The following is a 252,122-nucleotide window of genomic DNA, read 5'->3' as shown; positions in this document are numbered from 1 at the left end:
ACATTAAACATACCGTACTTATTTTATATTATTTTCAAAAATAAATCCAAACATACACACTATCTGTAATATATACTTATTTATCTTTATTTTTCTCCCTATATTTTCATAAAATACATCAAAACAAGTTAAAAATGAAACTAAACATAATGGTTGTATTTTCTTTTTTATTTTTTTTATTAATTGCAACAATTAAATTACAATAAGAAAAATGATATCAAATTTCCTGCATTTAATGAATGTAATTCTTATAATGGATATTTACCCAAACAAATGACCATACACCGCGTGATATTGCAATTTGTATTGAAATTAATTGACACAAAAATGTAGCATCATAAAGTATTCTTGATGAATTAAATCAATTAAGAGAGGAATTATTTTTAAAAATTCAAATCTCCAAGCATCTGAGGTTCATTTATTTTATTTTTTTTTGTTTCTAAGTCATATTTAATTTGATATAACAAGCAATATTTTTAATGGCTTTAAATTAATTGTTTATAAATCTATTCATTATCTTATATATATATATATACATTTTTGTTTATATTAATTTTTTATATTTCGAATACACCGCAATAGTCCTCGTACCTCAAAACACATCACACGACCATTTGTAAGTTTAAATTGCAACGGAATTTAAAATAAAATGGAGTAAACTCAAAAGTTTAGTAATAAAGACAAAATTAGGAAAAAAATCATATGCTTTATGCAACACCCCCTGCTTTACTATACTTAATTATTACTATTTTACTATTTTCTTAATTACCGAGGTTTCCTGGTTAGAACAGACGACTGCCCATTTGCCCAAGGAAGCATGTTAAGGGCCCATGTCCATCGAGACGATTGCCGAACGTGGATTCCATCATTCTCTTTTTTCATTTTATTTGATAGCTGAATGAAAATCGAAAAGGAGTTCAATTCAATTTGTCTATTTCAACAGAAAAATTATCAGCACATAATCTTCTCTTCACCGTAACATCGACGCATTAAGAATTAAGCACAATTTAAATCAAATAATACAAATCGAGACTACCAGACTCTATTTTTCATACAGATATTTAAATAAAAGAAATAATGATTTAATTACTAGAGGCTTTGGGAATTTGTTGTTACTTGTATTTCAAGCTAAAGTTGATGGTATTTAAAATACGACACACGTGTCTTGACTTTTGAGTAATGTTTACCTTTGAACCATCTCAACTTCCACCCCGCTGCTAATGCAATTGCATTCACAATTCAAAAGGAATCCCACTTTCTTCACTATGACTGAAACATTCCTTTTCAATTAACATGATGTTTGTAATTGTGTGCATACTCTGCGAAATAAATTGTTAAAATATAAATATTTCCAAAAAAATAAATTTACCTTAATTTAGAATTTTCAAATAACTATTAATAATCACATGAAATATAATTCATCACAGCTCCACAGAGAACGCGGCAGAGGTCACATGCAACCTCAAATGCACACCAAATTCACATTCCAAACAGCAACTCACATGCCTCCAAACCTAACACCTCCGACTCTCCTCCTCCTCCTCCACCCACCTCACTGGAGGACGGCGGCCGGCGACTAATAAGTCAACGATTTGCCCTTACTTTCTAGATTTCGCCGCTTCGGTACTCGAGACTTTAAACGATTCACAGAGAAACTCCAACCACGACATAAGAGCTTCGAGAGCTTACCGAATCACAAAGAGGAGCCGATCTCCTCTCCGGCAACAGATGGCCATTTCAGTAGTTGGATCTGCGTATAAGCTTTCTCTCACTCTCTCCGCGTAGACGGGTTTCGGGGTAATGGTAGAGTATGAAAAGGTCTGGAACAAATGTGAATCCCTCCTATATATTACCTCACCTTGGTCGTCTTCTAATGCTGCTAATGGCCCCAACACTGTTACCTTGTCGGCAATCCACGCGCCTTTGTTTTGTGGATTTCCTCTTCTGCCCTTGCAGAAACTTCTATACTATTTTTCAACTTCTTATTCTTTTCAGATTTTTCTGAAATTGTCAATAGATAATTTTGTATATAGTAGTAACAGAATTTTTGACCGATACTAAAATTCTCACTATTAAAATCAACATTAACTCTATGTTATGACTTTTCCTATATTATTTATTATGTCTATAGAGAGAGAATTGTAAAGCAGTAATTATCTACATATGACATTATGACATGATATTTATAGTAATTTATTTTTATAAATTCTCGACATAGTTTAATAATTGTACAGTAAAATTTACACTTTGTAATAATTTGTATATATTTCAAAATTAATATAAAAAAAATTCATCCATTTTCTGATAGTCCTTTGACTATTTTCAAATATAATATAACCATATTTTTTATTATCCTTTTAAGTTTTCGTAAATTCAAATTTATTGCTCATTACACCTTCAAAGATAAACAACTCATGAAATTTTATCAACTTTATTATTTATTCTTTTTTTCTCTTGATAAATCAATTTATTGGAATAAGAATAATAAAATTTAGTTTAAAAAATAAATAATTTTGTACTTACATACATTTCAATATTAAATATCTTATCAATTAATTTTAACCTCTTCTTTTAATTTGTAATGTAGATAGTTATTTAAAAAAGTAAAAAAAAATAAAAACTGATTTTAGAAATAGGACTTTGATTCCAATTGCAGTTTCATTATTGTGAAACGGGACATGATACTAATATTCTATATGTTCTTATTCTAAAAACAAATCTACAGTAGTTGTAATATGCATTATATTCAATAGTATTTGTAAATATTTATTATTGATAAAAATAAATATATAGAATATAAAGTTTTGATGCAACAACGCAATAATAAGAAATATTATTTTCATTATTTGATTAAAAATAAAATCAGACATTGTGATGATTTATTTTTAAACTACATTTTAATAAAATAAAATCCACGAAAAATTTGAAAGAAAAAGTATGCTTAGAAGGGCAAGACAGTAATTAAGGAAGCAAAGTCGGCTTTTTAACGTTCTTCTCGTTTTGACGAGATCCTCCTGACAAGTCACGTGGCAACGCGAGTTTTCTTCACATTCACGTCTTTACCATCCACGTCAGCCCCCTTAGATGGGACCCGCACACCCGCCCCAAACCCTAAATTCGCAATACATGCGACCCAAATTCTCACCCCCCCCCCCCAAACGCTTAACGTCCTTCAAATTCTCCCTTTCATCGCACGCTAAATATTTAGCCACGTGTCTGAGGAGCGTGATCACCACCGTTGATGACAGATGTTCCGATCAACACCCCCAGCCAGCAAACAAATTCACGCCCGCCTTTCGATTAAGGTTCCCTCGTAGATCAACGGCCCAGAAACTGCCCGAATTTTTACCGGGCAGATCTCATCGCCTTTAAGAGGCACCCCCTGCCTTCTCATTCCTCGCTCAAACTCCAAACCCTAATCCCCTTTTCCACCCACGTTAGGTTTTCATCGTCTCCGCTTTTTTCTCTTTGGGCCAATTAATTCTAATAGCCCACAATTGTTTCTTCGTCTTCTGTTGTCGCAATTCAAGAGGGGTTTCTAGGCCGAAGAAAGATCCCCCGATAATTGATACATGTTTTTTGGGGAAAATTGCTGCCGTAGATTCGCCGGAGCCGAGCGCCGCCGACGCTCCTGTTTATGGCGTCTGCTGTGTTAGCGAGCCAGAATGACTCCGGCTGGGGCCACATGGGAAAAACTCCATATTCAAATCCTCACCTAAACGCAAACCCTAACCCTAACCCCAAGAAAAAGCAAAAGCAATTCCATCACGCTGCCGCTAACGGCGTTGTCGGCCGTTACCACAACAACGTTGATTCCCCAGCTGTCACGCAGACAGCCTCCGATGACGCCTATTCTTTCAACCAGACTTCCACCAGCCGTAACGGTGTTAATTACGGAGGCTACTTGACCTTCAATGTTGCCTCATACACGAAATCGGAGCTCCTTGAACTCCGCAAACGCTTGGCTGCGGAGCTTGATCAGATCCGGGATTTACGGGGTCGAATTGAATCGGGTCAATTCAACACTGTTGAAAACCCGAGATCTCAAGCGAAATCGAAGAAATTCACTGGAAACAAGAGGCCCGTTGCAGTGGTTGGATCTGTTTCCAAGAAAATTAGCAACGGGTATCAGAATGGAACTTTGGACGGCGTTAATTTTGAGGGTTTGTTGAAGGAATGCATCAAAATTGTGGCCAAATTAATAAAGCACAAGTACGGGTATGTTTTCAAAACGCCTGTGGATGCGGTGGCCTTGGGGCTTCACGATTATCACATGATTGTGAAGCGTCCCATGGATCTGGGTACTGTGAAGGCGAATCTCGCCAAGAATATGTATCCTTCTCCTATTGAATTTGCAGCTGACGTGAGGTTGACTTTTAACAATGCCTTGTTATACAATCCTAAGAGCGATCCTGTTAATGGGATGGCAGATCAGATGTTGGCTCGATTTGAGGAATTGTTTAGGCCGATACAGGAGAAGATTGATAAATTGGCCCACCGGCGGAGGGAGAAGGAGTTCCATGTGTTTAGGGATAATGATGAGATGCAGTTCCGGAGTGTTGAGGAATTACAAGGTAGTTCCTGGAATGATCATAGTAATCAGATCAATGCCTCTCCAATGAGAGGGAAGAAGGCAAAGCCAAAAGCCAGTCCTGTTCCTGTTGCACAGGTGTTCAAGAAGCCCGATAGAGTGCCAGCACCAATGCCAGCTCACTCAAGTGCGTCAACGCCATTGAATCCTCCTCCCCCTTCAACTAATCCGCCACCAGTGTTGCCAGAGCAATTCCCTGCTTCTCCTGTGAGAGCTCCTGCTTTGCCAGCTAAGGAACAAAAAGTTGGGAGGGTAGGACCGACAGTGAAACTGCCCAAGCCAAGAGCAAAGGACCCCAATAAAAGAGAAATGAGTATGGAAGAGAAACAAAAGCTAGGAATTGGGTTGCAGAGTTTACCTCAAGAAAAGATGCCTCAGTTGGTACAGATTATAAGGAAGAGGAATGAGCATTTGGCCCAAGATGGTGATGAAATTGAGCTAGACATTGAGGCTCTTGATACGGAGACGTTATGGGAGTTGGATCGTTTTGTGACGAATTGGAAAAAGATGGTGAGTAAGACTAAGCGGCAAGCGCTGATGATGAATATGAATCCAGCTGCTGGAGCTGCTGGTCCTACCAGTCCTGTGGCTGAAACTGACATGGTATTTTTTTATGCAGTGATTTGTTCATCAGTCTTGTTTTTATATTTTTCATATTGTATTTTCAGTAGAGTAAATGATCTGCCTTGGGGATGCCATAGGTCGGTATCTTATGTGGACCCTAATGTTGTGCAGGGTTCAATGAGTGACAAAAATGATGAGTCGGGAAAGAAACTGAAGGAGAATGATGATGAAGATGTAGATATTGATGATGATATGCCGGCAACTAGCTTTCCTCCTGTGGAGATTGAAAAGGATGAAGGGACTGGTGGAGGAGGTATTGTTGGTCAAGATCATGAACATGATGACCGCGGCAATGCCAGCAGTAGCTCAAGCAGTTCTGGCAGCTCAAGTAGTGATTCGTCCTCCTCCAGTGGTACTGATACTGATTCTTCTTGCGTTTCTACATTGTGTTGAGGAATTGTTACTTGGAATTGCAAGTATCAAGAAGGGCAATATTCATAGAATGCCTATTAGTTTGAGCTTCTTCCTTTTTACAGATTCTGACTCTGGGAGTTCTTCTGGGAGCGACTCAGATGCAGATGATGCACAGTCCTGAGACATTCTTGCAGCAATCTGCTAAGATTCGGGCATCATTGATGGACTTTGAACTGGGTCCCTTGTGTTGTTCTATTAGATAATCATTTCTGTTGATGAGGTATATCAAATGGTCTTGTTGTCCATTCTAATTTCACTTTCATTTCTTTGTCCTGCCACAATCCACTGAAGCTTTGGATCCTCTTTTGCAGAGGGTGGCGAAAGCAAGCTTGATGTGCTGGTTGATGGTGAATTATAGAGCTTGATCAATTATATGTAAGATATATAATCAGATGGTAGGGAGCCAAATATATTTGGATTTGGCTGTGCTTGTCAATCTTGAAATCAAGTGTAGCTAAGCGAATGTAGATAGGTAGCCTGTTCCCTGTACAGTTTTACAACAGAAGTAGTGGCTAAATTTCTAATGAAACTAAAATTGCTTTGAGCTGTGATACGACTTCTTTTCCCATCTCTTTTATAATCTCAAGATTGTAAAGCACTTGTGGTTTAGGTTGGGAACAAAGTGAAGGAGGACGGTTGGGCAATAAGGTTGCTAAGCAGCCTTGTGTTGATTTTGGATTGAAGAAAGCAAATAGCTGCTGGCTTTTGGATCAGTGTACGGCGATTGCTTGCTATTTAACAATAATAATAATAGGAAAGATGGCCCTCTGTTCTTTAGTGTAGTGTAGTTTCTGCAACGCAAAGGTGAAAAGAGCAATTGACATTTGTACTTCATTTGCCAGAAAGAGCAATTGTTTATTTATTATTGTGTAGGCCTAGTGCCCACATGTTGGGTTTATTGTTGTGCTTTGGCCCACATGTCGGTTGTCATTTTTGGGTTGGGAGAAACCATTGATGAATCATTGGTTTCTTTTAAGGGCAACTTGGTACATTGATTGTTTACAAGCAAAAGACAGGCTTATTGTATGCGACGTGATGAAAATTGATTTTACTTGTTTCCTAGTAATGAAAAGTTCATCGTATCACGCATTTCAACTTTTCTAGAGTGAGTTCCTAGAACCATGTTACTCTGATGCCCTTTTAAACTTGCGAGTGATATGACACCACCTCCACCTCCTCCACGTTTAAGGATCATTTAAATGTGGAACATGAATGTGATACTAATCTTGATCTTCCAACACTTAATTCGGATAATGCCTCAAGATGCTTGTCACTTCTGCTTCGCATATTCTGTTACTAGGTTGTGCTGAAAAACATCCCACAAGTCCTATTAAACTTGCATCCCGAGTCCTTTTTCTTTTTATTCCACATAAGGTGGTGGTAGAGAGCATCTGCCTGCGTCTGGTGTTTTTGGCTTTTGTCTTTCTCTGTCTTTGACTTTGAGGTTCCCTTTTGGCATGGAATGGTTTTGCACGTGCTCTGCACTTCAGAATCACTTATGCAGTATGCTACTCGCCCAAACAAGAAAAAATAAAGCTTGCACCGCAAGGGCAATTTCTATACAGTATTGTTAGTTAGCATTACTTCCTTCTAATCTAATGATCGGGAATATTGCCCACTTCTGTTCTCATGAAATCATGCCCACTTTAATTATCCCGAACCGAAGACATCTATGTTAGTTATGTAATCGATAAGAATCTTTCGTTGTTGCCAAAATTTTTGACAGCATTCGTCTAACCTTGCGTTCTCGTCTTGCAAGAAAAGGGGATGTTGACTCTGCTCTGCCCCAAAACAAAGATCTCAAATATAGCCTAAAAGGGGATGTTGACTCTCCTCTGCCTAATCTCAAATATACTGCGTGCGCGGGGACAGACCGAGAGAGAGACTTTGGGAATGACAAAAAGATTCCTTACAGGAAAAAGAAAATATATGATTCAACTTGTTAAATTCTAGCGGGCGATGGTGCCTTGCCAATGTGGACATTCGGAAGAGCTGATAAAATGCTCAATAACTTGACAAATAAAATCCCAAGTGAGACGATCTTCTTCAGTTTATAACAGTTTTGGGTTGCCTCATCAAAGTTAGACCTCCGCTGGATATACACACATAAGCTAAGAGATTATCACAACCAAAACAGGCTCTATTGCAACAGAAAGCAGACAAAGGAGAGATGAAATCAAGAGGGTGGACAGAGCGGGTTGAGCAAGAGATTAAGAGAGAGCACCGCTTCTTTAGACTTGGTTCGGATGGTGGGTCCTTGGTCCCTTTCGTTTGCTTGAAAATAGAACAGCACCTTGCACTTAATCCTAACAATACTCAAGCTTTTGCAATCTACTGAGAACTATTCCAAAGAAAAAGCACAAGTACAGTTTCTGGACACCAGATGAAATTTATTAAAGCAGTTAAAGCTTTATGGATCAATCAATTCCACCAGAAGATCTACCACTATGCGCCACCTTCAAAAAGTATCTAATATAGAAAAGCTTCTAATACAACCAAGCTATGGTAATTTAAATACAAGACCGCCAAGAAAACTTTGTAGCTCAACTGAATCAAATGAAATTTGGCTGACAGCTCTTGATCCCAATCATCTACTTCTTTACCTCCTCATACTCTGCCTCAGGTGCCTGGTCCGCACCCTGAGAACCCCCAGAGGAACCACCACCGGAACTGCCAGACATGTGCTGTCCAATCTTTGACACAGCTTTGTTTGCTGCGTCAAGCTTGGCCTTGATGTCATCGATGTTCTCCGTGGACATTGCACTTCTCAAATCTGCAACAGCAGATTCGATTTCTGATGCAACTTCGCTTGGAATTTTGTCCTTGTATTCATTCAAGCTCTTCTCAATACTGTAGATTGTGGTGTCCGCATTATTTCTGAGATCTATCAATGTCTTCCTCTCTTGATCCTTCTGGGCATGCAACTCAGCCTCCTTCACCATCTTTTCGATTTCATCTTCTGATAAACCGCCTGATGACCGTATGGTGATCTGCTGCTCTTTACCAGTGGTCTTGTCTTTTGCAGATACAGTAACAATTCCATTTGCATCAATATCAAATGTGACTTCTATTTGAGGCATGCCCCTAGGAGCTGGAGGGATACCCACAAGCTCAAACTCACCAAGGAGCTTGTTATCTGAAGCCATTTCTCGCTCTCCTTGCAGTACTTTGATGCCAACTTGGGTCTGGTTGTCAGCAGCTGTCGAGAATGTCTGAAAAAACAACAAAAAGAGATAAGAAACCAACCAACTAAGGCATGCACTAGATAATGCTGTAAGGCATCCTCACCCAATCAAGAAAACATTACATGAAATAACTCGTATACTTACCTGACTTTTCTTTGTTGGAATTGTGGTATTTCTATTTATCAATCTGGTAAAGATACCTCCCAGAGTCTCAATACCAAGCGAAAGTGGAGTGACATCAAGGAGAAGCAACTCTTTGACATCACCACGGAGAATGCCTCCCTGTATAGCAGCTCCCATTGCAACTGCCTCATCCGGATTCACCCCCTTGCTTGGGGACTTGCCAAAGATCTCAGAAACCACTTCCTGAACCTTTGGAACACGGGTCATCCCTCCAACAAGGAGCACCTCATCGACCTCTTTGGTAGATATGCCAGCATCCTTCAGACAACTCTTGCAAGGGGCCTTAGTCCTCTCAATTAAATGGTTCACCAGAGTCTCAAACTTGGATCTAGTCAACGTTATATTAAGATGTTTAGCACCAGATGCATCAGCGGTAATAAATGGCAAGTTAATCTCAGTCTGGGATGTTGATGAAAGCTCTATCTTTGCTTTCTCAGCTGCCTCTCGGAGTCTCTGCAGAGCTAGCCTGTCCTTGGACAGATCAATTCCCTCCGTTCGCTTGAATTCACTCACCAAAAATTCCAACAAAGCATTGTCAAAGTCCTCTCCTCCCAGAAATGTGTCACCATTTGTTGCTTTCACCTGCAGGGTAAACCTATGGTCAGCTCATAGAACTAGATCACCACCCCTAATCAATAGCTGGAACTGCTCAGTAAGCATGTCATACCTCAAAGACACCATTTGATATCTCCAAAATAGATATATCAAAAGTTCCACCTCCAAGGTCAAAGACAGCAACAAGGCCTTCTTTGTTGTTCAGACCATAGGAAAGGGCAGCTGCAGTAGGCTCATTAATAATTCTTTGTACATCAAGGCCTGATATTCTTCCAGCATCTTTGGTGGCTTGCCTCTGAGCATCATTAAAATAAGCAGGGACGGTAATCACAGCCTTGTTCACGGATTTCCCAAGATAGGCCTCCGCAGTTTCCTTCATCTTTGTCAAAATAAAAGCACCAATTTGACTTGGGGAGTACTGCTGTCCATTGGCTTCAACCCATGCATCCCCATTCGGAGCTCTAACAATCTTGTAGGGGACCATCTTCATTTCCTTCTGCGTCTGGGGGTCATCAAAGCGTCTACCAATTAAGCGTTTTGTTCCAAAGACTGTGTTGGTTGGATTTGTGACAGCTTGTCGCTTTGCTGGAGTACCGACCAAAAGCTCTCCTTTTTGACTGAATGCGACTACTGATGGAGTCGTCCGAGCACCCTCAGAGTTCTCAATAACTTTTGGATTCTGACCGAAAAATTATTTATAAATGAGTGAACCAATTAGTAACAACTAGTACAAAGTAATTATCAACTGATAATTAAGTGGCACCTTGCCCTCCATGACAGCAACACAGGAGTTTGTAGTACCCAAGTCAATACCAATTACTTCATTTCCAGCTGGTTTTGTGCTGTATCAAGACGAAAGTTCATTTAGAACTCAAAAGGCAAGATTTTGCCAGTAAGTTAGGGAATTACGAAAATACATATACCTGAAAGGCCTTGCAAGACCTGCCCACTTGTTGCCCAAAGCCCATGATGGCTTGGCGTTTCCGTTCAACTGAACATAAAGTACAGAACATAGCATTTAGCAACAGCATGAAATTTGCTAACATGTTTGTAATGTCATGAAACCAAAAAAAAAAAAAGTGCAGAAGAAAAGATCCTTGATCCATCACGTAGTGAGATCACATCATCCCACAGATTTGGAAATAGTTAGCAAAATGATTACTAACTCCCATCAACCAAAGCAAAATACAGTAAAGAACAAGAAAGATACAACATCAGGAAAGGGAAGAACTAGGAATCCTTCCCAACAAATTTGGGATATACACTATATCCTAGCATAAAATATAAAGACCTAAGAAGACGATAAGATAAACAAATAACAAATACGAAAAATTGTTCAAAGAGCCGGATACGTATTTATGGTAACAGAAAAAACTCTTTACCTTAATTCACCAACTTAAGAAAAAAAAAAGAAAAAAAAACAAGAGAATGGACATAAACATACTACTATCCTCTCTCTTTCTACTATTATTTAGGAAGCTCGATCTGAGCTAATAACCGCAAAAAATAAAAACTGAGCAAAGAAAAACAGTATCTAATCCAGTAATAAGTTTCCTGACGGTACTACCGGTGAATAACATTAAAACCCATCAGATAGTATCTAAACCAGCAACAAAAGCGTTAGATCCAACACAAGCTCACCAAAAACGAAAAAGAGAACAACACTCGATCCGCGAAAACGAAAGAAAGAAAAAACTCCCTAACAGAGACGTACAGTTTTGAAAGCAGAAATAGGGGCGGAAGAAAATTCACGGCGACGGAGAGATCTGAGAAGGACGGCGGTCGCCATTGAAACGAGAGTCTGCGATAGCTGCTTCCGAATTTACTTTCTTCTTTCTTCTGGGTCTGGGGCGATTGAGGTAGGGTTTAGGGTTTATGGAAAGGAGCTTCAGAGAGAGAGAGGAGGCGCACAGAAATAGGGGAAATTGGACTTTTTCCAGCGAAAAAATAAAAAAAAGGAAATGATGAAGAGAAGAATAGTGTTAGCTAGATCAAGTCCGAATGTTCTAGACCCTGTACCGCCTGTGGACTGGATTGTTCCACAAGATAACATTATTGTTACCATTAATTACATTTTCTCCAATCAGATTTAATATAATTATACATAATTTTTTTATATTTTTAAAAATTATATCTAATATTCTTAAAGTTCGCTTTCGTCTAATAAATTGATCTTTCTATTGATTAAAACTCATTAAATTTGTTGATATTAACAAAAAAGTTGAAAAATATGATATTTATCATTTATTGACTTAAAACTAACTTATTGCAGGTCAAACAATATTTTTCGCATTAAATTACCTTCATAACGGTGAAGATATACCTCATCACATGCATTAACGCGTGGAGACGTATGAGTGTAATCTGGTCATAAAAATATTTATTTCACCTGCTATAAGTCAGTAATAAGTTAATCGAGAATAAATATAGATTTTTTCTGATTTTTTTTTATTAATATCAGTAAATTCGGTGGATTTTGCTAAAGAATGGAGTTATTTGTTAAGCGAAAGAAAACCTCATAGGTGCTACATATAATTTTTCATACTATAGATGTTCTACGTGTAATTATAGCAAATTTTAGAGGATAAAAGTGTAATTATCCCTTATTATTATTACTACTATTACGCATCACATAATAATATATACTATACTTAATACAGTTGCATAATTTAAATTATATTTAATTAAATAAAATATATATGACCATGTATGCAAACGTCTCACATTGGTGTAAATGAAGGTTTTGAGCAGATATAAATTTCATAGCATTCTCTCAGTAGCAAGCTTTTTTGTTTAGAACTAAATTGGGAAGCTTGTACGAAATCAGAGCAGAACAATACCTCGTGTAATTGGAAAACCGATCGAATAGCAAGCTGCATTATTTATCATCGCGTGCGCAAATGAGACCATGTGTCTATTTCGAACGCTCATATGAGGATTGATGATGTAGGCAAATATAACTGTAAGGTAAATAATATCACACGTAATAAAACACTAATCGAGTAAAAAATAAAATCAAATTAATAAAAGTTATTGATAACTTTTTTTAAAATATATATATATATATAAAATTTTAAAGGAGGTGGAGCTGGACGTAAGGATGAGATTGAGAGGATATAGTCGTGGAGGGGTATACAACGTTGGTTCAACTTCAACCACGCTTTTGCTGCTTTATTTTCGTGACCCTCTCCACCGCTTTTTTCTCATCAATACAAAACTCTTTTTCCTGAGTGTGTGTGTGTGTGTATTTACTTATTTCTCCAAAAAGATACACAGACCACCCACTCCAATTAATAATTGGAAAATACAAGAATTCAATTAATTTTTTTATTATAATTATTTAACAACATGAAATATTAAAAAATTGGAATGAATAGTAATCAATAATGATCAAAATAAATTAATTTTAAATATACAATAGAGATAATTTAACTAAACAATATCGAGATTATTCTAAATACAATAAGAAATATGTATAAGTGTATTTCGATCTATTCGTATATTTTCTATCAAAAGTAGTTACGCTGAGAGCTTGAACCTCATTGGGTTAGATCGGATGAAATTGATTTAATTCGTATGCTTAGGCAAATAAGACTATTTATTATGTATAATTACATATTTAATTAGAATTATTAGAGCCCAATATTAATAATGACCCTCGATCTTATTTATAACAATTTATTGGATAATAAATCTTAATTTTTAGATGTGATACACAATTTCATCAATTATTATAAATCAATATTAAAAATATCTTTTCTCAATTGTGTTCCACCCCCTGCCCCCCCCCCCCCTCTTCTCTCTCCATTTTTGTCTCAATATATTTTTGCTCCCTACGAATAATAATCAGACTAAAAAAATACATGCATGATTATAATAATGTATTTCAAATTATAATAGTTAAACAATAGAATATTACTTCTTGCTTTTGGACTTTTAAAAATATTTAAGTTTTTTATTAATTACTAAACTACCCTTATACGGTGAAGATATACCTCTTTGCATGCATTAATATATGAAGACATGAGAATAATTTGGTTATAAAAAGATTTATTTGATTTGCAGTAAATCAATAATAAGTCAACCAGGAGTAAATATAAATTTTTTTTCAAATTTTTTTGTTAATATAAGCAAGTTTGGTGAATTTTGACTAACGAAATGACTTATTTGTTAGACAGAAGCAAACTTCATGAGTGCTAGATATAATTTTTTAAATTACAAGAATCTACGTGTAATTATACAAAATCTCAGGGGAGGAGAGTGTATGAGATTAATTATTATTCAATTTTCCACCACACTCAATCTCATCACGCCTAATTTTATCATACGAATTAGACGAGCCCTTATCATATGATCAGTCACACACTTTCAACTGTACATCTATTGCATGGTAGGTGTGATTAGTATTTAGATATCTGTATAAAAGAAATCTAAATAAGAAAAGCTCAACATGTTGACAATCATCTTATCGAAGTTCAAAATTCAGAGACAACATATCATGTTAGAGCTCCCATTTCATCAGAAAAGAAAAAATGTCTGTACAAGCAACTCAAGCTTTCAAGAAAAAACATGCAAGAATCACCTCGGATTTAGCAAGTAACAAATTGGAGTGCACATAAGTTAGCAGGAAAGATCTATGATAAACTTGGAAAGAACAAACAAATTATGTCCTAAAGCGAAGCCTCGAATGAATTTCTTGGACGACGATGAGATTTTCCGCAGTTGGTTGCACGTGTGAGATGATCCGTCTACCTTTCTACTAGGTACAGGCTAAAGCCGAAGATATCCTCCTCTCTCGGATCTTTCTCCACCACTCGGACTTCTCCTAATGAAGGATTTCCGAGTTATAGACAAACTTCTTAGCAAGAGTTGCCTTCTTCGCCAGGACATTACACGACTGTAAAGAGCTGGGAAAATGAAGCACAAGAGAACAATCACAAGCATGCCCGCACAGAGCATCATCACGTTGCGAAACCCATTTTTCAACTCAGGGTCTCGTTGTCCCGTCCATGGAACTCCTCCCACGTTCATCCCAAAAACTGTTGACAGAACCCCACAAGAAAGGATGTGATTTACATTAGGTTTCTTGACCAAATATGAGTACAATGACGTAAAAGTTTGATGCAAGAATCTAACCTCCAGTAACTATTGATAAGGGCAGAAATATGATGGAGAGGAAGGAGAGATAGTATAATTTTCTGTTTATTTGCTCGGCCTGCCAACTATCCAGCCCAGCCTGAACTGCTTTGACGCGATTAGCTATGAACCCTACATTCTCCTTTAGTCTCCTCATCCGCCCGATTAGCTCTTCTAAGGCGTTAATATCTTCATGGGCGAACCAGTCTTTTGATGAACACTTCTCCTTAACTCGAGGGAATACTTGTTCACCGTGTGCAATCACCTGAGTTTAGGCATATCGACATGTACATGTTAGATCACTATGAAGCAAGAACATGTGTTGTTAAACTTCAATTTGCATAGCGGCAAGGCTTCTCCAGTATTTCTTAATTACATGATCGCTGAAGCATATGTTTATAGACCTTCAAAGAGGTGGGAAAGAATGCATTTAAGGTAAACTACCTGCAATAGGCGCTGCAAGTCAAGATGCATTCTTGGGAACTTTCTGTCATCTAACATTTGCTTCTTCAAAGCAAAACCACCTGCAAATTGAAACGAATTGAAGGGGTACAGCTACGAAGGAAATAAATGTCAAACCATCAATTAACCAAGTTAGTTAAGAAATATGGAGAAGATCTCCGAACCATTTTAAGTGGTTTGAAGGTTGCATGCCTGATTTTTCACATCGAACACTTTATTTAAAATATTTCATTGTTCTTTATTTCTTGATCCATCATCTACTAGGATATAATCATTCTTCCTACATGAATCAAGTGTTTTCCGCATTCTAAATGACTTTTTCTTATCTCCGTTTGCTTTTGATTAGACTTTGCTTATACACCACCTTCATGCTTTTGTGTCTTATTTATTTTGTTTACGCGTATGTATTACATATAAGAGAATGAATCGTCTGTGGAGAAACTCTTTGAAATAACACCAATATGTAAAATGTAATGAGTCCTAATGAAGTACTCACAATCTATTCTTCCTCTTAACCAACATGCTGGTTTAAAGTAGTTCCCGTCCATCCCAAAAATATCTCGAGAGATACACATTCAAGTAAAGCTCAATCCGGTTGCTAGTAATATATGGATGGGGGAAGATAATAAGAGAAAAAGGCGCAACGACCAAGCAGTCTAGATTCTAGAATAACAAGACCAGGCCAGCAGAATAACCATTGAGATATAGCAATTCAGAGAAACCTACAACTTTACATAGCAAAGGAATGAGAACATAAGGCATGGATATGCTGAATTCAGTGAATACGGCAGAATACAGAGGCATGCAAAGATTAGCGTTTTCAATAACCAGCTTATGTTTTGCACAACATACCTCTGTCCAGCTCAAACTCTACAGCGTCCAGCTCGATCTCAAGTTTGGTCACAACATCTTGGAGGTGATCAACGTGTGTATCAAGTATGTGAACCACGAGATTGGAAACGGATCTAGGCACGGGATTATCAGCTTCCTCTGAATGATTCATAGTCAAGAGAAATTCTAAAACATGTTCCCTAATAACAATTCCTCCCCTGTCCTTGTCTTCAGTACTGCTATAATTGGAACTTTCCACAACTGGAATCTCTGACAGTAGGGATTCGTTTGCTGGCGAGAAGTCCAATCTTGGGATACGGCCTAAAGAAACTGTGATAACTGAATTCTCAGTAACTCTTGCTGCAATTCTAAAAGTGAATTTGCTATAAGCAGGGCCCGGTGAATTAACTCTGAATACAAGAGCACCATCTACATGCCCGCAAAATGGCCCATTGCTAATGAGCGAAAGTATGTCCTGAAGCTTCAGGGGCGGGCACAGAACGTCAATGATGTATTGTGCCGACTGTGACAGCTTTTGATTCCCTTTCGGGAGCTCGACATGATACCAACAGAATTCTTTGCCTCCACCTTGCGCAAGGTCCCATTCCTTGTCATAGTAATTCCCTTCCCCATCAAATATGTAGGCCTTTTGCCTTACAGCACCAGAATAACGCGAGTACTGATAATTATTCTCCCTACTATTTCTCCTTTGAGGCAATTCTCTATCCGCATCCTCTCCCTCACCTTCTACCTGGTTAGGCTCCATTAATTTCCTAAACTTTTATTCAACGATCAATCAACAATCCACAATAAAAGTTCCAATTGCTTTACACCACTTGTTCTACCTCAATGCCCAATTTCATTGTTGAACAAATTTGAGTACTTAACCACCCAAAAACACCTTAGCACCTGTTTCAACTCTATCACAAAGTTTGAAGCAAGTGATCTCCAACAGATTCAACTAACAACAAACTGTACACCTCCAAGCAATACCAAGATCAAGATAATCCACCACACTTGGCCAGAATATCTCCAAGAATTGAGGTTAAAAATATTACAGAATCACCAATTTATGCACTCCTGAAACACAAGAACCAGAAGAGGAAAAAAAAAAGTTGCAATCTCTCAGCGACCATCAAATTCAAGAAACATCTTGTCTAAACAACAACAGAAAACAAAGACAAAGCCCAGAGAAACAAATATCCACATCCCAATACATATATACATATGCATAATCAGGCATGCAATTATCAGAGGAAAGCAAAGGCTTTTACCTCATTCAACACAATCCACCGGAAAGTTCAGACGGCAAATCTTGAACGAGGAGAGCCAGATACAAAAAAAACAGGCAAACCCAACCGGAAAATAACCAATCTTGAAAGAGTGCTACTATCTTCCAACAACAAACACAAAAATCAAATTAGAAAAAAGGGATATATCAAACAAAAATATTTCTTTTATTTGCAGAAATGCGGAGAATCAGTGGTGGAGAAAAGGGGGATTCAAACCAGAGCAATCAGAGGCTAATTAGGGAAGGCAATGATGTATCCAACATGTTGATGGTGGTTTGGTTTGCTTGGAAGTCTCTTCATGCACCACTATTCCCATTACCTGTGATGAAATCAATTTTTTTTTTTTTTTGTATTATTACAACTATTTTTTTATAGCGCTAATTAGAGGGGGGGGGGGGGGGGAATCCTATTACTATTTAATATATAGCAATAATTATTATTTGAGTTTGAGGTTAGATAAGAATTTGACTTGATGCTATGATAAAATTTACATTAATTTGATATAACAAAGTTGAAAATGATGGTTGAGACGTGATCCTGATTGATCATATATTTTTTAAATAATTTTAATCATATCATATCATATTATAATGTAATTTGAATTATTAGCAGGAAGTTTCGTAATTTAGAATACGAGATAAATTTTGCATTTATTCTATGGGATAAAGGGCGTTAAAAAATAATATATAATTTTTTTTATTAGAAATAAATAATAATAAAAGTTTTTTTTTCTTTCGAAAAATACATATTGAAGTGATGAGAATATATATTCTGCTGCTTCAAATCAATCTTAATACCTTTATGGGTGTTTCGATAGATACTAAAAAAAAATAGAGGAAGTGTCAACGAATCAAAGTAATATTTATGAGATAAATAATAAAATATCATATATACTTTTTTTATTAATTATACAAATTTTTAATTTAAATTTAAATCATTCCATTTGTTTTTTCTAGTGAATCTTTATATAAATTATAATTTTTAATAATTGAAATATTAAATTATTCGATTAATGTATTAGTAAAACATAGTTTCTAGATTATAAATTTAAATTAAAAAATTATCACATTTGTGTAAATTATTAAAAAATTAAAAGATTATTTTTCCACTCAAAATTTCTATTCTGCTGGAGCCATCTGATATGATTGAATCAAGTCTGCGGCCAGCCCAGTCCTGTCACATTTCCTATTGGGCTGGACAGAATATTACCATCACACTGCCTCTAGAGCTGCATCGGCCCATAGAAGGAGTTTTTTTAATAAAGTATAGGTTAATTACACTTAAATCTCTTCTAAAAATGCTAAATTAATTTTTATTCCAATATTTTTTTAAAAATTATACTCATACTCCCTCCGAAAAATTTTGATTTAGAGTTTGATAAAAAATACTAACATAAGCAAAAAAATTATACACATTTTCAATTTTGCCCCTCATTTAATATTATCATGTATATTTTTGTACTTATAAAGGAATAAATAAAATATATATATATATACAGAGTGAGATTAACATCATTATATTTTTTTCTTTATAAATATAAAATTATTATATGAAAATATTAAATGAGGGGCAAATTAAAATTTATGCAATTATTTTTTTTTTTGGTAAACTGTTAATATTTTTCATCCAAATTCCAACAGAAGTAGGTTCCGTGTAAATAGTGAATTTTTATAGGGACTTTAAGTATAATTTTAAATATTTTTAGAAAAAATAAAATTTCTTTAAAGGTCTAAATATAATTAACTCTAAAATATATAATTTGACTCCTTTACTAATTGTATCTTGTATGTTACACACTCGACCTATATAAACAAAATGTTTTAAAAATAAAAATAATTAAATATTGTTTACTAAAATATTATGCATTCACATATTTGAAAAGAAATTTTGCTAATCAGGTCTTTGCCAAAAATAAATCTCGAGTCTAAATTGATATCCACATATCAAGAAAGTGGTCATTTTTCGAGTCCCTTCGGGGACGTCCGATAAAGTTAGAACGATACAGAGAAGATTAATATGGTCCCTGCGCAAGAATAACACGCATAAATCGAGAAATGGTCATTTTTCGACTATTTTAAGATAATTTGACCATTTTTATATCGAGGAAGTGATCGAATTGACAAAGAAACAATCAGGGAGATATGGGAGTACATTTCTCGGCTACAACCTTTTGATGAATATAAATAATACTAAAATAACATTTGATGAGAATCGAGAAAGTGTAAGATATAAATAATAATATTAAGAAAATACATATTTATCAAGTGTGTGAATAAATGGACTTAGACTTCTATCCACTTAGAAAAAATTATAATCTAGATTCTACTTTAATTTAAATTTTAAATTTTAATATTTGTACATCAAATTAACAATCATTGAGTAGAAAAGAAATGTGGTATGGGGTAATGGTCCAAAAAAGTCTACTCCCATTTTCTAACAACTTGGTGGGTAATGTCCAATTTTGCAACCTGCATGTGCACATGCTCACGTGATCCCTTCCCATCAATCATCTATATTTTATTTCAATTTTTGTTTTTAAATACTTGTAATTTTATTTTTAATTCATAAACTATTGGTCACATATACAATAGACATCCCAAAAAGAAAAAGGTGGTCATAACTCTGACATGGGAATCGTATCAAGATTCTAAATCCATGAACAAGAACTCATCTCCATGAATCGACTTTCTTTGGTCTTGTGAACAATGAAGAAAGCCGCAGTCCCACCCCCTCTACATATATTCAAACCAATACACCTCACTCATTATTACGGCTGGACCCACAAATATTTATTCATTCAAACAAATAAACGGTCGTTTTGTCTGTTTATTCAGCTCAATCAAAGAAAGTATGTAAAAGTTTAGACGACTTTAATTTCGATCATCATTATAGATTAAAACAAACATACTTAAGAGACTAAATATTTTAATTTTATAAATTGTCCATCAATACAATACTCTCAACTCTCAACTCTCAACAGTATGATTGAAAATGGTCCACCTTTGTCTTGTCCATACACTAGAGATTGACTTACTTGCATATATATAGTTGACTAAAACTTGGATTTTTGAGGAATGTTCACATTACTGCCCTCCATTTATCTTCTTTTTCTATGTATCCACATAGAGATTTCATTTTTGGTTGAAATATGAAAATGAGTAATATCTTATCTTCATGATATCACTTAATAAGTTAGAATTTATGATAATATAATCATCGTCTGTCTTTTTAAATAGTTCGAAATCATTTGATGGACTTTACAACACGACTGATTTGGATTCGTTTAAATTAATCTACACAAACTTAAATAATAATCGTAATTTGTGAACATTTTCTACTCATTTTCACTGACACCAATTCTAATCTTCTATTATAATATGGTACGTACGTTAATTAATACTTAATATATAATTTATGACATGTCTTGTTTAAAAAGTAAAAATATATAATTAAATAGATTATAGCTTGAAGATAAACCTACGTACGGACATTATATGTAAAAATACAATATTAAAATGTAATAGAAGATATTTGAGGCCGCCCAATATTAATATAAATACTATAAATTAAGCCAAAGTTTGGGCTAAGAATTGAAGCAAGGTTTCACACTCCCATAGGCTCCTCCCCATGGGAACTTTAGAGTTGACCAACATCACCACCGCCAGCTCCGATCACAGCTCAAAACTACAATGTCCTGAAGATTTCGTTGAAGATGAGTCCCCCATCGAGGAAGTCCGGCTAACCGTGACCAACACCGACGACCCTACCCTACCCGTATGGACCTTCCGGATGTGGTTCTTGGGCCTACTCTCGTGCGCCCTCCTCTCTTTTCTAAATCAGTTCTTCGCTTACAGGACGGAGCCCCTCCTCATAACCCAGATTACGGTCCAAGTCGCCACCCTCCCAATAGGCCATTTTCTGGCGGCAGTCTTGCCGGAGACTAAGTTCCGGTTTGGGGGCCGGGTGTTCTCCCTGAACCCAGGCCCGTTTAACATGAAGGAGCATGTGCTGATATCCATATTTGCGAATGCTGGAAGTGCATTCGGAAACGGGTCGGCTTATGCGGTTGGCATTGTTACAATCGTGAAAGCGTTTTACCGAAGGAACATATCGTTCTTGGCTGGTTGGTTGCTTATTATCACCACTCAGGTCTACCTACCTTATTTTCTCTCTCTAAATTATGCTATTTTTTATTCCATCTAAACTATACACGATACACATAATTTTTTTCATACATACGCATGGATTTTATGAAATATTTATATTAAATTAAAAATTAAAATAAGTTATTAGATGGTTTATCATCATCATCATCATTATTATTATTATGTTTATTATTTTAGGATAATTGCACTCCTCTCCCCTCCCATGAAATTTGACGTAGCTACACGTAAATTTTTTGTGCTTTGAAATTACATATAGGACTCATGATGTTTGTTTCGCGCGTAAAGATGTATGAGGATAATTTGATTAAAAAGATTTATTTGACTTGTAATAATTAAGTTACTTAGAGGTAAATATAATTTTTTTTGTTACTATCAGCAAATTCGATAAATTTTAACCAATGGAGAAACTTATTTACTAATTAAAATCAAATCTTAAAAGTGTTAGATATAATTTTTTAGATTATAGAAATTCTCTACATGTAAATATAAGAGTATGATTATCCTAAATATTTTGTTACAAGTAGAAAGTTGGCGTAATCAGTCTTGAATGAAGTCAGCATTTTAAGTAAATCAATTTGATTGATGAGTTATATAGGTTGGGATTGGATTATGATTTTGGATAAGAAGAGGACAAAAGAGTAAGATCCCAAGAAGGTTGCAGCATTGATGTGGGCAGTGGCAGTCGTAGTCTAGTTCAAAAATTGTTTTTGTGTCTCACTCTCACTCTCACCTTAAACGTGTGCTTGTAAGAAAATGAAGTAACACCACCTTATTTAAGTTATTCAATTTTGTCACCGGATTGAGTTTGATCAATCTTAATTTAATTACATGATAAAACGTAATATACTTATTGTGTAATTAATATATAATTTATAAAAAATAAATAAAAATATGATAAATATAATGTACTTACTGTATAAGAGTACGATTAAGCTTGATTTAAATAAGAATTTAGTAAATGAATAAATAAATACAAGGAAGAGTAGAGGTAGTAAACAAAAACTAAATGTGTCTGTCTGTGTGTGTATTTTGGAGAAATTGCAGGTGTTGGGGTATGGATGGGCCGGGCTGCTGAGGAAGTACGTAATAGAGCCGGCCCACATGTGGTGGCCCGGCACTCTCGTCCAGGTTTCCCTCTTCCGGTTAGTTTCTTTCCTGCTTATCCCCCTATGTTATTATATACAAATATATATATGTATAATAATCCCAACTCTCCTCACTCCTCTGCTCTCTTATTTTATTTTTTAGTTTATTCACTCATTTGCATGAATGGATTATTTTCAGAATTCTGTCTTTATTTGACTGTTGGGTTTTCGGAAGTATGCAGCACTAGTATTATTTATTATTAGTATTTCAATTTAATTTAGAACATTATCCTCATCATCTTTACATATATATAATAATACACTACTTAAGACTTCAAGAGAAGGCAAAATCTTTTAAACTGCTGAAATACGTCAACCAAAAGTCCCCAGTCCTCATCTGATGGGAATAAATTTAGGAACTCGAGCGCCAACAAATATATGGATATTTGTCTTATTTTATATTTATTTATTGTTATTTGTAGTTTAAATGTTATTAAAGAATGCTATAAAGTATAAATTGATGTCTTAACATTAAGCATGTAGTTATCACTTATCATTTCTTTTTTATAAAAAAACAAAAGGAAGAGAGAAAAAAGAAAACACAAAGACAAAAACTTCCGGACTACCGTTAACAGAGATAGCTAAATGGGGTTTGCTACGCCTATATATTAAGGGACAATATAATATCTCCTAGGACAAAAGTATTGGGCTATGTCCAAACGACAATTTACATTCCACATTAGACAGCCTGGAGACACCCATCCCATCTTTTATCTGGTTCACGTGCAACTCTTTGCGCTTCTAGTACAGCTCAATCACAACTTGCAACTAGTTCATCCATCCTCAACTACACACTTTTCATGTTATGCTCATGAATAACTACTAGTTAATGTTACTCAAGATTCCTTGCCTGCAAATAAACCTTAGATCCCGGCTAGATTCATGGAACTATTACGTGCCACTGGGATCATGGAATCATTGACTTTGTTCTGGATAATGCTCTAAATAGTGCATCTGTATCTGGGGAAAGAAACAGATATATTATTTAAGTTATCAACTTATGTCCAAACTACCAAGTGGAACAGAAAAATGAAGCACCTAGTTCTAGTATACTATACTGGGTGTTTTGATAAAACGAGGAACTAATAGCAATCAAAGAAGAGGCTGTCGTAAGGACACTAGTCTCGTTGGATTACAGAAGCAATTTACGTAGTTTAGATATCGTTTTTGCATATTTCTTATTTCTGTGATTCAAGCTAAAGCCCGAGCTTTAAGGTTTTTCCAGTATCTAATAAAAACGAGAAAAGAAAAGTTCTTCTGCACTAAATTTCGACTTATTGCGTATGGATGAAGAAATATCAACATATTTTGCTTGCCTGCATTAATTGCCACGAAGAATACCCAAAATTTGAGGTGGTCATCACCGCTCTGGGTTGATCCCAAGCCATATATTTAACCAGTCACCAGATTATCTGACCAGAACTGGAATATATGGAAGATGATCATGGAACAGGATGCTTGATTGAGTAACCTATCAGGTAGCTAAGAGGCATCTAGCAAATAAGTCCTGAAATAAGAAAGATACTACAATGTGAAATTACTAGCTGAAAAGTATTAGAAACATTTTCAACACAACTGAGAGTTATATGGCAACCTAGTACATTATTTTCTTAAGTGATCAAATATTTGCAGAATAAACAGCATGCAACTCATGGCATAAGGAAATTCTTTTTTTACTCTTTCGGCTGCAATTACGAGACACATACTAGGCTTTCTTCTCCAGTTCAAAGTTTGAGAGAATGTATTTTCTCTAGTTCAGCTGCATGTTAATGTGAAAGTGGAAATCCAAAAGTTGTTTGTCTTTAGAAAAACTACATTTCAAACCGTGAGTGCAACTAGACATAGTTGTTCTGTTTTCAGGTACTCAGTTTAAGAAACCTTCATTTATAATCTCCATCTGAACTTTGCAGGGCTTTGCATGAAAAAGATGACCAACGCATGTCGAGGGCTAAGTTTTTCCTGATTGCACTAATTTGCAGCTTTTCTTGGTATCTAGTACCAGGGTACCTATTCCCAACTCTCACAAGCATCTCATGGGTCTGTTGGACATTCTCCAAGTCAGTCACAGCACAGCAGATTGGATCAGGGCTAAGAGGCCTTGGCCTTGGAGCCTTGACATTAGATTGGACTGTCGTGGCATCATTCTTGCTCAGCCCCCTCATATGTCCCTTCTTTGCCATAATGAATGTCTTAGCGGGTTATGCACTGATAATCTACCTAGTACTCCCTATAGCTTACTGGGGGTTTGACTTATACGGTGCTCGAAAATTTCCCATTTTCTCCTCGCACTTGTTCACAGCTCAAGGTCAGAAGTACAACATATCTGCAATTGTAAATGACAAGTTCGAGTTGGATCTGAAGAAGTATGAAGAGCAAGGCCGAATACATCTCAGCATGTTCTTTGCCCTCACATATGGTTTTGGTTTTGCAACTATTGCAGCCACTCTAACACATGTGGGTTGCTTCTATGGCAGGTAATAACTTCAATAATGCTTTTCTCACAGTAGCTTGTTTGGGTGAAAGGCTTTTGGTCACAGATGAGTCTAACTGTTGACACAAGACTCATATCCCCTAATGTAGTATAGCCATTACAAAATCAGAGCATGAAGTGGCTGGAATTTAAAATATATGGGCTAATCAAGTAAGAATTAGACATAGTGATCAATAGAGAATTTCCGAATAGATGACAAAACTTAATACAGGTTCTGAATAGGACCTATGAACAATTCTCTTAAGCAGCGGTTCTTTATTGTTTTTGTTTATAGCTATGTGTGGGCTTGATATGTATTCTTTGTCTGAAAATTGTAGGCCAAATATAATGCAATAATCTAAAAACTCTATACTGGTCCATGGTAGCATCAGTTGATTGGATGGTTAGCAAAATCTAATGAGGTCATCCTGATGATGTCTTCTATCTTCCCCCACCATTAAATATTACTAACTCCAATAATCCCATGAATGAAAAATATCAGCTCTCTCTAAAACGCACATTTTGCTAGATCTTCCTGGAGAAAGAATAGGGTGCTGGGGCATACATGTGTGCTTTTTGTTTGAGATCTAATATTTTCTTCCTTCAATATATGAATAAACAACAATTTAGCATTCGACCTAGATACAAAAATCAGGACGCACTTCATTTGATTATTTTTTATCATCCCAAATTTGACCAAAAATAGCTTGTAAATTGTGAACTGCAGGGAAATCTATGCAAGATTCCGTGCTTCATACAAGGAAAAGGAGGACGTTCATACAAGACTCATGCGGAGATACAAGGACATACCTTCCTGGTGGTTTTATATATTACTAGGAGTGACACTTGCAGCTTCTCTAATACTCTGCATCTTCTTGAACAAACAAGTGCAGATGCCATGGTGGGGACTCGTCTTTGCTAGTGCCATTGCTTTTATCTTCACCCTTCCGATCAGCATCATTACAGCCACAACGAACCAGGTGACTGTCAGATATTAATCTTTTATATAGCATACCAAGAATTGCAAGATTTCTGGTATCAGTTACGATGACTTGGGCATCTGGACAGTAAATAAAATGTTTTCCCATCAGCATCAATCATACATAATACCCACACGACTCTCTCTCTCGCGCGCACACACACATATGTAGTAAAGAGAGATGAGCACAAGAAAACAAGGAACTGACACAGCAACTAACTTATAAATCCTGAACACGCAGACAATTGCAAGCACAGATACCATGAAGAAACAAATTTCCTGACACCCCTGGCAGATTATTAAACTATGCCATTGACATCTTCAGAATTTTTTCAACATGATGAAAAACTAAGCATGTTTTATTTGCAGACTCCGGGCTTGAATATAATCACAGAGTATGTTATGGGTATCATATACCCAGGAAAGCCAATTGCAAATGTCTGCTTCAAAACTTATGGCTATATGAGCATGTCCCAGGCTGTCTCTTTCCTCAGTGATTTCAAGCTGGGCCACTACATGAAGATCCCTCCCAGGTCTATGTTTATAGTTCAGGTATATTGCATTCACCAATTCAGATAAGCGACGGGTCTTTATTGGTATAGCAAATCATAGTGCTCAATTTGAACATGAACTTACCAGTTACCAATATTTTACAACTATGACACCAATATCTAACAGCTGACCCACTTATATTTCTACACAACCTGAGATCTTTTCATTGGTAGTTATATGCATTTTTGGATGTTATAGCTATACATGCATATGTTCATGTTTTCATGTAAAATATACGAGTCATTTTCTATTATTATGTTTTCACAAAGCTTTTAGATTTTAAACAATAAAATAGATACAGTTCAGTAGAGTTATACCCACGGAGAAAACACATTCACAAATTTGAAAGGAAGAGAAGATCTATCTGAATGTGAAGAAAAGAATGGAAGAATGTTTTCACGGATCGTAACTGGCAACAGGCAACATTGATTCTCCGTTTTGTTGCGTATGTGAAGGAAAGAGGTTAGGGGAAGGAAGATTATCTCCTGAGAGATGCATTTCTCCTTCCAAGGAAACAGAGGAGGGGTTAAATGGAAGGATTACAAAATCGACAGAAAATCATTTATACTATTGTGGACCTTTTTGTAGGGAACATGTTTTAACCTAGGTTGGTTTAGTCTTTCACTACAATACCTCAAGGGGTGATACACCTACTCTATTAAATTCATCCCCCTCTACATTTCCAACCTACAGAGATGATGAGCACACAATATTCCGTGCCCGCTTTTACCTACTTTTGCTCAACCGAACATGGGTCTAACACAGAGCATACAAGTAGAGAAAAAACTGAACTGAATGTTTTTGTCCAATAAGATTTAGGTATATCAGTTTTTGAAGTTTCTAGTACCGTATTCATACATAGAATTATTCTTGTCATAATTGATTGACCTTAATTGAAAGTTTAAGCATCCTTGCGAACATACTCCAATCATTTGTCATTCTACAATGGCTCTGCCAGTTCTTAGGAACAATTATAGCTGGAACTGTCAACATTGCTGTGGCTTGGTGGCTGCTTACATCTATTACAAACATATGCCAAGATGACCTCCTTCCACCAGACAGTCCATGGACATGCCCTGGAGACCGAGTCTTCTTTGATGCATCAGTCATATGGGGTTTAGTGGGACCAAAAAGAATATTCGGAAGTCTTGGAAATTATAGTTCCATGAATTGGTTTTTTCTTGGAGGTGCATTAGGACCTGTCCTTGTTTGGCTCTTCCACAAGGCATTTCCGAAACAATCTTGGATTCCTTTAATTAATCTGCCTGTCCTTCTAGGGGCCACAGGTATTATGCCACCAGCAACGCCACTAAATTACAATGCCTGGATCATAATCGGTACAATTTTCAACTTCTTTGTCTTCCGTTATCGCAAAAGTTGGTGGCAAAGGTACAACTACATTCTTTCAGCAGCTCTAGATGCAGGAGTAGCTTTCATGGCAGTGGCACTCTATTTCTCATTGGGCATGGAGAACAAAGAAATACATTGGTGGGGTACAAGTGGCGAACACTGCAAGCTGGCAACTTGCCCAACTGCTAAAGGCATACAAGTTGATGGCTGTCCAGTATACTAATGTAATTATGCTTAGCATTTTAACTATTTGGTCTAAAGAATGACTTTTCTTCCCCTGGATTTTGTAAGTATTCTCAAGATTTACACTACTTTCAAGGATGGCATTTATCAGTCCAAAGAAGATTTTAGACGAAAATTTTCATTAGCCTGGGGGAACAAACCATTTCCTGCATGGCATTTGAAAATACTGATAGCAAGAGCAAATCCTGTCCTCTTGCTGCCACCAGATCCTAACACCAAATGCAAAAACTTGATGATGCTTATTTAGTAAGAATGGCAACTTGATCTGCAACATTTGATGATCTTTCAAAGTCAACTCTAACGTCTTTCTCACAAGGTATGAGTTTATTTTCAACCATAAATTTCTTGGCCTTTCATACAAAGCTTTAGGGGCTTATTTAAATTATAGAGTGCCCTCGTCATACCAAAAATATGAGACCAAGGCAAGAGAATAAGGAAACAGCAGATAAAACTCAAGTGAAAAATTCCAATCTGCCACTATTTTCTTTTCCCTGTTTTTTTCGCAACTCTCTAGGACCTCGTCTCAAAGAACAACTCTCAACACAAAGAAGCATAATTTTCATCTGCTAATATTTCACATCTAACAATCAGTTTTTGACACTTAAAAAAACTTGTAGTCCTGATAACTACAGTTGAGGAAATACAATCAAAGACACGGAAGTAAAAGAATAAAATTAAATAAAATCTAGCAAAAATTCCGCTCCAAGTCTTGAACTATATAGTCTCCCACATATGTAAGTATCCTACCCTAAGATTAAACAAAAAAGTCAATAGGAAATATGCCCCAACCCCACCTTACCACCAATTTTCTCACTTGAGATTAGCAAAATCATAGAGTATCAGTTAAGGCCAATTAATCATCTGTACTACAAACTGCAATTGACATGAGATTCTGATGTTGGCGATGTCGATTTGCTCATCAATCTCATCACGGTCAGAACCTATGTCAGCTTGTTGCAGGTCAGCTAGATCTCAAGGGAAAAGGACAAAATATCTAATACATCAAACTAGGGAGGTGATAGTATTCTCAACATTCAGAAGATAATCTTGTCCACTTGAATTCTTAAGAACATGCGGAGTGCCAAACCAAAACGCTGTCAGAATCAGAATATAACCATCACATTCCAACATATGGCTGTCCATCAGCAGAGACGCTAGCCCTTACGTACTGTAAGCTTTAATTTCTAAGATACATCTAGCAGAGTATTCAAACATGGTGATCAATTTTTATATGTATCAACCTTGACGACTATTCCATTCAGATTGATTGATAGGGGCAAAAAATTAAGTGGCGAATTTTCCCATATGGTAAAATGATGCAAAACCCCTTACCTTGTTGGTGGTGATTGTGTTGAAAGCCATTGGTTATACTCATCCATTCGAATGATAAAGGAGCTGGAATTTGGGGAACCCCCTCCACCATATGCCTGGAGGCCCAAAGAAAAACAAACTTGAAGCTCATTCTGGAGAAATTCTTCTGGAGCTATTTTTAAGCTATTGTAAAGGGAGGATCAATGAGCAGTAGTTTGTTAGCCAAAGCCGCGCACCTTAGCAACTTCAGAAGTATCAGTACTGCTATCTACAGTCCTGAGGCACATTTTTAGATTGTTACGCTGCATGTATATAACAGCTCCAATAGGCCTGTTCCATCAGTAGGTAATTCAGAATGACAGCAAATTAGTACCTAGCAACAGCCCCAATTTGATTATCGAGAAACAGAAGTACTCAAAAACCTTGGGCTCTTGAGTACTTAGGGAATTTAGGGAAAGGCCAGAGTCACTACTCAGTTATACATGCTAAAAACATAACACATGTTTCCATTATTTAATCCCCAGGTCCTCCACAAGTTACTCGGTACAGTACCCACAGAGTTAATTGAGAGCGAGGCAACAAAAAGAGAAAGGATGGGTTTTACATCATGCACAATTCAGCTAGATAATCCTTATCTGTCTGAGTTGCATGGCAATACTGGAACCATTAGTGACGTACCAGACTCGGTTCTACTGCACCAGATGCAGTATTAGAATAATCCTTAAGTAGGTTAGATTAATGCATGATACAATTGAGGATATGTAGTGATTGGATAAAAAAATATTTTGTTTACTTTTTTGGGATAACAAGTGAGAGAACTACTGGTCAAGACTTGTCAGAGGTCATTAATTGTTAATTATCTGCTCAGATTGTTCGATTATTATACATAAATTTAGGGGCATAGTGAACATTTGGACCATTCTCTCTTCAATTTCAGGAAAAGTAATCACCGCAGCTGGACCGAATTATTTATCCCATCTACTTGGGTGGGATTAGCCCTTTATCCTAGATTGTACCGGGCCAACCTACTATGTCCCGGGCTGGGCAAAAGAAATATAAACAACAGATTGGGACTGATTGGGCGGGATATCCAACCCTATTAGCCTAAGTAAACATGGCCATATATGACAAAACAAAGATTAACCAAAAAAGACGAGAACAAGAGGACAACTGCATGGACAAAAGGATATCCAGCCCACAGTCCTCCTGATCATGCTTCCCAAGGTCTGTAACAGTCTATGGTATGTAGCAAATTAAAATCTCTATCTGGAACAAGATCCCTGTGTAATATATTACTGTATGTACTGCTGCTTGCTATGGAAACTCATGTTCAAGCGAGGTATTTTAGCATGCCTTAGGATGGTTCTGGGTAACCCATTTTTCTCAAATAAAATTAGAGTGTCCATCAGTTGATCATTTATAAGGCTAACTGCTAAAACAGAACAAAATATTAGAAACGCTTAGTACAAAGTATTCCAGAAAAATGCATTCAGGGTCACCAGCTGACAAAGATAACATACACACATAAGCTAAGAAAGTAAATCACCGTAGCCCAGCAGCTGCACTCCTTCGGCTGAGTTCCATACCCATTTCATCACTGAAATCTGAATTTGCATCAGCTCTAACCCCCTAAACAACAGTCAAGAAATATGACCAAGAATTAAAAGGTAATTCACTATGTTCAATGTTTCCAGCACCTCATATGCACTAAATGAAATGGTAAGCAATGCAACCAATTCACTAGTTTAACATTAAATTAAGAATGAAATCAATGGTCCAAAACATGAGCTGAAAATCAACTAACTAAATCTCATCAAACGCGTATCCAAAAAATTGTCTTACCAGACACTCCCCATAGAATCCTCGGCCCAACCGAACTCTAAAAACCTTATGGAGCAGCTTACTTGCATCAATCTGTCGATGAGAAAGATAGGTACTTCCCTTCATGATTAAGTCCATAGAGCAGATTTCCATCAACTGTTCAAAACAAAATTAAATGCACATGGTATCAACGATGGAAAACACAATCACAGAAACGCGCAGGTATTTGGAGGATGTAGCATTAAGTTTGACATCAGAACTCCCATTTTATATATTTATAAGGTACAGTATACACTCATAAGTTATGGGATAATCTTTTTCTTGTTCATTTTGCTAACAATTTCTCTAAAAATAACCTTCTTATGAATGATGGCCAATGAAGTACGTGGGATAAGTATGTAACTAAAATCAAATTTAACTTGAACCTGTTGATACATGCACGAATTAGTGATACAGTTCAATTTCGAGCGCCATTCTCTTAGTCCAATATTAAATGGTCTAATATCAGGTAGACTCCACTTTTGAAGATCTCCATCTTCAATGTACTTGAGAATCATCTCAACCCGCTCTCGGTCTGCCTGGTTTAACAGGCTCATCTTATCACCCTATTATTTGTTCAGCGTGTAAACAGAACATCAGTAAAATTTAGTGCAGTGATCTCCAAGAGATTCTGTGAAAAAAGTTAGCATCAGTCAGCAACCAAAGACAAAAAGTTATCTGGTACATCAATCTCACTTACATTATCACATCTGGTCTCTGAAAGTTTAGCAGAGAAATATTCATATGCAGCAGTGGAGCTACTCTTCTCAATATTCACATAAAAGGAAATGTTGATATCAGAATCTTCCCTTGGAGAAATTTGTGAAAGCACTGATTTTCGATGATCAAATCCAATAACCCTAATTGCAACAATTGCTGACTTAGGCACTGGCAACTCCATATGCTAAATTTCTTTGAAGGGGCAAGTTAAAATTCATTTGATAATATGTCCTAAATTCACTTACTTGGATGTTGTTCGCATGTAAAGCTCCAAAGCAAAACCTTTTGGACCCAGAAAATCTAGAAGGTAGCATGTCTTCATTCCTTCAATGCATAAGTCTTCAACACTAACGAAAAAGAAGATTATAACCAGAACGACTGCATGAACTAAATGATGAAGTCTGTCATCTATTGCTGGGAAGAAAGAGAGGACAAACATAATTATTTTCAAGTTTACAAATTATTAACAATTAAAAAGGACCAGATACTACGGCAAGGCAGTTTGACAATAATAGGTTTTAAGTATGCTTTCAAAGATAAATAGATATGTTATTTAGGCACAACCACGTTGCATCTGTGTCCTAGTTAAACTTCACACCACACATGTTCTCCATCTACATTTAAATAAACTTGATGGTACAACAAACACGACCAGAATGAAATGTGTGTGTTCCCCTACATAATGTGTACCAGATTTTTTTTGGGTCATTCCCTTAACAATTTCCATGTCATGAACATAGCCAATTATACTCTATTCGGGTTAAGGTTCCGGATATAGGGATCACGCACAAAAGCACGTCCTAGCTCAGTATTTCCATCCAGATAAAAAACAATAGTATAAATAAACACTGACTGAGGCAGCAACCTTTGTAATTACGAAAAGGAAGACAAATTTACATGAATCTCGAGAATCTTTCTATTCCTGGTCCGCAGTTCTGATTGAAATCAAAACATTTTCAAGTTTTATAAGCAGGAAGCGCCAAGTTCAGCATAATGTTCAGTAGGCACGCAGACATACTGTTTTCTCTTCTTTGAAAGGCTTGAAACTAAATCAGTGCCAAATCTGCATAAAAAAATACATAAAAGCGCGCGAGCGCGCATAAATATATACATACCTGAAGGGTGCAACGGCAGAGAAAGGCAAAATGAGGCAAGGGAGGTTGAGTCGAAAGTGGTAGAGGTGAGCGAACAGTGCTCCATAAGCTCCAGAGAATGAGGGGTAGTTGTACAAGACCAAGTTCGGGATTTTGTTTTCCGACGCCTTGCGTATGGCTTCCAAAGCGGCGTCTGATCGGAATCCACGGACCAGAATAGAATATCTATAGGTCAAAAGAGCGGCGGTGAACCGGCGGCTAAAGGAGGCGGAGAGCGGCATTTAGTCTCAGTTTGATGGTGGCTCAAGCGGCACTTCCTTCTGCGTGATTTTGAGCTGTAATCGCATTGAGCGTGAGGATTTCGGTTGACGAACATAAGACTGAGTTTGTCTGTGACGACTTCGACTGAAAGTGAAGACAATTGTACGGGAGATGAAATGCGGTGGTGTAACGTTTCTCTTCTAAACAAATTTTATTGTTGCGACTTACGAGTGTATATGCACAACTAATTAAAAGGGTAAATTTTAAAACAAAATTTATTATGATTATAAATATTTTTAATTATTTAAAAATTATAAATATTTTTTTCAAATTAATTATTATCTAATAATAATTTTTATGTCAGTCAGTATTTTTAATCAATAAGATAATATTTTTAATTATGACGAATTTCAGAAAAATTCATTGTAATTTATAAAATTTCAGAATAAATATCTTTTAATTTGATAAATTATATTAAAAATAAAATAAATACATTAGTGAGAGAAAAATTAATAAACAAAAAAAATGATAAGAAATATAATTTTAAAACTTGAGATTATAGAAATTCGTCATGCTTTTTTGGGAGATACATCTCATCTCACATTATTTTTTTATTAATTCCAACAAAAATATATCACGTCATATACAATAATTATATTTTATTTTTACAAAAAACTTTTTTATACAACACATCACTGCTTATAACGTGGTATTAATAGCAAGCCAAATTTATTAGTTTCATTATAATTTCATCCAATTTGTGTAATTAAATAAATAAAATACCAATAAGAGTTGTAAATTATAATTAAATATATATTTTCAAAAAATAAAATATATTCTTATAAATTAAATATTCTCTATGCGTTATTACTTTACCCGTTCTCATATATATATATATATATATATTACATTTCCAAATGTCTTTTTTTCTTAAAAAAAGTATAAGGGTAATATAGTAATTTTTTCTAACCATCTATTGAGTACGTGATTATTTATTTTTTAAGTGGATATTTATAGCTTTCTAAATATGAAGAGAAATAACTGTAATTTATTCATTTTAAAACGTTTCATGTCCGATTTAAACAACACGTGTTAGCTATTTTTAAGGTCATGTTCCATTTCGTTCAACACAATGCATTTTTTTGAACTTTTTGATGGAAAATAATATTCAAATGCAATCAGTATAATAAAAACACGTTGAGTCGAATATCAATTGTAAAAAAAATAACGATAAATCACAACCAACCTTCACAAATGTTGGTGTAGTCACAAATAGCTATGTACTGTTTGAGAAATTATAAAAAAATGATTTTGATTTATTATTTGATAAATTATAAACAACGCTTTGATTTATTTTTTGATAAATTATAAGCAATAATTTAATTTTAATGCATGTCCAACAATGAGTCAATTTCGTTAGGCTCTGTTAGGTTTATATTCAATTTTTGTAATAAACTAATCAGAATGTTATTTTGAATTATAAATTATAAATTTTTTATCTATATTTTATAATTTTTTGAAATATTTTTATAAACTAATACCGTCTGAAAATTATTTATTTTACCCACTCTTTTTTATATTTTTCAAATTTTTTAAAAAATCAACGAGAGTAAAAATCAACACGGTACAAAAATTTTTACTTTATACGAGTCAATAATAAGTCAATTGAGAATAAATATAAATTTTTATTCAATTATATATGTAAGTTATTTGAATTTTGACAAATGAATATATGTATTTGTTATATAGGTATAGAAGTTCGAAATACTAAATATAATTTATCAAAGCATATAAATTTACGTATAATTATATCAAATATAAAAAAAAAAATTCCCAATCATTGGATATTTTAATATTATTATTTCGGTTGCTATGAGTAAATCAAGCAGTTTTGACCTGGTGAATTAAAATTTGCTCTAAATCAATTTAAATCAATAATAATTAATCAAAGTAATAAAAAACCCTAAAGTCAGTCAGTCGCACGAATGTTGGAAACACCGGATGCACTGGATCCCTGCTCGATCTTTCTCCTAAAGTAATAAATAAATCTCGTACGCCATTCATGCTCCAGATATTTTCTTCTCTCTCTGCATCTTTCTCGCCAGCGTCCAGCAATTAGTCGGTGTGTCCGTTGTACGAAGAATATATGTAAACTATTGCTTTGCATTGTTCTTCATCCTCCTTTTTCTTCATTGGAGAGGTGCAATTGCGCATCGGAAATCGTTCGACTATGCATCGTTGAGTGAGAAACATATGTTTACTCGCGCGCCATATGGGGTTGAAGAATTTCGAAGAAGTAGGCTATTCGTGGTTCTTCCTTTTCTAGGTTTTTTTCTTGATTACAACTCCAAGGCCGATGTTTATTGTTTTCTTCAACCTTTTTTTCTATTAGGGACGTGATTATCGTCGTCTCTTTTTCTTTTTCTCGTTGTCTTGATGGCCTCAACTGCTTTTTTTCTTGAGATGTTTTCTTTTTCTTTTTTGTTTCCCCTTTGGTTTTGTATTCGTTCCGATCTTTTGGCAGAGTAGAGACAGTGGTAATCTGGTTTATATGTGAGGTAGTGATTTTATATCTTCCTACTGGTTGAAGAATATCGGAGAAACGGGTTATTATTGTTTTTTTCTTTTCTAGGTTTTTCTTGATTCCAACTTCAAGGTTGATTATTTTGTTTTCTTGTACTTTTTCAGTGGGGATATGATTATCGTTGTCCCGTTTCTTTTTCCGTTGGTTTGATGGCCTCAATTCTGGGGCTTACAACGTTGTTTTCCTGATATGTTTTCTTCTCCTTTTTCTCCCGTTTGATTTATTATTATCTCGATCTTTTTGCAGAAGTTGAGAGAGTAATAAGCTGGTTTATATTTTACGTGCGTGCATTAAAATCTCATGCTTTTAACTTGTCTCGGAAAAGGGAACATGTTTCTTGGGTCTGGTCTCATGACCTGGGGTATAATTCTCATAATTATTCAAATTTGCCTTCTGGTTTTAATCTGCTTCCTCTTCATCCCAGACTGTTTGAGGATGTGAAGGGATTAACGTTCTTCTAGATTCTTGAACCTCTTTTTTCTCCAGAAGTTGCAACTCATCATTGAAAATTGTACGCATCATAGGTTGTATTACACTCTCCACACTCGTGTCCCTTTATGTATGGGTTCAAGAATCTAGAAGAAGTTAGGCAATCCTTTTCTCCCCCCCTCTTCTTTTTAGGTTTTTATTCTATCCAATGCTAAGGCTGCTATGTTTTGTTTTCCTGATATTTCCACTTGAAGCTGATCAGTTTTATTGTTTGATGGTCTTAACTGCGAGGTTGATTTATGGAATTCAATAAATATTGATCTGTTGGGAGAACTTGAAGTAGTGATACTCAGGTTTCTATTTCACATACATGCATTACAATTTCATGTTTTGTTCTAGTTCTAGGAGAACGGGAAAAAAATAATCTTGTATTTTCTAATAGAATCTTTATACTGCTAATTTTCTACTATATTTTCTCAATGGTTGTATAATTTTTGGACATGCTTTCAGGGTTCTAATTGCTGCCTCATTGATACCTTATCAGTTGAGGATAAAAAGGGAATTAACATTCTTTAAACCATAAAATCATTTTCGCTCTAGAAACCGGGGAACAATCACAAAATCTCGAGTTTTATTTGGAACTGTTGATATTATTTGCATCATGCTTAAATTAAAAGTTTGCATTATAAATTTGTTATCACAATTGTGCATCTGTCAGTCAATTATGAATCTAATCTTCATGGTTGGGCATTATTTTGTCCATTCATATCGCTCTCTGATTATTTTCAGTGTCGGGATAATCATTGATGCAACTGAAAACATACTCGCGCACATACTTCTACCCTTATTTTCCCAACATCTTTCATGTTCAAGTGGCCTGCTATTATTTTACTATTATCGTGATCTTTTTGCAGAAGTAGAGTGTAGTAAGGTGGTTTGTATTTTACGTGCGTGCATTAAAGTCTCATGCTTTGAACTTGTCTTGGAAAAAGGTACAACATGGTGCTTGGATTTTGTCATGAAACCGGGGTGTAATTCCTAATTATTCAAATTTGCCTTAGGTTTAATCTGATTCCTCTTGATCCCAAATTCCCAGTCTGTTTGAGGATATGAAGGGATTAATGTTCTTCAAGATTCTTGCACATCTTATTTTCTTCAGAAGTTGCATTTCATCATTAAAAATTGTATGAATCATAGGTCATATAACACTTCACTTTTTTTTTTCTTATGTATGGGTTCAAGAATCGAGAAGAAGTTGGTAATCTGTATTTCCCCCACTTCTTTTTAAGGTTTCTCTTCTTTCCAAGGTAAAGGGGGCTGTGTTTAGTTTCCTGTTATCTCCATTGGGGAGCTGATCATTTTTATTGTTTGATGTTCATGTTCTTAACTGTTGGGCTGTTTCTGGAATTTAATAATATTGATCTGATGGGAGAACTTGAAGAGTGATACTCAGGTTTCTACTTCATGTACATGCATTACAATTTCATTTTTTGTGCTAGTTCTTGGAGAAAGGAGTTTTCTTTTTCTTGTATTTGTAATAGAATCTTTATATTGTTCATTTTCTACTATATTTTCTCAATGGTTATATAATTTTTGGACATTCTTTCAGGGTTCTAAGTGCTGCCTTTGTGATAATTTATCGGTTGAGAATGAAAAGGGAATTAACCTTCGTGAAACCATTTTATGATATCCTGGGAAGAATCATAAATCTCGATTTCTATTTGGACCTCTTGGTATTATATGCATCATGCTTAATTAAAAGTTTGTATTATAAATTTATTATCACAATTTCGCTAATGTCAGTCAATTATGAATCTAATCTTCGTCGTTGGGCATTATTTTGTCCGTTCATATTGTTCTCTCATTATTTTCATTTTGTCTGATAATCATTGATGCAGCTAAAACATACTGGCGCACAAACTTCTACCCTGATTTGCTTACATCTTTCATTTTCAAATGGCCTGCCATTTGTATTATTATTTAAGTACTAACCTTAAAGCAGACTACCATTCTGGCATGAATTTTGACATCCTATTGATGCAACAGTTGCTTCCCATGTGTTATGAATCTCATCTGAGGTGGAATTTGCAGATATCTGCTAGATGTTGAATTGTTAGGAAGATATTTTCATAAGTCAGGCTACATTGATCGAAGTTGTTTCTAGTCGTAGCAATGAGTAAGATGATTGGTTAAGTTGCTAATCTCGTTGTTCACATTCCTATAAGCCATGAAGTTGATTTTTTTGTTCTCTTATATTGTTTTCTCATACACCACCGCTCTCTTTACATGTGCATTCCATATGCACTCTCAGATTCTCCGTCTTGTTTTCTTTTCAATATTTATTAATATGCGGCTCTATCAAGTTTATATGATTTTCTAGACCCAGAAATTGGATCAATTATCACAAGCACGTGCATTTGAACTTGTTCTCGAGTTGCTATGTTGAATATTTTCCTTTGGTCTGTAACTCTATTACTAGCTTATACATATAGTTTCTGATGTCGTAATGTTTAAAATAAGTATCACAATACCATATAAAGTTGCATTATTGTTATGCCTATTCACAAGAATAGTAGTAGGCAGAGCTTGCAAGTTGGTGTGATAAACCCATGAGTATAAATTGAGAAGTCGGACCTTGGTATGCCTGCATATGAATGCATTGAACTCATCGAAGCATGATGGCTAGGTCTCAGGTTTTTCTCCAAGTTGGATTATGAGAGGACATGTTGCCTTAATAGATCACAATAACCAGACCTTGTTACATTGTTTTAGTCTTGGGTTCACAATGTGTCATTATAAAGTAGGAATACGGCTATCCAAACCATGTCTAGTGAAGTGGTCAAATCAAAGGATTTCATGGTGGTGATTCCTTAAGGGGGAATATTTGGGGCACCGGCACACCCTGATGTTACAACTAGTACAATTTTAGTGTGTGTAGTTATATCTGAGTTTATATGTGGAGCATCAACTGATGCTTTGAGAGCCCTGGGGAAGAACTCACAAGAGTATATGCCATATGCATAAACTGAATGGATCAACAGCCTGACTGTATTTTGTCTCAAAGGGATGTTATTTGCTGCTCACCATAATCTTCTGACTGATACCTGTAGTAGTTTTTGTGTTTGTTCAAGTATTAAATGAGACATGTGATTTGAGAAACTAATTCTTTTTGTTCGGGTATCCTATTTATTCGTTTAACTGCTTTTGACTAGAGATTGTTGAGAGACAACATAAGCAAGACATTATCTATATGGTAAAGAGTGGGAAAACGTGCTGAATGGAGTTCAGTTCTAACATCATGGTTTATTGCGTTTACAGCCCCAATGAAAAATGTGGCTGGCATGTGAAGTCATGAGTTTATAGCCCCTCCTTGAATTCATTTCTGTTTTTAGACACGAGGACAGGAGAATCATCATGGACTACCTATACAGTTTGGAAGAATCCTTCTATTCGGTACACCTCTTGTCTCAGAAGTGTCCCCTGCAACTTTATGTATTATGTCACACATGATTCACAATATCTGGCACATTGGAACGTTCTTTATCTGTTCTCTAATCTCCTGCAATTTATTAACCTTGGAACAAGTTTCAACAGATACTATCTTGTGCTCTTAAAAAATCACTAATAATTTTTTCTTCATTACAATATGGGAGCATTTATTTAAATGGTTTACTCTTTTTTGGAGGCTAATGCCCCCTTTTCCTTGATGAATTGACTATTCACGTATTTTTAGATAGGTGAAATTGTGGTGGTATTCTACATGGAGTTCATTGTTACAAATTAGTGTGTTATCATTTTAGGAGCCCATCACTGAGGGGCTCTTTACCTGGTCGGATTCCACATAATTTTTTATAGTCAAGGTATTTCCTGCTGGCTAACTAGCTTATTTCAATTATGCATAGTCTCTTAGCAGACATGCGATTAAGTTCATGATATAGGACGATTTTGTTACTAGTGAATAATTCTTAAGTTGACAATTATGTTAAAAAAAATTTGCGCAGTTAAACTATTTTGCTGCAGAATCAGTACTTCAGGTTTGGTGTTCATATTCACAAGGATGTCAGTTTTCCATTTTTTATGTTTTCATTAACTGAATAGGGAGAGATTGTGCAGTTTAATACGACTCGTCAACTTTCAGCATTCTTTTGAGCAGTCAGTAGTACTTCAATCGTCCAAGTTTATGCAGATAACCGAGTTTACAATCACAAATTGTCAGAAGAGCTAGCTAAATTGATCCTTGTGCATTCACTGTTTCTCCCTTCAGCATTTATTAACAACTTTACACAGTTCCCCATGGATTTTTGTTCAAATAAACTTCTCAATCTTTTCCATATGATTTCATCGAACAGAAATCTGATGGCGGTGATGCTGTATGCACATTCATCCTGTCACTCTACCATAACATTTCTGGTCAGTTGAAACCTGGTGGTTTGAGCTTTGGGCTCAGCTGATGCAGAACAGGTGAACATATTTTCTGGCTGCCAGCAGCTCTCAATGCAGTTGAAGCCTGTTTCAAGAGTCAATTATGATGTTTGAACTGATCAGAGAGAAAAGCTCACATATTTGAATTGATCTATCAAATATGGTCATCTTAAAATAGGATTACCCCAGCTTCATCAGATCTGGCGTGTCACTTTTCTCATTTTGTGGCTGGCTGAGCTCAAGGTTTATAGGTGCATGTAAATCATATTCCTTGTTGATGCCATGAGTAATGTGACCCACCCTGTTCTCTTCACTTATGCCCCCTGGGCCATAAACCTGGATCACAATTGTATTAACCAGTGGGAATTATTTGACCTATTTGGCCTAATTTTATACTGATACCGCAAACTTTTATTTCGGTTGTGATAAAATCTGCCAATACCTTTTTATGCAATTCTGCATTCTCTTGACGAACAAGGTTTATCTTCTTGTGTAGTTCTATGTTTTCTTGATGAATGAGGCTTCCCTGTAACAAGATTGTAGAGTTATACCTTTGGCTAACAAGAACATTACACAAATATTAAAATGTATAACTTCTCCTGGCGAAGACCTTGAGGTTTAATTCTTTGATTTCTTCAGTCAGAGCTTGTTCCTGTCCGGGAAAAAATATAGTCAGAACCTTTTTGTATTAGTTGCTGGAAAACTGTAGATATGAATAACTGGTTGTCATGTTAGACATCACATATATTAACCTTTTTCATACGCACGCCTTTCAGACTCATTTCCAGCTGATTTTCCAGATTTTGGAGGTCTTTGATGCTCAATCCAGAAAGTTCTTCTCCCAAAAGCTGCCTGCAGGTATCAGAAAAAGGCATGTGTATGTTTACAGTTTCTTCTCCTGTTTCTTCTTTAGCAGATTTACTAGTAGAACGCTGCCACTTTTTGTATGACTTATATAAAATCCTGTTGGCTAAATCTTATTACCCACACCTTCAGTTTATTTAGGATTTTCCAGGATCAATTTTCTTCACCCAGAAGTATGATGAAGCTATGCCTTGGAATTAGAAACCAAAAAATTCTGTAGTCTCGAGAACTATCAATTAACTGTTGTACATTAAGTTTTCGCCAGCATGACATGCTCTCGATTCTAAGCATTTTTATTGTTTTATAATGGTGTCTTGTGCTTGTTTCTTTCATCTATTGCCCCCCAGTCAAGGTCCTGAGCTACGTTATTGAAGAGGTGTTAGAGGTCAACATCATCTCAAAAGAACCCACATTTCCGCCTAGCTGTTGCTGGATTATTACCCTTGATTACCACATGTTTGTCTTTTCTGCAATTTGGCCTGAAGATGTTTAGTTTCTTGGTCTGAATCACATCTCTTTTGTTTACAGTGAGGTGGCGCTATTTAGAGAGGTGTGCCTAGTGAATTTAGAAAGACTAACACCATTTCCACCAAGTAAGCTGCATGGGCCTGATCAGAAGGGTGTTGAAATCCCAACAGTTGATTTTTTTTCCCCAGCAATTTGCAGGTTGTTACCAATGGGGTAGCTTACACTTTTATTTCTATCATCTACTTTTGATTACTCATCCTTGATGCCGTGAAATTTAATATAGAGGAACTAATAATGCAGTGGCTATATATAATTTGTAAATGAACTTACCTGTGGCTTTCTTGCAAGTACTGAAGCTGTTGCCTCAAGCTTGCTGCTTCCCTTTGCCAAAACTAGCACGGAATAAGAAATGCACAATTAGCATACTAAATTTCTCATGTCGTTTATATTTTGCCATATAGTGTAGATCTATAATCAAACAAGTATTAAGAATTCAAAGCCATTTTCATGAGTTATATATTGGTTGTAGAAAAATGATAGATGATGCTTGTGCAAATTTTCTTTGGATCAGGTGTTATTACTCTCGTCTATTGAAGGTGTAAAGCTAGAAAAGTGTGAAGTTAATTAGTGGTTTAACAGCAATCCTTATGCAACTCTTTGTTTCCTTTTTCCTGTAGGAACTGGAAGCTATTACCTTGCTAATCCGTTTCTGTATCCTGGACCTAACTAGGCATGTTTAGGTAAGTGAATCTATCCATATATCTTCTCCCACCTGCTATGATGAGCTAAGAATTACTGTCTACAAGCTAATTCTGTTTTAAAGTATAAACAACATCTGAGGGGTATTATGGTCAACTGTAGGGGCAAACATCTTCACAAGATCAGCTTATTCCTTTATGCTTTCATTTCTTTTCTTTTTCATTTATACAAAACTGAAATCTGAAGCAAGTAACAATTTCAATTTTATTAATGGAATCATAATAGCGAATTCAGGGTCATGAATTATGATCTGGATGTCTGACAGGAATAATTGATTGCAAGACCTACATAGAGAACCAATTTTGTGAATGTTAACTCAACTGATTTGAAGAAGGGACATCTGGAAGAGATAAGCTCCAACATATCCAATAAAACCCTGCAGAATTGAGTAAAAAGGATCTTGTGAGTTATTCTTGAGGGTATTTGTACACAGCTTATTGCAGTAGAGTTCTAATACATGGGGAGAAGATCTCCTTTTGAAATGTCGAAATTCATTGCAAGAACTGGACTTTTCTGAAGACAAAGATAGATGGACAGCAAGATCCTGGATGTTTTACGTTGCATTGTGTTGGATTTCCCTAAACTTTGTCTGTTCAAGTTTTAGTGGGATCCAGGTATCTGGAATGCACTTATTGCGAATATGGAAGGCCAACATTGGTACTGATTTCATAAGGGCTTCCCTGAATGCTTTTGATGAATCAATAATGTGCATCCTAGTCTGCTTGAGACTTTAGTTAAACTAATTGGGGACCAGGTTGCCTGGCTGTTTTGAGGCTCAATAATTTTGACGCACTCTGTAGTCTGTAGGGCAGCCTGTCGGAGTATAAAGGTCTTCATTGTTCTTGGGGTTTCTGGTGTTCCATGCTACCCTCATCCATTTTGGTCAAATTTGTTCTTCTTAACATCATGCCCTCTTATTGCTTGATTGCCAATGAAGATTTTCCTTTATAACTGGACCTTTATATGTTTTCCTTCTAAAACATGAATAATAAGGAATTTCTCAAGATGGATGGCTATACACAGACATCAACAGCGGTTGAAAGGAAACCATTAGTATTTTCAGCAGGCAAATTTAGCGTCCTCACTTATAAACTGTGGTAAAACTTCTGTTCTGAGTTGCAGCATGCTTCTGTGAGCTGTTAATAATTAAACGATATGGCAGTATGGCTGCTTTTATCTGGTGACTATTCCCTGTCCCCATTTTGATGCTTTCAGTGCGTGATGTTACTCTATCCTTTTAGTACCTTCTACTGTCAACACTTCAATTTCTTGTCTCAGTACCTTTTAATGTTAAATTTTAATTTCTAGTTTTTGGTCGCCAATTGTTCATGAGAACAAGTTTCTTGTTCCTCACCTCATAAAAATCCTTTTGTCTCAAAAGTAAAAAATTCACGAATTTGAGTTCGTTGAAGCTGCATGATACCAGAAAGCTGGAAACAATAATTTTTCGGGTCGATTGTAGCTATTTTTTAAGTTCTGTTCTATACTCTTGACGCTTACATGTTCTTTTAACTATTAATCTCCTCTTTGATGGCGCTCAAAAGTTCCCATGGGACTCTCAGACTGATGTACTTAATGTACTTAAACATACAGAATGGATCATACTTATAAGATGCTGCTTGAGCTTTTAGTATTGCAACTGATCATCTACTGCTGGTCACTTTAGCACCACAAGTTTCACTTTCTGATGTATGACTTTAGATAATTAATGGTAGTTTCACTGAGGTTTTAGACATTCAATATATTAACAAGCAATTCTTGCATATAGCAAGCATATGTTTTTTTGGACTCTTAGGTTACTTTCCCATCACTTTGTTGACCAGGATGGTGGACAGCATGATTTTAGTGTCTGACCCGCTGAAGGCAGAACCAATTCTCTGACAAAATGCTTGTCTAGGCACCAGATCTCAACTGTAATTGATACGTGAAGTGACGTAAGATTCCTCTACTATCTCTTTCTTCACTTTGAAGATGCCTGAGCTTTCATCACTGAATTGGTAGAGCATAGGGATAAAATGCTACTTATAAGTTATAAGTGTTGATCTGTGCAACTATTCGTATACCTTGAACAGGGACCAAATATCGTTCACTTCATGTTGTTTAGAATAATATCTTTCATAATTATTTAGAGAATAAGCATATTTGCTCAATGCTCAAGGCTCTGTCTGTTGATATAAGCTGGAAGAATCAAATTTTTATGGGCACACTTGCAAGTCCTCTGTATGATTATTGCTCCTCTATCTTACTTTCTGCCTCTTAATCAAGTATTTGATTGAATGGATGAAGTTGCCACAACATCGGACCATTGAGGTTGTCAATCTTTAGATTCATTCTTTGCTTCAATTCTGAATAAGTTGTATTTTTCAACAGTAAATTTGTAAACCTGTTGCTGAATCAATTGTAAGAAGATATTGTGGGACTTGCATTAGTTGTAGGGTTGTGAGTCTCTCCGACTCGTTCACATGCATTTGAGCCTATTGGTCAACCTTCAAGGTGGTGTCCATTTGGGTACAAGTCCAGGTCGATGAACATGGATTAGACGGAGATGTCATATATTTCGTTATGGAACTTGTAATGCGCAACCCTGCATTGATGGTAGGAAGATTATAGCCTTGGGTTGCTCCTAGTTATCAATTGGTTTGGGCATCTGATGTCACCTGGTTAGTTTCCTATGATGTTGGCTTCCTTACACTTGCATCACGTACTTTCGACTGCATGTCAGTTCCTACCCTCAAACACAGGTTTTGGCATTTTAGAACACCTGGTTAGTATTGAATGATGTTAGCTAAGCCAAGAGTTTGATCCTGCTAAGGACACTTGTATCACATACTCTTAACTGCATGCCCATTCCTATCCTGAAACGCTATTCTGGATTCCTTTGAACTTTCTGATTTCTGGTTTTGGAATAAGTTCCATGTTTATTTCGGATTGTATATTACACAAAAGCACCTTTGAGGTGCTGTCCATGTAGGTGATCCTGGAGTTGTGGGACAGGTCAATGAACCTGGATTAGATGGGATGGAACATAATGTACTTCTTTAGTGGAGTTCGTAAAGCTCGATCCTGCACTGATTGTGGGAGGATTAAAGCCTTGACTTACTCCTATTTATGAGTTGGTTTTCGCCTGGTTAGTTCTCAGCGATGGTGGCTAAGCCTTGAGTTTGATCCTGTTCCTTACACTTGCATGGCATGGCATACTCAACTGCATGTCCGTTCCAATCCTCAAACATGGAGGAGTTGAAGAGTACTGTGGATTCTTTTGAACTTTCTGATACTATTTCTTGGGTTTGGGAAGAATTTCAAGTTTATTTTGGATTGTAATACACAAGTGCATGCTTACTAGTTTCTTCATTTTCTATACCTCCACATTGGTTGAATCCAAGTTCTGCGGGAGGGAACAACATAAGTAGATTAAGCAACAATTGTGATATACTTATTTCCTTCCAATTCAGCGAGCCTCTAATAAAATTTTCTCCTTATTGGATCTATTGTTTAACATAGCATTACAGATCTAATAGATTTAGAGCCTGTGGTATATAGTCGCTGCATCACTAATTCATTGTGCATGTATATGACCTTCATAGTAAATTGATGAGATATACAAGTCCCAGAGATGATAAATCTCAAGATAATTCCATGTTATATTATGGTTTTTGCTTTCAGATCCTCAACTCCATCTGTTCGTTGTTCTGATCACAAAACCTTATTCTAGACATGTAAGAGGACCTAACTTTACACTGATTCTAAATCACTGAAAAGAACTTCACTTCTACGAACAATTTATGGTGCTCAATCATACATGGTGTGTAAGGGTTAGATGTCCTGGGGAATGACTGCATTGAGTAAGTTTTGCGATTAATCTTCCTGATACCCTGCTGAAAAGTGGAAGCTAGTTCATGTCGTTTGAGTTCTTTGCAATTGATGCTCAATTTTTACCCTAAGTTTCCATCAACTATGTCAATTATTCTTGTATAACAGATTATACAACCATGTTTTATCTAATATCTGGCATAGACTTCTGTGTAAGTTATGTCTGGAAAACACATTATAGGAGGTAAGTATGTTAAGCAAAAATTGAATTATTATGTCTTCGAAAAATGGTAACTTTGTTTTCTCCATTTGACCGTCTCTTTATCTCATGGTACTGGAGGAAGGGACCGGGAAGTCCACCACAAAAAAATTGACGCTTGTTCTGAAAACATTAAATTGATGAATAGATAGTCTCCATTCTTTTGTTTTTGGTTATCTTGATAACCTCATCTGAGATCTTTGTCTTTGTTGTGATTGGGTTGCTATGGTCATCTTTTCTTCCCTTTTGTGTCTCACTTTTCGTAATGGCGGCAAAGCCCTTATTATCTTAATTATCTTTCAGATGTGTGAGTATGATACTCTTTTCTTATGAAATAATCATTTTAAGAAGTTGAAAATTCTTCTTGTGAGTTGAAATCAATTCCCTAGTGCGTCAAGGGAACATGTCCTTTTCCATTATCTGCTTATTGAGTCTCTTTTTTAATCTTTGGAACATGTCCGATTTTGGCCGATTTATCATGACTCAACCATTTTGCTCTATCCACTTATCAGCCTGAAATATAGCCAATTTTCTCCACTGAGTTGCACTTTTCTATGCTCTCTTCGAGCTGTGATCCTCTTACCTAAGTTTTGCTTGGACTCGGAAGAAGACAACATGATGAGCTTCTGGAGTTATGCTCGTGTAAAATGGAACATGATGAGCTTCTTCCCGTACCTTTTGTAGAGGTCTTCGTGTTCTATTGTGGTTGGAGATGCTAGGTATTCCTCCTTCACTTGTGGGTATGTTTGCACTGTTCAACTTATGATGTTCAAGTCCTATTACTGGTAAGAGAAACGAACTATCTTTTAACGGAATTATGTGAAATTTGCAGTTCCAGCAGAAGCTTCGAATAATGCTCTTATGTTTTGGATTACGGCCATTCTTCTGCAAAAGGCAATAGGAGGCGTTAGCTTTGCCTGATGCAAATAGTGCAAAATATTGTCCGAAAATTTCACATCTTCATGCCCACCTTCACTTAAAGTAGTTCTTGTGCAATACTGTATCATAAATTCTTCATTGCACATTTTGCATAGGACTGCTGCTGTCCTGTGCTGCTATATGGAGATTGCCCCTTGCCAATTTTGTCAAATCTTATGGTCATCTTCTTCATGTGCTGAAAAAGTATGCGGCTGGAGTAAATTTCGAGCATGAACTAATAAAGTTAAAAACTATACTCAATTGTCTAATTGAAACTTGGCAGGGCATTACTGCGGTTTAATCGTGGTCAACGTACCTTTGTATTTTTGAAGTTACAACTGCCTGTTTCTCGAAACTCACATGAGTTTCTATGTGAAATTCCAACATATATTCCTTTGAGCATTAGTTTTAATCGTGGGGAATGGTATAGTTCCTTTACCTAAAGAACCATGGAGAAGCAAATTGTATTTTGGTAGAGTTTTGTCTACATTGTTACTTATCTTTATTGTAGCTTTGCTAAATGTTTGGAGATCGATTGCTCAGAATCCAAGTCTTGGGTGCTCAACTGTTTTAAGGTGATTGTTTCTATGGGATGAAAACCCCATGAACCAGGAAAGTCTTTTTGTACAGTAACTATTATCATGATATTCATGGTGGACTACTCTGTCAGAAATATACAAATTCAAGTCTATTTAACAGAGTAAGTTGCTGCCATTTCCCTGGAAAGCCAGGCAACTAGCTTTTTATAATGCACATTTGGTGTTGTTCATAAAGTGTTGGTCTTTCTGCAATATGTGAATTCAAGAGCACAATTTGCCTGGCAAAGCCAAATAGCTCTTGTTTCAACAAGCAAGAAATTCAAATTCTTTGATTGTATTGTAAGTATTGATCACTTTTGATCTTATGATGCCTAATTCAGAAATATATGATATTTGAGGAGATCAGCTAAAGGAGATCAGCTAAAGGAGATCAACTTATTTGACCCTTTAGGTTCAGGGCCCAAGTTTCCAAGAAACTGCTTGAGCAAGACTCCAGAATATTTATGGAGTCCTTATCAGAGGTATCTTTCGACAGTTTCTGAAGAAATGCTCTGCTTGTACTCGATCTAACTCTTTTTTTCTGGACATAATAATCAGAGGACACCATTTCTGATTGTTATGATTTCTTGTGAATATCTTAGGTGTACTGACTGGTCAAGTAGGAATAATGGAACAGTAAAAATAAGTCATATTTATCATTCAAATCTTAGCAAACTTGGGAGAGACGAGAAGAATATGCATAGATATTTTGAATAATGCCCTATAATTTCTGTAGTTGTGTTCTCTATCAAGGGATGCAGAAACTATAGAAAAGATTGACGGCTTGAGATATATTGACATAATATCCATTGAGGCTGCTGTGACGTGTTTCACATTTCAGAAATGAAGCATTTGCATTGTTAATCAGCTGAAATTTAATAAAAATAAATTAGGTACGAGTAGTAGATAGTAATTGATTTGAAGTACCTTGATCTCTGAAGTAGGGTGCAGCAGATGGTAATGCTCCTCTTTCAGTTTGTTGTATCGATCAATCACAGATTTCATGCTGAAGAAAAGGGGGAAGAGTAACAATTATCCATCACTGTGCCTAAACAGATGCAGAACTCTCATTGCAGATACAGCTTTTACATGGCTGCATTATTTTTGAACAGCTAAAGCTGTATTATATCAGATCATGCCAACATGTAATAACATGGTATATAAAGTGAAGTAGGAAGATTATGTATTTTGATGTAATCCTAGGATATCGTTGCATTGTATAAATGGTAGCTCTAGTAATTTCGTTAATATGTTTCGAGACTGACATACTTGTATGATGTCACTTTTATGTTATGCTGATGTGGGGTGATTTGAACATGCTTGTGTATCGAATGCTGCAGTTAGATGATGGTCTTGTGGATGATATGAACATGCTGACATACTTGTATGATGTCACTGTTATCCAAAGGTGATCTTGTGGATGGTACATTTGTTGTCAGTTAGAGGAATGACATATACCAAATTTTGCAGAAGTGAGGGGTATGCAACAACAACTCATGCATACAGTGATCATTTGGTAATGGGATGTAATGTTTGGTGTTAAATCTCTTGGGAATGTGGTGATGGCAGTGTTGTATGTATAGACTCTCACAATCAGCCATCGCAACCACCCGCGATGCCAACTCCCTGAAACACCCCCGCGATGGCCCAAACTTTTCCGGCACCCGGCATAGTATGGTCCATTCCCCCGAGTGCACCCCTCTTAAGAGTGTTCATTCGGTAAAAATGGAATCAAATTAAATTTGGATAAGTTAAAATGTCATATCGAATGTGACACTTCACCAATCGGTTCAATTTTAGTAAGCATCGAACTCACCTCAATTTTGGCATTTGGGGACATCAACTCACCTCTTCTACTTCAAAGTCGAACAGTATACAATTTGAAGTTTTTGATTCCATCTAAGTATGTATCAAATTCTTTATTTGGGTTCAATTGAACGTAGATCTATAATAATTAGTGTATCTCAGCCCTCGTTACACACAAGAAGGAATGTTTTATATGTACAAAGTATATTACAAGAATATATAATCAGGAGCTTCTCCTCTTAATCACCTGTTTTTTCTTGGCTTATCTGAAGCTTATGTAAAATTAGGTGTATATAATTAACGAGTTACCTACTTGTGATATTGTACATAAGCAAATAATTTTTCACATTAATAGAGCAATACATATCCTTGTTTAAGAGGATAAATTACTTTATTTTAAAAAATACATAAAAGTATTATTCTTCTTTTTAATTGATTCATTTATAGAGAGATTGATTACATTTTTCTCTATATTAATATCTAACGGCCCAACAACTCCCTCTCTCTCTCTCTCTCTCTCTCTCTTGTGACCACTGCAACCCCATGGAAGTAGCTATTCATATGCATGCATGAATATGAAACATTCATTATCTCGTGTTTTGAAAAAAGAAGCAAATTATTTCCCTCTCTAACTCACATGTAGAGGGATAATTTGCTTTAGTTTTTGAAATATAGGGGGATAATTTGCTAATTCTTTTTTTACAGGGGTTAAATTGCATTTAACCCTATATATATGTATATATATATGGTGCACATGGGAAAAAAAAAGAGATTTTCTCTTTATATACGTACATTTTACATTATATATATATATATATATACATACATCTACACATATATAATTGTTCTACATATGTTCTCTACAGCATCAACAAGATCATGATCTTGATCTGATGCTCGTAGTGAAGATATTTAGATTAAATGCATGCATGATTCATTCCGAAAATGACCTGGTGACTCAGAGGGTGTTTCATGGAGTTTATATGTAAGTTTTTGAAACATCTTATAAGATTCTGGAAGTTTATAAAATATTGAAAAGTGTTTGATAGAATTTTATAATTTAGCTACAGAATCATGAGCTTATAAGGTAAAAGAAAAAAGAAAATAGGAATGTATGAGCTCATAAATTATTTTTTGAAAAGGAAAATGTTAACGTTGATTTAACTTATTTTTAGAATCTTAACAATCTCGTTCGATGTTGATCATATTAGTTACAGAATTGATGTAATTGCGCTACACAATCTTATATAGTATATCCAAATATTTCAAGAGCTTATTTTTAAAAATAAGACCTGATATTTTACAAAATTCAAAAACATCTTGTGAACATATAAGATATTTTAATTAGGGTTAAATACATTTTTGATCCCCTAAGGTAAGTCATTTGGCGTTTTTGTTCCTTAACTTTTTAGAGTAGCATATTTTGGTTTTTTATCTTTTTAATTTTTGCGATTTCAACTATTCTTTTCGCTGAAATTCACTTCCACTGGTAAAAAGGGTGAACTCTCTGGCGAAAAAACACTGGAACTGTAAAAAGATAAGAACTAAAATGCTATCCTAAAGGATAAAAATATTGAAAAATTAAATTATCCAATAAGAACAATATCATCAATTTTAAGAGTTCGCATGAGATTCACATGCATTTTTTCTAGTGAGAAGGGTGAATTCCAGTAAAATAAAGGATTGAAATTGCAAAAATTAAAAAGATGCAGGACTAAATTACTATTTTAGAAGGTCAAAGGATGAAAACACCAAATAACCTAATTTACGGTACAAAAAATGTATTTAAACCTTTTAAAATAAGCTTAGCAAAAAAAAACCCTCTAATCTATGCAGAAACATGATATCCATAATTTCCAAAATCAAGTAACTTAAAATTGATTCTTAGATCAATAGCAAACTGAAATATGAATTTATGACAAGAGACACTAATTTTAATTAAATTAGGTCCAATTTACTTGAGGATTTTCTTGCAAATTGCAGATCTGAGCTGTGTTAATCAATAATATTTGACTCTATTTGCTATTATTTTCATTTATTATCATCATAAAATGCAAGCATTCAAGCAAATTACAAGTCTTCTTTGTTTAAAAAAAAAAATCATATATACGAACACCTACTTAATTTTCACTAGCAGAACTTAATTCCATCACCCATACGCATAAGATACGCGCGCGCGTGCATAAACGCAGATTCAAGATCAAGATATACACATCGACACACACATAATCATGACTAAACACGCATGCGAGATACACAGACACGCGCGAGCGTGTATTAACCCACATGTAGGATCGGGATAGGGTTGAATTTAGGTACACGAAAAACGTTTCCGTCTTAAATAATTTTTCGAAATACCCCCAAAATCAACACAAACACAAAAGAAAATGAAGAAAGAGCAAGACATAATTAATCCACAAGTATTTGAAAAATTAAAACTTACGTATAATAATATCCCTAAAAAAACTAGTTGAGAAATTAAAATAAAAGATTATTTAAAAATATATAATAATTACCTGGTGCTAGCAAAATCATAGAGCTTCCCAGTGCTGGAGAAGATGATCAATCCCACTTCAGCATCACAGAGGATTGACAATTCCTTAGCCTTCTTCAACAGTCCATTCCTCCTCTTTGAGAAAGTCACTTGCCTGCTCGTCGAATTGTCGATCCTACGGATCACAATCTTCCCCCTCCCCATTCTATTAGATCTCCACCCTCCAACAAAGTTCTAGGGTTTCTCCAAATCCCTCCTGCAGCTAGCTAGCTAGGTCAAAACAAACCAGGTAATTATCAATAACAATCCGATGAAAACCAACCAAAATAATCAGAGCTCGGACAATGATGGCGATGATTCGATTAAAATCGAAGACAACATTTAATTCTTAGCAATCTTCTAAAGAGAAAACAGGGACAAGAAACCTCAAATAGGGCTTGCTGCTGTGAGTTTGACTAAGTTAAGGTCTAATAATGCAAGAGAGGGACAGCGATACAGTTGCTCTAATTACCTCTATATGGAAAGTAGACGACTATCAACAAGGGCTAAAGCAAAAACACCTCTCTTTTCACAAAACATGGAGCTCCCACCTCCATATATAGCAAAAACCGAAAATGGTTTTGGTGGTTGCTTTTAGTCGAAATTCGCTACCTCACGCTCGAGAGTTTGATTTAAAGTCGTTACTCGCTTCAGGACAAGGACACATGTCCCGTTACATAAGATCTTACGAGTACAGACATACGTATCGGCCCAGAAAGGAGAGTAGTTTTGAATTTTTTGTAGTCGAGAAAGTTGAGGTGAGGGGTTCCTCGTACACCCCAAAAAATGTGTAGTGATTGGTGGGATGGGGTTTGTGAAAAGCTGTAGAAATGATTTAGAAATTTGATGTTGCTGTCTAACGTTTGGATGATTGACAGGTAGAGCAGTGGGCTCAGTATTTCCACCAATCTTGGGTGTACTGCGCCCTGTCATAATTTGATTTAATACAATATAAATTATTTAATTATGACAGTTTTGGTAAATATGAATAGTACAAATCTTTCTGAAATTAGGTAGCAACAAACCCTAACCAGCGAGGGGGTGCAGTCATCATCATGTGTGAACTCTGAGGAGAATATTCCTTGTTAATTAAGGACACAATTATGTACTTTAAATGTTTTTTTTTTTAATTTGTTTTTGTGGGTTGTGATAATGTCAATGTAGTATTTATGTATATGAGTGTAATGTATTATAATATGTATATGTGGCGTATTACTGCAGAGAATCTTTTATCGAGATTTTTTCTGGGTTATATATTTGTATTTTAATTGAAAAAGATTGTAAACCATTGTTTTAAAATTTCAAATCAACTTTTCATCAATATTCAACATTATATACGGATTTTTTCGCATTTACTATGAGAAAATTGTTTTCAATTTGATTGTCTAAGGGCTTTGTGCTCTTATATATCGAGCGAATTATAATATTTATTTTTGTTTTGAATTTTATTTATTTTTGTATCATATATATATATATGTATGTATATATAATTACCCAAATTTAAATACATGTGGATTGTCGATACAAATTTGTATTGCTAGCTCATTCAATTAAAATCACTATGTCATACGAACAACAAGTGTATTAATGTATAATGATAGTACATTTATACGTATGTTTGTACATATTACCCCCATAATATACATGGAATTAAAATCATGCTAGTCATTTTCACGTTTGTGTCATTGTAATTGAATAGTTAACTAATCTTATTCCATGACACGTTTACAACTTCAAAATATATAAAAAATAAGATTTATATATTTCATTATAATTATACATATATTCAACAAGAAATATATATATATATATATATATATATATATTGAACTTCATCACTTTCAACAAAAGAACAGACTTTTTACTAGACAAAAAGTTGTGGGATCAAGTTCTACATACGTGGTTGTGTGACTGTTTACGTAGGTCGTGTTTGGTTCATGAAATCATACACTATACCTCCTTGCCTGCTGCATTACTTCTCCCGACATCAATTCATTTCCCTCCCATGCTAAACCAAATGAACCAACAAATAACTAAGAAAAAATCCAAGGAAGAACGATCCAGCTCTCTGCGTACAGCCAACAGCCATTCCTTGATAGATTGACCTGTCGGCAGGTTAACGTTGTAGAGTGCCCAAACTTGTCAAGCTAAAGAACAAGATAGTAACATATGCAGGACATCCTTGTCTACATGCCAACAGTGACCACATTCCTTGAGTAAATGTACCAGAATGAGTGGGTTGCGGCAACGCAAGGTCATATGCACTTTTAACTGAAAATTTGCCATTGGTATTATACTCTCATACTAGAACATCCTCTACATGACTACCCCTTGAATTGGAATATTCAAGATGAGAGCAGCATCAGCTTCACAAAATGATCAATTCTCCAAGCCTCAAGGCTCTGCATCCAACTTTGCTTTGCATAATTTGTTCCAGTGGATTTTTCATGAAATTCCCTGAAAATATTCGCAGCCATGCATTCTATCTCCTTAAGTAGAACGTCCGATACTCGGCAACAGCTCATGACACACAACGGGATAGATTGAATCACCGCTTTTATGAGCACCAATCGCCCTGTTTGCTATAGTTTTCGGGTTAAAATTAAGTCAAGACAAATGTTTTGACAACGGCCGGTAGAAAAGCTAGTTTTTTGCATCAGTTTTGTTTAATCGTAATTAGTAATAGTCATTTATCATGGTTTTTAGCCATAGCTATTATTATTGTAGCTAGTAGTAAATTTTTTTTTTCTAGTGGCAGTAAAAATAACAAAGAAAAATGTAATTTTAATCCTGTAACTTGTGGGGGTGACATTTTTTGTCATGCACTAATTGATTTTTACAATTTAGCCATGTAACTTTAAGTTTTTGGCAATTTTCATCATTTTTACAAAAATTGCATGTGATTTCCACATGGCCCAATTAAATTATAATTTTAGTCAGCGACATTGACATTTTTAGTCTTGTAACTTAGGAAAGTTGACATTTTGATCCTGCATAAATTGATTTTTACATAACTAAAGTCGTAATTTAATTAGATCATATGTAAGTCACACGCAAAATTCAGTCAAATTGGCTAAAAAAATGATTGAATTGCCAAACTTATAAAGTTACGTAACTAAATTATCAATTGCCACAATCATGACTAAAATTATAATTTTCACACAAATAACATCAACTCTTATCACCCCAACCAAATGAGGCCGTAGCAGTTTTCAGATTATCTTTGTTTGTAACAAAATTATTATATATGTACTATAGATTATTTCATATCTATTACATATATATATATATATATATATTGATGTAATTGATGGTTTCTATTAAAACAGCATAGAGACAAAGATGTTAGAATTAGTGTAGGTGCAGGAAGGTTGGTTACATTTGTGTATGTGATATTCTTTCAGGTTGTTTGGAGTTGCAACTGTCAAGAATATATACTACATATAATTTCCAACCTAATTTCAATTTACAAATATTAACTATATATGTATATGTAGCTTAATAATTATGAATTAATAGCAATGGAACTTTCATTAATGCAAATAAATCGATTACAAGTACAATCATTCTTGTCGACATCAATATCTAACAAAAACTATTACAGTAATCATATCCTGCTCAATAACACCTACTATTACAGTAGACAACAACTTCTACTATATAATAGATAACATTCCACACACCTAACGGGGTTCAAACCCATAACCTCTAAAATCATGGAACCTCAAAGCTTTAGCGTCGTTTGTGGAAACAAAGATTAATAGCCGTTATGCAATCATAATTAATTAGTATCTGTCACGATTTTTTACTTTTGACCATGTTAATTAACCTGATGAATAGACATATTTCTCATATTTAATAATAATAATTTTTTTAAAAAAGAGGGGGGAGGGGGGTGGGGGTGGGGTAGGCATCCCTTCTTTTTAAAGAAAAGTTGATATTCGTTTGCAATCAGATATCCGAATTGTGGCCAGAAATTTTATTCGATTTTGGCGATCTCTTAGGTAAGATTTCTTGTGCTTATATTGGAAAATTGCTTTATTTTGTTTTGATTTGTTTCCATTTTTGGTGGAACATATCTACAATGCACCTGAAATTCTCAAGCGGATGCCGTCTGCTTACTTCTTCTAATTATAGCAATGGAAGCCCATTTCAAGAAATTTCGAACTAGTACCACCATTTCTTTCTTTTTTCTTTATCATACCCATCATGTCTTAGTTCGTACTGATCGAGACCGATCGATGTCCCATAAATAAATTTAAGGTTTTTAATTGAATTTGTCTCATTTTATATGAGTTATTATAATTTATTTATCATTTTTAATTATCTTGATGTATATATTAAAATAATACGTTGATTAGTTTATCGAGACGTTAACGTGATTCCTACCTTTCCCTCTCACAATCTAGTCATACATAATCAGGCCCATCTCAACTCGAACCCGAGTATTATGAATTCATTATGACAATTCTTGAATAAATGTTTTTACGGGAAATTGCACAATTATTATTATTATTTTTTTACATTTTGAGAAAACCCTATTTATATTATTAATTAGATGCAACATTGGAAAGCACAAATTTAATGATATAAAGCAAATTGTACATTAATTAATAAAATAATTGCAAATTGAATTATTATTAGTTAAAAGAGGGTACAGGTTGGGCATGTACATGTACTGTTTCTTACTTTCCCGTCCAATAATAATTTGACGGCTGATCGAACGTCTAATCCCCACCCTACCATATCTTCAAAAGATTCCACCAAATCTTCTCCCTCCATTTACACTCAATAATTAATGAAATTTTATCCTCGTACAGAACAAAAACTTAAATAAATATATTTACAAGTACTGAACAATTATTATTATTATTTAAGGGTAAAAAAAAAACTATAAAAAGAAATGGACAAGGAGTGGGTGATGAGTGTACTTTGTTGTTGTTCTTGTCTGTGGGAGATTTGAATTAATTAGTTAAAATGTTTGGGGAATTGTGGTGTTGTTAATTGATAATGGCTTCTTAAATAATAGTTTTGAGATGTTAATTAGTGATTTTGAGAGCTGTAATATTCTCATCTCTGCCACTTAATTTGGTCGTTAATTGTACATCAAATATTTCTGTGTAATTAGTACTGTGATTTAAGTAATTTGGAAGTTATAAGGTTCGTTTTTTAAGATTTAAGTTTGAAGAACACAAGAACTAAGGTTGTTTTGGATTTAAATATATGTGTCCGATTCTTGCTATTTGGTCATTTTGATTTGATTCTGGTCATGTGTGTCGTTATACATGTACTAGTTGTTTTAAAATAAGTTATGGTAATATAAGTTTCAGATCAAAGTGCATATCAAATTTGAATTTCATCAATTTTTAAGATAATAAATAATTTACATAAAATTTAGGTCTTATACGTCTTGATGGATTAACCCAAAATAATGTATACGATTTGATGCATGTGATTTTAAACGAGTCCAATGAATTTGAACTTGAGCGATGGATCTCGAATGACTAAGAAAGAATTCGAGAGAAAAACTTCTGCAAATAAATGATTAGCATTTCGATGCTCAAATTAGTACTGGAGTTGAAGAATAATAATTCCAAATGAGTAAAGCCTGATGATGGAAAAATAGAAGCAAAATTGCGTCTAACAGTGCAATATACGTGTAGCAGAATAATAGCTAGATCTCTGCAGGTTGAAGGTATACCCCCGCCTGGGGATAGAATCTGAATTCATAGAGGAGTGTCCTCCGGAATAGATCGTGCCTCCTATTCCTGAGGTGGACGGATAAAGTTAGTTGAGATAAGACATGATTAAGCCTTATTTTTAGTGATTTTGCCGTTAGGGTCATTATATAGGTGAGGAAGGGAATCCATATATGAGGAGGAATATTGGTCCGTAGGGAATCTGATTGACTCAAGAGTCCAAGTTCTTGAGGAAATCTCCCACACCACGCGTACTCCATGCTAGCGGAAGATATACGTGGAGGGTCCAAGTGTATGCCACGTGGGCTTTAGAGAGGGATGTATGCATGGAGGCTGGGCTGACTGTCAGTATTTGCTCCACAATATCAGGCTAATTAAGCGGGCTTCCTCCACCTGTGCGACCGTATTTATGGAAGGAAGTCTTTGGGGGCCCTTGCTCGTTCTTGGGCTGCACCCATCACAATTATTCTTTTATGTTCAATTGAGTAATGGGCTGAAATATATTCAAATACAACTGATAAGTAGATAGATAACAAAATTCATGGCATTCATGCCCAATAGAAGCGAGCTCAAGCTGCAATTCAAAGCATATTCATATGTATAAAAAGGAGCCTTCATCACACCACAAGTTATTTACAACATAAGTCACCACACACGAAAAAGTCCATAATAAATCAAATGGGCTCAAGTCAAAAAACTTGCCACCACAACAAAATTTTGCAACCGCGAATGTTCCACATCTTTTTTGCATCAAATCCTTAAAGTCTTGATATTAAATTTCATAGTGACTCATAATCTGCTTAAGCATTCAGAAAAAATTACACATCCATATATAAAACAAACTTCAAGCCCATTTGATCGACATTCAAAGAGATAAATCAGAAAATTACCTTCATTTTAGAAACATTAACACCTTTTAATTTAAATTAATAAAATTCTTTTTTGTCCATATTTTTCCTATTACGTAATTATTTCTTACATACACGGAATTTATGTGAACAATTATTATATAATTAATTAATTACTTACTTTTCTCAACCATTGAGAAGAAATAAAAATTCCAAATGTTCTTCTAAATATATAATCTGTAAACGTCGTCGTAAGGAGATCACAGCCTCATACTCCCCTGTATATGCAGAATAGAGGAAATAAATGATCATGTGAAATCTAAGGAGATAGTGCGCTCAATCGTGGGCTGTATCTGGATACGGAGAGTTCCATTGGGCTTTAGATGTATGTGGGCCGTCCACCTGAGGCCCAATGGGCTGAGGAAATAATCTCTATATGTTTGTCAAGATATTAAAAATGACTACGTAAATTAGTATTCACATTAATGAGACCTAAAATCTAATAATTATTTATTGCTATTAGACACGCCTTTTAATAGGTCTAAAATAAACTTAAATAAAATTGATTAAATGGATAATTAACTACGGTTGTACTTGGATTCAAGGATTTAAAATTATAAATTTTAAATATTAAATAATAAAAATTTTTATATTTATAAATTTAAATGATTTCATATCCTTCAATTTTAATTTTCCACTATGTTTTGTTGAATATTGATGAATTTTAATTTTTTTAATTTCGAATTAAGTCATTTGAAAATTTATTTTTTTTTAAATTCTTTTCTCAAATCCAAATGCACTCGAAAGAAATTCAGCTACCAAGTGTTTTTAAATAAATCCCAAACCAAAAATAATAATAATAAAACATATAAGTTTGATAATTGGGAAGAATGCAAAATAAGTAAGGGGTATTGAGTTAGGTTGTGAGAAAAATATGGGATGGGATCTGGCCTAAAAAGAATCCTCTTTCTTGTGATTTACGAAGGCACTGAATCTTCTGGCTTTCATCATACTTATACCCCCCTCGTACCAATCAATACCATTAGAAATCAGACCTCACCCAAATATCAAATCAAAAATCTCATTAAATATTGGGTGATCACCGAAACGGGACATATGGTCGTTGTTATTTGAAAAAGTATATAATGCCTACTGACTTATGTGTTTCATGCACTATGTTATATTTGAGAAATAAAAACATACAAGTTTATATTTATATTTTGATGTAGGGATCACAGTTAAACTCATTGATTTCACCGAACGGCCTCACAATCTCCTAGTGGCTGAATGCCGCAAGATCAATGTGCTATTATATACGGGTCAAGTTATTCTGAACTTGACCCAATACCGTAGATGAGTCGTGTATCATTAAATACATTTTAGATCGATGTTTCAACATGCATATAAATTCTCAAGTTCCAGATATCAGATAAAATTGTATCTTTCGAAAATATTAAATAAAACAAAATATCACATGCGCTGGGCAAAACGACAAGATAAGAAAAATAACCAAGTACTAGAGAGCCGTTTGCTTTTTATTCTTGAAAAAATAATAATAATAAAAGGTCATGTGACAAGGACAAACTTGTAAATACCAAAGAGGGCCAGCAGGGAAGTTGGTATGTAAAGATGTCATAAATTTTTACCGTTTTTTCATTATAACTATACTAGTCGTTGTGGCACACTATTGTTGCATGTAGTAATAAATAATTTTTTATATTTTAATAAAATATATTTTAAATAAGTATAAAATATATAAATTAATACTTTAAAAAAAGAAAATTAATTCATGAATTAATGTGTAATTTAAAAAATTAGTTGAATGATATATTTGATTATACAAAAAATCGATGAGGTGGTGTTATTAACTGTCATTTATAAGTATGGAGTCCTTCTCCCTTTTATATTAGTATAGATGAACCCATTATAAATTGAAATTAAATGTGTAATAACATTAAGTATGAATAATTCCACTGTAAGAAAGGTAATAAAAATCCTTATGATAAAATAATTTGGTATTAACATAATAAAAATACCCTTCTTACTTTTTGTATTTTTTATTTTACTTCCTAATGTATGTTTTATTAAAAAGAATCCCAAAATACTTTTAGTAATTACTCAGATTTTATTTAAAAATAATATTTAAAATTTATATCTTTTTATAAATTATGTAGTACAAAAAATATTTATAAGTTCAATATATGCAAATATATTTGAAACAAAGTAAATTATTTATGTTAAAAATACATTAAATATGTCTAAATTCATAAGCATATTAAAAAGTATGTCATTTAACTTATTAATTTTTTATTCAATTATTTATACGCATAAATAAAATATATCTTATCATTACTCAAAAAATTATAAAATACTATAAATTAATTATATTATAGATTTGCATATTCTATTGTACATATATGTATGTTCGACGTAGTTATTTAATATTTTTTTTCAAAAAAAAATCAATATATATAGCAAACACACGCAAAAATTATATAAAATTTTTAAACAGTTATGTAAAAGATATAAGGACTGTAGACTAGTTATAAAAAACCATAAGTATTAGATAGTATTTATTTAAATAAAATTTTACAATAATTCAAATTATGTTTTAGGAAATAATTGTAATTAACACATTTTAGGGGTGCAAATGGTAATGGTATTTTCATCATAAAAAAATTAACCCATCTCACGAGAGGATATTTTGTTATATTTTATAGTTTAGAAAAATAAATGCAGTTCGTACATAGTCCAAATATGCAAAATATATTTAACCTTACAACATTTGACTTTATATTATTTTTCCAAGTATGTCACCTGCATTAGTTCTAAATAAAATGCATATATTTGATGCATTAAAGTTGGATATAATGTAATCAACTAAAAAAAATCTCCAAATTCTATCGAAAAAATTCCCCAATTAATTGACCTTCCAAATTATCCTAAAATTAAATTCCCCCACCATTCATTATCATTTATCCTCTCAATTTACCCAAGTCTTGCAAACACGACCTTTTTCCCTTTCTTGGACCCTTTCATCGTTTTTCCTGATTTTTCTGTTGGAACCTGTTGCTGCCACTGATAAGAAGTTGATGGCCTCGTTTTCTGCGCCAGCGCTACTCGCTTCTCCATGAGCCCCATTCCTCTCGATATCTCTATGATGTCTTAGAAGCACACTGTGGTGCTAGTATTCTGTACGCGTGTTTTTGCATTGAACAGATTGTCACCCACATGCAGTTTTTTGTTCGTCTCTACGCCTTCGTGGTTATGTGCTCTGTCCTTGGATTCCATAAGGGTTTTCTGAAGTTCGTTGTGGGGTGTTTCGTTTTGATGGATTGTGTCGCATGTTTGAAGCATTTTACCCGGGATTATGAACTGGGATGTGGGTTTTTCCTGTTTGGGAGATTCAAGCAGGTTTATGAATATTTGGGTCTGTTTTTGTTGTTTGGATTTGGGTTCAAGTTTTTGTACTGCGACAGGTTTTGCAGGGGTTTGGTTCGGTTTTTGTGCGATTTGAGAGGGAAATCGGGGGAGTGGAAAATAGGGTTTCGTTTAAAATATGTTCTTGCTGGAAAATCTGGGCTGTTCAAGCTCTTGAAGGAGGATTCATTCGTGCCCTTGATTGATAAAATGGAGGAAAGGGAAGAAATATCAGAGCTTTACACTGACTCTGACGGAAAAATTGATACTGATTCTGATGAACAATGTGTATATGATAGTGATGTTAATGAGGATGATGAAGAAGAGCATACAGATGAAGATGGTGAATCAGACGTTTCAACACTGAGGAAATTGATAAAGATTGAGCGGCAGAGGGCTAATGCGGCTCAGGCTGAACTAGCGAAAGAAAGGGCGGCTTCTGCAACTGCGGCCGAGGAGGCAATGGCGATGATTCTACGGCTTCAGAACGAAAAAAGCTTGATCGAAATGGAATTGAGTCAGTACAGAAGATTGGCTGAGGAGAAACAAATCCATGATCAAGAAGTGATTCGATCGTTGCAATGGCTTGTTTGGAGGCACGAATCCGAGAGGAGCTCATTGGAAGAACAGCTGAAACTGTGCAAGCAAAGGTTGGAACGCTTATCTAAAGATGAATGTGAAGAAGTTAAGGATGAAGCTCAGAGTTCCTTCAATGGAAGCATTTGGGACACTCTTGAGAATGTGCTTTATAGCTCCCGTGATGCTAACTTGTCGAATGAGTAAGTTCTTGTACAGGCACTCTGTTTCATGGAAATTTTGCATCCTTGTATTGGAGGAATCTGAATTGAATATACTAAGATGTTTTGTGGTAATAGAGAAAGAACATCATCATCATATACCTACTGGTCCCCTCTCAATCTTGTCTTAATGATGATTATCAATGCTTAGTGCGCTGGTGGTCCTCCCTAATCCCAGTTTTTCTTTTCTTTCTATGGTGTAAAGTTCAATGGCTGGCTAACCTAAGAAATTATAATGCTTTTCAAATTCTTGGACTTCTTGTTGTAGAATGTCTTTCATCTCTCTGAAAACTGGATTCAAATTTTCGAGGTGAAAACGTTGGTTTGTCACCGGTGCAGTATTTTAAATTAATACGGTCCGAGTATTACTTGCTATACGGAAAACAGATCTGCGACTCGAGTTATCTCAGGTATTTTGTAATATTAATAAGTTAAAACATAGAAGAGCGAGCTTATGGTTTCTTCATTCGGTGAATTGATAAGTCATAATACTTCAGAACAGTCATACAATCATTCAGGCCAAGTTGTAAGCATTGTTCTAGGTTGTTGCTCATGTGGGATGCCTCTGATGATCTCCTGGTAAGGCCGTTGCAATAAAAAAAAAACGTTTGATTTTCGACGTCCCTGCTAATACGTGTTTGTTGACGGGGGAGGGGGTCTTTTCTGCTTGTGGTATTCCAATAATACTTGCACACATTTTCATTTGTTTTTGCCTTCATAAAGTAGTCCTGTTGTGTCATCTGCTGCCGGTGTAGGATAATGTTTCGGTTCATACAGCAAGTTTCATGTCGTCGTTTCTGCTCAGATAGGATTTGTGTATCTCCTGCGGAACTTTCGTGCTCACGCAGCCTTGATTCCAGCAAGCTACCTGCAATCTGTTAAGCTGGTAACCTGCTGTTTCTTGAAGTCAGGAGCAATGTGAAATATGTTTGAGCTTTGAGCTGCAATTGCGTTTGAGAAACTATACATAGTTAATAGTGTGTTTATGATGATTATTGCATAAGCAGTGGCTTCGATGCAAATTGTCTGAAACTAGAATACATTATAAATTAAATTGTAACATGCAGATATGTGGTCTTATTGAGGTTGCTATGTATGTTTTATCAGCTGAGATCAGATTTTTGAAGTCCTGATTCAGTGAATATTTAAATTGCAATTTGGCACCTGTCAGAAAAATTATTGAGAAACTATAAAAGAAAGAAAAAAAAAAAAAGAAAAGAAGAAGCGGCTGAATTCAACAACGGTCGAAATATGATAAGAAAATAGTTTAATATAAGGTTTATTTAAAGGGTAAATTACATTGGGCTTCGGGAAATTTTTCTTAATTACAAATATCCATCGTTGTTTGAAAAATTACAAATAACTGAATTTAACTACAAATATTATAATATATACCCCCTTCCGATGAGTTGTCGAGCCAAATATACTATTGTTTAACTTCACTTAAATTTTTATATTGTTCGAAAATTTGCGTTTGAATTTTATTAATTATTGATCTAATCGAGCTCATACGAGTTTTAATTGGATCAAATATGAGTTGAGTTTGAACAATCTGATATTTTTAAGTATATTTTAATTATTTTCGCACTAAGCGAAATGAGTTTGATTTATCGAATAGAATTTGTAATAAAATTTGGCTTGTTAATCTTAATAAATTAAATTAAACAAACTTTTATCCATCGACTGCAATTAAATGTCAATAGTTTGATTTATTTTTACCCCTAGACAAAATAATATTTTATTATAAATTTTATTGCATCTTTTATTCTATTCAATATGCACAATCATATATAAATATTGTCATTTGTTTTTTCTTTTTTAACGACATATGGTGTTCGTATATTAACCTGATGTACTAAGATTTGAAATAAAAAATTAATCAAAAAATCAAGCGAAAATGAAATTGCTAATAGAATGTGAAATATAAGAACTTAATTTTTATTCTATTTATTTGTTTAAAAAAATAATAAATTACAACAAACTCTCTTGATATTTATTATAATTATAAATAATTTTTTTATTAATTAAAAATACAAATACTCCGTTAAAATTAATGACCGTTTGGCAATACCCCTTTGTGACAATCTATTGCAAAAAGTGACCATTAATTTGAGAAAATATTTATAATTTTTGAAATATTAATCGAATATTTGTTTTTATAAATTTGTAATTATTATTAAAAAGGGGGATTTCGGGCTAGGGCCGGAATCCAGCCCGTTGACAAATTCTCAAGATTAGAAAAGCCCTCGGAAGTCCGAATTAGGGTTATCGCTATCGCCAGTTCTCCGTCGTTGCTTCCACACTCTCTTTACAGAAAAAAGAAAAAAAGAAAAAAGGAAAACAAAAAAAATAAAGAAAACGAAAACAGCAAACGGCCGTTTCACTTTCCAACTCGGGAAAACTATAACCTTCCCGTCGCCGTTTCATCTCCGTCAAATCTCAGTCACCGGTAAAACCCTCTTATTTTCTCTCTGTTAATTTGCCAAAGAGTTGGAATTCCACAATTCTAATGAATCCCATTTGATCAGAGATGTTTTTGGTATTTGTGTGATTATCAAGTAGTTGTAATTGTAATGTTTCACTTATTTTGTCTGTGTATGTATGCTTTGTCTTCTTGGATTTTTGAGTTGTGCAAATGTAATGTAGATTGCGGAGGATCGTTCCAATGAGTTGAGTTTACTTGCTGCTGAGTTAAATTGTTTGGTGAATTTTTAGTGTGTATTAATTGTTTCAGTGCTTTTTTGAGGTTGTGGTTACTAGTTATTTAATGTTCAGATCATCATTTTCAGGATGATCCTGTTCGCTATTGTTAATGTTTTTGTTTCAGGAAGTGTGGGATTTGAGTTGCATATTATGGCCCTGCAATTTTAGCATCAATGTGGCTTTATTTGGCTTGTGCATGAAAACATGTCTATATGAATTTATGAAATGTAGTTATTATGAATTGACATGGAGAAATAGTTGCACTTATTTTGAGATTGGTTTGAGTTTACAGATTATTATATACTGAGTTTTCTGGATACCTGATTTTTAGACTGTAAAATGTAAAATGAGTGATCAAGCATAAGTTTCTTGTCATACACCTATCAACCATCTAGCAGTTCTCTGATCTAGAGGGTTAAGAAGATTCTGGTAAAGAAGTTTTTTGCGAGAATCCTCCTTATGTAATACATCCAGCATATTTCACATGCTCGGGTTCACTTGGTAAAAGATTTTGCCCCAAAAAGATAAAATATAAACTTGATAATTTGGTTTTCCAACTTGTTTCAGAGATATACCAACTTAAATCAAATGGTTATTTAGCGTTTGCATATATGTATTGATGATTGTTACTATTGTTGTTGTTATTACTCACCCAGCCTTTTCATTTGCCCCACGCATTAATAGAATCTGAGTGTATTTGGTTGTCATGGTTTAGAGGGTATGTTTACTCCACTTTGTATGTAGGTTTGCCCTTCTTTTGATTTGCTCGGACCAGTTACATGGAGTTAGATGAAACTCGACAGATGCTTCCACCGCCACCTGGGAGTTTCATTGATCGTGAAGAACTTATTCAGCATGTTGGGGAGTTTGCCATCTCTCAGGGCTATGTTGTTACCATTAAACAGTCTAAGAAGGAAAAAGTTGTAGTCCTTGGTTGTGATAGAGGAGGTGTTTATCGGGATAGGCGTAAGACTGTTGATGAGGCGTCTGGTGAACATCTGCGCAAAAGGAAATCTGGTTCTCGACTTACAAACTGTCCATTTGAGCTTGTGGGTAAGAAGGAGGATGGCTTGTGGGTACTTACTGTTAAGAATGGTTCACACAATCATGAACCCATGAAGGACATGTCTGAACATCCTTCTGCACGTCGCTTCAATGAGAAAGAAGTTATGCTAATTAAAGAAATGACAGAAGCAGGTTTAAAGCCACGCCAGATACTTAAAAGACTTAGACAAACAAACCCCGAGCTCTTATCTACACCAAAACATGTTTATAATGTGAAAGCCAAGCTCCGTCAAGGAAATCTTACAGGTCTGAGTTTCCTTTATTCCTTTTTGAGTTTGGTAAATCTGTTAATTTCGCAATTATCGTAATCATTGTCATTCATTCTTAAATAATCCAAAACCCTGACCTTGCTTTGTATCTTAGAGTTTAAGATGTGTCCACTGCATTATGCCAATCTCTCATATTTGTAGTTGTTTACTACCTTCAAATTAGTCTAAAACCTTTTGTTGTTCTTTATTTTAGTAAGAAAAAGATTTAATAATAGCAAGAAGTGATCACATGGCCGAGAAAGTGGAGTCTCTAGAGCACATGGAAACAATCACAAAGAAATGATTTAGACAAATATCTCTGTTCTCACAGCGTATCAGATGGAGAGCAAAAAACCTCCCACCTTAGTCCACAAAGAAGATATAAAAAAATATGCTACAATGGTATAAAGCTGTTGTTTAGAAGATTAAGGTGGTTCTTATCCAAATTGGCTAGATTTTAGCTGTCATAGATTCGAATCACATCATTAAGATATCCAAAATCTTATTAATAATGAAATTAAATAAAAGCAGCGAAGGCTCTTCATCTCCATGAAAGCAGCAAACGGTTGCTGCCTTAATCAATTTATTGTATTAAAAGAAGTATGAAAACTTTTTGGTGAACTACCTCAGATAAACATCTGCGTTTTTTAGCGAATCAGTGGTGTTTATTGCCTCATACACCAAAACCTTAGTGTATTCTGTTTTCACCTGCATTTTACCTTCTTTATGTCTTGTGCTGCAGTGAGGAGATTGAAGACGTTGCGATCTCCTACAGCTGCTGATGGGAACTCTGACCCTTCAACATCTTTTGAGCCATCATGGAAGAAACGGTACCCCCCGGTAATTTCACATAGGCGAACATTTGTAATTATTCACTAGCGATATAGATCGATGAATGCTAGGCTTATTTTCTCTGTTAATCGATTTTAAGTTACTTAGGCTGTCCCAAAAAATCGGATTTGTGCCCTATAATTGGGTGTTTTGTGGATTTCAAATTGGGGATTATGTCTGATCTGTGATTTGGAAATTTTGTTTTATTTATGACTTGCAGAGGGTCCCAAATCTCATTGGTGGCAGATTTATTGATTCACAATCATCAACATTTATCGATGTGTTAAACCCTGTGAGTGCTGAGAATCTACATATGCCATCACTCTTCTTCTTCTAGGTCCCCGTTTCTAATAATTCATAATCAATTATAGGCAACACAGCAAGTGGTTGCACAAGTTCCTTTGTCTACGGGTGAGGAACTTAAGGCTGCAGTATTTGCAGCAAAAAGAGCGTTTATGCCATGGCGAAATACCCCAGTTACAACTCGTCAACGCATTATGTTCAAGCTTCAAGAGCTTATTCGCCGGGATACTGTAAGCTTTTGCAACTCTCGTGCTGACTGTTTTAGTTGTTAAAGATTCATTAACTGGATTCGTTTTAATTGTTTTCCAGGATAAGCTTGCCAGCAATATAACAGCAGAGCAGGGTAAGACATTGAAGGATGCATTTAATGATATCTCCCGTGGGATTGGTGAGTTTATCTTTTACTTCAATTTTTAGTTGATTGGACCATATGGTACTTGTAATGGAAACATTAAGTTTCCTGTTGGAACTTGGTAGTTAGATGGATTCAATTGGAACATAGTTTGAAAATAGAACATGACAAGTTGATTGACCTTATATTTTAAGTGAATATATATATGTATATATGTACCTACTTTTTTCTGCAGTGCTTTAGATATTTGCCAAATCCTAAGAGTTTTGTAAAAGCAGATAGCAGAAGTAGAACTGGTTGGATATCCACTTCCTTTCTTTTGTGGGTTTTGCTTAAAGATTTAATTTAGCTAAAGAATAACATGAATGGAATTGAATGCAGAAAAAGAATAACTTGGTTAGAAAATTTTTCATTCATTCTCAAAATTCAGCATTCCTAAGCGCTGCCAGTTGGTCATTTCCATAATCTGTATTTTATTCAGAGCTTGTTGAACATGCTTGTGGGATGGCAAATTTGCATATGGGGGACTTCTTTTCGAATATATCAAATGGAATTGATACTTATAGCATCCGTGAGCCCCTTGGTGTTTGCGCTGGGATATGCTCTTTCAATTTTCCAGCCATGATTCCATTATTGGTATGCTTTATGCTCTCTTTGCTTTTTCCTTCTGTAAGCCACATTTTGTTTCGTTTTCGCGTTCATTTATCACTACAATCTTACTATGCTTCTTATCAAATACCACTGAATTGCTGGCATTATTAACATTATGGAATATGGAATTATCACTACAATCTTGTTAATATGGAATTTGTAATAAAAATGTGGATAACCTTTTACTATTTCCCTCTGAAGGAAATGAGTAGTTGTCCTGTTTTAAGTACAAGTTCTTTTCGATAATTTTGGACCATGTTACACTAAAGAAATCATCAGAAACATCCGAAGTGAAAAAGAAAAAGGGCGATGCAATGCTTAATCAGCTAACTATGTGAAGGACCAGAAATGGTCTCTAGCAGATTTTATGCACTATTTACACATAGGTAACAAACGCAAGTGAGGCAAAATTAGATGAATTAAATTATAAGTAGGAAGAATTTCTGGCTTGAGACTTGGAGGGATTTCTGTACTTTTTAGTCATATATTCCATTTTGCTAGAACTGACCACACAAGTTTCCATGGAAACTTAAGAAGGTGATCCCCTTCAAATTTCAAATTTCTGTTTTTCCTGATAATTGTCTTCCTGATACTGTTTTCAAGTCTCATAGGTTTCCCAGTGTTCTTATTCTCACTGCTCAGCAATTCTCTGCAGATGTTTCCAATTGCTGTTACATGTGGCAATACCTTTATACTAAAACCATCTGAGAAAACACCAGGTATTATTTATAGGATGCAGCATAAAAACTTAAAGCATATATGGTTGGAATGATACTTGATGCTATAATAGTTTCTGTTTATTTTAGCACTCTTATTTAGTGTGGTTATTGGGATTTTCCCCACTTTCTGTATGGTGGTATTCCCTTGAACATTACCTTGTTGTGCTTGTAAATTGACTTCCGTATTTTTGCTTACAAGCTGTTCCTCATTTTTCTTAGAAAGTACTACCATTTTTTTGTCAATCACCATCCCTGCACCTTCCTTGCTTTCAGGGGCTTGTGTGCATCTTGCCGAGTTAGCAATGGAGGCTGGGTTGCCGAATGGTGTCCTAAATATTATTCATGGAACCAATGTAAGCTTTGAGTTTGTCCTTGCAACTTGTCTCTAAGATATCCTTGTTTTTCATCTGCCCCCCTGAGCGATCATGAGCTGTTTCTATAAGTTCTTAGTTGGAAATTGTATATTGCACTTGCGTGATGGTTTCTGAATTTTCGCATTGCAAAATCTGCTTTGGGATATATTGTACGGAAAAAATTAATTCATTTTTATTGGGTGTTCATACATGCGACTGATTTTTGAATTATTTTATCTTGAGATCCTGTAGGACATCATTGATGCCATCTGTGATGATGACGAAATCAAAGCTGTGTCCTATATAGGCTCAGATGCAGTGAGTTTCCTTTGGCATATTGTTCTATCTGTTGCTGATAGTGTGTATGTGCAACTCACTATGATGTTTTATTTGGCACAAACTTCGTGCTGCTAACAAGTACCAAATATTTGTTTCTCATCAGTAATCATGGTCATTTGACAGATCAAGGTAATAAAGATTCCTGATATCTCACATAATCTTTTTTGTTTCCAGCCTGGGATGTATGTTCATGCAAGGGCATCTGCTAACAGTAAGCGTGTTCAGGTGAAAGAAGTTCTCTAGTTGTTGGGCAGTTCTCTGGCTCTTGCTTGATACTGTCTACAGCATTCTTTAATTGATCTTTTCCCATTTTCTTCAGATCAATGTTGGTGCCAAGAGTCATGCTGTTGTCATGCCAGATGCAAATATTGATGCTACTTTAAATGCTTTGATATCTGCTGGCTTTGGCTCTGCAGTACAGAGGTTTACAGCTATCAGCAGTATTATTTTTGTCGGGGGGTCAAAGTCTTGGTATGTCCTGCATGCATAATTTTAGTTGCCGTGGTTTAATCTTGTGGAAAGGCTGCACTTTGATGATCTTAACAATGAAAGGGGCTATTGGGATTGGGGGGGGGGGGGGCTGTTCAGCAGATTTATAGGAAGCTTTTACCGTATGATTTATTATTCAGAAAGGCTATTTTATTTTATATCACAGCTCACTGTACTGGACTATATTATGTGTTCTTTTGTTCCCTGTTGGATTCTCTGGCCATTACTGTGATAAACAGTCCTCCCTGAACTTCCATGAGGAAAATTTGTGGTTTAATTTTGCCAGGGAAGATAAGCTAGTAGAGCGTGCCATGTCACTCAAAGTAGATGCTGGAACTGAACCTGGTGCAGACATTGGTCCTGTGATCAGTAAGCAGGTGCAGTGATGGATACACTTTTTTGCTTCTTAATATTCAGCTGACTTTTCAGATTGAAATTAGATACATGTGCACTTGTATAGTGGAAGCTTATATTATCTGCTCCTCCATTAGTTCTCTAATTATTGCAGTTAGTAAAGAGAGCGGAGGCTCTCTATCCATATGCTATTTGTTCAAACATTTAGATTTAGTTATTGTTTGTTTTTTGGAATCTTCAGGTTAAAGAACGGATTTCCAGGGTGATCCAAACATTTGTTGATAATGGTGCAAGATTAGTTCTTGATGGGAGAAAGATTATGGTATGTTTCATATCTTCTACTCTGCCCATTTTTATGATTCCAGAGTCCTGCATAAAAGGTACAGGCGGCTGTAAATTTTGTTAAATAGTGTAAAAATGCTTGGATGCTGTCATGGAGTTAAATTTTTGTTCCTATTTTCTTGAAATGTTTCTAGAATATCATGTTACCTAAGACCTGTTGCTTTCTCTTAAATGACGTCATACAATGCACATATGAGTAAACACAGTGCTTTGAGATTTTGTTAAAGAGAATGTTAAATTATACGTCCCGCTTATTTTGTATTTGCAGTTGAGTATCCGCGTTCTGATGCATGTTTATTTACCTCATTTTCCTGTCCCCTACACAAATTGCTCCCCTTCAAATTTGAAACCAGAGCAACCGAGCAAGTGACTAGTACTTATGAATGATAATTTAATTTATTAACTTGTAATTTTATGATAAAAAATAGGTTCCCAAATACGAGCTGGGAAACTTTGTTGGGCCCACAATCTTAACTAACATCACGGAAGACATGGATTGTTACAAGGTATATAGTTTTTTTTCTAACAGAAACTCCTGGTGTATTGGTCTATGGGGATGATGAAAACTAATATGCACCCATTGTTTATTGTTGATGTATGCAGGAAGAAATATTGGGTCCAGTTCTTCTTTGCATGCAGGTAGTTCTATATTATATATTTCTATTCCGTAACATAATCTTTATTGCTGCTATTATTTGCTAAGTTCATTAATATTCATCTTGTCTTGACCTTCTCATGCTCAGGCTGGAAGCTTAGATGAGGCAATAAGCATTGTTAACAGAAACAAGTATATTTATTCCGCTTGGTTATTTGTAAGTTTCAGTATCTTGTAGATCGTCTTTGACCTAATTGTTTACCTGGAGCAGACATGGAAATGGAGCTTCAATTTTTACATCCTCTTGTGCTGCTGCAAGGAAATTTCAGATTGAGGTCGAGTCTGGACAGGTAGTCATTTTTCACCATGTCTATAGGTTTCTGCAGACTATGCAACCTTTTACGCTGGGATTTTCTTTATCCATTGAGTATTTGTCTAGAATAGTATATGGCTTTTCAAATTCAATTTTAATTGTCTATGTTACAGATTACGTTCATCTATGTTCCCATGAAATTGATTTCTTGATGTGAAAACTTTTTTGCGATTGTTGTTTCCTTTTCTGTTTTGATGCTAATTTGTTTGAATCCAGGTCGGTGTAAATGTGGCTATTCCAGCCCCATTGCCTGTGTTCTCATTTACTGGCTCCAAAGCTTCGTTTACCGGAGATATCAACTTTTACGGTACACAGACTAAATACAAAGGCATCCATACGAGCTTCTGATAGCGGTTGCTGAAACTGGATTTTCTTTTCCCCTGACTAGTATTTATCTTCCTTATGACTTGCAGGTAAAGCTGGACTTCAATTTTACACCCAGATAAAAACCGTGACTCAGCAGTGGAAGGACTTCTCGAACAGTGGGATGTCTTTGTCTGTGTTAAACACAGATGATGCACCTAGTAACAGTGGAGAACCCCATACATTGCAATCCCTCGACTTCCCAGGTAACGATGTATCGTTGGGTTTGCATTTGAGGGATTTCTCAAACGGTGAAGGGGTAACTCTACCACTGCATCATGATCTTCCTAGTCATGAAGGGGTATCTCTGCCGTTGCATTCAAAGGATTTTCCAAGTAGCGATGCGGAATCTCTTGTAGAACAATCACGGGACATGCCAAATAGCCATGGAATATCTCCATCAATTCCCGCATTGGATGGATCCCAGTGGACTCTACACTTTTAGTTGTTTACCTCTCTCTCCCTCTCTCCTCAATGTGGTAATATTTGAATCTTGTTAGTATTGGGTACAAGAATTCAATGTGTTTGATCATTTCAGATTTAGGCTGAAGAAAGAGTTGGAAGGAGTGAGCAGCAGCTTAGACTTACAGAAATTGTTATGTTGTGTGTATTTAATCAGCCATACTCAGCTGCACGCATTGAGGCTTGAGCAACAGTTGTAATATGTCCCATACAGATACAGTTGCCCTCTCATACATAGTATACTATACCCCCTTTATCTGCACTTACTCTGATTCTCAAAAAAGTATTTCACTTTCAGTTTATGTTTATTGTCAAATATTTGAAAAAGTGCTCCTCAGAATTGATTGTACTCAGGAACTGATCAAGTTTGAAAGTTCTTGGCCGTACATAAAAGCCAAAGTATTTTAAACGAAGTAAAATATCATAAATAGAGATAAATAAGTACGTGGTTTGTTGGAATTTGAATCCACGATTGATTTTATATTTATTATACGTCATAACAAAAGATTTAAAATATTTATTATTGGATTTATCATATCCAAAAATAATTGATTTTGATAATTCAAATCTTTGAAGATCTCAAAACCCATTGATTTTAATTACTCTTAAATTAGGAAAGAAAATAATTATTACAGATACGAATAAATTTAAATAAAAAAATGAATACTTGAAATCGTACACCAAATATTGAAAAACTAGCAACCAGCAATGGATAAAGATTCCTTTGTTTGCTTTATTACAAGAAAATCCAACTCAGCTCCAAATAAAAAAGAGAGAAATATAAGAATTTATTAGTATTTGTTGGAGACAGAACACAGTCAGAGAGAGTGGCGCACTGCATTTCACTTCTTCGGGCAGAAAGAAACTCAATGATGTTGGGGTTTTCAGTTCAACGAGGTGATTCATTTTGTATTCATCTACAAGATTTTCTTCTTGATAAATTGACGGATTAGTGATTTTTGGTGGTTAAAATGAGTTTATGTGCGTGAATTCAACTTTTCTTTGGTTCTTGTATAGTATGGATTGTTGTTAAAATGAGTTGCATCTTGAAATCCCTAATCATGCTGTTATTTTTCTTTTATTTTCTTACGCTGTTTGCGTTTTTGTGTGCATGTGGTTGTGTGTGTGTTTTTGTGAAATATTTGTTAAAGGATGTTTTTGCAGTGAGGCACATGAGGAGACTGAGTCCTCGGATACTTATCGGGGTTGGGTGTTCTCATTTTTCAACTGCTGCTGAACGATCGTGGAGGCATGGCGACACGCTGGTGAGTTTTTATGCTTTTCATGATTTGTTTCGGATGAACCGATAATTGTTGCTGTTCTCAGTTAATCCCTTTGTATTGAAACTGAGATTAGTCTATGCAGTGAAACTTTTCCTGAGTTGAAGTTTAGGGTACACGCTTTGATTCTTATAGCGTCTGCCTGCTTCGGAAACTGATGGTTTCTGAGGTCTTAAGTATTTACATAGTTATTGAGAAAGCCAAAGAGCCATCAAAATAAACAAAAGAATGGAAAATAAACTGTTTAAACTCGTAGCCGTAGGTGATGTGCTCGTCCTGATCTAGATCACAGAGGTCCCAAAGTTCGCATGAAGGCATCCCATTATGTACAAGAGCTCGCAAGTTGCAAAAGGAGATGCTGTTTCTACATGTTGAGGGCATCAGTTACAAAAAATATTAAATGTTTGTGGCCTGCAGAAACAATAAACACTGAAACTATCCCCTCTCATTTCTAACAATTTAAGCTTTTAGAATACTCAGTTTTACTTATGTCTCAATTAATGTGTATTCAGCGGGTTCCGAATCTAATTGGCGGAAGCTTCGTGGATTCACATTCATCTGATTCCATTGATGTACTAAATCCAGTAAGTGAAGATGATAAATGATAGTATTTGCTTGTTTGAGTTGCTATATAGTTCTTTAGCATTTGTGTTTTCCTTTCTTTACTTCATATTATGACATAGGCAACACAAGAAGTGGTGTCCCGAGTACCACTGACAACAAAGGAGGAGTTCAAATCTGCAGTAGCTGCTGCAAAAGAGGCCTTTCCGTCCTGGCGAAATACACCAATTACTACAAGGCAGCGTGTCATGTTTAAGCTCCAAGATCTTATTCGTAAAAACACAGTCAGTGGGCTAAATTCTCTCAACATACATCATTCTTGTTTCGTCCGTTGGTAATATTAACTAGAAGGATCGAAATCTTTATGTAGGATAAACTTGCCCTGAATATTACCACAGAACAAGGGAAGACATTGAAGGATGCTCAAGGAGATGTGTTCCGAGGGCTAGGTTAGTATTCTGTGCATGTTCTTTATTTCTTACTTTGGCAGAGATTCTGGTTTTGGCTGAGTCCTTATCATGGGAATTTTCTTGAAGAGGTGGTGGAACATGCATGTGGCATGGCAACCCTACAAATGGGAGAGTATGTGGCCAATGTGTCAAATGGAATTGATACCTACAGCATTAGAGAACCCCTTGGTGTTTGTGCTGGAATTTGCCCCTTTAACTTCCCTGCAATGATTCCCTTATGGGTATGTTTCCCTTTTGTTTTGTTTTGTATTTTGACCTTCTTATTGTTGTTTTTTCCAATGGAAGTACTTTCTAAAACCAATCCTCAATAATACGCCTTTTCTTTCTAATCTTATGTCACAGATGTTTCCTGTGGCAGTCACATGTGGAAACACCTATGTTCTGAAGCCATCTGAAAAAGATCCAGGTGACCTATTGCTTAAAGTTTTCTGGTGTATTTTATTCCTTGTGCTTTTTGTTTGTAATCCTAGAATAGGACAAGATGGAAGTGGTAGTGGCCGAGGATAGCTCTTCTGAACCATGCATACATGGACATGTACACTCATATGTGTGATCTGATCTTGTCTGATTCTGTAACGTCAGACCAAACTGCTCAGGCATACACTTGTTACTTCTTATGCTACTGCTTCTAAAGTTAAATTTTACATTTGAAATTACAATCCAATCATTGCTCACCAGTCAGTTATTAAAATTACAACTTTTCTCTTCACATCTGTGCCAATAGTGGCTGGAGATGTACTGGCTCCTCAGATGTTTTTTCAGTTTGATGTTGATTCACTGTGTTGACCTCTTAAAACCTTTGTATTCCTAATCTTTAATAAAAATAAGATACTTCAACTTTGTTTGAATTTAACCTTGTTGCTGTTCTATTTGAGTAAATTGTCTGTTAGCCTTTGTTATTGGTGTGAGGTCATTTAATCTAGATATGACTTTTAGTGGTTGTTGCTTCTAATATGTTTTCTCTGCTTCATTTTTTTCTTTTTCCCTTTTCAGGGGCTTCAATGATTCTTGCAGAGTTGGCAATGGAGGCTGGTTTGCCCAATGGTGTCCTGAATATCGTCCATGGGACCCATGTATGCTCTTGTTGTCCAACTTCTTTTAGTGTTTTCCTCCTGGATTCCATCAGCAATCACTTGAAATCAGAAAAACAATGTATGGCTAATCAAAGAAATACGAATTTCAGCCTGGATCTGATAGTTTTCCTCATTGTTGCTCTTTCTTGCAGGACATTGTTAATGCTATATGTGATGATGACGATATTAGAGCTGTATCATTTGTTGGTTCAAATACAGTTAGTATCTCTCTATGTTTACTCGTTCTTCTGTTTGAAATTTGTGTGTCTTTGTAGACTTTCCCTGTTCCACAAAGTTTCTCTCAGGTGATTATTTCATGCTAGAAATTTTTTCCCTTTTCCATTGTTGTCAATATAAGTATATTTTCCATAATATACCGTCATTTGCCTAAGATATCAACCAATACAATTAGTTTGGACAGTACAAAGTTATATTGTATGAGCAATAATGTCTGATAAAGAGAAGGTTTATCCTAGAGATATGGTTTTCCTAATTTTCTTGTCTTTTAGATACTAGTTTGAATGGTGCAACAATCACACATGATATAAAGCACACAAATCCATCCATGCTCATTGAACATCTATGCAAGCACTGCATGCTATCCTATTTATGCCTTTCTTCCCTGGAATCTCTCTCTCCCTCTCTCCCTCTCTCTCTCCCTCTCTTTCTCTCTCTCTCATGCATGCATGCTTATACAAGGTTGTGCGTAGCTGCCAGCATTTAATTGGTCCCCTCATTTTAGAATGCAGCATGTTGATTTCTCGACATGACCTACTATTCGAGAAGCAAGACAAGCAAGTTACTATATATAATACTTCTTTGTCAGAATAGTAATGATAAACAAACCGCACTATAAAAGATTTGTCATGAGATTGATTGATGAAAATTTGTTTGAGCTTGGCTTGTTTGACATGACTAACCAAGCTTGAATTTCATTATTCAACAAGTTAATTGAGGAGCTTATTTTTGTTCGCATTTTAAGGCTGGCATGCATATCTACGCAAGAGCATCAGCTAGTGGAAAACGTGTTCAGGTAGATGAACTTGATCTATGCTTGTGTATTATGATTATGTTTTTCTTATGCTTAGATATATGGTGGCATCAACCAATTTTTAAATGTAGCCTAAATGTTGACTGCTTAACTGGCAAACACCTCAGTCCAATATGGGAGCAAAGAACCATGGAATCGTGATGCCCGACGCAAACGTGGATGCAACTTTAAATGCTTTAGTAGCAGCTGGTTTTGGTGCCGCTGGACAAAGATGTATGGCACTTAGCACAGTGGTGTTTGTTGGGGACTCAAAATTATGGTACTCCTGTCTATATGTGCTATGCTTGCTTTCAGTTTTATTCTTTTCTGCTTAAAAACAATTGCATCAAGGTTTACTAACCTGTTCCTTAGAAGGTAGTGTATTTGTTATAATAACATGCTTTTCAAATTTTGCTTCAAGTATTGTTGGTAAAGCGTCCTGTTTGTTTGTGTTTTCATTTTAAGTGGAAAATATGTATTTTCAATTTTTTTAGGTTTTCGTTTGAAATGGTAATAAGTTTGGTTAGTTAATGATATTGTGTTTTTTATATAGAACTGTCGTGTCAAATCAATATATTTCCAACGAATTACTATAAACAAACAGTAATTAGTAGTGACCAGGTCAGTTGTCCATGCATAATAACCTTTCAATCTCTGTAGGGAAGAAAAGCTAGTGGAACGTGCCAAGGCGCTTAAAGTAAGTGCTGGGACAGATCCTGAGGCAGACTTAGGTCCAGTAATTAGCAAGCAGGTTGGATCAGAGCATATCTTCAAACTCCATCTATGAAAATCTTCATCAGGAATTCTTCTATGCAGTCACTAGCTCATAATGCTTAATAACCTTTGGTCTATATTTCTTATTGTCAGGAAGTCTATCCTGTTACATTTCTTTGTCTGTTTTCTTAGGCAAAGGAAAGGGTCTGCAAGTTGGTACAAAGCGGGATCGAAAGTGGAGCAAGACTATTGCTTGATGGAAGAACTATTAAGGTGCTTGTTTATTTATCTTCTTGCAATTGCATGTCTAAAGCTTTGTCTAGCTGCTTATGACCTGCTTAATTGTCTGTGATACCTACTTACAATTTACTTTCTCTAAGTGCATGTAAATCATGTCTCAGTAAGTCCTTCAATGCAAACAGAGTAGTTTGGTTTAGAAAATTTAAGAATTAGGATAGATAGATATGAAGCCCCTTTATGTCTCAATACTTGGTTCTTCCCGAAGAAGTTAAAAATTATTCTACCATAATTCTTCTCAAAAACAGGAAAGCTATCTTAGGAAGCAGAATGATTGTTGTCCAATGATATTACATGTGGTCGAGGGGAAAAATAATTTGATGTATGGTTACTTTGGGGAAATTACATGTTTACATACTGTATGCTTCTCAGCCTAGAAATGAATTTACATGTTTAAATGGTTTGGTTGGGTAAGACCCAACATGCTTATCTTTGCCTTCTTTGATGATCATAGGTTCCAGGATATGAACAAGGTAACTTCATTGGTCCGACCATCCTAGCAGATGTCACAGCCGACATGGAATGTTATAAGGTATTAATCTGTGCCTTTGTTCTGTCTGTATGTTGAAACGTTTATCTTGAATCTTTTGCTTGGATTTGTATTTAATTCCTCATTCGGGACTTCCAGGAGGAGATCTTTGGGCCTGTCCTCATTTGCATGCAGGTATATCAGTAATTTGTCTATTTCTATACCATAGCGTGGGTTCTTGTTAATTAACACTGTCTGCTTCCTTCTCTCAGGCTGACAGTTTGGAAGAGGCCATAAACATTGTCAACAGAAATAAGTAATTTCTCATTATTGTTCTATTAAACCCATCAACTTTGCCTTTTCCTTATTTTATGTTCAACAGACAAGCATTTACCTTATCCCAATTCTGCAGATATGGGAATGGTGCGGCTATTTTTACGTCATCTGGAATAGCTGCAAGAAAATTTCAAACTGAAATAGAGGCAGGCCAGGTATCAAGTCGGTTACTGATATTTCCTTGAACCTCTTAAGTATCAATTTCTGATGTGAGCATTGGTGTCCCAGGTTGGTATCAACGTTCCCATACCTGTTCCGTTACCCTTCTTCTCATTTACTGGCTCCAAGGCTTCTTTTGCTGGGGATCTCAATTTCTATGGTAAACCATACTCCTCTCCAATTAGGATGGTTTTAAGTACTTAACTACGAGCATTTTCGGCATTCAAGAAAATCATCTCTTTTTTTCACCATATTTTACTCGAAAACAATGTTTGTTTACATCCCTGATCTTGCTTTACTTATGGAATCATTCCAGGAAAGGCTGGAGTTCAGTTTTACACACAGATCAAGACGGTGACTCAACAATGGAAAGATTTACCCAGTGGTGCTGGAGTTTCTCTAGCAATGCCAACTTCCCAGAAGTCATGATGAGAAAAATACTGCTGATTGAGCTTCTTTCAGAAGTTGCCCTCATGATATGTAGACTCAAACACAGTGATGTTCTCTTTGCTGGTGTTGTCTTAAAAATGAATAAGAAAGAAGTGCAAGATGGTTATGGAAATTTGCCCTAGGAACAGAAATAAATTCTACTGAGGGACCATCAAATAACCAAACATAAAAATATCTGCCCACATAATTACATAAGATCCAGGTGATCAGACGAACCATCAACCATGTATATATATATGCTCAGACTTCAATAAAGAATGTAAACCAATATGATCAAACTGTAGACAAGCAACTTTTTCAAGTAATATAATATTGTACTACTTTCTCATGTTTAGTACAAGTTAATCATTACATGTTAAAACACAATTTTTCAATGTTTGGAAATTATAACATGAATTTAATAGGTCTAACGAGTCGAGCTGAGTCTCAGGTCCTGGCCCGGAGGGAAGGCGTGAACTCAAAACTTTGATCGGTTGAATCTATTGAGTTTTGGACAACATTACAATTGCAGTCCCTACAGTCATGTATATGTCCCAAATTTCTAGATTTTATTACTTGGAATTTTTAAGTGACCACGATTCTCACAACTAATTAGACCTCATGCAAAACAACTGGAGGGAATCCATTTTTCAGTTTATGGCATATGCAGATAAACATATTAATCTATGTTAAGACCACCTTGTGAAACAATCCACTCCGCTGCTTCGAACTCTGCATATGGCTGGAAGGGCATTACATCTTGGTACAATCTTGCTACTTTCAAAATCCACATTCACTCTGATTACAGTTTACTGTACGCATCAATTAATTCATGTGATCTCTTGCCTGTTTAGGAATCGACACCTTTAAAGGTTTTGAACATTGGATGTGTGCCGTTTTCCTCTTAAGTGAGAGGCTAAATCAATCTCACTAAGCAACTTCACATGACAGACCGTACACCATGCGTGAAATTGCTGATTGGCAGCACCATTCTGCTTCGGTTTGCCCTGGTTCTGCTGATCACTAGGCACCTGATTCGGAACTCTTTCTTCTGTTTTCTTCCAAGATTTTTGCTGGGATCCTTCCCCTACTTCACTCTTGCCCTTCACTGACTTTGCACTGCGCCGACTTGATTTACCTGCTGCTGAAGGTGAAGAGGCTGTGCTTTCTGCATCGAGCTTGCTTTTTCTCAGGGACTCAATCATGGACTTGTGTTTTCTACCCCCCAGATGGTCGTTTAACATTTTCTCACTTGTGGCCGTCACCTGGCATAAAGCACAGATCCACTCTTGCTGCACTTCCTTCATCTCTTTAACCTCAGATGCTGCATCTGTTTCCTTTGGAGTCCATGCAATGGTACTTGGCTCTGCATTCTGAAGCTGCATTGCATAAACAAACATTATTGCTTAACATTCCATCGCTTCCCATTGAATACAAACATGATTGATTCCCAGGAAACCGAAGATGAAGGTAGGAATAAGGGAATTATTTGACAAATACTCACGTTTTATTGATCAGAGTTGCATTGAAATATAAAAATGTTCAAGAATATTGCCTTGCGAGCCTTCTCTTTAAGTGCTATTAACTATATGGCTAATAATAGCAGCCATTTTAACAAAAACAAACAAGAGAGGGACAATTGGCCAGGGGAGCTCCATTATTATCAGTTTGTAAGACAGCAAACATCTCAGAACTCTCACCGGTTTCGCCTCAGTTGAAGCGGTCTTCTCTGTGGCTTCTGACGTTTTGATATCTTTTGGAAAAGCATCAGGTTCTTTCAGCTGTAAGACAGAATATATATCAAGTGGAATATCTACCAAGAAAAACATGCATCCATCCATCTGAGAACTCTCACGGGTTTCACCTCAGTTGAAGCAGTCTTCTCTATGACTTGTAACATTTCGTTATCGTTTTGAACAGCATCAGGTTCTTTCCGCTATAAGACAGAAAATATATCAAGTGGAATTCTCAACTGAGCAAAACATGCAAAATATACCTGTTCTAATGTAGCTGCAGCATTTTTCTCCTCTGGTTCTGGAACTGAGGTATTTCTCTGAGAATTATCAGGTTCTTTGCTTTCCGACTGTATCTGTAGGTGAAAAATAATAACTCATAGGAAAACATACATAGAAAAAAAAAGAAAAAAGTTAAAAAGCTTGAGCTAGTCACTTTAACTCGGAACAAAAACTGAGAACAAGTGAAGCTTCAATGGCTTTTAAGATAATAGCAAGGCTGCAACCATATATATTCATGCATACTCCAATAGTCAGTCTTCTTCCCCTTAAAGAACACAATTAGCTGATATTTGCTTCCTCTTCCATTCAACATGATTCCGGATCATCGTTGTATCCAACTGAAGTCATGCAACACGTATATGAAAAGACATGCATAACACTAACTTCAATAAGAAGGTAGCTAACCTTGCTTGCTATAAGCTTTTCCAAAGTTTCAGCTCCATTCTCTTTGATGTATTTCTCCACTACATCCTCAAAAGCTTCTGTCTTACGCAGTTTCTCCTCCTTCGCCTTATAAAACCTGTCGATAACTGCTTGAAGATCCACAGACCACCTGTCGATAACTGAATGAACATCCACTAACAAGCATAGACTTATAAGTCTCCGGTAGGCATGGCATGCACCACGAAATCTAGGCACCACCAACCAGAAGGTAGCTATGAGTTTTAAGCTAGACCAGAATGGTATCCTGTCGAAACAAACAAAAGCATTTAAAAGATGGATCGACTCTAACACAGAGAAATTCACCATTGTTTCCCCAGTTAATAATCATCAATGCATAGAAAACTCAGAAACAAAAATATAAATGCCAAGAAGAAGCTATTAAAGGAGTCGAAAGCTTCTTTAACAAATCCAATGGCAATGCTTACCACTCAATGATTTTCACTAAAGCAAATTCTAACAGAGAAATTAATGCGAAAAGGGTCCAATATTTGGCCAACTTCTTCAAGTGATATTGTGAAGTAGTTTCAATTGCCCTGATGGTAGAAAACCTGCAAAATCACACCACATAAGCACTGACTAAATTCTTGTTTCCTGATTAATAAATATCTAAACATTCAATCATCCCACTTCATCACTCATACACTTAGAACACTTTCCTTTTGTGCCATGAAATAGTAAGCACACAAATACGCACACTCAGACAGAACTTACAGAGGATAGCCCAGAGCAATTACAGGCCTGCAATAAATGTTCGGACAAGAGAAACCCATTAACAAAATCAAAAAGATTAATCTGAGTTTATTATCAGCAGAAATACATGCATACGTACGTATCCCTATCCCAGTACAAAACCAGAAAAGAAACACTAAGAGAGAGAGATAGAGATGATCAGTGTGAAGAAATGGAACATACTCAGATACATAACCAGGATTTGCACCAAACAGAGTAAAGAAAAACAAGAAGGGTTATAGGCATAGCAGCAAAATTGATGCAGTTGAAGAAAGAGTACCAGGCAAGAAAATCAATACTTAAAAGAGCAAATTTGAGGAGTCCGATGATGCCCATTTGGTTTTTTGTTTGAGTGTGAGTGAGATCTTGGATGGATTCTAATAAGCTTTATTGTCAAGTTTTTTCTTCCTTAGTAGATGGGAAAGAGATTTCGACACAGAGAGAGAGGAGAGGAGCAGGAGCTTACTTTCTACGCATTGAACAACCAAAAAGGACTTTTGAAAGCGACTCTCAGTATTCTTCTCCTAATTAACAATTCTGTTTAATGTTAGAAAGTCATTAATTAATCTCAGTAGTACTAAATACTGATCATTAAGCCAATGAGGCTTAGCCCACTTGTCTAAATCCAACCTATTCGTATTCAACGTCATTCTACTTTAATAATAGGTAGTAATTAAATAAAATAATTTAATATTTACGATTGGTATATAATTATTATAGTAGTCGGTGCTTGTTAGATATAAATGTTTAATATAGGTCGAGCTTATTAACAATTAAAGTTGTAAATAAATTGAATCAAGTCTAACAGTAATTTCAAACTTATTTGAATTACTGTTAAATTAATGAATAGAGCTTAAGATGAGTTTTTTGAGACTGATCCCAAATCAAACATCCAACAATTTAATTATTTTTTCAATTCTATTTAGAGCTATGATCTAATCACACTAAAATATTTCCAAACTCAAAGTTGTAAGTGTAAAAGTTGGCGAGATTTTTAATATTAGTGTATGTTGCAATTGATTGATTTTATTATTATTATTTAAAAACAACTATAGTGATATTAATAATCATACATAGTAAATATACTAATAACTATAAATTACATCTAAAACTTTCAAAAATAGTAATAAATTCCAAAATTAATTTTAAATGGTATTCATCAGCTAACTTCAGTACAAATCAAATAAATGTTTACTATTGGGCTTCCATATGTATGGGCCCAAAATTGTTTTTGTGAGTAACAGCCCAATTAAAATTTTGTGTCTAAGATAAGCCTAAGGCCCACTTTCATAACCTTGGTGTTTACACAACTTTCATGCTGCTCGGGATTTACGGTAACTGTAAGTGGGTCGGGAAAAGCGCGAAAGGGATAACACAAGTTTTAGGCAAAAGAGAAAACCAAGAAGAAAGAAAAGAGATTTGAGTAAAGAACGCCGCATAATTCACCATACTAATAATTAATATTTTTTATTTAAAGAAATAAAACTCATCAATTTATATTAATATATTATAAAATCGCAGTGACCATGATGTAGATCGCTCAAAATTAGGATTTCCGGATCGGGGTCGCTAGGTCGGATAGCTGGGTCGTGATCGCTGAATCCTTCTTTTAAGTTACCTGGAGTGGATCCTGAGAACACAGCAAACGTCAGACTAGCCGAGAAGCCCTCGGCGATGGCCCTCCGATGCTTAAGTTAGAAAAGGCGGGGTCGAAAATAAGGTAAATGGATTGAATTAGAGCATAAATTGGCGGTAAAAGTAGGTGATAAAAGCGTATTTGAAAGACCATAAATGAGGGTATTTATACCGGTACGATATCCTCTGTATGCATTACACGTGGCTCCAGTGAAGGCGCGCCACGTCACCCTCTGTCGGACCTGCAGCCGACCATTTTATAGAAATGAGCCTCACTCCCTATATAACTGCTCAATTTATTTCATTGTTTATTATTATACTGATATATTTATTAAACATTTATTGAGTCGATGTATTATTTAATTTATTAAAATAATGTCGTAATTATACAATTAACTCTTCTAAAACAACGTGTTACTTGTCTATTGTAGTTGACCTTTGACTTTTCTAATATGTTGGTGGGATTACAGTAATTAAATTAAATAATTTTTAATAAACTTTAGTTTAGCTAGGAAACATTTTTTCAATTAAAAGTTAGATTGATTAGGGAAGCAGCAGCGGACGTGGTCCTGACACATTTGATCAGATAAAATGTCACGTGACAACGTCCACGTATGTCTCCATCACATTTCTTGTGCCATGTGGAATTCTTTTGGAATCTCATGTTATTCACACACACACACACACAATGTATTTAATTTAAGTCAACATATCAATTTATTTCATATACATACAGATACAGGTAATAAATAATATTATAAAATTGAAAATCACATTATTGAAGAGGGACAGTAAGCATACTAATTAAGAATCTCACCGACATCAATACACAATCAGAACAAATTCAAAAAATTAAGTCGTTTATATTTACTTTATATTGTAAGTTTGGTGGTTAATTAGATTGAACGTTGCAAAATAATATTTACTTTATAGGAATTCTGGCTGGCACACATGATATATCGAAAAAAAAAAAAAAAGTAAATGCATTTGTATTAATCTTTTAATAGAAAAGTGTGAAAGTATACATAAAATTTGAAATACGGGGGACTAAATGTGATAAATTCATAATTAATAAGACTAAAATTGAATAGGGTTTAAGTTGGAAGACGAAAAATTATATTTCACGTATGGTCCGAAGATTTTAATGAGATATATATTAATTTGTAATTAAGTCATTTGGTTGATTTAATTTTTAACATATTATAGGTTGGAGTTTAATACGTTAATTATGTTGTCATCAATTAATTCACAATTTACCTTCTTTTAAAGTACTAAATATAGTATTAATATATTATTAAACTCATACTTAAATTTAATTTTTTAATAACTTTCTTGAAATAACGAATATGTTTATTTTTAGTTTAAAAAAGTAATACTTATTTAATTATATGTATTAATATATCTCTTACAAATTTTTTGTAAAGTAAAAAATGTCATTCAACCAATAAGATAACTAATTAATTTATTCAACTTTTCAAATTATATTTAGCTAATAAATTAGTTTTTTTTTATGTAATATAGTGATTTGAATTTGCTCTTATTTATAATATATTTTAAAGCAAAAAAAGTTATTCATTAAAAAGAAAATGCCTTTCTCTTACAAACGGTGGTTATGACACCATAATACTAATTTTATTGTTATGCCTAATAATATTCCTAAGTTGATTTTCTTTTTCTTTGTTGCTTTCTTTCTTTATTTCATTTTAGAAATATGATGTGTTGGTTTATATTTATTTTCTCTTATTCACAAAATCTTTTAAAACGTAAAATATTATTTATTATGTACACATAGGGACAACGTGCCATGTTGACTAATAAATAAAAAATAGAAGACAAACGGCAAGTGTACCACCCCTTTTTGAACATCATCATGGGAATTCTTGGTTGTTATGAAATGTTTGGCTTGGGTTATTATTACTATGGGTACATCTCTAGAATCTTACCAACATGAGTGTGAGTCAGAATCAATTCAAATAGATAAGTCATTATTAAATATATAGTAAGTGCATTTGATTATCAATTGTTATGATCTGGTGGTTAAGATTGAACATTATATATGATATTCGTTTGAATTTTTATCAAAATATTTAGTGGGACTAAACGAACATCTTGACTTGTGTATTGATCCCACATAGTTAGGTATTGGTTCTTGACAACAGCCAAAAAGATATAGGGACTCTGGCCCTGATGAAGGATTGAAGGCTATAGAGACTTTGGCCGTAGTGGTGGACTGAAGTAGAGCTTTGGCCCTTGTCCTCATTGAAAAGTCCAAATTCCTAATTTAAATGTTGGTATAGGGCTCTTAGAATCCTAATAGTTTCTAATAACTCTTTAGAGCTCTATGAAGCAACTAAAAAAAAACTAATTATAGAGTAGAAAAGTCTCTTAAAGAAACTCATCAACCAGTAACTCAATGATTTAGGAACTTATAGCTCCGCAGTTACACTAGTTCTTGTCTAACTCTAGCTCCTTTTTAGTAGCATCTAGCTCAAAAGTCCTAGCTCAGAGTCCATATGGCATACGAGCAACAGACTAGCTTACTCAATTCTTTCTTGCAGTCAGAATAGTTAGTCGGATCGAATCTTGATTTACAGGCAAGCTTGCATCTGGATCTTCAACTGCTAGCTCCCGTGTCTGCTTAAGATGTCAACTTCGAACTTCTTTTTCGAAAAAGTTCTCGCTACCTTTTCAGAGGCTTTTGGTCCCCGAGATCAATCAAAAGCTTGATTAACCATAGTGCTTAAGGGCAACTACTTTGAAGCTTCCTTTTGTTTTGCGAATTCCATGTTTATTCGAAACGATTGTTGTTTAATATATGTCGAATTTGTTTTAGTCCAGGACCAACACACATGGTACAAAGCAAATAAAAAAAGAGAGTTCGTATTTGAACTAGGTTTATTTGACAACTAATTTTATGAGAAGACACAGCCCGTTCTACTTGAACTACCGCTCTTCATAAACGATTTTATAAAATGCGAAATTATGTGTCAGTACATGTGTCATGTAGATAAAATAATTTTTTTCAGTTAAACGTCGTTGTGCGGACACAATAAAAAAACATAACATATTTTTTTTGTAGGATATATATAAATCCAATAAACAAAAGTATAGATATTATACTCTAAAGATGATAAGAAATTGAATGTCAATTCACACTGGTATATTTGAATTTAGACATCCTATAATTTTGACATAGGTATATGTCATAGTATATATATGAAAGCGATATAAAGTAAATTTAAAATAAACATATGTCAAAAGAAGAAGTAGCACATTAAATCCTAGTCTAGGTTCATTGAACCTTCAAAAACACGACTTATGGGGTAAAAGAAATATATCCCACTAGAAGTAGATTGAATAAAATGGAATTTCACATCAGAATTAAGGAAAGCACCCAAAGCCATAACTTTTCAAGAAATTAATCAGAATATCCATAAATCGTGTTTTAGAAAAATAATATTCTGATTGACAGAAGGAGGCTGCAACCGGAAATTACCTTTGTTTTAGAAAACGTGCTTGGAAAAAGACTTTTTCGAAATTTTATGGTGGATTGTCTTATTCTAAAAACTATCTCAGTATTTTTTTTTTTTTGCTAAAAAACAATTCTAAATACATATCTTAAACTATTTTTTTTATATAATTAATTCTAAATACACATCTTAAATTATTTTTATAAAATTCTCAAAAAATTTTGGGAGTATAAAATATATTTTTAATTCAACGGCTGAATATTTGATCTTATAAATTCAACTATGAAATCATTACAATAATGGGTCATAAACATCAAATTAAATAACCACAACAAGGTTAAGTAAAATTGATGTGGCTTGTGACCCAATCGCTGTCTTGTTGCACGTGGTATTATTCATTTCCACTTTGTATAAGTCTTATGATTTTGTTTTAAAAAAATACTTTGTTAGAAAGAGGAGGCCGTGAAACTTATAAACCATTTAAACTTCTCGTTTGCAACCAATATAGAATACCTACCTACATCATCAATCCTCCAAACGAGGGATTTTGAATGAACACATGTGCTCGTTCGGACGAATAACACCAAATGATGTGATTTGCGATTCAATCAGTATCCCATTGCTAGATATTGTGCATTTTGGTTTCATATGAGTCTCATGAATTTTGTCCTGGAAAAGTGCATCGTTAGGGAGATAAAATTATGAGGTTTATAAACTATTCAAACTCCTCATCTACAATCAATATTAGATATTAGATGTTTGTCTACATCATTAGCCCCTCAGACGAGGGAGTTTGGGACGAACACATGGCCTCATTAGCACAGACAGTGGTGATGATGTGGTTTGCGATTAATCGATGCTCCGTTACACGAAATTGTTCGTTCCAACTTCGTATGAAATTCACTGCTTTATTTTGAAAAGGCATTTCGCTAGGAAGATGAGACCTTGAGATTTATAAGTTGCTCAAACTCTTTATTTGCGGTCGATATCCAACACTTGCCTACATAAAAAACATTAAAAAAAATTTAACAGTTAAATTTTTTTAGAACTTATCTCAATACTTTCAACTATAAAAACACCTATAAATCATGATTGAGCAAAAATGCTTTTACATTAGATTATCAAATATCATTAAAATTTAAAACTTTCTATAGTTGGATCAAAGTGTTTCTTTAATTATAGAGTAGAGTTTGAAGCAACAGGCAAAAGGAGGGGCAAGTTAGTCAATTACTATTCCAAGGACAAATACGTAATTCGCTCATCAGTTATTCCCATTTGTATGTTCCCTAAACTTCTATAAATACCATTAATAAGTATTCGCCTCAAACCCATTTTCATATTCCCCCAGCTCTACTCTTCCGCGGCTCTCACCCTTTCTCCCTCCACACATACATACATATATATATATATATATATATATATTAGAGAGAGAGAGAGAATGGGAGGCCAAAAGTTCGCCGTTCTTCTCTGTGCCGAGGATTCAGACTACGTGAAGAAAATCTACGGCGGTTACTACGGAGTTTTTGTGCGAATGCTGAAAGAAGAAGGAGAAAGATGGGACGTATTCAAGGTGGCGAGAGGCGAGTTTCCGGATGACGATGAGATCGCAGAGTACGACGGATTCGTGATCACCGGAAGCTGCAATGACGCGCACGGAAATGACCTTTGGATCTGTAGACTCCTGATTCTGCTGAAGAAATTGGATTCCATGAAGAAGAAAGTTCTCGGCATTTGCTTCGGCCATCAGGTATGCTTTTTTCATCGTTTTCTCACTCTCTTTTGTTCAGTACGGTTCGTGATTTTTGTTTGCTTGTTTTGCTCGTGCCAGTTTTCCATTTCGTTGTGCTGCTTGTCCAGACAGCTGTCCTTTATTTTTTGGTTTTATGCCTGCTAAGTTTGGTTTGGTAGTTGTGGTTTTTCACTCTCAAGCGTGACACCTTTTTTTTGCATGTATAAATATATATATATATATATATATATATATATATATATATTTTGTGTATTAAAGTGTTAGATATATATTCAAATTTCTTCAAGTTGATGGATTATATCGCTTAAAAATATTATAGAATTAGGGATGACCTTCTCCGTCGGTGAACGCATTAATCAATTTAATCACACTAGGCATATTATCTGAACGCTGTGCCTTGACGCCTATAAAGAAAGGTGTGAAATATTGTATAACATTATTTTTTAGTTTAAACATAGTTGAGAATTAAAAATATAAGATTTTATATTTTGAGAGTTTATATAATTTTAGGAAAAAGATTCATTTTGAAAAGTTCAGATGTATTTAAGTATGTCCTGAAGAGGATATATATAATTGATACATTTGGAAGTAATAATATTTAGGTTTTAAGACATGGCTCGATTAATATTTTCTAAAAAAAGAACAACGTATTTAATGCATTTAGACAAATAAGATTTAACTATTACATAATATAATGGGGTGCGATATAATATATGGGGCCACCGTACATAGCAGTCCAATGACAACTACCAATTAAGAAAGCCGTCTCTGTAGCTTACTTCGTTTTAAGGGAATTTATTGTTTTAGCCGAATAAATTGTTTGTGTAAGTCTAAGTATAAAAAACCTCCGCTGGCACAGTTTACGGCCATCTATGTCAATAAAATAATTATTTGACAATGTAAATGTGGATCTAGCATTTTAAAAATGATTCAAAATGGCCAATTCAATTCCATTCACGGCTAGGCTTGGTCAATTGAATGTTTAGGATGGTTCTTTAAAAAGTTGTACAAACTTTCTCCAAAGATGACGAAGACTTCATATCATTTTTGGTTATATCATCATTATTTGTATGGAAATAGCTGCCTAATACAAGAAAATGAAAACGTTTGACATATAAAGGAAACTTTGTTTTGGTGGTCTCTAGTACGATTTTATTTATATTTCTTCATTAAGCTATTTTAAGAAATTATTTGACGTGTATTATTCTCCAAATCAAGGGTAAAGTAGTAAATCTTTTTAAAAAATATAGAACCATAGAAAGTGGTGTTAATACAAAAATAAAATTGAAAAGATTGGAAAATATTCTGTCTAAATCTTTTTTATAGTCATAATGCAAACAATATAACTTTACCAAATATAAAAAGAAATGAGTATTAATAGATGATGTTTGGAGATGCTAAAAGATTGCAATATGCACTTGTTGCTAAAATATAGTATATCATTGGTTATAAAAGTTTAGGAATTAAACTCCTCTCAAAAACTAAGTTTAGGAATCAAACTAATTACCACAGTCATATACTCATACCATTTCACTTCATCAAGTTAATAAGGACTTAACTAAACATTATGCTTATAATGGATTCTTCTGTTACGAGGAAAACCCCTACAAAAGTGGCCAATGCTTATAAACGCACTACTTCTAAAACCAACACAACATCATCCAACAGTTCTTGGTGAGAAAAACTTGTACACTTTCTGACATTATAATCAGTACTATGATCAACTTACTTACTATTAATTAGTAATGTGTGAAACTATGCTGTGTTTCGTGGTCCTGAATTGAAGCCTTACAGCTGGTTTGATTGGGGCCGTCTGCCCTTGTTTTACAATAGTTTGGCGCTAAATAGAGCCTCCTATTGTGGGGCTAAAAAGCAATTAATGCTGGCTATAACAATTATCACGTGATTGAGACTTTTGCTTCGCCATTTTTGTTTCTCTGTATTCTATGTATCCAATTCCAAATTCTTTGGTTGATTTATTTTATTTATGCCGATTTAGAGTGACATCAAATCTCTAATGGATTGCATCGTTGATTTTTTCAATCAAAAAAGAAGTTGTTATCTGTTGTGTCATCTTATCTTTCCATCTAATTTTCGTAGAGATATTACAATTTATTGTTGATAGTTGGACATGTGTAAATACGAACACCACAACTTAAAATGCAACCAATTGATCTAGTAGATTTTTGTTTTCACTTTCTAAGGTTCTTGGTGTTCGTGGAATCCCACCAACAATATACATCTGTACCCCTTTATCTGCTCGTCCTTTTGGTATATGCACTCTAGGATATTTTTCTGTTAATTCCAATTTGTTTTCAGACAAGTCAAATCAGGAGAAACATTAATTTACTCTCATATTGCGAAATAAATCCATCTTTTTTTGGGGGAATACAAGATTCCAAGCCCTTTTGGTAAAACTTAGAGAGTGGAACTCAGGTAAAAACGAATACCACAAACGGTAAAAAAACAGTTTGCAAGAATAGAAATCGTGTGGAGCAGAACAACTTGTCCTGTATGCTAAGCCCATTACTTTCCACGTCTGATCCAGCACCGTTTCTGTGTCCCTCCATCTTTGGTAGATACATAAGACCACTAACTTATGTTTCCCATCGTGGTTTTGTTCTAATGGGACAAATGCTGTTGATAGTGCTGATATTTCAAGAAATATTGTTCTTATATGATACCGACAAAAGAGAGCAATCAAAAATGAATGAAATTATTAGTTGATAACAAGATTTATGTATATTATGAAGTAACAAAGACAATATTATGTTGCGCTGCTGTAGAAACTAGATCATCATATTTTGATACCTGTCTGTTTTAATAGTATATTCTTTATTATGGCCAAACTACAACCTTAGAATCCAAATAGAGTCAATTGTGCCGTCCATTCAGTGGCTTTTCATATATCCAAAGATGCTCTGAAATTTCTTCTGAATGACATTTCTGAAGGAGAAACGAACAGCGTCCAATTATCTGCCACTTTTGTTGACGTCGAAATGCTCCAGATTGTTTATGTCAATAACAGTAGTAAAAGACAGACAGCTTGCTCATGAACATGTGATTTGACTGCAACAGACACGCATTAATCCCAATAAACAAATACTATTTAGTATATGCAACATTGTCTGTTATAAGAGTCAATTCTTTTTCCATACTCAATGTTACATAGAAAAATAGGAAATGACGCCGTTACACCTGGGTGTCAATTATGGTTGTCATGGTGGGATGATGAGGATGTCCAATTCAATCACACACGCAAGTCAAATCCATCCTGACACGTTTCCGTTGGTTTGCATGATTCTCTTGTCAGCACCAGAGTTTGCTTTGTTCCTTTGGCCCATATTACACGGAAGGAAACACGTCCAAGAATAGAATCAGTTACTAAAGCATTATCATGTTTGATAGCTATTGATGTTTTCCTTCCACAAAGTAATTGATCATGCCCCCTCTCCTTTCCTAGTCATCATGGGACATGAAAACGTTGCTGAGAATAATAAGCAGTATCCTAGCATATTCATTAATTATATGACCTATGTTTTTGTATGTGAAAGGGTTTTTTGGTGTTAACTAGATACTGGGACGAGCTCTAGGAGGAAAGGTCGGCCGAGCCAGTGCAGGATGGGATATTGGGATCACAAAAGTTCACTTGACTCCCTCACAGATTTTCACCACCCTGAAAATGCCTACTTCCCTCTCTGTCATCGAGTGCCATCGAGATGAGGTTTCACTTTCATTTCATCAGTAGCTCATTCTAATCCGTATCATGTGAAAACATAAAGTATCCTGACCACACTTTTGTTCTTACTTCATAGTTATGGGAACTTCCACCTAAAGCAGAGGTTTTAGCATGGTCAGACAAGACCGGGATAGAGATGTTTAGGTGCTCTGAACATATTATGGGCATCCAAGGTCACCCTGAGTACACAAAGGACATCCTGTTACACCTGATTGACCGTCTTTTCAACCGTGATCTCATCGAGGTACAACAAAGATTCTAGTACTATTATTCGGATTCAAAATCATCTCCCCTCTTGATATAACAATATCCTCGCTAGTTCTTGATCCTATGACGCATATCTTTGCTCATACAGGAGTCTCTTGCTGAAGAAGCCAAGACTAAGTTGGGGGCAAGCGAGCCGGATAGAGAAGTATGGAAGAAACTATGCACCAGCTTTCTGAAGGGAAGATTGTGATTAGAACTTGGGGGACTAGAGAAATGTAAATATAAGTAATGTTGGGTAAGTTTGGCAAAGAAAATCGTGTGATTTGGGAACTAAACTCCAACAAGACCCCATTTGATGTCATCGGATGGGGTCTTTATTATAAGTATTGACATTTGAACATTGTGAGTTGAGTTATTTAATTTCATTTTCCAAGTCTCCATCTCATTTGTCTAGATTTATACTCTGTAGTTTATGGTAGTTGACCAAGTATGTGATGCTAGAAACCGCTGGAGAACTCAAGGGCCAGTTTTAAATATTGAGCAGGCACTTTCATGGCGTGCTAACATTCTATGAAGAATCAGAAGGCACACACACGTCTGGCAACTACGTACGCCCCGCGTGTTGTCAACGTTCAAATATTTGCTGCCATCATCCCGCTCGTATTATATATAATTATAGCGGGAGGGGCACACAAATGTCTGGCCCCAGCTAATGCGATATATGTACCTAAAAATAATATTTTTATAAGACTATTAAAAGTTCTTTTCTACATGATACTAAGGGGAAATGTCGGATGAATACTACCCTACAACAATATAGAAGACCATTTCTTATTGCGACGTAGGAGCCAAGGGGCCAAGGATTAAAAAAAGACAGAACATGGATTCAAGATTCAAGAAAGGGGCAGAAAGAACAACAATCGAGCTAAGCCGTAATTTCTCTATCAAAGCAAATGCCATACAAAATTGTTGCAAAAATTAATTTAGAAATTTGGGTTTACCGAGTTTTGACCAATAACTTATGCGAGTGTTAATTTGATAAAACAGGGGTTAGATAAATTTATATAAATGTAAATAATTTTGGTTTATCAAAATTAATGCTTAAAGTAAATTGCTTATATGCCAATATTATATGCCAAAGGGAAAGGTAGTGTAGATCACCATCACAATACTGGAGAAACAGCATTAAAGGAGAGGTGTAAAGTCGCTTCACATATTAAAAGTTGGTAGACTATATCCCTCATTACATAGCTAAAGGGCCTTGAGCTTGAGAACCTTCATTGTAGGTTCAAGACCGATGCATGTGCAGTTGTGCACCTTTGTAGGTTTAAGACCTAGGTTCTCACACTCTCGCACACAGCCGCCTGGGCAGCAGCTCAGCTGGATTGGCTCGTAATTTGGTGCAGCTATACATCTTCCTGAAAAAATTTAATTATGTTTGATTCTTTCATTGTTGGCTAGTTGAACTGATGCATACGTCTAAATGGATAAAACTGGTTATTCGATCACTGCAAACCTAGTGTATTGCTAGAGAGGAATGATGAGTAAAGAGTCATCACCAAAATAATACATGCTAATACTCTTCCAATCTGGACATATCCCTTCACTGCAATTCCCCGTATTCCTTATACTAATCCCCATTTTTCATTAAGCCAAAACGTTAGAAAGCATTCAAACATTCCAACAAGCTATTAACATTTCCGTTATAAAAAGTGGTTACACTATCCCTTTATTCGTAAAATCTTAGAATCTGTTGTGCTACTAGACTGAGATAATAACTCACTGTATTTGAAGCACAAACATAGACGATGGCCTTTGCAGGACGATATTATGCTAAAAGCAACTGCAGCCTTACCTCCACCAACACGAATTAAGAATTACTGTATAACCTGTCACTCCCCATTCTGTCTCTTCTCCCAAAGTTGTTTAATCTTTCGTGCCACCTTGGAGATACACTCTAATGCATAACTATGTTGGAGAGTTACTTTGATCGTACTCCCAGATTTATTTATTGGGATGGCTCTCGAGTAAATTGTATTGTCATTCCACGTGAGTATTTTTCATCTCAATAGGAAACACAAAAACGTAGAAGCCCTGAAGCACCACCACCTCAATCTGCACCTCGTGCATACAAGCAGAGAATGTGGATGATAAACCAGAAATCCATCCCGCCCCAACCCAACCTAGAGGCTTAATTTACTGTAGACAGAAGCTACCAGCACTCCTGTTAAATGGCCGGCCAGCCAGGCCGTAATTCGCTGCTATCGATCAAAGAGCAAGAAAAGCTGAGGGCCTTGAGTAAACAATGGCCCATTTTACATCGTTTTATGTCACTGAAGTATAACATCCATTGCAAGGGACATCTAGCATCCAGTTCTTTAGTGTAATTGCAGTCCATTTCGCTTTGTTTCTGGCTTAGCACAAGTAAAAAAGTTTTCAACAATTGACTCTTGTGATAAAGTAAACAAAATAAAAGGACATGATAAACCACCCCAACCTCAATCGTTACATAGATTTTCAATTTTTCATTAGAACCAAACACGAAATACCTAAATATAATGAGATTCAAAGGAAAAATATTGGCTCTATAACATATTTCTATAAAATGAGATTCAAAGAAAAAATATTGGCTCCAAAACATATTTCCATATGATATGGAACGTGTTTACTGCAAGACTTAACACCAAAAACGCATTCTTCTTTGCTCCATCCCTACTATATAGCTTAAGACTGCAAGTGCATACGTAATGATCCAAGATAGCATATACCATAGCCGTAGGAGATTTTCCAGTTCATATTCTCCAGAATACTTCCTCACTGCTACAATACCTTTGTTGACAGAAAGAGCACATTTGGTACTGCACTTGATCCTCTACCCAAATACAAACTATACACATTTGCGTTAACGCGTATTGCATAACTTCATGTTATCTTGGACAAAGAAATGTTTTCATCAAGCGAATTCCATTGTTTGCTTCTGCCATACTTTAGTACCCCACAGTGGACCAATGTAATGGGCCTTTAATAACAATTCCAAAGTTCTGTTATTAAGAATCAAGAATAACCAAAATTTAGCTAAGAGTTTTGTAGGAGGAGGGAGGGGCACAGGGAAAATTCCCATATTAACCTAATAATATCAAAAGGCAAAATGGAGATGCACTGAAATTTACGCCAGACAATATAATGTTCTCCTAAGATGTCTGCTTCTTAAAAGTATCATTTATTCCAATAAAGTCTGTAGAACACCACATTCAACGGTAACAATAATATCCACTGATGTGAACCCTTAATAACATCTCCTTGAGGATTCAAACACAAATGATGAATTGGATGTAACCAAGCCGGAAATCACACTCAGGAACTCATCATAGAACCTGAGTTTCTCCTGCATTCAGCCAACATATCCATATAGAACTGGCACTTGCTGATGTCATTTCCATAGCTGTTCAGGCACTGCAAAAAATTCAACATTCAATAATCAACATAAGAACTTCATTCGAAGTACAAAAGCAACTGACAATGCCATTGTTTAGAAAGCCAATAATAACATGAGGGTTCAGCAGAACAAGACATCACAAATAAGCAAACTATTTTTTTTTAGTGGTCACCTCCTTTTTACGAGGACTAGTAATTCATTTCCAGATTTAGACAGATACTATCCACCACATAAAATGCTAGCGTGATTCAAAACTAATATAATACACCTAAAGGGATGTGATGAGCAGTTCTCATCTGGAAAGAGATAGATTCACTTACATCCTGGAATGCCTTGGAATGAACATTACAAGCATCAGATCCGCCCATGCTGGGTGCATTAGGTGCTGGAGTTGCTGCAGCTTCAGAGACGACTGTTTCATGTTGAATTGTCCGAGGACCCATAACAGCATCAACAGCCCTATGTGCAACAGCACTTCCAGTACCAAATGCCATTCCTACAGAAATTGAAGACAACAAAAGAATAAGATAAACAAGAAACAAAAAGATGTGTCTGAACTGTCTTACTCTCCACATCAATCGAGCATCCAGATCATGTATCCACATACCTTGGGCTATTGTTGCACCAATGCCTCCAAGCATGGATCCACCAGAGCTGCTCTGAACCGGAGCTGGTGGAGGAGCATGATTCACTGCATAAACAATAGCAAACAACATGCATAGGGTTGAGATTGAACAACAACAGTATCCATGCTCAACTGAAGAGAGTGGGGAAGAAACGAATAGGTACCTGGTTGAGGAGGTGGGTTACGGGATGCAGCAGGACGTGGAGCTGGTCGGGCAGATCTTCCTGGCAATCAAGCAAGAATTTAGACATGATTCTTCAAAATAGCCAATCAGACTCACATTGCAAGCCTCACTATAAGATAGCAGATCATGCAGATCATGCCAAGTAAGCATTATACAACCACCATAGCCATATCAGCACAGAAATACCCCAGAACTCCATTATTAGTATGCAACGAATTAGTTCCTGTAAAAAGGAACTGGCTCTAAACCTAACAGCTGGACATGATAATACAGCACAGTCTTAAAAGAAAACTTAAGTGTCCACCCTACAAGAAGGGATTGCAAAATAATACTGCAACTTGACAGGTGAGATCCACAGTTATCACCAAATCCTGATTAGAACACACTAACAAGTAATAACCAGAAATAACGGTAAATGACACTACAACATCTAAGAAATACCTACAACCGAATAAGAAATGCATTAACTACAAATTGAGAAGGACGAAAAGAATTAAACATAACTCAAAATGGTTAATTAAGTCCTATAGTCTATACAATTGAAGCCATATCCCCTAATCGTCTGCCTAATTAATCTCCAACATACTTGAATAACCAATATCATTAATGTATAACAGTGAGACTTCTTTCACAATATGCAAAACACGTACACCGCGAAGCCAATAGCAAAGGGGCTCTTAAAAGAAATAGAAATCAAGCAAACATCTAACATTTCAAAACCCTGCACCAACCACTACCACAATCGAGCAATCACTCCGCAGACCCCAGACTTTACAATAACAGCTCAAACCCATCAAAGTACCAGGTTACGACATGTCCAATGCCCAAAAAAATCACACCCTAATCGTGTACCTAAAACCGATAAAATCCAACGGAATATAAAATACACCGAGACCTCAAAGACTGATACAGATCGGCAAAACAACAGACGCAAAATTGTTAGAACGGCGAAAGGAAGCGAAAAACTCACCCCCTGAGCTACGGCGAGGCATGGCTTCCGATTTGATATGTTGAAGAGAGACGATGATAAAAACCTAGGCAAGAGATATGACCTGACCCCAAAACCCTCGGATCTCTATATATAACCCCGTAACTGGAAATAATATTATAAAATCGGTGGTGATTCCCTGCTGCGAGTTTTGGTGAAACAATGACGTGTCAGGATGTAAATGGTTGTTATTGTCTTTGGACCAATCAACTGTGAGGCCCACAGACTTGTGATAGAGAAGCACAGGGGAGTCATGCTATTCACATTTTATCTCTAAAAATTGTCCACCATGTTCTAGATTTTTCTTGGAGGAGAAGCCACCACCACCCTACGCCCTATTGCCAGGTCAAATTTATGTGATTGGACAAAACTGCCCTTCCTCTGTGTGGTCCTGAAACATGTCTTCTTTGAGATAAAAAAGTATGGTACGTACCTCAAGTTGTAATTGTTAATAGGTGAAGGCTTAATGTGAGGTTTTTATGGTGATAAAATAAATAATTATTTTGTTATAGATATTTCACAATTAGCACTGCATTCCTCAAATGACCATTTTTATGTTGTATCATAGAATCACATCAAATGATTGGGAACTGTAGAGTGGATATCAAAACAATCCTATCAACTATTACATGCCGATTTGGAGTACGAAACTCCTTAAAATTATACAACCCAATATTGCAGTATAATAAAATAACAGAATGAATAAACTGAGGAATCAACAGAGACAAACTCTTGTTAAAATAGTCGGCTCAGAAAACACCAGGTCCAAGAATGAGAGGGACACGGCCACTGTAAGTTCCGTTCCCAAACGGCACCAAGCCCACGGCAACACCACACGGAGACACGACCTCAACGAACCGGATCACTCAGATCACTATCTCACCCGGTCGCAAAAGACACCTCAAGGCTCACGATTCTCACAAAGAAGAGTTAAGAGGATTCGGGTATTTCTCGATTTCAGTTCACCGAAAAGAGAGGAGAGAGCTCCTATTTATACGATTGAGAAAATAGGTGAGAAAGGAAAGCCATTGAAGCTTTCCTTAAACCATTATCTTGGTTTAGGAAAGCTTCCATGGAAGCCGGTGACAAGAAGGAAAGAGTATCGCGGTGAGTATCAGAGAGAAAGGGGAAGAAGAGAGGCAGACGGCGCAAGGTACATACTGAGGGTTAGGGCAACAAGTAGAGTATAAGTACCGGTAGTGGGTCGGGTCACGGGTCGTCTGTGGGCTGCCGGGTGGGCTTGGGGTTTGGGCTTTTAAGTGGCCTACCGATTTTAAGGTCATGGGCCATAGCAACAACATACTCCACCTTGGACCAGACCTTAAAGGTACTGGGTCCTGGAGATTTTGGTTTGGACCTGGTTACTCATCATAGCCTTAGGGGGATCTACCCCTGTGTACCTGCAAGAAAAATATTGACGTTAGTCAGGAACTAAATTTAGAATCTTTAAACAATTTATGAACTTCTCAGCCGGAAGGCTTTTTGTGCCCATGTCAGCAGGATTCTCCTCAGATCTTACCTTCTCCAATTTGATGATTTCCTTGCTGACGATATCACGTATAAAATGGAATCTAACGTCAATGTGCTTAGTCCTATCATGAAAAACTGGATTTTTGCAAAGTTGAATGGAAGATTGACTGTCGGAAAAAACAGTAAGCCGATTTTTTAGAAAACCAATTTCTTTTACAAGGCCCTCGAGCCAAATAGCTTCTTTGAAAGCTTCGGTAGTAGCAATGTATTCGGCTTCAGTTGTAGAAAGTGCAACAATGTGTTGTAGTTGGGATTTCCAACTAATGCATGATCCACACAAAGTGAAAATGTATGAGGTTGTGGATTTTCTACTATCCTTTTCATTTGCATAATTTGAATCCACATAACCAATGAGATTAACAGAAACAGAAAATTTAGAGAAATTTATACCTATGTTATCGGTACCTCGTAGGTATCTTAGGAGCCATTTTAAAGCCTCCCAATGAGGAGGTCCTGGATTGGACATGTACCTGCTCAAACAGCTTATAGCATATGCAATATCGGGTCTGGTACATACCATGAGAAACATTATAGACCCAATCACATTAGAGTAAGGAATTTTACTCATTTTGTCTTTTTCGGAAGAAGTTTTAGGACATTGATCTTTGGATAATTGAAAATGGGCAGCTAAGGGAACCGATGTAGGTTTTGAATTTTCCATAGAGAATCTTTTCAAAACAGAATGAATGTAGGATTTTTGATTCAAAAGGATGGAAAAACGTTTTCTGTTTCTGTGAATATCCATGCCAAGGATTTTCTTTGCATCACCAAGATTTTTCATTTCAAAGTTGTTGGAAAGGTCATTTTGCAAAGATTCGATGAGATTTAAACTAGGACTAGTAATGAGCATGTCATCAACATATAACACAAGAAAGACATGTACTTCATCCAAAAACTTAAAATAAAGGCAATGGTCATAATCACTCCTCTTAAAGTTTAAAGAGAGCATGAACATATCAAACTTCTTGTTCCATTGTCTAGGTGATTGTTTCAAACCGTATAGGGATTTCTTTAGCAAGCAAACATGGTCAGGTTTGTTTTTCTCAATAAAACCAACAGGTTGTCGCATGTATATGCATTCATCAAGGTCACCATGTAAGAAAGCAGTTTTAACATCCATTTGTTTCAACTCCCAATCAAAGTGAGCAACAAGAGCAAGCATAATGCGAACGGTAGTATATTTCACAACGGGCGAAAATATTTCATTGTAATCTATCCCTTATTTTTGAGTGAATCCTTTAGCTACTAATCTAGCTTTAAATTTCAAAGGGTTTTCTTGTTTGATTTTAAAGATCCATTTGCAATCAACTAGGGAGCAATTTTTAGGTCTTGGAACTAGATCCCAAGTGTGGTTGTCTTTTAGAGACTTCATCTCTTCATTCATGGCACTAAGCCATTCTTTTGACCTAAGGGCTTCGTCTACGTTTGCGGGTTCTATGTTTTCTATGTTCAAAGCCACTTGGAAATCATTTAATCTAGTTGGGATCTTTCGTTCTCGTCTACTCCTGTCTCGAGCTAGTTGATAGTTCTCTAAGGGATCAACTTCTAATTCTAAGTTTTGTTCATCATCATTGGTCTCAACTACATTTTCTCCCCCTTCTTGGTTATCCTCCACCTTATTAAAGGTCAAGTTTTTCGGTTCTACTTCAGTTTTCAAGAGGCAGGGCATCTCATATTCATTAAAAGTTACATCTCTACTAATGATGACCTTATAACCTGGTTGGCTTCTAACCCATAACCTATACCCTTTTACCCCATCAGGATAACCAATAAAAACACATTTCAGGGAGCGGGGTTCAAGTTTATCAGTAGTTTGATGAACAAAAGCAGAGCAGCCAAAAGTGCGCAATAAAGAGATATCAGGTTTTTTACCACTCCAAACAGTCTCAGGAGACTTTCCAAGCAAAGGCACAGATGGAGATAGATTTATCAAATATGCAGCAGTTAACACGGCTTCACCCCAAAAAGATTTTTGTAAACCTGAACTAATCAGCAGGCATCTTACTTTTTCAAGTAAAGTTCGATTCATACGCTCAGCAACACCATTTTGCTGGGGGGTGTAGGGGTTTGTTTTGTGCCTCTTAATACCAAACTTATCACAAAGATTATCAAAATGCTTATTGCAAAACTCAAGACCGTTATCAGTGCGTAAAGATTTAAGCCTTTTTCCAGTTTGATTTTCAACGAGGGTTTTCCATTTTTCAAACTTTTCAAAAACCTCAGATTTGTGTTTAAGCAAGAAAACAAACACCTTTCTAGAAAAGTTATCAACAATAGACAAAAAATATCGATTCCCACCATGGGTAGGTTCTTTGGAAGGACCCCATACATCAGCATGAACATAGTCAAGAATGCAAGATGACATAGAAGGGTTCGGGGAAGGTGTAGCAGGAAAATGTACACGATGTTGTTTTCCCATAACACAATCATCACAAAATGGCAGTTTATCAATGTTATCACTCAAAATGCCTTCTTTGTTTAAAAACTCAAGTCCTTTTTGGCTGATATGCCCAAAGCGTTTATGCCAAAGAACGGTTTTGTCATGCATGTTCACAGAAGCAGCCAAGGAATCATATGTCACAGAGCATAAATATAGATTTCGTCTTTTTTCAGCTTTAAAAACGACAAGGGAGCCTTTCATGATTTTCATAATGCCCTTTCCCCATCTACCCTCTAGCCCATCATCTTCTAAAGCAGCACAAGAAATAAGATTATGACTAAGTTCAGGAACATATCTAACATGCTTGAGAGTCATTCTATAACCATTATCAAAAGTCAAGGAAATGTCACCAATACCTTTAATATCACATCGTTTTTCGTTTGCCATAGACACAGAGCCAAAATCACCAATTTTGAGATTTGAGAAAATGCTTTCAAAAAGACTAATATGGAAAGTACAACCAGAGTCAACAAGCCTTTCATGCATACTCAAAGGAAGCACGGAGTTCACATCAGAAACCACAAAGACTTCTCCAGATTCATTAGTAACATTATTCACTTGTTCTTTTTCTTCTCCATGGTTATCCCTATTATCACGTCTAGGTTTTCTGCAGTCCTTGATATAGTGACCTCTTATACCACAATTATAGCATCTTCTCTCTCTAATTTTGTCATCCTTATGTGAATAATCTCTATTTCTGGATTTACTCCTGTTTTTATTCCGACTCTTACTCCTATTGTTGTACATGTTACTAGAGTTCCTAAATTTGGACCTACTTCTAACAGAGTTCACTTCATGATGATTATTGCTAGGTCTATTTGTTTTAAGATCAATTTCTTTGCTTTTTAAGCCATTAACAACAATATCAAGACCCACACTATCTCTACCGTATTTAATCGCAGCTTTCACATCAGAATATGTATCAGGTATAGCATTCAAGAGCACAATAGGAGAATACTCATCAATATTCTTATCACCAGTCAGTTTTATATCTTGCACTAATTTAGTGAAATCATCAAGGTTTTCATCAATGGTTCTGGATAAATCAAGTTTGTATTTGAAAAACTTTTCAAGCAAGAATAGCTTACTAGGCAATGAAACATCAGTGTAAAGATCCTCTAGTTTTTCCCATAAATCTCTTGCTGTGTCTTGTTTACCAACTTTTCTTAAAACATTATCAGACAGGTTTAGAATTATAGAAGAATATGCAAATTCGTCATTTTCTAAAACCTTTTCTTCAGAAATGGAATCAGAGTACCGACCATCAATGGCCTTGAAAACCTTTTGTTGAATTAAAATGCCCTTCATTTTCTGTTGCCAAATTGAAAAATCACCTTTTCCATCGAAAGGTTGCAAATTGTATCCGGCCATTTTAAAAAACTTTTCAAAAAATCGAATTTAAGAAAAGAAGGAAGGATTTTCAAAAAGAAAACAAGTTTCAGTGGGTTATGAAAATTCACAGCAGAGAATCCCAACGGTTATGAAATCACAGCAGGAAGTCCCAACAGTTATGAAATCACAGATGAGCACTCAGAGATTACGACGCAGACACACAGTTCAGATTATAACCTCAAAGTATCAAGAATCAACAGTGAGTCAAGCACAGAGCCTTAAAAGATATGGTAAGTCCAAAATTTCACCGAGTATAGTGTTCACCGAGAACAAGCATGCAGCAGTATCATAAACCGAGATATCCACAATCTTAAGAGATTAATCACAAAGTAGAAATAACAGATATTTCAGAAATCCCACAAGACAGTGTATAATATTCAGAATATAGCAGCAGTTAATATCACGAATAGAAAATAGAAGCTGAGGCCTCTCCAGCCTAACACCCAGTCCAGATACCCGACGACCTCAAGGGTCCGGCCAGGAGGGTAATCAGGGGGAACAAGCACCTCAGTTAATGGTTCGAGAAATAATATAACAGAAATAAAATGCGGAAGTAAGAGGAGGGGTTTCAGCAAGTTACCGCCACCAGAGAGCCGTCGGATCGGAAGGAGTGGCTCTGATACCACTGTAGAGTGGATATCAAAACAATCCTATCAACTATTACATGCCGATTTGGAGTACGAAACTCCTTAAAATTATACAACCCAATATTGCAGTATAATAAAATAACAGAATGAATAAACTGAGGAATCAACAGAGACAAACTCTTGTTAAAATAGTCGGCTCAGAAAACACCAGGTCCAAGAATGAGAGGGACACGGCCACTGTAAGTTCCGTTCCCAAACGGCACCAAGCCCACGGCAACACCACACGGAGACACGACCTCAACGAACCGGATCACTCAGATCACTATCTCACCCGGTCGCAAAAGACACCTCAAGGCTCACGATTCTCACAAAGAAGAGTTAAGAGGATTCGGGTATTTCTCGATTTCAGTTCACCGAAAAGAGAGGAGAGAGCTCCTATTTATACGGTTGAGAAAATAGGTGAGAAAGGAAAGCCATTGAAGCTTTCCTTAAACCATTATCTTGGTTTAGGAAAGCTTCCATGGAAGCCGGTGACAAGAAGGAAAGAGTATCGCGGTGAGTATCAGAGAGAAAGGGGAAGAAGAGAGGCAGACGGCGCAAGGTACATACTGAGGGTTAGGGCAACAAGTAGAGTATAAGTACCGGTAGTGGGTCGGGTCACGGGTCGTCTGTGGGCTGCCGGGTGGGCTTGGGGTTTGGGCTTTTAAGTGGCCTACCGATTTTAAGGTCATGGGCCATAGCAACAACAGGAACATTTCATAAAGCCCTAATGCATTTGTAGTTGCCTCCCACTTTCAATCATATAAATGACTTTAATATTGTCAAATTATTTATCGACTCCTAATATATGTACAATATATATATTGAATGAAGGAATGAAGCAAGTATATAAAATTATCCAAATCATTTTTGATAATTCTTATTTGTTGATTCAAGCTCGACCATTATGAATAAATTAGTTAAATTTCACGGAACACAATCCTGTGATATGATCATACATTTAAATAATACTTAATTAGGATGCAATTTTTGTTGAGTATTTTGTAAGCAGTGGAGAAATATTTAAAATTAAATAGTTTGCATTGAAATAAATTGAAGTAATGAAACACAATAGCGCTATAACATAAATAGAGCAATGGAAATTATAATGATTGGAGAAAAATATTAATATTAGATATATGTTGTTGATTTCATTATCATTTTCATATTTGGTATTTTGATCGGAAAGAAAAAGAATACAAGGCGATGATCCAACGGTCGATTCCTGGAACTGCACCGTTTTATACAATACTCCCCCAATTTCTTGGGCGGTACGGGAATCCACGCGCTCCTCTCTCTCTCTCTCTCTCTGTCTATTATTATTCAGACGCTCCCCACTTGCACCACCGCCCAATCAAAACCCCTGCCTAGGGTTTCAGATTTTACTATCAACTTCACAGTTTGGATCCTAGTCGAAACTAAATTTAGTTTTTACGAATAAATCACCAAAGTTGCTTTCCATCTTTGATCAATCAATTCAATGGCGGAAGACCAGGCGACGGCGTCGGCCAGTAGTGCGGCGGCCGCATCATTGGGGCACTCAGTGATACCCATAGTGAACAAACTGCAAGATATTTTCGCGCAACTAGGAAGTCAATCGACGATCGAGTTGCCGCAGGTGGCAGTGGTCGGCAGCCAGAGCAGCGGTAAATCAAGTGTGTTGGAGGCGCTCGTGGGGCGTGATTTCCTGCCACGTGGAAATGATATCTGCACGCGCCGTCCGCTCGTGCTGCAGCTCGTGCAGAGGAAGAGAAAGGCTGATGGAACGGATGAAGAATGGGGGGAGTTCTTGCATTTGCCGGGGAAGAGGTTCTTTGATTTCAATGAAATCAGAAGGGAGATTCAGGTTATTTTTATGTCTAAAATATTTTTTTTATTAGTGCAGTATATTTAAATTCGAAACATGTTGCTGTTCAATGTGATAAAAACGAACCAGTTTGGCCGTCAGTATTTAAAACACTAGTTAAAAGTGGGATTGGGCTTCTAATTCTCATTGTTATACCTGAAGTTCAAGCAATTGTCTGTCAATTAACTTTCCCTTGCTTCTAGCGACTGAGATTGATTGTCGAAAAAGTTGTCTGCACTTCAATGTGGGACTAGAAACCTAGATTAACTTCAATGTTTGATGCACTTAGCTCATACAGACATCTTATGTTTGGTTATGTTGCAGTGAATTCTTTGCATACGAGAATGTAGATGGAGTTTTTTTGTTTTTAAGGAGCTGTGTTCCCCATGATGCTTTTACTTTGAGACCATGCTAATTCTGATCATAAGTTGATGAAATATATCTCTGTGATTCTGAGGGAACACTTTCTCTAAAATGTAACTTCATCTCCTGTGTCTTGCAATCAAAGTTTAACTTCATGGTTGAAGCAGGAAATGATTTTGTGCATGCATCTGAAGGTTGACCTTTTGTATGAAAAACCAGTTTACAAAATTTCATGTTGGTTATGCTTTCATAGCAGTCAGATTGCTACAAATGAGGCATTTTAAACTCCGCCAAGATTGTTGAAGACAGAGGGCAATTATTCTGTAATGGCTTCATTTTCGGGAAAGAACCATTTACCATTTCATGTTAACACCTGAAAGCTCTAATTGTATGTTGCCTTATTGCTTTGGTTGCATGAGTGGTTCCTTTGCTTCCTGTTTCTTTATTTGTTCTAAAATATTCACCTGGCTGTCCTTTAATACTAGATTGTGGATTATGCTTAGGCTGAAACAGACAGAGAAGCAGGAGGAAACAAAGGCGTATCAGACAAACAGATACGCTTAAAGATTTTCTCACCGAATGTTCTTGACATAACGCTTGTGGATCTTCCAGGCCTAACAAAAGTTCCTGTTGGTGATCAGCCATCTGATATTGAGGCACGCATTAGGACAATGATAATGTCATATATTAAACTTCCAAGTTGCCTGATCCTGGCTGTGACACCAGCAAATTCTGATCTGGCAAACTCAGACGCTCTTCAGATGGCTGGAATTGCTGATCCCGATGGTTGGTTTTGCACTTAAAATTTTCATCCACCCCAAAGAAGTATTATTTAAACTCAAAGTCTGCACTACTAGAATGGTGGATTTTGGTTTCTAGAGCTCACGTGTAAAAGTTTATAATTGCAGGTTATAGAACAATTGGTGTAATTACAAAGGTGAAGATTTTATTGCTTATTTATTTTGTGGTGCTTACTCTATCTGTTTGGTTCTTTCCTGAGTGTGACTCTTTATGGTTGGATTGATGTTCCAGTTGGATATTATGGATAGGGGTACTGATGCCCGCAACTTTTTGCTTGGAAAAGTTATTCCTCTTCGGCTTGGTTATGTAGGTGTTGTGAATCGCAGTCAAGAGGTAATTTTCAGCTAAGAGAGATGACAATAATTCTCGATTGTTATACTGTATGCTATTTCATTTACTCTGGAGCAGGGCTGAAATTATTCAGTTAACAGTTAACATGCTTACATGACATTCTTATTTATTTTGACTGCTCGAAGCTCTCTTCTGCACGCTTGGGCCTTATTGTCTTGTCAATTCAGTGTTATGGTGATATAAATTGATGTGTTTTCTGGGTATATGTTTCTAAGGTATTCTAGTCATTTAGGTTTATGTGAAACTGGATATATCATATATATATTTTTTCTGCATTCTAATTTACATTATACTTGACATGGTCCTTATTAACTAACATTACTTTTTACTCTTTCCCCAAATTATAGATGAAGTCTCTTCATATGCTATTATGGTAGTTTTAAGTTTTAGTTCGTAAATGCTAACTTAAATCAGACAATTATTCATGAAGTCCAGTTGCTGCATTACTCTTTTGCCCTGCTTTATCTAGGAGTGGCTGAATATAGGAATGTTTGCCTCTTAACTACTGTAATAGTATTGATGCTGCATTTATGGCTTAAGTTTGCAGCAGAATGAGTGGTTACTTGTTATATTTGGTTGTCAATCACCAGTTAATTACTCTGTAGCCTTGGTTTAGTATTTTGAAAGAACTATTAGGCTCAACTATATTTCAAGCTAAGGTTGAATATGGCGAAATGTGCCTTTTATCTCTCTTCAAAGGGATTCAGCATGACTATCAGGGTTGCTAGTGCTGGGGATTAGGGGTCCTGCAGCAATCTAACCAGACCTTTTCTACTTCTTTCTCTTTTCACATGTCAGGGGTTTGGGTTTTGTTATTATTTTCTAACTGTCAGAAAGAAGATAATTGAAAATGTCGGTTTTCTATTAGACTAATTTAATTGGTGTTGACTAAATGCTATATGTTGGTTTGAATCATGTCGAAAGAGACAAAAGGAAACTCCTAGAAGCTGTGAATAGGAAATACATTTGGAGTAAGCGAATTAATTGTTGTACTTAGAATCATTGGATAACATTTAGCTCTGTGAATGATTTGTTGTTGATGTGTTAATTGTGATTAAACAGGATATTCTAATGAATCGGAGCATCAAGGATGCACTTATTGCTGAGGAGAAGTTCTTTCGCAGTCGGCCTGTATGGCTTTGATGTTTTTCACTACACATTGATTTATTAGGTTCTTTTATTTAATTATTCTGATAATATATATAACTTTTTTGCAGGTATACAGTGATCTTGCTGAGCGTTGTGGAGTCCCTCAATTGGCCAAGAAGTTGAATCAGGTACGTAGTGTGAAGCTGAGTCTCAATTGGACCTTATATAACATTTCTTTCTATTAGCCTCTAGAAGCATATGTTTGTCTCTCGTTCTCTGTTGTGATTAATCTATTGCGATGCGTTCTCTGTTGTGATTAATCTATTTCATCGCAAATCAGCATGACATGTTGCACTCTTGTTCATGTGACATCTACTTTGTCATGCATGATGCTGAGTGGCCTATGCACTCTTGAAGCATGTGTACCTCGACATTTTAAGGGCACATACATGCCAATACATTGACTCGGTGCTTTCCCTGTTAATGCACCTTGCATTTGGCAGGAAAAAATTCCACCAAAGGCCTTCTGTAACATGTAAAAGTTGACTCATAAATATAGTGGCTTTCCTTTGAAGAAACAATTGATTCTGATCTTTTCTTATCTTTTCTGGACTCGTTACCACAAATAACCTTGAAAGATGTGTTTTCAGGACGCCAGTTGTATGATCTAATTCTCTACTTGTTATCCAGATACTGGTACAGCATATTAAGACAGTTCTCCCAGGGTTGAAGTCACGAATTAGTGCTGCACTGGTCTCTGTTGCAAAGGAGCATGCTAGCTATGGAGAAATTACCGAGTCAAAGGTGCTATTCAGCCTTTAATTTTGTTGGGTATTATGCTTGAATTCTTTGTGGGAGCTCATTGTGCTTTGGTCTCTACATTAAGAAAAATATTTGCCATATTTTTGGCTTTACTTTTTCTCAGTGGTTGTTTGTCCTTGGGACATTGCAATTAGTTGCAAATGGTAACTACTTCTCTTGGTGATTGCATTAATTCTCTTGATATGTGTTTCGGTAATTAACAAACTGCCTTGCTATCCAATTCTTTACCTTATTTGTCATCAACAGGCTGGCCAGGGAGCACTACTACTTAACATTCTTTCGAAATACTCTGAAGGTATGTGACCGCTGTTTCTTTATATAACAATACGGGGATATAAGCATGCACCTTTACTTGTTTGACTGGTGTCCTGTTTGCGTAGGGCTCATTGGTGTTATTTTGGTGGCTAATGTCATAAATGAGCTGATCAGGAGCATTCTTTATCTCAATATTGTTGCTCCGAATGAATAACAAACTCCATTATAACTAAGTTTTATCTTATTCTGTAACTAAAAGTGTGCTGGTAATAGAAGTATACCATTTCCTCGTATGATTATTTACTGCAATCTAATATCGTGCAAACTTTTTGCCTATTGTATCATCTGCATGATTACTTGACATACACTGTTCCTTTTAGGAGGGGAGTATTGCGAAAATCCTATTGATTGCTAATCTAGTCTTGTTTTTGTTGGAAACAGCATTCTCATCAATGATAGAAGGAAAAAATGAAGAAATGTCAACATCTGAGCTGTCTGGTGGAGCACGAATACATTACATTTTCCAAAATATTTTTGTCAAGAGCCTGGAGGTTAGTTATTGATTTGAATGTTATGGTCAAGGCTCATGAAATCTTAGACATCAAGGCTCATGAAATCTTAGACATCAATCCCACTGTAATTAATTCCAAACATTTTCAGAGAAAATGTGTGGAAGGTGCGGTCCATTACTATGTCAACTGATTACTCGCCTAATGTGACTGCGACTAAGCTTTCAGGATAATTTATTTTTTGGCTTGTTTGTGTATAAGTCACTACCATGAGATTTTTCTTACTGTGGAAATTCTGGAGAATAAGTGAAGGGAATAAAGGAAATACTTTACTGTGTGAATGAAATAGAGGAACTGAAGGTGGATTAGGTGTCCTAACAGGAAGGATTTTGTACGTGTGGTAGTCTTGTATTCATTCATTTTTGTGGGAATAATATACAAACAGGTCCTCTTTGTAGCTCCATATATGGTGTTGCATAGTCAAGATCTTGCTTACCCCAATTTGATTTCTGAAGTCAAATAAATTTTGGTCTGCAAGTTGTAACAATTGCACAGAAGAAATTTGGTTAACCTTTGAGCTTCTGGATGTTCTTGATTTGAGTCAAAGTTCTGTTAGATATGATACTCCCTTTTCTGTTCTGCAGGATGTAGATCCTTGTGAGGATTTAACTGATGATGATATCCGTACTGCCATACAAAACGCAACAGGTCCCAAGTCTGCACTGTTTGTGCCAGAAGTAGGTCTTAGTTTCAATATTGTTATTTCTCTCAAGAAGTGTCTTTATCTTATAGGAAAAGCTGAAAACGCATCCGCTTTCAGTATTATGGCCTTCCACCTGATGCTAACATGCAAAATAAACACAAACTTATAGGTTCCATTTGAAGTTCTTGTTAGAAGACAAATAGCACGTTTGTTGGATCCAAGTCTCCAGTGTGCTAGATTTATTTACGATGAGCTAATCAAGGTACATAACGGATAGCAAATTTTAGTGTGGAATATAGGTGACTTATCCTGGTATTTGGACATTGACCTTGTTGTTGTCTTTTAGATGAGCCATCGCTGTATGGTAAATGAACTCCAACGGTTTCCGATCCTGCGAAAACGCATGGATGAGGTCATTGGAAATTTTTTGCGAGAAGGTCTTGAGCCATCAGAAACAATGATAGGACATATTATAGAAATGGAGGTAATGTTAATTGTGTTGTTTGTGTATTCGTTTCTTCTACATTAAATACAAAATACCAGCTGAATAATCTACCCACTGTTCTCAACTTTCCTATTCTTTTGCGGTTTCATAAAGCAATGACATTGTCTGTTGCACCATTCTACTGAACTTTTCTCTCTTCTCGAGCATGAGAAGGTGAAAATCTTGATGTGAACTTACTGTTTGAGTTGGCAAACCCAATGACAAGTTAATGTTTTTTTGGTCGGCTTCTCCAATTCTCTCTCTTTTTCCTACTGTTGTATGCGCGTGTGTACATGGGTTTGCTGTTAAATCTTTCGAAAAATGATCTTTCTTCCTGAAAGCAGCTGTCATGTCTCACTTTGAATATTTTTGCAGTAGAAATGATTTGTTATTCTAGGCTCCCATGCCACTGTATTCCTTCAATATCCTAATATTATGTCGCCTCGTGTTCTCTGTTTCTGTCCGAGAACATCCCTTTCTGCCGCTATTATTGGCTTATTGCATTTAAATGCTATATCTTTTGGTCCCCTGTTACACCAGTTAACTGAGAATAAAACAAGTTTTAGACGCTGAGAAAATAGAATTTCTGAGCCAGTGTAAGAAGGATTCAGTTGAAATACATTTGTTGATCGAGGTTGATAAAGTTGGCAGAATGTATATGACATTTACGACTCAAGAACCAGCTGCAATATTACATATAATTATTATTACCGTGCAAGTGCATATGTTTCTGTTATAACCATTCTGATTTTCAAACTGGCTGAACTTATATGTAGTTTCAGTTGGACTGAAATTCGTGTCTGGAAAGTGATGCAATCTTGTCTCCATTGGCCACTTATGCCTTATTATAGTTTGCTTTTGTATATTTTGTCATTTTCTGTCTTCATGGAAATTTTATGGTTTGCTGGATCTTCTGTGCTGTAGATGGATTACATAAACACTTCCCATCCAAATTTTCTGGGTGGGAGTAAAGCTGTAGAGATGGCATTACAACAGGTCAAGTCATCCAGGATTGCTGCACCCATTTCTAGGCAGAAGGTAAATGAACTTTGCTTTAAAGTAATTTATATATCTCTCTCTTCTCAACAATCTGTTCACTAGTCTATGTTGGAATTTATTGATTAGGATGTAGGAGATTCAGAGAAAGCACCTAACTCAGAGAGAAGTCTAAAGTCTCGGGCTATACTTGCGCGGCAAGTGAATGGAATTGTTCCAGAGCAAGTAAGCTATCATCTGTTATCCAGACTTCCCAAGGGAAGCCTTAAAAGTTTATTTTTTGTTTTTCAAAGTAAACTAATTATTTGTTGTGCTCATTACATGGAAAAAGGGTGTTCGACCGGCAGTGGACGCTGAAAAAACTACACCAGCTGGTAATTTTTGACATGTTTCGTCTTTGTGGGGAACCCCTTGGTGTGACTAACTGCTGAACATGACTTCTGAGGTGTAGAACTAAGAAATTTAAGCTGAAATTTATAGCACTAGTAAATACAATTAGATAAAATCAGATCAGTTGCCAGTTCACTGCATAAAAGTGTTTTCCGGGCCTTTACAAATGGTTGAGGTGCCATTGATACCTCTTCCCGTTCTTGTTTCAGAAAGGAACTGTTGGTGGCTTGGCAGACCTTGACCTGTTTATAAAGGAGTCAAAGGGAAGTACATGATGCGAGTGGACATGTACCTTACTGTAAAGGAAGAGAAGTACAAGTTTATAGGAAAAAATTGTATATGCTTTGCAATTGAAGAAAATAAATAAATATATAAAACGTAGATCCAAAATTTTGTTTCCTCATTGCAAGATCCAAGTCTCCCTAGCTTGAGGATACTTTTATCTGCTTAATAAGTGAACAAAGCTGCTACTTAGCTCTCATAGCAATACTGAACGCCCTATTCTATTGTGGAAGTACTAATACTTGCATTCTGGATGATTAACCAGTCAGCAATGCCGGTTCAAGTTGGGGAATATCTTCAATTTTTGGCGGACATGACAATCGCACATCTGTTAGAGAGAACTCAATCAGTAAACCATTTAATGAACCTGTTCAGAGCATGGAGCAGGGATCATCAATGATTCATTTGAGAGAGGTATATGTTTGAAGTATTCTTCCCAGCAATATCAAATTCTTCCGTAAAAGTTCTACCTCTGTTGCTTGCTGTGCTAATATTTCTCTGTTCTACTTGTCAAAGCCCCCCAGTGTATTAAGGCCTTCGGAAACCCATTCAGATCAAGAGGCTATTGAGATTACAGTTACAAAGCTGTTGCTAAGATCGTATTATGATATTGTGCGAAAGAACATTGAGGATTCTGTACCCAAAGCAATCATGCATTTTCTGGTAATTGCCAACCTTTTTTCTTGAATTTTCTTCTCTTTTATTTTGCTCATCTTTCTGAAAGTTTTGCTTTGAGTTTATTCCTAGGGGGTCAGTATTCTGAAAGTGTATATAACTGCATGAAATTGCATGCTGAAGTCGCACATTTAGGTATTTTAACAGGATGTTAGGTCATTACTGTAAATTAATGATCTTTTCTGATTTCAAATGTATGAATTTGAACACTTCTCATCTTTGCCTGAAATCATGCAACTTAAAAATTCTCGTTCTGAGGTTAATTATTGGTAAGGACTCCTCATTATATGGTTACATTTGGTTGCTGTTTATTAATTGTTTAATTCTGCTAGCAGTTGAGAAATGTTGGTGTCCTTTTCATCATCCGTACGAATATTCTGAAAGTTGTTTATCAACTGTACCATTGTTTTTAAATTTCTTGCAGGTAAACCACACAAAGCGAGAACTCCATAATGTTTTCATCAAAAAGCTGTACAGGTATGTTTGACAAGCTTTTTCTGCTTGGTGAATCCATATACAATATAGAATGAAGAAAATGGCTATTTTGCTTTCAATGAAAGCAAAACATTTTTAACCAAAACAAATGTAGATGCTAGATTGAGTACTCAATTGGCGCCATGTTTTGCACTTTGTTACCATTTCTTCTCTAGAACAAGACAAGGTAATGGGAAAGTTTACAAGTTTTTCCCCTTTTCTTTCTCATCATACTTCATAATATTAGAATGAAATCATGTGGTACATAAAGTTTCTAATGTGTTTTATCTATCCTGAGGCAAATATGTTTACCCCCTCTGTTGGGCACTTTCTGTAACTGGTGTTGTTGCTTATTGATGGAGTCTTTTTCCCTGTCTGAAAGATGGGTTTCAGCAACAGCCTAGCTGAAGTGCATTACATATGCGCCTGTGTTCAAAATGTGATTCTTGTATTTGTTATGTATTGAGCAGAGACAACTTGTTCGAAGAGATGTTGCAGGAACCAGATGAGGTATCCATGAAGAGAAAGCGTACCCGTGATACACTTCGGGTCCTGCAGCAGGCTTTCCGGGTAAGTGCTCAGTGGAAAATGAGACCTTGAATTTTTAGTGTGTTTGTATCTCTCTAGCATGGCCCATTTTTCCTGGTTGTTAGTGGAGATGTATTTTCTCAAGCAAATCTGAAGGTTGATCAAACAACGTAGCATCTAGAAACTTATTTTGGCAGAAAACCTGAAACTATTGGATTTGTTTGATTCAGAAGTATGTCTCTCTTTTTTCCCCAATTTTTCCTGGTCAAAGAATTTGTCTTCGAGATGCAACCTTTTTTTCCTTGCACATTCATGTCTGAGATTCTTCCTGGCAGCTGTAGCTGGAAAAGTTTTCTACTTGCTAACATGAAATGTTGTTTTTTTCATGTAGACGCTGGATGAACTGCCTCTTGAAGCTGAGACTGTTGAGAGAGGGTACAGCATGGGTACGGACCCAACAGGCTTGCCAAAGATTCATGGGCTTCCAACCTCATCTTTGTACAACACCAGTAGTGGTTCAACTGAATCATATAGCGCTTCCCCCAAAACCTCGAAGCCACGCAAGTCTTCACATTCCGGGGAGCTGCACTCACCATTGTACGCAGATACTAATGGTGGTGGACGTAATTCTATCTCTGGTCTTTATCCCTCCATTGATATATAATTTCAGGAATCCCTTGGACTAAGTTCTATCATGGACGCATTCGTTGGATGACTCCCTATCCAGTATTCTCATGGAGTCCTTTTGTGGATCAAGTGCGGTAGAGAGTTGGCATTCTTTCTATTAAATGGAGATGGTAGTAAAATTGAACAATTTCTCCTTAATCTTTTGGTGGCGATGAATATATATTGCTTGTAAGAGCTCCAATAAGACTAGGAGCTTCCCTCCGTTGTCAGTGTTTGGAATCCTTAATCCTGCTGTAGCAAATACATGCAGCTGCTTAGGCAACTATATCCTCTCTTTTGAGCAGGGGCCTTAGTATAGCATGTCAGAGAGTTTGAAGTGTAATTTTTATGATAAGTTTTGATTCAACACTTGTATAAAGTGTGCAATTTTCCTCTTTCTAAAACTCTATACGTTCTTCTATATAACAGATCCATTTAATGATGTGTTAATGGCGTTTTGGTTAATCTGCGAGTGAAATTTCTCATTTGAGTGCCGACTTGGTTTCATGGATTTTTATGCTCCCCTTCATCTCCCTATTACCGGGCAAAAGCCTTTTGCCCAACTGAAGATGTCATGATGTATTCTGCTTATGCCATACCGTTCATTCCTGAGCAGTAAAATGAATGTGTAAAGAGCCTAATCTGTGTAGTTCTGTTCAGAATTATTACCAGAAATGCACTTTAAAGAATATGGTTAGTTTTTCTATCAACTTGAAGCAGCTATTAATTTCCCTTCTTTCATCATTGGATACCCGTCCAAAGTGGGATAAGTAGTTGTAGTATACATTTAAGCATCATGTATATCTCTTATCGATCCTTCATTTATGTGACACAAAGCTCATGCTTGAATAGGAAATATTTCATTAATAGCCAACTCTCCTTTCCCCTATATAGCACTTGAATTGAGACAATGGAGTCTTTAACATATTTACATAGGCCATAGCTATGGCAAAAGTTCTAATGTTGTCTCTGTCTACTTCATTACTACTGCTGAATAATATCCTTGGCAACTCCAGTGGCTTAACTCTGGAATTAATCCACCACAACTTCGAAGAATCATATTCTTCCCAGAATTTCTCTTATGAAAAGAGGATACAAAGGTTAGTATCTCAATCAATTCTTCGCACTAAGTACTTTGACAGTTTCCCCCAACAGTCTCCAAGAACAGCACCGAAGAGCATAGATTCCTTGAGAATGCACGGCCCCTCGTTGATCTGCAAGAGTTTATTTACATTGTGAAAATTGGGATTGGAACATTCAAAACCAAACCCTCATTCAAAGAGTACTACCTTGATATGGATACCGGTAGCCGTTACACATGGATGCAATGTCAAGGTTGTAAGAAGTGTTTCAAACAGAAACCAAAGCCCTTTCCAAGGAACAACTCCACATCTTTTCGCCCTATTCTTGATGAGAACAAAAACCCTATACTTTACTATATAGTCTATGGAGATGGCTCCAACACTTCTGGGATCACCGCGAAAGAAACCCTTCATCTCAAATTCAACGTGGGTACTATAAAAATTGTCCAAGATTTCATCTTTGGATGTGGGTTGGTAAACAATATGGACTATGGTGAGTACAAGAACAACAGGGTTGCAGGAATTATGGGTTTAGGATGGGATAACTACTCATTTGTGAGTCAAATTGACAAAACTCATGGAAGATTTTCATACTGCCTTCCAGTTGTTAACTTCTTCACCAAAATAAGGCCGAAGACATACCTAATATTCGGTGATGACATTGTTCAGGGGCGGAAAGCAAGCAGCACGACGATCACAACGATAAAGGGCATCGGGACTTATTATGTGGGGCTCCAAGGCATCAGCATCAACAGGAAAAGACTAAATATCAGCACAGATGTCTTTGCATTAAAGATCAATGGGGCTAATGGCCCTAAGGGTGGTTGCATAATAGACTCTGGCATACCATATTCACGTATCATCAAACCTGCTTATAACAAACTGAAAGAAGGGCTAGAGAACTACTTCTCCACGAACAAGAACTTGCATAGGAAAACTGGTTATTTAGGTCTAGAACTTTGCTATGAACGACGAAAGCCAGAAGGGTTCAAGGATCTCCCTGACATTACCTTCCATTTTCAGGGATCAAATGGTGGCCTTGTTATAAGGTCTCAGGGGGGGTTCGAAGTTGCCAAGAAGTCTAAGTTACCTAAATCTATTGAGTACTTTTGTCTTGCCATGATAAGTTCTAAACGTAAATCGATAATTGGAGCTCATCAGCAGACAAATCAGACGTTCATCTATGATACTCAGAAGAAGAAACTACTGTTCCATCCAGAAGATTGTTCCAAGAATCCATGAAAGGTTGTTCTTCCTCACTACTTTAAAGATCAAACAGACATGTACTTTGACGTGGATACCAAATCATGAACAAAAACAAGAACTTTGATATGGGGTTCAAATGCATTCCTCAACTCTCATCACTAACTCGCATATACGTGCCTCTCCCTAGAGCAACAATCCAATAATTCGAACACAAGACTTTTTTACGGTAGGTTTCATGTTTAATCCTCAGGTGTGCGTTGGATGCATGAGTGTAAAAAAATAAAGCAATAAGTAAATAGAAGGAAATATGTTTCTATATCTAACATCTTTCAATATGTTGCAGCAGTAAATATTCATTGGATTGAAGCCCATCAACACGCGCTGGGCGATGTTAACTAACTTAACCGCCAAGAAGCTGTTACTCCAAAGTTTGTCTTTAAACCCTCTCCCTTTCATCCTTGAGAAAGCCCATCTCAGTTCTTCTATACACCCAGAAAGAGAAGACTTCTTTGCTTTTTCTCTCACCATCAACAATGGTGAACATTCTCCGTGTACTTCGCTCACTACGACTCAGACGGATCTTCATCGGTCTTCTCACCATTTCCCCGGCGGCCACCATAATCCTTTTCTCCATTACTCGTTTCATGTATCAACAGTTTGACAGAGTAATTTCTTTTATATCCCTTTTTTGTTTTTTTCTCTCGTAGTTCTTTTCACTCTTTTTTCAACTTCTTGAAATCTTCTTTTCCTCATTTTATGGGTTTATGTAAGATTATTGCAAGTGTGGAGGTTGACAAGATTGACGGCGACGTTTACCGTTCAGCGGAGGTCTTTCGGATGGATTACGCAGAAATGGAGAGGAAATTCAAGATTTATGTGTACCCAGATGAGTATAAAGATGAGAATTACACGAATTATCAAACGATTTCTGGAAAGTATGCGAGTGAAGGCTATTTCTTCAAGAATATCAGAGAAAGCTCGTTTCTGACAGATGATCCTGAACAGGCCCATCTCTTCTTCATCCCCATTTCTTGCCACAAAATGCACCAAAAGGTTTTTCAGTCTCTTTATATACAGTTTCTCATTTATATATAATTGCCCAGAAACAGAAAATAATTTATTAAGTCCAAACGTTGTACATCAAACAGCATCTATCTGTCCACGAAAAGTTGTGTACATTCTGCGAAAAGACACCATGCAGAATGTACGTATAAATACTGTATACGTTTCTTGAAAGTGAGACATCAAATTTACTCTGAAAGCACAAGAACAGAAGACATACATACAGTATATATATATATATATATATATATATATATATATTCTGGAGTGGAAAATGCGGCGGGCGGAGGCGGAATACGGCGGATGGGGAGTGGGTTCCGTGGTGGCAATGCTGTGCATAGTGATGCTTCTGATCTTTCTGCCGCTCGGAATGGGGCCCGGCCCGGTTCAACCCCCACCATTGTCCCTGCTCTTCATTTTCCCTGTTTTGATGGCTGCCATTCTCATTTACCTTTCTTATGCTTCCAAGAGTCATTAATTTTTACAAAGTTTTTATAGAACTTAGTGGTGGTGGTCTTAATCCAGTTTACTAGTACTATGATGTTTGTTCTTGCATAGGAGGATGGTTCCAGAATAGACATTTGCGGCAACCTAATGTAACTATTTGAGATTTCACAGTAACGTTGTAGCAGCAACGTTTGATAGTATCATTTGACGTTCTTCTTTTATTTGCTTAGTCTTTTCGTTTTCTAGATTCTTTTTGGTTGCCAATTACCAGTGAACACAAAGACGAAAGAAAATTTGAAATAGAGAATTGAAATGCTTTTAATTCTGAATATGAGAAGAATTTGCTGTTATAATGGATTGGAGTTTAGTACACTATTGTTTCGTTTTTAATGGTATTCAGGTATCATCTTATGAGGAGATGGCATCAATTGTTCAAAAATACGTAGAGGGCTTAATCGCCAAGTACCCCTACTGGACCAGAACTATGGGGGCGGATCACTTCTTTGTTACTTGCCATGATGTTGATGTACGAGTCACAGAATTGGTCCCTCATCTGGTCAAGAACTCAATTCGGGTCGTCTGCTCTCCCACTTATGATTCTGGCTTCATTCCTCATAAAGATGTTTCACTTCCCTTAGTGATGCAGCCACTCAAAGAACCTGTCCGACGAAACGACTTGTACAAGAGGTAACATTATTACCATACTAGTTCGTGTTGGTACTAATAGATCCCACAAAAGAAACATGCATTCTCCATTTTACACACACTAAAACATGATGGTGGGGGTACTTGGCAGGACGATACTCGGTTATTGGGAAGGAGCCTGCAATTCTGATCTGAGAAATACGCTGGTGAGCAATTGGCAGGGAGACAACGAGCTTGATATCCAGAATAGTACTTATTACCCGGCTGGAGGAATGAGGAAATTGTCTATGGCTAAATTCTGCATCTGCCCGGTTGGTTCAAGAGCCACCAGCAATCGCATTATCATGGCTATTCGCTACGGATGTGTGCCTGGTAATGTATTTACAAAAATACAACTGTAGACACCATGCAGTCTTGTGATGAAAGGATCTGAAATTAAAAGATTGCATGGTGGATGTTTATGATGGTACTATTGAGCAAGTTTTAATATATTATCTGCAGTAATATTGGCGGATTACTTTGAGTTGCCATTCAACGACGTTCTTGATTGGCTGAAATTCTCTGTTGTACTGAGTGAGGAGGATGTCTACGACTTGAAGTACATTTTGAGGGGAAAAGCAGGTGAAGAGTACAGCAGGTTGCATAGCAATCTTATCAAGGTAAAGTCTCCTTAGTGCTTCAGTTTTAGTTTGAAGGGTTAGTAATGTAAAAGTAGTTCACTTGTGTTAAATAATCCAGGTGCAGAAACGGTTCAGGTGGAATTCACCCCCTGTAAAATATGACGCATTTCACATGGTCCTCTATCATCTCTGGTTGAGGCGAAACGTCGTCAAATACTAAGATAAGCCACAGTTTTTGGTCTCCGTGGCGTCGGTGTAAACATTTCAGATATCATCTGATGTGTCTTTTGAAGCAAGTCGATAGAGAGTCAGGTTGTCAATAAATACAAACTTGGAAATTGTTTAGAGCGAATGATGTAACAAATTAGTACATTTTCTATTCATTTACTCATTTGGCGCAAAAACAGCCCAATGAGCTGTTGTAAATAACATTACCATGCGTAATCTGACAATTCATGGTCCATATTTTCTTCTTAATCAATGATCCGTGTATGCTTTGATATAATATGCAAATGTAATAGTAATGATTCAGGAATTTTTGTGCTGAAAAATGGGAGGCAGATAAAGAACACAAATGCAACTTCTGCAACACTCCACTAACTTTTCTCGAGGTTTTTATACAGTTAGTGATTAAGCAGGCATTTGATAATGAAGCATAAATCTCCATATCTGCTTCCAACATAAACGGGGATAGAGAGGGATATGGGAAGAAATATATGCGAACCAGTAATGCAGTGAATATGTACATTCTCTCATATACGAAAGAAAGACAAGGCTACCACTTATCAGAACCAAATTTCAATCACAATTGCAAGTATGCAACTGCATTGGCCGAAGGGAGCCATCTTTTACTTGCCATCAGTAGTCAAGGATTAATTCTCACCGGTAGAAGATGTGATGATGTTGGTAGAAGGTGCAAGAGTATCTTTGCTGTTTGTTTCACTATTGATCTGAGAAGGAAAAAGAAAGCCAATAACAATAAGCACCAAAAATTTGAAACCCAAACTACTTAATAACAAATTTTAATAATAAAATTGTGTGAAATATTACAACTTCACCAGCCTTCATAGCATGATGCTGGGCTTCAACAATGGGGAGTTTTGAAAGGTCTCGCAGGACTCCCTGTCATATTGGAAAGTTTTAACAAATAAGAGCAGCAATACTTATATGTTAAAGGAAATCTTCAAGTGGAAGCTTGCACTAAACAAAATGAAAACAAAATGAGAGGTGATCTAGAAATAGATTTGCAACCAAAGATTTGAAAAGATTCTTCAATCCACTCTCCCCCTGGAAAACCAGTTGCAGAATTGAGACCACCCGCCCCCACCCCACCCCACCCCAAAAATGGGGGCAGCAATGAAGGGCTGTCCAGGGAAATGAAAAGGACACTTATTGGTGTATAGATGCTTTAAGCAGGATTCCCGAGAAGCACAGTTATACAGCCAAAGAAATAGCCAAAATGCTTGAGGTTGAAAAGTTTCCAATTTTGAAGAAAGTTGATCCTACAGTTATCTTGAAATTGGCCCCAATCTATTGACGAGTATTCTACAGGAATGATATGTCTGAAGTAGAAGAGTAATATTTGCCTAGATGATTGCCTCAGCCAAGGTTCCGTGTACTGGCATTAATGCAAACCTGAGGAGGGCAAACCTATCTAGTCCGAAATAGTAAACAAGGAAACCTACAGGGTGCTTTCTTAATAGAAAATGTCCTCCCAGAATAGCAAACCTTGTCTGTGTATAAATATAGGCTACTCCAACTAAACAAGCAGGGAGCATCCTATATAATGATTCAGACGCACCTTGTTGGCCCACTTGAGACCGCATGCGTTGCACAGAGTTCTTGGCCCATCTGGTCCACGTCGCATCATTGGAGTGGACTTTGAACTAATCCCACAATGCCTACATCTGTTGGAAGTTTATGAAAAATAATTAGCAGGCAGCAAAAGCATGTGCTCAGGTTCACCAGCTAAGAAATAACAGATTCCAAAAAAATTCAAACTCTTAGTACTCACGAGGTTTCCTGCTCTTCTTGGGCCGAACTTCCATTCCAATCTGCAGAAGATGATCCAAGTTCCTCAGGGAGCGACTTTGACGATGTAAACTGGCCTTTCTTACGCTGCATTCTGGCAGATTGCATATGCATGACAATAAAGATGAATTCGGGATGAACAAGTTGATATGTAGGTACCCAACATTGATGCATCAAAGCAGAGATGAAATGCATAAATTTGCTAAAAAACATTCTTAAACAATATCCTCATGCTAGAGCCAGACGTAACAAATTGGACTGTCTACAAGCACAAACCACCATACTAGTAATCCAGGATTGATGTACAATCTTTTGAAATTTTGGATTCCTCCTCCCATTAAAGTTCTGAGACCCACACACATTTATTTTTCTTCCACAATAAGGAACAGTGTTCATTCTAAAACATTGATTTGAACTAATGGGATAAAGGGAGAAGCACGCATGCGCATATCTACTCACATTTCATCCCCACTTAGGGTATCATCAAAACTTCCTGACATTTATTTCTATAACCCTGCTTTAAACCTTTAGCTGGAAACAAGTGGATTCCAGTGACAAAGCAATCAAAAAACTTCCCAGAATGTTTAGATCATACTGGGGAACTGTAAATGCATATATAGTAAATGGAAAAGGATCAATAACTGATGAACCGAACGATCCAATGAAAAACTGAACAACTGGAAGTCATGCAACAAAATAGATTGTCATCATGTCAGATAGCAGACAAGCAACAGTGGAGCAGGTGGAGCAATAATAAATGATCCATCATTATCGGACTATTTCAATTCTTTACTACCTCAAAGCAACTTCCTTGCGAACAGTGTAGCGAATTTTTTTATCAAAACATCGCTCTTTCCTCTTTTCTCTAAACCGGATTAAGGAGGCTGCCCGTTGTGGTTGACTCGACTTCCCGGGATAATCACCCAAATTCTATTGAAGCAGATGCAAAATGAGATGGTTGAACTAGTTTCATGCTAAGCAAGAGATTTCATTTATTGAAGGTTGAACTAGTTTCTGCATACCCTATAGTTTTGAGGAGTCATCCCAGGACTAGGAACACCAGTGGGTACTTCATATCCACCCAACAGTAATAAAACTGCCTGAACCTGAAATATAAATGAGAAAAAGAAGGAACATTTTATTGCTTCATGAATCCTTGCAAAAAACGCAATAAACAAACATGAAATGATCTTAGCAAGGCTGCATACATTTCTTTCTTCAGCTTTTTAAATAGGAAAATAACTCAACAATCTTCAAAATTTCCAATCCTTCCACTAGAACAAGTGCAACTTAACTACTTTTTTAACAGATAATTTAAAAGAGTTGGTAAATGGATTACACTATCGGCACACAAGTTGACCAACAAACATATAATTGTGCCTAATAACAAAACCAGCTAATCTAAACTCGGACATAAAAGACTACACAAACACGAAATTGCATCAATTATTAAAGAAAATTACAAAGGCAATTATTCTCAAGAAACATCACCTGCTAAACTAAATACAAATGCAGAACACTTTTTTTTTAGAACACTTCGAATTACAGAATTCCACCGCGACACATAAATTCATTTATATAAAAAAAACAAAAAAAAAAAAAAAACACCTTTTCTGGGGAAACCGAGTCGAAAACAAAAACCTCGCCCTGAAACGACAGCGTGAGCTGGTCGGCTCCAGCTTCCCCGGCAGCGGGGCCCATATCCGAGGGGTATAGAGCATGAGAGGCAACCGGGTCGACAGGCTCCATAACACCAGTTGCAGGAAGCGCGTGCGGCGAGTGAGAGTTGTTCGGCAGGTCATATCTGATCTGGGATGGGGGGTTGTCTACGGATTCTTCCCCATTAGAGCACTCAACGACATCCTCGTCATCGTCGTCGTTGTCGTCGATATGTGGATTGAGGGGGCGGGGGGCCTGTACGGTGGTGGTGTCATTCATGGAGGCGTGTGGTGGTCCGTACATAGGATTGGAGTTGGAGTTGGAGTTGGAGGTGGAGGTGGAGGATTTGTCTGACTTAACAACTGCTCTTATTTTACACTTTACCCCTTTCTTTTCTTTTTCAGAAAATTACAATTTAAGTCCAAAATGTTGGATGATTTGCAATATTTTCATACTTTATAAAAATATTATAAAATCAATCTCATTGTTAATATATTAATTTTACATTCCAAAAATATCAAAAAAAATATTATAATTTTTTTACGATAAAACTAATTTTTGTAATATTCTTTTTTAAAATTTGCAATAAAATTAATTAATTTAAAAAGTATAAGAATAATATGCAAATTTGGAACTAAAATCGTAATTTTCTCTTTTCTTTTATTATCAAAACTTTTGTGTTATAAGGAAATAGCCCCTGCTTTATGCAGATTTTACGGGATATGCCATCACCCCTTTTTCATCAAACAAAGTTACTCCTTACCTTACACAGCAACATCATGTTTTATTGATATTTAATATTAAATAATTAATTAATTTATATACTCAATATATTATAAGTAGTTTGGTCAATATACTATTTATACACATTTACACTTATTATTGTATATGAAAAAAAATATATTTTCACCGTTATATTACATACGAACTCGAATCCATTCAAAATAAAATAAAAAATTCAGAGTGGAAAAATAAAACTTTGAGTTAAGGGTGTATATGAATGTTGTTATTTTATAAAAATTAACGATCGTAATTGTTTTAGAAAACTAATTAACAATGCTATTTTTTGCATATTTTTTAAAAATTGAGGAGGTAAATTGATTTATTTTTTTATTATTGATGTGCGGCCTTTTTGGGTAGGTAAATTAGAATTCAATTTACCCATTGTATTATTGATTTTGGAAAAAATGTGAATGATATTTGATTATAATTATAACATTTGTAAGCATAAGAATTTGGAGGGGAGCTATAAAAAAGCAAAACTGGTTTTCATTATCATATCCAAGAAAAGTTATCTGAGAAGAGAAACAGATCGCATCCATCAAACAGAAATCATGAATGTGGGGGAAGAGGTGGAGCGACTCAAAGAAGAGATCAAGCGTCTCGGCCAACCCCAAGATGATGGCTCCTACAAGGTCCTTTCTTCTCACATTCTCGATTGCCTTGCAATTTTGACTGGGAATTATCTACGTCTTGTTCTTTTTTATTCGGATCCATGTGAATTGTGAGTTAGTTCATGCTGTTTTTTTTCTGATTATTCTCTTGTTTCTGGATGTTTTCTTCAGCTGGGACCTTGAATTTTTTATTTTTTTTTTTTAATTTGTAATTTAAAAAAGTTCCCTTTGCTCAGTTTTTGGATCCAAGAATGTTTTGCTAGTCTGGCAATAATAATGTTAGCAATCCATACTCTGTTAGTGAGTACGTGGATTTAGATGTTTCGCATCGTATCGTGATGTGATCGGGAGTGATAACTCATGGGAAAAGCAGATTTTGATAAGTGATTTCATTTTAGTGAAGATGCTCAAAACTTGACTTCAGATTGTTGTCCTGGTTAATGAACATATATGAAAAAGTGCTTTTGTGCAACTTGACCTCTAGTTGCTAGCTGCATTGTCAACTGATTGTCTACATAATCGCCCATTATAATTGTAATTACTGAAACTGTGTTTTTCTCCTGTACTGCTTATTTGGTGGATTTTGTGTACTCCAATACATGTGTCTTGGTGTCGAAGGCAAGCTCACGAGCTATGATATTTTCTGATTGGAATTGGAAAATATTGTAACTGTTCAACAAAAACTAGAATCAAACACAGCCGATACATGCATGTGTTCGTCTTCATAATTTTCAGTTTCCACCCAATAAAGACACTGAGGTTATTGGAGATATGTAACCACTTAACCACAGCTACCACCAATTGGTGATCATTATCCAAAGAAGCTGGTATGTGTCAAGTAGATAATGATTCCTCTTGTATTTGTGATTCTGTAGATGTTATTATGAGATCCAGAAAGAATATAGATTAAAGAGAAATTTGGTTCTTTCTTGATGAAGCATGATCATTTATCCGTCAAACTTTTAGATTTGTGAAAGATCACCAGGCGATATTTCTATAGATTTTTACTTCAAATTCTGCAGTACAGTTTTGTGGATTGAATTTAGAGAGAGGCTATTGCCTAGTTGGTAAGTATTACCCCATGTAGGATATGTTCGAATTGGTTGGAGAAGCTTCATAACAATCATGCGGCTGCTGGATGATTGGTTTAGTCTCTAAATTATATTTTGCTCTTTTACTTTCTTGTTTTTGTGTTTGTTCAATGGACGATCACATTTGAGAAACCGGAAATAAGTGTTGGAAGTTTGGAAAGCTGCATCAGATGACAATAGGAACATAATTCATTTAATGTAGAAGACTCCCTTTCCTCTTATACACTCTAAATGATTTAAGAATTCGTACTGTTGTTGGTTTATGAGTCCTGTATGATTATTCCATCCGATTACACCGTAGCAGATAAGACGATGAACGTGTCCCACTGAGCTTATCTTCTGATGGGATCTTGACTTGGCATCTGTCTTGATTATGCAGGTCACATTTGGTGTCCTATTCAACGATGACAGGTGTGCAAACATCTTTGAAGCTCTAGTTGGAACTCTACGTGCTGCAAAGAAGCGTAAAATCGTAACATATGATGGTGAACTGCTGTTGCAAGGAGTCCATGATAATGTCGAAATTACTCTCAAACCAGAAGCAACAGCAAGTGATGCAGTTGTAAGCAGCTGAATATCTGCAATAGCCTCCTGGTAGTTCAGGGGCAAACTTGTTGCACTACAGTGTGGAAGTATTATGCGGATTGAAATCTATGTTGTATTTTATCTCGATGAACAATGGATTGTTCAAAACGTCCAATTTAGGGAAGGCTTGTTGCATTAATTTTTGATGTATTTCCAACTTCCTGGGGTGAGCTTTGCCTCTTGCTGGGCTTTAGTCCTGCTGGATCGTGTAAGTACACAGACGCCAGTTGTATATCTTTCTTACCTTTGCTGAAACCTTTTTACCTTGAATGAAATAAATGTTGATGTAGAACACTGATATCCATCTCCAATCACCTAACGTACAAACTCAGATGAAAGACACTGAAATGGCCTTATTCGTGTCATGCTAAATTGCATGGAAAGATGGGTAAAGTCTGCACTTGATGTTTAACAAGAGAACATATCAAAGTCATGAAATTTGATGTTGTTTGTCTCGATGTCCTGTTGTTAACAGCTCAACATCTCAAACTAAATATGACTGTACACCAGGCCAGAAAAAGATGGTCAGGACCCTAATCTATAATAATCAGTCATCATCACTTTGGATTACATATATATATATAGCCTGTCACACAATTAAGTTACTAATCAAAATTATCGCGCTTTCCTGGCTGTCCCTCTTTGAGAAAATTACCAAGAAAGGAAAAATATAAAGATCCTTAAGAGAGCCACATGATATCATCATGATAGCATGAATGCTTGGAGCAGGCTCTGGGCAGCTTGTGTTTCATCTGGTGTCCCAGATATAACGACAGTTATCTGTGTTGTTCCAGGACGAGGTTCTTGCACTATGACCTTGGCTCCAGATATCTGATACACAAATAAACACATGTTCAAAAAGACCCAGTTGGTAATAAAATCTGAAAATTAAATCAGGTGATTACTTGATAAAGATAAATGACAAAAACAAGGAACTAAGAAATAACAAATGAAAAGATGAGCAAGAAATCTGAATTTCTGACGAGTTTCTTACAGCTAGAAGTTTTAAGCACAAACAGATATATTGTTTACTTCAAGTTTACATGTTTGAAGCCACAGCCCCCTCTTGAGTGTACATATTGTCAAATCTTCATCTTTCTTCCACAAAATGGTAAGTTCAACTTCAACTTATTTTGAACTAATACCGAGTATTAAATACATAAATCACGGATTTAGAAAGGAAACTAGATAAGCCTATCCAGAACCACAAATCTTTAGCAGTGAGTTGAAAAAACAATACTTTAACTATTAATGGGCAAGCGCAACACCCAGAGATCTATGGTCATCAACAACCAAGTTACAACATAATATGCAGCAGAGTAACTGGAGCCAAATTACCTGGCGCAGACGAGACAAATTGCTACCATTCTCCCCGTAAATGGAGCCAATCACATTATCAGGGACAACAATCTCAACTGTCGTGTTTGTCACAACAGCTGATCTGCTTCCACTGCTACACACAGAGAGAATGTATGAGAATATTTTTCTTTATTTAATATACATTTGAATTTTTATATGCATAGAAACAAACCATGTCAATCCGAAGGCATCAAACCTATTCATTACGCTATGAAACCAGAAGAGCTAATTTAAGTAAAGGTCATTGTAACAGATGCGAAATTTACCACATGTTTTTCTTTCTTTTTGAGGAGCCATCACAATGATTTCAAACAGTACAGATTAGAAGCGCTTAATAAACATTATTTGATGGACCATGATCCAGATTACAACTTAACATCAGAAAGACAAACTAAATTCACAACCTAAGTCACATAAAGTAGGAACAAGGGCCAGGGCTGGAGTAGGAGAGTGAGCAGAAAAATCGCAATAGGTTAAGATTGAAAGCACCTTAGGGCATCCATTAATATTAATATTATAGTGCTGTCTTGCCAATTTTTTCCACACATAATTGGAGTTCAGCGGTTGGTTCCATAACTGTCCAATACCTTGTGATCAAGATTCGTGACCTTTTACGAGCTTTTGTGGTTTATTTATCTTATCCTTAAAAGAATTAAAGAAAATGATTAAAAAAAAAAAAGATCAAAACTCTAATATCAGCAAATGCCAAAACATGACTAAGGAAATTAGGAAACACTCTATTTTTCATTACCACTTTGATCAGCCTTAATTTTATTTATTTCCTATCAGAGTAGTACATGAAACAAAAGGGTACCCCTAAGACATATTAATGGTGCATCAGTGGCAGATAATAAGCAGGGTTTGCAGGGTTCTGGTTGGTGCAAAGTGCAAACCTGCCAAGTTCCACACCATTTATAACTGAAGGTGATCTTTCACCAATATCTGTAACATTTCGCTGGTTTACTCCATAAACTGTCTGCAATCAGAACCATCCATACATCACCGAGAATCAGCATAACCCTTCATATAAACCATAGAAAAGTACCAAGTGAAGATTAGATCTTACAGTTGGTGTCAATGAACTTGGTGATGATGGTTGATCTATATTATTGGAAATACCAAGATGATCCATACTCTCACTCAAGGACTTCAGATCGTTGAGATTATCTGAGCCCCCTACAGAGAACTGTGATCCAAATGGAGGTGGATCCCTTACTCTGCCAAAGGCACTATTCTCGGTCCTCGAAAAATTACGATTGCCACTTCCAGTTGACATTCTTATGGAGAACATGTTACTTCGCAATCTGTCAGTCACCTTATATAGAGCATCTTGTACATTTAGAAACTCTCCTGTAATCTGCGAAAAGAACAATAACCTATTAAAGCACATTATATGGCAATCTTTTGGTAAGAGGCAAGATATCTACTTTGAGGCAACTTGGACCAGTACTAGTCTCAAAAGTTATGTCGTACATTGCTTCATCCCAAACTTTAGTTGAACTACGAAGGCCATAAGAACATAAAAGCAACCATTCGAAATACTTGCTTTCAGTAAATTTGGCCAATTTGGGAAAGTATGCCAGAATATTTGGACAACATATGCTAATCAATGAATGATCATTATCTTATGTGAGCAAAATGATAAGTCTGTTTCACCAAGGTCCCTGACAATATGATTGTGGAAGATGTTTAAGGGACAATTTTTAACGTAGGAAAGCATAATAGAGTATGGATAGGTGCTGATACATCAAACCCATGAGGTTTTAGCTTAACAACTCATAAGCATGTTGTCCAGATTACACCAGAAGGTTTCAGTTTACTTCCTTTTCCATCTATTTTCTTGTTCCATGCTCCAGACAAAGAATCAACAAAATGAGTTCTTATAATGACAACAGAATGAATGTGATCAAGTGGAAAGCTTAAGGGTATGATACAAATCATCACTGAAAAACTTTACAGCTGTTTTTACTTGAATAAAACCACCGTGAAAATACAAAATACAACCATTTCTAACTTTGTGAATGCCCATCAGATCAACTGCATGCACCTATACATAAAAATCACCCATCAACAAATCCTGGTAAACTGTACATGTAGGAATGTAGGTAACTTAGAAAAAATAATTCCTTGGTTTGGAAAAGGTCTGTGCAATTGCTCCCGGAGATTTATTGATCATTTAAAACTATAGTACCTGTAGAATTTCATCATTTTCTGAGGCACACTTCGGAACTTGGTTGCCCCCAAATATCCTTAGTGCAGCACCAGTCACCTTTCTCATCTCTGAAATTATTGCACCTCCTTTTCCCAACAAACAGCCAACCTGGTTTGATGGTACCACAACTCGAGCTGATACAAGCGATCCTTTTGCATCTGAATCCATTCCGTTCACAAGACCAGCCTCCATAGACCTATTGAACACAAGAACAGCAGCATTTTGCGCAGGCGAGTATTGGGAATCTACACCCTACGAAAAAATGGCCATAAAAACAGCAAATATCAACTCATGCATATAAACCAACGATCGCAATTGAATGCAAACCAATTACCTCCATTGCAGTAATGGTTATCAACCGTTCATCGCACTCAGCTACAGTTGGCCCGATGCTTATAGAAGCACCAGTTTCAGTTTGAAGAGCCTTGACTATGGATCCTCCCTTGCCAATAATGCCACCAACTCGTTCATTGAGGCAGAGTATCTTAAAAACTATTTCTTGTTGTGGTGTTCTATAGTCCATATTGGAAGCTTTCTCAGATTCTAAAGATGAAGGACCAACTCCTGAGGCATGATTTGCAGAGTTTGAAGGCATCTGTGGGAGTATTGGAGCCCGCTGCAGGGGAAGATCCACAGATGGAATAGGTACAGACTCTGTCTCAAGTGGTCTTGTCCCAAAAGTTCTTGTTCTGTCAAGTGGTGGAAATTCTTGAAGGCGACCAGTGACGGCAACAAGTGCTTTCTTAACTGCCAGAACATTACCTTCAATCTGCAATGAAGTGAATCATTATTTAATTATGGCCGAAGTCAATGGCAGATTAAATTTACTGACTAGAACTTGCCACTCTCACTGCTGAGTACAAGAAACCCAATTGAAGAATCTCCTCAACTGCATATCTTGCTCTCCCATAATCTTGGTTCTAATCTATAAACAGAAAGATCGACCAGGCACAACCATCCTTCATTCCTGTACACTTTCTACTTCCATATATATATAGATGCACATCCCCCAAAATCCAACACCTAATACTTAAATAGGCAATAGTAAATAAATGTATAAATCCAATCTTTATTCATTAAGACGAACCATAATTCAAATTTACAGAAACATCAAATGCAGGACTCGTCTAACATAGTCATAACCAGTAAGAACAACTCGGATTAAAGAACACACAAAATCAAACCAACATTGTAAAATAAAGACCAAACTCAGAATAATTACAACAAAGTAAGAAACCTCCGCACCTCCACGATTTCATCCGTGGGCAACGAGCCTTCGACAGTCAAAACCTTAATTCTGCATCCCGTATCCTTCCTAATTTTCTCGACCACCTTCCCACCTTTCCCTATAACCGCCCCTCCCTGATTCTTCCACACCAACAGCCTGCAAGAAACCACTCCATCAATCGCGGCCACATCATCCCCCTCAGCTGTCACCTCCACCACCCTCTCAAACACCCTCACTATCCCGGCCTGAGCCGCCGACACATCAAACCACTCCTCATTCCCATAATCACCAATACCTTCACTGGCCTCTTCTTCCTCTTCTTTCGCTGCAGCCGCAGAAATTTTAATCTTGTGAATAATAGCTGGCGAGGCAACAACGCTGATAACCCTGTGGTCACTGGAGTCGGTCGGGTCTTCGACCCGGATTTTGCAGTTGGTGAGTTGCTGAAGTTGCTTGATGATGGAACCGGATCTTCCGATGAGCCCACCGATGCGGGACGCATGACAAAGCAGGCGGAAGGCTATATGGCCTGAAGGGACAGAAAGCGGCGGTTGTGGGGGCTTAGAGCGGCGGGAGGCGGCGGAAGTAGGAAGGTGGGTGGTATTATTGGTGTTGGGTTCGTGCATAGTGGTGGAAGTGGTGTAGATAGGACGCTTCACTGGTGGAAAAAGAAGGGAACTTTCCATAACTCTTTCCTACTTGAGTTCAGTACTATACTCCATATATATATACATACATACATATATAAAAGTGAGGAGTGCGTGTTGTGTGTGTTACTGGGTTCTTGTTTTCAACAGATTACAAGTGGGGAGGAAGAGGATGAAGAGAGAGTAGAAGGAGATTAGAAAGATGTGAATCATACAAGCAGCGGAATTTTGAGGGGTATGGGCGTGAGTTGCAGAAGGAGAGGGTCCAATTTTCTTCTTTTTTCTTTCAATTTCTTATTTATTTTCCAAATTAATCTTGAATTTATTTCAGTAATCCATCATCCGTAATTGATCATCTCTATTCTCTTCCGAGGAGACAAAACCATTCCCGTTTGGTTGCATCTTTCTTGATTCTGTTTCTTTTTCACGATTCAAGTCAAACAAAATGCGCATACCATACTGATCCTTAATAAAAGGGGGAAAAAAGGTACATTATAACTCTTGTCCGTAACTCTAATTACATAAAATTCTGTCTTTTGTAAACTTATAAATATGGGTGTCAATGCAATTTGTTTCAAAGAGTACTTGCATATATCTTTGCCTTGGAGAATATAAATTAAAATCACAATACCAAGATGTGCTTATAATTTTATTAAAAAAGTATTCGTAATTATATCAAATTTTAGGAAAAATTTCTGTAATTTACCATTTTGTAAAAAATAGGAAGCATTTGTTTATAACTAAACATAATCGGAAAAAATATAGATGTAATTTATTTGAAGAGGAAAAAGAAAAAGTGTAAACTTGTGGTATTGCATTTTGTGAAAATAGGAGATTGGAAATGATGGATGATGGTTTAGATTAAAGAGGTATTTCACAAGAAAATGGTTCTACATACAAATATAGTGAAGATGAGGAGGATTTGGTCAATTTGAAGACCTCATCTACTCATTTACAGCTAGTGGGAATGCAGTTCCAATTGGATATCCATTATGTGAATAGCAAGAACAAATATCTATCTTATTAGTATCTTCTGCCGTGTCCATATTTCATTCTTCATTCTAGACTTTTAGCATCATCTTGCTTCTTGCCCCTCACTCACTCTCAATTTTGTCACTATTAGGTTGCTTTTTGACCCTACGCTCACTGGGATAGTGATCACCACTTCATTATTGAGGAAACTGTGCCTTGAAGATTATAAATTGCTTCTGAAAATGTAATTTTATGTTACTATATAGGGCCAATGACACAACTTTGACTATTCTTACCAATTGAGCTCACGATATGCTTGGACCGCCTTAGCGTCTCCATAGTCTCTATCTATAGCGTTGGAGAGGGACACGTTCCATTCAGCATTATGCGATAATCTGTCTTTCTTGGATTCTTCCATTCAAGAATTATTGTGTTTTGAGGGGAAAGAAGAAGAGAAAATGGTACTACAAACAGTGGATGTTCTGAAAAATGAAATTCCATTCGAGGAGGAAACAGTAACGATTTTTTCTCCGGCCGGTTTAGTTCTCGTGGACATCATCAATGGCTTCTGCACCGTTGGATCGGGCAGCCTGGTAACAAAACACTTTTCAGTTGCTCAAGATTTAGTGTAAGATTTATGCTGTTGTCTTTGGCTTGTTTGTAGCATATGTTGACGTTGTATGGTCATTTTCAGGCCCCAAGGGAACCCAACAGGCAGATCACTCAGATGATTGAAGAATCAGCAAAACTTGCAAAACTGTTCTGTGACAACAAATGGCCTGTGCTTGCATTTCTCGACTCGCACCACCCTGGAAAACTCGAGCATCCCTATCCTGCACACTGTATCACTGGAACCGATGAATCAAACCTTGTTCCAGGTAGGTAACATGTTCACACCGATAATAGTGTCTGAACTGGTAAGAATGAGACGAATAGGTTTGTTTCTCTGCTTTGTCTGCAGCTCTGAGGTGGATAGAAGAGGAGCCAAATGTGACAATCAAGCGCAAGGATTGCTACGATGGGTTCATTGGTTCGATTCAGGAGGATGGTTCCAATGCCTTTGTTGACTGGGTGAAGAACAACAAGATACGAGTTGTGAGTACTCATTGATTTTTGATACTTCAATGTGATTGCCGTCATTAATGGCACTGACTGGGATGAATTATGTACAGTTGTTGGTCGTAGGTATCTGCACAGACATATGCGTGCTGGACTTTGTTTGCTCCACATTGTCCGCTAAGAACCGTGGTTTTCTCGACCCTCTTGAGGATGTGGTGGTGTACTCCAGAGGCTGTGCTACGTTTGATTTCCCAGTTTCGATGGCAATAAATAGCAAAGACCTTTTAGCTCATCCCCAGGTATTACTCTCATTTGCTCTGATGAACATATGAAAAACCTCAAAAATATAGATCATGAACTCAATCTCTTGCGTCATCTAATGTTCATCATGTCATGGCAGGAGCTGATGCACCATATGGGGCTCTACATGGCTAAGGGAAGAGGTGCCAAGATCGCGAGAGAAGTAATGTTTCATGCTCCAGGGAAGGCATGAGATACCAGTACCTGCAAAATACATAGCTTAACATTTCGTGGTCATTCTCAGGATCATGAAATCAATGTATGCTGCTGTTTAGTTATGTGTGATGAATAAACCCAAACTGTGGAACTGGATTCAAGAATTATTAGACAATATTCAGCTTAGAAGTTAAACTACGATGCAGAGAGAAGGATTGGAACATTTCCTATCTTGGAATGGAACTTTCCCATATATACACAAGGTTATAGAAACTGTTTATTGTTGAATGACGAGAGATTCAGCAGCGGAAATATGTACAAAATATAGCAGATGATATATACATTCTGGGGAAAAATATAGCGAGGGGCAGACCACGCGTTTGTTAGATGAGCCTGTCATCCAGTAACCATTACAACTCAAAATTTTGGTGGTTAGTTTCATGAATTCCTGATGGTTATTTGTGCTAATAGCAAATAAGTCAGTCATGCATGGCTTGGCATGACATAGCTGAAAATTTCCAGCTTCGGTTTCATGAAAAAGAAGTTCAGGACCCGATTATCGCCTCAGCTGCAAAGGGAGACACAGGAAAGCATCAGTACTTGAAAGTAGATGACCTATTATATTAAGCTACATAGATCATCACAGAAAAGAGTCCTCCTCTGGTTGCCCAAAAGAAATATCTAATAATAAGTTGACCAATTCCCTTGTCCAAGAAACTGAGTTGGCATGTCCTTTGACCGAATAAAAATCTGTTTTTTGCACCACAATACTGTGTATAAAGATGCAAAACTAAGTGGGTGTGTCCTTTGGCTGAATTAAAGTTCAATTTTTTGCGCCACAATACTGTGCATGAAGATGCAAGTCATGATATTTGTTCTTTAAGTTTGCCACTGAACAGAAAATTATTGTAATTGCTATTTAACTAAGTTGGGCCTTTCAATTGGAAATCAAATAATCTACCGGTCCATTAAATGATCACTCATTTAACAATCCATGCTGATACAGCACAAAATCCCAATGTTTCAGGCAACTTAAAATCATGAACCAACAACTATGGAGCAAACGGAACTTACCTAAGTAAAAATAAGACAAGGAATATCTGAAACTTGATGTACATGAAGAACTCAATCAAGCAGCCTCAGTCGATGGAAGAATACCAAGTGATACTCAGGGGCCCAATAAACAAAACCGACAACTGGCCCGCCTTTGATGTACTGCACAAATTGGTTCAAAAAGGCACCAATGAGTGACCCTAAAAGCTGATTGGCAAACCATCCAAAAAAAGAAAAAAGTGCACATCCTCAACCAGAAAAACTGTGCAAGTTATTTAGAAATTTGAACCTTTCCATCCAATATTACAAGTTCACCATCAACCCATCGCGGATCCTGAAATCCAGGCTCAGCCAATCTTCCCTGTCCTCTATATCGAGCAATCTGCATCGTGATGCAACTGAAGATAAGCAGACAGGAAAAGAAAGAATTATTCATATGCAATCCATTGTATCATTAGAAAGCATACCACCCCAAATTCTTCAGGGATAATCCCTTTATGTGGAAGCTGATATCTTTTCCCAACTTTTGCACGGAATGCAACCTGCAAATGAACAGATGATACACTTTGCTGAATAGACATGGACCCAAGGAGATTTAATAATAGTTGATTGAACTATTCGGTAACAAATTGCCATTACTCGTTATGCACATGTCTTAGAGACAGTTGAACAGAATCCCATCTCTATCTCGTTATGGCTCTATCATCCTCAATACTATAAAATAAATTTTGGACGACATAATTCATGCTAAAATAATGCCAGCTGATCATATGATACAATATTTGATCAAGTTCCGTGAACTAAGCATCAAGTTGTTAGCTGAAGAGTGCGCTTCCAGATCTTGTCACTGACCAGTTCGTGCTAAAATCTGAATATGCAAGTTGGCCATGTGATATATTCAAATCAAGCTATATGAATTACGTAGGTATGCTGGTGGATGAGTATGCCTCCACGTTGAGCTATTTATGGTAAGTGGTATTATTGGATTGTTATTTTGGTGGGAGATATTGAGCTTATTGGCAATCACCAGTCATAAAAAGAACCCCATCTCTCAATATCTTTTATTGATACAAACAGGTATTACATGCCATGCATGGTTTAACAGCATAAGCATATGTAAATGAGTGAATTACCTGGCCAGCTGGAACATAAGCATCTCCAGTTAACTTAACAGCTTCAACATACTCATAAAATTTAAGTTTTGATGCCTTCTTTGTGCTTCCGTCCTCTTTCCACTGACCAAATCTACGCTTCAAATGAATAACCTCTGAAGTGTAAAGCCCATGTGCGCCAATATATAGTCCTGGTAAATGAATAGATGAGCATCGAACAGCATATAAACATCAGTGACTGTGGCAAAACAGTGAGCAGTATACCCATCCAAGCACCATTATAAAAAAAGTTGAAAAATAAAATTAATCACCATCTAGTGGATCTGAAGATGTTGATACATCAATGCGGTTAAATGTCGTTGACCCAGAGAGTGGCTGACGATTTCGAGCTTGACTGATTGTAAGATTTATTAGTTCACCAACATCTCTAAGAACCTGCATATTTGAACTTGATATTATTTTCCAAATAGATTGACCTTGACAATAACACTTGCAAATAGTAAATGGACCTTCATGCATAAAGGATTCAAACCAACCTTCATGGGGATTTTCCCTTTACCAATGGACTTCATAAGATCAAGCATAACATGGTCAATGCTGCGCTGACTTTGAAGCTTAGACCTTTTCTTTTGTGCAGACTGTCCATCACCACCAGACAGATACTCGTTGACATCTTCCTCTACAGTAATCGTAAATGATAACCTGTCCTTTTTCTCTAGCCTTGCTGGGACGCGAAGCAGGTCTTTGACATGAGCACCACGGGAAATTTTCTGGATGAATCGATCACCAACAACGACCTCTACTGCAATTTGGTTTTGTTCATCTTCCTCAGTTATTCCATTGCTAGAATCCAGTTCGATGTCATTGTGCTCCTCATCATTTTCACTTTTAACTTCATCTTCAGCATCTACATTTTCTAAGTCATAATCCTTTTCTTCCTCGTCTTCATCTATTATCTGTTCAATTACCTTCGATATTAGATCCCTGTCCACCTTCTCGGGGCCTGTTACTTTCACAACCTTTACTTTCACACCAGGAATCATGTCGCGCAAGACATTATCAAAACTAGAATCATCATCCCTGTCTTCACCATCCTCTGTATCTTCAGGCCTTATATCAAACAGCTTACTTTTGTTGTCTCTTGCATCAAGAGAGTCTATGCTTCTGGAACTCCCTGATGACTTCAAGGATGGAACGTAAAGATCTTGGGGAACTCCTTTTCGCTTTAAGTAAACAGCCTAAAAATCAAGGGACCCAAAAATCCTCCATTTAGTGAAAACATATTATACAGATTCTCTGCAGCTAAAGGAGTCAAGCAGGTCCTGTAATGAATATATACATGAAAGTGTTCCCATTCCTAATAAATTTACATACGTAATGAAAAAATATCCAGACAGCAAACTTCAGCTTTGGGCTTTCATCCAAATAAGAAGAGCAAAAGTTTAAATGTGCTATATGGAGGATCAATCACCAAGAGCATAGGAAATTACCCAGCATTTCACAATGCTTATGGGTGAAAACAGCAAGCAGATGAAGAATTTTCCTAATACAACCATATTGATCAAAATTTCCCCTCAGAAATATGTTGTTAAAACAACAACTTTGCCATTCACCAAATGGAAGTAATAGCATCAACATGAGCAGCAAGAGACAAGAAAACCATGTTACACATTCAAGAAACCATCGACCAAACTTAAACCAATAACAGGTGCACATACTGAAACCATAGAAACAGATTTATGAGGGAAAATGGAATATACCTGCTGCTTATAATAACCCTTGTTATTGTCTGTAAGATATACTTCAAACAAGGGGGCACCATCTGAAGATGTGGCAAGCTGCCTGCCGAGAAACGCAGAGAGACAGAAAATTAATCAACGTCGTGAATCCTGCTCTAAATCAAAAGAAAGCAGTAGAAGTTTAAGATGGAAAGAATCACACTCCCGAGGAAAGCTCTGGCAAATCCTTCTATGACATAATATCACTTGATGCCAAATCAAAAAGCAGAATATTCAACAACTAATGCACATAAATTCGTAGATATAGATGCAGTCCTTTTTATTAAACCTCGACATAATACAGAAATGAAAAGCATGTAATAGATTACGCAATTATATACGCAACATCAAAGTGACCCAGCAAAAATCACAGTGTAAAACTATACCAATGTATTTCGTTGCACCTCATTTTATGACCAAACTTGCGATTTCCAATTCCTCCACATAGTGTTTGAAAATACAAAGAAGGTATGCTAAACACGACTAGCGATAAATTCCTATGCAGGTTGAACTAAAATTAAAACTCAAAGCAGCGGAAGTAATTTACCTGGGACTGTAACTTCTAGCAATATATCTGCCATACTCAGCACTTATATGAATAATACGACCATAAGGATCATCAGCGTCTTCTGAAATTCCAGCCCACCATCCAACCTGAATGCCAGGTTTGGAAAACAAACCTCAAAAACTAAACCAAAATACTGAAAAGTCACAAATATTTTAACAAGCAATGTTTTGAATCAGAATTATGCTGGCATCCTATTGTCTCCACCATTTTCTTTCTAATTCATGTGCTTTTGGTAAGAAAGGTGACAGGACAAATCTGAAATCAAGTCCTCTAACATATTCAACAGAATTGCATGAGCTTTGTAAATGAAATCTCTGACAAATTGTTCTAATGGAAAAGGCCATGTTGTAGCCAGTATATCAGTTGAAATATAGCAAGCTGTCAGAGATTAGTAATACCTGACAAAGAGAAAAATAGCAAAAGACAAATGGTGTTTTAGTCTAGATCAATAGTCAACCATTAGCATCTATAGACAATGGCCATGACATGTGCATTTACACCATACTGAAAACTTTTAGCTAACTCACCAATCCGGCACCAGCATAATCACGCAAGAGTGCTGCATCCCCATAACGCTCTTCATTCACAAATTTCTGCTCTTAGATAAAAAAATGTCAGATTAGTTAGATAATAGGTAGGCACCTATAAAGTCATAAAGGAATAGGGGTATAACAAAACTTACAACACGTGGAGTGCATGGAGATGCAGAAGTAACAAGCATATATGCGTCTGCGAATAACAACATATAATTCCTACCTTCAGATGGGACATTACTTTTCCAACAGTATCATTTGTAGCAGCAGCTGCAATTGCAACTTTAATCCTAGCAGCTTCCTCATAATCCTCTCTCTCAATTGCACTTGCTAGCTGAGACTGTTGAGGTTATAACCATGTTAGTGGCTACGGTAGTGCTTAGTTAGACAAAGGGTAGTTTTCAGAAAGTAGCATTGATGCGGCATTTGAATTTTTAAAGGAGCCCATGAGCTCCTCCATCTCCAAGTAGTAAACATATTTCTTGCCTTTGTTAGTATATTTAACCTGCCATTCATCTTTGCGATAGGGGAAAAAAAGAATAAGATATATTGGAACATGACAACCTACTTTCTGCACTTTGAGTATAATAAAGCAGAACAGGTCGAGCAATCACAATCATCACTCTAGAATTAATTCGCTACATACCAATATTCAATAACTTCCTACTTAAAACAACTAAATTTACCAATAGAACAGCTTCCAAACATCACATCTCTAAAAAATCTGATAAAATTGAATTAATAGAACACCTTCAAAATCGAGACAATGCGCTCCAGCTCGTCAACGTCGACGAAATGCTTCCTCCATCGCTCCCAATCCCACTCCTCCTCCTCTTCTCCCCCCTTCTCCGCCGCCACCACACTCCCCTCCACTCTCTGATCCCTAAACGAACTAAAGTAATCATCAAACCGCTTGATGGCCTTCCTAATCGTCTCCTGGATACCAAAATCCCACCTCCCCGAGTCCTCGCCCGAATCCGACCTATCGCCACCACTACTGCTACTATTCAAGCAACGGCAGCAGAGAGCAGCATCAGAAACCCTAGATACATGAATCCCCGACTGCGACGACCTTCTACTAAACTTAGAGGACATAAACCTGGAATTGGTGAGATTAAGCTTGTGGTGATTGGAATCGGTACGCGGCGACGAAAACGTGGGCGCAGATATCGACGCCATTAATGAATACTTCGCGGAGTAACGAGAAATATACGAATACATACACAAAGGTAATGTATCTATATCTGTAAAACAATAACTGTTTGATGTGTTTTTTTTCCTAAAATATAATAAAAAAAGAGAATGGAATAAAACTGTATGTATTAGTGTGAATAAAGAAGAGGAAAATGGAAGAGGCAGAAAGCAGCAGCAGGAGGAGGATAAGGATGATGAGAGTGTTTTGTGCTGACGTTGGATTTTTACTTTTTCTTTTTAGAGCCACCCGAATTTCGCATTTTTCTTTTATCTATTTTTCATATATATTAGGCACGGGCCATTCAGTATTTGTGTCCATATAATTTATAATGGAAAAATACAAACAACTTCTTTATAATATCAAAAATAAATAAATTATTTTTTTATTAAAAAATAAATAATAATTTATTTTTTTATTAAAAAATAAACAATAATTTATTTTTTTATATTTTTTAAAATAGAATAATTTTCATATATACTATTAATTTATTATAAATGAATATAATATGCAATAAATCATCTTTAATATGTAAAGAAAAACTGTTATTAACATGTAACTTATTGAATTGAGATTTATTTGGGTCGATTTTACTAATAGTAAATTGGTTTAGTAATTGGAAGATAAAAATATTTGGACTTGAATAAGGTGAGTGAAGAGATGGAACAATCTTATTTATAATAAATATATTGTTGAAATTTTATTTTCTTTATTGTATGTCAAATAATATATCTATTAGAATAAAAGAAAAGAAAATCATGTCGGATCCTAGCCCAACAATTTTGTAGCAGGTCAGGGTGGGCCTCGGTTCCGTGCCGGAGTTGGCGGTCGGTCTGACCGCCACTCCTACGCTTGAGTTGAGGGGCTTCGTTGGGGTATTTGTTTTAGAGTTTTTCTCTCGAGGAGTCCAAATTATTTAGATTAATATTTAATAATTAATCCAATGTGTCTTCAAATGTGTACGAAGTTGGTAGAATCTGAATCTAATAATATCTTCCAGGAAACTGCTGAAGTTTAACAACACAGCACACTTGGATATTTAGCCACAGAAGCTTTGCCAGTCCCACAAACAAATACATTGAACAATAACCAGCATTTTTATTTTCGACTGTTGAGAAAATATTTACAAACACAACCAACATCAAGATGCCTTGCCATGTCCACAACAATACACACCCTACTCCAGCAACCAAATTTCCAGCTTCTTCCTCAAGAGGTTTTCTTATTTAACAAGGGATCAGAAATGACTTGCGGCTCGAAATCCGGCTTCACGTAACGACCAAGCAAATCTGCATACATTTCATAACGGGCGGTCATACGAAATCCCCACTTGTCCTTAAGTTGCCGGCAGAGGTTGAGATCCATGTCCGATATCAGCAACCCGTCCCTGTGATGGGATAGAGATGGGGTACATGAGGAATCGGGGGCTGATATATAGCTGGAACCATAAAAATGTCCAAAATCTGCATGCTGTGGCTTCCCGTCTCCTGAGGTGAATGGATTAGGGAAGATTTCAGTCCCAACTCGGTTGATTGCACAAACAAAATAACTATTTGCTATTGCTGCATTGCGTGCCTGCAGATTTGTTCAGCATGGTCAAGCCAATGATGTAAAACGAAAATGATTGAATACCAAATCAGGTGATTATTTTCATACAAGAACCTAACATTTCCGTATTTATTCTAGGTTTAATCATACTGAGACCCCTAAGGTTTAACACTGAACCTCCTATTTAAAACTGGTCAAGGGAGAATTGTAATGCAAAAGAAAAATTATTGTTAGAGGCGTCAGCATAGTTTCCAAAATCACGAGGTTTTCTCGTAATATGTGCAAACTTTAGAGGATGAATATGTGGTTATCAGATTATTTTTCATTGGTTATTAACAAACATTACATTTTTGCATCAAAAAGAGCAAAAAGAGTATATTGGTGCATTTAGATGAAGATGTAGTAAAAAGAAAAAGGGAAAAAGAACAAGGGATACCTCAATGGGCCACATTGGTTCACTTAGTTCACCAACAGTTGCTGAAGGATTAAAGACAATCTCAGCACCATTTAATCCGAAACCTAACCAGTTCAGAGGATGATGTCTTCCATAACATATATTGATGGCAATCTTTCCATAAGCTGTCTCAAACACAGGATGCCCAGTATTTCCTTCCATATAGTATGTACTTTCATTGAAGTCCCCAACTCTAGGTATATGATTCTGCAAACACCATTACAACAATGTTCAGAACTGTTCACTCAGATCCATAGAAAATTCACGCTAAATTCACAATTGTATCAGTATTACCTTTCTATGCTTTCCGATTATGTTACCATTATTTCCAATTACTACAGCAGTATTCCATATTGTCTCCCCATGTTTAATATCCCTTTCAAGAATAGGACTAATAATAACCATGTTGTATTTCTGAGCAAACTCTTGAAGAAATTGCGTTGATTCTCCATCTACTGGCTCTGCGAATTCACACCACTTCTTCTCACGAGTGCAAAACGCAAATGGCATCATCCACGCCTCCTGAAATAATAATTTCATGGTAAATCTTTTCCAAACCAAGATTAATTCATAAAAGCCAGTAAGTTTCATAGCAGAATACCTGTAGGCATAATATGTTGACTCCCGAAGTGCCTGCAGCTTCAATAATAGGCGCCAATTTCTGAAAGATGCCCCTTTTTTGGTCCAACAGTGGTGCTGTTGTTGGAAGAGCAATAGAATTCTGAATCAGACCCACCCTCACGATGCGAGGTTCTCTCAGCGACTCCTTTTCAGCAAGAAAAGAAAATGCCTGCATTCGGGAAGAATTAATAAATCAAGTGGTTCTTTTCAATACTTTTAACTGTAATTAAAATCCAAAAATTTGTGAAGTTCCAACACATTCAACAATATAAAGAAAGTAACTCTTGCTTTGCTAGGATTCACTAGAATTACGTAAGAAAACCATGTAAGAAATAACGTAACCATTATTTCCAAAAACGGGATCAAATATACCTTGATTATCCTATGAACAGGCAAGCGAATATGTATATAAGAACAGTACAATAAGTCAAATCTTTGTTGCATACTTCAGATGCATGCACATCATGGCATGTGAACACAGAGGAGCACTGGACCAAACATTAAGTACTTTAGAGTTTTCTTGTTTTCATCAATCTTCGTGAAAAAAAGAACAATATCAATAAACCATATATCTCAGAGAAGTAGGATACAGTTTTTGGTATACAAGGTTTCTGTGGGATTTATCTACTCCCCCCAACTAGACTCAAACCACAGCACTAGCATTATCCCTTCAAATTATATAAGTGTTTAATCAAAGTAAACCATTCCATTGGAAAAGGAACATATGCCACTAATCTAGTTTAGGCACATCATCAACAAAAATCCCACAACCTGTGTTAGTCATAATTCTTCAAGACTCACATATTGAGAAATATCTCTCTGCCCTGATAAGAAAAAGAACTAGGAAACTACATTTTACCTGTAGATCAAAATCATGCTTTGAAGAGAGGGACTTGGCGGGCTCAGGGATAGCAATAGTATCAAGTGCTCTTCCACAGTTTAGCCCAAGAAGTAATCGGCTGACTTCCTGTTACAAAAAAACAAAAAACAAAAAAAACAATTAACATCATCTTGCAAAACAGTGCGAACATCTCAAGTGAGTCCATCTAGGTAGAAACGATCGTTATTCATATGATGACCTGTACAATCCCCAACTCAAAATCATATCAGAAATACAACAAACGAGTAGACGGATTCAACATAAAAAATTCAATCAGTAACCAAAATCATAAAATCGTCGTTTGACTTACCAACACAAGAACCCACTCCACCCACCAAAAATTAAATAACTAAACAAACAACGATAATTTGACCTGAAAAAGCTGGGGAGAGAGTGAAGATTGGAGGAGTCGGTGCAGAGAATCGAACCCACAAATGGAACCGTCTTTTGCCATCTCCTTTCCCCCGTTTTCTACACTGATTTCATCTCCCCTTTTCTCCATTTCTTTCTCCTATTGGATCGCGCGAAGACGAGTGCGTTGATTCGGATGACCTGATCTGAAAAGGAGTCTGTCAGTTTGAATAATACATCAATAATTTTTTCCCATGAATTATATATCTATATATATATATATTATATGCCACCCATTTGCACGGAATCCCACACAAGATTCCTCATTACCTACTGATAGCTCAATACCCATCTCCCAATAATATAAACCAAAGCCAATCATCGTCTTTCCATTTCTCAAATATATTTTAGAGAATTTTTTGCAAAGCTCTCAATTTTCCTTTTTGTCTTTTTGAATGTTTACTAATGAGTTTTGAATTGTTCTTATGGTGAATTTTAATGTTTTAAATTCATAAAAAAATTTAGCATCTTTTATTCAAGCTAGAGATTGTGCCACACAAATTTATTTAATATATTTATATAATTATATACAATTAGTCCTATATACTAAATATAATTTTTTATTATAAATTTCTTTTTGTGTGTTTTTCTTAAAATAAATGAAAAAACATGCTAATTATCATGAACTCAATTAATGTACTTTCATTTTTTTTTTATTTATTTTAGGTGATAAAGTGCATAATTGAATGATACGAAAATTAACCCCCAAAAACAAAATAATTTAATTGATAATTAATTTCTCGTATAGGGATAGCTTAGTTTGTACACATAACTCATACGAACATAAATATTTTAATCAATTCTCTTTCCATTATATGATTGTCGTTGTAATTATAAGAAATATAAATAAATAACTTATTAAATAATTCAACTTTAAACTTGCATGAACGAAAAATTTATAAATAGGTTGTTATTTTTTTTTTTGCGGTGGGGAATAAGTATATCTATAGATATTTCAATAAAGTCACGTTTTGTCAACAACAATTAGTTATTTTAAGATCCTCCACATTATAAACAATTATCGACCGAAATACACTCGATATCTATACATAATTTAAATTTTTGGTATATTTATTTAATCAAATAAGTAGACGAAAAATTAAATGAATAAATTATCGAAATTAATAAAGTGAAATCAATATGAACTTACATGCACGCAAAAGTATAATTAAGTAAGAGTATATTTCAATTTAAATAAACTGTAAAAGCATATATAATAAAATAGGAATACGGTAAATTTAAATAAATGTCACTGTGGACTATATTTTACCACATATGAAAATGCAACTTCATTTTTGTTTCTAATATATATTTTCTATTTTTATGCTTCCAATTATTTTAAATTTATATTCATTTTTTATATTTATATTTCTATAAAACTTTTATTAAAATTTCTTTTAATTTATTTATTTTAAATAAAAAAATATGATAATTTTTAAAATATAAATTCAAATCGACTTCGTCAGTGGCCCACTTTCAATTAAGCGCTAAGTTAGAATCAGAAATTGGGGAATTTCCATTTCTTGAGGAGCAGGTGAGGTGTAAGAATCTTGTAACAGTACCCGCCCGACGACGAAACTCGCAAATTCTCCTTCATCATTGAGCCTCGAATTTTCCAGCAAAGTCATAGTTGCCGGTGAAGGATGGAGGGAGAGAGCTCGCATGGAGGTGGCGCCCACGCCGTGTCCGGGCCTGATGCCACACAATCTCCTTCGGCGTCCGCCGCCCGTGTTCGGGCCAGGCCCGACTCTTTCTTGATAGCCTGCAGATGCTTCAGCTTCATTACTTCTTTGGCCGCTATCCTGTGCATCGTTGTCAATATTCTCTCTGCTGTCCGATCCTTCAGGAACGGATCTGATGTAATGTTATGTTCTTTATCCTGCTTAATGCTGCTATAACTTCATTATTGCTCGAGGTTTATGTGTGTTGAGCATTATAATTTGTTTTTGTCTAGATATTTGATGGGATTTTCCGGTGTTACGCTGTGCTTATAGCTGTATTCGTTGTCGTTGCCGAGACGGAGTGGGAATTCGTTATGAAGTTTTGGAAGGTTCACTCTCTTTCTTTATCTATATCTTAACGCTGCTTTTTTACCCCCCATATTGTGCGTGTATATATTGGCATTTTGAAATGGTGAAGTTTTCCGCTTCAGCGTAGGCAGGAAGTCGTCATTTTATTATACTTTTGGGGTAATTGATATTGTTGGCGCCTAAACTTTAATCTTGGTATTTTGTCACACACCATTCTTACACCTATCTAATACATACATTCCAATAGCGTGATTAAAGCTAGCAGTTAAATTACTGGAACAGTTTATTTAATTTATAGGTTAGGGGGTAATGAGTGCTTGATCGGGAGCAGATTTGTAGTTCTTTTTCTGAATCATTGTTGAAGTCCTAGTGGTATTTTAAGCTTTTAGACCCAGATGTCTATCACATTGGTTAAGCCCATTTATACACACATGAAGCAACTGAAAAACTTCTTCGCCAAAGCACGCCTTATGTTCCCATAAATCATTGTATATTGGTCAGGATGTATTTATTCAAATTCATGCTGTGTTTGATTAGAATGGGTAGTTGGAGTCAGTGAGTGGGGTTCCTGCTGAAAAAAGATGACTCACTAGTTGGGTAGGGAAAGCTTGTGAGCTGAACGCTTTATGGCTCTTTTCAAGTGATCTTGAATGTTTGCTTCTTGTTTATGCTATTAGGTTGGCCTTAGGAAGGCTTAATTGCTAAACTTCATATACCACTGCTGAAAAGATTTAAAGGTTAGTTTGATGGTTTCTGAATAATGACAATAATTATTTGCTTCACATATCCAAGCTGGTGAATGATATGCCATTTCTGGTGTTGGATCTATTAATCTGAACATTGCTGATTTGACTAACCATACAATAATTTGATGGGATAGGGTTGAAACACTCAAGCAGCTTTTGCAGAGAAGATCTATATTAGCGTTCTCTTAAAAATCTGTTAAAGATTACTTGAACTGTTATTTATGTATACCAATCCATGTGATCATGTATTAAATCTGCGCAATGTGTTGCAGGTTCTGGAGTATTGGGCAGGCAGGGGAATGCTTCAAATCTTGTATGTCCAACTTTTGATTAAACATTTGAATAAAGCCAAGATTTCTTGAGTAACCTTGATTAACTGAACTCCAACATAGAAATTCTGATGTGCTGATGCCAAGTCTTTGACAACGTTAGCTGTTAGCTAATTAACTATCTCCAGCGTAGATTAGTTTAAATCTGGTTGTGATGTTGGTCTGAATCAATCACCCAGATGCCCCCAGTTTTTTGCTTGTCTGGTGGCTATAAAGACCAAGGTTCAACTTGGTAGCTGGTGCTGCTCATATCAAATAGTCAGTAGAAAGAAATCAGTCTGCAGCATTTATATATTTACATGCACCATAAATGCAAAGAAATCAAATTTCACTCGTATCATCCCTATTTATATCTTCGTTCACATGTTTAAGACTTGCTTCTAGGTTGTTGGAGCATGTACTTATCATATTTGTGGTTTTTAGTGTTGCAGTGATGACCAGAGCTTACCCTGAGTATTTAAGGAACCATCAAGAGCTTTTTCTTCTCCAGAGCATAGCTAGCTACCTGCTCCTTGCATGTGGCGTGGTTTATGTTATATCAGTAAGTTCAGATACCATTGCACCTCTTACTTGGCAATAGTTTACTCTCAGATGTCTTTTGTTTGTCCGGCTTACCTTCATATTGTGTTATGTCCATATTTTTCCTAATCTCTCTAGTGGCTATGTACTCGTGCATATTGACTTCTCTTGCTCGAAAATGTGGCCTGTTCCTTTACTTACAATCGGTTTAAGGTCCATTTTTCTAATGGTCTATTAGGGAATATTGTGCATTGGCATGGTCAAGCGTGCTCGCCAGAAAAAAGAAATTTCCAGGGAGCAAGCGATAAGGGATCTTGAGGTAATCCTTTAAGTTGCATTATGTTAAGAACATAAATTGACCATTAAGATGCTAGTTTGAACAATAAGAAAGAGTAAGTTATGTGTGAGTGGGTTAAAAAAAAAAAAGAAAGAGTAAGTTATGTCTTATATATTGTTGTTGCAGTGTAATTTAAAGCTGTATATTTGATCTCTCGACAATATTCTTTTCATTTTTTTCCAGTCTATTTAAACAATAGAATATGGTTACTGGTTTCCGCAGTCCTATTTATGTTTTAACTTGACAAGATTTTGCCCTCTTCCTCCCTTTCTTGCTGGCTGACCTTTGACTGATACTACAAAGAACCCGCTGTTTATCTGGAAGTTAAAATTGCAATTTGAAACAAGTAGAAGTAAGTGTTACTCAACTAGAGAGTGCATGACCTAGAGCGCTCATTATTTTACACCCTAATTGATTCTAGTTCCATCTATAAAAGAAGCTTGAGAACTGCCCCATTATTTCAAAACTTAATGGGTGGATAATTATGCTGTTTTGAACTGCTCCCTTGGCTGTGTAATGTGAAGTTTCTACCACCAATTGTTTTCCTTGCCTCCGGCTTTTGATTGATTGTATTTATGCCTTCTTAGAAAAAATACTGAAAGTTTACATTGAGCTATCAATTGCAGGATCTTGAGCGTCGTAGAGAAGAACTTGAGACATTGTTGCTCCCACATGCTTGATCGAGTCATGGCTATGGGCAGAGAAAAGCTGTACTATGAACCTGGCTGAGCAACATGTCGCAATCCCTGATCCCACTATTCGAACTCTAACAACCACAAATTTAGTTCGAAGAGGAGTTTTTATCTAATGATTGAATCCCATTTTGGAGTCTGTTGTACACTGACAGAGACTTTAATCGGCTATATTCTTAGATCATAGATAACTATGTCGAGCCATCACCCAGTTGTATGCGAAGAATGAACTTTACTTGAGATTGTTTTTAGTATATTCAAATTTCAAATTGATAAACCACACCAGAGTACTACTGTCTCATTGACCATAATTTCCTCTAGTGATAAATATTCCTTATATAACTACTACCAAAAAAATAAAAATAAAAAATCATACATATGCTTAATACACGACAACATACGCTGTGATTTTTCACAGAAAATGAAACATCTGCATAGACTTCGCCAGACCCCAAATTTTGGATTCAATTTTTTTATTTAAGTCTATTGTATTTAATATATATATATATATACATATTATCTATATAAAATTGATATCAGAAAAATTTTATACTGAAATCGAAGTTGAAAAAAGAAAATTATGTTTTTAATGATACCAAAAGAAGCTACAATAGAAATTAACTTCGATTTTGTTTTATTATATTAAAGTTAACTGGTGATAAAAATATGAAAAAATTGTATAATACCCCCTTGTGTCATGCTAAAATTGCACAAAACTTATCTGTGTTAAATAAATAACCATAAAAGACTCTGTAAATTTTAAAACCCTGTAAAAAAGTCCCCCTCCGTCCAAAACTGACGGAAGTTGTTGTACACACGGTGGAAATGAGAGTAGAGGCCTTTTTTCTACCCTATTTCAGCTTTTTTGGTAGTGCAATGGTCCAAAATACTCTTCTCCTCCACTACATATACAATTTAGCATCTTCCTACAAACATACTACACAAAAATAGGGTTTTAAGGGACAAATGTCGAATTTGTCCCTTTTGTTTGAATATAAATAATATTATATATTATTAATTAAATTAAATTATTATTTAATTTAAATATATTTATAATACTTATTTATAAAATATACTGATCAATATAAAAATACTTAAAAATTATATCAATTTTTTTAAATTTATATAAAATGTTATATTAAAATTATTAATATATATTTAAATTAAACATTTTATATTTTTATTATTTTTAAATTTTGTTAAATTAAATAACTTCATTTGATATAAATAAAAATCACTTACAATATTATATATTACTAAATAAATTAAAATATTATTTAACTTAAATATATTTTAATATTTATTTATAAAATACACTAAGTAAATATAAAAATACCTAAAACTTATATAAAATATTATATTAAAACTATTAATATATATTTAAATTAAACATTGTGGTATTTTTCAGTTTTTAAGAGTTGTTATTAGAATTTGTATGCCTTAGTTAGTGAAATAGCAACTTTTAGTCTACTAGCCGTTGAGAGTGTAGTTGTGAAACTGCATCTTCCTTCTCGGTGAGATACAGGGGGAATGAAATCTATTTCTTGAATCATGAAGTTTCAACTTCTTTTCTGTTCTTCTTCTTCTTGACACTTTTCTTTACCAAGAATTGTTGAATTATGTGGCTGGTGTTTTTTTGGGGTTTCTTGAAAATGTTCCGTTAACCGCCGCGTGTGGTTTTGAATTTTTTCTTGAAGTTTTGCGTGGAGATTCCACCATTCTTTGGCTTATAATTCCTTATATTACTCGCGTCTTGCTTTTCAGGGAGGTCTCGAATATGAACCCACTTTCTTGTTTTTAGTTCTGTTATGTAGGGTTTGCAATTGCGAGTACATTATGCCGCATGGTTTCTTGGTATGATAAAATAACCGGTTCCCTTTTTTTGTTTAGCTTTTTTTTTCCCCATGTTTTCTTGTGGTGACGTTAAATCTTGGAAATATCCACAAACGAATTGGTGTTGTTTACAAGACTTTACGCCATTATCTCTAATTTTCCTTTGAAAGGATGTTCACTGTCGTTTCTGCTTTTTTCATTTCCCTGTTTTCATGGATGTGTTTTTCTATTATTTTCATCTTTGGTTAAAGAAAACTTTGCGGTCGACAAATTGTTGTGAACTAGATATGGTTCTTTTTTCTCTTTTTGGTTGCAGTGAATTAAATATGATATTGCTGGTGCCTTGTGGTTCTGCTACAAAAATGAAGGAAATATTCTAGTGTTTTCTATTGTCAGGTTCCAATGCCTCTAGACTTCTGGGAAAAATGAAGAAGATGGCACTTTCATTGTATGCCCAGGTGACTAATTAGCTTAGTTTATATTTTTCAATCATTCTTAAAGCTTATCATATGTATCTGATTCATAATGTGTGAAATCTGAAAGCCAATTTACAATTGAATTGTACATTTTGCACTTGTTCTTGCAGTCATGTATGTGACGTGTTGCCAATTTCATTTATTCTTAATGCTAATCAATGGTTAGGCTAGCACTAAAACCATGTTCTATGGGTCGACTGCCATTGATTGTGATTGAAGTTGGCTCTGGGAAAATTTGTTAGATTATATGTAGCTCTCGAAATGATTTTATGGTTGAAGAATTTCAGTCCTCCACCTGTGATTTTTCATGGTCATCGAGGTCTTGTTTTCTATGTACTTGATTATATAAACATGTTTGCTAGCCTTCTCTCTTATTGATGACCTAATGCTTCTAGCTCTTATATGAATATTTGGTGATTGTGTTCTTTTTTTAAACTGGTGGCAAGGTGTGCAGGCCGTGGATTAGTTTGTAATCTTGGTGTTTGGCTGATCTTCCCACGATTGGGATGGGAAAGAATAGAAGTTTTAACAAAATATGACTGCTGGTCTTTAATGGTTCCATGTTTATCTTTGCAATTGTAAATGGTACAACAATTTCTTTCTATGTCCGAGGCTAATTTTTACAGAATGGCTCAGCAGACTGTTTAAGTTTGAATTAGCTGAGGATTCCCTTGTTTTGGAGAACTACGGACACTCATGATTTCTCTTCGGATTAGCTGCATTAGAGCGCCTGATAATGTTCACAGGATGCAGAAATTTTCTCCTCGTGGGACATTGCTGGGAAGCCGATTAGCACCATTATCCACTTATGGCCATCTAAACCATTAAAGGTAAGAGAACATCACTTTGCATCACCTAATCTGATAACAACTAGTAGCTGCACAACTGCCACAAATAATGATTCTGTAGTTTCTTCTTTTGTTTTTCTCTTATAATCTTGAAGAACAATTTTTATTGGTAGTATTGAAGAAATTACCTTATGAATGTGCTTAATTTGTTTGATTGGTAATCTAGATAGAAAATCTGTTTGCCTAACATTGAACCTAAGTAATATTATTTCATTCTCTGTTTTCACTGGGCACGTACTGTGGGCAAAGAATAACTTAAAAGCTCTTGTCTATCTATCGAATTTTAGATGTTGATTTTTCATAGAAAGAAATCTGCACTTCTTGAAATTCGATAATTTCTGACTCTTTGTTGCAAGATTTTTACTTTTGATGTTTCTTTTCTAAAGTTCGAAAACTTACAACAAACTGCAAACCCAAGTTCGGGGAGTTTTATCTTCAACTACTTAAGCAAAAATCAAACAACCATTGTCTATATATGTTAAGTTTGTCAATTATACCATGGTGACGGTCTTACAACTACTCGAAGGTAATGGGAACTCATGCAGTGACAGCTTGACTTTAATCAACATATGTGTCACTTTCTGAGCCATAAGTAAGTTTTTATTTCCTACTATTATCCTTGTTACCATCAGTTTCAGCCTATCTCCTAACTTTATATGTGTGTGTATATATTGGACTATAAGGGCCATCTGTATGTTGTCTTTCAGTTTGAGTTTAAAAATCTGGCCGAATTGATAGGCCAATAGAGCATACTTTTTTAAGTGCATCTAGACAAGTTTCTTGATCGTGAAGTACTCTTGCCATGTTGTTTATGCCTTTCGATTGGAGAATGCTATGAGCAATGATTTCAGTCAAAGGCGAACACTATGGCACCCAATGATTTTCATATCTCAGTTTCTTTAAAATTTTGTCTTAATGCATACTATATGATATGAAGGCAATATCTGTTCTTTTTTTCGGCGAGTCATAACACATATAGCATGCAATTACAGAAGGTTATCAACTTACATGAGAAATTGTTTTTCGATACTATGTGTAACATGCATTTATTCGATTGTATAAGTGAAGCATGTGAGTGAGTATAGGTAATCTACACTCGTTTATTAGAAGGCTGAGGGTTGGAGTCTAAATTTGGTTTGTCAATTTTGTGCGAACTAAAGTAATCTCATATTCTTAAGAATTGTGTGGAATCAAAAGGATTGAGTAGGAAATTTAAATATTAAACTGAAACACACATGGGCTAGAAAAAGTATGTATTTTGACAATATTTAGAGCTTAGTGGTGGCCGGTGTGGCTATATTTTTCTCTTTCTATTTTTCTAACTGAAAAGTAAGTCATGTTTTCTATTCATTCTTCTCTGTCAATTTTTTTGCCATATTTGAAAGTCAAGATAAAGGTGAAACCATTGCTTTTATACTTTGTAAACTTCAAAACCTAAAGCTCTGTCTGGTTTCTGTGAAAAGTTCAACGTTATCATTGTTATAATTTGGAAGAGATAGGAATAGCAATTTTTGGGGCATATTAGAGTATGAGGATGCAATTGGAGAGTTGAGTATTAAATTGAAGAACGAACTTCCATTTGTTTTTGTAAATTTATCTTGGTTTATTCGTTGTGTTGGGTTTTGTTCATGGGCTTGCATTAGAGTTTTTTGATGTCATTTATTTATAATTTTGTGTAATTATACACAAATATCATGTTTATTCATGTTGTTGACATCTTCGACTTTGCAAGTGTATCACATAAAATTTTGTTGGAAAATCTTTATTGTTCAATCATGTACTGTTTTATTTGTGAACTTTGATAATGGAACACTATATCAAAATATAGGATGGTTGTCTACATGCCAATTTTTATTTTTTCCCACTGAGATTTGGTAGTTGGTACGTCTTTGTCAATATATATAATTTGCAAAATTGTGAAACGATTTTAAAGAACATGGAGTTTTGGTAACTATAATAGTCTCATACATGAGAAATCATATGATTTGCATTTGAGGAATTAACTATAGTCTATATTTTACAAATTTTTTTTGTCTTATCAAATGCTTTTGTTTTCTAAAATACTGAATTTTTACTACAAGCTTTTTACTTGCATATGCATGAATTTTGTCCAATTGCTAGTATGAAAAAATGTTCTTCCACCATCAACTCTTTTGTTTTCAAATCAGCACTGATTAGATTGCACAATTTATTTATTTTTTTTTTAAAAAAAAACTCTATAATTTGTATCTATAAATATATAAGTAATGAAGTATAAAATCTATGTAATAATTCTTTTTCTGTAAGTGCATGATATGGTCGCATATTTAGACCTCCAAGAAAAACCATATTTTATTGTTGTTGTAATGAAACTAAATATGAATAGCTTTTATAATCGTAAAAAGTACTTTAAAATCATTCATTTGATTAAATGGATGAAATGTCACATTTGTAAAAAATGTTTTATAAGTTTTTGAAGACGCTAATTAACAAGAGACATTATTAACTATATTAACATTTGCCATTATAAATATACACCTATTTGAAAAATAAATTAATTAAATTGGCATGTAGACAACCGTTCGATATTTTAGTATATGATGTTTTATTATTGATGTTTACAAGTAAAATAAGTTGTGATTTGTACAATAATGATTTCCTAGCAAACTTTGTTGTGGGGCACTTGCAAACTTCATCTGTCAATAACATGAATAAATGTGGTGTTGTGTAAAATTTGTACAAAATTTTAAATTTATGACAACGAAAAATTTCTAAAAAAGCAAATCTTGGAACATAACTTAACACAAGAATAATTGAGAATAAATTTGCAACATCAGTGGAGAATTGTTCTCCAATTTAGGCTTCAACTCTCCAACTTGCGTCCGCAGTATTCTCTAAGGCCTCAAAAGATTGTATTCCTTCTCTTTCTAGATTATAATAGCGAGAACGTAGAGCTTTAATAATAGAAATCAGGGGACTTTTGGTTTTTAAAGTTTGCAAAGGGAAAATGCAATGGCATTAAACTTTACTTGATTTTCAGATATGAGAAAAAAATTGACATAGAGGAAACAAATAGGAACATGGACTTATTATTCAGTAAGAAAAGTGAGAGAGAAATGTGTAGTTACATAGGTTATCATTTGGTTTTAAATGTTGTCAAGGTGCATCCTTTGAGCCAGCCAATGTGTGTTTAGTTTAGTATTTAAGTTTCTTACAGCAATCTTTTGAACGCCCACACAACTCTTAGGAACATGAGGTTATTCAAGTAAGCACATATTGCAAACCAAATAAAGACTCTAAACGCCTCAGACTTAATGGACGAGTATGTAGAGAGATTGCATGTTTTTCTCATTATTTTCTTTTTGATTTTTACAGGCTGACATCAGATCGAAAGATTGCGATTGGAAGTCGACATACTTGAGGAAAATGGCTTTCCGTATAACACCTAACGCTATTGAAGACGATCTCAAGTTCTCAACACAAGAGCTTTTCCTAATTGTACGCACCAGTATCCACCTGATGAGTTCAAGTGATTCTGGATACGAGGCTCTCGAGGACAGATGAGGAGTCTTGCCTACTGTAAATTAGAATATTTTGTTAGTATTTTATAACTTTTCTATATTAAAAGTTAGGCGCCTTAGAATTTTGAAGTCATAGTCAGAAAGATGTAAAAGAAAGGTTTCTCCAAGAAAATGCAATCCCACGTTGCTTTGACATGAAATTTTAATTTCCCATCCAATCTTTTTTGCCTGGCTGCCAAGAGGTCTTTAAATTCCATGAAATTGCAAAGGCACTAATTTCCTGTATAAGTCAACTATTCCATGTGGATGGCACACTAATTCCCTGCATCAATTCCAAATTTGCATATAAAATGCTATTGAGCCAAAAACAGACAAGAAAATCAGGCCCTGCTCCATTCAACTTGTCAAATTTTCGAAAGGACTCACACAAGAGAAACTTCCTTGTCTATTTCCTCTTATTTTTTTCTATTCTTTCCACCTTCTTTTCGTCACTGCACCACACTAGCAACGTCCTCCCCTTAGAAACCACACATATACATAAATTTCTCATCTCCAAAAATATATGAAATACTGAGAGTTACAAGGAGTGAGTTTGTGTAACAAAGTCCACGTGTTGTAGAATAAATGAGAAATACTAAAAGAATTTCGTGTTTTCCCTCTTTTAAGAGCATATGAGTTTGATTCTGATCAGAATATCTATTCTCACTTTTGTGATCTTCTTTTTGATTTCTATATCAAAACAGAAGAAAGTATATATTTCAATCATCTTCCTCCAAACTGAGTACAGTAGATATACGTCACATCTTGGCCTCAAACAAATGGGTGTTAAAATTGCTTTCTTGCATCAAAATTTGGATGAAAAAATGTACATGAGTCAACCTTGTGGTGTTGTTAATAGCAATAAACCCAGATTATGTGTGCTTACTGAAAAAATCACTTTATGGATTAAAACAGTCTGCTAGACAATGGAATAAGAAATTTGATCATTTCATTCATTCTTCAAAATTCCAAAATAGAGCCTATGATCTTTGTCTGTACTTTAAATACGATAATCACGTCCCTCTATTTCTTGTACTTTATGTGGATGACATGATGAATGTCAGTCCTAGCATAAGCATGATTGAATGTTTTCAAAAGAATTTATGCAAAAACTTTGAAATGAAAAATCTAGGTAATTCCAGGAAAATTTTGGGAATGACTATACAAAGGGATAGAAAAAATTCTACGATTTTCTTAAACCAAAAATTTTATGTAAAATCTATGCTTGAAAAATTTTCTATGTCAAACTCAAAACCTTCTCTATTCCTTTGGCTGCTTATTTTCAACTATATAAAGACCAAATTTCAAAAACGGATTTTGAGAAAGAACACATGAAAAATATTCCTTATTCAAATGCAATTGGTTCTGTCATTTATCTTCTAGTTAGTACTAAACCTGATATTGCATATGCTGTTAATTGCTTGAGTAGATGTATGCCAAAGCCAGGTCTTCCTCATTAGGAAGCTCTTAAATGACTTTTGAGATATTTGAATGGCTCTATTTGTTCTGGTATTAATTCTCTAAATGCTTTAAAGGTGCAAAATTAGTTGGCTATATGGATTCCAATTATGCAAATGATAGGGACAGTAAGAAAATCAACTACCTTTTATGTGTTTACTTTATGTGGAACATGCATTACTGGTAAATCACAACTTCAACACATTTTTTCACTTTCTAATACTGAAGCTGAATATATTGTCACAACTGAAACTTTTAAAAAAAACTATTTGGCCTGAAGGATTATTAAAAGAAATCAGTTTTCTAAATAAAAACACTTATAGTTCATAGTGTTTTTAATACTAACTCTGTTCCTTGTCTATATTGTTTCATATCTCTAATTTTAGGTTTAGATCTATATTATTCTAATTCTTTATTCTTGTAATTCATAGATCTGTAATCCTAGTGATATATGTAATTTAGTTCGAGAGTTTGTAATATTTTGCTGATGGTATTCATCATATACCCAACAGTGGTATTCATCATATACCCAAAAGTAAGTCATGTTTTCTATTCATTCTTCTCTGTCAATTTTTTTTGCCATATTTGAAAGTCAAGATAAAGGTGAAACCATTGCTTCTATACTTTGTAAATTTCAAAACCTAAAGCTCTGTCTGATTTATGTGAAAAAAGTTCAACGTTATCATCGCTGTAATTTGGAAGAGATAGGAATTGCAATTTTTAGGGCATATTTGAATATGAGGATGCAATTGTAGAGTTAAGTGTTAAATTGAAGAACGAACCTCCATTTGTTTTTGTAAATTTATCTTGGTTTATTCGTTGTGTTCGGTTTTGTTCATGGGCTTGCATTGGAGTTTTTTGATGTCATTTATTTATCATTTTGTATAATTATACACAAACATCATGTTTATTCATGTTGTTGACATCTTGCAGGTGTATCACATAAAATTTTGTTGGAAATTCTTTATTGTTCAATCATGTACTGTTTTATTTGTTTAGATCATATCTATACTCTTCTTTTTGTTCCTTTTATAAAATTTTGATAGAAATTTTGGATAATAATTTAAACCGTATCTATTCTCTCTGTTTCTCCTTTATATATTGGCCCCATAGAGTCGAGTAGAAAAAAACTGTCTTTGATTTGTTGTACACTCGTGCCAAACACAGCCTTGCAAGATCACTCAATTTCAAATAATCTCTTTCCCGCTTACGACATTTCCCTTTTCTCTCCGTTCCTCTGCCTTTCAACCAACCGCCGCAAGTCCATTCTGCCCACGGCGAGGTGAGCGTCTTCCTCGTCTTACGATACAGATTTGAGTTATTAATTCTTTTCTAAGTTTTGGGTTTTCAAATCCTATTGCAGCTGTTAAGAACTTGCATGATTACTTCAACTGTTGTGGAGCAGATTAATACTTCCTCTGAGTGTGTGTTCCCCCCCTCTTTCCCCTCAACATTATTTAGAATTTTTATCAGTCTTTATACATTTTGTGCAGCCCCCTATTGTTTCTCTTCTTCTGTTTTCCTTTTCTTTTCTTGTTTGGAATTTGATTGTTTGAGTTATGTTACTTTTTTTCAGGTGTGAGTTATAGTGGATCTTGGCCCTGCAATTCTACAAATTAATACTGTGAGTACAATGCTTTTAATTGGGTCGTCCTGTGTGAATTAAATATGCAATTATACCAGGAGTAATAATGAAATAGACTTCACCCAAATTTCTTGTCTAAAGACTGCTGAAGAAGTAGCTTGTTTGTCATAATAGTTTTCTCGTAACATTCCTGGTTGTTGAAACAATTATTATAGCACCAGGAAGGAAAAGTTAATGAAGAAAATTACGTCCCCTTTTTAATAATAACATAGGGTTTGTACTTCTTTATATTCATGACTTCTTCATTTCAAGATCTGAACTAAATTCAAAATGTGAACTTCACTAACTGGATTCCCCAGTTTTGATTTATAGTATACACCTTGAGTCTGGTGCTTATAGTTATAGTGAAGAGCAGAGAACTACAGCAGAAGTGGTTGATTCTTAACGATAATAAAATAATTTTATTTAGACTATTAAGAATCTTAGTGGAAATGCAACTAGAAAAAGCAAACTGTAGGAAGCCTGGAGGATGTAGGACCCTTCAGATGTATAAATAATGACTAATGCATATCTAATTTGTTCTCAGTTAGGGGCTTGAACTTCGTAAAATGCTTCAAATAGATAGAGTTACAAAAACTATTTTATTTCACGACCAGTTTTTTGCTATCTTAAGTTTGCATGTGAACTTATGCACACCAGGCCAGGATCAGGAACTCGTATCAAGAAGTAAAAGAAATGGACAGAGTTTATGATGAGCTAGATGAAGTTAAAATTGAGGTGGAAAAACTCAGAGAAGAATGCCGGGCCAAAACTGAGTTGTCTGAAAGTATGAGGAAAGCCCAAGTTGAGCAACTAGCCAAAATTCAGCAGGCAAAGTTGGAGATTGATAGGTTGGCCCAGGAACTGACTGCCAAGTCTGAGGAGATATGTGAGATGAGGCAAATGTATGAGGAACTTCAGTCCAGTTTGCACAGAAAGGACTTGTTTCTCCAGCAGATCAATTCTGCAAATGAAAAACATCGAGCTGAAAATGGCGAGAAAATTCTGAAATTGGAGGGTGAAAACAGAGATCTGGCATTGGCTTTAGATGAAGCATCAGCAAGAATCCAGGATCTGGAGAAGAAGGCTAGTTCAAATTCTGAGGAACTTGCTGGTCTTAAGAGGCTTTTATTGATTAAACCAGAGAAGAGCTTTGAAATGCAGAAGAATGAACTGAAAGATCTGAAAGAGAGAGATCAATACATACTCAAACTGGAGGAGCAAAGTAGGATAACTCAAGATCAGTTGAAATGGAAAAACGAGCAGTTTTCACACCTTGAAGAAGCACATCAAAAGCTTTGGACTCAGTTCCATACGAGTAAGGTGGAGTGGCAGAAGGAGAAATTCTCACTTGTTGATGAAATTTCTTCTTTGCAAGCTACTTTGGATGCTCAGGTTCGAGTTTCAGAAAGCCTGGAGGCCCAGTTAAGGATGAGTAATCAAGCCTTAGCTCAAGAAGAGAGCAGAAGGAAAGTTCTTGAAGTTCAGCTGTCTGAATCTAGATCACAATTTGAGAATGTCTTCCTACAGTGTCAAGCTGCCAAAACGGAGATTGATCAGTTAACCATGAAGAGGGATGAAGAGATTGCGGAGCTACGGACCTTATTGAGGAAAAATGAGATGCTTGCCAATGAAATGAAACACAGAACTGCACAACTAGAGCGGGAAAACAGTGACTTGCTAGAGTCCCTGAAAAATAATCAAGAGGCTCAGCTTAATAATAATGCCACATCGTCTTCATTGAAACAGTTGCAAAACAAACTTCAAGGTTTGGAGAAGGTGCACAATAAATGTGCTATAAACCTCAGAGATAAGACTTCTCATATAGACAAATTGAATGGAGATCTAGACTGTTGCTTATCTGAGTTGGATGAGAAAAACAAAAGCATGAGAGAACTCCATAAGGAGCTGGAAGATTGCCGGTGCCTACTGGAGGTGAAGAACGAAGAAATTTTTGCTTTAATCGTGGTGTTGAAATCTGAGTTTTATGTTGCTTACTCAAAGCTGTATGATGCCAAAGAGAAGTTGGAGATGGGCATTGAGCAAATTGAAGAGAAAAACATGCTTCTAAATCAGCAGTTGCAATCAAAGAATATGGAACTACTTAAGCTCCATGCTGAATTGAAGCACAGAAGTGATGACAGCGCAGTTTTAATGGAGAGGGTCCAGTCTTTAGATTCCTTAAAGCAGAAAGATAATCTCATGGAAGAAGAACTTAGGAGGTATAAAGCAATGCTTGATGAATCAAATGAATGTCAGCATCGCTTGAAACAACAACTTCTCCAGTTGAAAACTACACAGAGAGAGAACATAAAAAATGCTCTAGATTCAGTAACTTTGGAGCTGGTGAACAGAACTTCCGAAGCTGAGGAATACAAGTGCGAACTGGAGAAGTGGAAATCTGAGGCTGAAATGCTGAAGTTAAATTTGGAAGCATATCAGCAAGCACATGCACAAGAGAAAACCAACCTTCTTGTCATTGCGAAAGATAAAAATGCCAAAATTGGTGAACTGCAAGAACAGATTTCTGCGCTAGAATCTGTAATCTCAGAAAAATCAGAGACAACGGACATGCTCCATCAAGAGAAGGATAATTATATGCGACTTGCTGAAGACAGGAGCTGTAGCATCCAAAGTTTTCAGAATGAGATTGCTCAACTAAAGAAAGAGCTGGCTGAAAGAGAAGCTGGAAATAGTGCTGTATTAGATGCACATAACACCCTTGAGCAGGAATATGAGAGTTTATCATTCGATACAAAAGAGAAAGATCAGAAAATACACAAACTTCAGAAGGAGCTGGAATCATTGGATCAAGGCTTAAAGAAGTCCGAGGGTCAGAAAATCTTAGAGATTGAAGAGAAAAACCAGATAATTGCCAACTTGGAGAAAGAACTGAATAGTTTGCAGAAGGAAGTGGAATTTCAAGGAAAATCTTTGACTGAGTCAAAGCACGTAGCTTTGCAGCTTGAAGCTTCACTGCAAACACAGAAATCAGAGATGCAAGAGGTCCAAAGTCAACTTGGGAAGGAAAGCAGGTACTTTGAGGGTCTCCTTAAGGAGCTTCAGTCCCATAAACAAGCTTTGCTTGAAGACCTTAAGAAAGCATCCATTGACCGAGAGGCTTTGCTTGCACAACTTGAGGGTCTATGTGGACAAATTGGAGTTTTCTGCGGAGAAGATGTTGCATTGATGGGCATGTTGGGGAAAATGTCGCACCTTTCTGAGGAAGTCGGTGAACCAACAAGAAATCTGTTGTCAAGTGGAATGGGTGATGCTATCTTTTCAGCCTCAAGAAAATCAATTCAAGAGGCTAGTGATGAAAGAACTCCACTGACTGAGCTGAACTGTTAGCTGTTGTCTTAGTGAGGTAAATGTATGCATAAACGCATGTACTGATGTTACAAATGTAAGCTGAATGATTGTATTCAACTCGAAGGATCAAACTACAAGATAACATTAATGAGATTCATGACTACTTTGAGAAAGATCCAATTACATGTGTCTCTTTATCATCACCTTAAGCTATCATAGTTTCTGCAATCTGGTTCTTTTCAGTCTCACCTACATAATCTTTTTGTACCAATAATAAATAATGGTTTCTTCTTGATGAACAACCACCAGAGCAGTCCGTAATAGCACCAAATTGGTCATGTGTGCATCAAAATATGATGCTAAATCTGCATTAAGGCTCACAATTGTTTCATATGCTAAATCAATTGGTGTCATCAACCAGGCTGGCAAGAGCCCTTTCTTGCAGCTAAGTGTACCTGGATCTCTGCTTTGACCACTCCTTTTGTCACAGGCTTCTCCAAAGGGAATGTTGGGATCACCATCAAATTGAAGATATTGTTTATACACTTGGCCAGAACCAACTTGAGCTTTGGGGGAAATTATGGTATATGACCTTTTTAGTCCTTATCCACTGATCACCATGGTTTTGATGATCATTTACGAATGCTCACAAAGACCTAGTCCACAGTTTCACTAGAATTTCCCTCAAAGTTAAGTGGATGAGACAAGTGCGTAAATTCACCCAATTGATCAGGTTGATTTTCAATCATACTACTGTAAAAGTTCCTAATTTAATCACAATAGAATAACCTTTTACTGATTCTGATTTATCACATATCTCTCGGCATCTTTGGAATACAACATAAAGAAGCCAATATACAACCAATTCAATAATCCGCCAGCCAATATATCAATGTCCATATGTTTATCCAATGAGTGTGAATTCAAATCTGAGGTAATCTTAGGTTGCCATACTTCAAAAATAGTGGAGGATCTATTCCTCCGTTTCTGATGAACTTGATTTTTTTGAAATTCTTTGCCGTCCTTGTTTGTTTCTTTCTGAAGATGAACGATTTTGTGAAAAGTTGGAGAGCCCCTGTCTCAAAGCTCCAAGATTCACACCATTGCCGACCAAGATGCTTGTTACACCCATTTTAGAAACCTATATAGATGACAGTAAAAGTTGAACAGCCAAACAGAAAATGACATCAAACCCATAGTGTCATGTTCCAGAGTTTTCATGGATAGAAGTCCTTCTGAAACTGAATTTGTCTATAAAGAACTAATTAACTAACTATGGGAAGAGATCTTACTGAGTCAATGTTGCGATCCTCATCATCAAAGAAGAGCATTTCATTATATGGAATCTGAGTTCTCCGATTAATTCTCTGAAAGTGATCAGTCTTGTGGGTCCAACTGGAAAATATCTCCTGAAACATTATAAAGTACTCAGCATTTTGGTCACTTGCAGACAATTTCTGTCTTAATCATTTGAAAAAGCATTATCCCCATCTCAAGCATGATGTGCAGGGCTTTGAAGTTTCTTAGGCCTTATTGCATGAATTAAAAGTTCTGTTCAAGCTGGGTTATCTTCAGAATAAAAAACCCAAAATACAGAGGAATCAGCTAATTTAGATAACTACAATTTAGAAACAGATAGACCAGTTTTAAGGAAACACACCATTTATACACTTTGTAACTAAGATTCATCTTTGAGGACATTACAATTTGGTCACTAGTCCAGCTGACATTGTCTTGGTAACCTCTGCCTAAAACAGCTAACACTCTCTAACTAAAGGCAATTCCTCTTACTTTTAGCTTTGTTATTCTTCAAAAAATTTGATTGTTCAAATGCTATTTGCATAAAGATCATTTAGTCAATGTGGGGAAGTAATGCTCCACTTAACTTACCTGAGCCACAAACATTGATTTTATCCCCAATTTCTCAAGAAACGTGTTCGCTATATCGGGAGTTGGTGATCTTGAGGCAATAGCAACATCAACACCTTTATCCTTGAAAGCGCAGAGAATGCCTTTGGCATGAGGATACAATTTTGGCATTTCTCGTTTGGAGCGACATTCGCTACGCATAAATAAACATCAGAGACTTTAGCACAGAAAAAAAATCAAGTATTAGCATATAACATTACTCAATAAACAAGAAGATTAATAATTCAATTTCTCGCAAGACTTCCATGACATGGCACAACACATTCCTACCCTACCGCTTGCAGGTAGTTGGCTGACCTCTGAAATCCTTTGCCGGATGGATGTAGCACAATTCATAAAACCAATTTCTGCTGTATGAGAGTTTCTTAGCTCAGTAACAGCAGAATTATTCATTATCTCGATGCTGCAAAACGGGTCATGAAACTAACTAGAAAAACATACACGTAAATCTTCAACCATGTCTATATGCACCTATTGTGATACTGATGCTAAACCTTTGGGAAACTTTCTTTTGCTCCTATTGGGAGTTGGGACCTAATAAGATAACAAGGAAAGTATTACCAAGTATTGGACACTAGTATTTTTCATCTACCATTTCAATCTTCGCTTTGTAATTTTCCGTTTATTTGTTCATTCTGTTAAAAACCTTAACAAGAACACAACATTGATGCTTGGAATTCCCGCCCCATAGTTGCCGGGGGTGAAACCTTCGAGCTGTTCAATTATCCAATACATAAATATAAAGGTATCTCTTTTGCAATCATGAAATTCCAAGAATTCTCAGAAATTATCAACTAAAGCAAACAAAGAGGATAAATGTATAATCATTCACCACCCACAGACTCTGAAACTCACAGAGGTTCGCACGTTATTCGGAGGAAATTCTCAATTTGCAAATTATAAGAGCAAATGGCGGATAAAAGGGGGAAAGATGGTGGTAAGTACCAGTAAAAAGGCCAGAGGGTGTAATCGAGATCGAAGACGACGAGGCGAGGCAGAAACTGAACCAGTCCCATAATCTCCATTGCTTCATTCTTCACCCGTTCGTCTCCCATCTCTCTCTCTTGATTTTCTCTATTATCCCTTATTATTTTGAATGTGAACAATTAAATTCTTGCCGTTTTGTCAGAAGATTTTTATTTTGTTGTTTCTGGGCTTTTCCTCAAATTTTTGTTGTTTAGGATTGTACAATGTTGACTGCGTCGCTTTGTTTCCAAGCTACATCCTTTTTTGAAGTTTAAACTATTATTTTTTTAAATAAATTAATTATAACTATTAATATTTAATAATTATAAACAAGGAGAAATTGCATTTTTAGTCCCACACAATAGGTTGTGTTGTACTTTTGGTCCTACAACTTGTGTGCTTATCACACTTAATCCCATACAATAAATATTGTAGCACTTTTGATCCCATGGATTGAAAATTATGTCACATTTGGTTCCATACGATATGAACAACTTTATATCCTATGAGATCTAGAATATTCATCATGTGGGACTAAATGTGCTAAGCTCATAAACTGTTGGATTAAAAGTGCAACACACCATACCGTGTGGGATTAAAAGTGCAATTTTTTCTTATAGACAATAATAACAATAATATATAATTCATCAATATCAAATAATTATATTTAATCAACACCTATTATTAAAGTAGATACATCCCACATGTTGGTGAGGTTCGAATACACGATCTTAAAGTCATGGGACTTTAACTTCATCAATTGAGTTAGATTTTCAAGAAATATCACATCTGTACAATATATAAAGTTATATAATTAATTCACAAATATTTGTTCTCTATCGTAAAAGTATAAGTACACCTTTATTTAAATATTTTTAATTACATTCTAGGATATTTAATTTAGAAGCTCATTCCATTAATTATTCACTACAAATTAATAAAATAATATCCATGTGAGCACCAAATTTCATTAGATGATTGTTCATCTTTGCTTTTAACTTATTATTTTTGAACTTAATATATTACCATTACAAAATGTCAAATTTACAAAAGTTACAATGGAATTATGATGAACCTTCTGATTAGATAGGCAAATACAATTTTATGATAAAGCATTTCGGAATATATATAAGTGTGAACAAGTTAGGTAGAATTCAACATGAATTAATAATGATTTTTTGTAAGTCATTTCTCTGTTAACTTTTAATTATCAAATAACATCATGTTTTCTGCAAGTACGGGAAAGCTAATGATAAAAGTCTATAATGATCTCTTTTCCTTTTTCTTCCATGTCTAGATAAAAGTTGAAGTTCTTAAGTGGTGTTTTATGGTGCACAGTGGATCGAGTCGGTCCAAGACTGACACGGACCAGCCCGAAAAAGTCCCGGCCCAAGATCTCAATATTGTTTATAGTTGGTCTTGTGGCAGACTTGAATCTCTAAGTGGCCCTCAATAGGATCCATTTTTCTTGATGTTCTTGTTATCAATATATAAATTTGCTTTTCATAATAGACAATAATACACCTGTTACATCAGTCTAATTCTACATATCAAATATACTATGTCTTTAAGCCTTCTTATCAGATTGACAATCAATATTGAACCCAAACTTTTAATATTGTCACAACACCAATAGTACCTATTACAACATATAAAGGCAAGAACATAAATTCTTGAGCCAATACTTTTATAGTAAGTTACACACTGATCAGACGTTCAATATTGATCTATAATAATATATATTAGCATTAAATAAACTCAAAAGTCCCAGAATAACTTAGATTTTTGAACACCTACTTTGATCTAATATGCCTTTACTTGCTGACACATTAAGCATTTAATCACAAATTCGATCACATCCTTTTTCATCATCTGCACCAGTACTCAGAATTCATACCTTAAGCATCAGAATGCATTGCATATGGTGTATTGCGGAGTTCCCCAAGATCTCCTTGCGTAACCCTTGGCATATATCGGTGATGTACATTGGTAATAAGAATTTACTTGCAAGGGTAAAAAAGTAATTTAACATACATGAGACACATATTAAGTATACACAACCTACCATACCGTATAACTCTCAACACTACTATAAATACCAAAAATATAATTTTATATAGGCAACTACTATTCATTGATTTGACCTATCAAACGAAAATTATCTCTCTAAAACCGCATTGATTTCACCTGGTGCGTAATCATATCGTAAATAAAATTCATGTTTCATCCTTTTATTAAAATTATAACCACATTACTTGGATATCAAGATAGGTAACCAATCACGTAGCAAATATGATACATTTACTCTATGATTCGTTTGGTTGGGCTAAACGTAGTCCGTGCAAATATTTTCCGGTGGTAAGTACCAAGAAAAAGCCAAAGAGTGTAATCCAAATCGTAGATGACAAGGCGAGGCAACAACTGAAACAACCCCATGGATAATTTTTATTCAAATTAGGTTTGATTGGACCAAATCAATCATATATAATTGAGATGCACTTGCTATGTGATTGATTATTTTTATAAACAGTACACACCAAATATATTACACTTACTATATAATTAGTTCAAATTCAATCAAACTCAATTTAAATTAAAATTTTGTCAACCCCATAATCTCCATTGAGTCGTTCATCGCCGTTTCGTCTCCTCCCTCTCTCTCCTCTATCTCTTGATTTTCTCTATTATTAATTCATGTCATTTTTATCTGAAGTCGGAACAAGAGTTTTCCTTGTATGATGCTTTTAATATCGTGTACTTTTTTCCTCATTTTCCTATATTTCTCCCAATGTTTTTAATATTGTGTTTGGACCAATCGCGTAGTCTAACAATCAGACTGGACTTAATTTGGATGATTTGAAGGATGTTTGAAATTTTTTGATCACCCTTACCATTTAAACCATACACTCGTAGATTATAGGATAGTGGAAAGTTGATCACGCATCTTTTTATCATTTAAGCCATACTCGCCGTACGTAGGACAGATGAAAAGTTAAACACGCATGTTTTGAACATTTAAACCATAGTACTGATCCGTGTAGGGATAAATGAAAAGTTACTATTTAAACTATATATATACTTGTGGATTAGTGGAAAGCATGCTCATAAACTTACAAGAGGATCGGAGAAACAAGCAAGAATTGAAGAATGGGTGGCATCACAATCACAACGAGCATGCGCCTCTTCATCATTCCTAACAAGCCAACTACTCATAATAGACTTATTAGTTGCTTCGGAAGGAAACCCTCAAAAGTGTGGCGCATGGCTTCTACTGCAGCAGCTCATGTCACTGGCCTTGACCAGCCCTCCTCCCACGTCCAGCACAACCCTCCACGACGCTCTGGAAATTACGGACCTCCTTTTTGGGATTTCAATTATTTTCAATCCTTGAGCAGCGAATACACAGTACGTGTGTGTATATATATATGTGTGTGTGTGTGTGTAACACATGCAACGTTGTTAGTAAGCTAGAAATTAATGAACATGCAATGTCGTTAATTTATATATAGGACGAAAGGTACCTGAGAAGGGCTTCTGAGCTGAAGGTGGAAGTGAAGAAGATGTTGGTGCAGGAGAAAGAAGTAGCGTCGAGTGTTGAAGAATTATTGGAGCTGATTGATGAGTTGCAGAGGCTTGGAATATCTTATCATTTTGAGGATGAGATCAATCAAATTCTGGGTTGTTTGTATAAGCAGAAATATGCAGGGGGGAAGAATAACTCTGAGGGAAAGGAAAGGGATTTGTACTCTACAGCTCTTGCATTCAGACTCCTCAGACAACATGGTTTTACCGTCTCTCAAGGTGCTATAACATCATTGGATCTTTTCTTTTACTTTATATATGTTGCATTGTGTATTGTTGAAACAGAATTGAAACGTAGTGAGTAAGGTGGTCTAATGAAAAAGTCACTTGAATGTCACGCGGGACTTAATTGCAGTGACCAAAACTTGATGGATTTATGAACTATGTTGTAGCCAACCTATAATATTGATCCGGTGCGGATAAATTAAGGTTTAATATAATCAGTGGAGGTAGCTACCTGGCTTATAATATTCTTGATAATTTCTAGCGCGTTAGTGAGGTTACTGTTGCCAAGAACGAGTTTTGGTGGAAAAAAGACTGTGTTTAGCAGCTAAGCTCCCTTAATTCAAACAATCAAAATTATGAGTTTCACCAAATCTCATATAGTTTATTTATTGGATAGGAAGAAGCTAAACTGGTACTTTTTCCTTACAGAAGTATTTGATTGTTTCAAGAATGACAAGGGGGAGTTTGATCTAAGTCTTGCCCACGACACCAAGGGATTGTTACAACTATATGAAGCTTCTTTCTTGTCGACACCCGGTGAAAAGACCTTGGATCTGGGTAGAGAATTTGCCACCAATTTTCTGCAGAAAAATCCTAATCAAAAGATTGATGAGAACCTGTCGTTATTGGTCCGCCATGCTTTAGAGTTCCCAACACATTGGAGGGCTCAAAGGCCAAACGCAAGATGGTTCATCGATGCATACGAAAGAAGATCAGATGTAAATTCAGTTGTGCTTGAACTCGCAAAATTGGACTTCAATATCGTTCAAGCAACGCATCAAGAAGAACTCAAACACCTCTCAAGGTCATTAATTCGCTCATTTGAATTGATTATATAGAACTACATGATTAATTTGACCTTATGATAATAATTTTAATGTAGATGGTGGAAGCAGACATGCATAGCTGAGAAGCTACCATTTGCAAGGGATAGGCTGGTGGAAGCTTACACCTGGAGCAGTGGATACCTCCCCCGGCCTGAACAGGCATATGCAAGAATGATGTCCACAAAGCTCAATGCTTTAACAACAGTTCTTGATGATATATATGATATCTATGGTACTCTAGAAGAACTCCAACTCTTTACTGATGCTGTTCAAAGGTTAGAAATTATTACAAAATAAGATATTGTTTTCTTCAAAATAGGTATAAGTTTGATAATTGAAATTCGTAATATAATAACCTACATAACCCTGCATTTCGCTAAAAAAAAATAAAAATAAAGAAAATAACTGCATTTTTTTCCTCTTGATCGAAGATGGGATACTGAGGCTATCGAGAGACTCCCGGAGTATATGCAAATATTCTATCTTGCAGCCTACAACCTTGTTAATGAGATGTCGTACGATGTTCTCACGAAACATGGAATTCTCGCCATTCAACATATGAAGAAACAAGTAACATATGCACTTTACTCCAAACTAATTAACTCAATGTTCAATTATTTAACTACTAAACTGTGTAACATTTTTCTCAAAATAACCTTTGCAGTGGGCAGATGTATGCGCACTATTTTTGCAAGAGGCAAATTACTACTCCAAAGGGTATACACCAACACTGGAAGAATACATCAATAATGCATGCATTTCAATAACAATTCCTCTCATGCTATGCCATGCATATTTTCTTGACACAAACCAAATAGACATGGAGGCTGTTCAAGCCTTATCCACGTACCACGACATCGTTCGATATTCAGGAACAATTGCACGGCTTTCAGATGATCTAGCAACATCAGCGGTGCGTGTACATTGCCTAAAGTTTTAGTTCAACCATGACAAATTTATTCTTGATGTTTTGATCATGATGAGCTGAATTAAGTAATTTATTAGGATGAGATGGAACGTGGGGACACCCCAAAATCAGTCTGAGTGTTACATGAACGAAAGCGGTGCTAGTAGAGAGGAGGCCAGAGAGTATATAAAGTTTGTGATAGATGAGACATGGAAGAAAATGAATGCACAAGTAGTTGCAGTTGACAATTCTCCATTCTCAAAGGATTTTGTGAGCATGGCAGCTGATCTTGGGAGAATTGGGCAATATATGTACCAGCATGGAGATGGTCATGGAGTTCAGGGTTCTCATATCAAGGACCGTACTTCCAGTTTGCTATTTCAACCTATTCTGTAGTTGAATTCCGTGTCCGAAATTATGCATCTGTGTGATCTGCCTCAAGTCCTTATTATATATGTAATAAGTGGGATTGGTTGCATGGTGATAAAAATTATAGATATATATATAACTCCAAACTATTAAAATAATATATTATATATGTTACTATGATAGTAGAGTGGTGCTAATTACTAATACTACTATTACTATCATGGTCGTTGTGACTCTTCTACTATTATGGTAGTAGATGTACAATGAAATGTTTAAATTTGAAAAAGAGCATGTCTGATTTTGATTTAATTTGCTCCATTATGCATGTGATATTTAAACAAGTTAGATATATAATTTCTTTTAGGAGTCGTGGACAACATATTCTTGTAATGATTGTTGAAATTAGTACACATGTGCTGTAAGCAATATTAGTAAACTCCACGAGGTGTAACAAAGTCCGAAATTTTGTCTACTGCTCTAGTGAAACCAAGATGATGGTAAAAAATAAGGCACATCTTAGACCGCCCTTTTATTATATATTTACTCAATATGATTAGAAACCATTTTCAAGATAATTAGGATTCTTTATCAACAATTACAGATGCAATAAGAAGTACCTGATGTATAACTACATGATTTTCCTACTTCTATCGTATGTCATAGAAATTCTCGATTAATTTTATGTTTTTGGGGAAGCTTGTAAAAGACTTTAGTTACGAAATTACATTTTATATATACGCATGCAAGCATATGGATATTTATAAAGTTTTAGTTCAATCATGAAAAATTTATTCTTGATGTTTTGATCATGATGAGCTGAATTAAGTAATTTATTAGGATGAGATGAAATGAGAGGACACGCCAAAATCAGTCGAGTGTCACATGAACGAAACCGGTGCTAGTAGAGAAGATCGTTTCATTACATCAACCTCATTAATGGTCTTACTTAAAACAATATTGTATTCAATACATAAACAAGATATATTGTACCCGACAACTGAGGATTCAAGTGTTTATAGCTAACTTGGGCCAACTTAAACCAACTCAATGAGGATAACGTGAAAACCTATAGTTCGTAATTCATTAATCGTACTCATCAAGGGTTGGGTCCACCTAATTAGACAAGTGAGTGGATCTTACATCATATATATATATATATATACTATATTATAATTAAAAAAAACTAATTTATGAATTAATGTAAAATTTAAGAAGTTGAATAAGTAGTTATCTTATTAGTTGAAGCGCATTTTTGACTTCACAAAAAATTGGTGCAATTGAATGTCATTAACTGTCGTTTGTAAGTATGAACGGCCTTTTCTTTATATAATTTAGTATAAATTACAAGTAATTAAAGAAGGTGAGAGTGGATACATACAATTTCTACATAGCTTCCAAGATTTTGCTAAACATGTAACATATATTATTACTGATTGCAACTAAAACAGCGTGAACCATTTGAAATAATTAATATGGATATGGTGTTCCACAAACCCACATGACTCATGCAGTATCATACCTAACAAATTTCGTATCTGCAACCAACATCTTTTGTCGTGAAAAGTAGAATTTGCATTTTATAATCTAAAGCAGTACTGTAATAAATCTATGTTACCTTTTTAAAAACATTCGATTCGTCTGTCAGAAGTTTCTGGATATTAAATGAAATGAAATCCAATAATAGTTTACAATAGAGTAGTCGATCTCGATTTGAATATTTTAGATGACTTTGACTGTATATAGGGGTGTTTGCAACTGTTTTATGTTAATGCATAGTCATGTCTCCCCCTCCCAATAGATTTTTAATGAGCATTTGCAAGTTTAGTCTTGCAAATTTATTTTAATAATTTTGATAATGTCTTAAATATATTTTTTGTTCTATGTATTTTTTATTTTTTTATCTTTTTAGAATTATAAAAAAATTTTACTAAACAAGGAAGATCAGCCTACCACACCCGCACAGTTTAGGATAGTTTTAGTATTTAAACAATCTTCGTTGATTAGTATAAATTGATCATCCAAAACTAAAACACGAAGAAAGATTAATAGATGAATATGGGTGCCAACAGGGTCTTGATTCCTAGTACTCTTGAACGTATCTTGGGAAGGAAAGAGTACTCAAAACGATATTGCTCCGCCATATCTTGTGCTACTAGTCTCCTCATTTTAAGGCCTCGCTGTTGCTCCTTTCAACTGCAACACCATGTTCCAACTCCACGGCGCTCGGGAAACTACGGACCTCCCCTCTGGGATTTCAATTATATTCAATCCTTGAACACCCATTACGCGGTAAGTACGTATAGCTATAGTCTTTGTGGAGATTATCATAAGTTAATATGCATGCTATGTGTATGTATAGGAAGAGGGATACTTGAGAAGGGTTTCTGAGCTGAAAGTGGAAGTGAAGAAGATGTTGGTGCAGGAGAAAGAAGTAGTGTCGAGGGTTGAAGAATTGGAGCTGATTGATGAGTTGCAGAGGCTTGGAATATCTTATCATTTTGATGATGAGATCAATCAAATCTTGGGTTGTTTGTATGATGAGAAATATGGAGGGAAGAATTCTGAGGGCAAGGAATGGGATTTGTACACTACAGCTCTTGAATTCAGACTCCTCAGACAACATGGTTTTATCGTCCCTCAAGGTGTCTAAAATCGGACCATTTCTTCTTAGCTTTTACTGTATGTTGAAGCTGAGTTATCATGATAAGTTTAATGAAAAGCGAAGCTGAATTAGCCTTTTTGTTTTTCATTGCAGAGATATTTGACTGTTTCAGAAATGAGAAAGGAGATTTTGATCCAAGTCTTGCCCACGACACCAAAGGATTGTTTCAACTATATGAAGCCTCTTTCTTGTCGAAACCAAATGAAAAGACATTGGACTTGGCAAGAGAATTTGCCACCAATTTTCTGCAGAAAAATCCTAATGCAAAGGTTGATGAGAGTCTGTCGATATTGGTACGCCATGCTTTAGAGCTCCCGATACATTGGAGGGTGCAAAGGCCAAACGCAAGATGGTTCATTGAGGCATATGAAAGACGATCAAATGTGAATCCACTTGTGCTTGAACTCGCAAAATTGGACTTCAACATTGTTCAAGCAACGCATCAAGAAGAACTCAAACACGTCTATGGATGGTGGAAGCAAACAGGGATAGCTGAAAATCTGCCATTTGCAAGGGATAGGATGGTGGAGTGTTACTTCTGGACCACTGGAGTCTTCTCCCATCCCCAATATAGTTATCCAAGAATCATGACCTCAAAGTTGAATGCTTTGGTAACAGTAATTGATGATATATTTGATATCTATGCTACCCACCAAGAAATGCAACTCTTTTACAATGCTATTCAAAGGTCAGAAATATATATATATATTTACACACACTATTACATTAATTTAAATAAAAGAAGTCCTATCCTGATATCATATCGAAACTCATATATATGTATCATTTATTCATCCAAAAAAATGAAACGAAACTGACCGATTTTTCAGGTGGGATGTTGAAGCTATTGATCAACTCCCAAACTATATGCAAATCTGTTATCTGGCGCTCTACAACTTCATCAATGAGATGGCATATGATGTTCTGAAACAACAAGGACTTGTCATCATTCCACATTTAAGAAAATCAGTAATATCTCAACTAAATTTTCAATTAATAATTGAAATTTAATAATGATGGATCTTGTACAAAATCAAAACAAATTATTGCAGTGGGCAGATTTATGCAGAACGTATTTACAAGAGGCGGAATGGTACTTGAGAGGGTACACACCAACACTGGAAGAATATATGAATAACGCATGGATTTCGATATCAGCTCCTGTGGTATTATCCCATGCATATTTTCTTGTAGCAAATCCAATAGAGAAGGAGGTTATTCCGTCCTTGTATAAGTATCACGACCTAGTTCGATATTCAGCAACCGTTCTGCGGCTTGCAGATGATATAGCAACATCACCGGTAAGTACGTGAGCACATATGGCACCAAAAATGCAACTTTCCCTTAATATAATTATTCCTAACTAATGACTATAGCACAATATTTGATGAATAATTGAGTGAAGATTTAATCAGGATGAGGTGAAGAGAGGGGATGTACAGAAATCGATTCAGTGCTACATGAATGAAAGTGGTGGCAGTGGAGAGGAGGCAGTAGAGTACATAAGATTTGTGATAGGTGAGACATGGAAGAACATGAACCAAGAAGCATTTGCAGGTGATGATTCTCCATTCCCACAAGATTTTGTTAGAATTGCAGCTGATCTTGGGAGGATGGCGCAATATATGTACCAATATGGAGATGGTCATGGAGTTCAGAATTGTGATATTAAGACCCGTATTTCAAGTTCGCTATTTCACCCAATTCTCTAGTCCAAAACCCTTACTTTTTTCATTTGTATTTTAATGAATTCAGTACTTACCTTCATTAAAATAATTGCTTCTCTCTCTCTACAAACCATTTTATAATAAAAAAAATATCACAGCTTCTTGAAAATGTCAATATTTTTATGCCACCTGGAGGTTAATTAATATGGCTTAACGTTTTGGTTAAAATGAGCATTGATCTAGACGAATCTAAATATTTAATGTTCTATTTATTTTCCCTTTTTTTATTATATATAATAGTCATTATGGCACGCCGCTCTTGGTATGCATATAATAAATAAATTTCTGCGCTTTAAAATATATTATGTATAAGAACAATATAAACAAATGTATCACATGGTGTAAGTAACGGATATTTTTTAGTAGAAATGGGATTTTCTTTTTATTAGTTTAAACTAGTCATCATTGCACGCCGTCCTTGCATGTATATAATAAATGATATTTTATGTTTTAAAATATATTATGGATAATATATATATAAGAAAAACAGTTTAGAGATATTATCAGTATAGCAATAAAATTGATGTTACAGTATCATAACCGTCGTCTGTGAGACAAAATTAAATGAAAAAAGTTGTTACAACTAATTCGATCCAATCCATTTGCAACCATACAAACCCATGATGGTAGGAGTTGAGGGCACAGGTAGGAATTGAGAATGAGCATAGCGATAGGGTTGGGGAAGAAGGATAATTGTTAAAAAGCGAATTCTCCCTAGATAAATCTATTGAATAAAATTCTGAATTTCTTTCGAATATATGAATTGTGCTACAGATTCAAAACCTATTTTCATCTTAATTAGAAAAGGGGAAAAAGAATCCAATAGATTTAAATAGGGTTGGGGAAGAAGGATAATTGTTAAAAAAAAAATTAATTTAATAGTTTAAAATGTTTTTTTCAATACATAAACTTATTTATTTTACTAATTCTGATTTGATTTATATAAACTGCATAAATTATTTTGAATTATTATTTATTAATTTTAATAAAATTTAATTATAAATAAAAATTAAGGATAAATAATTTTTTAATTTTACTAATTTTAAATCATTTATAAAAAAATTTAATTTAAACTTATAATCTAGTAATTACTTTTATTAATATATAAATTAAATAATTTAATATTTTAATTATTAAAATATACAATTTTATATAAAGATTCAATTAAAAAAAGTTAACAAAATAATTTAAATTTAAATTAAAAAATAAATATAAATAATAAAAAAATATATGGAGTCATATGACTCATCCATATATATTATTTTAACACCCCTCCACCTTTTTGGTAATTACATAAACAATCTTAAGGGTATTTCTGTCGTTGACAAATGATATCAAAATTTGATCATGTCAATAGGACCATTTGATTTTAAAGACTGGGATAGGTAATCTTTGTAACTTTATAAAACAAATGGTTTGTGCAAAAAAAAAAATAAAAGGTGAAGGAATGTAGATGTAACTATCCGAAAAATTTATCTAGAAATTGATGATATTACTTTATTAATTTTAGAGGTAATCGAGATATTATTAAATAATTAAATTCTTGAAGTCTCCTATCATACTTCAATGAAATTACATTAACATGTAATTAATGACATATTGTGTAATTCTTTTTTATAATTAAAAATTATTAATCAAATAATATTATAATTCAAACATGAAACGTGTGTAATAATAAAAAAATTTATTGGTCTGGATGAGAAATAAAGTAATTACTGGTGCGTACATAATAAAGAGCTTGGAATTGGATGGCGGATCGGACGTTAAAATTGTGGCTATGGGCTTTAAGGGTTAGTCACTTATTGAACCATAACCACTCAGTCTTGCAATAGGACAGGGTGCAAGGGATATAAGCTAGCTACAGTCATCTAAAAATAACAAAAAAAAAATATTCATAATTATGAAAAATTTAAAAAGACCCATATATATATATATATATATATATATACACACACATGCACAAACTATGCATCCAAAGAAAAAGGAATTAAGAAAAGAAGAAGCGATTGAGTACTAAGCAATGGCTGCCACCACAATCAGAATGAAGATGTTCATGATTCCTAACAAGACAACTACTCAAAATCTTGATACCTTTGCAAGCAGGAAGAAAACCTTTAGATTACGCTGCATATCTTCTTCTGGTACAGCTGCTGCCACTGCCTGTTGCTCTCCCTCCTTTCAACTGCAGCTGCATGCTCCACCACGACGCTCCGGAAACTACGGACCTTCACTTTGGGATTTCGATTATATTCAATCCTTGAACACCGAGTACGCGGTACGTATGTATGACTGTGTCTCTCCGTGTGTGTATGTGTGTGTCTATAACATGCAATATATTGTCTATACACAGGAAGAAAGGTACCTGAGAAGGGCTTCTGAGCTGAAAGTGGAAGTGAAGAAGATGTTGGTGCAGGAGAAAGAAGTACTGTCAACTGTTGAAGAATTGGAGCTGGTTGATGACTTTCAGAGGCTTGGAATATCTTATCATTTTGAGGATGAGATCAATCAAATCTTGGCTTCTGTATATGATCACAAGTATGCAGGGAAGAATTCTGAGGGAAAGGCAAAGGATTTGTACTCTACAGCTCTTGAATTCAGACTCCTCAGACAACATGGTTTTGCTGTCTCCCAAGGTGCTGTAATTGGACATTTTTTTGTTAGCTCGCACCGTATATTGAAGCTAATTTGGAACATAAGTTTAACTAAAACAGAAGCTAAATTAGCCTTTTTGTTTTTTCATTACAGAGACGTTTGACACTTTCAGAAATGAGAAAGGAGATTTTGATTCAAATCTTGCCCACGATACAAAAGGGTTGTTACAACTATACGAAGCTTCTTTCTTGTCGAAACCAGGTGAAAAAACCTTGGATCTGGCAAGAGAATTCGCCACCAATTTTCTGCAGAAAAAGTTTGATGAAAATATTGATGATGAGAATTTGGCGATATTGGTCCGCCATGCTCTGGAGCTCCCAATTCATTGGAGGGTAGAAAGGCCAAATGCAAGATGGTTCATTGAGGCATATGAAAGGCGACCAGATGTAAATCCACTTGTACTTGAACTCGCAAAATTGGACTTCAACATCGTTCAAGCAACACATCAACAAGAGCTCAAACACGTCTACGGATGGTGGAAGCAAACAGGGATAGCTGAAAATCTGCCATTTGCGAGGGATAGGATGGTGGAGTGTTACTTCTGGACCGTTGGATATTTCTTCCACCCTGAACATAGATATCCAAGAATGATGATTGCAAAGCTCAATGCTCTCATAACAGTAATTGATGATATATTTGATGTCTATGGTACCCTCCAAGAATTACAACTCTTCAACAATGCTATTCGAAGGTCAGAAATACTTCATTACAAACATATAAGTACATAACCATCTTAATTTGAATTACCTTTTATATATATATATAAAAGGAAACTGACTGATTTTTCAGGTGGGATGTTGAAGCTATTGACAAACTTCCGAACTACATGCAAATCTGTTATCTAGCACTCTACAACCTCATCAATGAGACGGCATATGATGTTCTGAAACAACAAGGACTTGTCATCATTCCACATTTAAGAAAATCAGTAATATGTCAACTAAATTTTGAATTAATATTTGAAATTTAATGGTGTTATAATGATGGATCTTGTACAAAATCAATAAATTATTGCAGTGGGCAGATTTATGCAGAACGTATTTACAAGAGGCGGAATGGTACTTCAGAGGGTATACACCAACACTAGAAGAATATATGAATAACGCATGGATTTCAGTATCAGCTCCTCTGACACTATCGCATGTATACTTTGCTGCCGCGAATCGAATAGAGAATGAGGTTGTTGGATCCTTGCATAAGTATCAAGACATAGTTCGGTATTCAGGAATGATTATGCGGCTTGCAGATGATATAGCAACATCACCGGTACGTACGTGTGCGTATAATTAGTGTACAAGTATTAGAGATGATGTTTTGTTGATGACGATTAATATTTAACTAGGCTGAGATGAAAAGGGGGGATGTGGCAAAAGCAGTAGAGTGTTATATGAATGAAAGGGGTGGTAGTAGAGAAGAGGCAGAAGAGTATGTAAGATATTTGATAGATGAGACATGGAAAAAGATGAATGAAGGAGCAGCAGTAGCAGTTGCAGCTGATGATTCTCCATTCCTAGAAGATTTTGTTAGAATTGCAGCTGATCTTGGGAGAACGGCGCAATACTTTTACCAGCATGGAGATGGGCATGGAATTCAGACTCCTCAGATCAAGGAACGCATTCCAACTTTGTTGTTTCAACCTATCTTCTAGTTCAAATATTCCTATGTGGCTAAACCCTTTTTCATTTGTGAATGTATCACTTTAAGCAGTTGGTACTAGACGCGTTTCTCATTTGGTTTTCATTCTTCTTTATCTTATTGCTTTGATGTGTCCATCTTCTGTGATACTCACCCTATCATCTTTCTCTTTCTATCAAAAGAGCACATACATATAGAGAGGTGAAAAGGACGGATGTCCCAGTTATCTAATCATTACCAGTATCCGCCAGATCGCTTTTCTCACTTAAGCACTCTCGTCACAAATAGAAATAAGAAAAGAAGGGGCAGGGTCAATGATCATTCACAACGAGGGCAGCAGATCCACTTCTTATATGACTTCTGTTGTGAGGACGAAGTGGGCATTTGGTCTAGTGGTATGATTCTCGCTTTGGGTGCGAGAGGTCCCGAGTTCGATTCTCGGAATGCCCCTTTCTTAATGGTAATTGTTTTAATTATCAGCCCCTATCGATATATCCGGCTTGGATAGACTTGATCACGAAAGACAATACAAACTCCCTAGCTATCTAATATATCCATCTCCCACCCAAATCCTTTTTCAACTCTCTGCAACTTTTCCCCCTAAGGTGCAATAATGGACTATTGCACTTTGTTCACGAAATAATAATTTTGATGTTAGACTACCAGTTTCTGAACGAACCATCCTTAGAGCAACGGAGGAACTCCAATGGTGCTGCCCAAAACTGATCCTTATCAATACACCAGGACCAGCTACCTTAAAAAGGAAATATTTATATATATATATATATATATACATACCAATCATCTGGAAACCTGTATATTAGAACTCCAACATTCAGCTATATATACAATTCCGTGCATGTACAGAATCACATACACACACACACCCCCTGTTTTGAATAAAGCAAAACACGAGGTGGATAATAATGGTGTAAATGGTCCCAGCCATCAGTATTCTACATTCACTCTCATAAAATGCTATTGCTCGTATAACTTCACGGCCAGGTTTAACTCCATCTTGTTAGCATTTTGTTTCCCTTTCAGTTATGATACAGTATTTGCATAGTTTGCTTTTTTAATGATACGAATTGGAGATATCAGCAAGGTCGGCCTCCTATTGATTCTGACACTTTCTGATGTCTCATATTCCTCTTCAGAATCCTCAACAACACATGTTGCAAGATCCTCACTCGACATTGAAGAGTCATCGTTCCTTTCTTTATCCCTTTTGAGGGCGGATGCAGCTTCAGGAACACAGTCCTCATCATTCTGTAAATCAATTATAATTGGAGATTTGCCAGTACATGTTTTAGAAGTTCCTTGTGAAGCCTTTATTTCACCCATCCTGAAACTACTAAGCAAACAATGGGAAGGTCTCGCTTTGTCATCTTCATCAGCTCGATATCTGTTCATAGTGCACTCTGGTGAAGTGGCTTGCTTCTCAGGTCCTTCCTGTTTGAGATATAAAAATTAGCACATGTATAGGTTGTTCGACAGCAAGTTAGAGGAGAAATATTTTTCCAAATTATGCATAGGAAAGTATTGAACACAAGAAACCACACAGAAATGCCATATCCACCTGCCATTTAGAGGAAAAAGAAAGCCAGCAAGACCCTGAAGTTGAGGATTTTTCAACTACACCTTATCTTGATGTTTCTATGCGAGGAAAATATATGCTTGTTCGCAAGGGATTACCTCCATCGGCAGCCTCATGTTACGGAATTGATTAATTGGCACCAGCTCCTTATGAGAAGTCCTTTGCCCTAAAATGTCCCTGAAGGATTGTTGTTCCTTAATTTCATAATTATCACTGGAAGGGAACTCAATACCAAGACATGATTCTTTCACATCATTCTCCTGTAAAGAATGTGCACTGCTGTCTCCCTCATTCATACCACTTTGAAGACCTTGGTTATTACAAACAGCTGAAGCATCTTTCATGGCCTTATCTTCAACTATTCTGTGGATCACTTTCCTAATATGATCGCGTTTTCTGAGAGATACCTCAGCGGGATGGAACCAATCCTGATTAAGCTGCACAGAAAGAAAAAGTTATATTCTCCTGCACTACAATTTCCAACATGAAAATAAAGAAATGCCACAGATGGTTTTCCCAAAGAGCAGCAAGAGCAAAAACTACAAGTAATTAAAATCCAAATGGAAACTAAAGTAACAACCACGAATGCTTTCTTAGTGCAGGTAGATAAGTCAATGCTTAACCTGGAATCTATAAAAGACAAAAGATTCCATTGGGAGAATGTTTCCATGCCCATCGCCAAACCCTATGCACCATTTCATCTGTTATTCAATTCAATATCTTCCTTCTTTTTAAGATGTTTCAAAGATACACCTTCCCATGAATAAATTCCTATAAAGCTTCACATGTGCCACGCACCTATAAAGCATATAGTCTTTGGCCAATTCTTTCATACATTATGGATGTGAAATGATTCACAAAAATAATACAGTCCATATCATTGCATTACCTTCAAAAATTATAGAATATATCACACTGATAGGAGCTCTCATTTTACTTAAGAACGTAAGCATCCACTTTGATCGATGAAAAGCAATAGGACATGTAGTGACAGTACTATATTTAACAAATAAATTCCAGAGAGAATTTGATTCTGAGAAACGTAAAGGACAAATACAAATGGAGGTCACATTTTTAGCTTAACTGCATATGATGCTTAAAACCTTAATCAACACAACTTGAACTGGAGCATCATTAAATGAACCATATTTATCATACTGAACTCAAGAAAGCTACTCGGAGTACAGAAACTAGTGCTCAGATATCACCTAATGCATGTCTTGTTCTACCAATCAAGTTTTCCTCTTCCAAAGGAGATAAGACGACAACTAAGTCAGAACAAAATATTACTACCTCTAGATTTTGTCACTCCTATTTTCTTTTGGGAATATTATAAAATAGATTCATTTCGTATTCATAATATGATCTTTCTTTAAATAATAAAACAACATTACTAACTTGCAACCACTACTTGAAGGCAATTTTGCAACATACTCAGAAGTTCCATCTTGTTAATTTTCCTCTAAAACTCCGAGCCTAGCAAAAGTAGATAAAGTTAGGGACAGATGGTAGTCTTTACTGCTCAAAAATAGAAAAGATTAGGAAGTCCTAAACCAAAAGGAAGCAAAAAAGTCAGAAGTCAAATAGGTAGTACCCTTTCAATTGACTTTCAGAAGAGAGAATAATCTATGTTCAATGTCCAAATGAGACAACTTACATAGTCAATACATTTAGTGTCACTGAAGTTCAAAGCCTGCTCCAGAAAAAGCTCTGCGTAGTGAAGCAAAAAAAGGCCACAATCGAACGAGTTTTCTTGCTGTGGCAGCTGAAACAAAACATGAAAAGGAAACAGGAAACTTAGATTGTTAAATTGGCTTATGTAAATAGGAAAAGAAATAAGTGTTAGGCAATTTAATAATGATGACAGACAAAATTAGGCTGCATGCTAGTCTGTGGCTGCCTTAGTTGGCAAGTTTCGCATGCAAATTCAGGGTCTCAATAAAAAAGTACCAACATTAACTGCTAACAGCTTCATTCTAGATGATTCCAAGCCTTCACTCATCAGATTATAATTAATTGCTTCAAGCGCCCGGCACATGGGAAGGAAATCTGGGAAAACGGCTAAATGACTATAAAAGCTTTATCTCAATAAAAGCTCTATGTCTATGTCAGTTAGGAAAATTCAGAAAGACCAACATTGTGACCAAGAACTCATATTTACATTACAATCTTTCCACCAGTTACATATTCTCTTCAAAATTAGACAAAGTCCCAAATTTCACCACCCAAAACTAACTTTAATTGCCCTTTCCCAGAACTAAATGAGGGGGCCCTCCCTCATCCAAAAAAAAAAAACTCACTTTGTTAGAAGAGTATTAAAATGTCCCCTCAAAAGAAAAAAGAGAAGATTATTGAAATGTCACATTATTCACCCCACAAGAAAATGAAGCAGTTAAGCTTGCTAACTGGTACCATCTTTTCCATCAAAAACCACTCCAGATCAAGAATAACATCATGCAGTATTTATTCACTCTTGGATTATTCTAACAAAGGTAACGGAGATGGAATGAGGGCAGAGTAAGAGAACCTGAAGTGCAACAAAATCTAAATTCGAGAACTTCGCTGATATATCTTCTTCCTGGTTATTGTGTCGTTCTTTCCATTCTTCCCACAAGTAACTGCCATTACAAGATAAGAAAAGTCTGATGTGATTCTGGTATGCATATATATTCAAGATTGCCAAAACACAAGAAATCCCAAGGGAAGGTGGCGGATGCTCAACAATGTCCCAAGTAAACAACCGATCTGAAAACCACAAAGATAATCCATTGTAATTCTGAGTGCTGAATACTGATATTTCTCTGCAAACCAAAAGGACCAGTATAGATGACATACTTTTTTATTTTGCTTGTCCCACCAATCAGGAATTGGTACAAGGAACTTGGGGTTGAGGCTTTGTTTATTTCATTTATCTTTATTCTTGATGATAAGATAAAGTGCTATGCTGGAGTAATCTAAAAAGTTTCCCTGTCCAGGTTTCTAAAAAATTCTATGGTCTAGCCAAAACCCAAATAACCACATTGTAATGTGAATCTAAATTTTTTTCAGATAACTTACACCCTTTAGAGTGTAAATAAAGCGTGTAGCAAGCACAAATCACTCATTCTACAAAAAGCTTGCATCTGGCAATACCAGACAAGATGTAGAATAAAAATTGCCATACATCAAATCTACAATAATGGCATTGAAGTTTCCATTTGCTTTCAGTATAATGGCTTGTCTAGAACATCAGTTGCCAACAGCTTACCTTCTAATAAGATTCTCTAACCCTCTATGGCTTCCTCTGATAGAATCCATGTGTAAAATGCACGGGAGCTTGGATGAGTCGTCCATAAATTTATCTGCACAAGGATACCCAAGTTGAAGAGAAAAAAGTAGCACTGACTAAATAAACAAACTGCAGAAGATGATGTGGAGAGCATGCCTCTTAATTTGGCAACCTCCCCAGGATGGCAGATAACAATCAAACTCCAATGCAGGCTACCAAAAGAGAGACGAAGTTACTCTAAAACCCACTAAATAAAACATATGTACTTGAAAGTTCTATGACAGCATTTATTACCTGAAGTTTACAGGTATAAATACGTAATCTTTTTCAAAAATGTTTACATTCCTTGTCCATTTACGAACACGTTGAAAAGCGTCTCTTCCTTCCCAAGCTCTAGACAGATCTTGATCCATATCCGCAAGCTTCCGGAAGAAAAATGTGTTGAAAAAATGGAATCTATGCCGCATCTCTGCTTTGGTTTTATTGAGAAGATATCTGTCATTCAACCATAAGTTGTCGGTTATAAATTATTTGATTTGGTAAATGAAAAGTTAGTGTTCTTGGCAGAGGCACCACTACTTCTACTCGAGTAGTCTCATAATGTCAGTTAAAGATTTATGCATGCCTATTATCTATAAAGGTCAATCTGTTATAATGTGTTGTGTAGCCAATAACCGGTACAACATTTTATATGAATTATTTAAATTTAGTTAAGTTTATCTAGTAGAGAGATGAAAACTTCTCGTGCTCAAAGGATTGGCAGTTCTATAGAAAGAAAAACTATCTAATTCTATCCATGGAACAGTAATGGAGACAAGTGAAAAATGATCTTTGTTTTCTTGATTTAGAGGGTGAAAAGATCATGATCAGGGAAGGGTTAAGATCTTCTGATTAAAATGGACCAAAAAAAGCAAACAGAAAGAAAGAAAAAGAAAGCAACAAAAGCCAAAAGAAAAGTGTTAGACTTGACTGACATGGGAAAAATCATATTTTGTAAGCCATACATTTGAAGTGAATCAAGAGGACAGACAAAATTGTCAACAACTAGTACACCCAGGAAATAGCAAACTCTTATAGACATTCTCACGAGTATTGAAGATGTAGGAAGTGAAGATTTTCACACAATAATAGTTAAGCATGAAAGTCATGAAATATTAACCAGACCTGCAAACTTACTTAATATAGAAGTCAATGATAGTGTCGTTGATGAAAGTCCTTGGCTGTAATAGCTCAATATCCTTTCTACTTATGAAGACGGCATCAGGATCCCCATCCGGGTATATTATTTCTTCAAAGGACTCATGAAAACTACATTTACTGCAATCAAATGACAATTTGAATAGTACTTACTTTAATAAAAAATGAATAAGAAAAATAAAATAAAAAAGAAACAGAAACTGCAGCTTATGAGATGACACAGCCAGTCACAATTTATGGACCAACCAAATGCTTGCTGCAAAGGTAATTACTCTTTTGCTTAATATTACTATTGATTTTGAGAAAAAGAATCTCAACTTGGTCTTATCCAAAAATAATTTTCATTGAAAAAGTTCTTCACATCAAACAATGAGGAAGATCATGCGTGACTTTCCTTGTTAAGTTCTTTCGATTTAACTAAACCCACTCACAGCTTCTGGTTTAACCCTTCTGCCCTAATTCACTGTGGATGTCTCATTTTTTGAAAGATAACATGAAGAGTTTCCATATTTAGCTCAGTTGGGGATCTTAACTACCAAGGAGTGTTTGAAGACAAGAAAGTGTAAACCTTTCCCCACATATGAGACACCATAGAACATGAAACAGGGAAAAGTTTCAAGGGAAAAACTCTGTAATCTACGAACACGTACCTTAAAATGGTTTCCCACGAGGCTTTATATTTCACATCCAATGATTTAATTTCTTCTTGCTTTTCAGACCACTGATCATCAAGAACAACAAATTCTAGTTCCATAGTGCCTGCATCCAGTTGGGGAAAACCTTAATCAAATTATATTACCAACTGACAGAATATACATGTTCATGCATAGACTATCACTTCAAAAACTTTTAAGATTTATTGAGTTGAAATGTGCATCAGAATGTAATACGAAGTCTAAGAAAAATATTAAAAGTGGAGAACATTTTATGCAAAGGAAAAATGATATTGATGCCAGTTTTTAATCCATTCGAACAGTTTAATAGGCACTACCGTTACGGGTACCTATTTATAGCAACTAGGTATATTCTATTTGCATGAGGAATATGATATAGATTGCGATTTTATAATAGATCATCTATATCAGGTCAACATGGTCTACCGCTATATATGCAAACAATGCAACTAAGATGCAAGAACCAGCTATATCCTGGGAAAAAGTATTGATATCTCAAAGTAACAAACTTAGAATATAATCAACTTCCAATTTACCCAACGACTAAATGTGACTATTTTTTGCTTATCAACCTCTCATTCAATTATGTTTTCCTGCCAAAAAACATTTCCTGAAAACCTGTGCACTCCTTCTATGCAATTGACAATAAATCCATCATCTGATCCAAGTCCTTAAGAAATTAAGAAGAAAGAAGGCCCATCAGGAAGGTAGAAACTGCTGAAAGAATGAAAAGGGAAAACACCATGCACCAGCCTCCACTTTTCTTCAAAGAAAAAAGAGAATTATATTTTCCATATTTAAGCATTCCATGAACCAGAATAGGGGCCAAACAAGCATATGATTAAATATAATCTTCGTAGCAGTAATACAATGTACACAAGGAATTGAAGCTAAACCTAATGGAATATATATTCTTCTTGAAATTGTACCAATGTAAAGGCACATCCTTATGGAAAAGCAAGGTCAAGGCAAACTGAAGATTCTTAACCCTCACAGTAACAGTAGAAAAGAGTACAGAACAACAAATTACTAAGAAAGGGAAATACGATCATCCATAAAATATCACACAATATTGAAAAGAATTGAAACAAGTATAGCATCTTAAGATAAAATGCAAATGAATGTTGAATCTTAGCCATTGGAGATTAGTATAAAGAGGAAAGGTGAATCCTATGACAAGATCAATGACAAATAATAGCATATGCACCTGAATTTGTGTCCTTGTATTTGAAGTGTAGATTCACAGCATTGGCCTTAACCTAGACTCAGCAAGTGAAGAAAATTTTAAGCTAAAACTAGATTCTAATCCGCATCAAAACAGAAAACTTCTTTGAGGAAAGGTGAACTCACACTTTCACATTTTTGATACTCAATTTTTGAGATATTGAAGGTCGGCCATTCAAGGTAATACAGTCTCTTCGTCTCGCCAAGGGGTGATCCTTCCAGTCTGATGCACCTCGGAGAAAAGGTCAAGAGACAACTTGTATAATACCTGTCCCCATACTTGACATATTTGGGAGCAACGACCACTACTGCTTCCTGCAAAACAAAATGAAAGAGATGCATAAATAAAGAAAAACGACCCGCTTATGGTAAGAGAGGGCGAGAGAGATGGACAAGCGGTACACAAGCATTTCTAATCCCCAACAAGAAGAAGAAATTCACTGCATACTTCTAAGTAGTGTAGGGGTAAGTTGGGAGATTTAAAGATTCCAGTAACATAATAAAAAATATAAACAAGTCTTTTCTTAACTGTCACGTGAAAGTGCTTACTTTGATTTCAAATCCTCTATAAGAATTTGAAGATTGCAGTAGCACGCAACATATAAGGAAACTAGTATCCTCACATCCTTTAAGTCATTACACAATTTTATCTAAACCAACAACTACTTCATAGTAATACACTCACACAATCATTGCTCCTGGAACGACAATCTGATGATTGTTCCTTTAATGAACCTGAAAAAGAAATGAGATCAAGATAACTCATTGTAAATGCTATGAAATTATGTCGGTCATGATGCGCAAATAACCTGCATTATCTGCTAGCGCAAAAGAAGAAGATGGTGATCTGAACTCCATTCTTTCATCTTCATCAGAATCTACATTAAATACCTCGTTCTTCATACAAGGAGGACCAATCAATCCTCAGAAATTTACATCAGTGAAATTAATTCATAAATTATAATAAAGAGACCAAGCCAAAAATCAAATACATGGCTGAAATAAGAGATAAAATACTAAGTGAACTATTTACATGGTTCGTGCCAGTTGTGCAACCTCCAGGTTTTGTGTTTCCCTGTTCACAGGATTTTGATACACAAGGAGATTCAAAAACCTGATGCTTTAAGACAGAAAAAGCATGAGATTTATAGTTTAAAGAACCAGGTGATATTTTGACGTCCATCTCAAAAGTTCTATCTGTAGGAACACCATCAGTAACATCAACATCGGGGAAGTCATTTTCGGAATCATTTTGCTGAGTCAAGTTTCCTCGTGCAACTGCAAAAGATATTTGTGAAGTTCACAATTCCGTATCAATATTTCTACAAAATGAAATGATTAAGGAACCCAGAATCAGTGCAGCACTATGATAATGATAAAGCTAAGGCAGAGAAGAAATGAAATTAACAACAAAAGTTAGTAGGGTTACGTAAAATTATTAAAACTAGTTAATCTCTATTTTGACATTTATTGGTAATTTTTCTAGTGAATAATGAGAAGTATTTCATGAAAATTAATTAGGAGAATTCTTTTCTATATGAATGCTGATGCTACTAGTACCCCTGATAACTGCGCAATGGCTTTACATTAAGAATGGATTTCTTACCAACACTAAATTCCAAGTTAAAAATGTAACTTGTATGAGTAGCATAGAAACTTTTTCAGTTATTGGGCAGCTAACCAATTTAACTTTGCTTGAACTCGAACAAGTGAAACCCTACCTCCTGTTGTCCTGAACCAAACCTACTCATAATTTTTTTCCGTTCCTAAGATATTTGATGATCTTGAAATGATGCTCTAAATCGTTATTATCTGACTAGATGTAAATGGAAGGAAAATGCTTTTTTCACTTTACCTTTCATTTTCCCATTCCTAGATAAAACTAAGATCCTGAACATAATCCTTGATGTTCATCAAAGTTCTACAAACTCTTTCACTTGGCCACTGAATATCCATATTCCTTAGCAGTTATGAATTATAAAATCAATGAAATCATATCGAAACAACATTAACCAATTGAAAAAAGCTACATGAAATTCACAGATTGAAAATTGCAGATTTAATGCCATTCACACTTTAACGTCAGAGCCATTATTATTTGAAAGAAAATATTAATCAAACGGAGAAGTGTGATTAAATTAATCATTATCACTTTGTTATCAACATGAGTAGTTGAACTTTAATGTCGTGGAATCAATGGACAATTACCGTCAATATCATGGACTCTTTTTAAGGTTTAGGCACTTAATTGTAAGAGTAGAACACACCAACTAATGCATATACCTGTTTTAGAAAACATTAGTTCATATGATTCAGTTTGTAGCAACAATAATTTATCAAATGGTCGAGATTCTTATCGTCAGAAACCAGTGTAGCACTCAACTTAAGCCATATAATTCTCATACTTGGTTCTCATTCAAGCAATTTATTGAGAAAGGTGGGGCGTGAATTTTACCCAATAGATTATGAAATTTAATTATACCCACATCCTATCCACAGTCTGAAAAGATCTCGGTAACAATAAATCAACTGGACGACAAGAAACCAAATTTTCACAATCCCCCGTTAAAACAGCAGGCTATTTTTTCAGCAAGCATGCAAAACAGTTGACCAAACCCCATCATTCAGACAAAATTATCATCAGCATAGACACCACCACCCCATCATCCAACAAACAGCATTTTAACGTCCCAAATACAATTATTCGCGCGGGCACGGACTTACAGTACTCAAGAAAAAAGTATTTGTCAACGGATTGATGATGATGCGCTGGTTTCTTGCTAGGGCTTCTGGTTCCAAATTTTGCAAGGGTTTTACGGGATTCAGTCTCGACGCGCAAATCATCATCGGCGAACTCAAACACCGAAAACTTGTCGTCCTTGCTCGAGCCGCCGCCATAGGTAGCACCGGCGGAACTAACTTCACCGGCAGTGAATGACTTATACTTGGCATTTCTCCTCTTTCCCATTGTGATCACTCAACTTTGAGAATGGGAGAAGAGTTCTCAGTTCGAACACTGGAAAGTTTCGTCTCTGTAACGCCTTTATTTTAAAACTTGAATATAAAGAAAAATATATTTATTTATACGTATTTCAATTAAAACGATTTACTATTATTTTTATTCCAAGCATCACCTTTTTACATATTTACATATAAAAAAAATTCCATGACTATTTTATACACAAATAAATATATATTTTTTATAATACTTGACACCACACAAATATCAATTCTAAATTAATAAAACATATATTTATATATAACTATCACATCTTATTTAATATTAAATTATATATTATTTGAGACGGTCCTTTTAGTAATCTATATAATTTATTCTGTCATTTATTTTTAATTTTTTTAAAATTTATTAATTATTTTTAATTTCTTCACTTTTTATGATCTTCTATAACTACTTTTCGATAATTTTGTTTTTTTTTTCTCATGCATTTTGTTAATCTTTCCAACTTATGTATTATCTTCCTTATCAATGTTTTTAATATAAATCAAAATATTTATATTAATTTATTATCTTATATGTATGTTTTTAGGTATTTTTTTATTCTATAAAAATTAAATAATATAAATATTTTATTTAAATAATTGTTGAATTTTATACACATGCATGATATGTGTCACATTTATTATTACTAATATATTTAAAAAATTATTTTTTCCTCCCAACACAGCAACACTAAATTTTAAAATATTATTTTATATTCTTAAATATTTGTATCAATAATATTATTTATTTATTCAAATAATCAAATCATCTTTTAACTGCTAAAATATTTACTCTTTTGATCCGTGTTTAATCATATATTAATTTTTTATTTTTAAAATCTATGTTGTATATATAATTATATGAGTCACAATAGCTAACAAAATAAAACAACGCATTCTTATCAATGGATTAAATATGTTGTCATTTTCACCAAACCAAAATTTAGAAATAAAAACAAAAGCAAGCATGGCGAAACCTTCTCTGTGAATTGCTTCAATCGCCTAAAATATTTAACACGATTTTGCGGTGTCTACGAAACGCGATCTTTCTCTTGGAGTAGCATAATTATAAGTGAGGCTGTTCAAACATTTTTTGTAAGTAAAGAAAAGTTCTTCTTTGTCCTACAATGTTTTTGAAATATATACATATATAGTTTAAATTAAACTCATTTTGAATAAATTCAATATCTTGGGTAAATTACAAGAGAGTTTATGTAATAATTATAAATACAATTTTATTATTTGAAAAATTACAAAACTCCCTGAATAATTAATAAATATCTTGCACTAGGCTGTTACGAGAAGGTATTTGATATTTAGGTAGATCCGATACATGTACAAAATTAATTACATACAAAATTCAATACAAAAGGTTTGCACAGATAAATTATTGTAGAGCAAATGAAATAGCAATTTATTATGAAATTATGTTTGGTTTTAACTATATATTAAGGATTTATCTTAGAAAAAAAGGTATTGGACAATGGTTTAAGTGTGGATACAAAGGCAAGAAGTGTGATTGTGTCCAAATACAGAACTCCAAATCTCACTAAAATTACACAACAAATATACATGCCACAGTAATTAAATTTAGGATATGGTAGAGGGGAAAATGAGTCGAAAACCCTAGCAAGTATCAGTTACCGTTGGAGAAAGGTAAGCTGCAAGAATGGGCATCATGAGTTTATCAACAATAAGATTAGATATGGAAGAAAAGGTCATTTGGATGTAACAATATATACGTACGTACCCCAGCTTGAGAGAAGTGTCAGAGTCCTCGTCAGGACGATGGACTAAGTCCTGATGAAAATTGGTGATTGACTCGGCTGAATTTCCTTGCTCCATGCCGTTTCTTGCACATCCCAATTTCTGCCTCTACAACATTGATTCAAGAATGTGAGAGGCAAGTTCATTACTTGATACATCATCACACCAAGGAGACGACGGAAATAAGAGAAGATGGAGAGAATAAATGAACATCCACCTGATTAGCTTCTTGTTTTAAGCGTGCGTTTTCCGCCATTAGTTCTGATTCCTGCATGTTTGAGAATGAGTATGTATATAGCCGGAACATGATCACTTGCTTAGGATGTTATAGAGACGGATACAATTTACTTACAATCATCAATACTAACTTTTCTAAAAAGGGCGCCATCATAATGAATTAATCCTAAACTAATTAGTATAACTCATGATATAGGCAGCCATGACGAAAAGTTAGGTTTCAGAACTTGCCCTTGTCTTCAGCTTGCTGATCTCGCTCAAGAGCTTGTCATTCTGCACATAATTACACATGCAAACGTTATATAACTATACATGCAGCGAAAACAGTAATTAATAATACTACAAACACAACAGAAATTATTACCTTTGTCTTCCCAACGCGGTTTAATCCCGTCTCCACCAATTTCTCAAGCTTCATCAAATCACTCATGCCAAGTCCTTGGAGCTCTTCACCCATAAGTTGCCTACCATAACAATTGTTCTTAATTAGTCTTCGCTTGTATTCAAAAGTACAATGTAGAAAGATCTTGATATGAAAGAAGAAGTGATTAATGAAGCAACTTTAACTCAAGAGTCAGGTCTCCGAGCTCCTTGCTGATCTTAGCATGGTTACTGCTTCCACTCTATATAGCAAACAAGAGAAAACGGCTCATCATTCATGAGAACGTTAATGAAACACGCATGAAACAAGTATTCGTTAATGTTGTTCACAATCGGTGCGTACAAAGATATTGGTACAATTAGTGCTTTGTCAATTGTTTCTTCATGAAAAGAAACTAACAACCTATGAATTTCAATGTATTACAACTTGATCATGATGAAGCAAGGCTAGAGTACCTGAGTATGAAGGGGTTGCTGCCCAGGCTTATTAGACTTCTCTGACTGCAGACTATGCCTTTGGATGAGTTGCATCATACTTCAAAAGCCACAAGTAAAGGAAACAACTAAATATGGATTCCATGTATACATTACAGAAAATTAATCTCAATTAGAGGATAAATGTAAATAGGCTTAAAGACAATTTTCGTTTCCTAACTTCAGGCCATTATCGTTTTAGTCCCCTAAGTTACTAGGGTTCCATTTTGGTCCCGTAAAATAGAAAAAATCTCAATTTTGGTATAAATTTGATCGAAAAGTTGAGTCACTCGCTGGAAAAAGTCACATGCCAGGCATGTGACTTTTTAAATTGCGCTTGCATTGTGATTGGCTGAAAAAGATGATGTGTTGAAGACATGGCCTGAAGTTAGGGGACTAAACCAAGAATTGTCTGAAGTTAGAGGACGAAAAATTGCCTTTAAGCCTTTTATTTTCAGCAATCACAATGCAAGCCCCAATTTAAAAAGTCACATGCTTGGCATGTGACTTTTTCCGGCGAGTGACTCAACTTTCTGATTAAATTTGTACCAAAATTGAGATTTTTTCAATTTTACGGGTTCAAAATGGAACCCTAGTAACTTAGGGGACTAAAATAAGTATAGCCTGAAGTTAGGGGACGAAAATGCTTTTAATCCATGTAAATATATATCATATCTATCAATGAAGATTAAACAAAGCATTTGTTACAAACATTTTGAATTAAGAAACGGTAAGTAAGATCAAGAAAGGGCTTCAATTATATCCTTATTATTTCCAATTGTTGAGTTCATATCTTTTTTGCCTCTTTTCCATCATTTAAAAAATGGGTTAATTGCATTTTTTTTTATCTAATTATGTTTGTTTGGTATTTTAGTCATTTATATTGCTTGGGATGCAAAATAGTCCTGTATATTTTTAATTTTACTATAATTTAAGACACATAATTGGCTGTCGGCATTCCACCGACACACGCAAGGCACATGAGACTTTCTTGCCAAATTTGTTCTAAATTCACAAAAACTAAAAATACACAGAACTATTTTGCAACTCTTATCAATATATGAAATGAAAATATCAAACAGACATAATTAGAGGAGGCAAAAAGCAATTAAGCCTTTAGAAAAACATAACATGTCCAAACATAATATATGAACTATGCATGTCATTCAAAACTCAAATAACGAGTAGTATTTCATTTTTAAAGTGAATGTACATGTTTTATAAGCCATTATTACAAAGCAAAATGCAAAAGTTCATTTGATAAAAATTTTCAAGATTTGGAATTTGGGAAATAGATAATTTGTCACTAATTATGCGGTCACAAAAAAATAATATATATTAATTGAAAAAAATTAGTATTCAATTACAAATATTGATAAGCTAATTGATTTTGGTCCCAATATTTCTAATCTAACCACATTACATCCACTACAAGAAATTATCTAAATAGTTACGAAAAAATTTGATGTTAAAATCAACGTTGAGCTAATGAATAAATAAAATTCTTGCTAAATTCGTTGCTAATTTATATAAGAACTGAATTCCATTATTTCGCCAAGTATAAATCTCGTTGCTATTAGTATTATTTCTTGTAGTGATCCTTTGACTCCAAAGATGTTGTAATTTTCATTCTAAGTGAACTCTCTGTTAATTTTCTAACGTAATTAGCATGTAGAACTTAGAGGGTGTTCGGCTAACGCTTTTATAAAATATTTTATAAGCTCCTACATCTTATAACACTTGTTTTAAAAAAAAATTAAAATGCTTTTACAAATAGTACACATTAATTTAATTCCAAATAAAAATTTAATATATAATTGTTTTACAATAACAAAAAAATAATGGCGAATTATTAACTAAACTTTTTAATAAAAATAATATATATGTATATTAATGCTGGTCAAATATTAATATAGATATATCATTGATGTTTTCTTTGTTAACGTGATGATTATTTCTAGTCGTATAATTTATAATGTCTTGAATTTATACTTTTCAGTGAGTATAATATCTACACCAATCTTATTTTATTTAACTATAATAATTTATTATTAAATAATAAAGTTTTTTTTTTGGATGTTAGAAAAAATAAATAGCAAAAAAATTCTTTAAACCCTAGAGACAGAGAAAGCATGAGTGTATGAATAGGGATATTTTTATTTTATGACATATTAATTTTATATACCTTATAAGATCTTACAAAAATAGTTAGAAAAATTAACTTTTTCTTTAAGAGCTTATAAGATCCAAAATATTTTATTTTGAGATCTTATAAGCTCTTTAAAAAAAATAGCCACACAAATATTGAGAGCTTATAAGTTTAAACAAACACCCTCTTAATTAATAAATTGTAAAAAATTGTAAAAAATTAATGGAGAGTTCATTTGGGACGAAAATTGTAAAAAAATTTAAATTAATAAAGAATGCAAAGTGGTGAGGCCAATAATATTAGGACCAAAAATCGCAAAGAACCTAAATTATGGGACACGAAATGAAATTTTTTTTTCTTAATTTATCCCTAAGTAGTACATAATCGAATATTTATATATGGCTAAATTATATTTTGCCTTCTGAATTATATATATCGTTCCTTACACTTTGTCATCTAAACTTTTTTCTTTTTGTCCAATTATTATCTCAATTTTGTAAAATATTCACTTTGTCATATATGACCATTTTTTCGTCAGTTGTTTTGCCGAAAAAATTTTACTTGCAATACACATATGAGAAATATCACATCACATTACCCTTAAATATCATATATGCACAACATGTGATTTTTTATTTTTATTTTTTTGCAGAAAAATCAATCGAAAATTGATCATACATGTCAAAGTGCAAAATTTTCAAAGTTAATATAGTACGTTGACCAAAAACAAAAAAGTTTAGATAATAAAATATCAAAATAAATATAATTCAAATGGCAAGATATATTTTACCTTTCATATAAATCTACATGCATGCATGTACAAACAAATTATATGTATATGTGAAGTTCAGCGTACCTATGCCTTAATATTTTAAGCTCAATTTATTCAAACAAATAAGTAAGTTTTTTGCCAAAGCGATTCATGTCTGGTCCTTATAAATATATTGAATTTGAATAATTCGAATAATTTTTTATTTAAAATCGTCCAATGTTATGGGTGAATAGCAATTTATCTTCCTGTGATATTGAAAATGAGCACATTACCTCCCTATGAAAAAAATATAGCAATTAACCCCCTATACAGGGAGGTAAATTGCTTCATTTTAAAAATCATAGGGGGGTAAATTATTATATTTTAAAAAATACAGGGAGGTAAATTGCTATTTATTTTTTCATAAGAGGATAATTTGTTCATTTGCGATATCACAATGGGGTTCCTTGCATTTTCCCCCCAATGTTATCTAGAGAAGGTAATTTTGTACTTAATAAAATCATTTCACTTTATAATTTATTGAGTTGAATACTGAAGTTATCTGCTGTTTATCTTTATATTTTAACTAAAATTCATTTTCTTTTATTTGGGAAAATAAAATATAAGAAGATGTGAAAATTCTCGAAAATATATATAGGAATATAACCTACATTACCAAAAGAATTCCTTATAAGGCTTTAGCATGGTTGGTAGGAATATTGAGTACGTTATTGACATGCTTTTGGGATAACATTTCTACGTAAAGATATTAATTAAATAATATACATTATAATGTTTTCAGATCTTTTCTGAAAGAATTCTTAATACTTATTCACAAAAATGCATTGTTAATTAAATTTTCTTTTCAAAAAATAAAATAGAGTGTCGTCAGCAGCAATACCACGCAATGTGAGATCTTTTGCAAGATAGTTTTGTTAAAAATCTTTGAAGAGTTCTTTTCACATACAAATCTCTTTCCAATCTTAGTTTTTCTTGTGAACAAAGTAGATATGCTAATGTGAGTCTCAAAAGGCATTTTCCTCTCCTAATGAGCATGAATCTGAATTCCTATTTCCTATTAATTTGGTGGATGATGATGATCCCAAAACGAGATAAGAATAGTTATCTAGGTCATTAGACACAATGAAGAAAAAGGAACATCAAAAGTTCAAGTAGAGTATATACGAAAAAGAATGAAAATTTAACGAGGTAAAAGTATCTATATGAAACAATTAAAATACATCATACCTTACATATCGTGAATAGATTTTTCTATGTTCGAATCTTATTACATCTTTTATTCCATATACTTAATATCTGCCATGTAAACAACATTTTCTTTAAATAAACTGCACCATTGAAATAGGATTTGAAACAAAGTATTAATCCAATCTCTTATTTATCATGCACCTGATGAAGTATCTTTCTACTCTTTTCTATTTGAAGCATGCACTGGTTTTACAAGTATATACTCAAAGTCTCATGCTGTACACACACACACACACAGACATAGAGTAGAAACAACTCTTAGCGTGCATATTGACAAAACAAATAATTTCGGTATGTATAGATCTATCTCAATATATTTTTGGAGGTAAGCAATATATTTGAAGAATATTCCTTTATTTTTAAAAACTTTGAGGAAAATGAGGAGGCCCTCTAGACATTGATGATAAAAACATCAGAAGACAGATAGTACGACGTTGCAGGAAAGAGGACAGTGGGGTTGGGACTTCAACCGATCAGAAGTAAACCATAAAATCACAGAGAATGGTCCTCGATCAGGAATTGATTTGATTTGGTTGACAAGAGAGAACGAGAGGTAGAGGGAAGTCTATGTTTTTCCCCTAAAAGCATAAATCAAGATTCCTTTATGGAAAACATAAATCGAGGTTTCATAAACACAGAAATCAATTCTCCTCTTTCGCCTCAAATGGCCCGCCCATGGCCAAGGACAGTACAGTTCTTGAATGGTTTTTACGCACAAAGATGAGATTTAGAGACAAGAAAGCATATGATAACAGCAAATAATTTGCAGTCTTTATGTGATTAGCTCAAGATATCAAATTATGAAATGTGGAAATTCTGTATGTATGTATGCTCATTAATTCTGGACCTTTGTTCTACTGTGGGTGGTTTCAACCATTTCTCATTGTATAGTAACTTAGTACATTTATAGTCACTGTAAGAACTGAGGTGGGGGTGTACGTTGTTGTGTGTGTTTGTGTGTGTGTGTGTGTGAGAGAGAGAGAGAGAGAACCTTGAGCTAGAATAGTCGAAGAGCTTGCCGGTGGCTGAGAAAACAATGAGGGCAATCTCAGCATCGCAGAGAGTGGAGAGTTCTTGAGCTTTCTTAAAAAGCCCTCTTCTCCTCTTTGAAAAGGTCACTTGTCTGGCGGTAAGGTTATCAATCTTCTTGATCTGAATCTTTTGCCTCACCATCTCTTACACGCACTGCAACCCCAAGATTGTATTATTTTAGATATATAATCCAAATACATATGTATGTACGTACATACCATCACTCAGTCCAACGGGAAGAGAGAGAAGAGAGATGATGGGGTTTGAGACATGGGTTTTGAATAAAACTATAGAAAAGCAAAGAGTAAAGCATATCTTTCAAGTACAACACAGAATCTGCAACCAGAAAACCCTTCTTCCCAAAAATCAAAGAGAGGGGAAATTAAAAAAAAAAAAAATCAATCACAACCAAGACAGAATCTTTTCTTCAAAAAGGAAGAAATAAATAAAAAAAGAGAAATGGGGGGCGGGGGGAGACAGTCGGACGATGATGAGATTCTTCTGTTTTCTCGCACAAAAGTAGAAGGTTGCATTTGCTAATTCAGGGAAGAAATGACATCACCTGCAGAAGAAGAGAGAAAGCAAGCAGCGGAGGCAGCAGCCCTAGAGAGCGAAAGTAGAAAGAAAGATGAGCAGGAAAAAAATAGCAGAAAGCAACACGCAAATCTGAATACCAAGTTTAGAGCAGCACATGAAGCAGCTAAAAAGCAGCTTGCAAATTAATTTCCCATATGGGTACTGTGGTGGGGATGGTGGGGCTAAGGTGGGCTGCAACCTGACCCTCTCTCTCTCTCTCTCTCTATATATATATATATAGAGAGAGAGAGAGAGAGATAAGGTTTGATCCATTGAAATTACCTTTCTGGGACGTTGGTAACAGTGCTTTACATTTTTTCCTCCAATGAGGATGTCCCAAAAACAGGAAACTGTGGGAGTGTGGGAGCTTGGGAGCAAAATTCATTATTATTATCTAATTAGAAATTGGAATTTGTTTTCAGTATTAATTTATTTCTTTCCCTCAGTTGCTAATATCTTTTGTTTAAAAATTAATATTATATGCACATTATATTAATTTAATTGCAGATTTAATTTTAATTTGCACTAAAAGATCTCAATATATTTCTTATTTTTTAATAGGGGTATTTGTTAAAATATTTGTAATTTTTCAAACAACGTATTTATAATTAAAGCAAATTGCAGGAGAACCTGTTGTAATTTACCCTACATAAAAAAACAATAAAATGTCAATTATATACAATAACCTAATTTTTTAATTACAAAGTTAAATACGACAGTAGTGTAGAATTTATTAGTTAAATTTGAAATACTCGCACCACATTTCTCAATTCGACAAAAAAGAAGCTTCTAATTTTTTATTTCGTTTGAGTGTATTATATGAAAAAAAATACGAGTACAATAATTAATTTCAACATTACACGAAAATTACTTATCATGAATATTGGGACGTAGATGGCGTAAAACTAGGGCACGTCGCTATCCGCTATTAAAACATATATAACACATGCCGCAAAACAAACGAATGATCAATACTCTTTTGGAATAACATCAAGATGAGAATGATGATTTTTTTGAAAAAAAAGAAAAACGAGCCCTTTAAATTTTTTATTTTTTTGTTAAAAGTGTATTATTTTACAACGTTCGATCATAAAATAAATATTTGCTTTTAGACATTTAAGAAAAAAGTAAAAGTTTTGACATATAGGTATATATTAACACAATATATATTTTTCAAATACTCAAAATTATCAAAATGAAAAAAAAAAGATAAATATATAAATTAGAAAACATATATATATATATGTATATGTAGGTTGGAAGAATGTAGATGGATGGATGGATGGATGGATGGAATATTGGTTGACAATTGAAGCCAATTAAAAATGAATATCCATCTTGTCAAATAAATAGAGATTAAGCAGAGTGTTGGGGACAAAAGAGGGAATTCAACTGTCACAAGTCAGAAAACCTGACCAGCCATATCATCTTTCTATCTATCTATATATAAACACTTGAGTCCTTAATTTGGATAATATATACTTTTATATTTTAATAATAATAAAGAAAAAATTGAAGGATCATTCATCATAGAATTATTATTTTATTTAAAAAAAAAAAAAGTGAAATTCAGTGTGTGATTGAGGTGTGGTCCGTACAAGCAAACAGCATGGGGGGTGGGTCAAAGCAGTGGAAAATTGTGGTTGGTGTGTACGTCGTACCCAACTCTGTTCCCCACTGCCTTAATTTCCCTCCGAATTGTACGGACGCCCACTCTCCATCCCACTCAAGCCGTAAACTACCCTTATTTCTTCTTTTTTCTTTCGGTTAATTATTCTTAGATTTCTTTAAAAATATTAAATTATATTTTTTTAATAATAATTCTGAAATTACATTTTTTATATTTTTATCTAGAATTCTCTATTTATACATGAATTATTTATTTTGAATTTCTTTTTTTTTCCATAATTCTAAAATATGCATGTTTGAAAAGAAAACATCGAATCCCCTCTAACTTATGCTTTAGTATAAATTTGTATATTAGAAATTAGGTTTGTAAATGAGGTGGGCTTGTAAAAAATTTAGACTCCATATAAAGTTTAAGTTATAGAATTCAAGTTTTGGGGGTCATACGTTATGTATTCAACAGAGAGATGGACACTCTAATTATCCAGGGTTTCAATGATGGGATAATTGCATTTACACCCCTCAATTATTCCTTTTTAACAATTTAAAAATTAAAAAAATCATTCTTGACAGAGCTTAAAACTCCAAAATGCCTCTATTGACTTGCCAAACTTTAATTTAACTTTTCAACGACAGAAATGTCCTCAGGGGCGCTTTGTAATTATCAAAAGATAGAAGGATTTGAATATAATGTTTATGGGATGAATAATATGACCTCGTATATTTTTTTATTATTTATACTAATTTTTAATTTTAATTTTAATTATTTTATAAACTTTTCTTTATTGAAGTTGTATATAAATTTACACCTCTTGATAATTGAAATAATGAATTATTTAATTAATATATTAAATGAAAATTAGTTACTAGCTTATAAATTCAAATTAAAAATTATCACACTTGTATAAATTATTTTAAATTCTTAAAATTTAAAAAATATTTTTTGTTTTTATTTATAACTAAATTTTATTAAGATCAATAAATTATAATTCAAAATAATTTATGCAATTTATATAAATATATTAAATTAGTAAAATAAATAATTTATTTATTAAAAAATATTTTAAATGATTAAAGTATTTTTAAAAAAAAATTATTCATTTTTTTCAATTCTATCGCCATGTCCACCCTCAACTCCTGCCGGTGCCCTCTCATTTTCACTGCCCCATTGTGGTCGACAACCTTGCCCCACTTGCGCCTAGCCTTTCACCCTCCTCCTCCGCCATCGTTGGTCATCAAAATATAAATATATATATAAATATTTAAATATGTACATATTAATATGTCCAATTATATACATATGTATATATTTATATAGTACAAACACATACACAAATATGTAGACATATATACAGATTCAATAAAAAAAAACTAATAAAATAATTTAAAGTTAAACTAAAAATTAGTATAAATAATTAAAAAAAATATATGGGGTCATATTATTCATCCCCATAAACATTACTTTGCCACCCCCTCTACCTTTTGGTAATTACAAAACACCCATAATGGTATTTTTGTCATTGAAAACTTAAATTAAAATTTGACTGAGTCAATAAGGGCATTTTGAGATTTTAAATGATATTAAAGGTGATTTATGTAATTTTTAAAAAGACATAGATGGTTTGTATAAAAAGACAATAAATAAGGAGGTGTAAAAGTAATTATCATTCTGTAATTTATTATTTTATTTTTTAATTCGATAAAAAGATATACGGCTTTCAACTATATATGCTAAAATAAATTAAGCATTTTTCTTTTCTTTTCTTTTTTATAAAAAAGATATATAATTATTTTCTTTATGTTTAACAGCTTAATTTAGACCTAATTCTTTATTGATTACTACGAAATCAAATTTTACTAACAAAAATTTAACTTGATCATTGGTCCAAATCCGGGATTTGGTTCAATGTCTTGCTGAGGTCTTAATTCGTGGATTTATCTCAAGCGGTACGATTTATCATGGACCGTTGTCCCAATTTTATCCTCGTAACTTTTGACGATTATGATGGAAAGTTCACCATTTTAAGTGGCCTAAGCTATATGGTTGGTTTTATTTAGAACATCATGAAACTCCTGTGTTTTATTTTAAAGATAATTGCACCTACACCCTTTAATAATGATTTATTTACATAATTATTTTAATTTTTTAAAAAATTATACATACACTCGTAAAAAATATTAGCATTATTTATATAAATCATCCATATTTTTAGAAAAATTCTGTATATATCCTTCAAAAACATAAATATCATTACAATAACAACCTCTGCTTTTTGGTTAGCAGGAGTGATTTATGTAATTGCGCAAAAGATAGGAATGATTTATGTAAATAAATCGAAAATCAAGGATGTAAAAATATTCATACATCTGGATGAGCAACTTGCTAGATTGCAAATCAAATGGAAACAAAAAGCCAAGCAAATATGGCTTGAGGATGGGAACACACACCAAATTCTTCCATCTCACGGCAGTCCTCCAATCTAAAGCAAACTTTATTCACTCCATCAAGACACGGGAAGGTAATGTGGTCATAGAGTAGGAACAAATTGGTAATGAATTCTCCCTCTAATTAAGTCTCTCTTTCAATCTTTGAGATTTTGCCAAGTGTTGTGACTACATATGAAAATCATGAAATATGTTTGATTCCTACTATTGAGGAGATTAAAGCCACAGTGTTTTAAATGGCGACATTCAAGAACTTGAGCCTGGATGGCTTCCCCGCGATCTTTTACAAAAAATTTCTGACGCATTATTGGAAGTCACCTCACTGATGCCATACTACACTTTTTCTCATCTGGACAGTTCTTGCGAGCCGTCAACCATGCATAGATCACCCTTATCCCCAGAAGCCTCTAAGTTGACATAGTTGACAAGTTTTGTCCCATTAGCCTCTGCAACACACCTACAAAATCATTTCCAAAATCCTTGCAAACTGGCTCAAACCCCTACTCAATAAACTCATATCTCCACTCCAACTGGCTTTTGTCCCGAGAAGAATGAAAATAAAAACACCATAATCTCTCAAGAAATCATGCATTACCTCCACTGAGAAAAGGGCCAGAAAGGATTTATGGCAATCAAAATCGACCTCACGAAGGCCTTACGATCTGGTTGAGTGGTCCTTCCTCCTCCAAGTTTTGAGAAAGCTTGATTTTTGTGACACTCTTGTCAACCATATCCAGCAGACGGAGCCAATTGGAATGGTCCTATTCCCCCTCCCCCTCCTTGCGTCCGATTTTCCCGGACGATGTTTTTGTGATAAGGGACCTAAACCCCTTGAACTCTTGATTAATGAAAGTTACTAGATAATATATATATATATATATACATATTCATACATATATTAATATATATAAAATTACAACTTTCGATTTGAAGAGAGGGTATTTTGGTAATTTACATTTAGAGAATCCAATTTTAAGCTTCCCCTTCTACAAAAGGCAAATAATAATACATACATTGACTATAGTTATGTGAAAAGTCTACCTTGTGATTGTCCTTTTCATACAATTTATCACGTTTCGTCCCAAACAATACAAAGTAGCCGCAACTTGTCCTTGATTTTGTGTAATTTATTTATATTGCAAATTTTATGAATCACTCATATTTCTCCAATATATAAGAGTAATCAGTGCGTGTGCTCAATTTAATTTTTTTATTATATTTATTAAACTTAATAAAAAGAGACTGAATAGTCAACCAATATTCATGAAATTAATTAACTCTAAGTGTGTACGAACAAAAGACGATCTGTGATATTATTTCGTCAATCTTTTTGTTATATAGATAATAATCATAAATTTTTTTATTTATTTCTTTTTTAAATAAATATGATGCATTAATTTATACATTTCATTATTATTCATAGTATATTTTAAATATAAAAACATATATTTTATATTAAAAAAACGACGTGCCACAAGGACAATTATATGTACAGTATAAACTATTGCCATCTTATGGACAATAAGGTTTGGGCCTAGGCCCGGCTCGAAAAAATTAAAAAAAACAATACTATAACTATCTTTTTAATTCTTAGAGTCACAAGCCCAATTTTTTCTAATTATGAAAAACTTTGTACCTTTTTTTTTTTAGAAAAAAAGACATAAAAATATATTCTCTTGTAGAAAGAATAAGACAGGGTTTGACTTGTTAATTTTTATCCAAGTTCTGAATTGATTTATAATAAAAATATATATAATTCACATAAAGTAATTTTATTTTTAAAAAGTAAAATATAATAATATACCGTACCATTGTTATATATATAAGCTTCTACGATCATTTATTCTGCAATGCATAATAAATCAGAATAAATTTACAAAGTGTAAAAATTTTCATCATCGTAAATTACAATAATTATATGATTCATTGTGAATCGAAATAAACCCACAAATTGATAAAAAATATATTTAAAGTAATTATTTTATTTATAGATTTAAGAAATATGCATGTAGGTAAAATGTCAAGTGTATGAGATATTTAATCCCAATGAGTGTATATTAATGACATAATAATTGAGAATCTAATTATTTTACATCTGAGATAGTAAAGAAACTATCACATTTATAACTGATTAATTACGTGACGATTCTGTAATATTTATTATATATATATGTGTGATTGATGATGTAATTTAGATATGTATTGTTTAATTATGAATTTTTTGAATAAATAAATAAAATTGGAGTGGAAGTAGTAAAATATTGCACATGTCCGTAATACATAAAAGCAGGGCCCCAACAACTTTCCAACGTCAGTAACTCAGAAGACGACATCTCTTTAGTTTAGTCTATCTATCTATCGGTGGTGAGTGAATAATGAATACTTACACCTATACATACACCACCATTCTTGTACTCATCCTTGCTCTCGTCAGACTCTTGTGAAATCCCATGCCTGCCCTCCTTATCCAACCCACACGTGGTGTTCTTCCCCCAAAACCCAGACCCGTTTTGGTCAACTTACGCCACCCTCACTCACATATCCCTTCTTGCTTCCTCCCTCCGTTACCATTACCCCTGCTTTGTCTTTGAAATAATAAAGAGACAAAAATGGAGCACCCGTTTTTCACGACGGCCGCTACTCGGGCGGAGGCTTTGCGCTGGCTCACAATCGCGGAGAAGCTGCTGTCGGCGCGTGACCTGTTGGGGAGCAAGTCGTTCGCCACACGCGCACGTGAGTCTGACCCCACCCTCGCCCCCGCCGACGAAATTCTTGCGGTGGTGGACACGCTCCTTGCTGGGGACAGGCGGATCGGGAATAATCAGCCCGACTGGTACTCTATCCTCCGGTTAACACCCTCGCAGGGCCGCGATTCCGAGCTCATTGCCAACCAGTACCGCGGCCTCGTCCTCCTACTGAACCCGCAAAGCAATAAATTCCCATTTGCTGAACAGGCCTTCCGCCTCGTCATCGAAGCCTGGTCTGTTCTCTCCAACCCTTCCCGGAAATCATTGTATGATAAGGAACTTGCGTTTTATTTGCAGCCGCAGCAGCACCAACCCGACCCATTTAACGAACCCATACCAGCATTGCAGCAGAACTTCATTTTCTTTGGGGGTGGCGGTGCGAGTAGCGTCGCCCAGCCGCAGGTGCATGGCGGTGGAAGTAGCAGCGGCTTTGGTGCCAGTCACTACGCGCAAGTTCAACAGGTACATGGGCAGCCGCAGGTTGACCACGTGGTTGGTGGGTCGAACCGCGAACCCCAAAATTTTATGGGTTTCCCTTCGGGTTCTCATTTTGTTTTCGGGTCTGGTTCCGGCTCTAAACCGAGTCACGAACCGGTCAATAATCAGGTAGAAGAAAGTTATTCGACTTTCGCTGGTAATGTGGGTTCTGATTCTGGGCCAGGCCAGGAGCAATTGGACAGTAAACAGAAAGAATCGCAAGAAATTTACTCAAATATTAGTGATAAATCAATTCATGATGATGTGAACGAGAGTGAGAATGTAGGAGAGACGATAGAGGATGAGGAAGATTTGGACAGAATGGAGTTGGAGGAGGAGAGAGTTGATTCACCGGAGGACAACAATGTATCAACTTTCTGGACAGCATGCCCTTACTGTTATTATATGTATGAGTATCCTAGGTTGTATGTTGATTGTACATTGCGTTGTCAGAACTGTAGGAGTGCGTTTCAGGCTGTGGTCATTCCATCGCCACCGCCAATTGTGGATGGGCAAGAAGGGTACTTCTGTTGCTGGGGCTTTTTGCCTATGGGTTTCTCAATGGAGAATTGGGAGAAAAATAAGGGTGCTGCTTCAGCCTGGACACCTTTTTCGCCTATGTTCACTTGCCCACAAATGGTTAATAATGCGAGCAAGAAGGCTGGTAGCTGGAAGAGCTCTGCTCCTAGGGTTTACGTTGACGACGACGAGGTTTTCGTGGAGATATCTGGCTCAAGTGAGTCTGACGGTGACTGGCAGGATGATAGGGAGAAGAAAAGGAAGAATAAAGGAAAAAATGTCTTAGGAAACGAGGCTACTACAACCCCCGGTCGAAGTGCGAGGGAAGTGCTTCCGGATATAGGCAAGAATGTGAATGTGGCTGAAGCCCTTGAAGCTCCAGACATGGTGGAGATGCCTAATAAGACAACTGGTGAGCCGAGCAAGATGGCAGTGATGGCGAATGCAAGGAAGCAACCTGGCAAGGTTGCGAAGAATTTTGGGAAGTTAGATTTGAATGTGGAGTTCAGCAATGAGGTTGAGGAACCTGCACCAGGTATGAACCAAGGGAATGGACCAGGCCGTGCAGAGGATGATAACATTGAAGGGATTGGTTTCTTTGAGGGTCTTGATGAATTTCTTAGCAGTCTTCCGATTCTTAACGTTGTAGGAGGTGACGACAAAGTTGTCAAGGCTGCTTGATATAGTAAGAACCTTTTTGGTCGTAACTGTAAGTAGTTGCGAGGTTGTCAAGGGTGTTTAATGTAGTAAGACTTTTCTTTTCTCGTAATTTTGACTTGTAGTAAATGATGTAGATCAACTTGGATACTGTACTTCTGCTTTTCTTATGTTTTAATTATATGTATATCTTGAAGCTGCATTATTCTGATCTGTTTCCATAGTTGTTCCCCTGTTAATTAGGTGATTGAGATCACTCGTGCAATCGAGCGAACAGCACGAGGAAGCAGGAGCTTTGATTTTATTAAATGCATGCAATATACCACAGCATGATCATACTTTATTGCTGACGACTTGTTTCTGTTGATTATTTGGATCTTAGTTGTCGTATTAGCATTATGTAGATGCACTCAATACCATGTTGTCGTATTAGCATTACATACATGCACTCAATACCATGTTGTCGTATTAGCATTATGTAGATCCACTCTTTACATGTGATATTCGTTACTTATCCACAAAACGTGCACGTGTCCTTCATTCTCTGGTGATATAATTATTTTTAGCTTCCGCAATCTCGTTCTCTGATGTGGAAGAATGTTTGAGATTGCCACAAATAGAGCAGCAATTATCGCGATGTATTGACTAGTGGATGAGTAATATGCTTGTTTCTTCTGCGAGGAGATATGATGCTTTGATGTTATTCAGTATCTATCTTGATCGATGATGAGCTTAAAAACAGAAGGAAGCACGTCCAACTTTGGAAGATAGGCCAGAGGAGTGGTGAATCTCTTCCTATCTCGATCACCATTGATTTGTTAGCTTTTGTGGCTAATTGAGGATAGCCGTGTAATGGAGATGTCATTCTTAGTGTGTTAGAACTTACACAAGAGCACACACACAATCTGCTCTTCTTCCCTTCTTTTCGTCTTGCTTTGTTGCATGTGCCCTGCTTGGTGTCTTCTCTTATCTGAACGCTTATGTACTTGCCATTCTTCCTTGTCCCGTTGTCTGGGAGAACGTTGTAAACAACATAGTTGCTCGTGTTATTGATGCCTGGAGTACTAAAGATCCGGAACTTGCTTAAATTTCTGGAAGGCCTCCATGTGTTGACTTTCATTACTATCTTATGAGGATCCCTTCTTTTAGGTTTGTTTTTCAGGTTTCTTGTCTGTTTTTGTTCTCCTCTGCTGCTTAAGAACTGTAGAAGGCATCCTCAGATCTCTCAGATGTCTTAAACCATACTGTCCAAATACACATGTAATCAAGCATCTGCCCCCATCTCTTCTACTTATGTTCTTTCACTGATATCTGGCTGTAACAGCTGCATTATCCTTGCATTGGGCCACCCTTATCCTTTTTTAAAGTGTGTTGGTTACACTGGAAACCATGACTAGTCTGGGATGTCATCCAGTGAGCTCTGGTTGTGAGAGCATCAAACCCTGCTATGCGCGGTTTAATATTAGATCATCAAGATTTACGGTCCAGATTAAAAATAAGTTTTTTCATGCACCAAAGCAAAGTACTAACATACCGTGTAGTGTAATTGGTGGAGGTTTGATCAAACCTGGTGTCTTATCTACACTCTGAATCGAATATTTTATTTTAAATTCTATTGCATTTTTTTTTTAATATATATACATCACGTATATGAATTTTTATTTGTATGGTCCTTCAAGATGTACATATTAAATTTAAACTTAAAATTAATTTGAGAATATTATTAATATATTTCCAATTCAGATACGAAAGCACATTTCCCATTCTTATTCGCACTCTCAGATTGATGAGGAAAGTTTCGGGACAGGCCTGGTCCAATCATTTGCCCAACCAAACCCAACTCCATAATGGGTTTTTGAGTCCATCATTGAATCTGGCCTTTGCCTGAAACCAAGGGTCGAGTTTATAGTCCTAGACCAACATCATGTGCAGTGATGTGCCTACCATTAGCACATTCGGCCCCACTTTTTTGGCAATAACCTCGATTTGATCGCAACGCATCAGTCCTTGCATTAAATTAAACATTGTTTTCTCCGTCTTTCTTGGAGAGCAGTAGACCTCCGATCCACCCAACTAACAACATTAAATTAGTACAATTCGGACAAAACTAACACTGGCTGGCAGAGTTGTATAACTACTACGGCATTTCATTCTGTTTCTTGATTCCATCTCATTCCTAAAAATAGCAAAAGGCCCTTGAGCGTGAACTGCTAGAAGTTCTCTAACAATGGCTCACGCCGTGCTTCAATCCTCGTCTCTATCTTGTTCCTCTTCCATGGACCGCTCTAGGACTTTAGTTAAAGCCTCCGACGTAAATTTGCAGCTCTTCTTGTTCTCTTTGTAGATTGTTTTAGATGCATGTCTATGATTATGTGCGGTCAGTTTCTTAGAATTGATGCGCTGTTGAATCTTTCTTAGTTCTTTTCCCCTTTGTGGCAGATCTTTGGTTCCCAGTTGAGATCTCCGGAAATTGAGCAGACCCACTTGAGATTTTTGGATTCTTTTAAGTAAGCACGCCGAAGTTGTGATCTTTTCCTTATATGTAGTTTTTGGAAAAAATTCTGTTCTTTGCTTGTGCTTAAGGTTCTGAAGATAGTTATTTTAGTTGTCTTTTATCTTAGAAATCTTGTTTCCTGCGGTTCATTTGTGTGAATTAACTGTTATTGATAAAATATCTGGGATGTGCGGTGATTTTGCAACTGGGTTCTTCTTTGTTTCATGCGACTGCTCATTGAATTGGTAATGTTTGAGGAAATGTCTATGACGAGTAAGCTTTTGCTTTGATTGATAACAACGATTTATGCCAGCACAGACACAGTAGCACCATGTACTGTGAAATGAACTGTCTGGTCTTTAGGTGCAACTGTGAAATGGTAGATTTCAAGTTGGATTGTTTACTATTGAGCTGATAAATTCGTTATAAAACTGATACTTGGAGGATGAATTCTGTGCATACTTTAACTGCACTTGCTTCTGTTCGTTTCTGAAGTTAAAATCGTTTAATACTCCGCATAATGTTTCTTGGTTAACTAGCCACTGGTCTGAGTAATAAAGTTCCTCAAGCGATAAAAAGAGATATAGTGAATAAATCCATTCAGATCCCCTGCATATAAAGGTTCTGATCATATCGTTTGATGGTGGTTTATAGGACCTACTTACTTTTTAAGATTAAAGACTTCCATGCAACACTCAAGGTTGATCCAGAGAGATAAGCATGCTTTTATTTTGATTTGAATTATATGTTCATTGATAAATTGGGTGTTATACTAATACGTTCTCTTCTCTGCTGTACGACTGCCTCTAATGAATATAGACGAAATCCGACTATAAGATTAAAGGCCTTAAGGGAGTCTCCCGGCCTAGCTCAGGAGATCATAGATGACAAAGCGAAAATCGCAGAGGTGACAAAAAAAGCACCCTATCATTTCAAGGAGTTGAAACATCGATTTCTTGGTTTCAAAAAAGATAAATACTTGTAAGAACTCGTAAATTTGTGTAAGTTTACAGCATTTAAAATGTAGAGCGGCTAGAGCCTCATGCTTTTACATTCTTCTCATTGCTGTAGGAAAGACTTGGAACACTACCAAAGGCTTTCTGAGGCCCAAGCACCTAAGGTACTTTTGCTTGAGTAGTTTTTCATTTTTAATAATCTGAAACATCATACCAGAAATCTAACATTTAGAAGGACAGTTCATGGTGATTGCTTGTGCAGACTCACGAGTTTGTCCCTCGAGCATCCTAGGATTTCAACCAGGAGAAGCCTTTGTGGTTCGCAATGTGGCAAATTTGGTGCCCCCACATGAGGTATCTCATACTTTTAGTTGCTTTATACATTCAGTATACAGAGGCATGGTGATCTAATTTTCAAGATATACTGAATCTAAACCATTGCACTCCTCTTGATGCAGAATGGACCTTCAGAGACAAATGCTGCCCTTGAGTTTGCTGTTAATTCTCTGGAAGTAAGTTAATGGTGTACTTAACATGTTCTCAGCTTGATATGTTTTTGATTACTCAAAGAAAAAAAAAAAAAGATAGAGAGAGAGAGAGAGCTGGATATGCTTTTGGTCTATTTTATAGATTGATGAAACGAATGTGATGCTCTCTATTTGCAACAGTCTGCTGACGGGCCATTTCTCATGCACCTGTTTAAGCATAAAATCATAAAAGACATTAAAATATTAGGAAATAGAGGCCGAGATACAGAGAAAGAAACACCACAGTCAAAGAAAGGCTTGAATTAACTGATAATAATCATTGATAATCAACAGATAGCTTCAGGTGGTTTTCCTGAAACATCATTCCAATCTTGTGAAGCAGTGTTGCCTGCAAGCATTGAGGCCTCCAAAATGAATTTTTCCTTTTAAATAATATTTCTTAATCTATGTGTTATTTTAATTACAGTGTAGAGCATTCCTTTCCAGAAGAGCATTGTTAAAGGTATTCGTTTTCTACAGGTCGAAAATATACTGGTTATTGGTCACAGCTGCTGTGGAGGAATTAAAGCCTTGATGAGCTTAGAAGATGATGCAGATTCGAGGTTTGGTTAATTTCTCTTTCGTTCACTGATACGTAAGCTGTCTTACCCCCTCCCACTCTACCTGGACATGTTGTTTCTCACTACCTCTTTTGTGTTTTCCAGTAGCTTCATTAGAAGCTGGGTGACTGTCGGAAAGCCCGCCCGGTTCAAAACGAAGAATGCTGCTTCAAACCTCAACTTTGATCAGCAGTGCAGGCACTGTGAAAAGGTTCATTTCCCTCGGACTCTTACCTGGCTCACTATTTAGTATTATCTTTTATTTATTTGCTATAGACTTCTTAACATTCGCCTGCCGTTCTAGTTTCTATCATGTAAAATAAAGCATACAGTGCTCCCTCTTCTCTCTCCAGGAATCGGTTAACAGGTCCTTGTTGAACCTCCTAACTTATCCATGGATAGAAGAACGGGTGATAAGGGGCAAGCTTGCGATCCATGGTGGCTACTACGACTTCATTGATTGTACATTTGAGAAGTGGACCCTTGACTACAAGGGAAGTGGTTTGCTATCCAGTGCTGAATACTCCATTAAAAACCGAGAGTTCTGGGCCTGAGTTGCTCTCCTAGATTATTTTCTACGTGTCCATTTCCTAAGAATTTGTAGTACGACTTCTTTGTATGGCTTGTTGTTTGGTTCATTGGAGATGTACAATAAAAACGGTTTTTATCCAAGAGTAAGTTTATTTTTTGTTTTATGAAATGAGACGTCTTTGTGGCCGTTCCTAGGAAGATATAGGAGCATTCCCACATTCCTACAAGGACATGGGAGCATCTTATTACTAAATATCTTAGGTTACCTCGGCTACTTACAATTACATGTGTAATGGATTTGATGTTACAGATGCGGTTTTATATGTTCAACTGATAAATTTAATAGATTAAGGGACTCTTTAAGGTTCAATCAATGCAGTAATTTAACTGCACAATTAAGACAGGAGTTCAATCAGTTATTTCCTAGACATTGTTTTTGTCTTCAATGCATGAGGCATTTGTGGGCTATAAGAATCAAGGAATACAACCCAACCTAAACATCTTTGAGTTGTTTCAACTAAATTTCCCATAATTTGTCTGTAAAATGGCTCATTTTCATCTAGTGCTAGCTATAATCATGTTTATTTCATCAATGGACGCCAGTAAAAGACTCGTTGCAGCCGTCCGACACCTGAAAGAAGACAACCCTCCTAATTTTGGGTTTCCTGAGCTGTCTCCACCGTTTCCAAGAATCCCAATTTGGCCGCCTGCTACTGATTTAACTGATCACGAAGACAGGCCTCCCAATTTTGGCTTCCCTGAGCTGTCACCACCATTTCCAGAGATCCCGATTTGGCCGCCTGAGCCTCAGTCACTGACTCCAGACCTCAAGATAAAATCCAGGTCTTCTGATTTACCTGATCAGGAAGACAGGCCTCCCAATTTCGGTTTCCCCGAGTTGTCGCCACCATTTCCAGAAATCCCAATTTGGCCGCCTGAGACTGATTTACCGCCAGACTTCAAGAGAGAATCCAGGTCATCGTTGCCACCAGTTTCAGAATCTCTGTAGCATAACACGGTTGGATATGCGTCTGCTGTTTCCTGTCCTATATGAGACAATAATGACCTTACCTGTAAGAAATTGCTTAGTGCTACATATGTAACCTTGGCATATACATCTCTGAAATAAATTCCATTTCCAATATTGCAAAGAACAGTAGTAAATATGAAACGTGTGCTTGTGAGATGAGATGAGTAGTTGAACAAACAATACAATCACAAAAAAAGGTTTCCTACCAAATTGATCCATTTCACCTCCGTCTCGACCTATTCGCTTATAAAAAGCCACAGACTAAAACAATAAGCAACATCACAATATCAAGAAGCTCTGTCTGAAACAGTTTTAGCTCTCACTCGTCCCTAACATGGCACAAAATCAGTACCCGTCTACGGTGTTACCCTTTCTGCTGATCGCCCTGGCAAGCACCAGGAGCAACGTTATCCTGGCAGACGCCCGTAACCTGCTGGAATTAAACTTGCCAGAGCTTCATCTACCAGAACTGCCTGACCTTACCGATCTCCCTGGATTACCAGAACCCGAGCTGCCATCATTGCCTAAAGTGGAATTGCCTGATTTTCCAGCTCTGCCAGAGCTCAATGTTCCCACACTGCCTACAGTGGAACTGCCAAAAATCCCTGGCCTGCCTTTGTTTCCTCAGTTTCCGGAGGTCTCAAAGACTGGTGCATCAGACATACACAAGGACTCCCCTCAGCCATCCACCGTTTCTTCGACTACTAGTCCTTGAGAAAATTAAACCATTCTGCATCACTTCCTACACGATAATTGTTCTGTTTCAGTCCCTTTATTTTGTGTTATTGCGTTCGTTTACATGCATGCATTAGTACTTTGAACTTTGAATGTGCGTATTATGTGGATCTGAAGATCTGAAGCTCTATTCCACAGGTACTGATGAGTATAAAATCTAATATTTGGTATGTGAATATGGATGATGAACACAGGTACAGTAATCATCCAATCTAGGAGACTCTTTGCTCCTGATTGGCGGGCAGCAAAAACTTAATCATGCAGTAAATATGATGGATTGAATTTTTTTTTTTTTTTTATTTCAAACCATATTGCATGTTTTATTATACACGATATATAGCATATAATGAAACAATCCAATATGTACTTCGTTCCATTCTGTGCACATCTCTAATATTGAGATTGAATTGGACAGAGACAACCCATAATGAGTACAAGGAAATTGCCTGATGAACACTGGGGCAAAACCAGTTGTATTTTTAGTTAAAATTGTGTCTGTTTTGTTCATTTTGAAAAATTACTTTACTGAAAATATCTTCTCAAAACAACCATATTATCAAAGTGTATATTGTATACACCGGTTTTCCAAATCTATCTTAAAATCCTATATATTATATATCCTATTTGCTAAGGTTCAATAGGCTACAACCCTTGTTACCCCTGCATTGTGTTTGGAGTTGTGGTGCTGATTCCTCCTAAAATGGCTAAAAAACATACCAATACGTTTAGCACTGTTGGTTTTGCTAAGTTTATTACCCTCTATAAATATATTATTCAATTATTGTATAAATTAACGGTCGGTGCACACTCGATGTGTGTGCATAACATAGAAATACTTTAATTTTAAATTTATATGCTAAAGAACTATTGATAAAAGCAACTAATCAAAGAAAATGTTATTTTATGAAATAATAAATTATTTTGAAGAGTATTTTGGTCAATATATATTTTGCTGACCAAAATGAGTTACCCTAAAGCCTTCATACTTAATATATATTAGATAAAAATAATCTCTTACTCCATTTATTAAATATTGTACGTATGTATATAAAAATACCCACTATCGACTTCAAACTCGTTTCCTAAATGGTGCGGCTTGTGACGTGATGAGTTGTTCGTTGTGTAAGGTATTGTCTAATTTGACTTTATATAATTTTATCCTAGAAAGATGGCCAGTTAGAGAGAGAAAATCTTGGAGTTTATAAGCCACCCAAATTATTTAATTGCAATTGATGTAGAACGCAACATGCATCGTAAGTAGCATCATCACCAACGAATTAAAAGGAAACAACTCCAAATAATTTCATACATTAACCAGATGAATTAATCTTTTATGAACGTTTTCAAGAATACAGCTTACAAAATCAGAATGAAAATAAATCAAAACAGTGGTGGATGAGTTTTTTAGCTAAGCAGATGCTTTGAAAGTGGACTGATAAGGTAGAGTACAGTAACTGTTATTGAGTCCCTCCCACCCCACTGCTTGCTGGATTTTCCAGGGCCACAAACCATTTCAGGAAAATCAAATAATGGAAGTACAATGGTAGCTACTAGCTACCTTAGCCATCAATTTTTATCTTTTTGAACTCTTTTATCAATGACTGGTGTATGTTATATCTTACTACCTTCCTACTGGACATGCCAATGTCTCGGGGACAAGATAATTTTTCATGATTTATTTTTGTGATATATATGCTTATATCGTAAGAAGATATCGGGACTAATTATATCTTATTTGAATTCTACTCAAACTTCTGAAAAGAAAAAAACATATCACTGTTAAAATCCTTAACTCCAAGTGCAACTTGAATAAATAGAAAATTCTTCCAGATTTAATTTAACAAAAAAATCCTTGAAATAATTCACTTGATATTTACTACAGTCGGCAGGGGTCAGGAGTTGGGACCTGTTAAAGGCAGACTTTTCCACCGTGTTTTGTGTTTATTTGGTGGTAGACTTTTCCCTTCAGGGTCATGATTTCTTGGTGTAGTTATGAAGTGGGCACCAACCAAATGTCCAACCTTGAAAGTGAAAATCAAACCTGTAAGAAAGTTGAAGTGGATCCAGGAGAAATAAATGCCTAGTGGGGGGGGGGGGGGGGCACTTTCCATGTCCAGAAACTCATGAATACTTGTCCCCCTTCCCACCATTATAAAACTCCTCCAATTCTCACATAATTCTTACCACACTTCACTAATCCAGCTCATCAAGCACACCATGTCTTCTTCCAGGCTTTTCATCTCATTCATTCTCATCATTTCCCTGTCAATCCAGGGCCTGGACAATGCCTCAGCAGCATCTGGAAATCGTCGGCTCCTGAATTTCCCTGTAATTCCCACTGTTCTCCCGTCTCCCTCTTTGTTTCCGCCGTTGCTCCCTAATCCTGCTTATCCAAGTCCTGACACGCCTCCAATCACATACCCTGGAAACCCTCCTTACAATCCTGTCGTCCCGTATTTCCCCTTCTTCTACGTACCTCCACCATCTATTCCTAGCCCTTGAGACTTTGTACTTGTGAGCTGATCCCTGGAGAAGGAGGCATAACTACATGTTTGTTCTTTGATGTTGTTGTTATTGTATGATACGTAGTACGTATAAAAATAACAAAGAATGGTTGTTGGTTTCACCTTCTCATGCAACTGGAGTTTCTCCTATTCTTTTATTATCTCATTTCAATATTTTTATTAATTCCTACTTAATGCAATTTATCCCAGTAACATTGCAAATGAACAAATTATTTTATCATGACAAAAAAATTAGCAAATATTCATGTGCTTTTTAAAATGAAGTAAATTACCCTCTTATAATAAAAAAAATAAAAACATAAAGGTGTAAATTGCTATATTAAAAACACAGGCAAGTGAATTGCTATTTTTTTTTCATAGATGGTAATTTGCTCATTTACAATATCACACGAGGTTGCTTGTAATTTTCCTTGTATAAAAATTGAAGATACAATAAATTTTGAAATAAAAAATCTAGATCAATTTTTCTTCCTTTGTCCTAAATTTGACGAGCAAAAACTCTCGATTTCTGACATAATAAAATACACGTCGTTCCTAGTACTTACTCTAATAGAGTTGCTAACTATTATACGTAATTATACCACATTATTTTTATAAAATCATTAAATATCCATTCTTATCTTTTTTTTCCTGAAACACATTGAATATTCATTCAATACTTCATAAACATAAACAAGTAGCACAAAAATTTTCTAATTCGTCCTCGATAAAATTACAGGGTATATTTCATGCAAGCCCTATTACTTATCTTGGCTATACTTATACTAGTAAATTAACAAGAGATGTGCTAGATTGAAAATTTCAAACTTATCTTGGCCTTTAATCAAATTTGATTTTTTTTTGTTATAATTAATTTTGAAAAAACATTAATATGTAAAAATATACATATATTGGAGAAGTTATTGACGTACCAAAGAGACTAATTGGTATTTAGAATAGACAAATCATCGACAATTAAAACAGCGAGAACGAGGATTGTAATAATAATAATTTGATGTATATTAACTTAGGAATCTGTTCCAATGTTAAGGAAATAAATAAGAAATAGAACGATTAGTACTTTAAAATAGCACGTACATAAATGAAAAGTGGAGTACATCTTGAGTGTCCAATTTTAAATTTGAACTTATGACAAAAACAATTGTTACTACATCCAATCATGTTATTATTATCAGAAAAGAATATTCTATCTATCTAATTTTTTAGGACAAATTACGAATTAGCTCTTTGTGTTATTCGAAATATTTACATTAACTTCTGCTTTTTGTGTGTTTTCAAAATAAGCAAATTACTTTTTTTCTTGTAGAAGATGGGTAGGCATTTTTTGCCACTCCAAGGACTAAACTATTCACGTATTCTCCAAATATTCCCAAAACTCCAATTATATATATTTTATATGTAAACATAAATTTATATACTTTTTAAACCATACATATTTTCAAAATATCGTATACAAATATACAATTTAATTTATATATAAAAAGAAATAAAATAAAAAAGAAGGTGTCGGACGGAAAAAAGGAGGAGAAGTCGTCGGAGAAGGGGAGCCTGAAGCTGGGCTTTTCTTAATACTAAAAATGTATCTAAAGTTTTAGATGTGTTATATTTTACAACAACTCTAAAGGCAGACAATGTATCTAAAGGAAGACAATGAAAATGAAAAGATCACTAAAGCCCATGTTTGAGTCACTAAGGCCCAATTACTGGGTACATTGGAAAAGAAGGCCCAAATTGGTTTAGAAATAGGCCAAGCCCGGACCATAAATTTTTATAAAAGAAGAGCAAGAAGAGAGCACAGAGATGGAGAACAAGGAAGAAGAAGAAGAAGAAGAAAAGAGTGAAGGAGAAGACGAAGAGCGGAATAGAGGAGCAGAAAAGAGAAGAGGAAGAGCATGACGCGGTGGGCCGACGGAACAGGTGGAGATGCCTCCGCCTCTGCCTCCGCCTCCGCCGACGAGGACATGACCGTCGGTATGTGCTGATTTCTTAACCCCCAAACCCAATTAGGGTTTCTTTACGAAGGGGCACCTCAGCGAGGGCTTTTTTCCTGTCTGGTGCTGTTGTCAAACTGTGTGTCTCTAGTTGTCGGGTTCTTCTGACGTTTGAAATACTTTTTCTTCGGCAAACAACCGGATTCTTTTTTGAAATTGCAGATGACGACGATGAGTATGAGGAGGCTGAAGGGGGCAACCGCCTCCTTGGGTTCATGTTTGGGAATGTTGATAACTCCGGTGATCTTGATGTTGATTATCTTGATGAGGTGATGCGTTTCTTTAATTTCGTGGCCTATTTTGTTTTTTGAGGTATTGAGCTAAAAAATGAAAGACCAGATAAAAGCCTTTCCTTTTTTTTTCCCTTTCAAAATTTTTTGTATCTCTTCTTGTTTGTATGTGCGAGTATCAGTAAGTATTTGAGTGTTTGAGGCTGAGCAATTTTCGCAGAACTGCACTCTAACCTTACGTGTATACTGCTAATATTACTTAGGCAGCCGTTTTAAATTCCCCGTGAAGAAGATGAACCAAAATGTTAGACATTCTAGCTGCGAAGGGCAGTGACTTGCACAATGGCGATTATTCTGTCTATATAATAAGAAAGCCAGCTGGAGCAGTTTTGCCAAATTTAAAATGGAAATCAAAGTGTTATTTTTAGGTTGAAGTTCGATTGATGGATTTTGTATTTTGCTCTCCTGATTTTTATCTGCCTTTGAATACCAAATACTCTTAAATAGGCTTCTTGGTCTTTCTCTCTATCTTTATGAAGTACTGAGTAGTCTATCAAAATCAGAAGTACTGAATATACAGTTATCATGAAAGATGTTTATATTTTTTTTCTTCTAGTTAACTGTACCATCTTCATTGTTTTCATCTCTTGAATGAAGATTTGTCTTCATGCAATTTTACTTGAGCGAAAAAGAGTGGCCGTAGTTGTACTTGTCTCATATTATTTATCTATCAAATGGTGTAGCTATTCCCATCTTCTTGGGGGTTTAAGTTTTCTAGAGTCTTGATAGTGATTAGCATGGTATTTCCATGTTCATGTGTATCAATAAAGTCAAACAACTTAGGCTTACTCTGTTTTGTATAAACTTGAGCTAATTTTTCTATTTTCTTCTTCTTCATCCTTTTTTCTTTAAATTAAATTTTAGGGGGAAATTGGATGGTGGTGAAAGTCAATATCTTTTCCGCTTTTTCTATTTATCCAACCTTTTCTAGTAAACAATAAGCTTTATTTTGAATTTAATACAAGCTCGATGACCAGCGTGGGTTAGCTCAAGCTTGTAATTTTTTAATGTAATTTTATGTATTACGTGCCAAAAACCGAAATTCTACGGTAAGAGTTGACCACTATTGATATAAATCTATACCTTGCTTGCTCTAACAGATTCCAATGAGCAAAAAACCAAAACTATTATCATGATATGTAACCAGTTGAATCAATTTTTATACTAATTCTATCATAAGTGAATAGCTGAATTGATTTTGTAAAAGAACATGCATAAATCACCAAGAATTGGAATAATGGAAAAGCATATACAATGATTTAGTAAAAGGACTATGCAGAATAAGTAATGTACTTTTGTATGATTGTTCGATGGACTAACATAATTTTACATATAATGTCATGTGGTATTAATTTTATGAAATATGATTCAATTGTGATTCATTGGTTGGAACATCCGGTCACAGAGATTTAACTATGTTTAAGTGTTAAATATATGCTCAACTTGTTGGTGGTAGTCATACTATGCTTACTTTTTAAGTTTACAAGCAATAAATCGGTTTGAGCTCATTGATAGTTTTAGCGCACATGTGTATTATTTGAATTATTGGTGATGGTGGGATGGCAGTTTTCTGTCTTTAGTATCTAGTTTGAGTAGTATGAGAAATTCTTGAACTTATTCTTTCTTTAATAGTTGTAAATGGCATGCTATGGTTCATGACGCAAAAGTGAGAGGCCACTGTCATTTTGATAAAAGGGCGCTGGGTTTTCACCTGGCGCAGCAGTGGCGAGCACCAGAACGCCATTTTTTGGGGCGAGGAGCGCGTGGCTAAAGCCCAGCCTTAAAAGGCTGGACAATTTATAAAACAAAAAAAGCTGAAGAAATAAACCCTAATTTGCGGCAGTTTCTATTCCGTTGAAGGCAGTAGTTTTACCTCTTATTTTTCCTTTTCTTTTTTGTGTTTTTGTCCTTGAAACTTTAGTAAATTATTGACTACGTTATTATGATATAATTTGTTGTTATTAATGTCATAACTCAATTTCCTTGCTATATGTAAATGATTTGCTAAATAAATAAATTTTGTGATTTTTCTTGCTAAATTGTTTATTATGATGTGCTTTTTCTTGAAATTTTTGGCTAAAAAAACAAAAACCTAATCATGAACATGCTAATTTTGGTAATTGATACTAATGTTAAAAAAATATGAATTGTTTATGCAAACATACACTGTGATTCAAAAAGGTGGGTCGTGCTCCATGGCTTTAGAGCACCTTTAACAACTATGCATTCTTTATACAAGCAAATTGACAGCATTTGAGCATATTAACTCTTGATGGATTTTTGCTTTTAATTGTTTCAAGTATGTCGATATGTGAATAACCCATGGTGCCTGGTTTGGGGAGTTTGGGTACCGTCATTTGTGTAATCGACTAGACTGTTTGTTTGGGTGGGTCTGACCTCTACAGCATTCATCTTCTCTCTTTCTCTCCTGAAGATCATGTATTTTCAGAAGGGATATATCTTTAATGACATACCATGACACATTATTCTGTATGGTCTCTTAGTTACTTCATCTGCTGCTTATAACAGAATTGGGAACTGGCTTATACATCATTTATCATAATTTATAACATTGTTGCATCCACAGAGGACCACATAACAATTGGATAATCTGAATAAAATAGTTGCAAAAGCTGCTGAAATTCTAGGATTAAGAAATATTCTGTTTGGGTAGCACTGTTATCAGGTTTTAGTAGATAGTGCAATTTATGCGTTTGGTAGCCTGTTCAGGTTACTAAGTTCTAATTTCGGGTATTAAAATATGGAGATCCCAGATTGAAGATAGAGAATTTCTCGTTTTCTATTAATCTGTAGGCAAATCATGTCGGAGGCTTGTATATGCACTTGATTATATCTACGACTGAGTATCTTTAAAGCAATGGGTTATTACGGATTGATTTTCACATCCTATATTGATTCCTTACGTACAACTGGCAGCTGGTCTTTGATGCCACTCCATTTTATTGTATCTCGCTTTTGTTGGATTTGGTCTTTTCATGTGCATGTTCATGCTAAACCATGACTTTTTTTTTTCTTCCCAGGACGCAAAGGAGCATCTTTCTGCACTGGCTGACAAGCTTGGTACATCTCTTGCAGATATAGATGTATGGAAAACTCGATCTGATCTCAACCATGGTTTTGAATGTAACTGGCAGATTGTAGTGGACTTTCTTTTTAGATTGATATCTTGTTGTTAACACTAATGGCTGGCACTTTCGTTTCGATGCCCTGTTTTCATGATGATTGCATTAATGAGTTCTTTTCTTTCAAGTTTCAGCTTTCTGTAAAATCACCGCAGACGCCATCTGATGCTACAGATCAAGGTGATGATGTATACCAGGGAACACTAACTCATAAAATTTTCAAATTTCAGTTAGTATTTGTTCCTTTTTCTGTGTAGTGCTTTTGTTAAAGATGATCATGATCATGTTTCTTGGTTTATTTCCCTAGCAGCACTTAGTAGTGTAACCAATCTCTGAAGCTACCTGGCTACTTGGAGTTGCATATATAAATTAATTCCTTGTTGCTAATTGTTACTAGTGTTGTTATTAAAGTGATCATGCCTGAAAAATACGGATTAGGTGGAGGTTTACTTAGAAGAAGATGATATGTGCAAGTGTGCCCTTTTATTTGCATGAGCTGCTATGTCATGCACCATGGAGATTTAATATGACTTTGATGGAAGCGATTGAGAAGTCATTAAACTCTACAGCTCTAGCACCACGTTTATTACCTCTATTGAGGTATAGATGGTGAAACTGTTGTGCATCTTAACATGTTCGCTTAGCATTATGTGTAATATTGTGTCTGTTTTGAAATCCTCATATAAGTTCTTATGTTAGTTTTAACCACATATCATTTTTGGGATCTCATATCTAATTGTGAATTGTACAACCTGTAACCAGATTTACACAATTGTCGTAGGCTTGATTTATCTTTGAAATTAACACATTTAAGACCTCCTTCTGTGCTTTAACTCCATTTTCAGAATTTCAAATTTGAATTCCATTGTCATATGTGGACAGATGTATTTTCTTTTCATTTTCCTTTTGTTACCAGAATGTGCTCCAACACATTCTGCTTGCATTATGCATGTTGTTCTAATTGGTTTTCTTTTTCTTTTGCTCCTCTCCCATGCAAACTAGATTATGATAAGAAGGCAGAAAATGCTGTTGATTATGAAGATATAGATGAGCAATATGAGGGACCAGAGATCCAAACTGCTACTGAAGAGGACTTTTTGTTGCCAAAAAAGGATTTCTTTTCCAAGGAAGTTTCAGTTACTTCTTTGGAGAATACAACTTCTGTGTTTGATGATGAAAACTATGATGATGAAGACGAGGATTTGGAAAAGCAAAACTTGGCAGGGGAAGGCAACATTGAAGCTCAACAGTTTTCTCCATCAGGTTTAACTAGACTTTGCAATGACTGTTCAGTATCTTTGTTGAATTATCTCTTGTATAGTTTTAGCCTTTCTAATATGTCGTTGTTACCTTTCTCTTGGCAGGTGAGCAGAACTACAGTCATGAACTGCTCTCTCAAGGGGAAAGTCTTCCGGATGACATTCATGGACCTGAAATGGAAAACTCAGATGTGGCGGATACTGAGGAGGTTAGTGCCTTTATTACGCTATCCTTCCAAGTCAAGGATCTATCTTAAAATGATGTTATGTTTCCCCTTTGCATTTATACTTTTACTAATTTGGTTTTATCTGCTTATTTGTTTCTAGCATCCATAAAATTTTGCCAGTCAAAGTTATACATTTTAATTGTTGGCCTCATCATTTTATCATTGTTTCTAAAATTTGCTCACACTTTTTCCAGTGATACATAGTATCTAATGTATAATTGCATCAACTGAAAATATAAGCTGGGGCTGGGCATGGTATATTTGACTCTACTATGAGTTATGTAGTTTGTATTCTCCGTGTAGTTTATTTGCTTTGCTATATGATTTTGTTTTTACTTGGTGTTTGACTCACACATGATTTAGCAGGATGATTCAAATGCTTCTGAAGAGTCGACAGGTGGTGATATGTCTCCACTTCTTCCTGTTCTTTATGTAGAGGATGGGAAGGCAATCTTACGGTTTTCAGAGATTTTTGGTGTTCATGAGCCCTTAAAGAAGGCAGGGAAAAGAGACTGCCGATATATGATAGCTAAAGGTTTGTATTGTTTGGTTCAACTGTACAGGATCTTCTTCAGAAGTTGTGTCTGTCCTTGTACAATACATAAAGGTGTCTTTGGCATATGCATTCGATTTGAGTCTGCTAGCTTTGATATTGCTGTACACTTGTTATCTCCATTCCTATCAAGTTTGTTTGGCCTATTGGTTATATGAAACGAGCAATTTTTCTTTCCGTTCTGACAGAGAAATACAAGTCCATGGATGCTTCTGACATTGTTGAGGAAGATGAAGAGAAATTTATGAAGGCGCCTTGCCAAGATATTTCTTGGATGAGACCAGTTCACAGAAAAAGAGATGTTTTCACATTGGATATTGAAGGTGACTCTGTGAAATCTGAAACTGTTCGGGGATCTGGAAAGAAATCATTGGGAGTTGAAGAGAGCAGGAAGGATTCTTGTGTTTCTGCTGAACCAATGAAAGATTATCTATCGGTGTCTGATTTTCCGGAATGGAACTCTCTTTTTCCACCCAAATTCTATCCTCTTGATCAGGAAGATTGGGAAGATAGAATTGTTTGGAATAACTCTCCTGCTGATAATTTTGTAGAGAGTTGTGAGCTGTCTGGACCTGATTCTGACACACTAGTCGATAAGGAAGTGGATTTGAAAGCTGAAGCACAAACTTACGATCCAGAAATCAAAAGTGAACCTCATGATAAGGATCACATATCGTTTCTGAGTAATTGTGCTGTTCTGGTGCAGCCTTTTAGCTCAAATGAATACTCCCAGTCAACATGCCTTACAATCTCAGAAAGTAGAAGTCATCCCCAGCTCCTAAGGTTGGAGTCTCAATTGGAAAAATATAATACAAACTCTGAAGGAGCAAAAGATGTTGCTACTGAAACGAAACCTTGTAGTGATGCTATAAGGCGTTTTAGTGAGCTCACCTTACAAAATAGAGATGTAGTGGAAGGATCTTGGTTGGATAACATTGTCTGGGAACCACACCAGTCTATTGTAAAACCAAAGCTAATTCTTGATCTCCAAGACGAGCAGATGCTTTTTGAACTTTCAGATATGAAAGATGGTAAACACCTGCAGCTACATGCGGGGGCGATGATTATAGATCGTTCTCTACACCTCAGTGGTGGTGATTCAGTCGACACACATAATCATGGAATTCTATCAGCTGGACGGTTCAATATCTCTAATGACAAATTCTATTCAAACAGGAAATCCTCTCAGCAGCTGAGATCTCATTCCAAAAAGCGAACTGTTCATGGGCTCAAAGTTTTACATTCAATACCTGCACTTAAGCTGCAGACAATGAAAGCTAAACTAAGCAAGTAGGAACTCTTTAACCTTTATTTCTTGTCCCTTTCCTTTGAATGTTCTGATGCTTGCATTCCTGCTGTCATCAAATCCACTGTGGATTTCCTTTGGAATCATATTGCAATCTGATAATAAAATTGCATTCGGTCGGTACTAAATGTGGATGTGTAGGTTTTGCATAAAACTGATGATGCCTTTTCCATTCATACAACAATGTTGTAACTTGTCCAACCGAGACGGACATGTATCTCTTCTAGTGTGCCATAGGGGGATCTGATTAAGTTTACATGTGTTATGTACAGTTGCATAGTTTCACTGTTTGATTGTTCTGCTATGCCCTTTGAACCCTGCTTCAGAAGTTGAGAAATGCAACAAAGTTCCATGATAGTAGAAGTTTGTGAGGAGAAAGTTATATATGGTATTCCATATTGTCTGATGGGTCTATTTCCTACTCAATCATCATTATTTGTTAGTTCTTATAAGAAAATGGCTCATGCCACGACATAGTGCTTTATTTTGAGGCTTCGCTTTTATGGTATCCTGATTTGAGGTTAAAAATCAATGAAGATAGGTCCAAGAGCTGACCTTTTTGTCTCTTCGTGGAAGTGGCCTGTTTTAGTACAGTTATGATAGGAAAAGTAATGTGGTGCCACTGGTCATAGATTAGAATCCACTTCTAGTTGGAACCTTTGGTTTCAGTGACTTAAAATTGAGGTGGCTGGTGGTTATTACTGTACGGAGGTTTTTGGCTCTCTTTCTTTGATACCAAAGAAAGACTGATACCGAGACAACGAAGAAGAGTGAGACTAGGAATTTCATGCATGATTCAGTAACATGTGTGAGTCAAAACCTAAATGTTTTGGCAATAATCTCTTAATGTGCGTGGTTTAGGATTATTCTGGCACATCCTAGGTTGAGATTCTTTTTGACTTTGATTGCTTGATGCTTAAATGTGCCCCTTCATGTTATCTTGAACAAATAACTTTCTCTCTCGTCAAGGTTAAGATTTAGTTTTGGATGTTAATCAACAAATCCTCTAACTATACATACCTTTTAGTAATTTTCTGTACTAATGAATTCAGTGTTTTGTCTTGGAAATCGAGTTCTATTTCTGGATGTCATTTTGTTTGATTGGGATGCTGGTGGTTCTTGTTTCTTGCTTTTTTGGTTATTAGGTTTGCTAGTTTATTATGCCTAAAGTTTTCTTCACATTGTTTGTAAATAAAAGCACCCTTGTCTTTTATGTCTGAGCTAGTCGTCAAGCAGTTACTCTTTTGCAGCAAAGATATTGCTAATTTTCATCGGCCAAAGGCTTCATGGTATCCCCATGATATTGAGGTGCCATTTAAGGAGCAAGGGAAGCTGGCCACCCATGGACCGATGAAAATCATTATGAAGAGTTTGGGTGGGAAAGGAAGTAAACTTCATGTGGATGCTGAAGAGACCATTGCCTCTCTGAAAGCTAAAGCTTCAAAGAAGCTAGGTAGGTTGTTTCTCTTATTCACTGTGGCTTCTACTTTCTGCGTGCTGTGCTCTGACTGAATATGTTAAACTTTTAAACATAATAAGTACTTATTATTTATTTTAACAACCAACTTTTTTCCAATGTAGATTTTAAACTCTCTGAGCCAGTGAAGATATTCTATTCTGGGAGAGAGCTTGAGGACAACAACTCTATTGCTGAACAGAATGTTCATCCAAACTCAGTGTTGCACCTAATTCGCACAAAAATACATCCCTTGCCTCGAGCACAAAAGCTTCCTGGCGAGAACAAGTCTCTGCGTCCCCCTGGGGCATTTAAAAAGAAATCTGATCTTTCAGTAAAGGATGGACATGTTTTCTTGATGGAGTAAGTCATCACAGTATTTCACCGTGTCTGTGTGTTTGTGTTTTCAAAGTGTTTCATCTTATATCAGTCAGGTGACTATCCCTTTCTGAATCCATGTTATGCTTGCGTTTTCTAAGTATTATAAACTTGGTGGTTTTTGTCGAGTTAAAAATATGGATTTTTCGCTGATGCTTGTACAATACTTGATCTAGACTTAGTTTATTGAAATGGCTAAGATTATCTTCATCTGATTTGAGGGGAAAAAAACCCTCCTTGATCAAGTGATTTTATGGAGTGGTATTCTCAATGATGTCTCATAGTTTTTGTGAATTAGTTTTTCTGGATTTAGGTCTATGTAGAGTGCTTTTTCATTTCTGATTGCATCATCTATACATATATTCTTGAGACAAGTACTTGCGGAAAGTTAATGGTTCTACTTTGGCTTTAGGTTAAAACAGAATACCATGTGTGGTTAAGTATTAATGATCCTCCAGCTGGAATAAAAATACTAGGCATGAGGAAGCAACTGCTATGAAGAATTTAGGAACCCAAAAGAGAATGAAAGAATTAGTTGGCATTTTTCTTAGCTTAAGAGGCCTTTGCAAGATCATTAACTGTTTATGCAAAATATTGGCATATCTTTTAAAGTCCGTATGCTAAAGTTTAATCCTCAAATGCCTATTTGTTTGAGTCTTCTCCTTCTGAATGTACCTTAGCTTTTTGTATAAATCACTTCAACTGGAGCTTGCTCGTTGTGTAAATTATATAATTCAGGTACTGTGAGGAAAGACCTTTGCTGTTAGGTAATGCTGGAATGGGTGCAAGACTCTGCACATATTATCAAAAGTCTGCTCCAGGTGATCAAACGGGAAACTTACTGCGGAATGGAAATAATGGTTTGGGGAGTGTTATCATTCTTGATCCTGCTGATAAATCCCCTTTTCTTGGAGATATAAAACCTGGTTCCAGCCAATCATGCCTTGAAACTAACATGTATAGAGCACCCATATTTCAACATAAAGTGCCATCAACTGATTACTTATTGGTGAGGTCTTCAAAGGGTAAGCTGTCCATCAGACGCATTGACAGGATTGATGTTGTTGGACAACAGGTTATACTAATGTCCTAGTTATATCTATTTTTAGTTTTCAGTATCTTATATGTTTTCCCATCTTTTTTCATCTGCACTTCTAATGAAGTCATTAGATAACTGTTGATATGCATGGAGAACTGCTCAGTGTTTTCTTGCTTGTTGGAAAAAAGTCCTGTTTTTCTGTGCTCATTGGGAGGCCTTATGTATACTCATGCTGACTGGAAGACCCTACGATTGTGCCTTTGGATTTTTCAAGAAATAGATCCATTTGAAAGTCTTAAAAGTCACCTTAATGAACCAAATCCTGTTCATCTTATTATTTGTGTGACTTTGGCTATAATATCTTATTTACTAAATTTATGGGTAGCTCTGTAATGCTGACTAACATAAGATGCTTGGGTGTTACTCATATTAAGTTGATTTCTAATGTTTTTGACTCGGCCTGAGCTGTACCCTATGTGATGTGGCAAACTGCCAACTTGTCAAGTTCCATTGTTCACGCCATTTTTCTAGATGTTTGGATAAATTTTGAATAACTGAACATCATGTAAATTTATGTCATTGGCCATCATGCATATGATCAGTCAAACATGCTGACTTTTCAAACTCCAAAGTTATCCTGCTGGAGATTAATGCCATCTTTCTAGGATCAATTGTAAGATTTTGTCTTTGTTTGTAAAAGACCAAAGAACAAAGAAACCCTATTAAGTTTCAGAGTTGTGAATACTTTGGGTTGTGTTTCATTGGTCCTAAGATGTTTGTGAAGTTAACCTATTCCCTTAGTTTTCTCAAGTCGTGCTCCTTCACCCATTTGGTATATTTTGTTGATATTCAGAATGTTGAATGATTGGAACATGGGTTTTGTGCATTTGAGCTTTTACCATCTGGATAAGAATGTCCTGTCACCTTCATCTGTGGACTGAGAGTGCCTTCTTAATTTCAATTATCACCTGTGTGGATTATAAATGTCTCAGGTGCTTTGATGTCCTTTTCATTTGCTTGTTCTGGTTGTTGAAGACATAAATGTGTTAGGAGTATGCTACCATTATCCACCATAGATGTACTTCAGTTCCATCCTAATTACTTATTGTGCTACTTCTATTTCCATAATTTCCTTATTTGTAGGAAAACTATTCCTCAACATGGATTCTGAAATATTTTCTCATGGATTTGATGAGTTCTTTTTACTTTTGGCTAGGATTTGCTACTCTAGTGTAACAAAGAATCAGATGTCCTTGGTATTGTATGTTTCCTAATTTTGTCTGTCATTGTCATCAATAGGAGCCGCATATAGAGGTAATGTCTCCTGGGTCCAAAGGCGTCCAGTTCTATATCATGAACAGGCTATTGGTATACATGTATAGGGAGTTCCGAGCTGCTGAAAAACGCGGTTTGCGTCCTTCTATCCGTGCGGACGAGTTGTTCTCACAGTTTCCAAGCTTGTCTGAAGCATTTCTTCGGAAGAGGCTGAAAAATTGTGCTGATCTACAGGTAATACATTTTGCTACTACTTTCCCAAGCCTTAACACCCCACCCCCTGGGGCACAGACAGATAATACTCACTCACCACGAAGAATAACAAGAAATGAGAAAAGATAAAATAGAGAAGAAACATTGTATTTAAGAAAATAAACGTTCATGAAGCAAGGAAAAAGAGAAAGAAACCCTGTAAAATGCACGTCTTTTATTTGTTCTATTGGCATTTATATTTTATTTCCTGTCCATGCTTTTGCTTATGTAAACTTGTTTCTTGCTTGGTCTACTAGAGAGGATCAAATGGGCATTTTCTCTGGGTTATGAAGCGCAATTTTCGCATTCCTTCAGAGGAAGAACTAAGAAGGATGGTGACACCTGAAAATGTGAGTATTTTCATAAATTTTGTCTTTTAACCACATTTCGGGGGTTCAGATGCTGCAGGAAGAGATTATATGTGACTTTTATTGATAATTGAAAGCTTTCACATTTTAGAGTTCTACACTCGTAGAGATGTTCTATTGGTTATATTGGGCTGTAATACCAGACCAATATGATCCCGTATCAAAGCCATTGAAGAGTCCTAGAAAATGAAATTATGTTAACATTGTTTGTGTTTTTGTTACTCTACATATTGTAGAGTATAAATTTGTTTAGTTGCATTAGAAGAATCCAAGTAGATTGAATGTGACAATTAAAAATGGTTTGGCATCTCTATTGTTGATGTGACATCAGATTTACAAGCTTTAAAAGATACCCATAAAAAGGTGAATGTGGGAAGAAAAGTTGTGAAAGCATATATAAGCATTGGCCAAAGAACTCGAGTGCATCCATTGGATATCCCTTTCCGATGAGTTTTTCATAGCCAAATTTTAGGATGCACTTGGTAGGTTTGGAGGCAATTCTTGCGTCCAAGGGGCTAGCGGGCCCAGGGCGTGATAAATGGTATTAGAGTGCGAAGCAGAGTCGAGAACTAAGTGCTATGTTGGACAAAGTGCTATGTGCACGGGAGCCACCTCTTGAACATGTTGACAAAGTGGTACATGCGCAGGAGCCACCTCTAGCTCCTGATGGCTGCGACTGATCACGGGCTAAGTCACGCCGCGTCAGGATGTCACGTTCTGAAGGAGGGGTGATTATCATATCCCGTTCCACATGGATTATGAACTAATAAGATAAGCAGTATATAAGCATTGCCAAAGAACTCAAGTGCATTAATTGGATATTCTTTTCAGGGAGTTGTTCATAGCTGAACTTCAGGATGCACTTGGTGGGTTTAGAGGCAATTCTCGGGTCCAATGGGCTAGCGGGCCCGAGTAATGGCAATAGTACTAAAGCCTGATTGTTCAACTGTTTCAAGTGTGTCTGTAAAGTAGTTTATGAATAAAAACAAAATAAATAATGACAGGAAATCTGTTTACTAAACCTGTTATATGCAAATCTATTTTCTGTCGTATTACCCAAAACATAAGCTCTATACCTATATACTCCCACCATAAGTTCTTTACTCTCATTTCCTTTTTGGACGTCCCAGAAATAAGACAATAATTCCTAAACCTTTCTCTTTTAAAAAATATCATCACAATTAAAGGTAATCATGTGAAACCAGCAAGTCTCAATCACTAAACCAACGACAATGTAGTACACAAAACTTGCACCTTTTCAACTCTTATCTTAAACTCCACAAGGATCAAACTAGACCAAATACGTTGAACTGGAGGGACTAGATCTCATTTTCTTTAACTGGTTGACTAAGAATATTATTTGGGAGTTGAGAAAGAGAAAATTCGGCGGTGATTGCTTTTGATTTCATCTCATCTCAGTGAGAAAAAATGAGGTGAAATGAGTTTGATTGAGATGAGAGATTTTTTGGAATATGTCATTGGATGTGACATAAAAGTGTAATAATAATAGTTGCTAATGATGCTGAAAAGGTCTTAGGTGAGAAAGAAAGCATAATGATAATAGGTGATGCGGAGTAGTAAAATGTGTTTTCACACATTCTTTTTCGGATGTGAAAAATATTCCTACAAGTACAACCAAATACCACCTTGATTGATCAGATGGAGCGAGATTGAATACCGTCTCATAAGAAAGCACTGTCCTTGAAGTTTATAAGCTTCACTTTTTCAATTCATGACCAAAGCAAGGGCATGAATTACAGTAAAAAGTTCTCTCACAATAGGTTACCGTAGAATATGTGTAATACTTTCCTTTCTTATATCTTTGCTTTCTCACTCTAGGTCTGTGCCTATGAGAGCATGCAAGCTGGCCTGTACAGGCTGAAAAGGTTGGGAATTACGAGGCTGACTCATCCCACAGGGCTTTCTTCTGCAATGAATCAGCTTCCAGATGAAGCAATTGCTTTAGCTGCTGCATCACATATTGAGAGGGAGCTGCAGATAACACCATGGAACTTGAGTAGTAATTTTGTTTCCTGCACTAACCAGGCAAGAAATTTCGTCATGATTTTACCTTTGTGAACATCATGAATTTTCCCCTTCGAGCAACCCCAGGAGCATTTTGGGTTCATTTATTGCAGTCTGTATCTTTCTATGATATGTAATTGTTTGAATTGCTTTCTGTGTGCTTTCATGATTACCTTGAGAAGCATTCTGGCAGACAGCAGATGGTGATTACACCTGAAGTTTTGATGTGAAAACCTCCTCATTATCCATTTGTCACTTGTGCTCTTTCTTTAATTGGATTGAACAAGTGAACTTAAATTCGAATTATTATGCTCTGGGGGCCTGATCCTGATTGTACGTCTCAAACTTAACCGCTATATATGCATTTCCCAGCAACATCATTCTTCTTTTATTTATTTTATTCATGTAAAGACAAAAAGAATTGGTACACTGTATTTATCTAAAAGGGTTAGATTATGGTTCTTCAACAATATTGTAAATGTCAGCACAAGTTGAAGCACCCTGAGCCAGCTTCTTCTTGTGAAAGTGTGATATTCAGCATATTGATGCTTATTGTAAATTTTATGGATCCTGTGCTAGTTAAATCCTTTTCAAAGATCATCCATGGAATAATACATCTGCTCCTTTCATGCTCAGGATAGAGAAAATATTGAGCGTCTGGAAATCACGGGTGTTGGTGATCCTTCGGGAAGGGGACTAGGTTTTAGTTATGTTCGTACCACTCCTAAGGCTCCAATCTCAAATTCGATGGTGAAAAAGAAAACTGTTGTTGGTAAAGGATCAACTGTGACTGGAACTGATGCTGATCTACGCAGGCTGAGCATGGAAGCTGCTAGAGAGGTGTGTTGGTTTTTGTGAGAGTTTTATGTCACAACCAGAAGCTCTTATACATTGAACATAATTGACTCTGTTTTGGTTATCTCAGCTGTTATTATGTGGTGGTTTCTGCTATTGTCCTCTTCTTATTTCTTGATAAGCCCTTTTATTTCTTTTATTGTTTTGTTTGTTGATGTTTCTATTCTTAATCAGACTGGACTGCATTTCCATTTTTACACAGATCCCTTTTCTTTGTTGCTTTGTACTATCACTTGGTTTGGGATTTATAAGCATTTGGGTGCTTCTCCCCCCGCTTAACCGCATGCTTTACAAAAAAGACATTAAATCCTGTCTCCATGAGTTGGTGAAGGCAGTGGAACCATGGAGAAGTGTAAGCATGACACATCGAACTGGAGTTTTAGATTGCATGTGTTTTGGGCAAATATTTGAGAGTTTAATTGCATGATTGCACTTTTACGATGCTTCACCTGCAAGGATCAGATTTCATTTTGTCAAAATACTATCTTTGATACCAACAGGTTAATTCTATTATGAGGAAACTATCCCCAAGAAGAGACTCATCTCTTTTATTAGATGCAAGATAATTTATTTATGGGTTATCGGAAGTTTTCTGATGATCTGCCTAATGTTGTATCCCTTGTGAACTGAATCTCATATCTATATGTGTTCCTTGTATCCTGGTAGTGCAGCATTAGGTTTGTCTCCTAGTGGAGACATGGAACCTACCATCTTATTAACATTTTAGCGATTTTTAAATACTTATTTTAGGTGATGGTCTTGTGAATACATTATATGAACTTCAAACCTTGAAGTAACTTTGTAGACTCCTTAGGATCACTTTCTGGGGTACCTTTTCCTATTTCACATCTTTGGTAAATGGTAAGGGGACACAGAGATGAATATATCTTCAAATAATATCTGATGATAGTGTTATAGATATGTGAGCAACCATGCTTCTAATGTTTTGATTGTGTTTACATGTAGCTTCTCCTCAAATTCAATGTTCCAGAGGAACAGATTGCAAAACAAACTCGATGGCACCGAATTGCTTTGATACGCAAGCTGTCAAGTGAGCAAGCGGCATCAGGTGTCAAGGTTGATCCAACAACTGTCAGCAAGTTTGCTCGTGGACAAAGAATGTCATTCTTGCAACTGCAGCAGCAGACTAGAGAAAAATGTCAGGAAATATGGGATCGACAAGTTCAAAGTCTCTGTTCTGGTGATGGGGAAGAAAATGAGAGCGAATCAGAGGCTAATAGTGACTTGGATTCATTTGCTGGGGATCTGGAAAATCTTCTGGATGCAGAAGAGGGTGAAGAGGATAATTATGAGTCTAAGCATGATAACATTGATGGTGTCAGGGGACTAAAAATGAGAAGGCGCCCATTTCAAACCCAGGCAGAAGAAGAAATTGAAGACGAGGCAGCAGAAGCAGCAGAATTATGCAAAATGCTCATGGATGGTACAGAGTTTTTATATGTATGCAGTTTCAAGTTGCAAATTGTAACTTTTGCTAATATTGATATTGTTTCATAGATTCTGGTCGGGTAGTAAAAGTTCAAATGATAACCGCCTTGTGTAGCATTTTGTTCATTTATGGGATGTTTGTGCTTCTAAGGCAATATATATTCCAACTGCTCGAGGCTCACTTATAGTCAATGTGGAACAGTATGAACTTGTCGATAGAGTACATAAAATGTAGAAATAAGAAGATAGGTTTGGTAAAAATTATATGGGTTATACTGGTAGTGTGGAACTACTTTGTTGAGAAGTTGGTCTGTTGTTATGGCTGCTGAACTAATATTACCAAGGTTGGTAGTGCTCGTTTCTTTCATTTGATTTTTCTTTCTGAAAAAACTACATCAGATGATTGATGCTCTGTCTCATGTTCATGGACCAGACCTGCATGCAATTGTCTCTACTGTATAATGCTTTAGGTCCATTATCTTTACTTTTTCCAACAAAAGCAGGAACACATACAACAATGAGAATGAGTGTACACTGTGAAATGCTAACCAGTCTCCTTTCGGTTTACACTATGTTGTTTTGGTTCAATTATTCTTTTCACACGACAGGATCCTTGAGATTATAACTTCTGAATTAATTTTGTTATATCTGTTGATATGAATTGTGCGATTCCTGACCATAGTTTACTGTAAATACTGATCTGCAGATGATGAAGCTGATCGAAAGAAGAAGAAGAAGACAAGAGCAGCTGTTGAGCAAGTTGGGCTGGCTTACAAGTCAAAGTCCATTCCTGAAAATGCTGATGGAATTAAGAAAACTAATGCAGCTTCTAAGAGAATTGTGCAACCTGAGGGATCCTTTGTATCGATGGAGAAAATTACTAAAGATCAGAAGGAGGTCCTTGCTTGTTTGACGTTTGTGTCTGATTTTTATGTTTTCACAGTCTGTTTGATTTAGAATCCCAAAGTTCTGATCATGAACTTTACATTTTCAATTTCTGGGTGCAGGTGGAAAGCTTGTCTGCTAAAAAGCCTCTGCTGGGTAAATTAAAAGTCAAGAAGAAGAATGAGATTGAACAGATGGGGTTACTGAACAAAAAAGTTAAAATTCTGGCGGATGGGATGAATGTAAGTTTGTCTGTGCAGCTTTGATGTGTGATCAATTATGCTCATGGTATCTGTAGGTAGGCAATAGGATTTTGTTTGTAAATATGCATGCTGCCTACTGATTTAATTTGTTATACACTCTGTCCAAAATTCTCGATTGATTTTAATTGACATTGCGAATTTAGCCACAGCTGCAGCTGATGTCAGATAGGTGTGTGCATTCTTCTCTTTTTGTTGGTGGAGAGTGTCAGGGGTTCAGTGCTGCTTTCTGAATTTGATTTTTTTTTTTTTTATATATTTGTATTTTACTGGCATGGCTTGTATAAAGCCAATTTTGACATCTGCTGCTCCAAAAATAGGTGATCAAGGAAAAGAAATCAGCAAGAGAGAGTTTTGTCTGTGGAGCATGTCGTCAGGTATGCATCAGTTCAGATAGCAGTTTACATAAAAAATGCTGAATATTAATAATTTTGCTTTACAATTCAGCTTGGTCATATGAGGACCAACAAGAACTGCCCCAAGTATAGGGAAGACACCGAAACACGAGCAGAAAGCACAGACCTTGAGAAGTTATCCTCCAAACCTAATTTTGTAGATCAAGCAGAGCAGTGCCAGCAGAAGCCTCTTACAAAGAAGGTCACACCAAAGAATGGGATAGAAACTGCTGGGTCAGAAGCACCAGAAGATGACAAGCCTACTTCAAAGGCAAAATTTCTGAAGGTCAAGTGTGGCGCAACTGACAAGCTTCCTGATAGACATACTCCCCCAACTTCACAGAGCTCTGACCGGCCAGTTATTTCAGATGCTGAAACAGGACAAAAATCTGTTGTTAAAGTCAATAAAATAATTTTTTCGAACAAGACGAAACCCGAAGACATGCTGGTAGAAACCCCTAAGCCCTCCATTGTAATAAAGCCACCAGTGGATGCGGATAGAGACCAACCTCGCAAGAAAATTATAATTAAACAGCCAAAGGAGATAATTAATTTGGATGACAATAGCCAGGATGGAAGTCCTGGCCTTGACTATAGGAAAACAAAGAAAATAATCGAACTGTCAAGTTTGGACAAGCACCGAGAGCATGATAACAAACATTTCTTTGAAGAGTCATCACGAATGAGAGATCCAGAGGATAACCCGTGGTGGGTGGAAGACAAGAGGAGAAATGCTGAGAGACAACAAGAAGAAAGAAACAGGAGGGCAGAGAAAATGAGGATGATTGATGAGCAGCCAGCATATGAGTTGCTGAGATACGAAGAAGCCATACGAAGAGAAAGAGAAGAAGAAGAGCGCCAAAGGGCAAAGACGAAGAAGAAAAAGAAGAGAAAGCCTGAAATAAAGGATGATTACTTAGATGACCTTCCACCTAGAAGAAATGACAGAAGGATACAAGAGAGAGACAAAATGGTGCGGAGGAGGCCGGAACCCGAGTATGGTAAGCATGCTCCAGACTATGCCCAAGCTTCAAAGCGGCGACGAGGAGGAGAGGTGAGCGGTTTCTCTTCATTCAAACATTCCTTTGCTGTATTGTTATATTGCTATACCCATGTGGAACAAAATAGTGAATTCTGAACTTGTTAGATTGTTGCTCTTGTTCAGTTTCTCAACAGCCTGAACAAATTCCACCATATCCTATCTTCTACATGAGGTAGGAATGTAGGACACAATAGTTTAGACATGATGGGAATACTGTGTGTTCACTATTGTTATTAAACTACAACGACCTCCTCTGAGGTTTGACAATTTCATACATATTTACAATCAAGCTCAAACCTTCACTGTCAGTTCACTATTCCTGTGTTTAGTTGTAAATGATCCTTTAAGTAAAATTAAACTGGTTTACTTCAGAATGATAGAAGCTGCAACTTGGAGTAACACAATTACCAAGAAGTCTTTCTGACCTGATTTGCCTATGGATCACAAAGTCCTTATTCTGAGATGCTCTGTTTGTGCTGAAACTGCTGCAAACCTCTATTTTTTTTCTGCATCCATTTATACAGCTGAGGTGGAGCATGCTTTATACTCCACAATAAGTTTGTGCATGTGGGTGTTTCTTTACTTCTACCTCTACATCATGAAACTCTTTTCTGGTGAACGAAGAATTTATGTGAAATATAATTCAATCTCAGGTTGGTTTGTCAAACATCTTGGAAAACATTGTGGAGACGCTTAGAGGAAAGAAAGATATATCTTACCTATTCATAAAGCCAGTAACGAAAAAGGAAGCCCCTGACTATCTGGACATTATCAGTCATCCTATGGATTTATCTACAATCAGGGATAAGGCAAGAAGGATGGAGTACAAAAGCCGTGATGATTTCAGGCATGATGTGTACCAGATCGTGTTCAATGCCCATAAATATAATGACCGGCGTAATCCAGGTATTCCTCCTCTTGCGGATCAACTTCTTGAGCTCTGTGACTTCTTGTTAGATCAATATGATGCAGAGTTGACAGAAGCTGAAGCTGGCATTGAATAAACACATACCATGGTAGGATGGATTTCTTTTCCTTTATCCCGTTGTCATTTTTTAGCACAAATAGTCAAATAACTTCTTTACTTGCAATTGGGTCCTATCACTTATATAGTTACCCGTAACGTGGCAATTTTGAGATAAGAAGCTTACCAGTTCTTGTAGTGTACATACTGACAAGGTTTGTATATTGATGAAAGTGGTCGATCCCCAGCACTCGTATAGGAATGTTAGATGCTGCCTAAGCGGAATTACAGCTGAGGAAGTGTATAGTATAGATATGTGAATAACAGCCTTAAAATATTCATTCTTGGCTTCCGACCATGTTGTTGTCTTTCAATTGAGTTTTAATGTTGTATGATTGCTTTTTTACCAATCAGCCTAAAGTGTTTCTTGCTCTTCTTTTCCTGTCATTTACGTTGTATGAGTTTTTCTCATCCTTTGTGTACCTGATATTTCTCCCATGTCATTTATGGACATTTTAAGAGTAAATTAGCACTTGGAAGTACTGTTTGGCTGTGGCTACACATTAACTGTGTGTTTGTGTTATTTTAATATTGTATAATTGTTTCGATGTTTCTAATGCTATCAACTGTTGCCCACAGGGAAAAGATTGTATTTCACTATAGAAAATTGTATTTGTTTCTGAACAATGTCGCATAGAAGCAAGCTTTCTATAAGACAGGTTTTCTGCTTTATAATGGAAGTAGTCTTTGTTACCAGCTTTTTATGTTTTTACGTTCTGAAAGGTTGAAAGGGCGTCGGAAGTTGGTTTGGTTGTTTAATATTAGGTTTAGTTTCACTTGAATCTCCCTTGAAATAATGTAATTATACGTTTGTCTGATAAAAGGTTGTAAACTACATCTGGACTTTTTTGAATTTTTTTTATTTACCATTACACTATGGAGTTAGGTTTTGGATAGAAAATATTGATCTCAAACGAGAAGAAATTGATTTTTTGTGGTTTTTATCTCTTTATTATATATATATATATGTATATATATATATATATATATATAGGTTGAGGTTACAACTGATCTTGGTTTTGTGGCAAGGGTTGAATGCACTTTGCCTCTCTCAACTGGCAAATGTGATATATACTCTCCGAGATAATCATTTGGACAAAATTAGCCCTTATGTCATGTGTTTGTATATTCTCAAAATATATTTTAAATTAGCATGGCATTACTTCTTGACTAGAAGAAAAATATATTCTTGATCAGTATTTAGAAAGAATACTTAATAACTTAAGCTATATAACTTAAGCTATATAATAACTTAAGCTATATATACTAGTGACGGAAATTTATTTGGATATTGCAGACGTATTCTACATAAATAAATATTTGGGTGTATAGTATAAATGGTCTTTTAAGTTTTTATTTAAAATTACTTTAATGCTTAAATTCATTTCTTGATTTTTGCTTTCTAAATATTAATTTTTGTCTGTGTTTTAATTTTCTCTCTCCTTTCTCGAAAATATTGTTGAATTTTGACATTTTAGAGGATAAAATGATTAATTAAGTTTGTTTTTTATTTTAATGTTTTAATTTTATAAAATTATCAAACTGATTCTTTTTAGGTGGAAGAAATACTTTTTATATTTTTACATGCTAAGTATGATAGTATATCTTTAGTCCCTTATGTTATTAAAGTTGTCAAAGTGTTTTTCCTTGTATTTTTGATAAGTCAAATTCGTAAGAGCAAATTTGTAGATAGGTCTACATACACTCTTTATATAGTAACTACAAGAAACAAAATTGTTTAATCTTTAGATGCATGCTAACAAAAATAATGATTAATTTTGTTTAACATTATAAAAATAAATAATACATAGTAATATATGTTATAATAAAATATCTATGTTTTTTAATATCAAATTTTTTAGAAAATATTTTACAAAATCCTCTTAAATTAAATTTCATATATATAAAATCCACTAAAAATTTATTTTAAAACATATATTCCACCAACATTTATTTGAAGCTCCAATTGTTACATTTAATAAGTATTTGTTAATATAACTTGATTAGATTAGTTTTAACTCCTAAAATTAATTATTACCAACTAGGATTTTTTTTAATATTTTTGGCTAGATCATCTCACAAAATTTAGTCAGAACTTTCGTTTTTGTTTTTGTTTTTCTTTCATTCTTGAAAATAAAGAAAATACTATTGTAAATTAAATAATATGTTATTATTTGTTCTCTAGAATTTCAAACTTTTCATTATTTACATAAGATAATTATTATATTAGGTATAAGAAAAATATAAAAAGTACTCTTCTCATTTAAAAAAAGATTAATTTATTAAGGAGTTAAAGTGAAAAATAAACTTAAATTGACTATTTTATCCTAAAAAGAGTCCAATTTTGGCCATATTTTTGTAAAAAAATGGTCAGGAAGACTGAATTAAAATTAAAGTTTAAGATATTAAAATAAAAAGATAAATTTAAGAAACTAAAATAATTTTAAATATAAACTTAAGGGACTATCTGTATTATTTATGTGAAATAGTTACATGCATACCACATACATGTGCTGGATTAATTTTTAACATGGACTATTCTATATATTGAATTTGTTGGTGGATTTTCAGATTTAATATACTTCTGGTATTTATAATCAATAGTTATATTTTTCTTATAATTTGGTGGGGTTCCGTAACAACCCTAATTTGCAACACGGATAATATATATTGTTTGGAGAGAAATTATTATGTTTAATATCTTATCATCTTATCTTTTGCTGAAAACAATTTTTTTAGTATTCTTTTATTATATTTATATCTAGTAATAATAATTTGCTATATATGTACTCAATCCATCATAAGTTATTTGATAAATTTGTAATTCTTTTTCCTTTCAGAAACAATTTATGAAATATAATGATAGCATAATATTAATTTTATGACTGAAAATTATGTAGTAAAGTAATATTAATTATATAGTCAAACGATGTAACCTTGGTATGCAATATGTTACATGAGCAGTAGTGTAAACAATTATTTATAAATAATTAATGTTATATCCACAACTTTAAAAAAAGTTAATCAAAATTTAATTTTATTGGACCCCATCTCCTCTTACATGGTTTGATGATAGTGATTCGGAGATAAAAATTAATTTATATTATGAATTTAATTTTTAAAAAAATCCTTTAAGTAGCTTCATATGATTTAAAAACTTATAAAAATATAATTTTTAAACTATGATAAAATTAAACTGATGCATAGCACAAGGCACATCCTAGTATTTATCTAATTTGGTTGATGAATTTGCAAGAGAATTGAGAACATAGTTGGGAAACAAATTTCACTCTACTAAGTCTACTTTTAAGACATTAGTATCTTGATTGAGATAATATGCTCGTTATTCATTACATAACATCAGAAAGACCCTAAAAACCAAAGAAGTACAACTCTATCCTATTTAAGAAACGCCCATCAGCAGAGAAAAACAGAAACTTGCTTCTACATATTACATCAAGGCCCAAAGGTACCAAGAAAAAAAGCACACAACAAATCTCTAAAACTTGAGGAATAAAAAGGAGCATAGGGAATGTTGAGAAACCTTAGTTCTCATTTCCTCACAATCAATACCACCACTGGTGCACAGCAATCCCCTCATCCCTCACTTTGCCATATAATGTTAGACACTGCCAATATGCCCTCTTGCCGCCGTTTCCCTCTTCTCCATCCTGCTGCCATTGATTCTTGCACTCCAAGAACAGTTCATCCACAAGACATAAAGTCTTGTCCTTGAGCATCTCCTCCACCATTTCTGCTTCAGCCTTCATCACGACATAGTCCTCATGCCTTACCTTCTTCGTTATCCAATTTGATACAGCTGTTTCTTGAGACTCAACTCTTTTGGACAATCCATTTTTGTTGATCTCAACCTCCATATTATAAACCTCAAATTCTTGATTCCCCCTGGGATAGTTCTTGTAAAACCAGTCTACAGCACTCAAGTCGTCTGAGATGAATATTCGTCGTGGATACTCCTCCAATGAATCCTTCAAGAGATCAGGAAGGAATTTGATTTTCCTTGAACTTTGCACCAATGCTGCTTGCCTGGGGGGCTCGAGGTACACGTCCTCCAAGCCCTTCAATGCAGCTCTCTTCTTCTCAGGTGTAACGCCGCAGAATGCTTGCTTCCTAGCAGAACTCACCATGCTATTCAGCGATGCCCCAGCTTTCCGCATTGCGATCACGGTGTTCTGGAATCTCCTGAGGTACACGATCTTGAAATTTCTGAGCAATCTCAGCTCGCCTGAGGGATCAGGGTCCAATGGTGAGATCACCAGGCCGCCATCTTTGAGAACCCCATCAATCAGCTGGATCCCATGGAAACTCGGCATGAAAGCAAAATCAAACACCTGGTGCTCACCCAACTTCCTCCGCCGCAGATCAGCTCCCGTGAGCAAATCAATGCCGGCGTTTTTCAAGAACTCGAAATCATCTTCAGTTTCTGGCATGCTGGTGGCCAGAACGAAACCCTTGTGGCCTTTCTTTATGAGGCCTTCTTCCACCAAATCCCGGAGGAGAATCGGCAGAACATCAAATCCATCAGCAAAACCCAAATCGGCATCCGGCTCGAACAGCGGCGCATTGGAAGCCGCCCTTATCATAGAGCCAAGCGAAGGTAATGCGAGAAGAACCATCGCCAAGAACAGAGATCGCGATATAATGCTTAACGCCCGCGAATCGGGCAGCTTAATAATCAAAAGGGTCTCGGAATTCAACCCGACTCTAACCCCATTCAACTCATTCACATGATACCCGCCATTCTTGGCTCGGTACCCGCGAGCCAATTTATCCATCTCTTCCACACCAATCAAGCTACAACAATCACCGAAAATCGCAATCGTCAATCACAGAGAACTTACTGAAGAGGCAGATCAACCGCCCAAATGATGAGGACAAAATCGAAATCCTAGAAAGGCAGAGAGAAAATCAAGCACAGCAACCGAGAGAAATCTTAGCGAGTACAAAATCTGGCAGCGGTGTGGTTTCCACCCACGAGAGCAACACGAGTACTTCGGGTTGTGCACCAGAGGAGCAGCAATTGCCTAATCCTAGCTATTTCCATGATCGTTTCTTTCTATTTCTCCTATATTCCTCTCTCTCTCTTTTTCTTCCCAAATCCAAAAGGGGTTCTCTCCCTTCCGTTTCATATGACAGAACAATCCCTCACTGAAACTCCACCACCCACCATCAACCTGGGAGAAAAAGAGAGAGAGAGAGAGAGATAACAGGGAAACGCAAAAGAACAAGAGACGGTGTGTGGAAAATGAGATGGGGGAAAGAGGTGAAAAGTGTGAATATATATATGTATGTATATATATATATATATCAAGACTTCTTTTTCCCTGATGAGAATGGCTATGGGCTATGTATATATACTGCGGGAAACTGTTTTTCATGCGTCGGGCAAGTCAAATGGGTGTTAGCCGTAGATGTGATTTTCTACGGTGCTCCTTCTCTCTGTAGGTACTAGATTTCAGGACCGGTCGTTCTGCTTCCATTTCTTCTAGTGTGTGTCGTGTGTGTGAGAGAAAAGAGAGGAGCGGTAGGGGTTTGATTTGATTTGGGGGTGATCCTACTGATTTGTGCCCTAGTTTTTTTAACATTTAGGCCATGTTTTGAAACTAGCACCTCCATCCAATTCAAATTTTAGGTGAATTGGTTTATCATTGGACTCATATTTATTTTATAAATAATTATTAATATTTAAAAAGAATCGCTGCTTTTTTTAATATTAATAGTTCAGTAGGATATAAAATATAATAAAATAAATTTTAAAAAAATCAAATACAAAAAATAATATTATACATTTTTAAGTTTAACATAAAATCAAATACACTAAAATTATCAGAAATAGCAAAATTCAACTGAGAAGAGAAATTAGGATAACATAAAATAGTTAAACTTATCGGAATTATCCCAATTTAACATAAGGAATGTACATTTTCATAAATAATATATTATCCTTTCAAAAATAATATAAAATTAAGATGCTTAACATAGTAATACATATTTTGGAAGAGAAATTAAAGATTTTATCATGTATTTACACTTGATTATTGATCTAATTAGTTCAATCAACCCAATATCGGATCACACAGTTCACTAATTGAACCACTAAGTCAAACGATTTTCACGAGAACAGCGGTTTTAATTTTCTGGTTACAATTGTCTCATTATGTGAATCAATCGACAGTTTAAACGGTTCGATCTTCGGAGCTAGTTGAGTTTTAAAACCTTGCATTTAGGTTTTGTTGGTAAAAAATGTTAACTTGATTTCATCTACACATTTTGGGGTAATTGGATATTACACCCCCCCATTTATACTCTATTGCCTTCCTTTTTTTAAAAAAACAAAAAAAAAAAACATTATATTCTATTTGCATTTGCACCCTCAAATTGTAATTTTGTCAATCTGAAATACAAAATTCTTAGGGATTTGTAGTTCGAACCAACTTCTAGTCAGATTTCCACCGAAAAATCCAAAAAAAAAAACAATAACAAAAAACCAGCGATGCCAATTTTGTATTTTGAACAATTATGTGGGTGAAAAAAATATAAAATTAGTACATAGTATTTCACTATAAAAAAAATACAAAATTGGTCCCACTGATTATCTTTTTCTCTTCGGATTTTCTGGTGAAAATCTCATCGAAAATTGGTTACGTTTTCAAATCGCCAAGATTTTGTATTCCAAATTTTTTGTAAATTGCAAGGGGCTTTTTTTAAGATTTATCTTAATTAGAAAGATCTCTTTATTATTTAAAAATTTATAAATAATTTCTTCAATGAGTTGCCATAAAAAGGTATTTGTTACGATATTTGTAATTTTAATGAGTTATTTATAATATTTATTAATTAAAGTACATTATTATTTTAATGATAAATAAAATGCCCATAAATAAGTGAATTAGGTGTAGTTGAGGGTGTCCGCTGCACTAATAATTCACTGTCCCTACTTTTGAATTGTGTCATAATTATTCGACTTTTTGGTGTAAGAATTCCCAACTCCTTTTTCAATAATTGATTAAGATAATATTATTGGGATAATTATAGTTCCCTTTCCTGAAATTTGGTATAATTACACGTAAATCCTATATAATTTGAAAAATAATATTTAACACCCTTGAAATTTGCTTCCGTTTAACAAATAAGACATTCTATTAGTCAAAATTCATCAAATTTGTTGATATTAACAAAAAAATATTTTTACCCTAATTAACTCGTTACTGACTTATTGCAAATTAAATAAATTTTTTTATGATCAAATTACCTTCATTCGTCTTCATGCATTAATGCATATAAGGAGGTATATCTTCACTATTATAAGAGTAATTTAGTTTGAAAGAAATAGTTTGGCTACAATAAAATAGTAATAAGTCAATCGGGGGTAAATATTAATTTTGATTCAATTTTTCTGTTAATATCAGCAAATTCAGTGAATTTTGACTAATAGGGGATTTATTTATTGGACGGAAGCAAACCTCAGAGGTGTTAGATATAATTTTTCAAATCACAAAAAATTTATATATAATTATACCAAATTTAGGAAGAACGGACTATAATTATCCCAATATTATTTATATTTCTTCACCCCCCTCCCCACCTTTTTCTGTAAATGAACATTGTCCTTACACACAACCCTCCTAATCATTAATGATTCTATTTGAATGAAAATATGTAGGCACGATTATTTAAACAATGTAAAAATAAAATAAAATTAAAAAATGGCGGGATTTTAAATTTTATATAGATATAGGCAACAGAACACGGTGCTGCAATTTTTTCTTAAAAGAAATTGAAGTTTCATGGCACCGCGATATGTAATCGCGGTATTTAAAATAGAAAAGAATACAAAGAATCGCGATTACTTAGCAGAAATATAAAAATAATGTGGGTCAAAAGCATAACTATAAAAGCTATGTTTGTTTTCATTTTTAATTTATTTTTGAGACAAGTCAAACATACTCAATGTTTGTCATCATTAAAAAATATCTTATTTAGGTGTTTTAAACTGTTTTAGCACAAATACATACATATATATATATAAATATATATAAAAAAGACATGATTTGACAATGAATAGTAATTTTTGTCTCCCAAAACACAATATTAAACATACAATACTTATTTTAAATTATCTCCAAAAACAAATCCAAACATACATACTATCTCTAATACACACTTATTTATCTTTGTTTTTCTCTCTCTATCTCCACAAAACACTCAGAAAACGAATTCAAACATTATGAGAAGTTTTATTCTGGACCATCTAAAAGAATTTTCATCTGGCATAAATTCCAACCATTTATGACAATAAGATTACCTTCCATCGGGAGGGCCTAAATGATAGCGATGTCCTGCAGTGTTACAGTTGTCTCATCAACCGAGAAATAAAAAATATGCGTTTGGGGACGCCATCTCTCGACTAATGCAGTAATAAGGTGTGTATCAATTTCAATATGACCATACTGTAAAATATTCAAAAACCCCATATACTGGAGCACCTGCAGAACATGAATGTGACGTGAAATTAGTTGAAAGATACAGAAAAAATATATATCACCGCGTCGTACGAATAATGTTGTATCCGGAGTTCCAAACACATCTCCAAATCGATAATTTAACTGCCCATAAAATACTCTTGTATCAAAAATTGTCTTTAATAGAAATATGTTTTAGAATCCAGATCACTTACCACTATTCTCGGTTCCAAAGTTGCAATTATCACTCACGATAGTATAGTCACGGGAAGACAAGGGCCCTTAGTGTAACAAACTGTTGCAATAGGACATTGCATGTGATCCAAAATTAAAATAAATTATTGGTTATCGTACGAGGTGGGAGTTGGGAAATAAAATATGAAATACACGCAAAAAATTAAAAAAATATATATATTGATTTGGATGATTGACGTTCCAATGAATTAGGAAATTTGATTTTTATACTATAATCAGACTGATCCATCAAGAAATAAGTCAAAAAATAGAAAAATGATTTTGATAACTTTAAGACTTATATATTATTTTTAAAAAAATCAATAATTTAAAATTAATGTCGTATTGTTATTGTTATTATTATTATGGGTAAATAAAATAGATGTTTAAAGGATCATTATCATTGTACTCTAGATCTGGATCATACATGGTTGTTCTAATGGGCTGTAGTATGGATTTGTATAAATGGTGTGAAGAGTATGGACTGGGTCTCTCCATCTTGACATATATTTTAGGGTAAAATGCAGACACCCAATTTATGGGGTCATTTGTATTTTACCTCTCAACTTTTTTTTTTTACCCAATTTTTTAATTTTGTTGAATTTTGTATTTTTTGAAAAAATAATAATGGAATATTCCGTTGGCGTATATACATGTGCCTAAGGGCGATTTAATTGTAAAGGTTAAATGCATACAACTCCCAACGAATGGAATCATTTGCACTTTGCCTCCAACCTTTTTACAAAATTAAAAAAATAGAAAAAATATGGAGAAAAAAGGAAATTTTTTTTAGAAAATTTGATGCTTGATCTGCAAATAAATCACTTCACATCATACGAACTGAAATACACTAATGAGTGTCGAAGTCACAAAAAATAATTCCTACTACACTTGTGAGAGCGGGAGTAGGGTCGATCCACAGAGATTGGCTTTAAGTTGATTTCTTTGAGAAAATAGAAAATAATGGGGGGAAGGTTGTGATAAATAGAAGTGATCAAAAACTAAATAATTAAAAATACCTGGTAGAGATATGAGAGAGAGATTTCCCGGTTAAGGCTAGGATTATGCTTGATTCTTGTGAGTTGATCATTGATGCAAGAATAACACATGTATGGACAAATAAACCAGTTATGATCGTTGGTACGACCTAACAACCTCACCTTTCCTTACCTTTTCGTTAACCAAGGTACGACCGTTGGCTAGATCTCTAATTAACAGACAACCTTGGGAACGTCCGCAAGATTTAATCTATTAACAGCATTAAGAATTAGAAAGGCCTGATTATAATCAACAAACTCCTACGAGGACAATTCATTTAAACTAGATCATGCATTCCCCATAACATAATTAAATACTGTGACATAACTAATCATGCTACGTTGCCACTAAGTATTGAACTAAATAAACAATTACACGAATTTATAAAGTTCAATTAGCTAAGCAAACCTTCTTGATAATGAACAACCGGCCGAATCATTCATAAATCAGACGTTTGTAATTAAAGCACAGAGAATAACATGAATATTTGTTTGACAAGTGTAGAACGCAGATTAGATCTCACAATATAATGAGAATCAAGCAATCACCATACCTTAACCAGAAAATAAAGAATTTAGCCGGACATATTAATGGAAGAACACACTAAAAAGTGGAATTCCATTAATTCCGGTAGTAAAATAAAATAAAAAAGAAGAGATGAACAGAGAATTCTATAGAGTTCTAGGATAAAAACTGAACGTCTTCTAATGAAGAGATCCCCCTATTTATAATAAAAGTTCCCTACGAATCTAGACGCAGTGGGGGGATAGATACGTGATAAACTCTAAAAAGGTAAATAAGTTACAAGAGATAAGCTTTAAAGAATCCTTTCTAAATCTAAACACTTGATTCCTTTATCTCTTTGGGAAATTGCTCGTGCTTATCCTTATCCCGAGTTGACTACTCCATTAAGCGTGGG

General features: G+C 35.5%; 32 protein-coding genes, 2 long non-coding RNA genes, 4 other non-coding genes and 1 pseudogene across 112 annotated transcripts; 25 read left to right on the top strand and 14 right to left on the bottom strand.

Annotated features, from left to right (window-relative positions):
• The first annotated feature begins 3,392 nt into the window (after positions 1-3,392).
• LOC105169308 (transcription factor GTE7) lies at positions 3,393-6,182 on the top strand. Of its 2 annotated transcripts, XR_848428.3 has the most exons (4): positions 3,393-5,194; positions 5,327-5,567; positions 5,692-5,849; positions 5,941-6,182. XR_848428.3 is itself a non-coding variant. In XM_011089682.3 (3 exons), the coding sequence occupies exons 1-3, from the start codon at positions 3,638-3,640 to the stop codon at positions 5,748-5,750; spliced, it is 1,857 nt and encodes a 618-aa protein (XP_011087984.1). In that variant the 5' UTR covers positions 3,393-3,637; the 3' UTR covers positions 5,751-6,182. The 2 variants fall into 2 exon arrangements, 1 of the variants encoding a protein (XP_011087984.1); XM_011089682.3 differs by having other exon boundaries at positions 5,692-6,182.
• Positions 6,183-7,998: 1,816 nt separating this feature from the next.
• Positions 7,999-11,518, bottom strand: LOC105169306 (heat shock 70 kDa protein, mitochondrial). The gene is made up of 6 exons (XM_011089681.3): positions 11,267-11,518; positions 10,476-10,543; positions 10,316-10,394; positions 9,665-10,231; positions 8,959-9,579; positions 7,999-8,841 (listed from the first exon to the last, which is right to left on the bottom strand). Exons 1-6 carry the CDS (start codon positions 11,339-11,341, stop codon positions 8,221-8,223), a joined length of 2,031 nt encoding a protein of 676 aa, XP_011087983.1. The 5' UTR covers positions 11,342-11,518; the 3' UTR covers positions 7,999-8,220.
• Positions 11,519-14,033: 2,515 nt separating this feature from the next.
• On the bottom strand, positions 14,034-17,627 carry LOC105169305 (uncharacterized). 2 transcript variants are annotated; one of them, XM_011089680.3, is made up of 6 exons: positions 17,490-17,627; positions 17,256-17,374; positions 16,003-17,061; positions 15,133-15,212; positions 14,689-14,953; positions 14,034-14,591 (listed from the first exon to the last, which is right to left on the bottom strand). In XM_011089680.3, the coding sequence occupies exons 3-6, from the start codon at positions 16,745-16,747 to the stop codon at positions 14,323-14,325; spliced, it is 1,359 nt and encodes a 452-aa protein (XP_011087982.1). In that variant the 5' UTR covers positions 16,748-17,061; positions 17,256-17,374; positions 17,490-17,627; the 3' UTR covers positions 14,034-14,322. The 2 variants fall into 2 exon arrangements, with proteins under 2 accessions (XP_011087982.1, XP_088739235.1); XM_088883109.1 differs by having other exon boundaries at positions 17,256-17,370; positions 17,490-17,594.
• A 1,612-nt stretch (positions 17,628-19,239) lies between these two features.
• LOC148787348 (U6 spliceosomal RNA) lies at positions 19,240-19,339 on the top strand. Its single transcript, XR_016067086.1, has one exon. It is a non-coding gene; the product is annotated as a U6 spliceosomal RNA (small nuclear RNA).
• A 1,488-nt stretch (positions 19,340-20,827) lies between these two features.
• OPT4 (oligopeptide transporter 4) lies at positions 20,828-28,261 on the top strand. Its single transcript, XM_011089674.3, has 6 exons — positions 20,828-21,422; positions 22,484-22,581; positions 24,495-25,058; positions 25,782-26,034; positions 26,403-26,585; positions 27,544-28,261. Exons 1-6 carry the CDS (start codon positions 20,901-20,903, stop codon positions 28,156-28,158), a joined length of 2,235 nt encoding a protein of 744 aa, XP_011087976.2. The 5' UTR covers positions 20,828-20,900; the 3' UTR covers positions 28,159-28,261.
• LOC105169304 (heat shock protein) lies at positions 23,031-33,626 on the bottom strand. 10 transcript variants are annotated; one of them, XR_016066769.1, is made up of 11 exons: positions 33,185-33,626; positions 32,315-32,416; positions 32,050-32,209; positions 31,736-31,915; positions 31,332-31,466; positions 31,036-31,118; positions 29,726-29,765; positions 29,511-29,605; positions 25,865-26,114; positions 23,901-24,091; positions 23,031-23,544 (listed from the first exon to the last, which is right to left on the bottom strand). XR_016066769.1 is itself a non-coding variant. In XM_011089675.3 (9 exons), the coding sequence occupies exons 1-9, from the start codon at positions 33,442-33,444 to the stop codon at positions 26,093-26,095; spliced, it is 1,131 nt and encodes a 376-aa protein (XP_011087977.1). In that variant the 5' UTR covers positions 33,445-33,625; the 3' UTR covers positions 25,628-26,092. The 10 variants fall into 10 exon arrangements, 2 of the variants coding, with proteins under 2 accessions (XP_011087977.1, XP_020551894.1); XR_016066767.1 differs by having other exon boundaries at positions 23,901-24,108; positions 29,726-29,819; positions 33,185-33,625; XR_016066766.1 differs by having other exon boundaries at positions 29,726-29,819; positions 33,185-33,625.
• A 1,859-nt stretch (positions 33,627-35,485) lies between these two features.
• On the top strand, positions 35,486-49,832 carry LOC105169298 (uncharacterized). Of its 37 annotated transcripts, none has more exons than XR_016066834.1 (9): positions 35,487-39,890; positions 40,787-40,898; positions 41,038-41,110; positions 41,660-41,717; positions 42,252-42,389; positions 42,869-42,931; positions 43,216-43,352; positions 44,774-48,997; positions 49,457-49,832. It is a non-coding gene; the product is annotated as an uncharacterized LOC105169298 (long non-coding RNA). The 37 variants fall into 37 exon arrangements; XR_016066836.1 differs by having other exon boundaries at positions 41,660-41,730; XR_016066826.1 differs by having other exon boundaries at positions 41,636-41,717.
• Positions 40,570-53,636, bottom strand: LOC105169300 (MADS-box transcription factor 23). 5 transcript variants are annotated; one of them, XM_011089672.3, is made up of 9 exons: positions 53,327-53,636; positions 52,838-53,085; positions 49,443-49,521; positions 42,522-42,583; positions 41,612-41,711; positions 41,470-41,511; positions 41,302-41,385; positions 41,044-41,195; positions 40,570-40,944 (listed from the first exon to the last, which is right to left on the bottom strand). In XM_011089672.3, the coding sequence occupies exons 2-9, from the start codon at positions 53,017-53,019 to the stop codon at positions 40,929-40,931; spliced, it is 717 nt and encodes a 238-aa protein (XP_011087974.2). In that variant the 5' UTR covers positions 53,020-53,085; positions 53,327-53,636; the 3' UTR covers positions 40,570-40,928. The 5 variants fall into 5 exon arrangements, with proteins under 5 accessions (XP_011087974.2, XP_020551898.1, XP_020551897.1 ...); XM_020696239.2 differs by having other exon boundaries at positions 52,838-53,081; XM_020696238.2 differs by having other exon boundaries at positions 53,241-53,327.
• An 8,706-nt stretch (positions 53,637-62,342) lies between these two features.
• On the top strand, positions 62,343-64,686 carry LOC105169297 (uncharacterized). 3 transcript variants are annotated; one of them, XM_088883199.1, is made up of 3 exons: positions 62,343-64,028; positions 64,116-64,197; positions 64,374-64,686. In XM_088883199.1, the coding sequence occupies exon 1, from the start codon at positions 62,633-62,635 to the stop codon at positions 63,602-63,604; it is 972 nt and encodes a 323-aa protein (XP_088739325.1). In that variant the 5' UTR covers positions 62,343-62,632; the 3' UTR covers positions 63,605-64,028; positions 64,116-64,197; positions 64,374-64,686. The 3 variants fall into 3 exon arrangements, with proteins under 3 accessions (XP_088739325.1, XP_088739323.1, XP_088739324.1); XM_088883197.1 differs by having other exon boundaries at positions 64,116-64,686; XM_088883198.1 differs by having other exon boundaries at positions 62,343-64,197.
• Positions 64,687-65,878: 1,192 nt separating this feature from the next.
• Positions 65,879-74,426, top strand: LOC105169296 (methylmalonate-semialdehyde dehydrogenase [acylating], mitochondrial). Of its 3 annotated transcripts, none has more exons than XM_011089667.3 (20): positions 65,879-66,067; positions 67,066-67,632; positions 68,377-68,474; positions 68,686-68,757; positions 68,837-68,998; positions 69,078-69,156; positions 69,602-69,756; positions 70,427-70,490; positions 70,764-70,843; positions 71,096-71,161; positions 71,357-71,407; positions 71,502-71,653; positions 71,958-72,048; positions 72,267-72,347; positions 72,796-72,873; positions 72,971-73,006; positions 73,111-73,154; positions 73,234-73,312; positions 73,552-73,642; positions 73,749-74,426. In XM_011089667.3, the coding sequence occupies exons 2-20, from the start codon at positions 67,101-67,103 to the stop codon at positions 74,141-74,143; spliced, it is 2,406 nt and encodes an 801-aa protein (XP_011087969.1). In that variant the 5' UTR covers positions 65,879-66,067; positions 67,066-67,100; the 3' UTR covers positions 74,144-74,426. The 3 variants fall into 3 exon arrangements, with proteins under 3 accessions (XP_011087969.1, XP_088740185.1, XP_088740186.1); XM_088884059.1 differs by having other exon boundaries at positions 66,065-66,157; XM_088884060.1 differs by lacking the exon at positions 65,879-66,067 and adding an exon at positions 66,151-66,287.
• A 470-nt stretch (positions 74,427-74,896) lies between these two features.
• On the top strand, positions 74,897-81,111 carry ALDH6B2 (aldehyde dehydrogenase 6B2). The gene is made up of 19 exons (XM_011089666.3): positions 74,897-75,057; positions 75,325-75,425; positions 75,953-76,024; positions 76,124-76,285; positions 76,372-76,450; positions 76,538-76,692; positions 76,814-76,877; positions 77,465-77,544; positions 77,697-77,762; positions 78,527-78,577; positions 78,703-78,854; positions 79,235-79,325; positions 79,481-79,561; positions 80,040-80,117; positions 80,214-80,249; positions 80,327-80,370; positions 80,467-80,545; positions 80,619-80,709; positions 80,866-81,111. The coding sequence occupies exons 1-19, from the start codon at positions 75,030-75,032 to the stop codon at positions 80,976-80,978; spliced, it is 1,623 nt and encodes a 540-aa protein (XP_011087968.1). The 5' UTR covers positions 74,897-75,029; the 3' UTR covers positions 80,979-81,111.
• A 567-nt stretch (positions 81,112-81,678) lies between these two features.
• Positions 81,679-84,648, bottom strand: LOC105169294 (uncharacterized). 3 transcript variants are annotated; one of them, XM_011089665.3, is made up of 8 exons: positions 84,447-84,648; positions 84,149-84,175; positions 83,863-83,985; positions 83,399-83,681; positions 82,975-83,067; positions 82,843-82,914; positions 82,679-82,759; positions 81,679-82,357 (listed from the first exon to the last, which is right to left on the bottom strand). In XM_011089665.3, exons 1-8 carry the CDS (start codon positions 84,500-84,502, stop codon positions 81,845-81,847), a joined length of 1,248 nt encoding a protein of 415 aa, XP_011087967.1. In that variant the 5' UTR covers positions 84,503-84,648; the 3' UTR covers positions 81,679-81,844. The 3 variants fall into 3 exon arrangements, with proteins under 3 accessions (XP_011087967.1, XP_020551662.1, XP_020551661.1); XM_020696003.2 differs by lacking the exon at positions 82,843-82,914; XM_020696002.2 differs by lacking the exon at positions 84,149-84,175.
• A 5,947-nt stretch (positions 84,649-90,595) lies between these two features.
• On the top strand, positions 90,596-95,400 carry LOC105169292 (gamma-glutamyl peptidase 5). The gene is made up of 4 exons (XM_011089664.3): positions 90,596-91,018; positions 94,596-94,745; positions 94,837-95,004; positions 95,116-95,400. Exons 1-4 carry the CDS (start codon positions 90,710-90,712, stop codon positions 95,215-95,217), a joined length of 729 nt encoding a protein of 242 aa, XP_011087966.1. The 5' UTR covers positions 90,596-90,709; the 3' UTR covers positions 95,218-95,400.
• A 2,771-nt stretch (positions 95,401-98,171) lies between these two features.
• On the bottom strand, positions 98,172-100,340 carry LOC105169291 (uncharacterized). The gene is made up of 5 exons (XM_011089663.3): positions 100,183-100,340; positions 99,193-99,252; positions 99,011-99,094; positions 98,724-98,899; positions 98,172-98,420 (listed from the first exon to the last, which is right to left on the bottom strand). The coding sequence occupies exons 1-5, from the start codon at positions 100,202-100,204 to the stop codon at positions 98,322-98,324; spliced, it is 441 nt and encodes a 146-aa protein (XP_011087965.1). The 5' UTR covers positions 100,205-100,340; the 3' UTR covers positions 98,172-98,321.
• A 7,047-nt stretch (positions 100,341-107,387) lies between these two features.
• DRP3A (dynamin-related protein 3A) lies at positions 107,388-117,872 on the top strand. Its single transcript, XM_088884247.1, has 20 exons — positions 107,388-108,034; positions 108,901-109,183; positions 109,306-109,334; positions 109,430-109,531; positions 110,612-110,680; positions 110,767-110,826; positions 111,329-111,442; positions 111,707-111,755; positions 112,157-112,266; positions 112,869-112,961; positions 113,097-113,189; positions 113,274-113,411; positions 114,336-114,449; positions 114,537-114,632; positions 114,739-114,781; positions 115,345-115,493; positions 115,596-115,742; positions 116,179-116,231; positions 116,699-116,798; positions 117,148-117,872. The coding sequence occupies exons 1-20, from the start codon at positions 107,669-107,671 to the stop codon at positions 117,418-117,420; spliced, it is 2,481 nt and encodes an 826-aa protein (XP_088740373.1). The 5' UTR covers positions 107,388-107,668; the 3' UTR covers positions 117,421-117,872.
• Positions 108,414-108,497, top strand: LOC148787347 (small nucleolar RNA snoR53Y). The gene has a single exon (XR_016067071.1). It is a non-coding gene; the product is annotated as a small nucleolar RNA snoR53Y (small nucleolar RNA).
• An 845-nt stretch (positions 117,873-118,717) lies between the features above and the next one.
• On the top strand, positions 118,718-119,746 carry LOC148787346 (aspartic proteinase nepenthesin-1-like). The gene has a single exon (XM_088883575.1). It carries the CDS (start codon positions 118,718-118,720, stop codon positions 119,744-119,746), a length of 1,029 nt encoding a protein of 342 aa, XP_088739701.1.
• A 304-nt stretch (positions 119,747-120,050) lies between these two features.
• On the top strand, positions 120,051-122,984 carry LOC105169288 (putative glycosyltransferase At5g20260). Its single transcript, XM_011089658.3, has 6 exons — positions 120,051-120,375; positions 120,482-120,763; positions 121,620-121,906; positions 122,016-122,236; positions 122,366-122,523; positions 122,603-122,984. The coding sequence occupies exons 1-6, from the start codon at positions 120,244-120,246 to the stop codon at positions 122,702-122,704; spliced, it is 1,182 nt and encodes a 393-aa protein (XP_011087960.1). The 5' UTR covers positions 120,051-120,243; the 3' UTR covers positions 122,705-122,984.
• Positions 120,752-121,625, top strand: LOC105169385 (uncharacterized). Its single transcript, XM_011089780.3, has one exon. It carries the CDS (start codon positions 121,047-121,049, stop codon positions 121,248-121,250), a length of 204 nt encoding a protein of 67 aa, XP_011088082.1. The 5' UTR covers positions 120,752-121,046; the 3' UTR covers positions 121,251-121,625.
• A 62-nt stretch (positions 122,985-123,046) lies between the features above and the next one.
• LOC105169289 (GATA transcription factor 24) lies at positions 123,047-126,541 on the bottom strand. 3 transcript variants are annotated; one of them, XM_011089661.3, is made up of 7 exons: positions 126,124-126,541; positions 125,538-125,621; positions 125,312-125,445; positions 124,499-124,609; positions 124,286-124,391; positions 123,543-123,606; positions 123,047-123,434 (listed from the first exon to the last, which is right to left on the bottom strand). In XM_011089661.3, the coding sequence occupies exons 1-7, from the start codon at positions 126,475-126,477 to the stop codon at positions 123,427-123,429; spliced, it is 861 nt and encodes a 286-aa protein (XP_011087963.1). In that variant the 5' UTR covers positions 126,478-126,541; the 3' UTR covers positions 123,047-123,426. The 3 variants fall into 3 exon arrangements, with proteins under 3 accessions (XP_011087963.1, XP_011087962.1, XP_011087961.1); XM_011089660.3 differs by having other exon boundaries at positions 123,547-123,606; XM_011089659.3 differs by having other exon boundaries at positions 123,535-123,606; positions 126,124-126,540.
• Positions 126,542-127,405: 864 nt separating this feature from the next.
• On the top strand, positions 127,406-129,542 carry LOC105169287 (costars family protein). Its single transcript, XM_011089656.3, has 2 exons — positions 127,406-127,589; positions 129,039-129,542. Exons 1-2 carry the CDS (start codon positions 127,509-127,511, stop codon positions 129,231-129,233), a joined length of 276 nt encoding a protein of 91 aa, XP_011087958.1. The 5' UTR covers positions 127,406-127,508; the 3' UTR covers positions 129,234-129,542.
• A 109-nt stretch (positions 129,543-129,651) lies between these two features.
• HEN4 (RNA-binding KH domain-containing protein) lies at positions 129,652-135,128 on the bottom strand. Of its 2 annotated transcripts, none has more exons than XM_011089653.3 (7): positions 134,061-135,128; positions 133,150-133,584; positions 132,795-133,067; positions 131,670-131,960; positions 131,497-131,579; positions 130,583-130,697; positions 129,652-130,075 (listed from the first exon to the last, which is right to left on the bottom strand). In XM_011089653.3, exons 1-7 carry the CDS (start codon positions 134,727-134,729, stop codon positions 129,947-129,949), a joined length of 1,995 nt encoding a protein of 664 aa, XP_011087955.1. In that variant the 5' UTR covers positions 134,730-135,128; the 3' UTR covers positions 129,652-129,946. The 2 variants fall into 2 exon arrangements, with proteins under 2 accessions (XP_011087955.1, XP_011087956.1); XM_011089654.3 differs by having other exon boundaries at positions 130,583-130,694; positions 134,061-135,126.
• A 992-nt stretch (positions 135,129-136,120) lies between these two features.
• On the top strand, positions 136,121-137,372 carry LOC105169283 (nicotinamidase 1). The gene is made up of 5 exons (XM_011089651.3): positions 136,121-136,255; positions 136,357-136,540; positions 136,624-136,757; positions 136,835-137,020; positions 137,122-137,372. The coding sequence occupies exons 1-5, from the start codon at positions 136,121-136,123 to the stop codon at positions 137,212-137,214; spliced, it is 732 nt and encodes a 243-aa protein (XP_011087953.1). The 3' UTR covers positions 137,215-137,372.
• An 18-nt stretch (positions 137,373-137,390) lies between these two features.
• EX1 (UvrB/UvrC domain protein (DUF3506)) lies at positions 137,391-143,627 on the bottom strand. 2 transcript variants are annotated; one of them, XR_016066774.1, is made up of 12 exons: positions 142,972-143,626; positions 142,445-142,561; positions 142,216-142,281; positions 141,668-141,774; positions 141,103-141,184; positions 139,879-140,580; positions 139,654-139,777; positions 139,364-139,533; positions 138,698-138,772; positions 138,520-138,612; positions 138,252-138,392; positions 137,391-137,745 (listed from the first exon to the last, which is right to left on the bottom strand). XR_016066774.1 is itself a non-coding variant. In XM_088883748.1 (11 exons), exons 1-11 carry the CDS (start codon positions 143,440-143,442, stop codon positions 138,303-138,305), a joined length of 2,097 nt encoding a protein of 698 aa, XP_088739874.1. In that variant the 5' UTR covers positions 143,443-143,627; the 3' UTR covers positions 138,246-138,302. The 2 variants fall into 2 exon arrangements, 1 of the variants encoding a protein (XP_088739874.1); XM_088883748.1 differs by lacking the exon at positions 137,391-137,745 and having other exon boundaries at positions 138,246-138,392; positions 142,972-143,627.
• An 864-nt stretch (positions 143,628-144,491) lies between these two features.
• BETA-UP (beta-ureidopropionase) lies at positions 144,492-147,742 on the bottom strand. Of its 3 annotated transcripts, none has more exons than XM_011089650.3 (7): positions 147,598-147,742; positions 147,290-147,473; positions 146,896-147,003; positions 146,017-146,205; positions 145,710-145,937; positions 145,398-145,622; positions 144,492-144,988 (listed from the first exon to the last, which is right to left on the bottom strand). In XM_011089650.3, the coding sequence occupies exons 2-7, from the start codon at positions 147,416-147,418 to the stop codon at positions 144,623-144,625; spliced, it is 1,245 nt and encodes a 414-aa protein (XP_011087952.1). In that variant the 5' UTR covers positions 147,419-147,473; positions 147,598-147,742; the 3' UTR covers positions 144,492-144,622. The 3 variants fall into 3 exon arrangements, with proteins under 3 accessions (XP_011087952.1, XP_020551987.1, XP_011087951.1); XM_020696328.2 differs by having other exon boundaries at positions 147,290-147,468; positions 147,598-147,727; XM_011089649.3 differs by lacking the exon at positions 147,598-147,742 and having other exon boundaries at positions 147,290-147,590.
• A 1,078-nt stretch (positions 147,743-148,820) lies between these two features.
• Positions 148,821-152,260, top strand: LOC105169281 (vacuole protein). Its single transcript, XM_011089648.3, has 6 exons — positions 148,821-149,186; positions 149,282-149,377; positions 150,376-150,416; positions 150,856-150,973; positions 151,190-151,270; positions 151,915-152,260. Exons 1-6 carry the CDS (start codon positions 148,971-148,973, stop codon positions 151,966-151,968), a joined length of 606 nt encoding a protein of 201 aa, XP_011087950.1. The 5' UTR covers positions 148,821-148,970; the 3' UTR covers positions 151,969-152,260.
• A 1,240-nt stretch (positions 152,261-153,500) lies between these two features.
• LOC105169280 (uncharacterized) lies at positions 153,501-158,837 on the top strand. Of its 2 annotated transcripts, XR_016066636.1 has the most exons (3): positions 153,501-155,119; positions 155,664-155,729; positions 158,492-158,837. It is a non-coding gene; the product is annotated as an uncharacterized LOC105169280 (long non-coding RNA). The 2 variants fall into 2 exon arrangements; XR_016066635.1 differs by lacking the exon at positions 155,664-155,729.
• Positions 158,838-161,263: 2,426 nt separating this feature from the next.
• LOC105169278 (uncharacterized protein At4g38062) lies at positions 161,264-165,250 on the top strand. Its single transcript, XR_016067031.1, has 3 exons — positions 161,264-161,416; positions 161,711-161,758; positions 162,419-165,250. It is a non-coding gene; the product is annotated as an uncharacterized protein At4g38062 (transcript).
• A 589-nt stretch (positions 165,251-165,839) lies between these two features.
• Positions 165,840-168,166, bottom strand: LOC105169279 (uncharacterized). Its single transcript, XM_011089647.3, has 4 exons — positions 167,945-168,166; positions 166,961-167,132; positions 166,363-166,479; positions 165,840-166,211 (listed from the first exon to the last, which is right to left on the bottom strand). The coding sequence occupies exons 1-4, from the start codon at positions 168,052-168,054 to the stop codon at positions 166,044-166,046; spliced, it is 567 nt and encodes a 188-aa protein (XP_011087949.1). The 5' UTR covers positions 168,055-168,166; the 3' UTR covers positions 165,840-166,043.
• A 2,928-nt stretch (positions 168,167-171,094) lies between these two features.
• LOC105169449 (terpene synthase 10-like) lies at positions 171,095-174,013 on the top strand (annotated as a pseudogene). Its single transcript, XR_016067032.1, has 7 exons — positions 171,095-171,370; positions 171,475-171,766; positions 172,202-172,577; positions 172,656-172,874; positions 173,031-173,169; positions 173,264-173,512; positions 173,605-174,013. The product of XR_016067032.1 is annotated as a terpene synthase 10-like (transcript).
• A 1,745-nt stretch (positions 174,014-175,758) lies between these two features.
• On the top strand, positions 175,759-178,318 carry LOC105169448 (terpene synthase 10-like). Its single transcript, XM_011089838.3, has 6 exons — positions 175,759-176,164; positions 176,235-176,517; positions 176,631-177,225; positions 177,368-177,506; positions 177,590-177,838; positions 177,953-178,318. Exons 1-6 carry the CDS (start codon positions 175,925-175,927, stop codon positions 178,247-178,249), a joined length of 1,803 nt encoding a protein of 600 aa, XP_011088140.2. The 5' UTR covers positions 175,759-175,924; the 3' UTR covers positions 178,250-178,318.
• Positions 178,319-180,237: 1,919 nt separating this feature from the next.
• LOC105169447 (terpene synthase 10) lies at positions 180,238-182,656 on the top strand. Its single transcript, XM_088883581.1, has 6 exons — positions 180,238-180,539; positions 180,615-180,897; positions 181,010-181,607; positions 181,706-181,844; positions 181,934-182,182; positions 182,259-182,656. Exons 1-6 carry the CDS (start codon positions 180,285-180,287, stop codon positions 182,562-182,564), a joined length of 1,830 nt encoding a protein of 609 aa, XP_088739707.1. The 5' UTR covers positions 180,238-180,284; the 3' UTR covers positions 182,565-182,656.
• Positions 182,657-182,929: 273 nt separating this feature from the next.
• TRNAP-UGG (transfer RNA proline (anticodon UGG)) lies at positions 182,930-183,001 on the top strand. The gene has a single exon. It is a non-coding gene; the product is annotated as a tRNA-Pro (tRNA).
• Positions 183,002-183,355: 354 nt separating this feature from the next.
• Positions 183,356-193,554, bottom strand: LOC105169277 (Cysteine proteinases superfamily protein). 4 transcript variants are annotated; one of them, XM_011089645.3, is made up of 15 exons: positions 193,236-193,554; positions 191,545-191,789; positions 191,321-191,408; positions 191,197-191,246; positions 190,638-190,826; positions 190,495-190,546; positions 189,264-189,372; positions 188,593-188,733; positions 187,711-187,911; positions 187,573-187,628; positions 187,396-187,489; positions 186,676-186,766; positions 185,806-185,913; positions 184,247-184,585; positions 183,356-184,003 (listed from the first exon to the last, which is right to left on the bottom strand). In XM_011089645.3, exons 1-15 carry the CDS (start codon positions 193,477-193,479, stop codon positions 183,596-183,598), a joined length of 2,415 nt encoding a protein of 804 aa, XP_011087947.1. In that variant the 5' UTR covers positions 193,480-193,554; the 3' UTR covers positions 183,356-183,595. The 4 variants fall into 4 exon arrangements, 3 of the variants coding, with proteins under 3 accessions (XP_011087947.1, XP_088740280.1, XP_020551252.1); XR_016066944.1 differs by having other exon boundaries at positions 183,871-184,003; positions 184,131-184,585; XM_088884154.1 differs by lacking the exon at positions 193,236-193,554 and having other exon boundaries at positions 191,321-191,389; positions 191,545-191,674.
• Positions 193,555-194,987: 1,433 nt separating this feature from the next.
• LOC105169276 (MADS-box protein SVP) lies at positions 194,988-202,339 on the bottom strand. 3 transcript variants are annotated; one of them, XM_020695751.2, is made up of 9 exons: positions 202,134-202,339; positions 201,531-201,724; positions 196,353-196,431; positions 196,077-196,138; positions 195,880-195,979; positions 195,747-195,788; positions 195,496-195,546; positions 195,262-195,380; positions 194,988-195,172 (listed from the first exon to the last, which is right to left on the bottom strand). In XM_020695751.2, exons 2-9 carry the CDS (start codon positions 201,710-201,712, stop codon positions 195,148-195,150), a joined length of 660 nt encoding a protein of 219 aa, XP_020551410.1. In that variant the 5' UTR covers positions 201,713-201,724; positions 202,134-202,339; the 3' UTR covers positions 194,988-195,147. The 3 variants fall into 3 exon arrangements, with proteins under 3 accessions (XP_020551410.1, XP_011087946.1, XP_011087945.1); XM_011089644.3 differs by having other exon boundaries at positions 195,262-195,386; positions 196,083-196,138; positions 202,134-202,336; XM_011089643.3 differs by having other exon boundaries at positions 195,262-195,386; positions 202,134-202,334.
• A 6,251-nt stretch (positions 202,340-208,590) lies between these two features.
• LOC105169275 (uncharacterized) lies at positions 208,591-210,820 on the top strand. The gene has a single exon (XM_011089641.3). The coding sequence runs from the start codon at positions 208,828-208,830 to the stop codon at positions 210,640-210,642; it is 1,815 nt and encodes a 604-aa protein (XP_011087943.1). The 5' UTR covers positions 208,591-208,827; the 3' UTR covers positions 210,643-210,820.
• Positions 210,821-211,233: 413 nt separating this feature from the next.
• BCA5 (beta carbonic anhydrase 5) lies at positions 211,234-215,855 on the top strand. 4 transcript variants are annotated; one of them, XM_088883343.1, is made up of 10 exons: positions 211,236-211,401; positions 213,058-213,125; positions 213,767-213,812; positions 213,932-214,093; positions 214,184-214,232; positions 214,309-214,422; positions 214,527-214,580; positions 215,076-215,158; positions 215,261-215,366; positions 215,509-215,855. In XM_088883343.1, the coding sequence occupies exons 3-10, from the start codon at positions 213,799-213,801 to the stop codon at positions 215,707-215,709; spliced, it is 783 nt and encodes a 260-aa protein (XP_088739469.1). In that variant the 5' UTR covers positions 211,236-211,401; positions 213,058-213,125; positions 213,767-213,798; the 3' UTR covers positions 215,710-215,855. The 4 variants fall into 4 exon arrangements, with proteins under 4 accessions (XP_088739468.1, XP_088739469.1, XP_011087941.1 ...); XM_011089640.3 differs by lacking the exon at positions 211,236-211,401 and adding an exon at positions 212,857-212,929; XM_088883342.1 differs by having other exon boundaries at positions 211,234-211,401; positions 213,767-214,093.
• A 5,908-nt stretch (positions 215,856-221,763) lies between these two features.
• On the top strand, positions 221,764-241,798 carry HAF01 (HAC13 protein (HAC13)). Of its 2 annotated transcripts, none has more exons than XM_011089638.3 (21): positions 221,764-221,947; positions 222,130-222,236; positions 225,299-225,361; positions 225,535-225,580; positions 226,403-226,663; positions 226,765-226,868; positions 227,253-227,421; positions 227,628-228,729; positions 229,996-230,198; positions 230,327-230,564; positions 231,318-231,654; positions 232,918-233,127; positions 233,403-233,495; positions 235,353-235,559; positions 236,175-236,378; positions 237,360-237,837; positions 238,549-238,739; positions 238,850-238,969; positions 239,308-239,364; positions 239,435-240,436; positions 241,078-241,798. In XM_011089638.3, the coding sequence occupies exons 1-21, from the start codon at positions 221,869-221,871 to the stop codon at positions 241,426-241,428; spliced, it is 5,622 nt and encodes a 1,873-aa protein (XP_011087940.2). In that variant the 5' UTR covers positions 221,764-221,868; the 3' UTR covers positions 241,429-241,798. The 2 variants fall into 2 exon arrangements, with proteins under 2 accessions (XP_011087940.2, XP_088739335.1); XM_088883209.1 differs by having other exon boundaries at positions 221,787-221,947; positions 225,299-225,338.
• Positions 241,799-244,720: 2,922 nt separating this feature from the next.
• Positions 244,721-247,032, bottom strand: LOC105169445 (uncharacterized). Its single transcript, XM_011089835.2, has one exon. The coding sequence runs from the start codon at positions 246,242-246,244 to the stop codon at positions 245,015-245,017; it is 1,230 nt and encodes a 409-aa protein (XP_011088137.2). The 5' UTR covers positions 246,245-247,032; the 3' UTR covers positions 244,721-245,014.
• Between the last annotated feature and the right edge of the window lie 5,090 nt (positions 247,033-252,122).

The sequence above is a fragment of the Sesamum indicum genome, linkage group LG8 (assembly GCF_026168435.1).
Source record: "Sesamum indicum cultivar Baizhima isolate 11 linkage group LG8, ASM2616843v1, whole genome shotgun sequence".
NCBI classification, from domain to species: Eukaryota; Viridiplantae; Streptophyta; class Magnoliopsida; order Lamiales; family Pedaliaceae; genus Sesamum; species Sesamum indicum.
This window is presented reverse-complemented; position numbering and strand designations above follow the sequence as displayed.

What these genes read in the sequence shown, in the direction of transcription:
- LOC105169308 (XM_011089682.3), top strand. Translation starts at nt 3,638, where the DNA reads ATGGCGTCTGCTGTGTTAGCGAGCCAGAATGACTCCGGCTGGGGCCAC. An exon ending in CTGTGGCTGAAACTGACATG is followed by an intron (nt 5,195 to 5,326) that starts GTATTTTTTTAT and finishes AATGTTGTGCAG; the next exon opens with GGTTCAATGAGTGACAAAAA. An exon ending in TGATTCGTCCTCCTCCAGTG is followed by an intron (nt 5,568 to 5,691) that starts GTACTGATACTG and finishes TCCTTTTTACAG; the next exon opens with ATTCTGACTCTGGGAGTTCT.
- LOC105169306 (XM_011089681.3), bottom strand. Translation starts at nt 11,341, where the DNA reads ATGGCGACCGCCGTCCTTCTCAGATCTCTCCGTCGCCGTGAATTTTCT. An exon ending in TTGCTGTCATGGAGGGCAAG is followed by an intron (nt 10,232 to 10,315) that starts GTGCCACTTAAT and finishes TTTTTCGGTCAG; the next exon opens with AATCCAAAAGTTATTGAGAA. An exon ending in TTCCAACAAAGAAAAGTCAG is followed by an intron (nt 8,842 to 8,958) that starts GTAAGTATACGA and finishes TTGTTTTTTCAG; the next exon opens with ACATTCTCGACAGCTGCTGA.
- LOC105169305 (XM_011089680.3), bottom strand. Translation starts at nt 16,747, where the DNA reads ATGGAGCCTAACCAGGTAGAAGGTGAGGGAGAGGATGCGGATAGAGAA. An exon ending in ACTTGCAGCGCCTATTGCAG is followed by an intron (nt 14,954 to 15,132) that starts GTAGTTTACCTT and finishes GCCTAAACTCAG; the next exon opens with GTGATTGCACACGGTGAACA. An exon ending in CTTATCAATAGTTACTGGAG is followed by an intron (nt 14,592 to 14,688) that starts GTTAGATTCTTG and finishes TTCTGTCAACAG; the next exon opens with TTTTTGGGATGAACGTGGGA.
- OPT4 (XM_011089674.3), top strand. Translation starts at nt 20,901, where the DNA reads ATGGGAACTTTAGAGTTGACCAACATCACCACCGCCAGCTCCGATCAC. An exon ending in GTCCAGGTTTCCCTCTTCCG is followed by an intron (nt 22,582 to 24,494) that starts GTTAGTTTCTTT and finishes TGAACTTTGCAG; the next exon opens with GGCTTTGCATGAAAAAGATG. An exon ending in TTACAGCCACAACGAACCAG is followed by an intron (nt 26,035 to 26,402) that starts GTGACTGTCAGA and finishes TTTTATTTGCAG; the next exon opens with ACTCCGGGCTTGAATATAAT.
- LOC105169304 (XM_011089675.3), bottom strand. Translation starts at nt 33,444, where the DNA reads ATGCCGCTCTCCGCCTCCTTTAGCCGCCGGTTCACCGCCGCTCTTTTG. An exon ending in TCTGCCGTTGCACCCTTCAG is followed by an intron (nt 32,417 to 33,184) that starts GTATGTATATAT and finishes CTTTTTCGTTAG; the next exon opens with TGTTGAAGACTTATGCATTG. An exon ending in ATACTTCTGAAGTTGCTAAG is followed by an intron (nt 29,606 to 29,725) that starts GTGCGCGGCTTT and finishes TTGGGCCTCCAG; the next exon opens with GCATATGGTGGAGGGGGTTC.
- LOC105169300 (XM_011089672.3), bottom strand. Translation starts at nt 53,019, where the DNA reads ATGGGGAGGGGGAAGATTGTGATCCGTAGGATCGACAATTCGACGAGC. An exon ending in ACCCTACTTCAGAGATCAAG is followed by an intron (nt 42,584 to 49,442) that starts GTACTTCAAATC and finishes ATTCCGTGCTAG; the next exon opens with TTTTGGCAAAGGGAAGCAGC. An exon ending in AAGGCGTGCGTATGAAAAAG is followed by an intron (nt 41,512 to 41,611) that starts GTTAATATATGT and finishes TTTCCCGGACAG; the next exon opens with GAACAAGCTCTGACTGAAGA.
- LOC105169297 (XM_088883199.1), top strand. Translation starts at nt 62,633, where the DNA reads ATGCAGTTTTTTGTTCGTCTCTACGCCTTCGTGGTTATGTGCTCTGTC.
- LOC105169296 (XM_011089667.3), top strand. Translation starts at nt 67,101, where the DNA reads ATGGAGTTAGATGAAACTCGACAGATGCTTCCACCGCCACCTGGGAGT. An exon ending in ATATTATTCATGGAACCAAT is followed by an intron (nt 70,844 to 71,095) that starts GTAAGCTTTGAG and finishes GAGATCCTGTAG; the next exon opens with GACATCATTGATGCCATCTG. An exon ending in AGCATTGTTAACAGAAACAA is followed by an intron (nt 73,155 to 73,233) that starts GTATATTTATTC and finishes TACCTGGAGCAG; the next exon opens with ACATGGAAATGGAGCTTCAA.
- ALDH6B2 (XM_011089666.3), top strand. Translation starts at nt 75,030, where the DNA reads ATGATGTTGGGGTTTTCAGTTCAACGAG. An exon ending in ATATCGTCCATGGGACCCAT is followed by an intron (nt 77,545 to 77,696) that starts GTATGCTCTTGT and finishes TCTTTCTTGCAG; the next exon opens with GACATTGTTAATGCTATATG. An exon ending in AACATTGTCAACAGAAATAA is followed by an intron (nt 80,371 to 80,466) that starts GTAATTTCTCAT and finishes CCAATTCTGCAG; the next exon opens with ATATGGGAATGGTGCGGCTA.
- LOC105169294 (XM_011089665.3), bottom strand. Translation starts at nt 84,502, where the DNA reads ATGGGCATCATCGGACTCCTCAAATTTGCTCTTTTAAGTATTGATTTT. An exon ending in ATTGCTCTGGGCTATCCTCT is followed by an intron (nt 83,986 to 84,148) that starts GTAAGTTCTGTC and finishes GTGATTTTGCAG; the next exon opens with GTTTTCTACCATCAGGGCAA. An exon ending in AGAAGACTGCTTCAACTGAG is followed by an intron (nt 82,760 to 82,842) that starts GTGAAACCCGTG and finishes TCTGTCTTACAG; the next exon opens with CTGAAAGAACCTGATGCTTT.
- LOC105169292 (XM_011089664.3), top strand. Translation starts at nt 90,710, where the DNA reads ATGGGAGGCCAAAAGTTCGCCGTTCTTCTCTGTGCCGAGGATTCAGAC. An exon ending in GCATTTGCTTCGGCCATCAG is followed by an intron (nt 91,019 to 94,595) that starts GTATGCTTTTTT and finishes GGTGTTAACTAG; the next exon opens with ATACTGGGACGAGCTCTAGG. An exon ending in TCAACCGTGATCTCATCGAG is followed by an intron (nt 95,005 to 95,115) that starts GTACAACAAAGA and finishes TTGCTCATACAG; the next exon opens with GAGTCTCTTGCTGAAGAAGC.
- LOC105169291 (XM_011089663.3), bottom strand. Translation starts at nt 100,204, where the DNA reads ATGCCTCGCCGTAGCTCAGGGG. An exon ending in GCCTCGCCGTAGCTCAGGGG is followed by an intron (nt 99,253 to 100,182) that starts GTGAGTTTTTCG and finishes CTTGATTGCCAG; the next exon opens with GAAGATCTGCCCGACCAGCT. An exon ending in TAACCCACCTCCTCAACCAG is followed by an intron (nt 99,095 to 99,192) that starts GTACCTATTCGT and finishes TTGTTTATGCAG; the next exon opens with TGAATCATGCTCCTCCACCA.
- DRP3A (XM_088884247.1), top strand. Translation starts at nt 107,669, where the DNA reads ATGGCGGAAGACCAGGCGACGGCGTCGGCCAGTAGTGCGGCGGCCGCA. An exon ending in TCTTTCGAAATACTCTGAAG is followed by an intron (nt 111,756 to 112,156) that starts GTATGTGACCGC and finishes TGTTGGAAACAG; the next exon opens with CATTCTCATCAATGATAGAA. An exon ending in TTTACGATGAGCTAATCAAG is followed by an intron (nt 113,190 to 113,273) that starts GTACATAACGGA and finishes GTTGTCTTTTAG; the next exon opens with ATGAGCCATCGCTGTATGGT.
- LOC148787346 (XM_088883575.1), top strand. Translation starts at nt 118,718, where the DNA reads ATGGATACCGGTAGCCGTTACACATGGATGCAATGTCAAGGTTGTAAG.
- LOC105169288 (XM_011089658.3), top strand. Translation starts at nt 120,244, where the DNA reads ATGGTGAACATTCTCCGTGTACTTCGCTCACTACGACTCAGACGGATC. An exon ending in CGAAACGACTTGTACAAGAG is followed by an intron (nt 121,907 to 122,015) that starts GTAACATTATTA and finishes GGTACTTGGCAG; the next exon opens with GACGATACTCGGTTATTGGG. An exon ending in TGCATAGCAATCTTATCAAG is followed by an intron (nt 122,524 to 122,602) that starts GTAAAGTCTCCT and finishes TAAATAATCCAG; the next exon opens with GTGCAGAAACGGTTCAGGTG.
- LOC105169385 (XM_011089780.3), top strand. Translation starts at nt 121,047, where the DNA reads ATGCGGCGGGCGGAGGCGGAATACGGCGGATGGGGAGTGGGTTCCGTG.
- LOC105169289 (XM_011089659.3), bottom strand. Translation starts at nt 126,477, where the DNA reads ATGTACGGACCACCACACGCCTCCATGAATGACACCACCACCGTACAG. An exon ending in ACTCGGTTTCCCCAGAAAAG is followed by an intron (nt 125,622 to 126,123) that starts GTGTTTTTTTTT and finishes TTTATATTTCAG; the next exon opens with GTTCAGGCAGTTTTATTACT. An exon ending in TGACTCCTCAAAACTATAGG is followed by an intron (nt 125,446 to 125,537) that starts GTATGCAGAAAC and finishes CTGCTTCAATAG; the next exon opens with AATTTGGGTGATTATCCCGG.
- LOC105169287 (XM_011089656.3), top strand. Translation starts at nt 127,509, where the DNA reads ATGAATGTGGGGGAAGAGGTGGAGCGACTCAAAGAAGAGATCAAGCGT. An exon ending in AAGATGATGGCTCCTACAAG is followed by an intron (nt 127,590 to 129,038) that starts GTCCTTTCTTCT and finishes TTGATTATGCAG; the next exon opens with GTCACATTTGGTGTCCTATT.
- HEN4 (XM_011089653.3), bottom strand. Translation starts at nt 134,729, where the DNA reads ATGGAAAGTTCCCTTCTTTTTCCACCAGTGAAGCGTCCTATCTACACC. An exon ending in CCACGGATGAAATCGTGGAG is followed by an intron (nt 133,585 to 134,060) that starts GTGCGGAGGTTT and finishes ACTTCATTGCAG; the next exon opens with ATTGAAGGTAATGTTCTGGC. An exon ending in ATTTGTCTCGTCTGCGCCAG is followed by an intron (nt 130,076 to 130,582) that starts GTAATTTGGCTC and finishes TTTGTGTATCAG; the next exon opens with ATATCTGGAGCCAAGGTCAT.
- LOC105169283 (XM_011089651.3), top strand. Translation starts at nt 136,121, where the DNA reads ATGGTACTACAAACAGTGGATGTTCTGAAAAATGAAATTCCATTCGAG. An exon ending in AGAACAACAAGATACGAGTT is followed by an intron (nt 136,758 to 136,834) that starts GTGAGTACTCAT and finishes AATTATGTACAG; the next exon opens with TTGTTGGTCGTAGGTATCTG. An exon ending in ACCTTTTAGCTCATCCCCAG is followed by an intron (nt 137,021 to 137,121) that starts GTATTACTCTCA and finishes ATGTCATGGCAG; the next exon opens with GAGCTGATGCACCATATGGG.
- EX1 (XM_088883748.1), bottom strand. Translation starts at nt 143,442, where the DNA reads ATGTATTCGTATATTTCTCGTTACTCCGCGAAGTATTCATTAATGGCG. An exon ending in GCATTGTCTCGATTTTGAAG is followed by an intron (nt 142,562 to 142,971) that starts GTGTTCTATTAA and finishes TAACCTCAACAG; the next exon opens with TCTCAGCTAGCAAGTGCAAT. An exon ending in TCCCTGAAGAATTTGGGGTG is followed by an intron (nt 138,613 to 138,697) that starts GTATGCTTTCTA and finishes ATCACGATGCAG; the next exon opens with ATTGCTCGATATAGAGGACA.
- BETA-UP (XM_011089650.3), bottom strand. Translation starts at nt 147,418, where the DNA reads ATGGAGAAAAGGGGAGATGAAATCAGTGTAGAAAACGGGGGAAAGGAG. An exon ending in TCTCTCCCCAGCTTTTTCAG is followed by an intron (nt 147,004 to 147,289) that starts GTCAAATTATCG and finishes TTTTTGTAACAG; the next exon opens with GAAGTCAGCCGATTACTTCT. An exon ending in TCAACATATTATGCCTACAG is followed by an intron (nt 145,938 to 146,016) that starts GTATTCTGCTAT and finishes TTATTATTTCAG; the next exon opens with GAGGCGTGGATGATGCCATT.
- LOC105169281 (XM_011089648.3), top strand. Translation starts at nt 148,971, where the DNA reads ATGGAGGGAGAGAGCTCGCATGGAGGTGGCGCCCACGCCGTGTCCGGG. An exon ending in TCGTTATGAAGTTTTGGAAG is followed by an intron (nt 149,378 to 150,375) that starts GTTCACTCTCTT and finishes AATGTGTTGCAG; the next exon opens with GTTCTGGAGTATTGGGCAGG. An exon ending in GCGTGGTTTATGTTATATCA is followed by an intron (nt 150,974 to 151,189) that starts GTAAGTTCAGAT and finishes ATGGTCTATTAG; the next exon opens with GGAATATTGTGCATTGGCAT.
- LOC105169279 (XM_011089647.3), bottom strand. Translation starts at nt 168,054, where the DNA reads ATGGGAGACGAACGGGTGAAGAATGAAGCAATGGAGATTATGGGACTG. An exon ending in ACCCTCTGGCCTTTTTACTG is followed by an intron (nt 167,133 to 167,944) that starts GTACTTACCACC and finishes ATTTATGCGTAG; the next exon opens with CGAATGTCGCTCCAAACGAG. An exon ending in AATCAATGTTTGTGGCTCAG is followed by an intron (nt 166,480 to 166,960) that starts GTAAGTTAAGTG and finishes ATAATGTTTCAG; the next exon opens with GAGATATTTTCCAGTTGGAC.
- LOC105169448 (XM_011089838.3), top strand. Translation starts at nt 175,925, where the DNA reads ATGAATATGGGTGCCAACAGGGTCTTGATTCCTAGTACTCTTGAACGT. An exon ending in TTTTACAATGCTATTCAAAG is followed by an intron (nt 177,226 to 177,367) that starts GTCAGAAATATA and finishes CCGATTTTTCAG; the next exon opens with GTGGGATGTTGAAGCTATTG. An exon ending in TTCCACATTTAAGAAAATCA is followed by an intron (nt 177,507 to 177,589) that starts GTAATATCTCAA and finishes AAATTATTGCAG; the next exon opens with TGGGCAGATTTATGCAGAAC.
- LOC105169447 (XM_088883581.1), top strand. Translation starts at nt 180,285, where the DNA reads ATGGCTGCCACCACAATCAGAATGAAGATGTTCATGATTCCTAACAAG. An exon ending in CCTTGAACACCGAGTACGCG is followed by an intron (nt 180,540 to 180,614) that starts GTACGTATGTAT and finishes GTCTATACACAG; the next exon opens with GAAGAAAGGTACCTGAGAAG. An exon ending in TTCCACATTTAAGAAAATCA is followed by an intron (nt 181,845 to 181,933) that starts GTAATATGTCAA and finishes AAATTATTGCAG; the next exon opens with TGGGCAGATTTATGCAGAAC.
- LOC105169277 (XM_011089645.3), bottom strand. Translation starts at nt 193,479, where the DNA reads ATGGGAAAGAGGAGAAATGCCAAGTATAAGTCATTCACTGCCGGTGAA. An exon ending in TCGTGGGAAACCATTTTAAG is followed by an intron (nt 188,734 to 189,263) that starts GTACGTGTTCGT and finishes ATTTGATTGCAG; the next exon opens with TAAATGTAGTTTTCATGAGT. An exon ending in TAGATTTTGTTGCACTTCAG is followed by an intron (nt 185,914 to 186,675) that starts GTTCTCTTACTC and finishes GTTTTGTTTCAG; the next exon opens with CTGCCACAGCAAGAAAACTC.
- LOC105169276 (XM_011089643.3), bottom strand. Translation starts at nt 201,712, where the DNA reads ATGGTGAGGCAAAAGATTCAGATCAAGAAGATTGATAACCTTACCGCC. An exon ending in ACCGCGTTGGGAAGACAAAG is followed by an intron (nt 195,789 to 195,879) that starts GTAATAATTTCT and finishes AATTATGTGCAG; the next exon opens with AATGACAAGCTCTTGAGCGA. An exon ending in GACACTTCTCTCAAGCTGGG is followed by an intron (nt 195,173 to 195,261) that starts GTACGTACGTAT and finishes CCATTCTTGCAG; the next exon opens with CTTACCTTTCTCCAACGGTA.
- LOC105169275 (XM_011089641.3), top strand. Translation starts at nt 208,828, where the DNA reads ATGGAGCACCCGTTTTTCACGACGGCCGCTACTCGGGCGGAGGCTTTG.
- BCA5 (XM_011089639.3), top strand. Translation starts at nt 212,846, where the DNA reads ATGGCTCACGCCGTGCTTCAATCCTCGTCTCTATCTTGTTCCTCTTCC. An exon ending in ATTTGGTGCCCCCACATGAG is followed by an intron (nt 214,423 to 214,526) that starts GTATCTCATACT and finishes CTCTTGATGCAG; the next exon opens with AATGGACCTTCAGAGACAAA. An exon ending in TTGCTGTTAATTCTCTGGAA is followed by an intron (nt 214,581 to 215,075) that starts GTAAGTTAATGG and finishes CGTTTTCTACAG; the next exon opens with GTCGAAAATATACTGGTTAT.
- HAF01 (XM_011089638.3), top strand. Translation starts at nt 221,869, where the DNA reads ATGACGCGGTGGGCCGACGGAACAGGTGGAGATGCCTCCGCCTCTGCC. An exon ending in CGACGAGGACATGACCGTCG is followed by an intron (nt 221,948 to 222,129) that starts GTATGTGCTGAT and finishes TTGAAATTGCAG; the next exon opens with ATGACGACGATGAGTATGAG. An exon ending in TCTGTGGAGCATGTCGTCAG is followed by an intron (nt 239,365 to 239,434) that starts GTATGCATCAGT and finishes TTTACAATTCAG; the next exon opens with CTTGGTCATATGAGGACCAA.
- LOC105169445 (XM_011089835.2), bottom strand. Translation starts at nt 246,244, where the DNA reads ATGGATAAATTGGCTCGCGGGTACCGAGCCAAGAATGGCGGGTATCAT.